Source organism: Cloeon dipterum, chromosome 3 (genome assembly GCF_949628265.1).
Source record: "Cloeon dipterum chromosome 3, ieCloDipt1.1, whole genome shotgun sequence".
Taxonomy (NCBI): domain Eukaryota; kingdom Metazoa; phylum Arthropoda; class Insecta; order Ephemeroptera; family Baetidae; genus Cloeon; species Cloeon dipterum.
In genome coordinates this window covers 24,014,717-24,303,074 of record NC_088788.1, presented here as the reverse complement: position 1 = coordinate 24,303,074, position 288,358 = coordinate 24,014,717, and the positions used below count along the sequence as shown (strand labels likewise).

The window sequence follows — 288,358 nt, the reverse complement described above, 5'->3', positions numbered from 1 at the left end:
CACCGGCGGCCATCACTGCCGTCGTCCTCTCGCCTGACCAAGGCCGACCGTGCTGCAAAAGGTGAGCAAAGTTTGCATTTTAGCAAATTCGTTGGAATAATTCAGTATGGCAACGTGAAAGTTGATAGTGTGAAGCTTTGTTCAACCCAAAAAAGATTTTAAAAATGCAGATTAACCCCTTGTACACAAATATACCAGAATGATTAGTATATATTGAGCGTTCTGAACGTTAGATGTATAGAAAATTATTTTAAAGATGTCTGTTTAGCAAAGCATTTTGCAATTTTAATGCTACTTAAATGCGTCAGGTTGGCAATGAAACGTGATTCATCCCAAAAAAAATATTATGTTAAGTTATTATCCATCAGATGAATAAAAAATATATTAAATATTTTCCTCACTTTTGAAATATGCTATTTTTTTGCGTTTCTATCAAACAATTGCTTTCCTCCATTAAAATGAAACAATCATTAAATTTTCTACTATTACTTGTCACAAATCATTAATTTAATTGTCACTGGTACATATTGAACTAATCGAAATACCGTGGATCGAATGTAAAACATTCTCGAAAAGGAGATTCAAACATCTTGCAAAGCCATCTCGGGCTTTGGCACGAGTAGATGCCACAGCTGTTTGGTCACAAATCATCAGTCGTTCATTGAGTTGTAGGAGGAAAATTTTGCACGACTGGCGACAGCAGGCGGAGAGTCATCGCTGCTGGATAAATGAGAACCCGGCCGCCGCCTCTGGCTTCTGATAAACACTCGCGAGAGACAAACTGGCCCGAGATTGAGTTGTGGCGCTGCGGCAGTGGCACGGTTGCCGGTAGCAGCAGGGGACGAAGCGGCAAATGATATCCAACAACCGCATTCTTGCCCATTTCGCCACTTTTTGCCCAGCAATGTTGATTTTGCAATGCGTGTACCATAAATTCTGGCTCGCGAGCTAATAAAAGTTAAGCGAACAATGAAAAGGGGTGGCTGCGCCAAATCATAAATCCACCCTCTCGTCATATTTATCGGTGACAAGCCAATTTACGAGCCGTCTTGCTGGCATTTTAATCAATTGGATTGTGCAGGGCCGGCCGGCCGTCGGAAACGCGTGGAAAATCGTCAATTAGTGCCAACACGCGTGCAGTCTAATTAATCGCGGGCGAGTAATTATCATGACGGGGTTGGCACGTGTATATATATTTTAACAATATGAATGCGCGCATACATATTTGTATGTTGAAGCCGCTGTTTTAATTATTAGCCTCACAGGTCTTGTTATTATTTTGCACAGCGTTATTTATCGCTGGCAAAAACATGCACGAGCTGAGCCAGCCATAAATACGTGTGTGGATGCCGACAAAGTAGTGAGAGACCGCCGCCGCCGCCAACGATGCTGCCGCATACAATGCAAGTGAATTAAAATATTCCTGATTCATAGCTTTAATACTCTTGGAGTAACTAAGCCGCATGAATTGCGCAGGTATGAAATTATGATCCTCAGTGTACAATGTATGTGCTGGAAAAAGTTCAGAAATATACTGCGGACACATATAATTAACTTATGCCACTGAAAAGTAGGTTTGAAATAGGATAAAAGAAGAATAGTTTCACCTTGTCATTAGTTTTATTTTGTTTTTGGCATCTGCAGTAAAAGTTCAAAAGAGTTGTTGTATTTTTTAGCTTTCTGTTTGTGATTCTTTGCCCACTTGCGAAGAATCTAATAGAATAAGGGAATTTGAAAGAAGAATAAAATATTAACTTTTGAAAAAAATTTATTGCAGTGAGAATAATTTCTTTAAATTTTAGTTTTTCCCGAAGTCATTATTTGTTTAATAAACCAGAAACATGACCAATAGAATATATACTGATTAAAAATTGGTAAATTAAAATAAAATTAAAAAAAGGATATTTGAACACATGACTCGCCTTTTTACTGAGCGCCACGTCATTTTTACTATTGTTGCGCCTTATACTTAAGAAAGTAAATATTTGATGCATGGAATTTCAGCACTGTGCATGTATATACTAACTAAAAAGCAACGAATATTGCTAAGGAAAATCTGCCTCTTCACTCCTGATAATATTTGCCAAATATTTCATTGTGATCAAATATGATTTAACATTTTCAAGAACGGAAAATGATCTCATCTGAAGTAAAGGCCTTGTTATTAAGTGATACATATATTTGTAAACCAAATACAGCCATATTCGTAAAATTTGAATCCGCCAGATGTAATGGAACCAGAAACATTTGCAATATCCGCCTCATTTTTCTTATTTCAGTGAGCATCTGTGACTTCATGCTTATTTATTTCTTTATTTTTGAAATTCCACCCAGCGTCCCGCTGAGACTATGTACAAACCAAATGAAAGAGAGAGAGAGAGAGAGAGAGAGAGAGAGAGAGAGAGAGAGAGAGAGAGAGAAAATAAGAATGTTCTGCCGCCGCCGTTGTGTGCCTCGTGCATGGATACGGGTATGTAAATAGGCATGTATCACGCAGCAGAAATTATACAAACATATATATAAAGGGAAGAGTGAGAGAGCAGCAGAGAAGAAGTATAAGCTGCAGAAAATTCACAAGCCGCTTCTTTTCACGGGGCGTTAGTTATTACTGCGGACGCACTGTCGGCTTCTGCTCTTTCGGCTGTGCGCTTCTGCTGCGTGCGCTGCTTAATAAATTAAAAACGGGCCGTGTGATCCATGAATTTTTAATTTCAAAACCGCACAAATCCCCTGCCTGTCTTTCTAAGCGTGCGGTTGCCACGCTTTCACAGTCAGTTTAGCTTCTGTCTAGTCTTTTTGTAACAAGATAATCAAGATGAGAGAACAAAGGCATATCCTTAATTTATTGATTACCTAGTTTTCCACCTATCTTTAAGTTTGTTGAGTTACAGTTTCAGCTATATTCATTCTAAAAAACATGTTTTTCAACAAACACTCAACTTAATGATTTATTTTTACTGCGAGTTGCATTAATTTATATTAAATGTGATCACACGAATATACCACAGCAACCATTAATTTATTCAAAAATCACCCAACAAAAATTTGCAAAGGTCACAAAAATGTAACGAGATATTGGTAGCAAAGTTTTTCTCTATTATAAAAGCAAAATTCAACCCAGCATTAAGCTCTCAAAGCCGTGTAGGTAGCAAGCGATTTTCACACCTACATGTGTGTCATGCCTCAACTACCAACTTCTGTGTGTATCACGCCGAGGTGGTTTCATCAATCAAAACGGCGCCTTCATCAGCAACAAAGTCACCTGCGATGAATCAAATCGCTCTCAAGCAACTCTCACACACAACTCGTTGATATTTCAATGAATGCAGAGCGCTTTCAGCCGCCTCGGAGACACATACATATTTCGACCGAGACAGGCGGATTAATTAAATGTGCTCTACAGATGAATAAATTTTGCGGGTGATTTATCGTTGTGCCAGACGAGCGCTTGGTTATAACGGGTCTATCGTGATCTATGAAAAAGCTCCATTGAAAGCGAATTCTCATTAGGCCCCAATGCGCGTGCATGCTGAAGCAAAAGTAATTTTGTATACAAGCAGATTCTTGAAATGACCCTATTAGTTTTGTTTCTTGAACACAGTCGTTGAAATAAATCCCAATTTATGAGGTCTGCAAATCGAATCTCCCACGTTGAAAAGGAAAACCAGCATGCAAAAACTCATTTCCAAATGAAACCGAATCTAAAATCACGATCTCCACTTCTAATAGCTTCATTAATTCTTTGCAAACGTCGTCGGGAAGGCCAAATTCATTAAATTTTAGTGCCCCCTGGCCGATCGGGTTTCTCATTCGTGGTCTGCGCGAAAATTTAAAGCTAGTATAAGTGCTCGCGAGGGGCTAACGCGTGTCCTGGCGTTTAGTGTCACCTTGGAATATCAAAATGGGCTTGTAAATTGCGATTTAAGAGTGGATTAAAGTCACACATTCATCCGGCTCGTTGGTTTGGACGCACCGGCATAACATCAGGAATAAATAATGCGTTCTTGCTATTGTGAAACACAAGCCTAATAAAATACTTTTTGGCTGGGCGTGCCATCGCCGCCTGTGAGCCACGATGGTTATTCGATATAATGAGGCTAGTGCGCACTGTTTGGACTGTTAGTTCATCTAGGTGTATTTCGCGAGTGTGTTGGCGTAAATTCATCGATTTGCATTATTTCAGCAGAGGATTGAAATAGCTTCTAATATGAGTTGTCTTTTTGCTAAATGAAAATCCACCTGGGCAAAGCATTATCGTTGCCATGGTTTCTGGTTGAATCAATCACTAAGTAGCATTATTTGATCTATTCCCATATCAAAAAGATTATTTTAACATTACAGTTAATAGTTGAATCTTCAGAATCAAAACAATATACAAATAACCATTATTGATTTTAAGCCTTCATAAGAAATCACCTTCGGAGCTAACAGTTTCCAAAAGCAGTTGTTTGTGCACCAAAGAATGCAAATATGGCTATTTCAAATAAACGAATTTTGGTATTTTGGAAAGAGACACCTGAAAAAGGAACGTTATTTATGTAAATGCAACTAATTTTCTTAAAAATACCTGCACGGGCTATTTCAACAATTAGCACTCAAGGAAGAAAACGCGCATAAGTAATGTGCGCAAACAAGAAAACTCCCTTGAACCGTAATTCCTCGACAGAGCAATCTGTGGCGGCGTTTCGTGCGCGTGCACGTAAAATAAACGCTATTTACGGCAAAAACGCGTCGCGGAAAGCGAGCGGAATTGCCAGAAAAAAAATCAAGGTTCCCAACAACGAGCGCAACCACGCCAACCAACATGCTGGAATTAATATTCAGCGCACGTGCCGCACCGGGCAAAATACCGAAAAATTCGGCGAGTGCGTCAATTGGTGCGCAAGCGAGCGGAGCCGCTCTTAAAATTCACTTTTCACGGAATCCTGTGTCCAAACAAATTCCTGCCGGTCCACTTTCTGCCTTCGTTTTGAGCCCACTTTTTTACCGAAATATCCTCCGACGTGTGTGTGCGGTGCATTACAAGCCGTACGTGTACGAAAAGTTTGCGTGCCGCCTGCTCCCCCTGCTTGCATGCCGCCGGAACCCTTCGTTTGTTCGAAAATAATAAATCTGAGGTCAGTCATAAAAAAGCTGGTTCAAAAAAACTAGGAAAGCTAATTAATGCACCAATGATTGTGCAAAATATTGATTGTGATCTTTTTTATTGCTGTTTGCGATGCTTCTAATCGCATGAAACGTATCAGGTTGAACTTTGACCCGGCGGGTTAGTAAACACAAAAATCAATCGAATTTTTAATTTCAAATAATAAAATAATTTAGGTATTTTCTGAGCACACCACTTCTGGGTAACAAAATAATTTAAAATTTCAATGCTAACTGTTTAGCTAAAAATATTCTTGTGAAAAACTTTCTGAAATTAATAATATTAAAGGGTAATAATTTTGCTGTTTTGAGTTTCACGGAGCAAAGTTTTATTATTGAAGTGCATATTTTTCGGGTCAGCGGAGGCGACTCTCGGTGCTTTTTACGGCAGCCAACACGCCTGTTACGATCGAGTTGGCCCAATGAGGTGACGTCACGCATACGCCTTCGCACCCGAGGTCAAAGTTGACACAACCGCGCCCTCCACACAACAATGCCGGGCAAAACCGATTTTTCTCCACCGGGCCGTGCGGCTCGTTTGTGAATAAAGAGCACCGGATTAGCGGCAGGCTGCAAGAAATAGAGAGAGTAAGAGGTGGCGATGACCTGGCTGCAGCGCACGGTCTGCGCGAGTGGCAGGCGTGCCGCGCCACGCACAACTTGCTTCGGAATCATCGACGGACTAATAGGATTAAAAGGCAAACAGGTCGTTGTCTGTACCTGTTCCCGCGATAGGTGCGTGCCTTTTTCTTTGACTGCCGATTTTTATGTCCGTTCTTCTCACCGTCTGTCGCCGTCAGATCAAAATCAGAGGTTGTGTGAGAGTAGGAGATAGAGATAACTTTGGCTGGAACTGTATTATATAAAAACCATCTCAAAATTTTATTGAAAGGCTATTAACCGTTGCGTTTAGTCCCAAACAATAGTGCTGGTTTTTAGAGTATTGGAACATTGCAGTTAGTTGTCCGTTGAAAATTGTATTATTTGTCCTATTGTTTCTGAAGATGTGACAAGTTTTGAAATTTTTTTATTGCAAACACAAAACTACATTTTATTTTAATTCTAAGCATTTATTTTCAATTTATTCCAAACCAAACATTAAACACACCTCTAATCGAAATGACATAAATGTTTGTGCTATATCAGACTAATATCTTTTCGAATTCAATCTAGAAATTTGAATCCAACAGCTGATTAACTAAATTAGTTTTATCTTGTTTGCCTGCTGTCAATAATTATCAATTACACTGTAGCCCTCTCACTTATCTGCCAGCAATCATTGCACGCGTTCATAGCGTGCAATTAGAGAGACATAAATCTCTCACCTGCCGCACTAATTGTGTGCCGCTTGCTGTTCTATCACCGCCAGTGCAGCTCGCCCCTTGCACTTCAGCTACATATGCATTCCGCTGCACTCGTGTATCGCACTGGTTGCATACCCTGGTTGAGCAAGCATTCATCTTGCAAAGCGACACTGGCTAATGAGTGATAATTTGCTCGGGTTGCACACACGTCTCTAATTGCGAATTGCGTAGCCCAGCAAGTTTCGAAGCGAGAATCAGGCTTCGCATTGCTCGGAGAGCAAACAATAATATCGCCCCAGCTGGCAATGCTGACTCGTTTTCCTCATTCTCATCTACTGCTAATTAATTATTCCAGCTCTCGGGGGAAGGCGAATAGTATAAAAGGAAGGCTGTGTGGCAAGTGCCATAATTGCATTTAAAGTGTTATGGCTGAGGAGAATGCAGTAATAATTGCGTGTGTCTCAACAGGTGAGGGGTCTGAAAAACAACAGGCATTATTATTTCACGTTTATATGGTAAGGTGCTATGCTATGCCCGGAATATGCACGAGTTTTACTATTTTAATAAGAAACTCCATAAGACACCTATAAAGATAATTTTTTAAAAAAAAGGTTAGTACAATTTTCTTAAAATAAAATCGATCGATAAAGTAAATATTTTTCTAGTTATTCTCTTGCATTTAGAGATGAATTGGTGAATTAACCCCTGAAACATTTAGATGGGACATAAAAGAGTATTTCCCTAATTGCCTGGAGGCTTACTCGTGGGACTGAATTTTACAAATTTGCCCGGCCCGCGTCTAATTCGATAATGGAAATGCCGTGTCGGAATTACACAAATGTGAACAAACGCGAGGCCATTTGTTTTTTAGCCAAAGTCACTGGTCGCGGAATTTAAAAGTGCGCGTCCCGCCGGCTTTGCGAACGCATTAGGCACGACGCGTGTTCGTCACTGAGTCCCTGACGAGCAATGCTTTCTGAAAACGGAAAAACAAAAAAAATCTATTATCCAGAATAAAAAGCCCAGCGTGCCCCCTTGCCGGAGTGGGGCCATTGTGCCGACCAACGAGTCTTTACACGTGTTCTTGCGACCAGCACCTTTTTACTGCTTTTAACAAGTCGGCCCTGCCCCGTTGAAACCTTTTTCGCCGGGAAATGCGTCTGGATGCTTTTCGAGTGCACCACTCACTCTCATCACCTTCTTCTCGACCGACCACTTTTTGTTAAAAGCCGTTCAGAAACAGAGAAAGAAAGAAAGAAACATCGCAGAGAGTGGCAGGCGTGTTATTTTTCAAAACACCACGTATATGCTTTGCCTGACTCGACCCATTTAGCAGCAGTGCGGCTTTAATTGTTTCCTCATTCGCGCCACGTAAAACTATCGGTCCATTCTTCTTTACCCAGCCCAGGGCTGAATAGCTCCCACATTGAAATTAATCCTGTTATCCAGCACTGAACTTTTTGATGGCACTCTATAAGTCTAGTGTAGGCTTCCTGCCACCGCCAGCAGACGGATTTGCATGTGAGAACGCCCGGCTAATTAATTAGAAAAGTTTTTATCTAGGTTACGCCGCCTTCCGTCTTGAATCGCGATATTATCAAAATTAAACGCTACACTGCCACAGTCGCTCTCCATTAAAATGATATACTAGTAAAAGAGAAAATCAATACACACATTAAAATAAATCATTGAACGACAAGCATAAAATGATGAGCTGAATTCCCTAATTTAAAATAAATCTTGCAGATCTTGTTTAATGTATACAAATGTAACATGCATAAACTATATATTATGAAAATTTCATGAAACAGCAGTTCTGCTTTTCTCATATTTTTAAATATAATTATTTTGCTTTACTTTTTTAAGTACGTAATTTTTAAATTCTAAATATTTTGTTGCGATCATAAGAGAATAATTTAATTATTTCGCATCTACAAGTCATGAAAAAAGTAAATAAAAATCCGAGGGCATCTCTTAAAGGAGTCAAATAAATAATCATATATTCAATAATTGCAAATAAGACTTCTTGGAGCTCATGTCTGGCTGTGACTTAAGGTCGTATACTTTTACAATCGATCCACCAGTAAAAGCAGAAATCAAAATTTCCGCAATCGACCATTCGCATAAAAGTTGTAGGGAATCCGTGGATATCGTTGAAATTTTAAAGAAGTGAATTTTCAGTGAGTTTAAAACACTTAAAGGCGGTCAGTAAATTTCACAATCATTGTTAAAGAATTCTCTGAAATTCATCAGAGCCATCAAACATTCTTGAGCAAGAAAGACATGGCACCCACAAACTTTTGCTCCGGCGCGCGTGAAAGTTACTCTTTGGCTCTCAAGAGGCCAGGTATCTTCTTTCCTTTTCCACCCTTTTGTGCGACGGCTTCACGAATTTCAATCTCGCAGCGTAATAAGCACTTGTCTTCCTGCGAAATTACACCGCGCATTACTCGTGCCCGCCACCCTCGCTTCTTTTTCATTTCGCCGCGAGGCCGAGTTGGAAATTGAAACAATGTGTCTCACTCCTCATCCACACGCAGAGCGAACGCAGGGAAAACACACGGCGGTACGCGTCCCTCAAACAATAAATTATTCCGTAAAGCTGAGCTGGGGAGAATAGGGAAATAAATAAAACATAAATATTTCCTCAGTTGGCGGCACACGGATGAAATATTGCTCTTGTATTATCCATGTATAAAGAAGTCTATTCAGCGTGACTGATTCCCTAGCTTATTAGGGACGAAGCTGAAAAGTAATTTTACGGGAGGATTTTTTTCTTGTTTTTGGGCTATCAAACGACCCTTGGTTGTTTTCCTCTCAACTTGAATAAACGAGCGAAAGGTTCATTAAACAAGAAAGTTAACAACAAACAAAAACGCATAAATAAATCATTTTAATTAATATTATAGGATTTGAAAAAAATGGTTTACTCTCGCTATAGGGAAACATCAACTTTGAATAAGTAAGAAAATGCAAGAAGCATGAAAAGGTAACAAAGGATTCGTAGAATATGTCAAACTCTTTTCTTTAACTTATCGATTAATTGTTTTTATTTCAAAGAGAATTCAGTTCAAAATTTAACATAGCCAGGTCAATATTCCAATTGATGACTGTTTACGTCTGCTTTCAAATCTTAATGAAACAGTATTGGCCGTCTTTTTAATTGTGATTTCAACAAGTCTTTTGCGTCCCAAAAATGGAATCTTTTAAATTTCATCTTCAGAATATATGAGTTTTCTAGCCAATTTCACATTCAGTTGCATATTTGCTCCTTTTAGCCGCAGGAAAGTGTGTAATAGTGAAATTTCATGGCTCGTTTGCTATGCTAATGTAGTTTCAAGTTTCATTTATTTGCCCGCAGCGTGCACACACACTCAACTTTGGCGACGTGTTTCACAGATTTTTTGCCTCGATAAAAAACCGCTTGACAGGCTGGATGAAGTGTGCTTTGCTGACTCAATTCATATGCTGATGATGTTTCGTCCAAGAAAACTCACTTCAGAGGTGTGTGCGCGCGAGCGAGCGCGTACTTGGCTGTCGTAAACGTGTGCACATATTTTCTGCCTCGAAATTGCTGCTTTTAACTAAGTCGTCGAAGCACTCTTGAAAGTTTGCTCTTCGTTCCCTTTTTATCGGGTAATGCATATGGAATTGAAGCCTGCTGGAGGGCTCTGGAATGGCTAATACTTTTAATATCTTGCGCGAGAATTGTGCCACTCTTTTGTTTAATGGAAATTTTATGAAGACGTTCGTTATTCTTTCCTAACATAAGAACCATCTTGTTGGAGACGTTCTGGGAAAGTCTACAAAAGAGACGTAACTCTATTATGATTTTGCTACCTTGTGACACATGAAAATAAATCAATTATACCTGGAAGGTGTTATGCAAAAATGCAAACTCGTGTTGAATGTTGTTTTATAGTTTCAGTGATCTTATGATTCGTTCGATTTACTGTTGGAAATGGATTGAAAACAAACAATGGATTGATTTTAATACCCTCTGTTGCTAGGAAGTAAAAATTTCATGTTCGCACGACCTTTCGGCCGGCCAATAAAACTAGAAGTAAAGAAACACACAAGTAGTGTATTGTCCAATCCATAAAAAAACGAAAGTTGTGCACATGAAAACGACGGCCACAATGAAATTTAATCGCTCACCAGTTGTAAAAAGTTGTCCGCACTCGGTCAGCGGTCGGAAATTGGTCAATAAAATTCACTGAAGGACAGCAGTTGAAATGACAAATTGGCCCGCGTGAAAAACACCCCCGGCACCGTTTTTATCGCTTAGCCGCCTCGGCTGGCCCAACGAGCAGCTTCGGAAAATTAGCCTGCAAATCAAGCGTGCTTTGTTATTGGGACGACGAGTGAAATAAAAAACGAGCTGGCAGGCAGACCTGCTCAGCGGAGACTGCAGCGGCTCATTGTTATTTGTGTGTTTGCCACGCGAGCGAGCGAGCACGTAAATATCCGTTTGCCAGTTTGATTGCTCCCACGGGAATTTGTGTTTTCCTGATCGTCCTACCGCGCAAAATAAAAGAGAGCTAGCTCCCTACCCCGACCCACCGACCAAGCGAGCTAGCGAGCAGAGCATCCCTGTGTATGTGTGTGCAGCAGGTTTAATATTATACCTTCGAAAAACACCCGTTTCGCATCACGAGGCTGCGCTATAGTACGTGTTTATTAAAAAAGGCCGCTCGAGTTATTAAATATTTTGCGGCCACGATAGAGGTGAATGTAGGCCACCAGCGGTGCAGCTGCACTCTGTCATTTTCGATTTATACACACACTCTTAGCCTCTCAAGGATGATTATTGGCCCTCGGGTGTGTGTTATGCGCGGAGAACGCGATTCAATTCTCCGGTCGAGTTGGGTGATAATTCATTGTTATTACTGCTGTTGCACGCTGCTTTGCATGTGCAGCCAGACTGACTAACGAGCCCGCTGATCACACATAGAGCTTTAATTAACCTACATACCCGCAGCCGCCTTGCAGACTCATTATTCCAGAGGCTGATATAAATTTCCATTTGGTGCACCTAGCCTGGCGCGCTATGCTGACACACGTTATTTTCAATATGGGCACACAAGTAAGATCAAAAGGCGAAAAAAACTTAATGCTCTCTAGACGTTGTTAGGAATGTGCGCTAACGAAAGAATCTATATGAATGGAGAGGGCTTTGCTTATGAAGCCATTTTTCCCTGTCCTCCTAGCGCAGTGGCGAACTCAGCAGAGGGAATTTGTTTTCTCGAGTTTAATTAAGTGCTGAAGTAATTAGTTTCGAAGGAGCTGTTGCGAAAGATAAATTCATGCAATGGATTATGAAGTGTGGAAGTGGTGGTGTGTTTCTTAAAATAAATTACTCTCTCCCTTCAGTACTGTATAGTGTTTGAAAAGAGAGCTGTTTTAATAAGTGTGCCGACGGTTTGTTTGATGAACGTTCGCGAGTATCGGCAAGCTTGTTTGCAGTTCAAGAGACGCAATTATTTGTGTTTCAAAACAGGTACTTGCGGAAAGACTATTTTGTATATTCGGCCGGGTTTGTTGGAACCTAACCAAAGCATCAAAGTAGAGAGTACTTTCAGCAGCGTCGTTGAATCTGACTCGAGAGTGTTTAATCGTGCACTAAATTGAAATAAGTGGCTCCAATAAACTGTGGAATTTCGTGCTTCTTGCCAACAATTTCAGAGAATTAATCGTTTTACAGCATTATTGTTCGTCGAGAATAAGAACCAACTTTCAAAATTATTGAAGACCAGAGTAGGGCATAAAGTCTTGCTTAAGCCGGAATTTATTTTAAAGATTCCGGTTATCCGAAAGCACAACACTGCTATCTACTCCCACCAAACCCCTGCGGCTCACTTTTTGAGTACGCATACGTTAGTTTGCCTTTGTCCAAAACGGCCTTGCACACAAGATTTGCTCTCGTGGCCGGCAAAAGTGAAATACAAATAAAACCGCAGTGGGATCCCTACGTAAAGCCCCTGGAAGAACGCTTCCGACCGAAATCGGCTCAGCCCGGCCGCTGTGTGTGTGGCCAGTGTGCACTTATCTCTCCGGCCACAGATGAATTTCCAATCTGAGAAGAGCATCTCCCCTTGCATTTAGGCTGCGCCGTTTAATTGCAGCCCGGGCATGGCTGCACGGCCAGACGCTTGGGCCAGAGAGTGTGCCATTATATTATTCTCAGATCAACAATCGCTGCCGCTCCCACTGCACCGTCTAGACAGTCATGAAGCGGCGGCATCTTGTCGTTTCGAAAGCACACGCCTCGAGTAATGCATTTACATCCAAACGTGCGCCAAAGCGAGTGTTACCTAACTCAAAGAGAGGTATTTTTAGAGGCGGCAAATGTGCACCGACTCGTGGTGTCAAAATAGAACAAACTTTTGACAAGTGTTTATGAACAACGATGTGCTAAGAAAACTTCTCTTCGCTAGCTTAAAATGACCACTAATAAACTCACTTTGTATTAGAGTTTGTCTTGGTATTTTACGAAAGTTGTTTGTTTGGGTGATGACAAATTATGGTAATAAAAGCAACCAGAAAATTGGGTTAGTTGAGCTAACTGTCATGGATTTTGCCAAATCTTTCTCAATACCTTTCCCAACATATATTTAGTTTTATTTTGCAATGGACATGGACGAAAAAAGCTTATAAATTAAAATCAGTGCAGAAAATTGTGGTTGAAATAGCAACAGTTCATTTGTAACTGCAGTTTTTTATTTTTGTTTCTAGAGCGGAAGGCATAACCCGTTTTCTACTCAAATTTGAAAGAAATAGTCTTAATGTCAAACTATAGTAAAATTTGTGTGGTATATATAGCTTTCGCATCGCACCCGCATTAGAATATCGCTGTTTAAATTCGGTTTTCTCGATTATAATCTGGCATTACAAAATGTTGAGATTTATCGTGTGTATACATGTTCTTTAACTGTAGCAAATGGTTGTTTTCGAAACAATTCAACCGCCTCGCTTTTAGCAAAAATATTCCTTGGTATTTACCCCAGCTGCGTAGAAACAAAGTGCCAGAAGCAAGGCAGCAATCGATGCCAAATATTTTAATGGAGTCGCCGCACGTGCTGCTAGGGAGATTTAATTGGCCATCGTGTCGCGTTCCAGAGCTATTCGCCTAATTGAAACTCGATTTACTCCTGTGCTGTTTTTTTCCATTCTGGCACCCGCAAGTGTGGTACATTTTTATTTCAAGAGTTCCTCTCTCTTAATTTAATCCTGGATGTTGACTGCGATGAGTCAGAGTTTATTTAGACGGCGGTGATGGCATCGGTGAGCCCGTCAGGTGTTCATCCTGCATGCGCATTAATTATATTATAATGCGATGATTGCCTTGTGGATAGTTGCGAGGTTATTTATTGCTCTCGCTGAATATGCCCGACACACGGGGAAGTATATATGCAGATGAGACGCCAAGCCGAGGTGTGTTATGTATGCAGCTCGGACTACGCTGTTTGTATTGATACAAGTGATATTTATATGAGTGTGTGTGTATTTGTGCCACCGCGAGATCCTTGCCGTGCCCTTTCACACACTCACAAAGCTCTTTTCATCGGTAATGAGGAGCTTTGAAATTTGCTCACCGTGCGCTTGAAGTGAAGATGAGACTAATTCAAGCTCCTTTTTTTTTGTGAAACAGCAGTGATGTAATATACTCCGTGAATATGCGCTTGTGGAAGGCTCGCACACAGGTTTTTTAATTGGCACTGTGTACGCAGTGGATATCGAGTTGAGTCGGGTTTGTGTGGCTTTTTAGGCCGCACATGAGCTCAATCGGTTGCAAATTTTAATTGAGAGCTAATGTTGTCCTCTTTTGCCTTTGATCTTTTTTACCGTGGAACGTGTGATTCGGGTATGTTAATGGTTGATTCTGTTTCTATCGATTCTATGCTTTACAGTGTTAAATAGATGACTTCAAAGTTTTTATTTCCAGTTCCGTAAAATAATGAATAGTAAATAGAAACAAATGCCATATATTTCATATTCTATATATATATATATATATATATATATATATATATATATATATATATATATATATATATATATATATATATATATATATATCAGATATATCAGATATATCAGATTTGGAAAAGTAGAAGGAATATCTGTAGGATCGTTTGTAACACAGGGCACACAAACAAATCAACAGATAGCATGAAACGAGTTTGTATAGTGAGTAAATTAAGAATTTAGGCAAACTCAATAAACATTATAGTTACATCCTTTGACAAAGGTCTTCCAATTTTGATATTAATATGTCGGACCCTGAAAATTTTGATCACACTTCCTGAAATTTCCTCTTTTGATGCTTTCTTATTTGGTGATCAAAGTGTTCACCAACTTGCTTTTATGGTGACGAATGTTGAAGGTCAAGGTCAGATGGAGAACTATATTTATTAAATCCACTATAATTTCAATTGGAAGCTTTGCAAACTAAATTCAGGCATGTCTTAACATGTAGATTATCTTGAGCTTCGTTTACAACACTCACTTACAGGAAGGAGAGATCAAATCCGCTTTGTCTTGGCTTGGGTTGGTTTTGGCTGGCTGGAGGGTCAGACGTGAGATTTCCCTGCCAAATTTTCCAAAAGAGAGACGAGATGAACGGACGAATGTGGCATAAACAACTCGCGCGCACCGCTTAGATGAAGATCAGAATACAGCTCGCGGCAGCAGTGAAACCCACGGTGGCTGGAGAGGGATTAAAGAGCTAAGGCACGAAGGGGTAATCTGGCAGACGCGGCTAAACAACTCAATCAAAATGACGATGACGCATTCTCCTCCTGCACTCGAATTAAAATCGAGATTACACGCTGCGAAGAGAAGAGCAGCAAGCTGCTCATCAAATCGCGCGGGTCTCGATTCACGAGACACTTCGGCGCCGCTCGCAGCTAGCCATATTCACTCTCGGCGACGATATGCGAGAGAGTGGTGCTCATTGTATCTCGGAGAGTGGCGATTGCAACACTCGCTGCCTGCTTTTAATTGTTATTTTACAACTGTAGTTAGCCGAACAGCTGGCAACCCAATTATGCTCGGCTGTGATGTCTGCTGGATTCAACTGCTGTTGAACACCATTTGTCGTCGGCCGGTGCGATAATTAATTCCGCTCGTCTGCGCAGCTACACCGGCTAAACTAGCTCTCTGCTCTATGGTACAACTCTCAACAACTGCCTAATCAGCACCTACATGGCCAGGCGAGAGAGCAGTTTGGGCCAAATCCGCGCGCTTGTATGCTATGCCCCATCCAGCCGCATTATCGTTTGCGTGGACGTCACCTGACTTTAATGAAAAGGTCGTTGTTGCATAAATTACCGAGCATTTTTCTTAATTTATTCACTAGTTTCGATTATCAAGACGTTGAATTGGCTTGAGAGCAAACCATTGTAAGTTAGTAGCTGCGATGAAATTCGGATTGTACAATAAATTCCCAAACTACAATATGGAGCTAGTGCGAAACTAATTTTTTCTGTGTTAGTTATTTTAAAGATACATATAGCGTGAATTGGCAGGTATTGGAACAAGAGATTTCGTACAGTTGTTTTGAGAAGTTTGAAGAATTTTTAACGGAAAGGTTTTTTTACATTTTGGAACCAAAATGAGCTATTTATTTCTGCTCAGATGGAGAAAATTCCTAATTTATATTGGTGAATTTGGGTGCCAGCAGAACTCCAAAACTGGAAAGAGATAAAGAGAAGATTAATTAATATCCAAATAGATTACAATTTCACCAACATGGATTAAGATTGCTCATTTTCGCCACCCAGAATATGCAAACCACTAGTAAAAAAAATCTTTTAAAATTTTTGCCTAATGTTCATCTAAATAAATTTTAATTAATTCTTCGCTATATCCTTAATTTTTCTAGATAAGCAACTAAACGCGTCTCGTTGATTTTTGAATAAATGCTTGTTTATTCTTGCTTGGTCAAATACATAATACATTATTACAAGGGCAAAATCTCGTCACACTAAGCCAAAAATTACTAACATTAAAACTACGGAGCACTAAAAACTCGCCACAGGGGCTGTTTAAACAGAGAGGAAAACTTGGCGTCAGAGCAGTCCTTTAGCTCGGGTGGCAAGTCATTCCATGGTTTTACCACCCTGAAAGAAATGGCTTGCTGGCCGAAAAATATTAATATTATCAAGCTTTCGCAACTGCTTGCTTGTTTCACAAAAAGAGTGTAATTATGATGCCATGCGCGCGATCAATTAATGGCTTTTGGCAGGCTACATTTCATTTGACATATATGTATATCAAATGTAGAGAGGGCTTTAAAAGAAATAAAAATCCCGCAGATTCAAACGATATGTTTACACATTCAAACTCGATTCTTTTCAAAATTGTTACCAACAGGGGAATTGAAATTCAGTGCACTCTGGTGATGAAAGAGGCGGGTAAGATGAGATCCGCGAGCGCATTGATGCGAGATTCGAGCGAAAAAAGGCCCAAGGGTTGTTATTTTCCCCCACTAAAAGCGCGAGTTAAAGTGCGAAAGTAAAATTTCATGCATGGTTAAGCTTTCGTCTGACGTGCACTTTAAGGCTGATCTCGGATTATGCCAGAGTAAGCAGAGTAATGAGCAGGGTGCGCGGCCCGGCCAGGCAGATCCAAGCAAAGAACGGCGAGTAAACGTACATACATCCGTGTGTATGTTCAGGCTCGCCAGCATGCGGTCTCGCTGCAGAGAGCTAATTCGCGCCGGCTGGCTTAATTTTTGAGCAATTTCGCCCTCGTAAATGTTTGATATGCGCCCTGGAATTGCTCGCAACTACCGCGCACAACTACCGCTTGGCGAAAATTTATGAACTAGTGTGTTGCCACGAATTACACGCCGCCTGAAAGTGATTAATTAGCGTCTTGGCAAAAGTATTCCCTAATGAACTACATTATTATATCGCTTAATTTGTTTCGGCTGAGTACAGAAAATCACGATTTATTGTTATGACTTTTGCGGTTTAATCTCATTCTATTTTGACCGAACATCTCTTGTGACGTGGGGCGTCTAAGAAGATGATGCTTATTTACTTAAATGACTATTTAAACCCCATGCACGCACTCCAGTCTGATCCGCTGGACGGGCATCGTATCTGAAAATCGGCCTGTTTATTTTGGACCGCGGTCAGTTCCGGATGGGAACGTCCCACGGATTAGTTGGTTGAGTGTCAATCGGCTGGTTTTTGGCACCCTGAAGCTAGAGGCTTTAACTAGAACGTCCCGACTGAATGAGCCGGGACGAATAGCCGTATCCTCAAACTACAACACCGCACCACTGCCAGACGGGCGAGTGCAACTGGAGAATCACGTAATAAAGATTATCTTTAAGTACAACTTGCTTATTTATTTCAGTCAGATCTCAAGGATAATCATACAACTCATTGTTTCACTAAATTGGGGGTTTATTCAAATCCTAGTAGAGCGAGCGGCGCCTTCGCCGGCTCGCTTACAACTGCCCTATCTCGCTATCGTGATTCGAGAGAGGCGCTATCAGAAGGAGAAACGAAGAGAAGTTAAATATCTAGCCGCTACACTCTTACCCACATATTTACATTAACAACTGCAGCAAAATTTTTCGTTGAGTTTAAATTTATCAAAAATTTCAATCTCTTATTGTTTATCATTCCTGAAAAACATGAAAATCGTTACTGGGAAGAATGCATGCGCATGTACTTTACTAAGTAAGCGTAAATCAACAAAATTGTAAATGAGTCATGTGCACTCAATGGCAAGTTTTCAGTTTTCTTGCTTTTCCAGAGTATAATTGCAGACATAAAGGGGTATTTTGTCATGAAAAAGAATCAATTGCGGTACTGCTCCCAGTTATGGTTTACATTATTTAGTATTTAGAGAGTTAACAAAACCGCTTGGTGCGCCAAAATACGTCGAAACAGATTTTCGAGCGTCGAATCGAGCGAACACGCAGCCGGCAGTGCTGAGTGGACGCACACACGTTGATAAAATCAATCATCGTAAGCAAATATTATAACAAAATATCAATAAAATCGATAGAGGCAAGCTTGCGGAAGGGAAAATGGCTCCTCGGGCGAGGGCCGCGCCGCCGGGTAATAATAATCAAATAACAGCCAGAACGAGGCGCGCGTTTTGTGGCCCTATTACCAGCAGCAGAAGCAGAGGGCTGAAATCGAATATCGGTCGGCCCCACGATAAACGAGCGTCTCGAGTGGAAAATCTCAGGCTTTTTCCGCACCAGACAAATTCCATCAAAATAATTGGAAGGCGAATTGAAAATGTATTGGCGCCCAACAATGCCCCTTTCGGCGTGAGTTAGAGTCTAACGAATCTGCGGCAGCGCAGGCAGAGAGAAGGAGTCAGGCTCGTCAAGTGTGACGGGGTCACGTAGATGGCCATGTGGCGGGTACGACTCAAAACTCGCCGCCAGCTAAAAGCGGCGGCGGATAAAAAGCGGCTCGCGCAGAGGGTGGTTTTGGACACGGAAAAAGGCGAGTACGCGACATGACTACACCGCAGCAGCCTTAAAGGCCACCTTAAAGGCCGCTCTCCGCAGCCGGCACGCACCGAGAGCCGAATGTGAGCGCGCAAAAAGTCGTCCCGCTGCTGTCTTTTTGCTCTCTGGCGCGACTGCAGCCGCCGTGATCTATGGCCGTGGCGCGAAACAGGTTTCACATATTCAGCACAAAGAGGCTGATTCCTCCGCCTTTTTTATTGTTCGCCGCTCCACCCGCTGTCGGACGGCACTTTTCGCCCTCGCATAGCTATTGCTTCTCGGAACGAGAGGGTGCCCCACCAGGAGCAAAATGCGCCTATACAAATATCTTAATATCATTGGTGACATGAGCAATGCGCTCTAAGGCATTAAGGCAACGCTTTTAGATGCTTTAGAGCAAAAAATATAAATTTTTAACCATTTATTCCACTCATAAATATAACTTAAAAAAGCCCTCCTAGCTATGTTAAACTCTAAAAAATACTGGTGTAATTTATACAATTTTTTAAATTTTGATTCTCCTATTTCATTTTACACTTGATTTAATGAATAATTTCAAAAAATTGCTTTGTCCTTGTATAGTTTGTAAATTAATTTTTTTTTACAAAAATAGGTTATAATTTCTCAGAAATGTTTGTAAAAGTTCACAATTCTGTTGAGGAAGATTCAGTTATTGATATGGGTATTACAATAAATACATAAATTTTTGTCTGCATTTTTACTGAATAACTGTAAGTTTTATCGAATTGTAGTTTAGCAGTTGTCACTAATTCAACGGCATTTTGAAAGAATTATTTTTTTCTCCTCGTCACCCGTCGTCACCATATTTTTTTCAGATACGCACTTAAGCATCATCTTATCCAGGCAAATATGCATGCATTAAAAAAGCGTGTGCCATTTTCAAAGAGGTTGTTCTCGTCGATCCATAAATTGCGCGGCTAAACAGCATTTCATGCAAATTCCACATGCTGGTGAAGGAATAACAATTTCACACTTGAGGGCGAAACTTGATACTCTGCACTTTATACCACAGCCATATATGTGCGCTGATATGTACTATGTATATCAAAAACGTTAAAAAACTTGTATCAACGTTCTGAATTTAACGAGAATAATCTTAAACGCATTTCAGTTGTACCATTGTTTTGAAATTATTGCTGGCTTTTGACGAAATGGACTCGTAAATTGTTCACATAAGAGTAATTTATTTTAGAACATGGAGAATATTAAACATTTCGTTATAAAATGTTGAGCGAGTTTTGCGATTGTAGGAATTGCACGATTGAAACTTTTGGTTCTGCGTCTGTTAGATCCAACTTTAACAATTTTAATATCATTGATTAGTACATGAAAAAAAACGTTGCTTAGGCTAGTTTGAACAAAACTAAATTTCAAAGTTAGCGATGATGGTCGACAAAAAGTACAAAGATGACATCAATAGAATAATAAGTTTTATTTCGATAAATAGCCATAGAATACTTAAATTATTCGATCACTCCGTTGTACATTGTATGGCTACCAAACCATGCTCTTGCATTTTCGTACTGCATAAAAATATCGTTGCAGGTAATCGAGCTTTGTCACCGTAAATGAGAAACGAAAGCATTTTTACGATGTATTTGCTTGGTGTGCGCAGCAAAGAGTTATTTCGCCGCTAATGGAAAACGGCAACTTTTCAAGATTATACACAGAGTTCATGTGTGTCTGTGTGTGTGTGACAAAGTACCGGGATGCTCAGGCACGGACGGTGCGGTGCAGCTTCTCACACCCATCGCAGTACGTGGAATGCAATTTCGCCGTCATGATGCAGTGTGCATTATAAATGTGATATACACACACTTAAATTTTACGACGCGAATGCATAAAAAGAGCCGATGCGGCGGCTGCGGCAGCGGTGGTGCACTTTCGTAATCCATTACACAGGCAATTTCACTTCACATAAAATTATTTATCAAGCCGGGGGGTGCCTTTGAATAATAAATAATTCGCACCGTGTATAAAAAGAAGCTCCTTGGAAGAAGTGTTGCCTTGCCCGGCACTATTTCGCTCGGTTCTCCAGCAATCTGCATATTTTATAAATCTAGGGCCGCCTGCCGCCGTGTTGTTGTATATCCTGTTGCTTAATAGCGAAAGCGGCGGCATTAGAGGGTAATAGCGGCACGGATTTGCGGATCTTCCGTGGCAGTATTTACTCAAAACAGAAAATCCGGCGCAGCAGGTGCGCGCCCGCGGAATCAGAATGAGCCGCGAAAAGCGGGCAACCGACGATAAATTTGCGTCTGCAGCCCCCGCACCGCCTTTTTTGCTTTTTTACTTTGAAACTGCGCGCGAGTTACAGCGGCGAGAGCATCAGGCGGCTGAGTGATACCATAAAGAGTGGATCCCCAGACAGCATGAAATAAAGCCCCTCGCTGTCACTGCCGAGCGCGCCCGCCGCTCTTTAGGACTTTGCTGCAAATCCCCACCAAAAAGAATCGCCGTCAACAAAACTGCAAGCCGCTTTTCGCTTTGCTCGAGAGGAAATTTGCACACGCGGCGACTTTTTTAACGCTCGCCGAGCAGAGCTAGAGACAAGGCAAAGATGCATTACGGTAATAAAATCTGCTTTTATGGCTACGGACTAAAATAACTCCATTTAATCCCAGATGGAATGAAGTGAGTCAGTAGAGAGTAAGAAAGTCGAACTATTTCACGTCAAGTACATTTTTCGCTGATGGTCGTGATTTTGACCGTTTTGTGTCATGTCTCCCCGAAATTGTAATTGAAAAGTTTTGTTCAGCAATATTGTTCTACGGCTCGCAAAGGACCAAAGTGGGATAAAAGTTATATGGCGTATAGAGAAAAGTGGTTGCTTGAAAGTGTAGTGTTAGTGTTGCTCTAGTTGCTCTCTTTACAATCACACAGGACGATAGAATTTATTTTAAAACAATTTGTTATAATCATGATTTCGGTTTAGTTGTTACTTAGTCATGTTAGCAACTCTCAGTATGCCTTTTTATGTCCTTCAAATTTCCATTTCCCATTTTTTTAGTTTCCATTTAATTTTTTCGATGATCCCACACTTTTATGAATTCCATCAATCAAAATCTGCAAATTAAATATTTAAATAAATATAAATCATCAAATTCAAATATAGCTTAATTTTTTTAGTTTTTAGATATCATTACCGCCGACCTTGTTTGGTCCCATCTTCTCCTCATTTTAAGGAACTGCAATTTGTAGTTTGTACACTTAGAGTGGATGATGAATGAAACCATTTTGCCAAAATGGAGTACTTATTTCGGAAGTTTACGTATTAATTTCTAAGCCAGTGATTCCAACTCGTAATTTAAATTTACTCGTACCATTATATTGAGTGCTCTCTGCGTATAGCATTATATACCGATTTAACGCTCAAACAAATTGCAATGGAGTCAAAATTTATAGCTCTCGCCAAAATCTGTTAGAGGCAAGCGGCGTGTAGCTGAACGCTTCCCACAAATCGCATAAAATTTCCTTCACGCGCATTAACAAGCGTCAACTCGAGAAGCCGGAACGGCATGAAATTGGCGAACTTTTGACTTGACGAGGGTGTTACGACAAAACATGTGCACTGTGACACGCACCGCAGCTCTTCCCAACGCGATTGTTTGCGCGCCTGCAAAAATATGTCTGGTACAAACAAAGGCCAAACTGGCAAACTCACGCATACGTGCGCATATAGGTAAAGGTGTCGCGGTAAATTATTAACCTCTTTGTTGTTCCTCGTCTTTTTCTCTCTCATCTCGTGTTTTATTTATATTTTATGGCCGCGCATATCCAGCAGAGCGTGTGTGTTTGCTCACCCGACGGACATGTCAGCCCGTCGGCTATTAAATTTCAATTATTTGTAAATACTGCACCCCTGGGAGTTGTTACGGAATGGCCTTTAAAGAATTGTAAAAGAAGGAGAGGGTTGGACACACTCGGCGTATTTTCTCCCGCCTGCACACAGCACAGGTAGCACGGAATAACAACACTCACACAACACGTTTTCCTAGCTCATGAAAAATTAACGGTGGAAGGGTGAAATATGTATGTATAATCGCAACAACAACAACAAGTGCTACACTTTTATCTGAGATATGTCATCAGGGAAATGTCGGGTAAGGAGTAATTCGTAATCAGATTACTAAATAAATGGTTGCCCTGTCAAGTGGTATAATAGTAAAGGCGTGATTTGATAAAGTGACACACATGCAGTGCAGGTGAACTTTGTGTAATGTTTGATTGATTACAAACGCGATTAGCCCAGTTCGTTAAAACTCAATTAGTCATGGATAGTATTTTTTTAAAGAACGGAACTTATGTTAAATTATGTGTTTCACGGTAACTTGCTATTAAATTTTCTTGATTAGGCACACCGGCAGCTTTCAATGAGGTGCACAAAATACGTTTTTCGATTAAAAGTGATATTATGAAGCAGAATTTCCTTTTTTGAAATTGCAATCTATAGAAATTGGCACTTTTTTTCATCGCAGTGAGGATGAGTGAGAATTTCACGAGATTTCATGACTTGCTTTCTTTGTGATTGGGCACAGCAATGAATGCGGTCAATCATTTTCGATTGGTGATGGTGATTCAAAATTTCCTTCAGCTAACACTGCGATGTGGATTTTGTTTTGCACTTTTGAAGGTTAACCTAAGGTGTCTGTCAAGTACGAGTAAGTGCGAAGTTACTTTTCTCTTTAGTCAAACTATCCTGAGAATCCCATTGATAGCATTTTACAATAGTTCAGATCAAGTCTTTTGTTGTATAATATTACTAAGTGGATTCTGGTTCGTAAAATTTATATTCCCGGTCGAGAACATTTCCAAAATATGCCGCATCATAAAATTTATGTGAGGGCAGCGCCGTGCGCACGTAGCATACAGATGGCACACTTCCAGTTGCATTTTGGCCAGAAAATGGACCAAAGTGACTCGGAACTGGCGTCTGGGGGCGAAAACGAGCTCCCATTTTTGCTTCTCAGTCATCTGGGACTGCGCTCGGGACAGCGTGCACTAAAACACGCCTAGACAGATTTGCGAGTGTTCCACCTTTTTTCTACTCTCCGGGAAAACAAACTCTCCATCTCGACTCGCGCGAGAGCCGGCGTGCGTCGTGCGGCCCAAACGGCCCTGTCGCGCAGGAAGAGCTGCAAATGCTCGTGGGATGGCGAGCAACCGCTCCTTTTTTCAAATGCACTCACGTCCCGCCTGCCCGCTCACCTTGTGTAATTTTCATGCGGGTTACTTTTCTGCAATGCATTTCCCAGCGGAGCTCATAATGCAGCAAGCGCGCGCGCCATTGTTACCTGGGCAAATGCGGTGCGCGCACTGCACACAAAAGCCGCGCTGCCGCCGGCGCCTCAGCCAAACACAGTCGTGCACGCGTGCCGCTCGCTTGCTGTCTCTGCGCCCTATTATCATCGCAATGCTAACTGGGTCGTTTGCCTCACCGTCCGTCCATCAGACCAACCCCATCCCTCCCCCGCGCCAACCCGCAAAGCAAAGTGATGCATTTGAGCTTGCTGTCGAGGCTTTGATTAAACCATCGCTTCAAATGCTACTATATATCTTGCGTATGATCGAGTGTTCGCATTCGCACGCGCAACCGATTGGAATCATATCTCAAGTCTATTGCGTAAATTGTTAACATTGATAGCGATCAATGGTGAAACAGGGCAGAAGTTTAACCCACATACCATTCAAATTAAATGGCGATTATGTCAATAAAAATCGAAGATTCATAAAAATGGGTTTACTATCTAAGGCAAAAAATGTTCAATGTGGGGCATGGCTCAAAGTTTCTAGTTGAGAATCAGATACATATTATTATCTCGTTGCAAGTATTTACTATCGAAACAGGAACAAATTTATTCGTAATGGAATTTAAACAGTGTTTTGAATTTTTATTTAAATGTTTTGATATTAAAAGGCTAATTTTGAATCCTTTTCTGTTTCAGGTAAACCTAAACTGGTGGCTTTGCAAGTGGTAAGAAAAATAAAGCGGATTTGAGAGAATTTTTAAGTTCTCAGTCTCTTGAATTTGGCTTAAATAAATGATTCAGTCTCCTGAATTTTGGAAAACTGCAACTCTCCTAATTTTTTGATGAGATTTTAAGTGACCTTAACATATTTACATAAGGATGAAAAACAAATCCGTGAATAATTTACTCTCCGGAAACGAAGCCATTTTTTATAAGCTAGTTCTTCTGTACAGATAGCAACTGATAGCTTATATTGTCGACTACTTTATTGTTGAAAAAGAGACTAGTATTCCCAGGTCTTGCAATTAATGACCAAGAAATATTTTTCATGTTCGATTACACTTGAAATGAACGAGTTCTACAACAGGATCTCTTTCATTGCCTCAAAATTTAAAAAGTCGCAATAAATTGTTGCATTTTTAACTGAGTTTTTGTAATAGGTTTTCGTTTCTGGTTGAAAATTGTTTTTAGAAAAATTTCCAGTTCGTTAGAAAATTTAGCCTATATTGTTTTGATATATTATTTTGTAATGGTTTCACCTGCAAAAAAATGAATAAAATTAAAATACCTTAGTGAATTACATATAGGTTGGTGTCATTTTTACTCTCAACCAATTTAAAAAGTTGCTATTAAACACTTTGATACCCTCGGCTCCAAATTAAATATGGCAAATCTCAAGCCAACATATTCAGCCGAACCAAATTGCGAGAAGGTTTGCTCAACTTGGTCGGAAGTCAAGTATGTACTTATATATGTGCAGACACGTGATTAAAACGCCCAGCAGGGCCGGCGTGCATGATAAGAATAAAAAGCGCGCACGATGGCACCCGGATAAGTTTCAGCGTGTGTGTTATGAATGCCTGGAGGACTGCACTTGACCCTCGAGCGAATCAATAGCATTATAACTACGTGCACATATTGCGGCTGCGGCGCGCCGGGTCGGTCGGGCAGGCTGCCTACGTTCAAGGGGCGCTTCTTTTGCTTTGATCTCTTCTGACGGCGGCGTGGATGCTGCGCAGCGAGCAGCTCCCAAATAGAAATGCTGTATTTGCCAGTCGTTAAGTGGCAATTCAGCGGTCTCTTTGGCGAATAATTAATATATTCCTGTGGCCGCATGTAATTCCACTTGAATGCGAGATTTTCAACTGCTGCGCGCTGTTCTTTTGCTCTTCAGCACGGCGAGCGCCGGCAAAAACAATTCCTAAAGCTGGCCTGAGCCGTAGGGAATGCAAAAAACAGGCGTTTAACCGGCTTTTCATCTCGATGACGCTTTTTTGCTTGTCTTTTCGTTTGTCGCAGTGGCGCGTTTGCTCTAAGCAAGGCCGTATAAAAAGGAAAAGATTTTTCTTTTTTCCACAACTAGGAGATATTTTTAAATTGAGGTCAGATGGTGAATCTAATTAATCAAACCCATTAATTTAATAGCATAGCTAACAATAAGGAAATGCCTGATCATAAATATTGAATTGAAACTAAAATTTATATTGCCATGTAATTTCAGAAAAAAGATCGGCGTCTAAGCTTTCAATGCTTTTTAAATAGCGAGCAATGTTTGCCCAGCACTGAAAATCGTGATTCATTTTGCTAAAAAGAAATTTCCCTGCTCACAAACTGCTCACCATTGGATAGATCACGACAGTACGAATCGAAATCAAGCGCAAAAGCATGGCCAGACCCCGCGTCTTTAAACGAATGTGATATAGATTTCAATATTTTTCGTTCAAATTTTTACTGTTGATTTTATTATGGCTTGATCAACACAAAATATTGATTCGATCGACAACTTGCGACTGCCATCAATGCACGCAGTAGCTAATTGTTATCTCGCAAGGGTTTTCTAAAATAATAAAACCATAGAATTTTTAATAGGAATGGACGCATTGTTTAGTACGAATTATTGTTTTAATATTTTATATACAATAGATGTTTTTTACTCATAGGTTGTATTGGAAAAAACTTATGCCATACAAAACAAAAGAATTTCTAGCTGATGCTAGCGTAAAGACGAGCGCAAAGTTTACAGAAAACTCTTCGCGAGCACGCGCATTAATCAAATCAAAACCAAACTTGCCGCTCTCAGTTAATTTATCATACAAACAACGCCAACGCACAGACTGGAAAATAACGTTTTCTCAAAAGGAGAGAGTGCAAGAAAGTCTCGAGAGAAGAAATAATACAAGGCGCAAATGCATGAAATATATAACGGGAAGGAGCAAGAGCGCAAGTTTGCCCAATTCATTACAGATCCTTCTCGGGCGGCTGTTAAATTTTGAGCGTGTGTCTGCCTGCCGCTCTGCGTCTTCGCAGCATGACGCTGAAAAATTAATTAGGCCTCGACGCAAACAAACGTTTGTTTTGCCGCTCGGCGGACAAAAACGGGGAGTAATCAGACGACATAAAAAAGAAAGCGAGAGCGTAAAAAGATGTCGTTTGGCTGGGGCTGAACGTGTATATTTAAAAACTCGCGAACAGAAGAAAGGCCACCACGGTGAAAAGAATTACACACACCGCCGCTGCCGACGAGCGCAGAGTATAATGCTCGCTCTCTCGCAACTCGTGAAAGTGGCATGCGAATAATGGAAACACAGAACGGGAGGGGTGAGCGTATATATCAAATGAAATCGTGTGCCGTGCGCTCGCTGCCTGCCTGACGAAAATATTGAGTCTTTGAGCATAGCTCGAAATGAAAACAAACAATCTTGAATTTGAGTAATGAAGTTGTATTTTGCTCTTGGGAGTTGGAGCAAAATCAAAATATTGTGCAAATTTCCTTGACATAGCAGAGTTCGATTGAGCACGTTGATGTGTTATGCAATTGGTGCCTATTTAAAAGATTTTCGCGTTGACGAATTTCAAATGAACATCCCTTTATTTGGGTGGAAATTTACACCAGAGTTGTTGCGGCTTCGGGTACTAATGAATATACCGCACACTGACCCAATTAAATTTTGATTCATTAATATCGCAGCTCATCAAAACCAGCGACGCCTCGAGCAACACGTTTCGTATGCACACCAACCCGCGGATGCGACCTGGCGTGCTGAATTCCTGGGTGCCCACTGGCCACGCCAGCCAGCAACAATATAATGACCGAAATATCGACCTCGCGGGTCTAACCCGAGGAGGGCGAGGGGGTATCACTTTATCCGAGAGCAGGCGAGTTCATTAATGTTTCAGCTTGGCATCAGGCACTCAGGCAGCGCAAGCAAAGCATTCGAACTTGGCTCTGTTGCACAGCAGCCTTTCACGACTGCCGAGTAACGAGAGACCAGCCCGACGTGCAACTTGCGCTTCTTTGCTGACGAGACGCCGAGCGAATGAACTTCAACTACTGCCACCGCCGAGAAATGAGCATTTTTGACTCCTTTGAGACCTTGCTCAGTTGGCTCATCGCGCGTGCACCAGCCTGGCCGAGCAGAGCTGCTGAAAACTGCAATTTAATGCGATGCACGTGGTGCATTCTAAGCGGCTGCTCTTCTGCACGCCACCCGGATATCAACCTTTGATCGTGTTTGCCATGGGGCAAGGACCGCCGAGTCATTTGAGTGTTACTTCGCTAAAGTGCTAACGCATTAAACTACTCTCGTCAGCGAGTTTGCTCAGCAGCAAGAGCAGGGAGTTACTCACTAGAGCAAATATGAAAGTAGTCTAGAGATATGAAATTCGTATGCATGATGCGTTGCTCTTGTAAAACATCCGGATTGCTCATATTCTTGCGTCACTTTTTCATTCAGTTTATTCTCCTTTTCACTTATACCTTACCAACAAATGAAGTGCTGTTCTAAAACGAGGGATGAACTGATAACAAGTTTACACAGCGAAATATATGGCTTCAAGTTCAAAAATATTGGCTGAAGTAGATGATAGTTTTCTGACCCGATTTTCTGCAAACCAAGAATTCCTCATTGAATATAGCACAACGGTGAGCGAGTTAAAACAAGACGAGGAGCGTGAGTCGGTTAATTTAGGGCTGTGCGTATCTCAAATCACGCGAAACGCTCAAGCTGAAAGCTCGGCGAAATCAGCCATCTGTCACTTTGTTGTGTTTGCCGTGTTTTTAACTCTCGCCGTCAGGCAGAGAGCGAGGAGCCAAAATTAGCAGCCCGCGCGGCTCGCGACTCGGACGACACGCTTTTCTTCGCGTCTCACCAAAGATAAGCGGCTCTAATTTATAGCGGGCAGCCTCTTTTGTGACAGCTAAATGAAAAATCGTGTGTATGTTCGGGCCTCTTTAACATTCCTGCGCAAACAGCATGGTTGTTCCAATTTTAATTGTTTTGTTTGAAATTTACATAAACATTTTGGAATACTTTGCTTATTTAAATATCGGCATGCAACACAAATAATGTGTACAACCACAAACCATAACAGTTGCAGTGTAATTTAATATCTGAAAATATCATCACTTCACCGTGAAAATTTCATGCAAGAAGCAGATTCCACCATGATTAATTATGCAAACTCACAATGTTTCTCAGAAAGATAAGAAAAGCGCAGGACTGACTTGGGCGAGAAGTAACACGGTGGGCTTTATCAGATGGCAGAATTTGTACAACGTTATTCCCCAGTGGAAAGCGGGTCCCAGAAGAAAGTGAATAATTAGTCGCAGCTCCGCTCGCAAAAGTTCTTTTCGGGTGCAAAGAAATCTGAAAATTTAGACAAGCAGCACTAAAAAGGGTCTCGTGCACGCGAGGTAAAATTAAAGCCAACCCTTTGATGGGTCTGGCTGCATTCGTCGTCGTACACGGCAAACCAAATAATCAGATGAAACAAAAAGAGACTGAGCAGCAGCAGTCAGAGCTGCTCCTTGTGCATGGCGTGGAGGCAGGCGGGGGCGGCTGGCCGGGCTTCCCTCCTACAGATTGCGACGTAATTAATTCCGTTTCCTGCAGCCAAGAGTTGCCCGCTTTTATATCACCAGCCTTCATCGTATAATAAATCTCTTGTGTAGTCGAGAGGTTGCCTTTTGAAATAGCTCGTCGCTGGTTGCTCTGCGCGCCGACACTGCCTCTGCTACCGTGCCACAGCTTCCAAATTTACAAAATAAGATCCTTGCAAGGAATATTGACTCTGACTACTTAAGAATTCATGCTTTGCTAACGGAAGAAAAAATTTGACTGCTCTCAGCAAAATGGGTCCGGACGATTTCCTTTTGCCCCACGGTTAGGGAAGTTTAGCGAAAATAAATTGAGCATCTCTCGATGCACAAATGCATGTTTTGCTTCACACAACTTTCTATCCCTCAGCGTGACAAAAAATTCTCGAAAGCATATCGATTTTAAACTTTGCAAATTTCTGGAAATGCTGATAATTAATTTAATCCAAATATTTGCACTATTTTACCTCAAGTGCTTTACTGGTAGAATATATTTATTTTGAGAAGTTGGCAACAACTTTTTCATTAAAGAAATGATAAAGCTTGTTTTTAATCGGATGATTGAGGCAGGCAAGGCAAAAGTGAAAACTTAATTGAGCAAGAGAGGCCTTCAGCCTACGCTAATTTTAATTTCAAACTTTCAACAGGCAAAAGCACAAGTGACCTGTAATAACTCTGCCAAGCAAAACACAAGCGCTACCCAATTCATAGCCAAATTGGCGACGCGGCGACGGAAAGCACTTTTCTCGCCCACGTTTCCCTTGTACGGGCCAAATTAATTAATGGCTCGGAAAATGTCGGAGGCGTCATCAAAATTGTTGCTTTCGCAAACACGCACGCCGAGGCGTGGGAACATCGGCTTTTAACAAATTGCCAGGCAGCCAGCAGATGCAGAACTAGCCGGCCATCCAACCGGCAGCAATCATAATCAATTTTGTCGCGCAGAGCGATGGGGTTGTTTGGGGCGTCCCGATTTGCCCCCTCGAGGGACGCTTGCTGGTTCGTTTGCCGTTTGATGCTTGCGAGTGTGTGTGTGTGCCACAGGTATGTATACATACACACGACGTGAATCAGGAAATTACCTCATCGCGTGCGTTTTAATAAGGAAATTCGTCGCGCAGCATTGGCAACCGCCATCGCACAGCGGAGTTAAAAAAAAAATCCATTCGCGAAAGGGAAATTGCGCGAGTGCACTCGCCTCGGATTTTATTAGCGAGTTTGCCTCCGGCTGGTGAGAGTGGTGTAGAATTTGAAGGTCAATTTGAATAATGATAGTGTCTCTGGCAGTTGTAAACACGTACCCGAATTAGACTTTGTGATGCGTGAGCCTCTCCGCTCACCGGCACTGCTCGTATGAACTCACACACTCCCGTGATTACTATTCCAGCTCCGCCAGTTAGATTATCCTTATCAGCAGACCAGTCATACATTTATGCATGCGAATGGCTGCATGTAAATATTGATCAATCTGGCGAATTCACCAGGCTCCGCGTTTTCCCAAGGCAGGTATTTTCTCTTCGGTTGCTATAGTGAAACGACCTGCTGCTGAGTTTCCAAATTGAGAACGCGTCGGCAAACACCCACTTCGGCGCCTATTTATCCGTACACACACGCGCACAGAAGCTTTATTGTGCACATTGGGATGAAAATATGCACACAAATATCACGATTGTGCGTTCGACGCGATACAAAAAGGTCACGAGCGTTTGCGCGATGTTGATTGAACGCTTGTCACATGCAGAACTAGTGCTCCCTTTGTTAATAATGATACCCTCGCGTGAGCTTCTGCATTGTGTCAGTGAATTTGCGGTTTTCCGATACGTAAATCTACTTAATTTTTCAGCTGTTCAAAGAGCCGTACATCATAATAATATCACGAATGCAAAAAGCCTCATATTTCAATGAAAATGAAACCGCGCGTTGTATACAAATAAATATTGCAATGGTTACTCCAATAGGCAAAAAAATAAGGAGCCATGGCCATTTTGTATTTGTTCCTTAACCTATTGTAGTAACCCGAGTAACCATTCCAAACCCTATTCGCAATTGAAATTGAGGGTTTTAAATTAATTTAAGCAAAAATACTTTTTCGTGTAAAAGACCAAATTTTTTGCAGCTAGTCCATTCAATTCTCAGAATAATAACTACGAAAAACAATCTGCCGCCATGCTAGACCGCAGATAATGTATATTAAACGTCATCCCTCGCTCTTCAAATTCGTCAAAAGCTTCAAAACTCTCCACACACCGAGGCACATTTGGCAGTTTGTTTACCGCTTTGGCGTCGGTTGAAGGCTGACGCTGATTAATAGCTCATTATTAGCACATGAGAATAAGCCGCTCGCTCTCAATATATTGTATAGAGACTTCATCGGCAGCTTGCGCGCAGGCAAAAGCGGGATGACGTTCGCGTGAAAAGCGCCTGTTTTCCCTCCCGCACCTTCCACGCAGCCAACCAGGCAGCTACCTAGCCAAAGATGCAATCAATCCCCTTGTTATGGGGTAATAATAAAGACCCTCCGCAAAAGCCAAGCATAATATGCGTGCCTCTCGTTTCCCTGGCTTTCCTTCCAGCTGCCTAAACTTTTTGTACGGAAACGTGTGTGTGTTTCGTAGGCACGGCACCAGCTTTTGCTTTTTTAGGCAGCCAGGCACTGTTCGATAATCGATAAAGCGCACTTTTCACGCGATACACAATTTCTGGCCGGTTTTGCTTGTACTTTTTCCGCCCAAAGACTCCCGACTGTCTTTCCATTTTCCTCTCTTGTCAAGCGGCAGCAGAACAACTCAACATCCTGGAAGTTCTGCCGAAGTGCAGCTCATCAACTTATCCTGTAACCAGAGAGGGTTGGGAATTTTAGGTATATAGCATGTGGAATTGTCGACTTATCTAATGTTAGCTTACAGTTTTTGATATCAAGATATGCTTCAACAAAAAGATAAGTTGTTGATTTTATACTGATTTTTTAAATGAACTGACTAAAATTATCAGATTCGTTGCCAAGCATGCTTTTAAGTGGCTCAATAAGAGGCAAAATTTATACTACACAGAGGGTAATGATTTCTGAACCTTAAACCATTATAATGAGCACACGAAAGTTAGTTCCAACATTAACGACTTAAAAACCGTTAAACACAATTAGTTTGGCTTAAAAAGTTTTAGGAGCTATATCGAGCAATAAGCCTTTGAGGTGGTGCGGCTGATATTAACATCTAATGAGAGCCATCAAGCGATCCTAACTTCAATTGGCACAAAACGTTTCGAATTGGCAACTCCTCTGACACAGCGCCACTTGGTCCGTGCTGAGCACGGCTGGGCGCTCTGTTGTTTGCTTGCGTCTTTTGTCTCGCTACTTCTCAAGTGTTGTTCTCTGTCCATTGTCTCCGCCCGCTGGCTGTAGCCCGCCCGCCAGTTCGACGCTAATTGAGTTTATATATATGGAGGAAGAGGAGGAAGAAATGTTGACTCTTAAATACGGCACGCGCGAATCGATAACAACTGGATTTCTTTCCTCAGGTGTGCTCCTGCCGGTTAAGAGCAAACGCCGTGCAGTCGCAGAGGAAAAGCAAACCTTGTCGTAGAATTGGAAGACAAAAAAGACGAGTGTATAGACAAACACACACGTCTCTCTCGAGTGGTATAATATACACGTTGCTTCTTGCCAGCGAGACAACTAGTTGAGTTTTAATTCACTGAGAGGATTTGCTTCCGCTTTTATTTGTAGAGAGTGAGTGTTTAATCTCCATGAAATGAGATTTATGTAAACTGGTAAAAAAAGGCTAACGGTTTTAACATCGAGTGGTTTCACGTGCTTTAAATTAAAATGCGTTGCCACTAATAGCATTCATTGTTTTTCACCTGGATTCAAAACGGTACATTTAAAATGATTGCTGTGCTCAAGGTTGGAACCCTTTCCACCGGAAACAATAACACTCATTGTCAGGGAAAACACTTTTCTCTTCTTAAGCAAGTAAAGTAGGTTCGTGTCAACAACATATTTCCCCAAAATGCGTCAGTCACGAGGTGCGTGTAACAAGAGATCAGTTCAATATATCGCTTTTTCTCTGAACAAACTCTGGAGCACAACATACGCTCGACAATTTATACAAACACATCAAGTATTGCGACGTTTTCGGCAGCGACGAATTTCACCCCTGACACAGAATACGATTTTCCCGTCGAATGCACTTTCACACCTTTCGCCGACAGCCGGCAGCGCGACGGGGTAAATAAAAGTGGCGCCATTATTGAGCACATCAATCACACACGTGTGTTTCAATTGGCGCGGATCGGCCGAGCGAATCAATTATATAAACACGTGCCCATTCGTTGCAGGGGGATACAAACACACCCTCACTCACTCTATAGGGTGTGTGTGCGTTTAAACGGCCATCGACGCGTCTCTAGCGCACCAGCTTTTCAATTCACAAAACAAATAAACAGACTCTCGCGGTCGCTCTCTCTGGCAAAATATTATCCGCTTTATCGGCTCGCGGTGCTGATGAAATCCCGACAACCAACAGACCACCCGCCGGCTTTGTGCGGGTCCAACTTCATTTTCGCAAATTGTGGGCGGGCGAGATATCGGATGACACACTCGCGCGCGGCTCGGCTTTGCTGCAGATGCCAGCCGCTGATGGGAACTCGAAGCCCTTTGCCGGCGTGGGCGCGTGTCTGTGTGTGAGTTTTTGGGCTGTTTTTACCACTGACGCCGCGGCTGAATATTAATTTCTGCACGGAAATTGTCAGACTGATGCGGGCGTACGCTCCTCACAGCATACACGCACACTGTGCGAGTGTGTGTTTGTGCATATTTCGGGATTGTGGCAGTAACCGCGATGGATCAACTGGACGTTTAATTAACTCCGATTCGGATCCCATTATTTACTAATCGATTGTTTGGAAATGCGGCTTGTTTGAACAGCACGGCACGAACGTGATGTTTTTTTAAACACGCGTTTCATTTTGCCGCTGAACACACGGAGAGCATATTGATGAGAAAATTAGCATGCAAAAAGGAGCATGCAATATCTGCGTGGTGAAGAAAAAATGGAAATGTGAAAAAGCTTTTGAATTATAAAATCCGTATGGCACTTAAAAGGGCCTTAATCTTCCGGAGAAATAAATTTTCATGCTCTTCAGAGGTTGTTTACTGAGACTCCACTCGACTGAAAAATCATTCTAAATTATAAATAAATAAAAGCAAAGAAATGTATGCTAGTGCTCATGATCCCTATGTGTACCACTACTTCTTCTTACTACAAATACCATTGAATCATTTTACTTCTGTCGGAATTCACATATTCATTCAATTGCGAATTTTTCCAGAGCTTAGAAAATTCTGGGATATTTAGCACAAAAGCTATTTGATTTTTGATGTGTATTGTGCGTGCGAGATTTTCGCTCAAGCTTCAGCACCGAGTTTTACATGCTTCGTTGGTCGATAAACGGCTGGGTTGTTATTGCTTATCGATGTAAAATTCATGATGACAGCCACTTAGCTCTAATGTAAGCAGCCAAAGGTCAATATAGCCATCTGCGGGTCAAACACTAACCTATTAGAGTCGAGCTGTGAAACATGTGTGAGTGAGCGAGACTGGAATTCAATAAACATTTTCTCCTTCCAATAAATGTTCAAAAAAGATGAATCACGCTCAGATGCTTTTTATGTAAACACTCTTTGCAAACATTGAAAATGTTAACATTTTACGCTGTCCATTAATGAAATTGGTTTACTGGTTTCAAATTTTCTTGGAATTAATCTGTTTATGCTATCCTGTATATTTACACGGTGTTATTAATTTGGAAATCCACAGTGCTATGAATATGATAGGTATAATGAATGATTAATCAGACGAAATGTACATGTTTTAAAATTTAATAAATGGTAGTGCGTTTGGTTGATGCCCTCACATTATTATCAACGATTTCTAAAAAAACGACATGTAAAATTTGTTGTATTTCAATTTATTTCTAACTTTGCAGACTAAACAGCCAGCAAGAGAATCAAACTTAAGAGAACAACTCGAACATCATAAATACTTTGAAGCTATTTTATTTATAGCTTAGAGCGTTTAATTGCATTGCATTACAACCACGGTACAGCAGTCACATACAAAACACTTTAAAACACGTTTTTTATTTCGAGTGTCTGCACTTAATTGCAGGTGCCGTACAAAACGAATAAAGCCCGATTTCGGCAGGGGGTGAACGTAAAAACGTGTGAGGGCAATTACTTTCCCGCTGGCGCGCACGAACCAACAATAAAATTCGCCATAAATCCGCGCACGCCTGATTATATCCGCGCTCCATTATAATCTATAAGTAGTGCTCGTACAAGTGGCAACTCTCACCATTTATCGCGGCCCTCCTTTGATTAAAATATAAGTAATGGTGTTAACGCATGAAACAAGCCAGCCGAGCCTTCAGTCGAGGAACAAACAGGCAGGCGGGCACGCGTTCTGCAAAACAATTGGCCCTCGACGGGCGTACACAGAACAACGCCGGCGGAGTACATTTTTCATTCACCTTCCCTAATGTGCATGCCCGGCCCAGTACCACTTTCGGCGCTAAGCGTTCCTGCTGGCGGAAACTCTTTGTGTCTTATCTGCACTCCGCGCTAGGAAGCACATTTGAAACACCGACGACTTCCCTCCCTCGAACTGCGCGCCGAGTGTTAATGAATTCCCAGCCTGATAATTTATCAAGCCACTCTGCACGGGCCCTGCACAAGTTCTGTTTCTCCAATTTATGCTCATGCCAGATTACAGACGCACCGTTGTGTGCGATTTATTTGCACTTGATTAGAGTGTGCTCCCATTGACATGAGATACCACCAACAAGTGCATTTTCTGGATTTTTACGCCCTGTAAAATTGGTTTATTTCTCCTTCTGAATTTATTGGACTGGCAATTGAGGCCAATTTTACGGTTTCATATTACATCCAGTTTATAATACGAAATGAACAGGATTTGTAGAAGTATTGCCTTATCCTTGAAACATATATTTATAGATAATGTTAAAAGTCTAGCCGACTTTGAAGGATTTTCAACTTGCGCCTGTAGAAATACGAAAAAACAGCTCGCTACACGCCGAGGAAGCTGCATTTAATTTCTTCTGAAAATAAATATTATGTTTAACAACAGGACTGATAGCAAAACATATTTTGAAATTTTTACTGTGAGAGTGAAACCCTACGAAATTCATTTGAGAACTGGATATTTTTGGAATTTAGATAAAAGGATGAAAGCAAGACGACTCACAGGAATTCCAATAAGCAAATTTTTTTAACTTTCTTTCAGTTGAATGAATTTTCTTTGGCAGATCTGTACAGAGAAATTAATATATAGCGCTTTACAAATCATTCCACATTGAGCTGTGTACATTTATATCCCGAAAGCTCATTTTCAAGCATTTATTGGTTTTCGATTCCCAATTTCCTAGAAACCGATTGGAGTGGTGTCGTTTATTATAAAAATACGAACAATGGATGCCCGTACAAAGGGCTGCATCAAAAACACGGCACAACGCCTGCAGAACGTGTGTGTCTGCGCGCGCTAAATTGTGTGATCGCACAATGAAAGCGTCGAGCCAAAAAGCCCATAAGTCAGTCCATTTGGCAGGACACAGCCCTTTGAGCAGCGGTGGGTAATAATTGAAACCCAAATTCTAAAGGCCATTTGGAAACGATGAACCGCAAACAAGACTCGGTCGAGACATTTCCAGCCAAAGAAGAGAAAATATAAAGAATTCAATGTTGCAGGCAATAATCCTCAGGCTGGTTTTTGTTTTCTCTTCTGAAGAAGGAAGGAAGTGGAAGAAAGAGAGCGAATTCTGTGCAGAGAGCGTCTCAAGTTGCAAAACAACCAAACGAAGGGAGCATTGCCTGAAAAGCTCGGCGCAGGCAATCGAAAGGGGCCTTTGAAAAAGCAATACTCGTTTTGCCGCTGCCAACAGCACGAACGGTCAATATCAGAGTGCAATTGCCGGGGCCGCGATTGCATGGCCAATTTATCTGCGATCACCCCGCCGGCTGGCCGAGGGCGTGCGGATTTTTTCGCTGCTCTCATATTTTCATGCCGAAATTTCGCGTTCCGCCACGCACGTCGGCATTATACGCACATAATTATTTTAGCACATGTTTATGGGCTGCCTGCCTTGTGGTAATTATTATTCATGAGTTATTCCGCGCGACTGCCACACAATTTGCTAATGGAATGCGCGCACACATACAATCTGGCATCGGATGTTTCAGGGTGTGAGAGGCGTAGTCTCGCTGTTTGTGCACTAACGCACTGACAATTAAACCAACACATTTGCTCGCCGCGAGCTCGTGCACGCGCCGCTGGAATGAGCAAACTCAAGCCATCCCGAATGCAATATCCACATAACAAGGAGAGAATCCTCTGTGTGGTTTTATAATGGAGAAATTTAAGAGGTGACACTAAAATAAAACACAACATAGTTGTGAGTGAAATTGTTTCATCACGCTTCGCTCGCTTCCCAGATGGTTGCAAATTCTTCAAATTCCTCTGTCAAAAGTTAAAGTTAAATTTAAGATGCATTAAACTTAACCCGTGTTGGGTTTCCTTAGAACACAATTCAATTTTTGCTCTGGAGAAAAGATTTTGCAGTAACAAAATTATTTTGTTGAGAAATCATGTTTATTTTAACTTTAAAACATTTGAATTACTAGAATAAAGCTCTAGCTTGTTATGAGTGTCAACCCTTTTGTCTGCCCCAATTTAACTGCTCCATCCCCTTCAATATGCAGAAGTAGGCAATGCGTTGTGCACAAATAGGAAGCCGGTTGCATAAATGCCACTTTTTCCTTGGACTACATAAATACACAGCTCTAGTGGAAGGGTCAACGTCAACAGCCCTTATCTATCTCGACAAACACAATTTCAATCAGTGAGGTGCAAATTGCAAAGGGGTATTTGAGCTTGGAAAAATGCCCTTCAGTTTCTCTGCAGCATACATGCCGTAATTTAGTTCCCCTCTCACAGCGACTCTCACTGAATTACGAATTTTATACACTACTCTAATGTGTGCATACTCGGTGTACATGTCCGCGTCTGATCGTTGGTTGCATGCGAGGGCACATATCTCGTGTGTGAGTCAGGGGCCCTGGTGTTGTGTCATGTTTGGGTAAATTAATGATGTGTCCGCGATATCATAATACGCAACCACGTGCATGCGAGCCGAAAAATAATCTAATTTCTTTATCCTTTTAGCATTAATTATTCCAGCTAATTTATGATGCTGAAATGTCAGAGGGCACTTTTTCGACAGGCCATTGCTTCATGGCGCATGCACTTGAATATAAATTTTCCGGTCGGTCCTTCTTCGCCCTTCGTAGATGCCTTTCAAGTCGTAAAACGAACACGCTGTGAGCCGTCTTTTCATTTTTCCTAGCTGCTTCGAGAGGGCAGCTAGCAAAGGAAATATAAACTTTTAATGATGAATAGGGCTCTGGAATAAGCACTGAAAAATCCCGGGAGTTTAATTACTAGCCAGCAGTGAACTTTTGCAAACCGACGCGGAAAAGTTTTCAAATAAAACGTACAGTGGGCAAATAAGAAAAAAGCAACGAGCTTGGCAATTGTGAAAGTGTGATTTGATACAAAGCAACTTCCACTGTGCCGTTCAAATAAAAAGAAAAGTTCTGGAAGGCGTGGTTTTACCCATTAAATAATTTAGCTATTTTCTCATCATAAAGCAACATACATAATTCAAATTCTGCTGGTGTGCTTACCAGCTAATCCATCTTGATAGCTATTTCGGTGGAAGCAACAGAATTTTCCTGGAACAGCAATACCTGCCTAGCCACTTTAATTCAGCGGCAGCTCTTTGAAACAAATTAAATTTATCAGCACGATTTGAATCACTCAGCCTGGCAACATTGTTAATTGCAAGTGTTCGGGGCGGTTAATCCATCTTCCATCCGGCCGCGGGAATTACGACAGGCAAGCAAGCAAGCCCACTCACTCACTTTACATCCAGCCGCGAGCAGTAATTTGATTACTCTAGGTGCCTTGCTTATGTGCCGAGCGTGAGAGGAGGGTGCCATCAAAAGTTGCGGGCAAGTCAAAAACTTATCAACTTTAACCTCATTATCGATTTTCTGGCTCGCCGAGGCGGCGGCGGTGGGCCTTGATGTTATGGAGTGCGGAGATGGCAACTCCGCGATTATCCATCCCGTGTGCCATTACGCCGCGTGCAAATTTAAATGCTTTTCCACCCAAGACCTCCTAGAGTACGGGCCATTTTTCGCAGAGAATATAGCCGGGGAAATACTAATCTACGCAAGAAAAAAGCGAATGAGAAAATTGTTGATAATACTGACTTTAAACGGCGAGATTAGATGGAATATTTTATTAGATCGCTCTCTTTCTCGTGATATTAATATCCATATTATTTGCATTGGTAGCCGATACCTCTGACCAGCATCATAAGCCCATTTATCAGAAGAACGGGAGAAATGGATTAAAGTTATAGTTTATAGAAAATTTGTTTGCTACCAGTTCTAGCATAAAACGATGTCACTGTTCTATATGAAAATTTCCGCACTGTTTATGTGTAGGTTTTGAGTTGGCTGTCGCACACCAGAGGAGGCGAATTAAAAATGTGTTGGGCGTCACGTCGGCCTGCATAACAGGGGGTCTCGCACCCATACGCGTTGGAGACTACATTATGGGGAGGAAGGGTGCGAATAAAATATTATTTATGACGCACGTCGGATGAAGGTGCGAAGGGAAAAAATCGCCTGATGAATATTCACGAGCCATTATGTTAATAAGATGAAGGCAAATTCAATTATTTGTCACTCAGCTGAAATTGCCTCCCTTTCTCTCTTTCACTCCAGCTCGTCACGCTGCAGGCGATTGTTTTCCCCTTGCTGCGGGCAAGTAATCCTCTGCTACACGGTAATGGGAATTTTAAGCTGCTGGGTGGCGCTCTCCGCTTTCGAATGAGTGCTATCATTGCTATTACCTGCTCACGCAGCGCGGGATTTGTACGTCCAGATGAATTTGCCCGCTCGTGGGGTTGGTTCTTTTGTGCTCGCGGTGAGAATAAAGCGCCAGCGGTGCTACTGGGACATGATGAAAGCCCGCACGTGTTTTAATAAAACGGCGCGTGCCTATCCCAAATTCGGGAAACCAGTCCTCTTAAGAGATTATTTCCTGCCAGTTTTTGTGTGTGCCAACAAAACTGATGCACAGGAACCGGCTCTGTGCAAATTTGAGTGAAGAGCGCGTGGAGAGTGATGTGTCAATTTTCTTCTCTCAACAGAGAAAGGTGCTTGTGTGCAAAGCTTTGGCTAATTTTCATCAGAGGTAAACGCTATTCGTCCATTTCAGCAGTCTCTCTTGTTGATACGTGGCCTAAAAAGTTGAAATATTGCAGTGGGTAACACTTCCACTGTAGTAAAAAAATCTACCACGGTGGCTCACCAGTACTTTCATACGAAACCTAATTTGTTAAAAAGATCCCTACAGAGCGTTTCTAAGTGATAAAGGAACAAGCAAAACCTATAAACCCTTAAGGATAAAATTCAATTAAAAAGAAAGGAACGTGCTAGGATTTTAAATTTTTGACACGTAACGATCTCACTGTTTTTTGTGTGTCCTGCTTCTGTGATTTTAGTCAGGTTCAGTGGAAATTCCCACGTTGAACCCAGAAAGGTTTTACTCTTGAAGAGCTCCATCGGCTCCATAGATTGCTGACACCGTCATTTGAAAATTCATTGGCATTTTAGATTAAGTTAAACTTTTAAAACGCAGCATCGATCGTGTTCCTTGTGAACATAATAAATTTTTCGGATGGCACCCAAATCCTTATGAATTGAATGGATTAAAATATTTTCTTATTATGTTTGTGCAAACAGGACCTCTAGATTTACAAATAATTGTTTTGGAACGTGGCTTTACGCGCAATCTCCATTCGATTGTCCTCGTATTTTTTTCCAATTTCGCGCAGAAGATGAAGGTGACCATCTCGAAACAGTTCGCACCACCACATCTATTTTTATCACGCGGCATTCTCGCGCCAATAAATAGCTGAAAAGTGAGCGTACAATGCACGTTTTTATGGCCGGGCTGTAAATTCCTACCGTTAATCTGGCTGCTCGGCGTGTTATTTTGACGATTCGCACGCACCTACGTTCCTTGCCTGCGCGCGCTGGCCCTCTTTTCCTCCCCGGACGCGCCCTCTCTTCTTCCCTTATATTTCTCTCGCAACGTGCTGAACCAATTTTCCTTTTTTTATTTGCCATTCCGTTCTGAAGCGGCCTGGGGCTATTGTTCTCGCCTCACACGCGCACTCACACCATTAAAGGCAATTTTTCTGAGCGTAGAAAAACACAAGAGATGAGTCGGCGCTAGAGCCGGCAGCGGCAACGCGTTCGTTTTATATGTATTCTGCAGAAACACAAACCGAGCAAGGAGAAAGCAGGGAAACACACTGCTTCTCTTGAGGGAGTAAACAAACTTGCCATGAAATCACCATTCGGGGAGCGCGGGCGAAAACTGCTCTGCCCTTATTATTTTTATAACATATTTTGCGTGAAATAGCTCGCACCCCTGCCCTAAATCCGCAGCGCGCTGCTGGAAAGTTTAATTAAAGAGCCGGCTATTAACTTCTCTTTCTAGTCGCAAATTCAAAAGGAATTTCACTCGTGCCTGTAAAAAAGTAATTTGAGGCAGCAGCTTAAAAGGGGCGTCTGAATTATTAATGGCCACCCCCTCACATACACACACGCCGGCTCAAAAACTCTGACGCTGTTCAAAAGCATTATTGTGTTTGCCTCAGAGTGGTCGAAAGACGCCCTCGTGTCCTTGTCGTCGTCGGTTTCGTCTTTCTTCGCTGCAATATCTACACTTCCATCGACTTGAGAACGTGTTTTATTAGCATGCACCGCACTCACAACAATGCGGACCTAAATTATTAATGGCCCTTGCTGATGGCTTGTCAAAATAACTAACTTACTCTCGTAGCAGAGAGGCAAAACATGCAACCTATTCATAATTACAGAGCAAATATAGCGAGCTCTGCGATTGGAAGTCAAATAACACTCGGCAAACAGGCAGAATTTGCACCTATTATAGGGGCGCACCTCATGATTCTGTTTTAACAGCATCTCTTAGCTTCAGATAAATTTATTGTTTCCTAGAGGTCTCAGCCAGACAGCAAATTTTGGGTCACGTGGGCAGCCACCATGAATCTGGTTAAGCAGCGCCAGCCACGCCAGCCGCCGGTAAAAAGGGTAAATATTGCAAGAGGAAATTTTATTTTGGCCACGTTTAAAATATTGTCATCCACCTGCCGCTGGTGAAAATGGCCAGCCTCGCGGCTGAGACCTCTATTGCTTCCTAATCTGCACAGCTTCACCAACTTTTCTCGCTGAAGAACGTGGATTTAATAAAGTTACAAAATACTGGGTCTAGTTCCAATAAGCTTTTTAAAAAATACTGTTGATCCATTTCTTCTATTAACAAGTGCAAAAAAGAAAAATGCATAATTTTCAATATCTTAGAGCATTCTTACTGTCCCAGCTCATGATAGATCAATAGTGAACTTGGAAATAAGCAGTGCAAAACATCCATCGACCCCTTTTTCCGAAAAAAGAGTTGTCAAAACGCTGAGGGCTGAAACATCAGTGGCGCCACTTGTGGCGGCTTCGAACACAACTTAACCGCACAAAAGTCAATATTCGTGTTTTATTGCGCGCGTAAAATTGGTAAATAGCTTTCAAAACTTGTAGCCTCGTCCAGAACGCTATATTCATTTTTTATCGTTTGACCTCGGAAAAATTCCTGAATGGGCTGTGTCAGTAGAGAGGTAAATTCCGCGGAATCGGAGCCAAGCACAACAAAGGCGGAGAATGCGCGCGTGCTGTTCTATCCGGTTGTCAGGCGGTTGCATGTGGCGGGCAGATAGTCCATAAATCGGCCAGTAAAGACGCCAACGGTGACATTCATGGGCAGTCAGTCACTCGCTCGTGTCGGCGGCTCGACGCGGGCACCGCACAAAAATATGCCACCGAATTCTTAACACATAGTTCGACCGCATTCGCAGAGCGTTTACTTTTTGCCTTATTAACTAAGAATGACAGGGGGCAAATATGCGGCGCACGGCGGGTGCAGCAAGAATGCCAGTGCCCGTCGGCCCCGCGCGCCCCGCCGAGTCAGACGACGCTGCCAACCACCCTCGCATGTTTTAAATCTTAACTCCCTTTGATGTACGAGCCGGCAACGGGCGAGGAATTCGCTAAATAATGCCTACTATGCGCGCTCACTCCACTTCAGCTTTTGCACTATAAGGCTAGCGAGACCTTTCCACTCGACGTTATGTAATTTTCGAGCGCAAGGCCTAATTCCACCTCTTCCTCTCTCGCCCCTTTTGCTGCACCACCCGGCATGCACGTCGCGATATTATATCTCGGTCTGAAACAGCTATTATTATTGTCAACTTTTTGTTTGACATAGAGGCTTTAAAATTTATTTAACGTGTGTTTTGAGCTAATCAGTCATGGCGGTAAAAATATTGGTGTCAACCTCAGGAAATGAATTAAAAAACTCGGCATATCTCTCGCTGTGACACTTCTAGAGATAGCGATGAAGCTAATTAATATAGATCCAGTAGCTAATCCGAATCCATTTAGCTCGAATACGATAACAACGAGAAAAGAGAAAAAGCTAGATGAGCTGTCGAGACAGCGGTAATAAAGGGTGGATGGAAAATGTTTTTCTCTTAACTCGGACGCCCTTGCGCGGTGGAAAAGAGAAAGATGGTGGCACCAGAAAAGAGGTGATTGATTTTTTGCGGTCTTTGGATTCATGCCTCACGGCGAACCACACGAACAGACAGACACACAGCATTTGTTCGAATCTCCTCCCCTTTTTTTCAAACAGTCGTGACACCATCGGATTTGTAAGCCAGAAAAGAAATACAGTTCTTTGGAGCGAAACGTGGAAACGCCAAGAGCCAGTTTGCATTTCCAGCGCAATAAAATCCTTCGAAACGAGCGGGAAAACTCCTATATCAGGCTCGTTAACGATTTAATCTACAAATAATTTAATTGCGTCAATTTTCACATATGCTTTTTGAGGCTCCTGTTCGCCCGCTGCCTGCAATAAAATCCAAGTTCAGCGAGAGTGCTGGTGGTTCTGTGTGGAATAAATTTAGATAAGATTCGTTGAGAGGCAGTTAAACTTTTAGTGCCCGTCGCATTAAGCTATCATTTTATCCTCAACACGTATGCAAATTAATTTTTTACGGCCAACAGCTTTTGATTTGAAAACTTGAGCGCGAGCACACCTTTTCCCTTCCTTTGTCCGCCTTCACTTTGCTCTGCCCGTGCAATTAACTTATCACGCGGAGATCGCCAACCGTGAAATGAAAAATGCAAATCGCTTCTCTTAATTAAAACTCGATTAATTTATAGCCATATCTTCTTCTGGGTGATTCCATTCCTCGTCATTCTCGTCGAAATACTCGAACGCATTCAGATGGTTTGCTGCGAATTCACAATCATTTAACAGTGAATTAAACTGTAAGCGGATGTGGAATTAAAATCACAAATCCTTGCCATTATGCAGTATTATTTAGAATGTGATATTATTCAGTGCGAGTATCATTAAAAATTCGTCAAATATCAGCAAAAAACCGTTTTCGTGCTTAAAAAAGTGGAAAAGTGTGTTTGTCATCCATCAAAACCTTTTTGCGAGATGAGACAATCATCAGCATGTCAACAAACAGTAAACTGTTCGCCAGCGAAGTTACTTTTCCATATACCTGTTTTTGACAGCCAGACCACAAAAAAGTGGATAAACGCGTATGCTTCCAGAGGATCATTCCAACCAAATCTACCACACATGGCAGCAAATAGCTGCACAGGTGAGAGTGGAATTTTAAAAATCGTCTTCATCTTGTAAATCAAACTAACGAGGAAGGGAACCATCAGGAAATAGTGGCAAACGATTAGGAAAAAGGTCGATGGATCCTTCTCGAGCTCAAAAGGCAGTGATATTGCGAGGGCTTTTATGGTGAAAACTTTGCCACAAAACGAAGAGTCTGTAAATTACGCAGAATCAGAGACACTTGTTTACGTTGATGATTATTGCTTACAAAATAATCCAGATGTAAAACCCGCAGCAATAATTTGCATGATGCTTGGTGTGCAAGGCGTGTAGAATATCCGGCCATTGGACATGGAGTACCAGAGATAGATTACGGCGGCACTGATTGCCAATCGAGTGTGCCAGGTTATTTTGTCAAATAGGCTGGAAATGAGTGACTGCTGCACGAATCTCTTGGCGTCTCCCATGCCCTCTCGGCAAGCGGGGAATATCGACTCGATTTCCACAAACGCACCATTTTGCAAATACCTTAGAAAATATTGAACATTAAAATTATATGTTTTTTTATTTATAAAATAAATAAGGCTACACAAACCAATAAATTGTCCACTGAATGAGAATCCTGACTGGGAATACGAGCACACCAACGTCCAAAAGTGGCAGCAGAGTGGGGCTGAACGGGTGCAGATGTCCTGCAAACTCTGCGGCAACGAGCACTGGCAGCCAAGTGGTGCAAATCCACCAGATTTTCTCTGCGAACAGTGCGACTGCAAGCGCCGGGCTGAGACAAATCAGCTTCGTTCTGTGGAACCGGCGGCTGTGATCGAGGATTGCATCGTCCAGGCGAGAGTTGTCGCCGTCGCCGAGCGTGAAACCTGCCTCGCTCAAACCTCGTCCCAAGGGATGCATTTCAGAATGACGTGAAGACTTGAACACCCCTTCTTCTACTGTCGCGTTTGATTTCTTCTCAGCTGGACAGGTTTCTTGTCGAGATTTTGGAGAGAAGGGATTGACCCGGATGGAGAAGATAAATTCTGGGAAAAATTCCTGGTAATGCAAATTTTGACAAATATACACAAAACGAAGTGGAGCAAAACGTTTAACTAAATATATTGCAACATGAATGTAAATTATTAAACAGAAAAACTAATAAAATGAGGGAATATGACTACTTTTCTGTGTTAAAATGGTTAAAATGGATCTATGCTGCACAATTCAGTACAATCACTTAGCTTGATCTACTTTAAATATTATCTAGTGTTATATTAAGTTGATAGAGAACAATTCCAATGCTGCCGTGTAAATTTACTGAAAAAATCGGCTGTAAAGATTTTCAAATGGTGAATTGCTATTATAGACCACTCTATCCTTACTGAAAATTGTGGTTTACACTACGCCAGAAAGGGAAATTTCCTCTCAAACCACACCCCAAAATATTACGGCGAGAGGATTCGAAAGCAAGTGACAAAATTCAACATAAGAATTTTTAGAAAATTGTTGCTCTTTTGTTTTATTTTCATTATTGTCCATTACTAGATTCCAAAAAATAATTTATCAACCCACCACGTTTTAGAGTCAACAATGAAAAATGTTTTTCAAGTTTTTCATATAACAGTTAATATGTAGTTAATCCATTAAAAATCCACTCACAATCATGGCGAAAAATTGTATAATCACCATCACCACGAAAATTCGTGCTATTGTACTAAAATCTCAACACCAGACTATATGCTTCGTAACCCCGTGTATATTTTCAATCCTTTCCAGTTTTTTGCAGACACAAAATGGGCTTAGGACGCATTCGCGGATTAAGTAGGCAGGCACAAAAACCGTCTGTGCTGCCGTGGGCGATGACGTTGTGTGTGTTTTGTGTTTTCCAGCTGCGATTTGCATTTCCCAGGGGAAGATCTGCAAAAGCGTCGGGCAAGGGCCACTTTTGAGCAAACTTGGCTGACCTTTTTTCATCGGCGTTCGCTTTTATTCTTCCTCTAAAGCATAGAAAATAAACTGACAAAGGGCTGGGGCCGCTACGCACCAAATTTCGCTCTCGGCCGTTCCTGTTGCCACTATTAATTATCTCAGCAACGGGAAGAAATATTAATATAAAAACAGCTGGTGCCTAAAAGACAAGAAGCGCCTTAATGAAGCTACTGACGTCGGGCGCTATGCATATTTTAATTTCGCTCTGGCTTCCGCAGAGCTCGGCAAGCGAGCCTATTGAGGCGCTTTGTGACCTCCGCAACGTAAAAATCAAGGGAGGAAGTGATCTCAAGACGATCCACCCGGTATCAAAACTTTTCTTTTGAAGAGAAAAAGTGTTTAAGTGGCACCCAGCAAAAACTTTCACTGTGTAGTTTTTGAATATTAATGAATTTGCCAAGAGCAAGGGGGATATTTGGAACACTGTAAGTATTTCTTCTTAAAGGGATATTTCCTACCATTACAGCTTAATGTGCACTGATACTTAAACAAATGAGATGTCTTGAATTCAGTTAACGCTATAGTTTCCAATTTATTATTTTAACATGCAACTATGGAACAATTAAAAGGTAAATAATAGACAGTCAAGACCCTTAAAACTTGTCGGAAGAAGGAAAAAAATCGTTTATTGAATTATATTAAAATCGAAGTTGCTATATTCCTGTTGTGAAGATGTGAACAATTAGCGCAACCCGTCAGCTGGTTTATTGAAGAGGAAGAAAGAGAGAGACCGAAAAGCGGTGGCAGCGCTAAAAAAATTAAGCTACGATCTGGAAAATTAGCCTGACGTAATCGGTACAGAGCTCATCAAATAATGCTCATAATTACAGTTGAACACTTTGGGGAAACTAGTTTTAGACTTTTGACCGAGCGTAAAAAACTTATTAGCTCATTGTTAAGTGTCGCAAATTAATCATTGTGCATGCTTAACAAACGCAAAAGGCCTGGGAAAATTTATGACGGAGGCACGTCGCGAGAGAACTGCGACGCGATATTATGCGATTTACCATGCAGCTGACTGGAAAGGCAGAATAAATACGCCAGCAAGTCTTCCCTCTTGATTTTCCTCGAGCCAGATTAAGCACATCAGTCACGTAAGCCTTTCGCAAATTCACGTGCAAATTGCATTAGCTGCACTCTGATACCCTCATGCAAGCAAGCAAGCAAGCCTTTCGTTCCAAGCCGCTGGGTAAAATGTTTCCTCGTAGTTGACGTGGACTCTGAGTATTTCTTGTAATTTATTTCAATTCTCTCAGAATATGAAGTTCCTGTCGGAATCACGTCGACCCTCGGCCGCAGACGTGATTGGGTCTGGTTCAAATCCGCAGTCGCTGGATACACAAGATCAATCCATCTTTGTTGTGCGCCAGATTCCCCAGAAGAATTCAGCCGCGATTTACTTTCCTCGCTCGTCCGCTTGCGCGTCGGGGAAAACAGTAAAAGTTCGTTTTATTTTTGCTACCTTTCCATATCTTTGCCTCGGCGTGTTTCGGCAAACTACGTAGCGTTCAGCTGGGCACAAAGTCTGGTGCACAAACACCAGTTTTCCTCTTTACCAGGCGCGCACCACCGCTGCCGTTATTCACTCGTGCAAGCATGAATTTCTCTCGGGTGTTTTTTAACCTTTCCCTCTGCTTTTTCGTTGCGTGCAAGCGACTGATCCGGCAATTTTTTTCCCTGGTCGAATATTTTCCTAGCATAGAACCGCCAGAAAATATTTGTTCTAACTCTTTGAAATGTAATGTTGTTACAGCTTACATCAATATAATAATTGATTTTGTAAACACATTGGGTTTGAGCACTGCATCCAATATACATAGGTCTTTTGTCAAATTTGAATCTTAAAAAATTAAATGTGCTCCAGAATATTTGTAAGGTATTACCGTACTCATGAAGGAAATCAAATTTATTTCTGTGGGAACAATATACTATATGTGTGATACAAACTGTTATTCATTTATTATTTATTGCAACCAGAATAGAGAATACACCATATTCTACTATTACATTCCTAATGTAATTTATAATATTTCCTAGTTTTTACTTACCGCTAATGAACACACGAGATTTTTTCTGTTTTTTCTATTTCCAACAGTCTTGTAATACCATGAAAGAATTGATGTTAAAATGTCAAATCTTCAAGGTAAATTTAAAGAGTGACATGTGTTGCCTCCAAATGATTTGTTTCCCTTTGTTTAATTGTCAATGCTGTAGTTGAATCGTCGAGGTAAAATTTTCCTCCCTTGTCGTTCTGGCTCACGTCGCACGTGTAAAACTGAATGCTATGACCGAACTCGGCGGTTCGCCTAGCCTACCCCCTCGTAATTGAACAGGCAATTACATTCAAGTGATGGCCCTGTAAATATCACGCGGGAGAGAATCAATAATGGGGCGAGCAAGAGAGAGAGAGAGAGAGAGAGAGAGAGAGAGAGAGAGAGAGAGAGAGAGAGAGAGAGAGAGAGAGAGAGAGAGAGAGAGCGATGGAAGCGTATTCGCGATTATCTGCGGCTCGCGTTGCGGCCAGGAATTATTTTATCATTATTGAATTAATGCGTCTGTTGTTGGTCGGTTGTGACAAATTTTATCGAATCCCTCGGCGAGACATTATTACGGGCCAGAAGTGAGGGCACTATATTTAAATGGGCGAGGACGGCCCGTTTGTGCGTGGTGGTGCATTGGTGCTGTGCGCTTTCGAATTGTACGTTCACATTTGTTCGCTCATTCACTCTGGCAGCCGCTTCATTTGGCGCCGAGAGCGGAGATGCCACTCAACCGCGATAATCCGACTGAAGAGACAATCAAGTGCAATTATCGACAATTATTGCCTCGAGCCCTCGACTCGTCGATTCAAGCTCGATATACTAGATATGTGTATACATATTTCCAGCATTATGGAGGCGTGTTTGCTTCGAGTACCTGGCCGGCGCATTCAATTCTTTCTCGCGTGTGCAGTACCTATGTTATAAATGTGTGAACGCTGCCTCGTAGGGTAATTTTATGTAATGTTCGTACAGGGTGCAAACAAGGCCCCGTCGTGATTTCTGAGTGGTACCCTCCATAAAGAATCAGCATCACATAATTAGGACAGTCGTCGAATATTCAAAATTCATGTTTTGAGATAAAACAGGAAGCAGTGACAATACTGTCAACTTCCTTGAAGCACCTCATAAAAAGCTTGTTTGTGCCTTTTTAATATAACTTTTGATGTTTGTCACTCGGTTATAAACTTCTAGGGATATAACGCTGTAGAAAAAGAACACTTAGGCAGGCAAAATAACGACCCATTCGCTCCATTTTCTAAATTGCTTCCTGTGCCGAAAGAAGTTTCGCTTGAATTATGATTCCGCAATTTAACGTAATATTTTTCTGTTTCGCTAGAAAGTTTGCCAGGTCGCCGATAAATTTGGTGAGATATTGCAAAAAGGTGCGAGCGTTGAATACGTAGTGCGCGGCTTATACATTGTGACCATACATCTACCTACTATACACGTACGTTATACATACGCACGCTCTCTACCGCAAGAACAATGGCAGCGCAGCAGCGAAGGGTGGTGCCGAAAGAGTGGCTCTAGTGTGCACGTAAAACACCCAGCTAGTTTCCCCGTCCCGTCTAATTTAGGCCAACGATTGTTATATCTTCACTCAAGCATCGCGTGCTTGCGAATCTACCGCCGTCGCCACCACAAGAACATGCAAATTTAAAAGCGCTTCCCGAAATAAAAGCAATTTGATCAACGACCACCACTCTCGGTCTCAAAGTATCGTAGCGTCGGCCGCCCACGCGTAGCACTTAATTAAAAATCGGGCTCGCGGCGGCGAATTTCCCTAAAACACACAACGAGTTATGAAAAAGCGGCTTTATTAAAAACGAGGGTAGAAAGAGGGGCGCCGACCCACGAGTTAAATCCGCGTAAAAATAACGGATTTTCACCTTTTCTGCCTTTTGTTTGCAGGTGAGAAGGAATTCCGGGCTCTAAATCTGAGATTTCCCTACACTCTGCCAGCCAAAACAGATGGAAAATTGGCCTTATACATGCATGCGTATACAAGGGTAAGTACATGGGCCATTGTAATGCGAACCAAGGAAAGGTCTGTCAGCTTTTGTTTACGTATTCAGCCTAGCAGCTCGAGTAGAAGCGCGGCAGCTCCTTTTGAACCAGCTAAGGAGAGCCGCAGCAATATTGGCTTTTAAGCTGCCTCTTCACGAATATGAATTTGCTCAAAGCTTTTTCTTTGTGGATGCTGTGAAATATTTACTTAAAGCGCGCCCGTCGTCTCAAAGCAAAGGCATAACAATGCTTAAAAGGAGTAAAACGAAAGGAAGTAATGCAGCTTTAATGTCTTAAAAGATCCCAGATTTTATGCATTTTTCCTTCACGGTGAAGCGAAGAGCGTCGGATGCCTTTTTGTCATTCTTTGTTAGTAAAAGAATAAAAATTTTATTTGCAACAGGTTTCAATTTCAGTTGAGACGTATAGCAAATTGCTCTTTACACTCCACTGAACGAGATATCATCGAGAAGGAAAAATGAATGGATTGATCGTTAAAAAAATCATGTCAATATCTAATTTTAAATATTAATTGAAGACCTTTAACTCTAGTTACACGGCAATTAAGTTCTCGCCTTTGATCACACTGCTCGGTGAAAAGAAAATACCTTGTTGTAATGCCTAAGAGGCACCTCTCTAGGCACAATCACAGAGCACTAGCAAGGAAATCGCATTTTCGAATTACAAAGCGCGGCGGCGATACAAACAAACAGGCGGACAGACGTACACGGGGGAAATTAGATCACTCCCTCGCGAGCTTAATACGGCTGACCGCAAACACGATTTCCAATTAGCACTTCAGTTCTTTCGGTGGCTTTGCTATCTGTATCTGTGCGCGCAGTTTGGATGACAGCAGCGCCAACAACTATTTCCAAAAGCCACAAAAGGGACGATTGTGGGCGCGCTCAGAGCGATAGGCAGGCAGACAGAGGGTGTGTATGTGTGTTTGTGCATGCCTGTCAAGCTCGCATTATGCAGATGAGTTGGCACACAGCGACAAACACTCGCGTTGACATAATTTGCACTGTGATTGACTTTCATTAAACAAAGCATAATTGCGTTAATAAATATCAAATTAATAAAATGTAATCCGCGGCCTGCCGCAAATATTGCCGCACGCGAGCAGAAAGAGAGAGCAGAGAGGCTGGGCAAAAAGCATTTTCAGCACGCCTGCCGGCGACAGACGAGCTGCTTACAGGGAGAAAGAGGAAAACACGCAGCCAAATTCAATCAACGGCCGGCTCTACGGTTTTTTATCAGACGCGGACGCCCAAATGGGCCTTTTTGTACCCATTCGCACCACCATTACCACTGTCTCTCTCATTCAGGCGGCGCGGCGACCTGCACGTGCGACGCCTGCCCGAGTGCTGCTCCAGGGGCTAAATTATGTGACCCCGGCCGGCGTGACCTCACGTCACTCGGCCGAATTACGTGTGTGCATCAGCACCGCTGACCATCCATCCGTCCGCAGAGAATTGCTGCAGCACTCGCCCGAAATTTACTGCTGCACGCCGGCGTCTTAATGTGCACAGACGGATGGGCGTGCTGAAGTGCCGGCGAAAACGCGACGCCTTGATGCATTTTGAATGCAGTGCCGGTGGCGAAAGGTGCAACTTTCGCTCCAGATGAGGCTAGTTATAATTTAACGCTCTAGACAACGCGTCTTGTGAATGGGATGGCACGTTTTGGCGAAATTTCTGTTCATTGCAGCTTGTGCAAAGTCTTATGAATAGCTAACTGGCAGCGGGGAAATTCAAGTTTTTGACGAGTTTTGCATGTAGGACTTTATTGAATTAGCTTTCCTAGAAAGCACCAAACTCAAAAGGTTGTATCCACGAATAAACGAGTTGTTAAATGGTTTTACTGGTAAGCGTGCAATAAGATTTCCCTTATAAATCAGCGGAAATTCTGATTTTTTACATTTTTTACTGTAGGTAGTGAGATGGTTAAATTTACTTTCATGATAGCAATTAGCCTCTCTAGTTGTACTCAATTTTTTTTTAAGTCTGTTGAAAATGCTTTGATGAAATATTTTTGGGTGAAAATAATCAACTTCATTATACAGTAATTCCCTTGTCAATGCCAGCATATCCAGCAAATCGTTGCTGAAAAATAGAATTCGAAATTCGCTCTTGCATGCAAATTAATTAAGGGCACAGAAGCCGGTGTTATTACTATCAGAAGCCGAATTTCACACCCATGCCAGCTCTCAAAGGATCAAGTTTGCGCGACTGCGAGAAGTAGACCAAAAGCTGTCGCATGAAAGTTGCTCTGCCCTCGTCAGACGTTTGTTTACGACAGCATATTTCACACCGCAACCATGTGGATGTGGAGACAGGAGGCAGTGAGACCTAGGCAACCGGCAGCGGCTCGTCCCGTGAAATGTATTATTCGTCTTAAATTACTCGCTTATTTATTGCCCACGATAAAGGCTGTCGGCGAGTTGTCATGACAAAAGGCGGCGCGCCACACCCTCGATTTGCATGTAAGGAAACAACACAACACGTAGACATACAAATAGAGAAGGAGCGCGCGCGCGCGAGGTGGATGTGTGCACACGGACCTATATTGCCATGCGTGTACATATGTACTACACACTTTGCGAGTTTGAGCGCACATCCCTTTTCGCCCTGGGGCCGCGTGCCTGCATGCGTCAGAGCCGATTTTGCAGCAAATTTCGCAACTCTCGCCTCTATGTACGGCATACACGCTCACATGTACCTAAAACAAGTCGCTTAGGGGATGGAATAATTACGAATTACACTTCCTCGTCATTCCAAGTTCGGGGAAAATAGTCAACATGCGTACGTCGAAAAGTTACGAGCTACACAGGCCTGGTCTGCATAGCGATTATTATGGGCCAGTGTTTATTTGTCTTGTTCGTGCTGGGCGGGTAGGCAAACAGTTTATTAGTCAAATTGCGAAAGGTCGTAATTCTCTTTTGGTATGCTCAAACTCAAATAGAGTTATGGTTTTCATGGGTCAGATAAAACATGAAAATGGACTACATTATAAAATTATTATTTTTTTTAATAATAATATCTCATAATAAAAAAACAAGATTTGTTGAACACAAATTAGAGCCATGTGGGAAACACCATAAACCATATTAATGTCACTCCCGAAAAAATCGGTAATAAATTTGTCAACACGCTTTGAATATGGTAATATCGTGTTTTGCAATTTAAGCGCGACGCAGCTAAAAAACTGTAAGTTTAACAAAATATCCTCATGGGATATATATTTGACGCAAAACGTGGGCAAAAACTGTCATTTCTGTACAAAAAGAGTCATATTTTAAACATTGCCGACAGAAGAAAAATAGTCATGAATTGGTTCAAATCAATATGATTTTGTCCAAATTAACTGAGATGTTTTGCTACAACCATTCATGATGTTGATTTGTTAAGTAGATCCAAAGCGCACTGGATGCGACTCCTGGCGCCGTTTGTAAATGTCTCGGTGCCTGAGCAGTGCTCCCACGTCCAATTCAACCAGCTTTAGAACAATCTGTCAACAAGTTTATGTATTAATGAATACTCAAGTGCGTTTAAACGGACCATTGCAGATCTGATGTTCTCTATTTCTGAATATTCATAATTTGGTGAAACAATTAAGAAAGGTTTACCTAAACAGGGAATCATAATTTTCCTTGTATCCTTTTTGCGGTTGCTTTTAGGAGTAGCCAAAATTTAGACAAAGAAATGTCCTATAATTATCACTAAATTGTAATTAAATATTTACTCTCTATTAAAATGTGCGAAAAAGTCACGCAGGAAATTCTTCCAAGCATGTTCACAAATTTCCTCCAACGCGCGCTCTTTTCTCTGTGCGGTAAGACACAATCCTTTTGTGTGCAAGTACATGCGAATATATTAAATTCCAGGCGGCACCAGCATATGCAGAATGACTGCAGGCAAAACAATTATGGAATTTTAAATCATCTTTGTGCGCGCGGCATGCGCACTGCCGACTCCAGATTTTATTATAAATTCAATTAAAACTTTTCTAATGCCGCTCGGTGATTGCGAGTTGCTTTCGGCCTATTGTTCCTGCCATTATTAAAACACACGGCCTGCTCCTCTGCTGCCGGCGTGCGCACGGGGCCACCAGTGTTGTAGCGAGCAGACGAGAGGGATTACAAAAGCCGCAAACACACAGAACGTCTCGAACGCACGCACAAGGCCCCAGCCGAGTGCGGTGAGAAAATTGCACCCTTAAAGAGTACACACACCCACCCTTCGTGTGTGTGTGTCTCCCTCTCACGGATGCTAAACTTTATTGCGGCCGTGTTGCCTCCGTGTTTACTCCGAGACGTTGCGGAATGACTCTCGCAATGCACAGCCAGGGAAATTGGTGCACCTCCGAACATTTTGCGTCGCTGCCGGAACGAATTTACTTTTTACCCGCACCGCTGTCGCTTGATGAGAAAGGAAGAACGCGTTAAGAGACTACAAAAAGCAATTTAATTAGGGAAAATTACTCCCTGAGTGAGCGGTTTCAGGAGAAAACTAAATTATATTTTAAATTGCATATAACGCCAACCTTCTATTTTTTAATCAGCTTGTGTATCCTCCAAATTGAGCTTTTTTAATATGATGTTTAAATTAATTGATAGATTTCGATAAAAAAAGGTTTGCTGGTTCAAACGTAATTTTAAAAAAACCTTTCATCCTTATTCAATGAGAATCATTTATTTGTAACAAGGATTTTTGCTGAAACTATTTTCCAGTTCTTGAGAGCAAATTTTCTCTCGAGGTTTGTTGCATTCTTTAGTGGAAATCGAAAAACAGACTTCTTACTTGATGTCAGAGTTATTTAATTAAACTCAACCAGTTTCGGCGAATCCAGTCCACCCTATTTCATGGGTATGCTACAGCCGCCTCCACAAGACGAAAATAGTATCCAATAATTTACATTTAAGATACGCAGAATACCAATTACTTAAAAGAATATCTCTGTTCTTTTTATGAGGAAAGTATTAAACGGCTTGAATAACAAAGCAAAAACGAGCAGTGAACTGTGAGTTCCTTAGATATTGTCTTTGTATGTTGCACACTTTTGGTGTTTAATAAAGATTTCATCATTAAACGGCTTGAATAACAATAATCAAACGCAGCTGTTTTGTGTGTGTGAATTTCTCCACTTGTACAGTTTGCGAAACCTACACGATCAAAAGTATGTCTTAGACGATTTGAGAAAAATTGCACAGTTCTGACTGTTTTGATTTTTTCATTGTTAATAGTGATCAATTAGAAAATTTTCAATTCGTCAGCCATTAATATTTTATGCAGGAATATGGAAATAAATGAATCAAATATACTGAAAATCCTTTTTTTTTATTTAATACAATTCAATTATAGAATTCATGCTGTAAGTTAGTAAAACTTACTAATGATGTCGGGGTTTTTTATGTCAAATTTCATTTTGGTGACTATCTAAAATCTAAACGTGTAAGATTGGCAGAAATTTCAGTCAGCATTAATATTTTTTTAAACATTATTCCGATCTAACAGCAAACACGAATATTAATCCACAGAACGGCATCGAAATGCTTACATTATAATCATTGCTGTTTGTTGAAGCAAAATCCAACGCTAGAACACACACACACAGTTGATTGTCAAATCAAAGCGTATGAAATGAGGGGAAAATATCTGGCGTGCTTTCGATCTAAACGAAAATCAGAAATAAATAATAAAAACGATGCCAGTGCTTGGGAAGCTCGTGCGTAATCATTGACGATTTTTCATTATGAATATTCATCCGCTTTCCTATTGGATTCCGCCGGCAGGGAACTAAACAGAAGAGCGAATTATTAATTCCGTCCCAACTGCTGGGTGGGTTGCCTCTTGCTTAGTCAGTTTGGTCAAGTAATAATAATAGCAAGCAAGTTGGCCAGGTCCGTTTGTGGGCTGCTTTTATTAAAATACGCAAAGCGCGCGGGGAAGGTACACACACCGCCAACACCAGCCTCGCTCGAATCTCTCTCTCTCCAGTTGCAACGACATTATTCAAATTACCTTTCCAGCGTAAACCGAACTTGAAGGCAGTGGCGGCGGCCGTCCTAAATCCTGGCAAACACCAAGCGGAGCAGAAATTGTGGCCCGGGATCACCGTTGGCGTCGCTCAAGACGAACAAAGCAACATCTCTCTCACTAATGCAGTAATATGCATTCATTTATGCTAATAGTAGGCACGCAGCAGCAGCCAGGTAAATGAAAATTTCTGCTGGCCAACTACACATTATGTATTTGGCGCGGGCTTGTAGAGCGGGCTGTACATGTCAGGCTTTCAGTGCTCTTTTGTCATAATTTGACCGACCGCATGCACGTCCGTGGTTTGACATGGAAAATTCGTGTGCGATTGCTGGGAGCCTTTTGCTTGGGTTGGACAAGAATCGCGGAAGTTCCCCTATTGTTATATGGTAAGCAATTAGGCACAAGAAACTCTAATACATTTTCAAACATTTATTTTGCTTCATTTTCATGTTGCCATCGCTGCCTTGAAATTTTAATTTCTTTAACTAATTTCAAGCTTTAAAATATAATGAAACTTATTAAAGGCCCCCTAATGGAGAACATTTTTTTATTGCTTGTTTATTCTCACCAAAAAAATGTACATACATGTTAAAAACAACTTGTCAAAAATTAAAAATATAAAGCACATATAGTGAGAAAATTTTCTCCATTTTTTTATTAAAACAAACCTTTGGGATAGATTGTTGAGTGAAAAATGTTTGTCGGATTTTTAAATTTAAAAATTATTTGTCATTAACCGACAATTGAATACCAATGCAACAAGGGGGTTTTGAAACATGAAAGAGCCAACAAAATGTCACCTTTAAATATTATCCATAATATTTAAAGCTATTGCTTTTAGTCAATAATGTGCAGCAAAAAAAGCTCATTTTGCGGTGGAACAATAATTTTGCGGTGGTTAACCGATTTTCCTGTATTTTCAACTTTTTGACCATTATTTTTTATTATTCTGTATTTATTCTGGATAAACTGGATACTAGTTTATCTAGGCTTCTTACATCTCATAATTTATATTATTCTCATCAATCGATTTGTTGGTTAATCTGCAAACAGTTTTTCAAAAGATGAAGGAAATTAACGCGAACTCAACAATGCATTTTTTCAACTTGTTCAGCGTGAAATGAGTTTCATATAAATAAATAACTATCATAAAAACGTCAAAATATTTACTCGTGAGTTATTAAGGAAATGTAACTGCCTGAAACCAACAAAGCCACTGTATCCTTTGCAGTTTTTTTCTGTTGGTTGTTGCAGCTTCAATTAGTCGGATATGCATTGTTACTGGTACTGGTGCAATAAAATAGGAAGAGCACTATTTGAATTATTACCATCTCGCCTGCAGCATGTTGAGTAATTACAGAACAAATAAATAATGATAAATTCAGTGCGATAAGCAAGGTGTGTACAAAGGAGAGTTGCAATTTGCGAGCAAACGAGAAACTCACTCGTTCTCTTTTTCGCCCCACTTGCGTGTAGGATGTTTCCATTTTTCGCTTAATCAAAGCTATACGCTCAATATCATCCCTTTGTGCGCTCCCTCTCTCATACTCCTTGGGCGAGGACCCGAGGCAGTGATTAAAATTTCCCATCTCACTTGGCGCGCGCCACTCTCCACTCTCACCAATCCAGCCAGATTGCAGGGAAAAATTCCGAGGCGAAACATTAGCACGTAGGCAAGCTTTAAAAATAATTAGCCGCTGAACGTGTGCGAGAGGAGCTTTACAAGACGGCAACGCCGAGTATGGATTCAATATAGAATCAATTACACTAATGGAATAGCTCGCAGTCCTGCAGTGCCTGCGAAAACTCGCCCGCCCACCCACGGTCTTTTGCATGCAGGATTTCAGGACGAACGGCCATGAAGTAAGAGTATACAAACACGCGGCTCACGGGCGTGCAATTATTACAATTTTCTCGGTGGAACGAAAGGAAAAAGTGGCTGAATGGAGGGCGCAGATGTTTCGTAAATGGAATGCAATTCGCAGCAAAAAGTGGCCGTGCAAATACCAAGTTCATTAGTTGTACTCGCAGCAGTTGCTGCCAAACTTTTTCTCTTTTCTGCGTTTACTTTTCCAAACGCTCGTTTGCTCCCATTGTGTGCTATAATTTTAACAAAGAGAGCCCTTTTAGCCAAGAGCCTCTTTTAGTATTGAAAATGAGTCAAGAATCTTAGATATTTTATCCAATTTTTGGTTGATAAAGTAAACAAATACACTCAAAATCAATAATTTGGTTTGAATGATTTTTTGCTACCTTTTTCAGTAATTTGGAATAATGGCTTTAAATAATTTAAACAACAAAGAACGTTATTAAATATGCAATCCACGTGTTTGATCTTCGGCACAAGGAAAAATCAAGGCACAAGGAAAAAGATTCCCCTATCTCGTGTTGTGTCTACGGCGCTGGACTTGTCATCTCATTTGTCAGCGTCTCTTTCTGTCCAGAAACAGAAGTGTTATTCCACTGGATTAGTTGTCAAATCGTGGAGCGACTCCGCAGTAACGAGCCAAAAGTGGGAATGATACTTTGAGTGAACGGCAGGCAGTCTGCACGATTTGTTTCATAAAGCCTGATTTATTTTCGCCACTCCGCGTGATGAGCAACAGACGTACCCTGACTGAAATTAATGCCACTTTTTTGGTGGAAAAATGACCAGTCATGAGTTCTGAATCTAACGAATAACAAAGTTATTTATGGAAATTTCCTATAGAGTTAAAAAAATCGTTTGTGCGCTTCAGACATTTTTACTGGCATTCGTGTAAAATTAATGTTTTTTGCGAACCACCGGTCGCTGGGTATTAATCCAAAAGATTGATGATTACAAAGAAATGAACACATTGAATAAATCCACATAGTTAGTTATTATGCATTTCTAAAGATAACTTTTCCAACTTGAGTGCTGGGAAGTATCTTTCAGTTGTGAATGATTTCCATCTTATTTCAATACTCGGAATAAAGAAATGCAAACGAGGCAAAACGGAATGGAGGGAAATGAAGCTGTGCTTCGAAAAAGTCGGGTCTTTGCAAGCTAAATCCAATCAGGCATGCAGGCCGTAAAAAAAGAATTAAACTTGTTCCAGCAAAAGGAAATGGGACGCAGTGAGTGGCTTTTTGTGTGTCTTTCGCGAACAGAAAAATACGGCTGAAAATTTGACAGGTCTCGCTGCAGCGTCCGGAAATTGATTTTTCACTGAAATATGATGAGCTTTGCAGAGATATTGGCGGAATATGTAATAGCAATAAATTCCGGTCGAGCGTCACGCAGCACCGTCATAAAGCAGCTTGTCCGATGGCCCTGCGGAACGTTTAAATGGCGCTTGTCGTTTTCGACTTTTTAATATTCGCCAGTTTGTCAGGCGGACAATGCGTTTTCGCTGCCGCCAACCACGGGTGCGGACGAGCCTAGCAAATTCAAAAGCGAGCGTAATTGTAGCGACAGAAAGCCGTGCGAATCCGCCCCGACTGCAGAGAAGTGGCTTGTTATTTCGCTGGAGAGGTATTACTTTAATTCTTATTCTCCGCAGACAGTGCGGCATCATTTCGGCAGCGGCGACGGCACTCTCGGCTCGGCGGAGGGCTTTATGCGACTTGTCTCGCCACTATTGCCGTTGTTATGCACACTGTATACATTCATTTGCAGGCACTGTGCTGGCCAGATTGAGAGAGGGTGAAGCCTTAATGATCATAAAGCATGCATTTGTGCCCCTGAAGTCTAGCCCAGGCTCTTCTCCATCTGAGCCCCGACCATGCAGTACAGTCAGTTTGTACCGTTTGTACAGTGAGCTTGCTCCTTGAAGCTTTTTATTTGCTCTCTCCGTAATTTTCCTTCCACGTGCTTTAAATATTACTTTTGGTGGTGCGATTCATGAAACCTAGAAATTTGTAGGTTTTGAAGTAGTCATTTTTATTTCAACGATGTCAATTTAAAGTCGATCTGTCCCTTCAGCAGCGTACATATAGGCACATCTCGCGTCTAAAGATTGCTTTTTTCTAATTTCCTGCAATTCAAACCATGAATAGAACATGATTATTAAAAATAATGGTAAGAAAATAATTCAATAGAAGGGTTAGCTAAACTATTTTGCTCCTCTCATCATAGATCTTGAATTTTCAATGATAACTTCCTTCAAAATAATTCAATTTTACAGATGGATGTTTTCTGCGAAATAATCTAACCCAGACCTTCACCCAACAAATAATACAAGTCGTACCATTCCGTTCGTGATCATTATGTGCGCTGATTGCATAATTAAGTTCGTGATTCATCCCGGCGGGCGATGGTGAGCTCATTGGCTCCATTCAGCGGCGCGCATTCCGTGCATCTCAAAGCAGATCCGCCAAAGAGTTGTCGGCGTAATTGTATTCAGGATGCGTCCGCCTCAGCCTTCGCCCGAGCGAATGAGCGAGCACGCCTGCTGGTGTTTTCATTCATGCCCCGGCCAAAAAAAGTCCGACACAAACAGAAAGAAGAGGTGTGCTCCAGACAGGATTACCTTGAAATATTATATGCTTTGCTAGTTGCGCCCGCTGCATTATCACCCGAAGCTTAGATAATTAAATTCCACGCGTAATTAAAGCTTTCTGCCGGTGCTGGAAGATCGGTGCGGCGACACGGTGCTAATGCGTGCGCGGACCCCTTCGTCCGCCCGCCCGGCTGCGCCTCCCTTGGAATGTAGCATTACCATTATGTTCGGTGCCAAATTGGAGTTGTAAAAAATTTTACTATCAAACTTTTATGATCTGCGCCTCGCCCGCCGTCGAACATAAAGCCAGCGAGCTGCTACTCCCGCGGCGACAGATGTATTAGTGACTGAACGGTGTGCGAATAATTCTTGTTTCCCCAAAGAGGTGCCGGGCGACAATTTGCCAAGTTCTGAGGAGCTCTTCTTGGAACGAATACACTTTTTCCCATTCAAATGATGTTCCCTATCGGCGAATAATTTGCAAAGTTTGGCCTGTATCGGCCGCCGCCAGTGAACGCTGCAATTTCGTTTCTTGGCTCACTAGCGTGAGTATTGATGACGCTCTCTTTACGCGCACCTCGGGCCAGTCCCAACTTTTTCTTAGCGCTCTCGCAGACACTTTCGACTCTTTCGGCATCATCAATCATGCGGCCCACTCAATTAATTATAATTCAGACGCGCTAGCCGGCTGCTGGCTGCGCTCAAGTAGTGGCGGCTCGAGCTGTTGCCATCTTGCCTGTGTCACGCACGTCACTCACTTTTTGCGCGCGCGTTTTATGGCTTATGCAAACCAGGGATGGCACCTTTATTGCTTGTGTTCCCCATCTAATCGGCAGCGACAGCGTACGCGCCACTGCACCGCGGGGAGCACACCAATTTATGGCTTTTCTCTCAACAATTAATCATGTTTTTTACGGGATTCTTTCACTCGCTCCTCTACGCGTGTTGATTCATATTTGTTTACGCTCATGCTCCATCCGCATCATTGGCATCATAATTATCAAAAGTCGTAAAACGTCCTGAGATTGGCAATTAAGCAAAGTAATTGAAAATCATTCCAGGAAATTGCGCTCCACGTTTTTAATCACGCAGCACTGTGGAACTAGACGAGAGTTTTTCCTACTGGGAATTGTTTTCAAAGTGAAATAATTCTTTGCCCGGTCATTAATGAAAGTGACTCCGCAAGGGAATGGATATCCCACTGCCGTGCGCGTTTCGTCATCACTTCGTGCCAAACGGCACATTCATGAAAAGCCAGGAGCCCATTCGGAGATCGTCAGCCCGCTAACCCCTGCTGAATACCAACGAATTGCCGGCTGCAGCGCCAGATTTTAATTGAAAATAGACATTCCGTTCTGTCTGATTAAACCCAATTTTTCCTTTGGCCACGCATGAACGGAGGGCCAGAGAAGGGCGTTACCTTGGCTAAATGTCGACTTGCTCCACTCTGCGTATGCAAAACACGTATTTTATTAAAGTTCGCCAGCGAGCAGAAGATCCCGGCACGCTGCGTCCCGCGCGCTGCGGAGTCAGCCGATTTTTGAACGCGATTACATGTGAGGGCTGCCTAAAACTCGAGGTAATGGCGTTGAAGAGTGCTGCGGTAATGAGTTTAGTAAGTTTCACGCAAAAATTCCCCAACTTTGTGTTTGGCGCACTCGCGGCTTGCTCGCTTGTTCGCCACATGCGCCAGGCACGGATTCACGCTTCTATTCCATGTCGTCGGCATAAGCCGAATGCGAGCATTTCGCCGCATAGCAAAATTTGTTATTCTAATATTTCCCAGCAAAGTTTGCCGTTTGTTTGTTGAAAGTCGAGCATAATTTCGGGGAATAATTAAGTGTGCCATCAGCGGGCAGTAAACTTCGACTGTTGACTCTGCGAAAACAATACGCCTGGAGGGTAAAACAAAAAGGTTTTAGCGCAATGACCACGAGAAATTGAATTTCCTTTCAAGCGAAATGAATTCAGCCAATCGTGGACTGTATTTTGCTTGCTCAAAACTTTTTGTTCTGTTGACTTTTTCGTAGAATGTTTTTCCATGCAGGATACAGCATAAAAATATGACGTAGATGCAAATGAAGGCAATTATACACTTGGAGGAAGCCTAAATGCTTCAGTTCAAATAAAATACAAGTACCTTGGTGTAAAGTGAGGATGTTTAATTTTATTTTTCGGTTCAAATACTGATGACCTCGTGAACTTCTTCCTTCATTTCATTGGCATCAATCAATAGTTTTTTGTGTACCATATACTATACACATCAGGTATGAAAAACAGTTTAATCATATTTCGATATGGAGCAGGAAGTGAATTAAATCACTTTTCAAGAATATATTGTTAGATTTAATTTTCTACCGAGCATGATTTTTCTTGATTTTTATTTATAAAATAATTTTATTTAAGTTAACAAGCCTTGCCAATTCAGAGGATTGATTAGCCTGCGATTTATATAGAATTTTTGACAGATGTGAGCAGCAATCGTGTTCAAACAAAGTAAATTATGTTTGATCATATTTGAGGATTGCAATTTGAACAGAAATTCATTTAAAAAATTTGACTGACTGAAAATTGCCCCCTGTGGATAAAAAAACATGCACGGTTAAATATATAAAATTCATGACCCTTTGTACAGTTAAAATGGAATTTCTAGTGCAGTGACGAGAGCATCTCCACGTCACTCAATCAGATTAATTATGAATGTGCAGTGAAAATAAAGCAGGAGAGCCACTCGCCGTATGAGCCCTTATGCACGCACGCGTTCTCTTCAACGGGAGGGCAGAGGGACAAATCTACATTCAGCACAACAGCGCTCATTTGGCCAGAAGGACTATTCGCGGGACCGGGGTAATTACCAGAGTAGCAACCCTCAGAGGCTAAATTGTTGCTGATTCTAATAAAGTAAACGCCACTTATGGACGAGGGGCTTGCTGGGGATATAATTGCAAACACAGCGAGCGGCGGGATATATGCGCAACCCTTTCGCGCCGCCCGACGCGCTTGTCTGTCCGTCCGCATGTCGGCAAAGCAGCAACCTCGCTCGCTCTCCGCTCGTGCAAGCATGGTGAATTCTGATCCGATTACGGTCCGAATTAGCCCCCCGATTCAATTCTGCTACATTTTGCACTAGATGTAGCAGAAAATACTGCTTTTTATTTGCTCACGCAGCCAAGCTGAGCCGAGCAGCCTTTCTTTCCTACTGCCTTTTGTTTGGATGCTCTTGTTCCACTGATAGCTAGGCCTCCGAAAGCCGGCAGCTGTGTACAACACCGTGCTAAAAGTTGGTGGAAAATTTCGCTGCGATTATTTTGCCGAGAGGCTGAATGTTGGCGAAAGTTGAAAGCAAGTCAGAGGCAGAATGAAAATTCCGAGGGCTCACATATATCATTCACAAGTATATATAGCATTCCAGACTTTGTACAACATGAAATGTTGTGTGCAGAAAGAGTAAATTCTGAGGACACATTTTTGCCTTGAGCGATTTCTTTGAGTATCCAATTTTTAATATGGAAAATAAAGCAGTCATAGAAAAATATCTTTGTCAGGTTTATTTATAATAAAATAATTTTTTCCTGTTCAGATGTTTTCGGCACATAATTTCGAGTTTTTTTGTCCTTTTGGAACTTAAAAATGCGTTTTGCAGCTTCTGGTGTTAGTTTGACAGTTTTAGGTAAAAATCATGTTTTACGCCAGCATTTTATAGCCTGCTAACTAAGGTGAGCAGGATTCTTTTCCGAATGGCCATGGTCACAGGAATTTGTTCTAATGAAAATGATGGATTGCTCACTAGAGAGATGCGTTGGTATGACCGAGTCATTCCACATTCCAGCGCCAGTGTAGCAGGTTGTGATTACCCCTGGTAATTTGGTCTACGTTAGGAAAGGCGGCAAAAAATATTTCAGGAGAGTGTTAAGAGTGTTTCCCGTGGTACAAAAGAATGCGTATCAAGTCTGGTTGGTACAACTTTTTATGTATTTATCTAGAAACCAGGAGTAGCTGGTTTCATTACTTGACAGTAAAACACAAGAGAGTAGATTCGTTCCACAAGAAATATTCAACCTCTTTTTTTTGTTATTTGGCACCCTCATTGTTTTAATTTCTATTGTGAACAATTTGATACCTATATCCACAATGCATTTAGTTTGACAGTTTGTCAAATGAATGGAAATTGAGATCATCGAACTCGAACACATTGTCAGGTGACTTTGATCCTTTGTTGGAAAACACTAGCGCATTGTTTCATTTACCATTCAAGGAAAATTCTATTCCGGCCAGATTGGCGAACCGGGAAGAAAAATGCGAACAGAAGCAACTCTATTGGTAATGCGACACGCGATCCGGACGTGATCGACAGCTGCAAACGCGAGAATCTGAATTGGCTGTGCGCTGGAGAAGTAAGTCAAAACGTCAGAATCGCGCACGCCGGCAATATTGCCTCCAACACAAGAGCTGTCACACTTGATTCGAATAATTCCCCTTCTGCTGCTGCTTCCTGATGCTGCTGCTCAGCGTAAAGGCGCACAAGATATTTATTTGCAATATGGGAGACGTCACAAGACACAAGACTTTTTATTTTCCAACAGCCAGCAGTCCGCTCTCGCGCATAATCTTCTTTATGCGCCGTGGAGACACACTCTCGCAAAGACACAAAGGATAGCGCCCAGAGGGGCTGCAGATAAAATTTGATTACCCTTTCTCCGCTCCGACGCCATTGACAAACAAATCACTTTTCTGGATTATGTACCTGATTTCAAGTGAAAGCCAACGCAAGCTTTCTCGTTGCTTATAATCTGGAGAAGCTCCCAAGCGGCTTTTAAAAATATGATGTGAATTGGGGAAGTGAACCAACGAGACATTTTCAGAAAAAAATTACAAGCTTTCTTTGACACGGATTTTCTAGTATTTTAAAACTGTTTTAGATTATTGCGCATTTATTTTATTAAATTAAGGGGGAATTTCAAAGTTTATTCTAAATAAATATGCTAGGCATCAAACTCTCCAACACACAGATCGATCAAGACACAAATTTAATCCAAAATATTTTGTGAATGAGTCGCAACGCAGAAATAAATCTTTGAACAGTAAGAAAAGAAAACTCATGATGCCTCGTAGTATTAAAAATATTCGACCATTTTTCCACTTTTCACTTCCCTTTTATTGTTTGAAATTTTCCTCCGAAACACAGCGATTCTCAGCTGAGAATATGTGCTGTGCGTGTATCTGGCTGCCATTTGGCAACGTAATTTTGCGCCCATGTCTGAAGAGAAGAGCGAAGGAGGCTAACTAGCGCCGAACGCAGATTCTCGCCGAGTTGAAAGCATTGTCGTGTCTCACCCATGGCTTTGTTTTAGCTCATAAAAAGTGCGCGGCTCCATATACTTTGAGCATTAATAATCCGCTCTTTCTTTCTTTCTTCCCTTGCTCAGCCCCGGCGCTTTGCTGCTGCTGCTCTTCGTCGTGTATTTGCATGGCAAACAAACATAATTTAGCCATGCATATATCGCCGCTCGTTAAACTGAATGGCGTCTAGAGCAGTCGAGCGCGAGTTGCTCGCATACATATACAGACTCGCACACGAAAGTAAATGCCCCTCCGCCGTGTGCGCACATTTTTTTTGCTAGTGTACAGAAAAGGTACTAGAGGCATCTATTTGATTCACAACCGGCTTACTTGCAACCATAAAAATGAAAGCCTTGGGTAGCATCCCGTAGTTACCCTTTTGGGTATCTGGCAAATTGTTTGTGTGTTACCGGTATTCCTTCAGGAGAGCGGAGCATCCGCTCGGTTTGCGGATAGAGCTCGGAAAATAAATTCAGCGTAAAAATACGGACAATAATTTTTTGCTTTACAATTTCTAACAATTATCTGTACAAATAATGTTAAAAATAACTAAGATTTTCAATTTTGAGCTTTGAACTTAAGAATATTCAGTTGTCTTGGGAAATTTATTAATTTAACCTAATTTGCCATATTAATGACAAACATTCTTTACTCTCCATGCCATGGCACTTAACAATCTGTTTAAATTTTTGAGTATTGTGGACAGTCAAAGTGGTATACAGCAAATTTATTTTATATATTACTTTATAGATTGTAGGCTAAATTCGCATGGAATTTTTCAATCGCCCGGAATTTATCACTGGCGCGCGCGTCACCACTTTTAATTAATACACCGTGTGCGCAGCTGATTCCGACAAATCGTGCAATTTTCTCCGTCATGCACACATGTGCACCGGCAGTGTCATTTCGCTTGTTGCGTGTGCTGGTGCAGTTGCATGCACCGATGGGTTGCACTTACCCCGTCATCGTGGTGCGGCACGGTGGCTGGCGTGCATGCAGTGAAAAATGTCGTCGTATTTATTTGCCAATTAGGTGGGCGTCAGGGGTCGGGTGTGACACGGCGTGCGAAACCTAATAACTCACGTGCTTCGCATGACTGAAGTGACATCGCAAATGAATAAATTGCCGTGCCGCATATAAGCGCGTCGCGGCCTGACAGGTGGAAAAATTAGTTCCGTGAATTACGATCGGCTGGCCGAGCTGGCCGACACATATTTTGCCAATCATATCGCAAGGGCGATAAATAATTGGTTGCTGCTATAGGGCCAAAATTGTTTTTTGAAATACACTTACTGGCTGGCCTGCGTGATTAGGCTGGTATTATGGGCTATCAGACTTTTGTGCCCGATTTCATTATCAGAGGACATCATTATTGCCGTCTGTGAGCATCAGAATTTTAATTTTGTCGCATTCACTCCAACCCGGAGTAGATTACTCTGGCTCAATTCACACACAACCCTAATCGTATTGTGTGTTAAAGCCACACGGCCAAAATTGGTGCATCCATTTAATAGACTGTTAATTTTTAATCGGAAGCATTAGAAGAAAACTGAAGCGATTAGAAAATAGCCTATATAAAGAGAAAATCTTGTGATGCGTACCTTCTCTTTCACGTCGTTCCTCTGGTTTTTCTTGAGTGCGTTTTTTAATATGTTAATTAAAGTAAAACAATGGGCGCGAGCGAGTCACAAAGAGTGAAGGCTCGTCGGTTACATAAAGTATACGTATGAATGTCTCTCATTGTTAGCGCACAATGCACTCTCTCTCTCTCTCTCTCTCTCTCTCTCTCTCTCTCTCTCTCTCGCAACATATTCATGAGTTGCTAGCAGTCGCTTCGTCGTCGTCTCTGCGCGCGAATCGGAGCAGGAATGCTCAGAATTTAAAACGATAATTTATTCATAAATGTGGGCTCGCTCTCGCATTGAATTTCCATCCCCGCAAACAATGGCAGAGACAATAATCCCTCTCTTTCGGTGCCACTGAGAGCAAAGAGAGAGAGGACGACTCTTGTATCTATCTGTGGTACCGCGCTCTGTATTAAAAAAACATTATTCAGCCGCGCGTACATTATGTTATTAAAAGCGATGTATGTGCGCGAATTTGCATATTTTGTGGCTCGCGGATGCCATTACCGGATTCCATTGTGGCGGTGGCACGGAGCCAGTGTGTAAATTGAAATGTTTGAAATTCGTTTCTATGCAAATTTTCCTCCTGGACACCTCTCTGGGTCTAGATTTTATTAATTCAAAAAATTCGTAAACATCTGATTGAAGGTGTTTTAAGCTATTTCTTGATTTCAAAAAATTTCAATTCAAATTTATAAAATTGACCCTGTTGATGTGTGTTACATTCAATTATAATTTCCATGTGTTTGTCATGTAAGATTTTTCCATGAATTTCTAACCAAAAGTTAGATCCACGCGTTTTGAACAAACATGCTCTGCTTATGGAGTGATATATATACTAACCGGTTTTGACCGTTCATTTTATGTAAATATGGCAAATATTAATTTCTAACAGCTGATGTTTGCGAAATCTTTGTTGAACCATCTACAACGGTCTTTTTACCAATGAAAGTATCGCTGACAGAGTGACAATTACTATTTACACGCCAACTTTTTCTTACTTAATTCCTCCCAATAAGCGAGCCGTGAAGAGCTCACCTAGAAATTGCTTTGATGGTGCGCTGTGTGCATACACATTTACGCTATGTGGAAGGCTCAACCCTTTACGTGCAGCCTGTTTTATTGCGGGCAAATCCAGTATTACGGGGTGCTCTCCTATCACACGCGGCGCGTGTTTAATGCAAGCAAAATAATCCCGAGCCGACGAGCTTTGCTGATTTAACTCGATGGGTGCGTGCTCCGATATAAATCGCGCGCTAACCGCCCTAATTTGATTGCGCAAATAAATTGACAATCGTTAACCGGCGTGCACTTTCCAGCTCAAACATTTGCCGGCGGCGCGGCTGCTTCGACAACAAGCACCTGAGGCGCTTGGCTGGACGAATCAATCGAGCTCGTGTTTTTCGCAACGTTGCCGAATAAAGCGGCCCTTTGACCGAAACTACGAGTTGTAATTGGTCGGAATTGAATCTGTACAGGCAAATCTAATTTGGCCAGAACGCAAAAGCTGCCGAGCGCGCGCGGGGTGATTATTGCCTGCTGCGAATTATTTTCAATCATCGCCTCTGTGGTTGAAGTCCCTTTTGAATCTGTGCTTGAATTCGTGGAAAAAGCTTGCTACAAAGCTTGGAAAGGTTTCAATGCCCATGTTGGCGGAAATTTGAATAAAACTTGGTGTATTTACAGGGAAAATCGAACCATTAAACCGTAGGCGGTTGATTTTTTAGAGATGAAACCATGGCACTTAAAAGAATAAATATAATTGCAAGAACAAAATTAAATATAATGAAGTACAACTCGATTAATTCCTACAAAGAAACAGTATAAAATGATATCTAAATTCAAATTTGTTTCGGAAAATTGAAGCCTTTTGACAAAACTCTTCGCATTTATACCACTCTGCGCCTCATGTGCAGCCGACAAGCACGACGATCAGGGGGGAATGCTCGACATAAAAAGAGATCGCGGCGGAGGCGGAATCTCGAGAGATGTTGCGATATACATGTTGTATACAGCAAAAATGAGTCATGCATGAGCAGACCTCGAGTATCATATCGCACACATCATCACATTTTGCCAGTCTGACACACACTCATCATCCGGAAAATCGCTGCTCTTGATCATTGCAGAATCAGCTGCCATACGCAGTCAGCACATACACAGCGAGAAGCCGCCTTTTCACTCTGGCGATCTGGGGAGAGAGAAAAATAAAACAGCGCCGATTTCCGCGATAATGATCTGCTTACGTATCAAAACCGTTTGCGTTGTTCCTCTTTTACTCGCAATTCAACTGAAATCAAAAATAATTTATTGCCTATATTGGTCATTTAAAACAAAGGCGAATTTAAAAGAGACACGTCGTTATGAATGGAATAATTTAAGTCGCTAGAACAGGACAAAGGTCGGTAGAATGTTCATTTTAAATTAGACATAATTGAGAAATATATATTTTTTGGATTATGTTGTTTTACTCACCTTGACTAATTATAGTTGAAAATTGATAATAACTGTCCCAAATTGCTCCAAAGGAATTAATCGTAAATCATTTATATTGGAAGTTTATCAGAGGCTGACACCTCAATTATATTTTATTCACAAACCACTTTTGCAACAATTTAATCTAAAAGCTGACATAGGCCTACGCGAGTCATGCTCTGGTGCACACCAGTGCACACCGAAAGGGAATACGTAATCGCGATTAACTCAATAATAATTAGCGACTGGCTGCCACTCAAAAAGCTTCAGTTTGCTCACGCCCACACAACTCTCAGTCAGCCGCCGGCAGCTAGATGCAACCGCGCCGTCGATTGCATTATTAAAGTGGCTTATCCCATCTCCCGCGGGGCAGCAAGCTCGCACTGCTCGGCTCGCCCTGCCCTGTGCCTGCCTCCACGGCCTCCACATACAAACGTAAATTAATATGCATTTTCTGCATTAGGGCCGCAGCTTCAAACGGCTGAAGATTCCGCCCAATTTGCCGCAGCGGGGCTCAGGCCACCATAGGCCACATATACACGCCGTGTTAACTAACGTAAGCCGCGCTGGAGGAAATTATTATTTTGCACCGCTGCCGGCACATAAAGGCGTAACGTGCCTGCAATCGCCAAATTGATGGAGAGAGACCCACACCGCGCGCGCATTTGTATGTCGGTTCGTACATGTGCTGTACCAGTACATTCGGTGACAAGCAATTAGCGCCGAGTGCCGTTCGATAGCAATCTAATTATCATTCATAGTAGCGGGAATCTGCATTGCAAATTCAAATAATGCTCACGGAGCGCTCTCAGTAAATTTCAAACTTGCATGGCATGCGCACTAATTGCCGCGTGCAGTTTTGTTCATTCAAACAGGACGTCGTTCAATTTGAACCGGTCGGTGATTGCATGAGAGCTGTTAGCAGGTGCGCGAAACGGTGGAAGAGTGAACATGAAGTTGGCTGCATATGCGCTTCGTTACCATTTCAAATTCGAATTATCGGCTTTACTAGGGGAATTAAGTGTTTGTAGCTTTGTAATCATCACAGCCAGTTTAATGACGAAAAGCTTAAAAAACTTCAAGCTAAACACTGGGAGAGTATATTATAAATACATTTCATAAGCCTTGGTTACAGTCGCGTTGTTCAATTACAACACATTCAGCTTTGCTTCCATTTCCTTAGTGATTCAACCCACTCGCAGAAGTTGCAACTCTCGAGACCATAAACTAAATCCAGATCCAACGAAATTGTCTCCTGTCGCCTCTTGTTAAACTCTCGGCAGGCAGAAATTTAATAACTCAATATCACTGCAAACTTTCGACAAGAATAATATATGATTGACATCGGAATATAGCTGGAGCGAGCGAGTTGCTGGTAGCAGGCAGAGAGCAGATAAGACGAGACGCGGGCGCAAGCTTGCATTATTAACAGCTGAGCAACACGCTGCTCAACTCTGCTTTCAATAAGAGATGAGCAAACTTCCTTTATGAAATTATAGAGAGCACGACGCCAGAGCGATCGTCCCCATGCCGAACGGTGGCGCTTGCTGTCGTATAGAAATTCTCATTGTCTAAAGCAATACTTTAATAGTTTAATTACCGCAGCCGTGCCTGCGCAACCAGCTGCCGTGTGGAGCTCATCCATCATCCCTCGCCGTGTTCGTTTAGTATAAACAGATAAGACGACCGACGGACGGGTGGACGTCTAACTTTGGACTAATTTCGAGCTGGCAAACGAGCTGTATACAGCGGATGGTTGCATTGAAACCAAGATCAATTGCTCGGATAATATGAACAGATCCGCTTCTGTGGGCCTAGGTCAACTCCAATTAGCCACGTGAGTCACTCATCGGATGGAAAAGGGAGTGCAAAAATATATTTCAAGTTACGAGAGATGAAATGATTTAGTTTAAAAAGAATCTCTAAAGTATTTTGAAAACACAAATGGAAATATCTCTTTAATAAAAAACTTCTATTTTTTTTTTAAGAAAATATATTTTTTTCCATTTGGCACTAGAAGTTTTATCAACATTGCAGCAATCAGCTAGAGATTCTGTCATCCCAGCCGTTTAAAACGAAAAGATCCGCTCACAGTTTAAAATTTTTATATATTTATGATGTTTATATAAAAACGAGTTCCATGCAGCCGCCACTTTGTATCTTCCTTTTGACGCAATACTCTCATTGTAGACGCCACTAATCCATAAAGAAAAATTTCAATTTTTATTTCAATGAAATGCCAATAATTGTATTTTTATCTCAAAAGGTTAAATGATATATTTCCTTGCTTCAGATGGATTTTTAGATATATAAAGTACTTCATCACAATTTGTTTTATATGAAAGACTGTGTGAGTATAATCAATTTCTGCATGGGACATCGCGGACCCTTCTGCTTCTGCCACGCTGCTTAATAACTCTAATTAAGCCTGCTATGTTCGTTGATTGCCGCCATCAGCTTCAGACCGGCTTTGCTCCTCTGCAAAAATCCGAGCAAAGTATAATTGATGGCACACCAGCAATTACACTTAGCTTCTAACTTGGCTGCAAGTGTACGTGATAAATCATTCACGGCAAGAGCACAATGGAGCCAGCGAGCCAAAGTGACCCCGCAAGACTGGATCTTTTAATGTGCGCGGCGCCCGGGCTGAATCGCGCTCCGCCAGTCACCGTTGAGAGATAAGCATCGTCGCGTCATAATAATAAAGAACCACACACACACACACGCCTCGTCTACCGGAGGCTGCGCCACCAAAGACGAGTTTATTTCAAGTCAGATATTACCGTATTTCAATTAGAGCGAGTTGGGATAAAACTCAAACTGCAAAGAATTTCCATTGTGTGATAATGAAAAGCGATTTTTACTAAGCTATCATCTCCAAACTAATATTAGATTTTGAAAAATCAACACTGCTGGCTGGCAACGTTTCACTATAGGTGTATTTCATTAAAGCATGGTTGGATAAATTCCACGCTCGATAGTTTTGCAGCATTAAATTTAACTTTCCTACAAGTGCTTAAATTTCAGCTTATAGTGAAACACCTGCAGCAAACGAGCAAACAAAGGAGTTTAAAACGATTATTGATCCTAATTATCGTCCAGTCTCATTTCACGCTGTAGACTGGACCCGGACCTGCCAGTGCCAGAGAGACAGGCGCCATGCTAATCCTTCTCTTGTGTGACGCGTCCAGCATCACACACACGCTCTGAAACTTTGCTAATTTCCCCCTGTGAAAGTTGCAATCAGGTCATGAACTCTTGATTCCCACCTGCTTAATGTACCGCGATAAATCAGGATTAAATTTAACCCTTGGCTGCGGTGGCACGTGCTTTATGCTTCCTGCATGGCCAAGGATGGAATCAGCGTTTCTTTAACGCTAATTAACTCTGCGTTCAGCAGTGATTGCTTATTCAAAATTCCCACCACCTCTCTGCACGCACACACGTGAGCGAATTCGCGGAAAGTTGCTTGCAAATTCCCTCGTGTGTCTCTGTCGCTGTCGTCTAACAATGGCAGCCAATTCGAAATAAATTTAATCCCCTGGTGACACACAAATCCGCGAATCTAGTCGAGACGCCGATCTTTTATTCAACAAGTCCACGGGGGTTTCAATTTCAGCGCTCATTGTGCGTGTTGACAACAAGACTATGGCGGCGGCGTGTTTGTAGGAAACAATCTGCGTCAACATTTCAGCAAAAGGAGAAAGAAGAAAGGGGGCGAGTAAAGAGGGCGGAATTCTGCGACTGCTGCCGTTGGAGCTGGCTGCGTGCAGATTCCACTCAAGGAGCAGAATATTAGCTGATGCGAGCAGCAGACGGTGTTTGTGTGTGTGTATGTGCAATGCTGCTCTCGCCACCCAGGGGCTCCTTGTGCAGCCTCTCTCGCGTCATGTCAGCAAATGAAACAAATTTCCTTTCTCACTCGCAGTCTCACGCTCCCCGCACGGAATCTCGGCTGTTTTAGTTTTGCTCTCGCTAGCAGCCGCCATAAATTATTTAGATGTATGCCTACGTGAGCTAATTCGCAGAGAGCACATGCCACGTTTTAGACACAACTTGCACTGCCGCTGCTGCTGCTGCACTTGCGAACTTGTGCAATTGAATTATTCATTATCATATTTACGATTGACGAATGACGAATGAGGGCCGCACCGAGTGTTTGCCAAGCGAGCAGAGATGACGAGCAGCATGCACCTCTGATCATCGAATTTGCACTTCATTACCTCCATTTCATCTCGGTGCATTGCAAACGCCACTGCAGCGCAAGCATGTTTCAATTCTGTGAACATTCTGTTTGAGCTCTTGCTTATTCTGTTGCTAAAACGCCTCGGATGGAAGCGCAGATGGAAAATTTATCTCTAGCAAATATTTCCGCTGGAATACGCATATATATTAATTATGCAACAATATATGATACGGAAATTACATTTAAAGATTACATTTAAAGACTCGGTTATACAGGTTGAATGCAAAATGTTCTAAACGAGTTTATGGTTTACCCTCAGGCTGTTAAACTACACTTTAACCTTGTAGATCAACAAGATCTAAAAAAAAATCATAAATATAATGTGCAAAACGTTAAACATAAAGATTCCCACCTTTTATTTCGATAAATTGGAATTAAAACTGAAACGAATCGACTGTAAATTTTATTTCTTTTTGTTTGTGCTCAGTCGGAGGTTTGAACAACCGTTGATTCAAAAATATCTACACCCAATGCATTGGTATTGTGGGTTACGTGGAGCCGTGACAGAAATTCATCTTTTGAAAGTGCAATTTTATTCGTCTTTTATTTGGGTCTCGTGGTAGAAGTATCAGTGATCAAGACTGTGGAATTACACAAATAATCAAAATCACGTTTGCAATAAATGATTATAACAATAAAAACATAACATTCAAATATAAACAATTATGACACTTACCCCGCCGTGCGGGTCTTATTAATTTTAGATCAAGTTTCTAGAACATCCTCGCACGAAAACTCATCCTAGCCGGAGAGAGAATATTGTGTTGCAACTGCTGTCGTGCGAGGCTTAAGATGCAGTGGGGGATAAGGTGCAGTAAGGGTGCAATGCTTATCACACACCTTTTACTGCCACCTGGCGATACAGGTTTAATGCAAAATAGTTATTAGGACAGTAGTGGCGAGGAGGCGCCACAGTATAAATTTTGATTTTGAGGTTAAGTGCTGCTGGTGAAGCCTGCGGGGCTAAAACAGCGGGTTGAGCAGTACCTTGACATTATTTTATTTGCAATAAATTCATGTTATTTGTTGCACATGGGTGTTGCCATTGCAAAATTCAATTTCAGTTTAATTTTTGACCCACTTGAAAAAAGTTTCATGAACTAATCATGCGTTATACATTTTGCAGGTAAGCAAATAAAATTCATTCCCCATTCATGAAACTGATCTTGAGACGTTTATATTTTATCTCAACCAGTCACACCTCCTGCAAAATAAGTCACGTTCTCGAATCTCCAACCTAAAGATGGCCGAGTGCACATTAAAAACGACTTACACAACTTTTCCAATAGTTGGAGCACAAAAGTATTTAAATTCAATTCATATCAAGCATCTCATGAGGATTCCGTCTTGTGCGCGCCACAGCGTCTTTCCACTCGAAAATTATAATACTTTTCCTCTTTCGATTCTTATTCGTCTCGGTGCTCCTCTCCACGCGCGAGTTTTTCCCGATCAGATATAAAAGTTTGGCGCAACTGTACGTTCAAAGTTGCATATAAATCGAAATTGCGAAGGAGGCCAGCCAGGCAGTGGTGTTATTGAAGTCCTAGCAGTCAGGAACAGCAGCCGTCAACTCTCTTTTCCCCCATCGCACGAGAAAAAAATCTGTGTCCAAAAGTGTAGCCAATGAAAATGTTTGCATAAAGAAGGGAAAAAGACACCGAGTTCAAACGACTTTCTCTTTTGTTTTTAATACAAAGCTTGCAGTCAACATCAGACGAGTCACCGCAGGAATAAGAAAATTGCAGGAAAAAACATTTTTAACAATATCCAAGACATCTCATTAAAAAACAAAAATGCTCAGCTGTCACATAACTTCGGTAATCAGGAATCGGAATGTTTGTCTTTCTAAAATAATACAGACAAGAAGGAGCGAAAGAAATGGCCGCTGTGCATCCTTCTCACCTTGGTGAGCAAGAAAGGACGGCGTGTTCGAAGCCAAATGCTTTATATAGAATTCCTGGAAGCTCCATAAAATTTAATGCCCACGTCTTCGCCGCAATCGCGAACTCAATAAAGCAATTAATATTCAAAGCAACGAGCTAGCCGCGTGTTTAATTTAAAAGCCGATGCAAGACCAAATAAATATATCTGGTTCTCATTATCAGGCGGCGCCGGTGCCGTCTCTTTCTCGAACGGTTTTTATGTGCGCGGACGCTGTGTATGCGGTCATTAATAAAAGCAGCGTCAGATAAAATAATGCAAAATTAAGTACCTGATAGGGCAAAGCAAAACGACCACTCGGATGTCAGCAGCAGCGTCGTAAAAAGGGCGTTGCTTTCTTATTATACCTGGCCGTGACGCTTTCAGGTACACACACATACGCTCAGGGACCGCATTCCTGCACCCTGGCCGAGCAAACTGGTCGCAAAAACAAGACCCCAGCGTGTATGTGCTCGTTGCCAGCTTTAATTCATCCCATCGACACCGACCACGCTCTATTATTTTCATTTATAATTGTTATTACACGGATACCGTGTCTGTTGCCCGGGCAGCCGATATCCGATCGATATTTTCAATTTTTGTTTGTCGCCGTCTGGCTGAATAATAGTTTTGGTGTTCGCTGCTGAAAATGAATTTCCGCGTTTTTACTCGGCTCTGCTTTTTTTCAGGGAAACCTGATTTTTTTCCGCATCGGATTACTTTTTAGATTTACCAAATATGCCGTCCACTGTGCAAAAAACTTTTACCTTTTCAGTGACAAGCAAATTAGGCTGTTTGCCTTTTTCAGGAGATGTTACTGCGTGTTTTTCATATACGCATATGTATAACACGGACCAAAAGTAAAAAAAAGCGGCGCCGCTGACGAAGACTGACAGAATAACAAGTCATACAAATGTGACTACGCAGAGAAGTAGCCGAGGTGCAAAAATTCGGGGTATCAACATAAATTTAAACGTCACTCAGTACTACTTTAAATGCCTGGCTAAAACGAAGGCGACTAACTTGTCATTGCATTTTGCGAAACAAAGCTACACAAAAATTGACGAAAAATGTAATTTTTTAGCGCAAATATGGATAATTATAGATATTATATATGGTAAAGGTTAAATATTTTTGTTGAGATTATTAACACAAAATTTTAGATCAAATCGAGATGGCATGGGTTAGGATTGAATTTTGGGTTTTAAAAACTCAAAAACGATGTATTTGTCCCCAATTTTTAAGTTAAATTATTATCATACAAGTAAGTAATCGGTTATTACTTATTAAATTACAGATTGAAGTGATGGCTTAAAAATGGATTAATTTTTACTAACTTGTACTTTTTTGGTTTCAGGTTGGTTGGCCCATCTTTACATAGAGAGACTTGCAACTAACTGTTTTAGCCGTTCCTGCACCAACTGGTTGAAAAAGGTCCCATAGGGTAAGGAAATTTCATTTGGTCAGTGGCACTCCATAAAACGAAATTAGCTTTGGGGTGCTGAAAAAATCACTCTCTTCAGCGCGTACACCAACACGATATTGGATTCGTTCTCTCGCGTTGCTGTTGCAGCATGTTGCTGTTTGGCAAGTGTAGCGCACATGTGAATAAATCATTCATGCAGCCGGGAATATTTTGTCGTTCAGTGACACAGGCTGGCGCTCTCCGGCATTCCGAATTCGTTTGATTAAATATTCATTCGCACACGACACTTTTATTATATATGTGGCGTGACTTTGGGCGCTACACGCTGCTGAACATCAATTTTTCTTTCTCTGCCACCCAGCACCGAAGTGTATATGTATGTACATATATATACTTCGGCAGTGAGAGAGAGAGAGAGAGAGCAAGCGAGCGAGTAGGAATAAAATTTTTTGCTTCGCATGCAATACAAATGAACGAGAAATACACTCTGGATGACGGTCGAGGACGACGTGTGCACCGGCGAAATTTTATCAACGGCCGGAAAAAGGCCGCCGCTTTTTTGCCCTTTGCCGTGGCCGTGTGACCAATAAGGCCAATTTCACTGAGGCCTCTTTGTATGTTTTCCACTTTATGACGAGGCATCGGTCGGGAAAATGCGCGCCAACGAGCGCCGAATAAGGCAAATTTACCGTACAATTTGCGTATTGATCCCTCCGAATGCGAGACCGCTCTCTGTGTGTCTGTGTCGGGAAAGAAACTCGCCTTTGATGTTGCGCCGTGCATGCGAAACATCATTTCCAGGACGCGCCGCATATTAAATTATGAGCGCTCCGCCGATCATATGATTTAATTTCGTGATATATAAAAATGCAGCGCTCCGATTCGCTTTCTTTTTATCTTATACACGTTTGCCATCAAGATAGCATGTTGCATATATGCATATTGCGTGATCGATGGGAAAGCTCAAGCGAGCGAATGAGCTTTATTGCACTTCCATGTAATTCACCAGTTGCGAAAGCTATAAAGTGTTCAAAACCACCGATAGACGGTGCCACTGTATACTTCCGATTTTAGGGCACTTCCGTTGTGATTTAGGACTATATCCTGCTGCTGTTCATTCTGTTTCTTAAAAATGATTACTCTTGATGTGCTGAAAACCAAATTCAGTCTAGCAAATCGATAAAGAAACGTTGGGAGAGATTTTTTTTTAAATTGTTTTTTACGTTTCTACTTAAATTTGGCTGAATTAATTTGGTTGTTGAACACATTGAAAGAAACAATTTTAAGGGTTGAATACACAGTAACAGGATATTGAGCTCTAAATCACGACGGAAATTACCCTAAAATCGGAAGTATAAAGTGGCACTGTCTATTGGCAGCTCCGAACACTAAGGGCTATCGCAATTGGTGAATTGATACTCGAAAATACACAGACGAGTCCGAGCTACACAAAAAATAGTTTTCTTACTTTATTAACTCTCCCAGCAAAATTGCACCCTTTTAAAAAAATTCATAGGCCCAAAAATACTAAATATTTTACTCAAAACACATAAATCAAATTTCCGCTAACTGCTTGAAAAAGATTTGGTTGTTTTCACAAAAGACAATAAAATTTTTTATATTTTTATGTTTTAGATTAAAATATGGGCTAAATACAGTCAACTTTTTGGATAACAATGAACTCAAAAAGTTAAACTTGTTATTAAAGAGACTTTTTCGCCCAGAAAAATAGCTAAGCTAAATTGGATTTAAAACCAATTTAGATTAATTTTGCAGTTTAAATAATAATTGTTAAAAAGACTTAAAATTGCGTGGTTCATGCTCTTTGATGTTCCCAATTGCAATTTATGGAAGCTCATAGAGAAAATATTCTAACACCTAATTTTCAAAACTATATTCAGAGAATTGAAACTTGGAACGTCCTTTCAGCTAATATAATAAATAATGCCTTTCCTCGTTTTTCCCAAGTGTGCTCTTATTACAAGTTCGTATCTGAATTTCCTGCGAGCAATTAGCGATCGTGGATTCCAGGGAACGACCCGGAAAACAAAACAGCCGACTTCCCTTGCGTACATTGAGCAAGGGTTAAAAACGCAGGCGGGCACGTTGTCGCTGGCCTCGGGCTGTTTGTTTCTACGGTGCCTCTCCTCGGTGATTATTAAAATGAATTGTTTTCCCCGGGTGCGAGTTTTGCGTCACCTTTTTAGCGAGTGGGCCTATAATGCCGTAACGAGTTTGAAAAATACATGCTCACACACTCACATACGCGCGCACCAACTGCGAGCGAGCGAGAAAGGGTGGGTGTCGGTATATGACATTGCATCGGCCCGTTACACTTAATGACTATTATTATTGCTGCCGATTTTCGGACACACAACGACGCTCATGAATAATTGAACGGGTGCTGGCGAACTTTTTCGCAGTGAATATTTGCCGGTGTGCCTCGATGCCGCTTTTATTGCCAATCGAAGTAAATAAAAGTGTGCTCTCGGCTTTTATTGCGAAAAAAACGTCTGCAGGTGGAGGGCGAAAATCTCTCTCGCAGGTATAAAATTTATTTATTTCATGTGCTGTTGATTTGCAGAACAATGAGCAGTGAAATTCGTTCCGAATGGCTTGTTTCGCTCTTTATACGAGGCACACGGTGCTCCACTGCTTTTATGACCAGAATTAAAAGGAAACTTTTATACTTTATTTATGCCACGTGTTTTCCTTATTCGCACACCGTGCACAAAAGGAATTAAAGCGTGAATGGTCCTTGAATCCACTGAAGATGGTTCAAGCACGTGTTCATGGAGTCATTGGTGTGAATGGAATAACTGAAAACGGGGAGAAAATTCGTTGAATAATACAAAGAAGAAATACATACAAGGTAGAGCCATTCAGTTTCTTAAATTTAAAAATTCGTTGAATGTTTGAAGGCGGTAAATGGTTCAATGTAATAACTTCTGGGATCAAGATTTATTTGTTTATTATCATGGACCCTTTTGCTTATTCCATAACCAAAATAAAAAAAATCAACTCGCATGAACCATAACTTTAAAAAATTTATTTTTTGCCATATTATCGGAAAAAACGGTTAGTATGTGGCGTCTAAATTAAACTCGATCTGTCGATAAAATGTCAAAAAATACTTGTTTTCAGCTATAGTAAAATCGCCGGTTTTGGTCAGCTTAAAAGATCAATTTTCTTTTTGCAGAAGTAACAAAATTTCTTCTCCTCTGATGATTCATTAATTATTTTTTTGCTATCAGGGAAGAAATACGACATGAAATGCACGTTATATTTTCAAAATTTAAAAATGTACAGTAGTGAGAAAAATTATAATTTTTTGAATTTTTAAATATAAGTGTACACAATCATATCAATTTTGCAATGATGCGAGTCGAGGTGAATTTTTCAGACAATATCTGACGGTAAAAATATCAATATGCAAAAATTCAACTTATGATAAATATACGGTCCATATGCGTTTGCATATTAAGCAATACATTGTTCGTATCCATACTGTACACCATTCTCTTTGCTTCACTTTGCCAAAACACAATTCAATTAAGACAGCTGTGTTCAAAGAAAACAAACCAACCGGGAGCAGTAAACATTTCTGATGCACTCACTATACGCACAAACAAACCCTAAAAAACTTCTCAAGTCTCTAGGCGTTCCAGTCATTACACAGCATCTGCTGCCATAATCCCGCCGATCATCTCTTCTCCGCCACTTTTCGATTCCCGGCAGAAATCTCTGTTTATATTTTTCGGTCACGAGAGAGACTTGGCGAGTGAGTGGCGGCGGGTGGGCTGGCCAGCCGGCGGGGTGGCGCCGACACCCGCCTGCTCGATAGCCGGCAAGCCTCTATAGTCCGAGAAAAAAATCAGCGAAAGGAACAGGAAAAAAATCTCGCTAACGTCCTCTCGAACTGCTTTTTCTGCGCGGGCAAAGTGTGTATTTTATTCCATTTGGCCGGCGAGAGAGCAGCAGGACGCTTTGTTGCAAGCCGGGCGAAACGATAAATCAATGATGACCCTTGCGAAGTCAGGTGTTTGGCGAACAGGTACGCACACTTTCCGTATATAAAGCGGGCAGGCGAAAGTATAAAGCCCTCCACTCTCTGGCCGTGCCTCATCCTATTAAAGCAGGTAAAGTTCCGAATCTCTGGGGAAATCACAATGATAGAGAGACGCCTCCGCTGGCGCCGAGTGCGCGCCGGCAATATACGCGCTACCATTCGCGTGTATGCTAAAAAAGCAGACAGTCCGTTTAATGGTTTGCATTTTAAATCTCGGCCAGGTATTTAGGATATCACGGCCTTTTTTCATTATTTATATTCGGCCTGCGAGCCTTTTTGGCCGCTTAATTGCAGATTCAACCCCATTCGACAGCGCTTAAAAAGGGACGCGATCCGTCCCGGCCTGTTGGTTTGAATAATAGACTCTCACTGAATTGCTCTCGTACGCACTCTAAAATAAAATATAAAAAATTGATGCGATGTGTTCTCCCCGCGGAAAACGGTCCGACCCCAACCGTGAATTATTTAGCTTTGTAAATTCTACCTGTGGTCTAAAACAAATCGTAAAAATATATGAGAAGCACACTAGCCCACAAAATTTGGAATTGAAGTGCAGGTGGAGGATTTGACCTAATTTTCCACTCCAGTGTTGCTTCTAAAGATAACATCAAAGATATTTGAATCGCCCTTTATAATTCAGGTTGAGGCGCGACTGATCGTTAAAAGTCACACCCGAATTTCTTTTGATTCCCATCTCAGTCGTTAGCGCACTCTCAAAAGTTTCGCATTTTAATAAAGCACAAAGTTAGCTGCTCCTCTCCACCTTTTTTATCACAAAAGGAGAAGTGCGAAAACGATGGTTTGCAAACAAGATGGATATCGATTTTGCTTTAATTAAGAGAGCACATAGCCGGGCGCACATTGAATCATCGCGGAAAGTAACAGAACGAGTCGCAAAAGTGGAGCGCTTTGTGTGGCTGGAAGAAAGTTTTGGCTTTATTAAACAAACTCATGAAATTCATAAGCACTAATTTGGCCAAATCCAGCGAGCAAAAGTTTCGTTTCGTGCCACCTTGTCTTTTGAGAGCCAAAACGCGGAGAAAAGAAATCCTCAACGCCACCTCTGCCATTATACAATCGATCTCTCGTTCCGTGCATTTTTAAATGCGGTGATTTTACTTTTAAATGACGCACGGCGAGTGGCATTTGAATTTCAGCATGCAACTCTGAATTTAATATCCTACTCGTCCTTCTCCACGGTGCGAGCGAAAGGCAAAGAGACGGAAAAATCGCAGGCGGAGAGTAAAAGAGCGGATTTGCATTTTAATCCTGCGTGTTGACAAGGTTGCTCTCTTTATGCGTCGTCCCAAAACGACCCCTCCGCACTGGGCTGCTTTCCATGCGTGTGAACTGCGGCGGGAAAATATTATTCCTGCGGAGAATCGCTCGCTCCTACTTCATTCAGAATTCCATCACTCTGCCTTCAGCCGCATTTAACTTGCCTGCTCTCTTCAAAAAGCTTGTGAGCAGCAGCATTTTGACGCGGAAATGCAATTTTTCCCTTGCAATGTGACCACAATTTTACTTTGAGCAGAGTGTATGGATTTGTAGTCAAGTGATATTAGACCATGGAATTTGTTGAATAAACACTTTCCATTTCCTGGAAACGTTTTTAATCGAGTATATAATAATTTGACCATGATTTAGATGAAATCACTTTGATAATTATGCAGCCGCACTCTGACAAATTAACGCTCGCAGGGTGCTGTTTAATTCTAGCAACACACTTTTAAGGCCTTTATGAGGCATGACAATCTAATAAACTCAAAAACATTCACCTTAATGTTATCAGGATAAGGGAATGTCGCAACAAAATTGTATAGCGAGCTATTGTAATTTTCATTTCCGACGCGTTTATTAAGGCCACGCAGCACGCCAAATGTGTGTGCCGCTGATTTTGATCGTACCGCATGGCTTGCGACGTTTCCAAGAACTCTAGAAATCGTGCACAACACACACGACGGAAATGGAAGCAATAACAAAAATGGCTTCTATCGGGCCATGCTGCTCACCAGCAAGTGCAACTCGTGTGCTCGAGGTCAATATTAAAGTCATTCTCATGTATATGGACGGCTCTCTCGCTTTCGTTTTCTCTCCGGCGTTTGCGAAGTGAAAAGCACTGTTTGCAGTTCCCTTGCCGTTGAAATTTAATCGCCTGCAATAAAAAAATGGTCGATAACCTATGTACATATTTGTTGGAAAATTTTTGCAGAAAGGTGCATTTTTATATGGAAATATTTTTCTGCAAACAACACAATGCCTTTCAAATCTTATTCAACTTTCATTTTATAAGAATCTACCACACATAAAATTGTGATTAAATAAAATCAACGGTGAAGATCACATATTATATTATTATATATATCACATTTTTTTTGCTCTTTTTATCCCTGTCCGAGGACCGGAGGACCGGGAAGGGCGCGCACTGCACTAGCACGAATGCTGAAAACCGGGTCCCAATAACACCTTGAACGGATAACATGGGCGCACCAGGCCGCACAGGGACCCAGCCCACTCAAGGGCCACTTGCCTCCGCACCGTGGACTGCATTGAAACGCTAGACATTCGTCCCGTGAAGCCAAATCACGCATGCTGGAAAGGTGCAAACCAGCAAGTAGCGAGTCGGCGCCGGTGCGCCTCCCAGCCCGTTGAGCAATTTGAGCAATTCGAGTCAGTAAACTAACCACTTTTTGCCATCTCTGACATTGGGTAGCCAGAATTAGATCTCCGAACTGCTCAAATACCACCCATTGCTTTGACACTCCTGAGAGTGCCTTAACAATGCGAGCCAACGGGCTGGTATTATTATAAAATCAATAAAAATACATATTTTGAATATAAAATTCTATTGGAGTTGAGCTCTTATTATAAAGAATCCGAGTCACATTGTTCCCAAGACAATTGCTTTTTAAATAGAAATCACTTGTAGGCAATTGTGCTCTAGAAGATCAATATAGTCCCATTTGACGAGCTCTTGACCTACATGAAGTGATCGACAAATTTCTTTTTACTGAACCCCACGAGTACAATGTCGTTAAATAACAATGAATGTCAATTTTTAATGCTGGGGGCTGTGAGTGCGTGCAAGTGTTTTTCTATGCTTCTTATTCACATTGTACATATTTGAGTTGCAGAATCAGCAACAGAGAAACAAGTATTGTTGACCTAATGGCCTTCATTTTTATGAACTAATCGATCATTGTGATACGGTGAAAACATAGTGAATATTTCAGCCTGGATCATGATTCGTTCCCAATAACTTTCTGCATCGTGATTCACCTTTTGCAAAGTTCGCCGTGAGCGGGAGCAAAAGCCGAGTCACTTTTTGCATCTCAAAAGGTGCGCTCACGAGTCCGTATTATTTGTTACCGGCGCATGTAATGGTTTGTGCCGCGGATGATAACATCACATAATTCGCCAGATCTCGGCTCAAGAGTGTATTATTATAATGTGAGCAGGCCGTTACAATGAAAGATACAGGCGAACTGGCTGCTGGCAGCTCACTCTCCCAATGTGTGTGTTACGAGCCAGCATTATAAATTACTGCAATTCCGCCGCTTTTTATGGCCGCCGCTGCAAAGAGGGAAAAAGACATCGCGGTGGTGGCATACACTACATTTATTACCCGTGTTACGTCTCACCGAGTTATCTTTCATTTTAAGAGGATAACGCGCAGGCACTCGCGCAAAAACGCGCGCCTTTCTTATTGTGCAACAGCTTTACGTCGCGTACATACTGCCTCTGATAAAGCCCTGGCCGCCCGCTCGCCCGCCCGCCCGCCATCCACGGCTAATTACACCTTGCGTTGTTATCCCTGGCTCTGCGACGAGCGAGACATAAAGCTGCTTCGGATCAATTTTGGCCGGCTGCTCGCTCTCGCCAGGCGACGCAAAATCGCCACTTTAGCACCGGCAAGAGGTGACCGAAAATGGGCCGAGATACTCGGATTTGCAGCGCCGCTGACGACGCCTGCCGCGCCGCCGGCTGTTTGCGTAGGCAATCTGCACGACGCCGACGATCAACCGGCTGCATACCTACCACTTCTCACTCTCACTCGACGGTCGTGCGAGCAAGGATAGCACGTTTCTCTTTTTTAATCGCCTGTTCGTCATCTGGTTAGAAGGAGCTGACCGCCGGTTCTCGTTTTAGCTAGAAGGACAAAGTTGCCCTTCTAAACTGAGATGGAAAACCTTCAAGACAAAGATAAGCTTAGCTAAATTAAAGAGCGATAGGACCGCTAACAATAAGATCAAGTTCGAAAATGAAATTATTTTGGTTAAAAGTTATAGCAAAAGACGGTATTTTAACAAGGAGCGGCAATTGGTTTCCTCTTAACTTGAAGAGGTCAGTGCTTCTTTGAATGATTTATATCTTACCAAAGAGAGCAGGAATTCCTTCTAAAATGTGCTACAGTACCCAAAATAATTAATTTTCTCTCTTTAAATTAAAAAATATACCCAACAGCTGTTGACTTAATGAAGCGTTTAATTTAATCGAAATTGTTACTCCTGAAAAAGGAATCCCATTGCCTCACTGGAGTAGCTATTAGAATTCCATTTCGCACAAGGTATCTTTTCCGATCTCTGTGCAAAAACAGAGAATAAGCACAAAAGGAAAGAAGATACGGAAAATGCAGACTCATTGCTCGTAATGGCAGGTCATTGGATTGCAGACAAAAGACATCTAGCTAGGGAAAAACAAATCTAATCTCCGTGTCGGCGGTGCATTGTAGTTGAAAAAAGTGGTAGAAAAATTTAATGAGACTGTCATGCGCACACAATATGTGTGATTAAAGAGAACAATGCGAGAGGCCACCAGGTTTTTTCCGCCGGAGTGAATTCGCGTGCTGCAAGACTCGTCGGAAATTACAAAAAGCGTGCGCGTCCGCCGCCTCAGTTTATTACTTTTAAATTGAACAGAAGTGAAAAATGGTGAGCAGGCATACACGAATTACAAATGAGCGGGGGGGGGGGGGAGGTGAAACTAACTCCTGAATGGCACACAATGCAACGTTCTCGTGAGAAGAGATGCACTGCGAGGGAGGAAAAGCCTCAGTCATTTTCTGTTCCACGCCTGTCTCGATATAACGAGCGGCAAAAACTTTATTATTTTGCGTCAGCAAGGAGCAATAACAATCCTCTTGCGCATACATACTCGCACAAAACACACGCACACACATATATATAAAAAAAGCATCAGACAAACAAGATTGAAGGAAAACAAAGGGAAGATGAAAGAGGGTCAAGTGGGAGTGCGGGTGCTGCTACTGCTGCCACGAACGCCACCGTTAAACCATTACTCGCCGGCGCCGAAATATAAATGCGGCCCCATTATTTTCCACGGTAGGATGGAGGGAAAGGTGCGCTGTTCGCGTCGGAAATAATGAGTCAGGGAATGAAAAAGTGCACTGATCAAAAGAAAAAAAAAACTTCTTCCCGCCAAGATTTACTCGGGCGAAACTTTTAATGTGCCGGAATCCGATTTGAAAATTGTGTTTTTGTGTGAGAGAAAACGTCTTCGCATCAAGCAGCGGCTGCAATTTACCCCGAGGAGAGTTTTCCATTATCTTATTCTCAGCAGTAAACAGTATGAATATGAAAGTGGCGAGATTGAAAAGTTTTGCCCAGTGCTCGCCTTAGCGTTATTGCGAGAGAAGTTGGAGTTATATATCCAGAGGTGTGCATAACAGCAAACTGCACGGGCCGTAAGCACTCCACGGAAAACAATGCAGTGCCCAACTGTTTGCTCTGTTTCAATTATAGCTAATTTCCACTGCTGATAGTCAAAGTTTGCTGAATTTAGAGTGTGTATTGCAAGGGTTAGCAGATTAGAAATTTATATGACAACAAGAAAATTACCCAAAAGAACAGTAACAATCACATAGCAAAATTTATTGTATCGTTGTCAGTGTTTTCACGATTTTCAACCTGACAAATAACAATAATGAACAGTTGAAATTTTTAAAATTTTTATTTTATAAGAATTACATTTCTAAAATCGTTAGACACAGATAAATCTGTTCTGTAATAAACTTTAATCTAAGTGGTTACAGCAACTGAAAAGCAATTAATTCATTTGGTATTACTTCCTAATACATCATCCTCTGTTGGTATCTACTTCAGCGAGAAAATTAAGTTCTCCCAACATCAGCAATACAGCATCAGCAGCAGCAGGTTGATTCTGCTTCTGGTCGCCGGGCTGGTGAGAGCTCCATATTTCACTTCATCTCCCGCATATCCGGAGCATCATATCCGAAATAACGGTGGCGAAGCAATTTATTAGGCCAAAGAAATAATTCACCCGGCGCGCTGGCGTTTAATTTACAACATCCCGGGTGCGGTTTCGGGGCCGATGCCTGTGAGAGCTGCACCAGCTGATGAAACAATATCACACAAACACGATGGCATTCCGAGTGCGCTAAGAAAACTTGCGAGCGATAGAATTGGAGGGAACCATACCTATAGCACACACATATATCGTGTGCATGTGCAGAGACGACGGAACGGAACCTCGGCGGTGAGAGGACGGGAAATAATGGAATGCCGCTGGCCTGTTTGATCCAGCTTACCGTTGATGGCTGTGGCGTAGTCCAACTTTGTCGCAAACTTTCGCCCCGAGTTGAACTTTTGCAAATTAGAGTGACGGTGACGAGGGTGCGGGATCGCGTTGGCGGGCGTAATTATACACAAAAGAGGCCATCTCGGGCAGAATTTTTCATCCGCCGCCGCAATTATTAGCAGCCGGGATAAAAAAAGACTCAGCTCGCACCATCTTGCAGGTCCCGACAACAGTTTGTGCCGAGCAATTATCCAGGTCATTAGGGTGAACTCATACTCCCGTTACATATATAGACCTCCAACGGCGACGATGAGCTCAATTGATAATCTAAGGAAGCCATTAAAATTGCTAGAAAATTTATCTTATCATCTCTTTCCAATATTCTCGCATTACAGTTATAGCAGATTTTATCATTATAGTATATTGTACGGTGCCAACTTGATAAAAAAAGAAACATTTGCCCAGAACATGTTGAGTTTCCTTTTCCAATTAGGTCATGAGACGCATATTTGAAATAGTTTTACTTGCCGTTTGCTGGATATTACAGTGATGAGATGAATAAACGCAATCCATGACTGTGACACAAAGGAAGTGAAAGTCTTGACAAAATAAAAATTAATTAACTTGAACAAAATCCCCAGACTAAAAATTTGGAAGGTTTCTTAAAAAATCGGATTATGCACTTCAACAACCCTAGAATATACAATACATTTATCAACTGTAAAGCTGACATTGATGGACTTTGAAATGGAAGGCCAATGTAACTTGTACTTATCGTATTAACAAAAAACATTTTCTCGCTTCAATCGGCACTAAAGCTGCGCAACGTGACTATAAACTACCAGGCCTCATGAAAGCACCTTGGGCCGACCGCAGTTTCATTACTCAAATACGCCAAAAATTATTCCTCCGTGTAGGCGGGGAGCCGGCTGCTTGGCACCTTTATTGCCGGTGGCGCGCGGTGAGCCCGGGCGATTTCTGGCCGTCAGGTGTAAAATTGAAAGCGGTAGGGAATTTCACGCGGTGTCGCGTATCGCCGGCCGCGTAATACATTCGCCGATAGTTGATGCATAAAAAAGAGGCACTAGTGCACGACGACGGTGCGGCGCGGCGCGCCCGCCCTCCAGCCCGCCGGCGACCATTATGGAATAAGCAATAAACACCACGCCGTGGAGCGCGCAGGAAATATATTTTTCTCGCGCACAGCAACACAAGCGGCGTGCTGGTGCTGGGTCTCAGATGTTGTATAATTGGAAACATGAGAAAGTGCCGGAAAAATAGAGCCGTTTTCTTGCTCGCCTCCCTGCTCCAGTCTACTTGCGAGCAACTTCCCGGCCTTATTGAACACAAGATGTCGCCCTTGAAATACATATATTTTAGGGCGCGCGACAAATTCCGCCCGCACTCACCTAACGGCTGCATACAAAAAGTTTTGAGTTATCGCTTGCAGCTGAGTGAGCGTGCCACTACTTACTCTCTCCCTGATTCTGAATGCAGTGCGCCAGACCTTTGTAGACCATGAAATATAGCATTTTGTCCGCCCTGAAAGTGTACCAAAAGTTAGTGGGGGATCGTTAACACTCTAGAATTGCCCCATTCATCTCGGTGACAGTCACTTTTGAAGTGAATAAAATTGAAAGTATAAGCGAGATTCAGCACGGATGATAGTTCAGATTGCCACATTATTGAACGCCTTCACAGCTAAATTATGTTTCAATGGATTGATCAGAATAATGTTCAAAATTCACCAGGAAAACATAAAAGACGAAATACCAGAAGATAATTTAGGATGGGTAAAACTGTGTTTAAAATAAATTATTCGACGCAGAAATTAACAGAGTGTGTTTTTCATCTGTAAGGAATTTCTGATAATCTGATGTGCCGGAAATGGTTCTCGGGCTATTGAGGTCTTGGTTTGGGTTCGGACTCTCGCACTCACTGGGTTCAGTCATCTAGGGGGAAGTTTGACCTAACTTTTAACTCGCGCTTTTGGCACATATTTTACAATTAGCTTAATTATCACACATAACCTGATCTTTAGAGCGTGATCTAGATTTTACACAAATCTATCTCATCTTGGTTTAAGGTTTTTTTAGCAATTATAAGTTTAATACTGGAAATACTGGCGAAACTGATATAAATATTTCTAAATGAAATCTTTTTAAAGCGAAAATTTGATTGATATGTTAAAATCTTTTATAGAAATTTGTTTTTGAACATTATTTTCAACGAATTTTATTACTCTTTCCCTCACCCATGGTAATCTTCGCAATTAAGCATAAACCTAGTATGTTTAAATGTCGTTGACGTACATATTGACGAGAGGGTTAGCAACTAAACGGGTGCGTCCAAAACATTCGCACCATAACGGTTGTAAATTCCCACAATAATTACCCTCCCAACCGTACTTGGGCCACACGAACAGCACGCGGTGCGAAATAGGCGGTCAGGAGATGTAACATCCATATTATCAGGCCGTGCAGCCTGCAGTTTGAGTGACGTACACAATTTGGAGCGGCAAACCAGAGGCTGGGGCGAATACAGGCTGAAAAATTCGCGAAAGCCTCCAATTCCCAAACACACTAGCATATAAATTCATAAATTCTCCGTCGCTCGCTGCTGACAGTGATTTATTTGAGCGCGGAACGCGGACTTTTTCCACGAGTGCCAGTTTTCGCCAATTTGCCGGGCCAGGCGCGCATTTCAGGGCCAAAAGGGCCGCGTAATCATTCGTGCTCATGCAATCACGCGCCGGTTGCGGCTGTGCTGCTGCTGCTGATTCCGAAATAAATTAGCCGGACGGAACAAATTGCTGTGTGGGGAGTAGCGTCGCCAGCTAGCTTTTTTATTTCTCGCCTGCATTGAAAAGAACCCGCCCAGCAGCGATGAATTATTCATTTCTGAACACGTAGAAACAAACAGACACACACAAAGGGGTGCAAAACAATAACGTGGCGTGCGTGTGCGCATAAAAGCAGTGCGACGCGATGGTGGCGCTATGTACAGAGTGCGTCGGCCAAGGTATTACAGTGGTTTTCAATTAGGTGCTCAATCACATCTGTAGCCAAGCAAACTACAAGCGTCGCGTCCACCACCGCCACAACAGCACAATACAAAGCGATCATGATGAATCCGTGCTGGTCGAGTTTTTACCCTGTTGAAAAACAGAGGAAATTACCCCTAAAACAGTTGAACCGCCGCATCCTCACGTTGTTTAATTGAGGACTGGGTGGATATTTTTTCAACTAGAGACTCGGCATTAACTAAACAAAAAGACCTGATGACTTTGTTGGAAATAATTATGCTAAAAATGATTTTTCTTTCTGTTCCACTTATTATTTCAACGCTTTTAATTTTCGATTATTTTTTTTTAATTTTGCGTTATGAAACAATTACTGTGCTTCCATTAATTTTCATTTTTTCAAGTTAAGCCTTAGTAAGGTTTCCGTTATATTTTTCCCTCTAATTGTACTCAACTGTGGGAATTCTACAATTTCAATCTCAAATTATCACGATGATCAGTTAGCAATGGTAAGAGTGCGAGGCGTTCTATTGTTAAGCAGTTGGAAAGTGGCAGCTCAAGAGTTTCCTGTCTCCTTACCTAGTAAAACATGCGTGTCTAATTGGCAAGCTGTTTTCGAATTCCGAGAACAAGTGCTTAGTCGAGGTATAATTGCAGGCATTGTGTAGAATTTAGGCCGACAAAGCTGCATTGTTTGTGCGGCGTGTGTTGGTTCATGTGACAGATTACTCCAGTTTGTGCCGTCGCGCACCACTAGCAATTAGTGGGCCCTTGCGATAAATTGTGCCGCAAATATCTTAACTTTCTATAATAATAATAATATAATAAATATGATACATTCATGGTTTTTGAAATCTACTTTTGATAAGTACATGCCCTTATTGTCAATCAAATGTCAGTCCTTGCAAATTAAATTGCGCACGTACAAAATGAAATACGTTTTGCTCGTGATCCTGCAGAGCGGTGTAGCGTTAATAGAAAAAGCTTCATTTGCCGGGGCACGATGCACCAGGAAGCTCTTATTTCCACCTCTTGGATGTGTTCGTGCATTACCGACCGCCAAGCTCTTCCTTCTATTCCACGTATTTATAATTAAGCGAATTAATTTAAATTGCATGCGCATAAAAATGGGTATTAAGTGACTTTTCATCTACATTTCCCCGGGGGTCGTGCGCCGAGCTAATACAATTTAGCTGGAGCAGAAGCCCCGTTCGCATAGCTTAATTATATAATGCACACGACTCCACATTTTCGACTTGATTCTCTGCACACAGGGTTGCGGAGCGCCACGTGATACCGGGGCGCGCTTGCTTAATAATGTTTCCGCAAATGGATCCCCACCGGATCAAACAGCGTGTGTTTTATTGCGGGCAAAAGAACAAATAATGCCGCCGAGCACCTTCATTACCTGGGAAAATAACGAGCGGCCTCCGGTGCTTATTTCCCTCGCTCTCTCGCCGGTGGTTATTACCACCCCGCTGCTGGTGTTACATTATTGGTAAAACTTTTGATTTACGCTCTCCGGTCGGCTGCCTCAGCCAGGCGGCTCGCAAAATGTGTTTTCGTGGGCCCGGCGTGAGGCGATTTCCTTTATAAGCATGTGTCTTCAGACCGTTCAGCTTTAAAATTGTCTTGTCTAGTGCGCAATTTGCTTTTAGTACAAAACCAGATGAGGATTAAATCCTTAAAAACCATGGATTTTACTCGCAGAAAAATAGTTCCTGCAAAAAGACGCAGATCTCTCTTTTTTTCAAGGCACGACGGGAGATGACTTTCATTTTTCCCGCGCGCTTTAATTTGTCAACGGCAGTGGGAAGGGCGAGTGTGCGTCCTCAATCCCGAGAAGCAGCTCTTCAAAACGAGTAAATGGGAAACGTCCGTCTACGTGAAAAAATCACCCCGGGTGGCGCATCACTAACCTGAATAGCTTCACTGATTGCGAAAATGCGAAAATAGCCGGTGGTGAGCAGACACAATTTTTTACGGGCGGCGACCTTGCGGCTTCATCTTATTCCGCCGGCTGTCAGGAGACGGTCTTTGACATGGCCATTGTGGTGGCGACTTTGCGGCCTTAACGCCGCCCACGAGTGACCGCCGTGCACAAAATATTGCGATAAGCCAAACGTCGTGTCCAGATAAAATATCGTCCGGAGATCCCAGGCCGTTTTGTCATGCAAATTGGTCTGTAAGCAGCGTTACTTGACCGCGCCACCAACAATGCAGGCAGCAGATGATGAGAGAATGCTGCACCTTATATCCGCTTGAGTGAAACCGCAGGCACGTCCGCTCCCTCTTGCTCCAGTAGCCAAGTCCTGATTGCGTTTCAGCGCCGCCCTGCCCACCGACGAAATCGCACTAAATTATGATTACCGTTGTGCGGCCGTGCGAATTTGTCGTGGATGCTTTCGCAATTGCTGCGGATTATGGCAAAGCGCATGACTGCGTATGAGTTATGAGGCTGTGAACGGTTCAAATAATCTGTCGGATCGCTTTGAATTATTTAAACTCGCCAACAAATAAACGGATTTGCAGCTTTATAATTTTATTTAAATAAGGTACACGATTACCTGCTATATAGTGTCAGTACAAAAATAGTATATTGCGAATTGAATGAAAAGTGCATGAGCAAATTATTATTTCATTTGCAAATCAGAACAATACTAAACGACATAAACATAATAATCAACCAATTAGTGATTTAATTTATTATGCTGTATGTTATTAAAAATGCAAAAAATGTGAGTAAAAATCCAACTCTCGTGCTCATTTTCATAAACAACAAAGAAAGAGATAAGGAGATTACGCACAAAAAACACCTCCAAATATTGAAAACAGATACATGCTCAGTTTTTGCAACCAACAAAAGGTACCAAACGAGCCGATTTCCTTGAAAAGCCACCCTTAGCGTCAGGCTTTGGTACTGCAACTCCGCTTGAAGGACAAAGTGATTTGTTTCTCTTAAAAAAAGCTGTTTTGCCCGAGATCAATAAATTAGCCCTGCTGCAGTTCAGTGAGGGGGAAATAAAAAATTAGAGAGGCGCAAAGGAAATTGATACAGGTTAGCGAGAGATGTTGGAACACAGGCCATCCATCTTGCAGCCTGGGAGGATAGGCAATCCATCTCGTGCTCATCGGACCACGCAGGTGGCCACCAGCTTCCCGCTCCTCGTGTGCTTTTTACACTCTGCTCTGCTCCACTGCTGGACGACCGGCCTGCGCCCTCGTTGCGCTTGCAAAATGTATTCGCTCTTTGGCATGCAACATTGCGCTGACGTCACTGACTCGCAAGCCGCGGCTAAATTACATTTTCCTTGCTAATTCCAGCCATATTTCACGCGCTCTGCGCTCACCTCGGCCTGCAAAAGGCGGCTGCTGATCTTTTGATTTCATTAGTCTGAGTGCCCTGCACAAGATTGATTGAGCTCGATTTCGCCCGGTGGAGCGTGAAATCTTTTGCATTGTGCTCAACCTGCTCAAAAGGAAATATCAGCTAATTTGAATAAAATGGCTCGGCTTACAAAACCTAATAAAAGTTTATTTGCACTCTCATTTAGTATTTTTTGCAACAGTTAAATATAAGTTAATTGCCAAAGCTTGCTGTGTTTATGATATTTTTACCACTTCTTGTTAATCACACTTTTTTATAGAAAAATAATTTCAAGCTCGAGCGCGAATATTACCAGCAAATGATGATTTTTTTAAAAGTTTCGTTTCTGTGTTTATGTAAACCACGCAAGAGTTTCGACTTTCCTTCTAACTTCAGCCTCTCTTTGAAGCGGATTCCGAATCAGAGTGTTTGCTGATGAGCCTCCGCTATTTGCAGTCAAGCACGGATACGGCAAGAACGCGAGCAAGCAAACAGCAAACGAAAACGTAATTGGTCGCGAGCACTTGCGCGCCTGCCTCGATACATCCGCCACTGGGAGCTACTTCAAAGCAGAAAAATTCCAATTAAAATTTTTAATTGCAAAAACTTGTGGCCTGGCGTAATCAAGGCGGCGAGAGCTGCGGCGCACTTCTTAATTGGAATGCTTCCAATAAAAAACAGCCTACGCACCCACATTTCTTGCGTGGTGCCGCCGCTGCTGAAACTCGCAATTATGTCTTTTTGCAGGCGCAAACATCACATCTGTAGCCGGCAAGAGTTTGTTTGGCTCGTTTGCTGAGCGGCTGGGCTCTATCGATCTCGGAATGTATGCATGGATGTGGAATGATATATTATTCAGATATTTTTATTCGCCGCGCGCCACGTACTAGATGCGAGCTGACAATATAAAGGCAATATATTTTTTGAAAGTGTCACACACTTCAACAAGCAGAGGCGACGTCAACTCGCCTTTCGAGGAGCGACGTGGGTCGTATTCGCAGCTTAAGGCGGGATTTATCGACGAAATTGGGATCATTTTTCATGTGTTTACAATTCATGTAATTAGAGTCAGATCCTCCGGAAGGGACTTTTTCAATATTACACTCGTTAAAAGAGTCAAGTTTTGGTATGGAGCAGTTGCAAAGGTAGCAAATGGCTCGTATCACTACGGGCTGACGTGGAAGATTAGCCATGAAAGACCCTCCTTTCCTCCTTTTTACGACTTGCACGGAATTTCTTGGCCCATATTAGATTATCTAAAAACTGCACATTACGAGGGCACTAACGCAAATTGAGCTGGAGCGCCCACTGGGGGCCATAAAGCATCGGAAGGAAGACGTGTTGGCCACGCGATTTTGTCCTGCCCGGCCCGGCTGGATGGATGCGGTGCCACCAGCTCTGCTTTTTGTTTGCCTCCCTCTTCTTCGCCCTCTTTGTTATGAATATACAGGAAGACATTTTCGCCAGGCCCAAACTTTCCCGGCTCGAACACGCGTTATTATTTTCGAGCCGGTGCGCGCGGTCTGAATTTGACGATCGATCCGTCCAACCGACAGCCAGTCTGCGTGTAACGCGTATAAATTAATGCTACGCACTCACCTGCCAGGCCGATCATCCGCCTCTCTGTTTGTGAAAAAAATCCTTGCTCTAAAATGTGTTGTTTGATGCATCACCGCGATGAAAAACCGGTGTCGATTCGCACGCACTCTCTCATTGCCGGAGCTGCCGTGCTTTATCAGCAGATTTTTCACGCAACAAAGGATATCGGATTAAAAACAATGTGACACTTTTAGGTGCGACTATCAAAGCTGGCAGCTTTTGTCATTCAAAGGCCGGTAAGATTAATGCCATTCATTTATGCCACAAATCCCTGAAGCTGTAACAAAACAAAACAAAATTCTCTTCCTGAAATTTAATCAACGAATGAAAATTTAGATTTTAATCATTAATTGATTTTATGAGAAAAATTATAAGCTTTCTTTTGCCAACACGTGTAAATCAACCAAGTAAGCTAAAAATGTCAATTTTTAAACCAAAATCTACGCCCTCGAATCGTGATTGATGAACTTGTCATACTCGTCATCAGCAAATGCGATTTTTCATGTATGATTAGCCCGTTGAGCTCAGAGCCTCAGAACCGAGGATTTCGCAGATGTCGTCCATCACTCACAGAATTATTGCCAACATGATGTTTGACGAGAGGCCCATGCAAGGTGTGAGCAAGAAATAAACATTCGCCATCATGCTCAGTTATATGCAATAACAGAGGCGACGTGAATCCTCGATTGAAAACCCGGCATGCGAACTGCCAAAGAAAGTTGAGTTGTACAATTTTGATGGTATGCAACCAGTTGAGCAGGCGCGCGGCGCGTGTTGCATACTTTATAATTTCACCCGCCCGCGGCACACATTGTGTCTCTCTCGCGGAAAAACCGTCCCGCGAAATCTCGGGCGTATTTATGCAAATTAATGGAGACGAAATTTCGAGCGACTGCTGTTTGATGACCTTTGGCAACGGCACTTTACTCCCTCGTTTTCCTCTAATCCCTTTTCTAATCTGAAAACTCCCCGGGAGGTAAAACCATTAAGAATCTGCGGCGGCGTGTTCCTGCAGGCTGTGCGTGAGAAACGGAACACCAGCAAATCATTATAATAATAATCGTAATCGCACCCGGGCCCGCGAGATGACGGCAGAAAAAATATGTTCCACCTACTTTCTCTTTCTCGGCCACACAGTCCCACGACAATTTTAAGGAGTGGCGCTGTGGCGAGGGACACACAGTCTGCCGCTTTGTCTGCGCCAACCAATTAGAAAAGCAAACAGAAACGCTCTCCCCAAGCAGATTAGCCCCGTTATACTTCAGTCACCGACCACAATTTTACTCCAGCAGAACGACTTGATCTTATCCAGAGGCTTACAACTCCATTAATTACATGGATGACGCCATTTTTGGCAGAAATTATGACTGATAAGTCTTAAAAACTGATTCATCGCCAGCAAATTAAGAATGACTGATGGCATGTATTGCGAAGCTAAGAACAAACATATCAAGAGTATATCCGAAATGTAGCCGATCGTTGCATGCTGCACGCTAAGTTTGGAATTTGGTTCACACGGAATTCAAAATGTTCATCTCGGAAATCGGGAGGCACGACTCCTTATTTTCTAGTTTTCGCCTTACCTGAGACGGAAAAAATAGCTATATCTGTTCAGATGGCTGCTTACCGTCCTTGAAAGTTGTCATTAGAACCAAAATTTTCAGGACAATTTGCTACATGTAGAGAAATAACAACTGCATTGAAAATAGAAAATAACATCGCTCAGTTTAATTATTAAGATGTAATCAAATATTTTATTTGTACTATTAAGTTTTTAAGCACTCTTGAATATTAACTTGAAGGGTCTCTAAACACAAAAGAGTATGTCAGTGCATCATTTTTCTCTAGTTTCGATCTTGATTTAAAACTCGTTGAATTTTCTGCGTTTATCAGACCGAAAATTATTCAACGCTTATTCAATTACCGTGATTAACCCCAACTTTAACTGGAACCTTGAGAGGAAAAGGAAATCAGGCATCATTCTCATGAAGCATGACGTGTGGCGGTTTCTTAGCTCTAAGAAGCTTAGAATAATGAAGTTAACCACGTCTCATCTGCCTCGTGCATGCACGCGCGTGTTTTACGTGCGTTCTATAAGTTGAAAGAAGTGCCTTAGGGCACCTCTGTCTAATTATTCTGCTCAAAAGATTGAAGGCTTGGATATACTTACAGCTTTTCAAAGCGCTCTAAACTTACATCCATGTTCTCGAAATGGTTTACTCAAAAGGGACATTTTAAACACTTTCCAATGAGTAATTAAATGTGAATATCATTTTTGTTTAATTGCAGCAGGTCGTAATAAAAAGTAAGTAAATCAATAAAAAAAATCATTTAAACACCGATAATGTTTTACCTGCACGTGATGGATGTGTCAGATCAAATTTGGCTAACAATAACTTGTATATAGACATGTTCATCCGCGACATAAGGGTGAAACTATACGTCTGTGCGACGTCAAGCATCTGACATATGCCAGCATGATGCTGCTGCCTGCCTGCGGTTTTTGCAATATCACGATACACTGCAGTGCAATACAACCAAAAGCAAGTTGAACATAGATCAAAATTGAATCAGTCTGGCGTAAACCACGTCAGTTTTGATTTTAATCTGGTGAAGTGGAAAATCTCAAAATATTATAAACAATATCACACACACAAAGTAGTGACTAAAAAGGTATGAATTCAACATTTCGTTAGTTAATTGCCATTAAAAATAGACTTTGCCCTTTTCTTTGTCATTGCAAAAAAATGATCGTGCGAGGACAAAAAATAACGTAACTTGTCTGCCTCCAAACGTGATTTTAACTGAATGTTTATAGCCGGGAGAAAAACGCAGCAAACGGAAATGGCTTGGCGGCGCTGCAAGTTTGATTTATTGTCGGCGAAATGGGCGTCCATATTAAAATTCATATGGCAGAACAATAATCATTTCGACTCTTCCTGCCTAATGCTAATTTCCTGCCCGCGCCGCCGCTGCCGCTCGTTACAAATTGCACAGCTCAGACGGCCGAGTCAATCTGGGGGTTGGACGCCTGACGGGCGAGCGGGGAACGGGGTTTCTTCTCTGTTGAACACTCCCCGCCACCCCTGCCGCCCTCTCGTTCGTTCGCTCGCACTTTTAACCTTTGTTTCGGACCCATTGTCTCCAGCGAGTCCTTGCCGGCGAAGGAGCGCGCCCACCCACCAGCCAGCGCACGCACCCCGGCGGACCCTAAAGGCTAATGATCATTCTTTGTCTCTAATAATTGCTATTCCTATTATTTTGAGATCCTTTTCTCGCTGTGAAACTTAATATTGTTGCCATGACGACACGCCTTGTGTGTATATATGTATATTATACTTGTAGGCCTTGCCTCTTATTCATTTAAAAGCAAGCGATACACACCACCTATTTCTTTGATGTCGCATGGCGCGCCCGTCGACGGCTTCAAAGGATTCGTTTCTCCGACTCGGTCTTAATTGCTCGTTAAGATATGAGTTTTTTTCCTTGCCTGCAGTGTTTATTGCAAATATTTCTTTTAATGTGTATCTACATGTCAGATACAAATTTTTAAGTGAAATCGAATAAACCTTGACAAACTATTGAATAGACACCAATAAGCAGCTCGCTATTCACCGAGTAAATTGCATTTAATTTAAAAATTTATGACATTCTCAAGTGCATCTGCCTACCAACAAAATTAAAAGAAAAATATCTTTGTTCATTTACTAAAAAAATTGCTAGCCTTCTGGTAAATATGTGGTGGAACCTGTAAAGCCTGCTACCGAGTCAAATCTCGCTTCTGACACTTCTGGATTTCGATTTTGAGGGCGAATGCACAGCGTATTTGAGATCAAAAAACAATTCTCAGCGAGCCACTTCCATGCAAGCTCTGGTATCACAAACAGCTGCATAATGCTTAAATTTTGTGGGAATTCTCCGGAGCGGTGATCAAATTTCCACGTCGTTTAACACATTTGCTGTGCTTGTGCATTTCCCCGCCCGAAATAGCCAAAGGAATGAACTGGAGCGAAACCCCCAGCATATTCCCCGGCTTGAGTTTCAAAGATTTCGCCGCATACCACGCGAGCGATAAGTATGCAGGAGCAGAAAAACGCTCGCGATTCGTCTCCGTCGTAAATTCGACCGCGTGATAAAAGAGCCACACGGGCAAAAACAATTTTCAGGCGACCGCCGCGAGAAGCCATGCAGCGCGGCTGCGTTTTTTGCTCCACCGCGGAGCAAATTGTCCAGCAACAGCGGCCCGGCAATCACGAAATCGAGAAGGGGGATCGTGGTTGCTACTGCAGCTGCTCGGCCAGATGAATAATTGAGCCTGCAGATATTATGGATGACGGTCTTTTTCTTTGCCACAAGTGCTCTCGCTTTATGCTGAACGAGGCCGGCCGGCGAGTGTGATCCGGCGGCAGGCAGCAAAGCAGGCGAATCAATATTATTTGCCCGTGTGTGCCCGTGCCGCGCCGCTCCTCCGGCACCACGTTTACTGCCTTTTCCTGCCGCAGTGCATTTTCCGCCGACAGAATTTGCGCAGGCGAAAGTAACGTGTCTCCGTGAAGCGCTCTGCCTTGACAGCAGTCGCCGGATAATTTGGCTTGGAGCTAATTTTAGCCGCGAGAGAGAGCGAACGAGCGTGGTTGAATTTGTTAGCTTTGCAGACTGAGCTGTCTCCAAGGTATAGTTTGCCATCAAACATTTGAAAATAAATGCAGACCAATGAGGATCCCTCCGTAAGGCAGAAGGCTATTCTGACTTTTGCATGTTGAGTACACTGAAAATTTGACGGTTTGATCTGCAAAGGAATTGCTAAAATTACTATTTAGGAAAAGGCTGAACATTTGTGAGTCGGACACGAGTTCCCTTCCACCGGGTTTTGTCGCAGTGAATTTTTCTGCCAAACCTATTTCATAGTTCAACAGACCTACCGTCATTTTTATTTAAAAATGGAAATCGTCAAAAACGGTTTCAATAGTTTTTTATTCTTGACAAATTTGTCAATATCATATGATGATTATTTGGAAATAAATGCATTTAAAAAGGTCAGAATTTGAAGCAAAGAACTCTGTAAAATATCACTCATGATTGTAAAGCTGAAACTGGCTCGGAAAATCTATACTGATGTTATTATTCATATTGAACCAATGTGAGCTTAAAACGCGCTCCATAAAAATCGTGTCGCCGAAGTATTATGGCCAGAGGGCATGACTGTCGATCACCGAAACAGATGAACGTACTGGAACTGTGAGGGTGATTAATTCCAAATTCTGCTGTCTCCGCAATCAGAACCCCCGAGCTGATTTCAATAATAAAACCGTTCGCTCAAAACAGAGCAAAAATGCACCCTTTTCTTCTCTCGCTAACTTTCCTCCTTCACTCATTTGGACCTGTTCTGCTTTTGTTCTCGCTCAGTCGCTTTAATGAGATGGCTGATTTGCAATCGATTGCAATCAATACATTCTCCCATTTCATCCAGGACATTTCATCTGACCGCTGTTTGTTTTGCCCACTCATTTCGGTCAACAATTAAAGTTTTTTAGCAGAGTGCTATATTCCAGTAATTAATTTAAAGGGGCGAAGTAACTCAATTCGGGAATCCGAAGAAACTCTTCTGGACCATTTATTAAGTGGTGCTATGCGAATTAACAGAATTTCCAGCAAACGAGTATTGCTGAACTGGATAATGGCGAAAGTATAACTGATAGGGGTTTAGTGTTTTTGCGGCTTAGCCAAAAGACCTTGCCTTTTTAAGACAGATAATTGGAATGATCTGGCCGTTGATGCGTCCCCCTTGCCGCTGGCGATCATTAATATTAATGCCGGCTAAATCCCTGTGGCGGAGCACGAGTCGCGAGCGAGGGGGATTTAAAACGCTCTTCTCAATAGTGAAAAAGTTAATTAGGCGTGAAATCGCGTAAATATGACGATAAACAACAGTCCGAGATAGGATTTAATGCTCTTTTGGATGCAGCAAAATTAAGACAAGCATTTTCCTTTTTCGCAGCTTTTTCTGCAGCTTTAAAATGAGAGCAACTACTGTCGCTTTTATTTTTAAATTGTGGTATTTGTTCCAAACGCAACTCATTTCTTTCTGGCGAATTAAAAAGTGCGATTTGGAATTCAAAACAAGATTTCTCTGTGAATCCATCAGTCGATTTAATACATAAATATGATATCTAAAACTTGTAAATTCTATCTGATATCCCCAAGAATTAGGATTTAAATATGCTTTGCTTGCACTTAGAATATGAGAATCCAAGCGATATTTATGTGGTTGAGTGCGGGCTGAAATGCGCCTACGTTTGACTCTCTTGCATTGCAATGATGAGGCCATTCGGATTTGCGAGGATTGCGAATTTCACGGGACGAATGTCTAGCGTTTCAATAATAGCAATTTTGCGTGCAACATGGTACTAAGCCGACAATCGTTTGTAACAATGTTTACAAATATTTGCTGCTACTCTTAAACTAAAATTAGTTCAACAAAAGTAATAATAACATTTCAAAATATCATAATCTTCACACTGTTCACAACAAAATCAACACATAATACATCTTATTGACACAGAGCAAAAAATGATATCCATTATGGCATGCAAATCGAGTAAATACCTCAAAATTTGGTCCCCTCTAGTTACCATTTAACATTGTTTCAGTCATATAGAATTCATCACAAAATCAAAAGTCACCTTTCTGTCGCAAAACTTCTTATAAGTATCAGTCTCAGGGAGATCAAATTTCACTTTTAAATTAGTCACACATAAATTCGAATTCATTTTTGTTCAGTATTTATTTTCTGTTAGCAATATTTTATAAGCACCACAATAAAACAAAAATGAATTTCAACTTTAGGCTAACACTGGAGAAAGGGAAAGTCACTTTCATAACTTATTTTCACAAACTCGCACACCCTGGAAAAGAGAGCAATTATTCCTAGTGGTTGTTTTTCAACAAGAAAATATAATGAGAAACTTGAAGCCAAAAACGAAACAAAACTCACCCTGCGGCAGGTTTTCCGTGTCAAAACTTTGGCAGAACCCTGCACAGCGAAATTTCCGAGCGCTTGCTGATTTACTCACACACTTACACACTCACTGCGGGATTGAACTAATTTGCTTACATTCCAGCTGTCAATTTTCGCACGCAGCCAGACAACCCAATTTGTTCTCCATAGTTCCGAAGTCATTTGCATAAATTACCCGCGTGCTCTCACACAGCGCCAACCACGCATCAAAAACAGGCCTAGGCAGGCGAGTTGAGCGGCAGCAGAATTATTATTTTGTCGCTCGGCGCTGCCGCCGATATAAACCATGCATGCCAGCGGACGTGTGTCTAGCCAATTATTTGTGACACCTCCATTCCTCCTGACGTCGCCGGTTTAACATTAAATGTAGCTATTCACGTTCAGCCGGTGAGGCATGCCCGGCCCAACTTGAATTTAGTTAGAATTTTGTCAGTGTAAACTACAAATTTGCTATGCTTTATTATAGGAGATTTAAATAGATTTTAATATTTCCTGTGTTTTTATCGTTGATTTTTTTACTACACAAAGGTAGTTAAAATTTTTAATTAGTAATGAACAAATAGAATGAAAGGTTTGAATGATTTAAAACCTCCAACATCATTATAGAGACCGACTCGTATCCTACAAAGTTTCCAAAAAAACCCATAAAAGTGTTTGACACGAGGTCAGGTGGAATGAATGAATTCAGTTTCCAAGGTGCAGTTATTTGGATGCCAGCTGAGAGGCGTTGGTCGGCAGCTAGGGTTGGACAAACAATGCCCACAGCTAGCAACCAGGTTTATTGCCCGTAAAATGGGCGAGTTAAAATTTGGACCACGTCTTGTGTTTATTGTTGGCCATTGCTTCAGGAGAGCGCAGCTTACGGTCCAAGTCGTGTGCATGGTCCGTCGCCTTTAAAAACCCAGAAGCATTCGCTAACTATAGGCGGCCAACACCGGCGCACAAGATCCGTCTTTGGAAAGTTTTAATTTACGACAAACTTTTCTCCGCCTAGCTTATTCCGGTGGAGTTGTATAGTTTTTATGCTCGGCAAAGTTATCTCTGACATATTTAGACGGTTGGGGAGATATAACACAATCGATTCCACGCCCATTTGAGCATTGAGAGCGAGAATAAATTCAAATGATTCTTAAATACACATGAGCTGTTCAAAAGTATTGATTTTGTTTTGTATTACGAAACTCGGAAAATTTACCCTCAGCTGTTAAGCATTTCCTCTACCGTGCGAAAAATCTCGCAATTCTGCTCCTTTTTTCCTGTTACTCGCACACACAGCAATCAGCCGAACCCAGAGGGCGTCGAAATGTGTTGATGTCGGCTTTATTTCGGCTTCCATCATCATCTCCAATTTTCCCAGACACACACCCAGCTACGGCCGTTCGTGTAAATGCGTTACAATTTTGCCGAGAAACGACATCATCGTCCTGCACGCTCCCGTGCGCACACGACGTGCCACGCCGCAAAAGCAGCAGGGGTGCGAAAAATTTGTCAGCGGCCAAACAAAGTAAATTAATTATCGCCAGCTCTGCCAGCGGCCCAGATACCAGGGATTTGCTCCGGAATAAACACACAAACAAGGCCGTTTATTTTTAAGGGGACCGCCGCCTCCGCCGCGGCCAAGAATTGAGAGCAATTTGCGCGCCGCTCCCCCAGTTCTTTGGACAAATAGTTTTGCGGCTGCCGCAAAGTGCACGGCTGGACCCTGCGGAGTTTGGGCCAATTTAATTAATTGCGCGCTACTACACAGCAGCCACTTGAAAATTCACTTGCACGTTTTTAAACCTCCGGGAAGAAAAAACGGGTCGAGTAGAGACTGTTTAGAAGTTAATGCAGTCTTGGAATAATATTGTAGTATGAGGTGTGAGAGAATGTTTTAATTTTTTAGTTGTCATGTTGAAAATACAAATTAAAAGTGCACAAATCAATTTTCCTCATGTCCCGTATTTGCATAATTTCAGCTTGGTCTTCGCGAAAAAAATTATATTCTCTCTGAGCTCGTTCTACTGTTCCACTACCCAGGGTTTGAACAAGTTTGTTCAAGTGTGGTGAGAAGGTTACCGCAGCTAAATGCAAAAAATGGAAATCACAATATTCATGGGCTGCCGAGACATTTACAATTCCAGCAGCTTACCAGACAGACAATATAAAGAGAAATTAAACACACCAGTGAGCGGGTGCTTTCAATACAAACACATTGGTGTGCATCGTAAAATGCAGCTCTGACAGGCCGATATGCATTATTCATCCATGGCGCCAGTGTGGCAGCAGTTAAAATAAGAGTCGCCTCTCTCGCTCGCTGCATGCATGCATACACGCGGCCATGAATGCATGGGAAGTATACACGGATGGTGATGATAGGGCATGCAGCGCGGAAGCACATTTAACTGCACCGACCATAGAGCGTGGTGGCGTTTTTACCCTTCTCATTTACATACTTGATTGCAATTTGTCAGTGACCGTGAATGATGCTGGTGAACTCATCATCATCCATCTACCTGGCAGCGTCACATGTGCAGCACAAAAGTAATAGATTAAACCCGCAAATGAGGGCAAATAGGCTGCGAGAGTCGGTCCCGACGGAGAAATCAAAGATGCGTCCTGCATCACAGGATGTATTCCATTTAGCCATTTCTTGCTCCACATCTAATCATGAAAGCTTTTATGCCACTAGAAAACATAGTTTTTTTGTACTAGAAATGCTAAAAACACATTGATATACTCTATTTATTTTTTTGGTTATCATCCAGAAATGGATATTGATTTTTTTTCTAAGATAAACTTTTGAGTCTAATTTGATTAAATTTGAATTGCTTCTTATGTTCGCAGATGGGTGGCGAGTGTCGCGCCAGGAGCAGGGTGATATGGTGGCTCCTGGTGCTGTCAACCCTTTGGAGCGGGGTCATGGCGCAGCTCGTGGCGCCGTGCCCCTTTAACTCGATGTGCTCGTGCAAATTCGGCGCCCCGTCCCTCTCCATCCACTTCACAACGCCAAAAACCCTGGACAACATCAAGGACATCAGCTGCGTCGGTGTTCTTTTCGCCACTTTGCCAGGTAGTCCAAAGTCAAGTATTTTACCAAATCAAACCAAGCCCAGCTATTTTCTCTTTTTGAAGATATACATGCAACATCACAATTCTTTCATCTGTGAACAGTGAAAACGTTTGCTCACTGATATTTACAGTGCCACTTTTACCTCCACATAGGTAATAATTACATTTGAAAGTAATGAATAAGCTCTCATTAATTTTTTGAAAGAAAAAACTCACTGTCAACGGACCTGAAATTTTGTCATATTAAGTGTAATGATTTATGTTTTGATAAACCATAAAAATGCTAAAGAAAATGATACTCCTTTACTTGAGTTTACGGTTTACATTTAGAAAATTCACGTGAAAATCTAAATCAATGTTTTTTCGACAGCTTGCCAGAATATCACGGTCGCGTGGCTTTGAGTTAAAAATTTGGCTGTTTTTTTTGCTGCGGTGTTTGTTAAAATAAAAAAAGTGCGTGAGTTAACGCACACACGCAGACGCGTGCTGCTAAAACAGAGAGGCTAGGGCACCACAACGCCTGTAAAATTATTTAAATTTCCCTTATTAGCATATCAGGCCAAATATCCTCGTTTCTTTATTCCCATTTTACAGGGGACCAAGCTGAATAAACTGTTACCATGAAATTTTGCGGCTACCGTAATTAAATTTGTGATGTATCCTAGTAATTAGATAACTTCATTACGCTTATAAAACGTCGCGTATCGTTGATTGCTATATCTTTTCCGCCCCGCTCCCCTCACCCGATTGTTCTCAAGCTCCAGTACTAATGCCTTTGTAATCTTTTCTTGTTGCAGAAGTGCCCAATGGTCAGATCGACCACATGGACGTGGTGAATTCTGGCCTCGAGGCAATCGACGGCGAGATTCTCGGAGGCGCGCAGATTGAATCATTGCGCATGATGAGCAATCAGATTGTCTACGTCAATGAACGCGCCTTCAGGTAATGATGAAGACACACACCATTGCCTCGGCAGAAAAAGAGAAAACACAATGTATTATGTCCTAAAAAGGAAGCATTCTTATTTTAACCGTTGGGTCATATTGGAGCTCGCATTAGATTCAAAATAATTCCTCAAATTCTCTTACGTTGACAGCTATAATAAAACTTGAGCCAAAGTGTAAATAAGCTATACAGCTGTCCTAATTAATTTTATTTTCGCTGTATCCAAATATTCAGTTTTCTCAGAAATCATGCTTTCAGTACACATGTACTCGGCATTAGTTTGCATCTTCAACATAAACGATTTTGTGCTAATTTACAAAGTTAGCTAGTATCAAACCAATGAGCTCAATAAAACACGCGTAGAATCAAACTTCCAACATTTTCAAATATCCATCAAACCATAGTGTGTGTATTATACTCGCGCAGAAGTCGCCTGCATACAAATGACCTGATTAGAAGAGATGAATTTCTATCAAAGTTAATGAAGCGCACACTCTGCTCGTTCCGCTCTCGGTTCATTGCGTTATTAAAACTCTGCCTCTTTTGATCAACTGCTCTCTTCCGTCGTAAAAAAATTGCGTCGCATGTGCAAAAATCGCCTTCTGCAAAATCAGCTCCGCACCCCCGGCTGCTGAAACTCGTGCGCGCAGACACAAAAGCCGTCGTTCGCCATTGTGCTATTTGATTCGGGCAAATATACGAACGGAATCAGCGGACCGGTCTAATTACGCCCGGGTTAAATAATTTGAATCTTTTAGCAGGCGACTGCTAGGGGTCGAAGCCTCATCTTGGCGCTCTCGTCAGTTTGCTTGGTGCACCGCAGGCCCTGATTCAATTGCCGCACCCTCTACCAGCATGATATGTTTCATTTGCAATTATTCACTTATTGACACAAGCAGCTCGCTACCGCCTTTGTGCGCGACCCAGCCTCTGTTCTGTTCTCATTTAAGGCGATCAAACTTGCACTATGGTTGCTTCTTTTGAAGTTTATTCTCCTTACAAATTGTGCTGTTGCAAATGTCAAGCTCAATAGTGCTCGGGTAACAATTATTATTAATGCATGACAATTGAATATCGGCTTTTATGCAAGACGCACGACATTAAAGTATTAGTTGAGAGTAACTATTTACTTAGGAAGTAGTTCATCTGCATTAATTATTGAAATAAAACAAGAAAAGAATATTAATGCAGTATGTAGTACAAATAAATTTGTACATAAAACTTTTTCAGTTGAAATTGGAAGCAGCTTCCTTGGTGTATAGTGAGCTTTGATATTTTTCAATTCTATTTCTATAGATATGTCATGCTATTCTAGTTTCAGCTGCAAGTTGCAGCCCTCATTCCGAGCTATAAGGAACATAGTTACATTGGAGTTTGTTGGAAATTCCTTCCATTGATTTTTACATTAACATGAATTAACAAATCAGCATAGAGAATGATCATCCCCGTAAAACTGCGGAATTTTTACAGTAAAAAAATAGATAACATTCAATATTCAACCTTTTCAGAGCGAAAAAATAACAGTGCTATGTATTTGCATTCCTTCTCCGTCTGAGGGCTGCGGCCGAAACTAGTAGAACTTTTGCTTTTCTGATAAATCATGGATAAATCAGATAAATGAACAGCTCATACACTAAAAAAGCTGCTTCTAATTTCAACTGAAAATTATGGAAAACTCAAGTGCATCTGCTTCGTTTCATAGAAATTATACCAACAAGTGACCCCGTCATTGAATAACACAATTTTAAACAAGCTTTATTGTTCCAAAAAAACTTCTTTTGAATTTACTTTGGATCAAAAATACACAGACGGGTAGAGGTTGCAAAATAATTAAAACTTTTTGCCAATACACACGTGCTGAGCCAGAGGCACTTTTGACCAACTGGAGCAACTGGTTCGTGAACGAGAGAGCCAATACGTGCAAAGAAAAACTGAAACGCTGGGGGGCGAGAAAGAGAAAACTTTCCTCCTGATTTGTGGCGCAAACTGTGCATACTCTTAGTGGGGGTGTGGGCGCGTGTATGCAGATTTGTATACAAAGCGGGCTATTTCCTCTCTTCTCTTGCCCATTCTCCCACATATATGTGCCCTGGAGAACAACAAAAAGCCCGAATTTGCAGGCGGAAACGAGCTCTTGTTATTCACGAGAGAGCAAAGCTGCTTTCGTCACTGCTATGCTGCTACTGCTGCTGCTGCTGCGAATCAAATAAAACGCAAAAAGAGCTCTCAAGGAAGATAAAATTGGATGGCTCGACGGATGATGGTGATGATGATGACGACGGCTTGGCTGGCGACAGAATCAGCCGTAAATCTGGCGTTGTTGCTTGAGCAGTTGCCGAGGAGGAATGTGTATGTGCTCGAATTATTCGGGCGCGTCTCCCGTCGTTTCGCGAGAGAACGGGTTATGCAAGCGTAACGGCTGGTTATTGGCGCCGCGCCGCTGCTAGTCGCATTTGCACCCCTTGACGAGACACATATTATATTTTATGACTTTATCATCTGTTTTGTCCGTGCGCGCCTGTGCTACGAATGGTGCGTGCATTTGGACGTGTTTTTGCTTTAAAGAGCTGGCGAGCGAGCCTCCTTTTGGTGCCTCAGGTGACGGCTCTTGAAAGATGATCTCTTTCTAGAAATTGAGATTGACGATCACCATCAACCCTGGATTTTTGTGCATATTTTCATGCTTATCATAGTGAGTCACGACTGGCAAAGTAAACACAAATTTTTATCAATTACAAATAATAATGTGTGTTTATCATTTAAATTTTTACGTATTCAGTGTTTTTTTGACTTATAAATTTGTGTTTGGGGAATTGACCGATTGACTTAACGTTTCAAACTTCTCTACCATGCCTTTGATATCTGATTTATCTGAAAATAAAATATATGTATTGATAAATTTAATTTCCCGCCTGTAAAAGTCAGTTGTAATGAGTTCAAATGACAAGCGCTTCTCTGGCAGCAGTTTTGACCAATGCGTTCGATAGCAATTAGAGTAGAAGAACACAAGGGTACAAGCGGGTGAAAAAGGGATTACGAATCGGGAGGCGAAGCATGAGTTGAGAGGGTCTGATATTGACGAGCACCAGATTCCACGCTACAAGCAGAGGAAAACTCTGCTCTGCTGAGAGAGTGTTTGACGCTTCACGTAATTCCATTTGCTTTCAGCCGTCGAACGGGCGGCTGCAAAATTTATCAAAGGCGGCCGAATAAACATGGAGCTCTCCGAAATCGGAACAGTGAAAATGTAGAATACGCCCGTCTCAGAATACCTGCTTTTGAGAAATTCGAATGTATTTTCCATCAGGGACTCTTCGAAATGGGATTTTGCATTTACTTATTGAAGCGGTGCCAAAAAGAAACAGGCATACGCAACGCTCGATTCACACGAATCTTCTTCTGGTTGGCTTTTTAATCAATAATTTATCAACTTGAGATGAAAGTTTGATACCAACTGCACGACGAAAGCCATGCTTATATATACATACACAGTCAAACACATAATCAATAGAAGTTGGATAAATTGGATTTCGTGAAATGGCAGATGACTCTGTCAGATTTGCTGAATTTTTAATTGGATTCAATTAGAGCAAAGTGATTTGGTGTCAGTCCTTTTATATTAATTGTGCTAAGACCTCTTTCAACTATGTTTATGTTGATATAATCGTAAAACTTTTTTTATTTTTCCCTGTTCCAGTTCTATGGAGGACGCAATCAGGTCGCTGGACCTCAGCTACAATGAGCTGGACCAAGTGCCGTTCGAGGCTCTGCGTCCCGTTCGCTCTCTTGATTGGATCAACTTCGTTGGGTGAGTATTTCCACGAAATTATATTTGCCGCGTCTGTCGTAAGATTGAAGTCTGATCCGTTTCTCAGCCGAACAAATAAAAGAGCAAAAATATATGGAACGCACACTCTGAAGATTAATGTTTAATGAGAAGCAGACGCCTTTGTCTGCCGATCGATCTGTAGGGCGTCGATCTTCATTACCAGGCGAAATGCAGCAAAAAATTGCCGCTCGGCAGCGAGATTTTTCTTCGTTATTTTTATGGGCATCGGGGGCAATAATTTTGGCGCACGCACACCATACAAACTGGGAGATTAAGCTCGCCTGATGAATTAGCAGCAGCCGCGGCCGCTATGAATGTAAAACGCCCCGCGTGCGTAATTAGCTGCGTTGATGCTGATTAAAATTTATACTTTTCATTAAGATCGCCCGTTCCCGCGGGCAGGCTGGCGAGCGCGTGTTGAAAAATCTGGACGTATTCAGCCCTATCAGATTGTGCACGGTGGCTGCAGTACAACTAAGTGGCGTGCTCGCCTTTTATCGCGCGCGCAACGCGTTGTTCGCGTGTGTTTGTACGCATGTTTGCACTCGATGCCACCGAGCATGAGTGTGTTCGCCCTGTTGTCGCTCGTGTTGACAAAGGCGGTGTACGTCAACGCTTATGACAAATGTACGTACGCCTCTGCGCCGCGCTCACGCGTTATCTAAATATGAGAGACGCGGCGTAAACGCCTGCTAAACAGCGATGCACAATGGGCGTCAGCAGATCATGAATTTAGATTGTTTTAAGTGAGCGGCGCGCACTCCATTTAGACGATTACTCCGGCGAGTGCAAAGTGGGGTTTGCTTGATAAGGCTTATCTGCCATCTATGGCAGTCTCACCGGAAAGGAATGTGCATTCAAAATACTTTTGTGGATATGCAACCTGCGTGCCTCTCATGCATACCACCGGGCTTGGCTGCATACTTTACAGGTGCTAAGCGAAGCAGGTTGGCATACATACCCGTCAGCAGTTAGAAGAGATTGAGGGTTGATGGAAATTTCCAACAAGATAGATTAAATAAACACTCTACGCGTCCAGCAACTGTCGTTCTTGAATTAATTGATATAGACATTTTTCGACGGTTTTTTTTGCTCTAAGTGACACGTTGCAAGCTGCTTAGATTTTTTGCTAATAAATTATTCTAATATTCATAACTAATTTTATATTCCTGGGTAAATCCATTTTTCCAAACAAAATAAGCTATTATTTACTTCCTGCGGCCTCCCCCTTCAACAAAGACGCACGCTCAGGAACGCGCAGCATTTATCGTTTATGATGTTGTCAAAGTGTTTTATTTCTGGTCACATTTTACAGCTCTTGTTCACGTAACGGGCCCCCTATGAAGGTAGAATATTTTCCTTTGCTCCACCACCACCAGGGGTTCGGAAAAGCGCTGCCGTGATGATTGCGGGGGCAGCTTATTTAAGGCGAGGGGAATTATTTAACGACACCAAGACACGAATGTGCGCGCTATTTCAATGGGGCTATAATACTCTCGTCGCGAAACGCTACATTCTAATCAATTATTATTGTCATTGTATAAAACCGATAAAAACTTTATCTAGCTAACAGACCGAATTGAATTGAAGAGCAGCTTAAAATTTATTGTTCTATGAAAATGGGCGGTGCCATAAAATACGATTTATCTAAATAAAAAGCTGATTGAGGTTTTTAATTAAACATAAGCTCGAAAAATGTAATGTGTCAGTTCCATTATATGATTATATTGAAATGTGTGTGGAATAATCGAATATCAAATTCCAATCTTGCGTATTAGCAACGATCATTATAATAGCCAATTATCAGTTGAGCAGGCAGGGCCGTGCTGTTCAGAAATTTCCTCGGCCAGCCGAGTTATGCCGCCCATTAATTCCCAGAGAGCTGATTATGTTTGGGGAAGCAATATCCACTAAATTGGCTGGCAAGTTAAAACACTCTTTCATTTGGGCATCGGCACTACCGTGCATAGTGATAAACACAAGAGCGAGAGGGCGAATATTGTGCCCTTGTTTTGAAGTGGATTATACGCCATGCGTGCTTGCACCGCAGTTCAAAACTAGCATGTATCTCGCAGCGCACATCATTATGCAGCATTATTGGGGACAGCCATGGCCGCGGGGGCTATTCAGTCGGGCCAGGAAAAGTTCAGCGCTTAAGGAAATACAGTTTGGCAAACGAGCAAGTTCGCTCCTAATAAGCTGGCTGAAATAGTGCTACTTCTCGAAGCGCCTGCCGCCTACTGGAGCCAAATCTGCATATTCATTCATCACGAGACGTGCGTGCTCATGCTCATCCCTTTCTCAATGAATTTTGCCTTCGCATGGAAGACTTAGCCAACGACACCGCCTCTGAGGGAATTAAAACGGAAAATCCGCACGCACGCACGCAGTAGAAACGCGACTCACATACGTCGGAATTAACTTACTTTCTCGCAGACAGTTCACCTATCTAGTGTTTTATTTTAAGCTCGATTCCCTCTTTCCTTTGTGATTATTCTACTGAACAAAAGTTGCTGACTTCGTTATTACTCGAGGCCTTATTGTAGGGCCTGAGCAAACTTTTCCTAACCCGAATTCACCGGCCGTTGTTAACCATGATTACAGAGACAACATTTAATTAACACAGAGCAGCGTTATTCATATTCTGTTATGGTTATTAACGTTTATGACGATAGATTATGGTGTCACGGCAGCCGGCCTCCCCTCACGATATTCCATTCGCAAAATCAATATTATCGCAACATGTTTGCTAAGCAGGTCCAACTTTATGTTTCAGTAACCACATATCGACGCTGACTGATCGAGACGAGATCGGCGGTGGAAGCGGCGGCTGGTCGCTCTACATCCAAGAGACGCTGACAAATCTGCTGCTCGGCAAGAACGACATTACGGAGCTGCCGAAAAACGCGCTCGCTAAGTTCCGCCATCTCACCTGGCTCGACCTCGAGTATAACAGGATATCAACTATCCATTCTGGCGCACTGCCGAAAAGCCTGCAGACGCTGAGCGCGTCGCACAATTTAATAACCCGTTTTCCCACTGCAGCCATTGATGAGCTCAACAATCTCGGTTGGCTTTATCTGCGAGGGAATTACTTGGAGGAGTTGCCCGAGTACACGTTTAGGCACAAGAAACGAGTGGATAAGCTAGACATGGGCGAGAATTTTCTCCGCTCTGTACCGCAGAATTTGTTTAACGGCTCGATGGTGGTTAGAGACCTGAATCTAGATTTCAACTATTTAAAAACGCTGCCGGCACAAGCATTTCGTGGTCTGAATTCAGGTAGAATTTTTCTCTCAAAAAATCGGCTAGAGGATATGGATGATCGAACATTTGTCGGGTTAAGCCATACTTTGGAATACTTAGACCTGGACCACAATCTGCTGGACAAAGTGCCGAAAGCACTTGCTCAGCTAAAGAAATTGAAGTATTTATATCTCGCCTCAAACAAACTGAAAGAGGTGCCAGAGGACGCGTTTGACGGATTCGCAGGCTCTTTGAAGGCAATATCCTTGTCGGGCAATCAGCTCACTTCCATCCCCAAGGAAGCGTTAAAGGGCTGCAAGAGGCTTGCTCACTTGAACCTAGGCTACAACCAGATCGCAGAAATCCTGGATGATGATCTAGAAGGCTGGGGAGGAAGTTTGGAAACCTTATTGTTGATCAACAACAGAATTACTAATTTACAGGCCCACGCATTCCAGCACTCTCCGCGTCTTAAGGAGCTCAGCCTTTCCTACAACCAGCTTACTGATATTGATGACGACGCGTTTATCGACCTTAGCAACACTCTGGCTAACCTGGAAATTAGTTTCGGCCTTAACCGAGAAGACTTCCCAGAAGAGTTGTTGAAACCATTGACGCAACTTAGTTGGCTCGCTTTAGACAACAATAATTTGCGGACTATTTCGAGCTCGTGTTTGTACACATTTGGTCACCTGCAGTACCTGAACCTGGAGGCGAACAAGTTCCGTTTTTTGCCTCCACAGCTTTTCCACTCCAACGTCCACAGACAGTTAATCGATGTTCGACTCTCCTACAATCATTTTGAAGAAATAGAGTCCGGAACGTTTGCATCCCTTCCCGCACTGCAAACGATTGTTTTGACTGGAAACCGAATCAGGACCATCCGTTCTGGTGCTTTTTCTGAACTAAACTCGCTGGTCACCGTTGAGATGTCTGACAATCGCCTCTCCGTCATTTCCCCCAAAGCCTTCTCATCACTGCCCACTTTAGGAAGGTTGAAGCTGCAGCTCAATGACCTCAAAGAGTTTTCGTTAGGGAGTCTGTACAATGTTACCTCTCCCTACAATTCTTTAGCGCTTAACTTATCACACAATCAAATAACTGGCCTATTTCCTGGTGATTCTGGAGGCCAGGTGTATCTGAGGGTGCTTGACTTGGCTCACAATAGAGTTCCAGAGGTTCCCATTAATTTTCTGCATGGAATCACCGCATCGCTTCGAAAGCTATACTTGGGCTATAACAAAATTCTTCGCCTGGATGATTCAGCCTTTGGAAAGCTTGATCAGCTGCAGGTTTTGTCCATGCCTCACAACGGTATCCAGGGGGTCCGCAGAAGCGCCTTCCATGGTTTACCCTCATTACAAATTCTAGAACTAAACAACAATCACATTGAACAACTTCAATCGGAGCAGTTCACTCGGCTGCCAGAATTGCGATCCCTCACTCTTGCTCAAAACCACATCAGATCTCTTCCGCGAGACGTGTTTGCAGGAACGAGGCTCGAACGTCTCGACCTTTCAAACAATCAATTCGTCGTGATGCCAAGTAGTGCTTTGTCAGAAGTTGGAACCTCCTTAAGATATTTAGACATTTCTCACAATCAACTTGAGCATCTTGATGCAACCATGTTTCCCAACACACCACATCTGCTAGGCCTGAACCTTGCAGGAAACCGTCTCACCATCCTTCCAGACAACGTCTTCACAGGCCTAGGAGGAGGACTCCTGAGGTTAGACCTGAGTAGTAACCCACTCCAAAGAGCCAACTTCAAAGAACTGTTCCACTACGTCCAAAGGTTACGCCATCTGAACCTGGCTAATGCAGGTCTTCGGCAAGCTCCTCACCTTCCTCTTCCAGAACTGATTTCACTCAACTTATCCTCAAACGGTATTGACGAAGTTCCCCAAGGTACAATGGATAGTCTCGGCCGTTTGCAGCACCTTGACTTAACTAGTAATAAGCTGAACAGTGTCCCTTCACACGCGTGGCACTCCTTGACAGTCCTTAAAACATTGGACATCACCAGAAACCCAATCAGAATCATCACAAAAGATAGCTTTCAAGGCCTGCACCGACTGCAGACACTCATAATCGACGACCTGCCAAAACTAGAACGCTTCGATGCCGATTCTCTAACCCGCTTAAGACTGCTCGCCTCCCTACGAATCCAAACCTGGCCTCAAATCGAAAGGTACCGATTTCGCCTGGGAGGCGTGCTCTCCGGAGTAGCAGCCCTACAAAAACTCGCCGTGCGCGTTCTTGAGCCCGTCTTAAACGACCAACTTTTGGGCGCTTATTCTCCGAAGTTGCAAGAAATCGAGATCACTGGCTCTAATTTAAAGCAGATAAGCCCAGATGCCTTTGAAGGAGTGGAGGAAAATTACGCATTGGCGCTGCAGATACGCGGCACTCAAGTAGAGGAGCTGCCGGCTGGCGTGTTCGCCGCGCTAGAACGTGTTCCCATCCTTTCGCTGGATCTGCGTGATAATAAATTCACCACACTCAGCCCCTTTACCATATACAACAATGGATCTAACTGGGAGGTGGTCGGAACCAAACTCATTTCAGGTAAGGTATTGTTTGTACGCAATTTCGAACATGTGCATAAGCCTCATTTTAAACGCACGTTCAAATTTAAGTGTAAGCCATCCCAGGCGATATTAGCTCGTTTTCCTTTGGAATAATTACTGTAGACCTCTGCTGTAATATAGGCTAGCTTATTCAGCTCAAATGTAAATTTAGCTGCCGCTCATTACATCCCTAGACGAAGATAAAATTCCGGTGCATGGCCATATAGCTCATAATATCTTCCGTTAAGTTAAAAAATTAATTTTTTTGTCTGTGATTAAAGTGAGCGAATACGGTTCCATTACTAAATATTCATGTGGAGAATATTGCATGGCTGAAGTAGTTAATTTAAAAGGTGGAAAAAACGAAACACACGCAGTGAGCACCCTTGCTGTTTTGCCGCGGCACCCCATGTGTCTTAATTATGTAGCAGTAGCAATGAAAAGCTGGCGGCATGTAGGAATATTTCCACTGGCTGGAACTTGCTTTACGTCCGTGCATAAAACTTAATTACTTACTTTGTAGCTTGTTTGAGGTCAATACATAAAATGTCCGCACAGCTGAATATTTTATAGCTCGCCGACGTCTTTCTTATTTGACGACAGACTGAGACCTATATTAATAGTAAAACGTGTAGCAGTAATAGCAACTAATGTACCTCCTTTTGCCTCTGTTGATTAAATGAGCTTCTAATGGCATCTAAGTGAAGCAAAAAATGTTTTCCTTTTCCGTAGCTTTAATGAACTAACCATTAGAACTGCATTAACCTTAGAAAAATTTACAGCTCAATAATTAACGTTTTTAAACTAATCAGAGTCAGGAATGCGAGTCATAACGAGCCGCCTTTGAAAAACTGTTGTTGGTGTTTATGATAGATTTATCTGTTTACCTTCATTTTTTAACTTTTAAGTACTTTGAAAAATTAATTTCTCTGGACAATGCCTATTGGAATCAAAATCGTAATTAAAGAAGTTTCATTCAAAATAATTAATTGCTCAAATCGTGACTGTTACAGAGGGTTTGATCCTGAAAGGCAACCCCTGGACGTGCGATTGCAGTCTAGTGTGGCTGGGCCACTGGCTGCGGCGCTGGTTGCGGGAGACGGTGCAGATCCACACGGTGGCGCTGGACGGCGCGCAGCAAATCCAGGCGATGGCCCGCGAGGCGGTGTGCACAGATCCCCGCACGGGCCAGCAGACGCCAATGATTGATCTCTACCCTGAAGACCTGAATTGCCACGCGAGTGCCCTCAGCAGAGCGGTGGGCGGCGCCGTCGGAGGCGGCGGAGGCGGCATCCGGCACAGTGCTACGGGACTCGTGGCCACACTTGTGGCGGTCGGCGTCGTGCTCCTGGCCGCCGGATGACCAACTTGAAACTCTAGCTTCATAATGACACTTTTCTCCATGCGTTAGTCAATTGCCACAGACTTATGTATCGCGGGAATGATGATGATGATGATGATGATTGTGTTCCTAACGTGCTGAATTCATTGATTCGTTCGCAGATTGGACGGTGCGGCCGCCGATGGTTAAAGTGCATAATCGTTTCGATTTATCGTTAAAAAAGGAGTGTGATATGTAATTTTAATGAAATGCAAAATTATTGTTACGGGGGATACACACAAACACGTTAATGTTAGATTATTGTATTAAAAAGATAGGTTTTCTAAAGTTTTTATACTCGACGATAGGGAAATACGCAGAGCAAGAGAGTTGTTGCCGCGCGCAAATATTGGATTCTTTTTTGCTGTGCGAAGAAAAAACGTTTTGTGTAAATAATTAGGTAACCATGGTAAATTCGGTGATTGCCGTTGTCACGCATCAATCAGTTGAGTGGCCTGGGAGCAGTGCGTTTAATGTGACTTATTTTTATTATTCATCCAGATGATAAGGTCACCTTTTTACCTCTACAATAAATCTGATTTTTAAATGGAGAAAATGATATTAAAAGTCAAACTTTACTACAAAAGAGTTGTGTTGTTTAAAAATAAATTCAATTCTCTAAAACCCGATCGAAAATCGCCCCAAATAGCAACTCAATCCTTCAATTAAATAATTTAAATATCAGTTGCTAAAATTTTAACGGTTGAAATTTCTAGAATCATATTCAAATCAAGTTCCAGAAATCAATACAACTCTTTCAAATTGGTGCTGGCCATGATACAAAATGGTGTGAACTTCATGTATGCTCTCTCCCAGGCTGTCCCAAGTGTATGTAGCGCCATTACTGTGTAGTGTTCAATTTGACTTTGAAGAGGGATCAAGTTTCAATTCCAGCCAGTTCTAGGTCAAACTTGTTTCTCTGCCCTTACTTCAAATGTTTTAATCATTCACCGCAGAACCCCAGCGGTCAATAAGCGAATTAACGTCAAACTTTCCACATGATCCTGTCTCTCCATTTCAACGGTTCGGAATCAATCAATGATTTACGAGCGGACCCCACCAAGCACGCTGGTATCGGAAATGTAGAGAAATGATCCTAAACTCAAGTGCCTTATCTTTAACGGTGATGAATCTTTATTACATAGACTTGTAGCGCTGATGACGGTGTAGAGTGAGAGTTGCGAAAAAGAGGGAAAATCGAGAAGTTGAAAGCGAGCGAGCGAGCGTAAGAGGGTTGATCAAAAGTGAGTGTCTGATACTGCTGACGAGGGGTGCGCAGCGTGAAAAGGCGTAGAGAGTGAATTGGAGCTTGTTTTTGCTCAAAGGATCTTCACTAACTTCTTATTCTCTTACTCATGGAAATTCTTGATATGCTCTGTCTCTGGAACATTTATTTACGACAGTCCTGTGTTGTCCGTTTAGATATAGCTGTATCATCGTTATGACAATTTACAAGCTGGATTTTTATTTTCTTCCCAGTCTATAATGTTACCGTTTCTCGGCGAAAATTATCTTCTGAATGTTAGATTCCACAGCGTTGCTTTCTCTTACTGTGCGCGACACTATTTTTATGAAAAGAGATGTGAATTTGATTTCAGAAATGTTTCAACCAATGTTTCCTCTCAAGTCATGTGTTTCAATAAAATGATAAAATCGCTGTCTTCTTTAAACTCACATAAACTGTGCCATAAGATCTGTCTGATATATAGTTGTAACCAAAAAGAGGAGTTGTTCCGCAGTTTCCGAATATACCTTCTTGTCTGGAGAGCGTAAATGCGAAATTGCAATTCCGTGGCTATCTTAAAATAATGGCGGCAATCTCCGCTTCCCGGTGGTCATTCGTGGGAAACTTAACTCTGTAAGTGACACGCAAGTACATATCACTTCGTAAAAAAATGGTGTACCCGAGCCAAATTTATTTGTTTGAGTTGTTGAGAGGAATAATTCAAATTGATTTCACGCGAGGGATTTGCATGAAACTCTTGCCAGACGTTATGAAAACCAGGGTTCAACAATTTATCGTAAAATATCATTATAAGTACTATTGATATATCAAATGTTTTGTACAACTCCTACGTGTAATTTAACTTTTAGTGTAAAAGAGATTTATTGAAAGAATAAAATTTTAATATATAAAAATGAAATAGTTCCACGATTTAAATCTAAATCAACCAACCGGCTTAATAATAAATAAAAACTTGTGTGCACATTGCATGCTAGGCATAAAGAGCAACTCATTTCCGTTGGCTGCCAGCATCAATAAATCAAAGCATAAATAACACAGCAGCTGCAACGAGAAGAAAGTAGGTGCACTGCCATGATTACGCTCGGCGGCTAGTCCCTCGTGGAATTGCCAACCCTTTGGGGGATGGATGCGGAGATGCAGCAGCAGCTGCAATATTTCACGCAGTCAGCCAAGTGGCCATTTTTCTTGCTTAGGGCCTCCTTTTTGCATGACTCCGACCTAAAATTATATTCCAATTTTTGAGTCAGCGGGCAGTGCAGGGTTGGCGTGCCATCAAGAAGATTTTACGTCTTTTTTCATAAGGACCAAGGAGTAAGCTAGTGCCCTCTTCGCTACCATTACTAGGGCAATAAGGGCGCAAAATATGAGCCATTCCGCAGCGCCTCAGCTAATATTTCACCTCGTACGCAGTCACGACAGCAGCGTTGCCCAGGGTAGCATGGCCCAAGTGTTGCAACGTAGATGCCGAATTTCAAATATGCAGCAGCCACCTGGGCTACCCGTAAGATATTGCTTGGCACTAGGATGAGTGCAGTTTTTTGCAATTGATTCAATAAATTTTGAAAGCTTTCATACAATTTTGCTAAGTTTCTTTTCAAACCTAAGAAAATAAAAAAGATAATGTTGATCATAAACATATTATATTAAAAAAGGTAACTTTTCTAGCAATTTTCATTTAACCTTTCAGATGCCTTAAAAAATTTAGCTTAAATAAACTGGGAGGTTCTGGAAAAAAGAGTAACCAGAATAACCATTACTTGAAAGGGTTCAAACAGTAGAATTAATACGCTAAATACCAATATTAATTAATAAACATTGATTCTTTTATGATTCATTAAATCTCAGTTGTAATCTAGTAAACTTCAAATTTTTTTTTCAATATTTCCTATTTCATTGAGAGCTGAAAAACATATTCAAGACAGGTTTATTAACATCATAAGTCATAAAACGAAGAAAATGGCAAACTGGAACATGATGGGCAGCAATAAATTAATATATTATTAGTTGAACTGAGAAATGAATTTAACATATTTTGCTAAAGAATAAGGTAAAAAGAAATTCTTCAGAATTGACTCTTAGACTTTGGCTTATGTGTGGTCTTTGGGAAAACAAGGGCATCATTAAACACATAAAAAACTTGAGCCGTAACTGCTTAGGTCACAGAATGCATTTGCTCCTGCGAAACCCCGCGGGTATTCGACTGCAGCTGAACAGCGGTGGTCAGGATCATCGGGAGCCGCCACCGCATTACCCGAGACCAGCTACCACCGCAATGCAAATTGCATTTGATTCTTCGGCGACCTCATCTCCAGCGGGATGGAATTTATGTCGTTTGCTTGCCGCTCTGCAGGCATTCCCCTTCGATCGCATCTCTCACTCGACTTTTTGTTGCGTCAGTTGCACTGTTGGTGACTATTTGCTGTGTGACGCTGCTCATGCGAAGCCGATGGCGATATTAATATTTTGCCGGACTGTGTACAAGAGGAGTGACCCAGTTGCAGAGTCTGAAACGATGATTGGCAAAATGCGGCTCGTGCTACGTTGATTGGGATCCTGCTCTGCTGCAATTATTAATGAGATTTATTTATCAGAAAGTCGTGTGTTATTTAGTTTTGCTTTTCAAAACTTTGAACCTTAACATTTAACTACCTGCAATTCTAAATTAAAACGCTATTGCAATTGAAATTCCACGATCTTCGATTATATCGTATGAAATGAAGCTGCAATGCAAAAATGCTACGTTACAGTTGCTGCAAAAAGAGGTGACAAAGTACAGAGTTAATTTCAGCTTGAATTATTTGACGCTGATGGCGTCTGCTGTCGGTGCTCCACTTTTTCGTCCTGATTACAACTTGTCACATGCGAATAGCCGGAGTGCGCAATAAAACTTTTAACCGCAAACCTCTTCTTTTCCCGCAATATAGCTTCGATGGTCGGTCTCATCAAAGGGCACGGTGGCCAATAATATGAGAATTCCACTTCGCTCTCCAGCAACCAACCATCCAACTTGCCAGCGGTTCTAGATTAGAAAAAAGCCTCTTTCGCCGCTTTTCCTGGTCAAACGCCTGCTCCCGTCGCGTTTTGATCTTGCTCATTATTGTGAATTCCAGCTACTTTTGATATACGTCACTTCCGTCACTCTATTGAACACGATACACATATTTCAATCAACGGGAAAATTAATTAAAAATATCAATTCGCGGGTGGCGGCCGCTAAATTGAGTTTATTTTTTGCCATGAAACGAGCAGCAAGTAAAGCGTGTCAATTAATTGTGTGCGGTTATTATTTTTTAATAACGAGAACCGCAATGAGGCATATTAAAAATTATTCTCTTTGCCTCATTGATTTCTGGGCAAGTGCCAGCGATTCCTCCCGCTTGCGCTAGAGCATTAATAATCCCAGCGGACGAAAAAATTGCTTTTCCGGCGCCGAGAGCTCATTAAGCGAATGGGAAAATAAAACGGAATGGATTATTATACGGCTGAATGAAAATGATTTTGACCCTTTCAGCTACCTCCCCAGTGATGCGGTTCATTGGGCAGCGTGGAAGCTAATAACCACCTCAAACAAAAGACATTTTTGCAAAAAATAAGCTCAACACATTTATTAGGCGCGCGGCAAAGGAGGCTTCCATCACGTGCGCAGATAATGCGTTTCGATGGCGCAGGCAACAATGGTATGGCGGATTTGATTAAACATCTCGCTCCGCAGCCTCTATTGCATCATTGCCTTTCACGTCAGTGTTTGTGTGATGAATGTCACCATCTCACGAACCACCCCAACTATTGCTGCGCTGCCTTTATGACGTGAAATGATTTACAACTTTTATGGCAGAGAGAGAGAGAGAGAGAGAGCCGTTTGTGCCGGGACGAAAACGGTGGAGTTTGGCTCCTAGTGCCTTAATAGTTTTTGCTCACAGCACATATGTAGACATATAGAACGAAAACCAAGATTGATCCTTTCCAAGTCGCAACAGCAGGTTACTGCTGCTGGCTGCATTTAATTTTCGTTATCCGATAGCAAAATACAAATAATCACTAATTGGAAGGCATAAAATGCATATCCAGATACGAATATTTCAAAAGCAAATGATATGATAAATATAGCTTTAAAACGGTATGTTTAAATTACAAATTTTTTTTTTTTTTTTTTTGCTCTTTTTATCCTTGTCCGTCCGAGGACCGGGAAGGGCGCGCACTGCACTAGCACGAATGCTGAAACCCGGGTCCCAATAACACCGCGAACGGATAACATGGGCGCACCAGGCCGCACAGGGACCCAGCCCACTGAAGGGCCACTTGCCTCTGCACCGAGGACTGCATTGAAACGCTAGACATTTGTCCCGTGAAGCCAAATCACGCATGCTGGAAAGGTGCAAACCAGCAAGTAGCGAGTCGGCGCCGGTGCGCCTCCCAGCCCGTCGAGCAATTTGAGCAATTCGAGTCACTAAACTAACCACTTTTTGCCATCTCTGACATTGGGTAGCCAGTATTTAGATCTCCGAACTGCTCAAATACCTCACATTGCTTTGACACTCCTGAGAGTGCCTTAACAATGCGAGCCAACGGGCTGGTTAAAATAAAAAATTTTGTAATTTGCACTATCAATCCTCTTTAATTACAGTAACACCTAAATTTTACAAAACTACATTTATTTGAAAATTCGGAATTTGAAATATGGAAATTGCAATTTCCAAGTGTGCAGCACAGCCGACTTAACACTTCATCTGTTAATTTATTTTTATTTTTGCTCTTCCTCTCGTAGCAAAAATATTCCTTTTCTTCCTATTTGCTTTCTTTACCCTTCCTTTTCCATTAGTAAATAGTCAAAATATATGCCACTTTGTTTTATTCCGATGTGAAAAAATAAGTATAATATATTGTTGGTACCATTTTTACAGGCTAACATCAGTTAAGTCTATTTCTGTTTCATGGTTATGCAACCTGCGCAGCAAACATATTCGGCCAGTTGCATAATTATACTGTACACTGTCGATTTCTCTGTTCAAAGCGTACTCTATGAATCAAGTTTTATGATTTTATACAAAACATTTGCATTTTAAAAATATTTTAGAACACCTTTTCACTGTGATAAACAATTTTTCTTTTGTTTTGAAAGAAAGCAAATCTTATCCTCGTCGAGTCTCAGTGGTGTGAGTTCCTCGCAAATACATCTATTTGAGGAAAATTCGTAGAGCATTTCACCGTTCACACGTGTACATAGAATGAAAGCGTAGATATCAGGCGAATACGAGCGCGTTGATCTCCATCTCCGACGTCACCAGTACCACTTATTGAAGAGCCCCAAAGGCGAGCCGACCGCAATACCCGGCCGCCGAAAAAGCTGAGCAGTCAATATTACGCAGGACGGGATAAGACCCAGCACCGGCGACATCATCATTGGAAGAGCAGTGAATCGGTAAATGACCCAGGTCGACTGACTGAATGCTCCCGTGTGAGATATATTCCCCCAACTTTTTGTGGTTTGCGAAATGATGATGCCTTCTTTAGTCTCTCATCGAAATAAATTATTTGTTCGGAGGAACTGCACCAGCGGGGAGATTTCACATTAAGACAAGCGGATAAGCCAGGAAAGTCTGGGTTGCTGGATCCTCGTTTTGGACAAATAGGACAGTATTGATTTTCTCTTATGCGCTGAAGTTGAGAGGAAAACTTTTCGCAGGGAGGAAGAAAATTACTACCCTTCATTTAATGAGTTGGAGATGTAAGTTCAAGCAAATCAATCAAAATGACAAGGAATTTAGTTTGCTCTTTAATTTCGAAAATTGTTAACCTGCAACACGCTCTTTGGCAGCGTTGGCAAAATTAAACTAGGAGTACCTATTGCAGGAAGAGAGCTCGCCATTCCAGTAAGAAAGTTAATTTAATTAAGGGCATTTGCGTGAGCTTGCAGGCCGGAAAAAAAGCGCACCCAGCATCGCCCTGTGGGAGACACACTCTTACTTTGCCGCTCGCAAAGTGGAGGAAAGGAGGCAGAAAAGCGTTCATATGTACCAATCATAAACACACGGAGAAACAGTGCGCGGTGCATTGCATGTGTATACATATACTTGGCGTCGCAGTAACTAGAAATGCAAACTTGTGTTGGCGATAAGCATCGCACTTGCTATTGTGTGTAATTTGTTGGTCGGTGGACGGCTAGCACATAAAACAGAAACGCAAACACATACATACTCGGAAGCTCGATGCAAATCTCCCTCTCGCGCGTCACAGCGCAAGCCTTATCCGCGAAATATTTTCATAAGCATGATAGAGGCGAGCATAATTCATGCGAGAGCATTTGCATGGCACAGCGAGAGAGGCCAGCGCACGAAATCATGCACTCTACTTTTGCCGAATAAATTACAAGAGCCCGTAAAGTGGCACGTTGGTTGGTCGGTGCGGCCAAATTTTCATAATGAAGGACGATGCGCGTTGGTCTAAATGAGGCCGGCCCCGAAATCGACGTCTGATTATTTCCAACTGCAGCGCTTCCACACGTTTTACGAGCAATCCGTGCTATTAAAATACACTTTCCGCCCCAGCAGTTCTCTGCGTATGTACAACAAATGCACAGAAAAGCCACGAGTGGCGCATATTTTGCAAATTCATTATTAAAGGCCCCCAAATTTATCATTGCGTGGCCGTTTGCGCGGCGCCGAGTGCTTCGTTGCTGTTTGATATTGCGCGGCTATAAATTGCAGAGGCAATTAAATATTTTTATGATCTATGTGAGAACAGCGGAAATATCAGTGGTGCTGCTGTAAGACCAGGGAGTCAGACTACCATTTCCAGCTATCTCAACTATATCTTAAGGATTTATCAAATTCAAAATCTTTCGGCTGATGTCTCTTGAAATTTTTATGAAAAGGCTTGCAAAGTTAATAAACCTTGATCTGTTCATTTGGTGTACTCTTTGAAGCTAAATTTTATATTCTACTGTAGGTCAAAAAATGTATTAAAAAATATATGAGGCGTTCAAAAGGACTCTAATTTGAAATATTTTCATCAGTTTGAACAAGTTAAGCAAAAAATGTATTTTTAATACAGGATGAGAACGAGAACTTAGGGGAATGATACAGTTTTTCGAGAATGAAAACAAAATATTGAGTTCATAGCATGAAATCGTCAAATTAAAGCCAAGCTTCACAAATATTTGTTATACACAAAAAACTCTGAAAACAGTAATTTTCAGATGGTAAAGCGATGCAGAAAAGCTAAATATTTTTAAAAGCAATATTTTTATTTTAATCGAGCGTTGAATGTTAATTGCATTCAAATAATTAATGGCATATATAAGCATGTCATCTGCATGCCCAATCCTCTCGCTGCATCTGGTGCATAGTTTGGATTAGTCAACTAGAACTTGCTGCGCTCATAAATATAAAGTCGATTTGCGCTTTTTAATGATACGGCGAGCTGTAGGTACTTATGAACGCGCGCGCACGAATAATGGTTTGTGATGGAAAATGCTTTTGTCGCTCGGGCATTGGAAATGATTGAATGAGATTGTGTCGCAAACGGGAAATATTGCATTATCTCCTTAACGTCTGGTGCTGTTGGAAAATATCGTTTGTTGCTGCTGATTAAATTTGTGAGTAATGGCTTTGAATAAGAATTAACCTAATTTCGACCAAATGAACGAATGCATGCCTCACTGGAATTTGGTGCGAGCAGATATTTCCACTCCACTTTGTCAGCACATCAATATTTTTTAAACAAGCTTTTCCTCTTTATCAGCTATGTACATAATCTGCATGTTTTAATAATGATTTGTACCAGTGTACATTTAAAAAGTCTCCAGAGCTGAACGATTGTTGCCATTTTTACTGTTAGAAAATTAGGGCTGGATTCCAACTGTCTGTTTATTTGAATTCAACTATGTAACAGCTGTTTAACAATCAGGTTTATTTACCAAGCCTTAAAGGTTATTTTCTGAATTTTGGTGGCATTCAAACTAAAAAAATTCATGTGAACTCTTGGCTACATTTCGAATAAATTTTTGTTCCAAATTTCCCCTCTTAATATTGGGCTAAAAGATGAAAAAACGATACGTTATGTCATATTGTATAAGTATAATTAGTTAACCCTACAACATAAAAGTTAATGCTGTAATTACACTCGGTTCAGACTGTTTGAAATTAAATTTTCTGCCCCTCGCTGATCTGCATTTAAATACATCGTTCCAGCGGCACGGGGGTCGTTCCCGCACCCTGCGCAGCCAGGGCAGGTTCACCACTATAACACCACAAATCAGCCGCGCAAATTTCTAAACTACCTCTCAGCGTGCAATTTATATCAATTGTTTTAAAACCTCTCGCTATGGCTGCTGCACGCTATGGGTGCCGGGATGAAAAAAGTCAAGTTCTAAAGTGGAATTTATGTGCCACGCGGCACAGGTAGAGAGCGCGAGGTTTGTGTGCTCACGCTGTTATATTGTCTAGTTATCGCCAGAGCGGTGCGGCAATTAATACTCGCGCTCGCGGTATTATGATGTTATTAATCCGGGCGAATTATAAAGGAAGCAGGGAACGTAAAAAGACCCAACACAACGGTTGTTCGCCACACAACCCCATCGACGCTGCTGCAGGAGCAGAGGGTTGCTGAGGTGAGGTGGCCGCACCAAATTGGTCTTTCGCTGATGGATGGAGCGCGGGATAAAACAACGGACGCCATTATATCGATTGTGCGGTCGTGCGATATAAACCATATTCAGCCAATAATGGTTCGGTATTGCTTTAGCGGTGTGTGAGACGAGTGTTCTTAAAAGCCTCGTGCTTTTATTGTCTTCCAAGCATTAACCATTATAGACGTCCCGCTCTATTATATGCCAAATTGAGTCCAAAATAAAACAGGATCAATGAACTCTATTTTTAAGACAGCAAAAACTAGTTATTTAAAGTTCAGTTAAATGTCAGAAATACAGTAAAAGCAGGCCTTTAAAAAAATTATTGCATCCTGGAAGTGACAGATTTTGTTGAAACTAATTAGCTTAACTGCCAACAGCGACCTGGAAGTCATAGGGGCGCACGTCGACAAACATGACAAAGTGAAACAAAAGATATTATTCAAGGTAAGTGATTCAATTGTGCATTTCGAACCCTTTGTCTCTCAAAACATAATGCAGGTGGAAAGTAAAAAATGGAATAAGGAATATAGAGTTGAAATAATTTTCAAAGTAGATTCTGCAGCGTTAAGAACCTAAAAGTTAAGTATTGACTCTTGTAGAGCAGTGACACATTTATTAGAACAGCACTACTTATTTTCACTTAGATTTAGGAAACGCATAAAGGTATAAACCTTTTTACCTCTAAAAGGCCTAAAAAATGAAGCAAAATAAATATTTTCTCTCATAAAAATCTTAACTTCAGATTCACTTGAGTATGTAATGCTAATATTGCTAGAAGCTAATGAAGGCAAAAGTATACAAAGTTTCATAATTTTTTTTAGTTAAAATTAAATTAAGCTTTCTTCTTGTTAAGAGGAAAATTCTATATGCATTCGGAAAGACAAATTGTTCGCTGAGGACTGAGGAAGCTATGCATTTCATTTCAACTGAATAATTGAATTTCTCTTCACACAAAAATTGGAAGATTAACTGTTTAAACTTAAACAGATAATTTCATTAGATTAATTTTGTGCAGCTGAATAAAGAGAACTATCCGACTGAGATGAAGGAAATATAGTAATAATTGATGTCCAGAATTAATCAAAAGAGAAGTCGATTTATTACAATATTAATTACACGTGTAAAATGCAGTGTCTTTCATTGAACGATATCGTGATTCAATCAATAATAAGTTTGTTCTGTTGAAGCTACGAAACGTCTGCTCCTAGTGTTTATTCAGCGCGTTGCAGCTGTGTAAACTTTGCTTGTCTACTCAGTCCGTTTTAAAATTCAATTGCCTTTTGCTATATACAGTATTCGTTTGTTTTGAATTGCATTCTGCGCTGGATAGTGATGTGCAAATTGAAAATTTCCATATTTCCACGAGAAACACTGACTGCAATCGCGCGCTTGAACGAGTGTACAAATATGGAGTGTGATTAGAATGGAAATGCATTGCGCGCACCTAGGCACATACACAAAGGCGCTAGTTCTCCCGCGAGAGCTAAATCGCAGCAAAAAGAAGAGCCAGCGCAGCCGTTTCATGCAAACTGTGGGTAATATATAAAACGCCGACAATATCCCAGTGCATTCCTCGCTCTGCCCGGTGAGATCTTTACTTTTTGCCAGCCGTGGCTTTTGCGGAAATAGTTGCGCTGGCAGCGACGCGCTGCGGCCCGAGAAGGTTGTTAGCATCATATTTTTGCATATCCGCGGAACGTGCTCGTGTTAACATGTGAGAGCACCACTCTCGGCTGGAAACGCGTCAGCAGCCCTCTGGGAAATTATTCTTCGCAATCGCACACATGCATGGGAAAGCATAGTTCTGCAAGCGAGCACTTTAAAAGCTGCATATTATTTCACGAATGATTAATCCCAAGAAAAGATTTAGGTCCGTGTTTTGAAAATTTTGTTGGTTGTTTGTCTAAGAAAAGATGAACACCGGTAAAAACATTTTTTTAAGACAGTGGAGATTCGAGTTTAATTTTCCGGCTGGTCTATATTATTTACTTCTAAAACCATCTATATCTCTCTAAGTTTGATGAAAAATCCGAGCGAAATGTCACTTTTTTATAAAAATATTTCCCTTCGTGCGCCTAAAGGCAATTTTTGTTGTTTGTTACTGTTGTTTCGGAAATATTCTTTGTTTGAAAAAAGGATCACTATTTTTTTATCAATTATCTGTAATTTTTTCTGAAAACGCTTAGGACTAACTATTTTGCTCAAAATATGCAATCCCTGACAAACGGTAAAATTACAATAATTTCCCAACAGTTTTTCCACCTCCTAACCCCTAAACTTCTAAATTTTATAAACCAGGCCTCCTTACATTTCTTGCATTTCTTGAATACCATACTTCCCAAAATAGGAAACCAATTCATAACTGCCAGACAAATATAAATGACTTGAATATTTCAATTTCACATATTTATTTATATTTTATTATAAATAATTTTTAAATAAACATTTTAACTGAACTTTAGGACGGAAACTTGAATTCCAAAGTTTATCGATGTTTCTTTGCTCGAGAAGAGGTTATTTTTTCACTCGAAACTCTCAGAGATGTCAAGTACATGAGTATAAATGGGAAGCAAGTTTTCGTTACTGATGTAAAAATTAACTCAAATTAGAAATCCTGCATGAAACGTATTAATTGCAAAGCCGCAAATTAAATGTAGCTTCACAGTGCAGGGCTGCAGCGGATTTGCGCACCGTTCTCCTTCTCTAATGGAAAAAGCTATATAGTCATTACACGTCACTTGCAGAAAGTGCCACCGCCGCTGCTGCTGCTTTGTTCGGCACGGACGCTGCTGTTTTTATTTAAAAAGAAGACGCCCCGAGCTTCTTCTGGTTTGGCGAGCGCAGGACGTAAGAGAGAAGGGTTGCTCTGCTACTAATTGAGTGAAACTTTTTTGCGCCGGTTCGCTGTATCAAGCTGCGGCCGACCTCAAACTGACATCTCATTTCCTCAGCCTGTCACTTTTCTTTTTAAGTTCAATCTCCTTCCGACGGGATCCTATCTTCACACATAGCGAGATATTTCTGTACGGCACAGTAGTAGGGGGTATTTTCTATAGAAAATCGATAGATAATGTTCGTATTCTAAAAACAATAATTTTGTATGCATCATCCCAATGAATTAAATTAAATCAAGGTTTACTTTAAAAGCTCAGCAAAAATTTAGGAGTTTTTCTTGTCAAAAGAAAATTTTATCGCATTATATTGAAAAATCAGTTTATTCAGAAATCCATTAGCCTGCTCCAGTTTTCAATTTCAAAGCTTGCTGCTCGTGATCTCAGCAGGCAGCACAATGTTCTGGACAGCAAACACGTTGTTGGGATCAAGTGTTTTCTTGATTGCCGAGTACAACCCGACAGCGGTCGGCGATATTTGCCTGGGCACCCACTTGCGTCTCTTTTGGCCAACCCCATGGTGGTGCGAAATGTTGCCTCCGCAGGCAATCGCTTCGTCTCTGGCCCGGGATTCGATTTGCTCGTAGACGCGAAGGGCATCGACAACACCAGCCGCGTTGAACGCAAAGTAGAAGTAAACGCACGCACCTGTATCGTACACTTGGGTGACTCGGCAGCAAACAGACAGGTGCTTCAGTCCCTTCTCTGAAATGTTTGATTTAAATCCGGGGAGTTAAAAAATAGATATAATTACAAATTTATTGACTTATGACAAGAATAAACAAGGATATATGCATATACATACAAATTTTAATATGCTGCAACTCTAAAAAATTATGCTAAAAAATAGGCCTGCATTAAGTCATTGCAAATATTTGAGTTCTAGAAAGTCCTGGATATTTTACACCGCATTGCTATTGCTCCATATATTGTGCGAATTTATATTTCAAACAGCTAAATTCTAGAGCAAAACACAAAATTAAAATGCAAATTCACCTTTACTTTCCTCTGCCACTACACTTTTCACGTTTTGGCAAAGTTGCAATACTCGATCCCATGGAACTGACGTTTCAAACGAGTCGCTCAGCATTCCTAAATTAAGGCAAATGTCCTAATTTAAACATTGGCTGAGTTATTGAAATTCTTCTCAACCATTAATTCGCAGTTACCCTCATATATCCGATGGTGGACGTCAGCAAATAGCCTCGTTCACCGTTTTTTGCGCCAGCAGAGACACCTCCGTACTTTACCACGAGTTTTTCAATTTTGACCTTGTTTATTGCCACTTCATCTTTGAAGCCTTAATAAAAGACAAAATTTCATAGATGAAGCAGTGAATAATAAAAGTGAAAAATACGATCACCTTCAAAGACCGCTACTGCAAAGCTCATTTCATCCTCATTTATGTTTGCGATTGCACTTAATGCAATCAATTTCAGCTTGTCAACAATTTCACCGATAAAAGTCTGCTCTTCTTTCATTATTAGTCCCATTCGAAATTGCATGTTGTCCATCAGTCTCAACGACGCCGGTTGAATATTCTAAATTCAAAGCATCACAATAAATTAATCGTTTAATGTGATAGCTTTCAAAATTATATGCTCTGAAATCCTCTTTACCTTCATAGCAACGTCATGAGTAAATTTTACTCCCGTTTCAAAATCTGGGAAAACGAACGAAGCATACACTTGAAGTTGAGGCAAGTGCCGGACTTTGAGGCAGACTTCTGTTATCACACCAAGAGTACCTCCGCATACGAATAATTACAAATTAGAAAGTCGCTCTGCTTTGTGAGGAAAATTATACCTTCGGAACCTAAAATTATCTGGTTAAAGTCTATTCCGCAAGAAATGCGAGGACCCCTGCTTTCCTTTTCAAGTACACCAACTGCTGTCACGAATCTGATGTGCACAACAAGGTCTTCAATATTTCCGTATCGGTTTTTCTTCATTCCGGATGCACGCGTTGACACCCATCCACCAACACTTAAAGTGAAATTAAACATAAATATTGACACATTTTTTTTAAGTTTCTTTCTCGCATAGTCAACATGTTTTTGCTATTTTAATTAAATTTGATTACCTCGAAAATTCTAATGAGTCTGGATCGTGTCCAGTTGTAAAACCCTCTCTAAAAAGCTGTTCTTCCAAATCCTGACCTGTAATTCCGCTTTGCACGCAAACTGTCAGGTTGCGTTTGTCCAGCCACAATATTTGATTCTGAAATATTATTTTGGCGTGTTCGTTATTTGTAATGTGGAGCTTGGAAATCACCATTTGCGAAGTATCGAGCGAAACAATCATTCTGGTCTCATTTGGATTGCAAGTCACAGCACTGGTCACATTAGTTCCGCCGCCGAAAGGAATAATTACAATATTGCATTTGTTGGACAAATCTACTATTTTCACAACGTCCTCGTGGCTGTCTGTTGCAAAATTTGTTGTTTTAATTATAGAATTACTGAGTGGAGTTCTTGCCTTACTTGGCCAAACCACTAAATCAGGTAGTCGGGTGATTTGGTACTGACGCGCATTCATTATATCGCTCATGGCCTGGCCGTGACTGCGGAAAAATCGATCTTCGCCGTCAGTTGAATATACGATTTGCAATGTAAGCAACCCGTCAAGGAACTCTGAAATATCAGTGCTGAAATATTAAAAGGCTTGTGTTTTAAATCAAAAGATTAATACCACTGTCAAGAAAAGGGCCTGGAAAGTTGGAAATTTCAGGATTTTCTGGTGGTTCTGGGATATTCTCTACCTCATACAAGTCGATGCCCCAAACTTGCTGAATCCACTCCCTCACCTTCTGCGACACCTGACTGATTTTCACCAGTGGATACCTAATATATGTAACACAGGTTACAGGAAAAATTTTAACGAAAAATTTTAACTAACGAACCTGTTGCTCGTGATAAAAAGTTTGCCTCTTTGAGTAACAATCACCTTAGTGTCTTTATAACCCCAGCCGTGCCATTTAAGCAATTCTTGCCTTTAAAAACAACAAAAGGTTAGATATTTCTCTTAAGCTTCAATTTAGATTAAAGCTTACCTTTTCAAAGGGATCGACCCGCTGGATTTGCGGTTGTTCTCTACATCATCAAAATAATCCAGCCTTTCGCATTCTCTATCAGAGCCGGCATTCAGCCCATGTAGTTCGCTATCCATCACTCGACTGAGATTTTGCTTTGACTTCTGCTTTGCTTTTATTCTAAAGTATTTTTTTTTCATTTGCCATATGCTGCGAGAGCCGAGTGCAAATATTTGCTTTACACGATTAGCTTTCTTACTTGTATAAGTCACTGCCGCATCATGTTGTACATATTTTAACTCTGTATTGATTAAGCTGATTCATCTCTTATTCTTGATGGAAATAAATTGCATAAAATATTAAATATAATCTGATATAACTGGTTTTTTCCATAATCAAATTCCAGAAAAATAAACATAAAAGTATAGCTTTAATCAATGAAGGTGTTTACATGAAATTTAATAACACATATATATTAACTCTATTATTTGCACCATATGTTGCATTCTTGGACGTTTTCTTTCTCTTTTAATATTTTTTTATACCCAAAAGGATAGCCAAAATCGCACCATTTGCGGTTGTCAAGCAATGCGCAATCATTCTTAGTTTGTTCGGGGTCATAGATAGAGCAAAAGTCACATTGGTACCGCTTCAAAACGGAATAATCAAAACGATGTTCAGTGGTCGAATTCACAACCACGTCGCCGTGACAGCCTATAATATTACAGAAAGCCTTTGTTATCCGAAGAGACGTATTGCAAATAGGATGGTTCCAGCACCTGGCCAGATGACAATATCAGCCACTCGCTCGATTTTTCCGATTTTCCTTTAACGAAGATGAATGATGTCTCAAGAATGTGGCTGTGCCCGCGAAATAAGCGGTCGTCGTCTTCGATTGAATAGAAAATATTAGCAGATTTAGAATCCCTTTCATAACGTTATTCGTTCTCAATCTCAATCAATAAAACAAATTTCTATTAATATTTTTTCTCTTCAGTGAAATTTATGCTCCAATTTTATGTTTACTAATTTTGTGACCTTTAGGCTAAATACCAGACTCCTTTGTCTAATCTGCACATTTTTTCTAATTTAAATAGACTAAATGGAAGTTGAACTCAATTGAGACCCACCAATCATAAAAATTATCTCAAATCCATTTATCAAAAGAAAAGTAATGGAAAATTAATTGAAAATATATCATGGATTAACTAACAAATTTGTTTGGATCAAATTACCATCGCGGACAGTTGACTCTGCTGTTCCCATTTGCGGCGTATCGGGGGCTCGAATTGTGGTTTCATTTTGGTTAAAGTTTAACTTGTTACTCAAAACCACCTCTCAAGCTCGCTCAAGCGGCAGACGTGCATGATAGGGAATACCTACGCAACCAGTCAGTGAATCATATGAATTAAAGACCACTATTTTTGCAAGAAGTGCCTGTCGGCCACTAGCAATTCGCACATGTCCAGTCGCGCCGGCCTTGGGCTACTTATTTCAGCTGTATCTAAATGTTGACACACAAACTTTTTTATAACGCTTTAGGTGCAATCTGGTATACATATTGCAAATTAATGTCAAAGCAGTAATAAATTAAGTTGTATTAATTACAAATTTCAGCAGTGGCTCGAAAGGTTTCGTCAGAAATTGTGTGATACCATGGAAATTGATTACTTTTCGCTCTCCATTAATGTTGAGGCGCGTATCGCAGCATACGGTTTGGTTCCCAAAACCTGTTTGCGCTCAAGATATTTTGGAAGCGAGAACACCTGAACGCGTGTTTCAATACTTCATGGTTTTATTAGTCACATACGGTGGGCTCAAGTATACCTATTGCGTCACTCTTTGGGAAAATTTCTCTTGAAGTTAACATAACCAGGTTTGTTTATTAGCTCTGTATAAACCAAATGGTGCGAATACATTAAGGAATCTAATTTTTTTTCGGATTACAATTGGGCTTCTCTGAGAAGGTTTAATACTTTGATTTAAAAATTACAGATTAGTATTGTCAGGGGCAGTATTGTGCATGCCAATTTGTGTTTGGAATAAATTAAATATATTTTGGTTTTAAATTGTATGTAAAAGTATTTTTTAAAGAAAATAAAATACACTCCTGTAGTGTTTGTCATAAAAAATTGTAATACATACAAATTCATAATTTTAGAAATCAGACATTATATAATTTTGATTCAAGTTTGTTTTTCAGTGCAAAATATTTTTTCCTGCACCGAGTTCAGTTGTAGACTCCAACAGAACTGCTGTCAGATATATAATATCCTGAAAAATGTTTTTTTGTGAAATCAGTCTACATGGTAAGCACTACCTTAAACTGCAAATTATGAATGATCGTTAGTTATCAAAACTATATTTTAACATTTTAATTTAACTATTTATTTAGCCAAACAAATGCTTTTAAGAAAATGAGTTTAAGGTCATACAATTGTATAGAAAATCAGAAAAATTGCAAAAAAGTCAACATTAAATAACAATAACTGTGTCATAATGTTATTTTGAAGAGCTAGACCAATTTTTACTAATATTTATAGTTTTACAGTTAAGCATTATTTAAAACAACAAATCAATACGTAACTATTGCCTATTGATTAATTAGCTATCGCATGATTTGATTGCAGAGTCAAAAAATTAAAACCAGATTTTTTAATAAAAACTTGAGCAAAATATAATATTTTATTTTTACACCGCTGGAAGCCTCTGCATAAAATATATTTGGAAAAAATTTATGAGCATTATTTTAAACAGCGGTGTTTTACATACCTGTAATGTAACATGAACAAGGCAAATTCAATTCTAATAAGTAATAATCCCTAATTTGAAGAAAAGTGATCATGGTTAAATTAAAGCACTCTAAACAGGTAGAAAATGAAACGAAAAGCTATCACATTTCAACAAACAAACAAAACGAAATTAGAGACTTGATTTCATGTCGACAAGATTACCACTCGCGAAAATGTTTTTCGGGTCGATGTGCTGCTTGACGGCGCGGTAGAGATTGACTCCAAGCGGCGACACCTGCTTCGGCAGCCACTTTTGGCGCTTCTTGCCGATGCCGTGGTGATGCGAAATGTTGCCGCCGCATGCGATCACCTCGTCTCTGGCCACCTCCTCAATCTCGTCATATACTTTGAGGGCCTTGTGGAAATCCATGATTCCGCGGTGGAAGGCAAAATAAAAGTAGACGCAGGCTCCGGCATCGTAGACTTGCGTAACGCGGCACGACGTCTCGTGGTGCGTGATCCCCCGGGCTGTGCGAGCGGAGTAATATGTATATAAGAACTCTAGATCCCGATATTTTGCATAACATAAAGTGTAACGGATTATACAAATTTATGGCCCCTAGAAAAATCTTTATTATGTATTGTATGACATGTAGAAAGGAGTGGTCACATAGACTTTCTCGTTTCTCATAAAATCCGCTCGTTAGTTGAGCAAAAATAGCATGATATAAAAATATTTTCATGATAAAATCTTATTTCATCTTTTGGGATTAAATTTCTTTTCAAACCGTGTTTTTTGTCAGTGATAAATTTATTATTGCTTCGATAAAAGAGAATTTTGCGGTGGTGATGTGTGTGGTTGCTAACTTTGTACCCATATAAACCAGGCGTTCAAGTAGAATTGAAAACAAACTTTTTAGGTCAGATATATTTCCTCGTGTTTTTGCTTTCGTTCTGTGCAGTATCGAGGCACATTTAGAATCATTGCCGTGGACTAATGACTCCTTCACAAAACGCAAGTCATATTTTTTGCATCACCGATCTCATTAGTTGGTAAATGTGGTGTGCCAGTTATTCCTTACACGTCAATTCTTATCTCCTGTTTCAACAACCGCAGCCCGTAATAAATTATGGCCCTATTGTTTGCTTCTCAAAACAAGAGATCGACACTTCAATTGAAAAGGTGCCAATTTTTTGTAACAATTTATCACTGATTAAAATTTGGAACACATTCCATTTGGTAAAAACTTACAAGTAAAATGTAATTAAGTATGATGGGGCCCGTTAGAATAGTCTTAGGATTGCTATGTAAATTTAACTGATGTCTCACCTTTGCATTCCCTGGAGATGGTATTTTTCACACTGCGGCACAAATTAGCACACCTGTCCCACGGTACTGACGTTTCAAAGGACTCCGCGAGCACACCATAATCTATGCACGCGTCCTAACATCATTTGACATGCTTATAATTAGTATATGAATAGTTGGTTAAAAATGCTAATCTTAAGTTGAGAATAATCTCTAACAGTTAAAGAGCAGAAAAAAATGATATAATTAATCCTCTTACTCTGATGTAGGCAATGGAGAACGTAAGTGTGTAGCCTCTTTTTCCATTCTCATTGCCTGCGTCAAGGCCCCTGTATTTCTCAGTCATCTTCTTAATTCTCGTCTTTTGTAAGTGGACGTCCATTTTGTCTCCTTTTTTTCCCGAAAAAGTTGGGTGGGAATTAATAAATTCAAATTCTAGGTGGTTATCTAACCTTCGAAAACAGCTATCACCACGCAGAGCTTGTCCTCTGCATATCCAGCTATTGAGTGCAGATAGAACATTTTGATGGAGTCTAGAATGGAACCAAAGATGCCTAAGCTGTCTTTGTAAATTTGCCCCATTCGGTACTGCTCATTGTCGATTAGCCTAAGAGAAGCTGGTTGAGCGCGCTGAAATTGACATTTTAATTTATATACAATTTAGTGACAAAAAGTAAGCACGTGTGGGTTGTGTGAGTTTTTTTATGAGAAAAAACGAATTTTATATAATAGCACTGGCAAAAATAGAATCAATAGATTTAAAATAAAAATGTGCTGTGGGTTAAATTTTTAATATAACATAAAATATTCATCCACACGTGCGTACCACGTGAAGCGGAATTAAAGCTGCATGCGTTTCACGCACACAAAAGAATTGGTCGGCCGTAAAAATCTCTGCCTGAGTGAAGTTGCAATGCATGGATGACTGTTAATTTCAGAGTGAAAATATGAGTTTGTCCATCTCATTATCCATGCAGAAAATCATCCGCTTTGTCCGCACGCGCTTCGTGTTCTTAGTTTTTTCACTCACCTTGAGAGCAACCTCTCGCATGAAATCAACTCCGTATTGGAACTCCGGAAACACATATGAAGCAAAATCCCGTACTTCAGGCACCGGCCTCACTTTTATTATTACTTCAGTAATAACTCCCAGAGTGCCTGAAATTAAATATGATTGATTGTCCAGAAAAAGCGACAAGTTTGTCTAGTTAAATTAGATTTGTGTGTCTGTATCCCTCTATAGTGGTTAATTATTTTCGATGCAGGACAGCTTTTATGAATGGATTGGCACACAGTAGGAAAATCATGCCCATCATCTTAAATCTATTGTACAAGATTTTATTACATCTATAGCCATACTTGGCGTACAAGGAGCTGCGTGAGTTGCAAAACCTACGATTGCCTTTCAACTTTCAACGCCTGCCTGTCGGTGACTATTAGCGTACCTTCAGAGCCGAGTATGATGTGATTGAAGTCAGGCCCACTGGATATTCTGGGGCCTAAACTCTGCTTTTCCATCACTCCAGACGGGGTCACGAATCGGATGTGCACCACCAGATCTTCGATGTTTCCGTACTGGTTTTTCTTCATGCCTGATGCTCGCGTTGACACCCACCCGCCCAGGCTGAAATGAATCGATTTGGCAAAACGGCAATTCAATTAGTTTCTGTTTTGGCCTAAATATGAATAATTTAGAAACCAACACGAATTTTGCAACTGTATATTCTATTTTAATAGAGGCAGTAAAACCTTTTTCCGCGTTCGCGTTTATTAAAGCTGCGAAATTAATTTAAGTCGGTCAAGTTTATTAGAGACAGAAACGAAGCATTTGATTGCAAAAAGTATCATTGAGGAAGTACACCAATGAACTTTCATCAAAATTATCTCCTCCATAATTCATTTTAATATGAAAGTTGTCTAAGGCCGAGAATTCACACGTGCGTTTCTTAGCATAAATTTAATAGCAGAGAGAAGGTTATTGGCTTCCCACAGGCGCAACGCCGGCCAGGTCGAAAATAGAACGCCTAATCGTAAAACAGCACCGTTTGCACAAAAATTGGTGCCATTGGAAAGGCTAAATTATACTTTTATTATCTAGTGCGAAAATGCTTCTGACGTGAGTTGTATCATTCACCTTGAAAACTCTTGTGAGTCTGGTTCGTGTCCGCTCATCACTCCATGCTTGCTCAATTCCCTCTCCAAGTCCTGCCCGATGATTCCTGACTCACAGCAAGCTGTCATGTTCGCTTTGTCCACCCACAAAACACGACTCTATGGATGAATTATTATTTTATCGTCAAATATATATGATAGTACTGAAAAAACTAAATTTAATACAAATGTAGTATATTTTCTAAGTTTCATTTTCAAATTTCTTAGAAGTTTCTGCGGCTTTTTCCAGTCGGTGTTTTCATCCAAATGAGAAAAAATCACAAATAAGGAATATTCTTCCTTGACAGACAGTAAAATATTTCCACTATTCAAAAATTATAATTACTATTGTATATTTATAGGTCAAGAAAAGGAATACAATTAAAAAATATGCTGGATCATTGAATTTTGTTAAAGACACACGTGTGTGCTAAAGAAAAATCTTTCTCTGGTCACACACAGCAAGTCAGGTGGTTATTCAAAATAAACAGCTCAGCAGAAAATCTCGTGCGTAGCTGAATGAACTCGGTGTATTTGCTAATGACGAGCCCTGTTCTCAATAAGCAAACGCACACGGGCGTTTGTTTTGTTGGTTTAAAATGTTAGCAGCGGTACAACTTTCTCCCGCTTTAAAGAATACGCCAACTCTCAAATAAAGATGGTAATAATGGAAGCGGACAATCACGACCCAAGCTCGCGGATCATCAGCATTCCTGCGAACTGCATATCTCTCCACCGCAATTGCCGCGCACCGTAAACAAAACCGATAAATCATGTTGGCTGGTTGTTGGGAAACTTTAACGACCGCAAATGAAGAATAGAGAAACGAAAAAAGCCGCGGTATGCGTATTGGCTAAGTGTTTGCATGATTGATTATAACCAACTTTTACTGGCTGTCAGAGCAGAGTAGATATGGACACGCAGCATAATATTCATTGTCGTCGCCATTACAATCAGTTATCGGGGAGAACAAATGGAAACACATAGTCAGGAGGCAAAACACAACGCAGAGCTCATTATGTGCATTGACACGCTCGCCAAGGCTGGAAATTGCGGTTATTATGCCTCGACAAAAAATCTATTGTTTTGATACTTTCATCTTGGCTTCGGCTACCTTTGCGGCTGGTTTCTTCAATATCACTTGCCTCCCTAATTTGAATAATTTATATCTAAATTATCTATAATTCGTTTTTGTCACGCCCGCTGCGTCAAAATCCTTTTTTACTGTCAAATGTGGTTGCCCTGGTGCGAGTTTGATTCAGTAAAAAGATATATAAAATCTCACCAGCCTTGGCAGGATACGTTTTGGAACTGATTATGTAACACTGTTTGCAGGAAATAAAGTACGCTATAAAGGAAATTTTAAGTAGTTGTTGCATTGCACGTTTTAATTTAAAGCAGAGAACGCGTGCATTTCTCAACTTAATTAAGTTAATTTGACAAGAGCTCAACTATTCTGTCAAGAAGATTGCAATATAAGCAAAATTGCGTGCGAATGTGAACTGCGCAAAGTTAAGCAGCGCAAAACGCTTTTAGCTTCAAATTATAATTAAAGGCCGTTTAGCTCTTATCTTTGTGCACTAATGAGTTACGCGGCGCCTTCCGAGATCAGCCTAGCGTAAATCTTATCACGGCGGAGGCATTACTGCACTCAACAAAAGAAAGCGTATTTTTCACCATCTGCGAAGTATCCAGCGACACGATCATCCTCTTTTCCTCCGGGTCGCAGGTGAGGGCAAGGGTCACATTGGTCCCTCCTCCGAACGGAATAATCACAACATTGTGCTCAGTGGCCAAATTCACGATTTTCACTACGTCATCGTGACAGCCTGGGGACACACAGAAAGGCGAAAAGTGCTTCACGTGTTTCTGGCAGATTCGGTTCGTTTTCACAAGATTAATGCTCACCTGGCCATACAACGACGTCGGGGACTCTCTCGATTTTGCCCGTGCGTAGATGAATGATGTCGTCGAGCGTGTGTCCATGTCCGCGGAACAAGCGATCGTCGCTCTCCATTGAGTATGAAATGTTGTGGCTTTGCAACCCTTTCATGAAATCTAGCCGTGCATAACAAAATTAATAAATAACTCACTATTAGACAGTTTATTAGCCAATATCTCAAAACGTTTCAAATTATCAACTAGGAAATAGAATAAATTATAATAATAACACACTTTTTGGACAAGCAACTGTTCATATTAAAAAATTTTATTTTTTAAAACTTAAAGGAAGAAATGAAAACATATTTAAGTCGAACTTAAAAAATGGTTCTGCCCTATAGGGATTTTAATCAGGATCGGCGGCAAAAATTTGGCAACTGAAGAGGAAAAAATTTGCCCAACACAGTAACGTGCGAAATAATTTTTATCTCCAAATTGTTTGATTTTAGCCCTTTATTCTACTCAAAAACCACACAGAAAAGAGCCATTTTGTAATTTCTCTTAAATAATTTGACAGAATGTGAACATATAAAAATGGATCATTATATTTATTGACTAACCCTCATTAACTATGGGTTTGCTGATTTCCATCTGTGGTGTCACTGGTGAGCGAACCATCTTCGATTCATCATACAAGTCCATGTTGAGCTTGTCCCTCAACCACAAACGCACTGATTGGTTCACATGTTTATTTTTCATGTGCGGATACCTTAATTCGATAAAAAATTTCCGAATTATATCTAAGCAAATAAAGCATTATAGAAGCACAAACCTGTCACTTGTCATGTAAAGGTTTCCGTTTGATTCACAAACCACGATGGTGTCGTTGTAGCCCCAGCCGCTCCATTTGAGAGCAGTTTGTCTGGACGTCAAAAGGTTATTTAGGGGTTTTAAAGAATGAAACCATTATGATTAATTATTATTTCTCATGACGACATTCTTTTAATTTTATGTTGGTGGTGAAATATTGGTTCTAATGGCAGGGAATTGTTACGTCGAGATTGCTATAATTTAATAAATCGGTCAGCATAGAATTTTATTTAATCTTATTATTTTCGAACTGACCGTTATTATTAATTAGCACAGCTGTATTTTGCTCAAGGTTTAATGGCGATCCGATCGTTTTTTGCTATGCGTAAAACCCGTTTTTGCGGTTTGCTCCAGTGCTTGCGCCTAAAAAAAGTGAAGGTGGAAATGTTGTAAGCGCAGCAGGCGTTCAGATTGGAGTAAAACGAGTAAAACGTGAGTATTATATAAGCTTCATAATTTTTTAGGGTGATTTTTAATTTTAATAATGCAATTAATTATTTTTTCGACTGATGAGAGCTTAAATTTGATTAATTTAACAGATCTTGAAAGATTTGCAAGCAAATAAATAAACGTCAATACCTATTGCACAGCTATTTTTAATAATTTTCTATTGAAAATATGAAAAAATAATAATTGAATAACTCGATGAATGAGTTTCGTACATCTTTCTAAATAATTTAAATAATTATTTCGTGTTCAAAATTGATAAAATTAATCTCTGCTAGACTAAAGGCGTAAATTTAAACACATGCTGTGACTACGTCATGTTTTTCGTATTTTATGTAAACATGTGGTGTAATTTAAAGTGAATAATATTTTATTATCAAGTCAGATTTTGAAAAATTTACCTCTCGAAATCTTTAATAATTTAATTGACTTAAAAATAAAAACTGAGCAGGCTACGTACTTTTTTTTAGGAATAGTGTTCACTGTCCTTTCTGGTGTGATGATAGAATTTCCAGAATTTTTCTCTTGAGAAGCGCAGGCTTTGATCCTCATGACCGACGGTGGAGATTCATAACCATGCCCAGTGGTGTCCATGGTGCGACTGCACTCTAAAAAGACTCGAAGTTCGTCAGGTACTTACTGGGCCCTTGCTGCTGGTTTGAAAAAAGGTGGGAGGTACGAATAATAGATATAATACACTCCAAGACTCAACTGAAACGATTCTTTTGGGAAACGGAGGGGATACTCGCCAAGCACCACACACAGCGCCGCCAAAAGCACCTATACCTGATTTCGCATTCCTCTCCTCGTCGCTGACCGTTATAAGTGTGCCATTGGGTAACATTTATTGCAAAAATAAAGAGTTTATTATTTAGATTTAAATTTTAAAGGTAATCAATATTTTTTTTAAATAAATTTTGAAACAAATTGTGGAAAAATTTCCTAGTTGGATGAGGAAATTTTTCATTTGCATCTACAGCATGGAATATTAACTTCAATTAAACATCTGATAAATTACAATTAATTATTTCTAATGAGATCATACACGGTCATTAATGACAACATACCCTTTTCAAAAGACTTTTTGTTCAACGAGTATTATGTGTCAAGCGTTGTTGTTTACGTTTCTGATCAGTAAATTTTGTTAGATATTATATGTGCAAACAGATGATATAATTTTCATATATAGAGACGGTCATTATTTTCATTATAAATACAGCCCTGTATATTTCAGTATCAAATTTGTATCTAGGCATTGGGGACCAAAGTCGGTGTGAGTAGACAGAAAATTAGGGAATTGCACCCTGCCGTTTCCAATGATTTTTAACTTCGAGAAAAACCTGTGCCAATAACAGTTTATCTTTCGCCAATTACTTTAAATTAATTGGTACTTGATATTATTTTATACTTATATACTTCTGAATAAAAACTGACGTGAAAAATGCGTAATTTCTATTTTACAAAATAAATTTGTATGCTTAAAATAATAAATCAATAAAAGTTAAATTGATTTCAGGCAAGGGCTTGTTGATGCTGATGTCCTAATGAAAAAACATCGTTCTCTAATTTAGTATCAGATTATTTATTTCCTAAATTATGACTCTTACGCGATTTTTCGCATTTTGCAAGTCAAAGGCTAAAAAGAGAGAGGATGGATGTTGCTAAAATCTTCACTAGATGGAGCTGTAATCCTTTCCATGCAAAAGGTGTGATGGTCTTAGGCTATTCCACTGCTCCCTCTGGAGGAAGCTATACCATCTGAAAATTCTTGAGACCAGAAGAAAAAAATTACTTCACCATCTGCTATCGCCACAAAGCGGATCAATTTTATGTTTCTGGTAGAACTTATACACTGTTTTTTATTTCTTGTCAGAGACCAAGACAAAATCTTGTGTTGGTTTGTGTCCTTTTGCATTTGCGGAAAGCTCCTACAAACATTTTTCATTTTTAATTTATTTGGACTTATCACGAAACAAGTCGAAAAATTATCTAAACAAAACACATATGCCTATGTGAAAAAAACTATAATGTCAACTTCTTTGCGAGCACTTATATTTAAACATTTTAAAATTTTGCGGATGTAGATTTATATGATGCATCACTTTTCATGCGGTTCAAGATGCTCTGATGATTTATTTCATATTAACACCTCTGCTGCTGTGAACATCATCTAAGGCTGTATTACTTCTAATTCAAGGTTATTATGTATGTACATGTATTAATTTGAATGAGCTCGCACATTCACTCAAAAATATCAAACCTCTCTGCTTTTTTTCTTTATATCCCTGTCCGAGGACCGGGAAGGGCGCGGGTCCCAATATCACCGCGAACGGATAACATGGGCGCACCAGGCCGCACAGGGACCCAGCCCGCTGAAGGGCAACCTGCCTCCACACAGAGGACTTTTTGAAACGCTAGACGTTCGTCCCGTGATGCCAAATCACGCATGCTGGAAAGGTGCAAACCAGCAAGACAAGTAGCGAGTTTGCCTAGAGCTATATAGTCGGCAGGGAGGCTTTCCAGGCGTTCATTTACAAAATAAAGAGATCTCTTGTTGGGATTATATGAACACAAAAGCAGAGAAGGCGAATCATTGCTAATTTTTTCTTCCAATAAAAATTGTGATTTTAACTGACACAAAATCTATTCGAACATTTTACGCTTTCTGCTTCAAATAAGCATCCACCGCATCCTCATAAAAAATCGCTACTATATAGCTTTCACGATTTCAAGTATAAATTCACATTTTAAAGGTAAATTGAATTTAAATATTTTTTAAGCTTGATCGCATTTTTTTATGGTGAACATGTGGATGATAAGGGATATTTAATGATAAAAAATCAATTAAGCATCTTGTACTAGCTTTTTTTAATTAGAGATTACGAGTATAATCTAATTAAAATTAGAAGTCAAAAATCCCATAAATATATACAGTAAGTCTTTTTCACGTGGAGAAGAGATTACATACAGTATGGAAATTTATCACAGTGATGATTTCAGCAAAATTTCATCATTGTACACATGAATATCAGGACAGATGCCACTTTTTTGTAAGAAGCCATAGAGAGCAGGTCTTGGTGGAAAGTCCGCACTCTGAATCACAGCTCCTGGCACAGCAGAAATTCGCTCCATCATTGAGTGAATCAGTTGGTTGATCACGAGTGTTGGTACGTTTGTAGGAAATTTAAAGCTGAAAATCAGATTTGCTCCGAAGGGCGTAGACCGGGGAGAAACTTGACACGAAGCTCCAAAATTAGGAGTACCAGCAGCTACGAAAATATATTTAAAAAATTAATACCAACATATTTTCAAATTTCTCTAGAATTTTTAAAAATGTAATTAACGCAATTTAACTTAAATTTACACTTTTTATGTGTTTTTTTCTTTTTATCCCTGTCCGGGGACTGGGAAGGGTGCGTACTGCACTATCACGAATGCTGAAACCCGGGTCCCAATAACACCGCGAACGGATAACATGGGCGCACCAGGCCGCACAGTGACCCAGCCCACTCAAAGGCCACTTGCCTCCGCACCGAGGAATGCATTGAAACGCTAGACATTTGTCCCGTGAAGCCAAATCACGCATGCTGGAAAGGTGCAAACCAGCAAGTAGCGAGTCGCCTCCCAGCCCGTTGAGCAATTTGAGCATTTCGAGTCACTAAACTAACCACTTTTTGCCATCTCTGACATTGGGTAGCCAGTAACAGAACTCCGAACTGCTCAAATACCTCCCATTGCTTTGACACTCCTGAGAATGCCTTAATAATGCGAGCCAACGGGCTGGTTTTATTTACATTTATTATTAATATTGCTACTTAATCTAAATCGAGCGGAGCTGAAATTTAAAAATTAATTATTATTGCATATTCCTTACCAGAGCATTCGCTTTGAAACAAATCATCGACAATCTTGCACAAACTGGCACACATTTCCCAAGGTACGCATACAGACAAATACCGGTATTCTCTCTCAGTCATCAAGCCACCTGGAAAGTTATATTTTTTAGTTACTCTTTTATTCATCTTCCAAAAATTCTCTGGACTCTGGTCCTTTTTGTTTAGCAAACATGCTATAGAGGAGAAGCGAGTGTTTGATCCTATCCGCCAGTGGAACATTACTTAGCTAAATTGATTGACAAACAATACAAAACTATTCCTTATTATATAATAAGATTGTTTATCTTATAAAAATATACTTGAAATGTTCTAAGATTTATTTATTATTTTTTGCTTGCAAATGTAACGATATATTCTAATTGCTGTGGTTACTTTAAATATACCTCCTTTAGGTGGCTGAATGCGATCGATGTACCTCGGTCCTCTGAAACAAGAAAAACAAAGAAATTTGTTAAATATCATAGCTGCATGCAAAGGGAAAGTTGCGGTGTTTTATTATAGCGGAGGAGGTTACGCAAAAAGTTAGGAATAACTCTTCTATTGTTTGCTTGGTATTTGAAAGTGAAATTTACGAATGACTCTGTGGTTTCTTTTTTGTTAAACCACAGAGTGCGCCTGCTAAAATCACAGACGTGTGCCTGCTGAGTGTTCCTGCATTTGAATGCAAAAAGTATTGACAAAATGTGAAAGAGAGATGCGAGAAAGTAGCAAGTCACCATTGGTCCTATATTTGCAAATGATAGAACAAGATTTCGCTAACTTTAATTCGCAATGTCTTTTGTTTAAATAATCATAGGTCTTAAGAAATTAAAGACACGCATAGTGAGAATTGCAATATTATATTAGCCATTCTATTGGCAAAAATAAAATAATAAATGTAATTAGGGGTTTCCAGCTTAAATAAAGAATAATCAGTTATCAGAATTGTTGTGCTTGATACTCAGTTTGTAATAAAATAGCGGTAAAAGTGCTATCCGTTGATATTTAAGCATAAAAGACGAGAAACATTATCTGATTAAATTAATCGAATTAGCATCGGGAATCCCTAAGTCTATGATAGCTATACCTTCTTGAGAAAGAGTCGCTGTTTATTTTTTGCTTTTAAGAGAATAAATGCCCACTCGTTGAATTCAATGCTGTCTGTACCAAGAATAGCAAGATCTTAAAACTTGCAGGAAAGTGTCATATATCCTCTACTGCATTGTTGTCTTTTAAGGTTGGACTGACGTTCAATTGAAGGATAATTACTCCCACTTCAAGTGCAAAGAAAACCATAAAGATTTACAAGCACTGGCAAGTACCCACAAGTCACGCACGAGAGGATTTGAACGCACGATGCTCAAGGGGTTCATGCCACTCTGTTGTGTATGTGTTATATTCAAACACGCGAGTGTCAGATATATTTTGCATATAAACCTTCTGAATTTCGTTTATATTCCTTCCAGGTAGATTTTTTTGTCGAACTATACGCGTACAGAGATTATAATGACGTGCTAAACTTCAACTGCTTTGAAGAGTTAATCAGAAGTAAAAGGAGGATGTAGACGCACACAGCTAAAAATAGCACGGCACTATAATAATTTATTCAATGCGATTCATCAGCAGTGCAACGAATGCGTTTGTAAGTTGCTCTGCTGATCCGCAATAAAATTACATTTGAATCTGAATTGCAGTCTTGTTTCAACATAAATCAATATTATATTGCGTTCTTTTTGCAGAATACCTTGGGAGGGTTAATTATAGTAGGTATATTTCAAGGGTCTGTCACTGTCATCCAGAGAAATGTCCATACCTACAAATTAATTAGTGAGATAACACCTAGCATTCAACATTATAAGGCCACTCTTGAAACTGTGTCATGTGTCATGCATAAATATCATCGTCAAAATCAGTGAGAGAATTCTCGCTTTCATCTAATGTTGTTTTTATTCACGTGCCAAAGTGTTTGATGGGCATTCATTTAGTCGATTGAATGACTTAATAAGTTTTTGTACGAGCGTATTGTTTAATCGCATTAATTGTTTACTCCGCTTACACATTTGGCAAGGTCTTTAATTGTATTATGCTTGAAGTTGGCAACTCTCCTTGTGTCCCAAAGAATTATTCTTGACCCTTATATCCGGTAAGCAAAATTTTTAACAAAAAAGCAAACAGTTATTGCGATTTTTTACTTTTGTCTTTTTTTTTTACTTTTATCTTTTTTACTTTTAACTCCAAATTAAATTTTTTTCATCCATCATTACAAAACAATGAATTTCCATTCTGATAGGCATTCCTGACAACGATGTTTCAGGTATTAAAAGAATTTATTCTACGCGGGTATAGAAAACGCGTCGATTATTGTTGGGTGTTCGGAACTTGCTAAGCGGCTTTTAGGTTGACCTTTGTCAAGGTTAATATTTGGGAGCCTGCTGAAAAGAAACGTGTCTAGTTTTTCGCTTCGAGGTGTGACAGGAATTTTTTAACTGCTATTATATGCTTTATAAACCACACTATTATTCCATAAAATATTCTGTATTCTATCAAACAGATGCTTTTTGTTTATTAATTTATTTTGAGCAGCCTCTAATACATGCTGCGCTGGATTTTAAGTTAATAGAGCAACAAATCAATTACAAATAAAACCATTAGCTGGTATTTTTTTATTGATTTTTTTTTCGAAAACTGTCTCTAACAATTCTTAAAATTATGTTTGAAATCTGCAGAAATCATAGTGGAATATTATTCCTTTAAATACAACGAGGATATAAAGTCTGTTTCTTTAATTTTATTTGTAAAATTGCCTCAGTTGGTTTGGCGCGTTTTATTTTCAAAGCTTCCTTTTGTTGCAAGTGGAACTTATTAAAATCTGCTAGCAAATTACTCAGAATTATTATAAAAAAAATTATATCAGTGAGATTGAAAACGACAGAAAAAATGCAAACCTGTGAAAGTAGCATTGTGGGTCACTTGGAATAGCTCTTGTCGGCGTCGTTTGCAAGCCGCCAGCAGCTGCAGTCGTCCTTATAACGGGCCTGTTCTTGAGGTCACTCACCTGTTGCCCATTGTTTTTAACCAAATAATTTAACAGTTCTTGCGATATGGACGGCTCCATCCGAACTGAGTGTTCAGTAGAGTCCAGGTCGAACATGGGAGGAAAACCATCGCTGAGAGTCGCAGACAGCATCTTCCTGGAATCTCGTCTTGGCTGAAAAAGGTGTAGTGCGTGGTCTGGCGGCTTTGCCGGAGTGAAATTCTGTTTTCATCCGCGACTCCCCCACCACGAGTAGAATCACTGAACTGGATGGATATTTACAGTAATCTCGCGGGGTATGATTCGACGGCGCACAGTTCCCTTCAAGAGAATGAGTGGTCCTAACAGAAAAAACTATTCTCTCTCTCTCTCATCTTATCTGCATATGAAGCAGCGATACGAGCATTTTGACGTTTTATCAGTTTCTCAAAGGTCGCGATTTTAAATTAAACAAACAGCTCTTGATTTGTACACACATAAGAAAAACTGGTTTATTTTGTAAACATTTCTGTTGGGTAATGACAAGAGTTACAAAGCAAACGCTATATCGCAGCAACAAGACTACAGAATTAGGTTTCTGGGTAACATAATAGGAGATCCTGGTGGTTCAGCAGGAATACTTATAGCAACATTTTAATACTTTCTACGCGATAATGTAACCTAAAAATTAAGGTAGCTTTGCGAAGATGGGATCATATTTTTTCGATATATATATATATACCGAGGTTATTGAAAAACAAAATAAAATAGAATACTGAGAGTGCGTTTTTTTAATAGATTCTTCAAAATGCAGGGGGTATACGTATTTGATTGCACCATCACATACGCTCAAATCCAAATACTGAAATAATACTATGCTTTTCTATTAGACGAACACGCTCCAGTGTGGCCAATGTACAACAATATAAATTAATTAACATCAGGCTACGTTTAGGTTAATTTGACTGAATGCATTTAAAATTAAAACATCAAAGTGACTCAAAATGACGGTGCCTTGACTAACACAATGTTAGCACCATCAGTTACTATATCAAATATATTTGTAGATGACTAATAAGCAGCTAATCAAGAATGCTTACACAAGAGCAAATATGAATGGCAAAAAATTACCAATCAAAATTGGAATGATTATTTTTTAGTATGTAAATTAACTTGCAAATTATAAGGAACAGGATATTTGGTGTTGTGAAAAACATTATCATGATCACAATGAAATTTGGCAAGAAAAAATGAAAACAGTGGACTCACAACTTGGCCTGCAACTCGCCAGAGTCCAGGTTGCCACTAGCAAAAATGTTGGTGGGGTCCAACTTGTGCTTGATTGCGCGGAACAAGTGCACCCCCTGACTGGAGACCTGCTGCCTATACCACTTTTTCCGCACCTTGCCGATCCCATGGTGGTGAGATAGACTTCCACCACTGGCCAAGATTTCGTTTCTTGCTGCCTCTTCGATTTCTTCATAGACATGGCAAGGGTCCGGCATGTCACCATAATTGAAGGCGAAGTAAAAGTAAACCACAGAGCCAGCATCATAGGTCTGGGTTACTCGACAGGTCATCAAATAGTGGAGAATACCCCGGGCTGAAACAAACAAGGGTCTATGTTATTGGTAAAGGTCTCAACCACCTGCGCTGCGCCGCGCCAGCCGGCAAATTTTGGATAACGTGGGCAGCTGCCGAGAATTAGGCTAATTGTACGCTGCGCCAGCCGCCGTTGAAAAAGGGTCAAAAATTAAAAAGTAGAGGAGAACAAATGTTTTCCAGCCCTCAGGGTCATTAAGCACTATCAAATTTTTAAAATATTGACAGCTGCGCTATCCACAGTTAAAAGATAAATAAATAAAAATTGACGACCAGGACCAGCCATGTATAGAAAAATGAATGCTTTTAAATAACTATCCTACTTGAATTCAACAAGTTTCACCCTAATGAAGAAAAAAATATGTTTAGGCAGCGCATCTTTGTAAATTTGCAAACAGAACGTCAAACCAAAATGAAATAAATGTGAAGAAGAAAAAACGTTCATTGCAAATAATGTGGACCAATCAATTTAAAAATTATTCTTACACTATATCAATATTGGTAAATTTGAAAATCAATCTAAGTAAAGATTAATGCTAATAGCAGTGCAGAATGCTACCATCTTTGATACAATTGCAAGAATTTTATGTTATTAAAAGAGTAGCAAAGTTGGTTATTTAATTATTGATTAGCGTTGATTAATTTCATACAGTGCGTTGCACCAAAAGTAAAACACAATTTTGCTACTGATTCCTTCTCAAATGCAAGGAATCACAAAATGAATTCAAGAGTAGGAAATTAAAGAAATATTTTGGCCCTTTAAAAATGTCCCTATTTCCATTCCTAGGAGACAATCAACATTAATTTTTACCTTGCTGGCAGGTGGTCTACAAAACAGAAACGTGCTGGTTTTTACCATATTAAAGCTGTGTAAGATAAACTCAAAATGGACTTACCTTTGCATTCTGCAGCTACTCGTCCTTTAACGTTTCTACACAAGGATAGTGTTCTATCCCACGGGACAGAAGTTTCGAAAGACTCAGCGACAATGTTGAAGTCAAACCCAAGATCCTGAGAATACATGACCACTTAGCGCGTACAATTAAACACAAATTCGTGTACTCACTCTAATGTAAGCTATAACAAAAGTGAGCGTGTATCCTCTTTGGCCGTTGACTTCGCCTGCTGGCATGCCGCCAAACTGATGCGCAATTTCGTAAACCATTTTCTCCTGGTTTTCAACAGTGCTTTGCTCACCTGTAACACATTAAGCAAATGTTTACTATCTTTTTCAACACTTTGGAGCAAAAATATACCTTCAAACAAGAGGGTGGCAACAACCATCTTGTGAACATTGTATCCTTTCATCTTTGTGACATAAAACCTTTTGAATCCATCAGTTATGTGGCCAAAGAAACTGGGCTCTGCTTTTAAAGCTTGCCCAAACTTAAACTGCTCATTATCAACCAATCGAATTGATGCTGGCTGGCACCGCTGCAAAACAGAATCAGTAAATAACTATTTAGCCTATAGTTTTCTCGCAAATCGTACCTTCTTAGCAATTTCTCTCATACAATTCACCCCAGATTCAAAATCAGGGAAGATGATTGAGCCGTACTTCTTGCACGCCGGCAGAGGACGAATCTTGAGGACGACTTCTGTGATGACGCCAAGGGTGCCCTCTGAGCCAAGCACCACGTGGTTAAAATCAGGTCCAATTGAAACTCGTGGGCCCTGCGTATGCTTCTCCAATACGCCAGTCGGAGTGACCATCCGCACATGCACAAGCAGGTCTTCGATATTGCCGTACACATTCTTCTTCATTCCAGACGCTCTCGTGGCCACCCATCCGCCAAGACTAGTCAATAAAATATTTTATCGTCAATTTTCATTTTTAGTATGTTTAGTAGCAACAACAACTGAAATTCAAAGCAAATTCTAAATGCCAAGGATCTTTAATTCACACAGAATAAATTAAGTGATATACAGAGAGCGAAAAACAAACAATATCTGGACGATACTTCTCGATTTTTGAATCTACTTTTATAAAATTTATATTTATATCTTCATTGTTTCCAAATTTCATTGTAAAATGATGTTAATATTCCAATTTACCTGGAGAACTCATGGGAGTCTGGCTCATGGCCAGTCGTGAAACCATGGAATTTAAGCTCCTTCTCCAAATCTTGGCCAATGATCCCAGCTTCAATGCAAGCCACAAGATTGTCCTGGTCCAGCCACAGAATTCGATTCTGCATTATTTCATCAGGTTAGAAGGGTGTAAATAAAGGTTATTCAGTATTAGATACCATTTGAGACATGTCCAGAGACACGATCATTCTTTTTTCCTCCTCAGGACAAGAATTAGCACAAGTGACGCTGGTTCCTCCTCCATACGGCATGATCACAACATTGTACTTAGTGGCAAGTTCAACGATTTTTACCACTTCATCATGAGAGTCTGCGCAAGATTACCATGGATTAGACTTAGCATACATAGCTGTTTCTATTTTCAGTCTACCTGGCCAGATAACCAAGTCTGGGATTCTGGCAAACATCCCAACTCGCAAGACATAGATGTCATGGAGTGTATGTCCGTGTGCTCTAAACAGCCGGTCCATGCCATCATCAGATATCGCCAAGTTGCATTTTCTAATTTCTGCCATGAAATCTGTTTCAAAGAGTATTTGTATGCATTACTTGCGTAGAGTTTCAAAATTAAATAAAGTTACCGGTGTTAATGATGGGATCAGGGAATTTTGAAGTAGGTTGTTGCGGTGTGATTGGCTTGCTCAAGTCCACGTTGAACACATCTTTTGTCCACTGGGTGAAATAAGGCAACTCTAACTCTCCAATTGGATATCTATTCAATTTACATTCAATTATTGATTGCGGATCAAGTGTAGAAGAGATATACCTGTTGCCAGTGAACCAAATTACTCCTTTCCTCACGGCGAATTTTGAGTCCGCGTACCCCCATCCGTTCCATTTAAGCAGCTCTTGTCTGTCAAATGTCCAAACCAAATATTCTGAGTGTCAATGATATATTTAATGCAACCTACACTAGAACAAAAAGGCATTCTCAGGAGTGTCAAAGCAATGGGGGGTATTTGAGCAGTTCGGAGATCTATTATTGGCTACGCAATGTCAGAGATGGCAAAAAGTGGTTAGTTTAGTGACTCGAAACGCTCAAATTGCTCAACGGGCTGGGAAGCGCACCGGCGCTGACTCGCTACTTGCTGGTTTGCACCTTTCCAGCATGCGTGATTTGGCTTCACGGGACGATTGTCTAACGTTTCAATGCAGTCCTCGGTGTGGAGGCAAGTGGCCCTTGAGTGGGCTGGGTCCCTGTGCAGCCTGGTGCGCCCATGTTATCCGTTCGCGGTTTTATTGGGACCCGGGTTTCAGCATTCGTGCTAGTGCAGTGCGCCCCCTTCCCGGTCCTCGGACAGGGCTAAAGTATATATATGTCAAGTGCTTCAATATTTAAAATGGCAATACCAATGGATTAAAAGCATTTAATAATATTAGGAATTATTAACTAACAATAAGTCAGCTTTGAAAGGATTTTTTTACAGAAAATTGAATTTCTTGATAAAAAAGATAAAGGAAACACGCGAAATTGTGATGAGAGGTGCGGAAGATAAGATAAAATTTTGTGTGTTCTGACTCATTTTTAAAAACCTCTATCTGCTCAGCTCTTCCCGTCGGCTATGAATCAACGGGTCCCAATAAAAACGCCGAGCGGATAACATGGGGTCCAAGTGGCCACAGAGGAGCTTGGGCCCCATGTGGTCATCTTTTGCCTACCCGCACAGGGTCTTTAATTGAAACGCTAGACATTTGTCCCTAAAGTCGCTGGAAAGGTGCGAAAACTAGCAGGTGGCGAGTTGGCGCCATCCAGCCCAGCCCATTGAGCACTTTAAGCCACTTAATTAACCATCATTAGCAATTTCTGACATTGGGCAGGCAGAATTAGACCCCTCGAACTGCTCAAATATCTCCCATTGCTTTGACACTCCCGAAAATGCCTTAACAATACGAGCCAAGAATCAACGGTAGATATTGAGGAAGCTGCAGATGTGAAGAGTTTCAATGATCTAGTGACTCGCTATACATATTTTTTGCGAATATTTAGCAAAAACTGTTGGCAGAATAAAACTTATTATTCATAATTTTTTTTTATAAATTGAATTAATAAGATTGTTTATCGCAGTCAATGCTCTGGTACAGAACAGTGGAGTGACGAAGAGAAAAAACCCGAGAGTTTGATAGTCCTCAATTTCTCGACTCTCAACCACAGGAAATTAGCTTGTTGGTTAGAGCCTTTATTGAAATTTATGACCTTAAGACAGCAGGGCGTGTCTCTGTGCAAAAATACCATCAAAAACTTGAAAGATATTGTTTCTCGCTTAACAGAAAAAATTCAGACTCATCTTATTGATTGTTTAAATGAAGTAAAAATAAATATAAAGGGTTAGAATAAAATATTACCTTCTTTTAGGAATTGCACTCGGCGTCAAATTTACTTTGACAGCCTTCCGAAATTGCTGTCCATTATTTTCAGCACTGTAGACCTCGACGAACGAGTTGCTGTCGCCGTTCGTCGGGGCCTCTTTTGATTCGGCTGACATCGAGCAGGGACTCAGTCGAACGTCCTGTTTGACCTGCCAGAGCGCAGAGGGACAGAAAGATAAATTTAATTGAACAAATGTGTAAAAATTAACACCGGCTTACTATGAACGAGCTCCTGTCAGTAGCCATGACATCTCTTCACAGTTCTCAGTTCACACCCACACACCGCAGTTAACAGTGCTGCCAACCAAGCTAAACTGAGTTAGAAAAAGTAGAGTTGTTAGTCGTCAGAAGACTCGAAACCTTGAAAGACACAGTCACAGTAATTTATTCAGATCGAGCCTAAAAGAGATTTTTCTGACAAAAAAATAAACAGTGGGAATAATTACCTACTTTTATTACAAATGATTAACTAATAAATATAATGGGTGGTGAAGCATTTTATAATATGTATATTATTAGTCTATAAATAGAGTCTATTTACTCTGTGATAAATAGGGCAAAATTATTATGCCATATAAGTACAACATTATTTTTTGTCATCCTCATTGTCAGACATGTCCAAACTTATTTTACAAATATTATATTTATTACTATTATAAATAAGAGCAGATTGAGGAATTATTTTGTAACAAGCCATGTCATTATGATGACATATAATATATCTTGGGTGTCACGTCTCAGTCCTTAAAGTTTGTATTTCAAAATATCATACACTAAAAATGAGATCATTCTCGTCGTTTAGGAAAATATGAAGTTTTTGTCTAAAGTCACAAGCGTTAAAAATAAAAATAAAAAAATTCCCTCATATTGTTCCTGAGAGCAGCAGAAAGCTCCAGGTGCCGCTCGCTTAGCAAAAACAATGCGCGTGTGTACGTTTGAAAGTTTCACAATTATTCTGCACACACCGCATAGCTAACAAGTATGTATAAGGCTCAAGATTAAATTGACGGCGGCTCCTACTGAATTTAAAGGGCGTGAAGCGTAAATGAGCGAGCGCCTGACGAGCAGAGAGAACTTCTTACCCGGCAGAGGACACGCTCTGCGTGTATGACATGAGAAACTTTGCTTTTTTATTAATCAAGCGAGCGGGAGAAAGTTCATATAAGGATCCACACATACTTCGCCCTTTTGCACAGCATCAGGAGCAGCTCACGCGCCAGGACCAATTTACTCAGTGAAATTTAAGATGCGGAGATTCTTCCACTTGCAGGTCTGTAATTTATATAGATCAATCTAAATTTTAACGATATTCTCTAAGAGTTAAAATATTTGCGCATAATAAATTTGAAATATGCGGCGATTTCCTTTCAAAAATATGAATTCTAATAAGATAGTTACATGTATAGGTATAGAACGCGAATTAACATCTCTGGTGTACAGATTTTCAATTCATTCATAAGGCCAAATATTGCTTAAAATTAGATTGAGCCGTGGGCCCGTTGGTCAACACAAAAACATATATATATATATATATATATATATATATATATATATATATATATATATATATATATATATATATATATATATATATATATATATATATATATAGTAAGAGTTTGAAGTTACCATTTTTAAATTGAAATAATGTGATAACATAATCGAAGTAAATTCACAAAAATGGAAACCTTGTATGATTTATAGTGTTTTATTAAGCAATCATTTTTCCCATTTTTTTGTATTTCAAGATATAAGATTAAACGGATTAAATATAAAATTGAATATTTGTTATTTGGAAGTTACTCTTGAGGAAGGAATAATTATCTGATGATTAATAAATAGTCGCACTTGTCCTCGTTGTTCGAAAGTTGAGACTTTTTATTTAATAATGGTAAAACTAACTATTTTCATAACAAATTTATTATATCCATTGCAGTTGATCGCCAGTATGTTTTGCCTGAGCGCCTTCGCTCTGAGACACCACAGAGCATCTCGCGCTTTGGGCTACGTTCCTCCGTACCTTCCTGGTCTCAACAGGGTAACCTCAGACCCTTCAGTGAGGTATGAAGAATTGGCGTTGGATGAAACCAGGTTACAGCACAACCAGCCCGATTCCAGCCCTCCGATCTTTGAATGGAATGCGCATAATCTGGGCTACTTCAGCAGAGCGGTGAGAAAATCTATTTTATTTTGAATTCTCTTATTATATTTCTTGTCTTTTTAGAGTGCCTCTTCCAGAGGTGAGAAGGGAATGTCCAATCCATGGCTGCACTTCCAGCATAGACCGCAGTTCCATACCAGGGCTGGACATATGTTCAGACACTCGTTTTAGGCTGATGATTTTCTTTTGGTGCGCGCGTTGCTGCCAGGAACTTTGTGATACATTTTTTTCATTTTGTACGTAGTATAGAGACTGCTATAATAAATTATGGGCACACACAGTAAAAGTCTATTGAAATTCTACCTTTGAACTGAGCGAAGCAGCAAATAGTAACACAACCTTAAGGCTCTTTTGCACATACCTTTATTAAGTTTAATTATGCGAATTAGTAATGAAAACCATAAATCTGAAAACATACATCATTTGCATTTTACAACTTCTTAGCCAGTTAATCTTTCGTTTTAACATTAAAAGCTGCGCAAATAAGGCTGTTATTTTGTCACTGAAGCAACACGATTTTTCATCCATCCGCTTTCTTTAATTTATGTTCCGCGTGGGCTACACTTTGATATAGATATTCAACAGAACTCGTGCTAAATATTAGATTACACATCAGTTTTGTTTCAATATTACGCATTTCGATGAAATATTCTTATCAAATTTCAACTTCCAATCGAATTCAAGACACTTTACTTCCTTTTTTTAAATACAGCAACTAAAGATACCATGGTATTTCTTGCCTTTTGTTTCATGTAGTTTCTCCAAAATGTAAAATCACAGGGTGTGGCTGTTTACACACAGTATTTAACTTTCGTGGGCGTATGTGTGTGCGAGTTAAAAATATTGAGCACTCCGTAAAAACGCGTGAAAAATCATTTCTCGTTTGATAATTAACTAAAAAGGCACTTACGATAACCAATGCGTTTAGTTGTTAATGAAAAATGCGTTCGGGAACTCTATTTTTCGTTACAAATGTTGTAGTATGTATTATTATTATATTCGTGAAATCGTTTTTCTGTAGGGAAACGGTGAAAGACTTTAGGTCGCGGCAACAAGGCATTTCCAACAAAGTAAACGGAAATTATGGAGTTACCGTGTGCAGCTAAGTAAATGCCATGATGATTTTAAAAATGTAACTTTCACTAACACGATCAAGCCCTGAATTTTGTTTTAGGCGTCGTTACAATATTGCGAAATTTACAAAGAGTTACAGTTTCTCTTCTTGACCGTTGGTTGTTAATTGTTAGGAACACTGCTAAATTTAATTTTATATCCTCGTCTTTTACACTTGCTGAGTACGAGATATTGAACATTTACATATAATTTAATGATTGTATTTTCTGCTTTTTAGTTCAAACCGAAAAGATTTGTCTGTGTGTCGTTGAGTTAAGTAGTAATAATTGTTATAATTATACTGCTTCAGCTTGAGTTTTTGTATAGTTAAAATTTATGGTTGAAAATCACGTTACTGCTACAGGGCATTGCTGGAAATTCCCAAATAAATTTGTATTGCAACGCTCGAATTGAGATTTTACGCGCGTTTCAGGTGAATACTATTTGCATTCGCTTACACAACAACCCTGTTTTCTGTAGGCAATTTCTACACTGTTAGGTTTTATACATTTTAAGCAATCAAATCAACCCTGCGGCTCGAAATGCACTCACGCTGTGCCTCTGTGATCAATTGATCATTTATCACGGCGTGTTGACGTTGCGAATTGAAACGAGGATAAAGTTGCCAGGAGCAGTATAGTTGTGACAACGGAACCGGTTTAAAAGCTATGTAGTACATTATGCGAAGAGGCAGAAAAAAAATCAGACTTGCGCCAAATAAGAAGAGTGCGAAAAATCCATGGTTTTCAAAAAAATGATTCAATGTTCTGTTTGTTACAGGGAAATAGCGGCTTTGTGAGTCGATTATATATGTTTCTATTCGGCCAAAAGGCAAACACAAGCAAGCAGACGAGCCACACGTTCTGTATAGTACATGCTCTGTACTTTCGGTGAAGTGCAAGTTGTGAATTGATTTAAACGCCGACTGCTCGCCGGTCGGGGCGAATCGATAAAAAGCACGACCAAGCACAAAACGCGCTCTATAACATGGCATGAGAGTTTCTATATATGAAATATCATCCATCACGCGGCTGCATTTTAAAACCTAGGCCGCGTGTTCACCTCTTTTTCATTGTTTACACAGCAGAACTGCAAGAAAAACAGCGCCGCAAGTTTGTTTGTGCGTTTCTTTGCCAGCGCTCCCGTCTTTCTGCTCTACTACTAGCTCTTCAATTTTGGTATCTGCAAAGTATGCATTCGAAATGAAACGGAACGACGTCGTTAGCGTTGTTACTTAATCCGCGGGAAATGCTGATGCGAAAAGCGATCAATCAATCAACGTACTAGCAGCTTTTTCTGATGATAATCGCTCTATAAAGTGTTTGCTGTTTGCTTACAACCAAGTGTCTGCGGTTGAGGAAATGATAGAGGAATAAGTGAATATATGTGTCCGTCTTGCAAACGTCGAGATCGGTTTCAGAAGTCGCGTATCTCGTCTACGGACGTGCTTACATGATTACACACTACTTAAGAGATTAATGAAATGTGCGTGCTCACTTAAGGATTAGTTAATCGAATAATCAACTATTTGAATATATTTCAGAGCTGCGAATGGTCGGCTCTTTAGGAAACATCTGAAAGCTCGTTGGTAGAGAATTTCGACGCACTTGACATCGTAATTGGTAATTATGGGAGTGAAACAGAAAATCGCTTGAATCGCGAAACACATCGTGTCGATAAGAGGGATTAATTTACCAAACTAAGAGATTATTAGTCTCATCACTTATATTATGATAGAAGGTGGTCGTTTGGAAAGCTATTAATAAGATATTTGACACTCGATTGATTACCTGAAAATATTTGGAAGCGTTGAAAAAACAGAGGAACAGAAGTGCGATGACGACTTTTTAAATCCAGCGTGAAATACTGCAACCCCCGCAACTGCCAGGCAAAGCCGGTTGCATACTTACCATTAATTAATTAAGTATATATTGTGGGTAAAATAGAGATTTATTCAATATATAGAGCCGGTTAAATTTGCGTGCACTTTTAAAATCACGAGTTTAATGAAAACGTACTCTACCTCATGTCGTGTGATTTTGTTAACTTTGCTGTTTAATGTACGTAGTGGTAATCAACTGTACGGACTTAAATTTAATTCAATGGAAGCAAAGACTGGCAGACATTTGGTTATAAGGTCGATTAATTTCTCTGTCGTACCTCATTTTTGATTATACGTCTATAAAAAATGTACACCTCACGTTCCTACGTTAACGTCTTAAACATCCTGTACACGTTTTCGTTTTTTAAATACAGCGATATAAGTTATATTAAAAACTGCTCTCACGCACGTGTACATATGCAAGTACTAAAATAATATCAAAAGCGTCAAGCTACACAACCACATCGTCTTATCATGTAGTTTTACTTTGCTCTTTTATGTAATATATAACATATGCAAGTGCAAAAATGTTGCTGCGATAAATCAGCATGGTGTTGAATTACATAGTTGTTTTTTTCTTTCGTAAATTCATTAGCATGATTTTGATCCACTGGTGTAAAAAATGTTAGTTGTATGTGTGTCGTTCGTTCCTCCTCTGAAGTTTAATGCTAGAATGCCGCTGTAAAATCACGTTTCAAAACCATGCTAGTGACGCGGTGTAATTAAATATCTCTCATGCTGTCGCACTTCACGAGTGTCAAAGTTTCCGGAGCTGCGAATCCCACTCTCTTGGTTTGCGAGTGTCCCGAAAGCAATCAGAGCACCAAACGACCTGGTATATTTTTGCGGCTAAATAATTAGCTTAATTGGGTGTCGCGAAGAGCACTTGGGTTGCGGCCAGCCAACTGGCCAATCACCATCAGACTTCCGACTCCTCCACGAAGCTCACCTCCTTGCGTCCGGGGGAGGCCGGGGGCGGCGCGTGGGGCGGCAGTCTGAGCAGGCCGCCGACGCTGGCGGCCATGGCGGCCACGATGGGCGACGGCGTCACTCCGATCGGCGGCTCCACCAACAGGCCACTCGCGGCCAGCGGCTGCTGAATCGCTGGGTAGGTGAAAAAAGATGGTCCACGACTAGAACTTGCTGCAAATAGAATGTGAACATTAATTCACCTTTCACCTCGGCTCTAAACTTCTTCTATGATTTTTTAAAACGGTGACGACTTGTTCTCCGCATTTTGTTACCACTATGAGCGTTGTGTGAAATTGGCAAACTCGGAGGTTTAAACTTTAAAATGTTGAGGCGTAAAAAGTCACCAAATCGCACCCACATTTTCAAATAAATTTGCGAAAACGGTTTACATTTTAAAATCTGGTTGCCAAAAACAACCCTACATAATATTTGATTTTAAGTCCGTTTTTAAAACTGGTCTGTAAAATTAAGGGCCCCGAGACCGTTTACCCTTTGATGCCGATAGCGTGAAACAGGTATTTTTGGGGTAAACCGTCACTAGATGGAGAATCAGTAACTTGGGATGTATCATTTAGTTGGTGGTTTCACCCAGAAGGTGTTGCAGCGAAATACAGCCGGCACAACTCTTGGCCTTCTACTATTTCGATAAAAGAAATAGTGGTCTCCATTTTGATCATGGTGATCTGTTGTTTTTCAATTTATGATAGCTCTTTGGAAGGAAAAAATCAGGAATATTTTAAATTTCCAATTAAAGCCCACTTAAAGCCATTATAATGATTATATAAGTTAGCTGGTCAAACTAATAATATTAATAAAATAAATTAGTTCGCAATACAAAGTCATGCTCTGATTAAAAAATAAATATAAATATTTATGGATTTACACTAGCAGAAAAAAATGAATGTTTTGGTAATAGAATTTTACACGTCACCTTGAGCTGAAGAAGGGGAATAAGAAAAGGAGTCGGTGTGCACAGGAGGTGGCTTGACCCAGGCGGGAGTAGGTTTTCTCTTGAATTGATTGACGAAGGGTGAATTCTCTGGAAAGTGGTTGGCTTTGCGTATGGGACTCGCCCGATTCTGCATGGGGAAAATTACTACCCCAGGCGCTACAGCCACACTTGGTTGAGAATCTGAAACAAGCAAGGAACAAGTTCAAATCGCATCACCTACTAAATAATGTGTATCCTTAACGAATGCAAGTTATTTTTAATTTTCCATCTATTTTATGATATTTGTTTAATAATAATAAATGTTTCAACTAAGGCGCACTCACTATCAGAGTACAACGAATTTATCCGCTGCTGCCTCGTTCTCCAGGCTAGAGATCGGACGTGTCCCCTGGATCCTGTATGAACGGCGTCCACGCTGAGGCTGCGGGCGAGGAACATGTTTTCCGAGCTGGTCGACGGTGGCCGCTTTTCATGCCACGGCAGACTAGCCTGTAACTCCTGCTGCTTCAGCCTGGCGGCAGCCGCCATTGCAGCTTGCTGTTCGGCCACCGCGTTGGCCGCACTTAGCAGGTGCTCGTTCATTGCGTACAGTTTCTGCGTTATATCTTTGCCTGAGCAAACGTGTGAGTAAAATTTAGAGGTAAAGTAGGTCAACTAAATATGAATGGCGTACCTATAAGGTTAACCATCAAAACCTCTAACAGGGGCCGCAGTCTGAATACGTTCTCTAGTTTAGGCTTCGACCAGCACAAACAAACGCTCTCCTCTTCAGCAGTAATTGTGACCTGAGAGCCAGACACGCGTTTAAAATTTCTCAAAGGTTTACAAAATGATTACCTGGAACACATGATTAGGGCCAACTCTGGCAGCCTCCCATTCGGGTGAATCTACAAATTGTTGTGGATTGATGAAGTGTAGGTACGTTTGATCACATGTCACTCTTAATCTGCAATAAAATCGGGGGGAAATACCACATTTTTTAATATCGAAGATTTTTTCCGAATAAAATTGCCCTCATCAAGATTATGCATAACATTTCAACAGTTTATTTTAACATAAAGCCATCTTCTTAGCAATTTCTAAACAAGCCGATGAAACTGTTCAAAAAATGGCCAGATATCAAGTTTGCAGATTGAAGGATCACTTACTTGCCCCTTAAGAGCACTGAAAGACGGTCGTTGGCAGGCGTTATGTCTTCAATTGCATAGGTGTCACCTGGCTCGAGGGTTAGCAGTCTGCCTTCTCTCGTCATTTCCTAAAATGAAAATAAATTTCCTTAAAATAATAGAAAGCAAAGCATGCGCCACTCAGCAGCAAAAGCTATTACCTTAAAATGGTGCTTCTCCACTTTGTGAGGTCCAAACTGTCGCTCGTAGAGCTCGAGAAGGTCTGGCGACAGTCGCGGCGGCAGAACCTGGACGGCGAGTCTCATCGCGTGAGCAGCGTTGACGATGCTGAGAAAGGCGCTCCACGCGACCATGTCCGCCGCGCAGAGCGTCAACGCCGCCCAAAAGGCGCTCACGCAGAATCCCACGGCCAGTGATGTTCGCAGCACCAAAATGCTTTGCCTGCACAAACAAACCCAATATTGGAACGGATATTATTTATCGTTTTAATATATGTATGCTCTTCAAATTTTCACAAATGAGCGTTACCTCCGACACTGATCAAAAATATTATATCCAATTATTTGTGTGATATCATATATGGATGATATATCATTTATTATTAATTTGTGAGGAAACAATGCAAAAAATGGCTTCTTGATCATGTTGATAACTATAGCAAAATTATGAAGGGGGTTACTTTTCCCTAAAGAGTGTATTTTTAGTAATGGAGCTGGAGGACAAATTACGTCGTTGTGAATACAATATAATGATGATTCATTGCGTTTTATTAGTATGCACTGGGTGGAATTGTCGGGCACGTACAGTATCATTTATCAATTAGCTGTTTCGTCCACTCGTTAAGTTTCCACTGGCGTACCCAATTTTTTAGTAAGCCAAACACAATCAAGCGAATGAATATTTCGTAATAGAATAAACTACCGAGTCAGTTTCGATTTAATTTTCATCGTACGCAGTAAAATAAGACATTGGAGATGAATCTGACATTTATCTCTCCATGGTCTGGAGGAGTGCGAGCACTGGTCAGAAAAGCGGGCCAGCCAGCGAAATACTACACACACATGATATCCATATAGTTGTAATGCAGCGGCGCAAAAAGAGAGGGCATAAATAAAAATTACCCTGTATATATGACGGCGTATTAGTTTTTCTGCTTTCTTTCCACCATTTGGCTATAAGCCATATTCTTTTCTCTCTCAAAATAAACGACAGCAAATTTTTTCCCTTGCATCCGCCTGCTTTGCTCGTCGTGAATAATAATAAATCTTAAGTTCATTTCTCGCGACGACTAGATACCAACGAGCAAAAAACAGAGGAAAAATAACTAAATGTATAGTATATGCTCGCCTTGTTGTATTTCGCTCCTCTCATTAAACGAGAAAGCAGGCAGCAGCACTAAGAAAGCTGGAGGGTTTTCCTCAGGGTTGTGAAAAATTGTTTGTTCATAAAGGAAATATATACTTTCCTGCTCTATTTATCAAAACTGTCAAGCAAAGTTATTTTATGAAAAATATTACATTTTAGGTCAGGGGTTTCATCACAATAAAATGTTAGTTTTAAAAAGATCATTGTTGGACATAAGAATTAATTTTTTTTGCACTTATAAATCTCGAAAAAAAAGCGTTCAAGGAGTTAAGTGAACCAAAAGTCAAAGAAGAAAATATAGCTACAAATCTACAAGTGCATAGACCAATTTTTTGTGTCGAGAAAGAATGTAATATGCTTAAATTTGTTTCAAATCATTTTTCTGCTATTTCTACTCAGAAACACATGGTTGATTGATATAGTTATAATCAAAAGAAAACATAATGTAAAAAAATTTCTACCAGGAAAGTGACCAAATTGTCATCAACTTGTTCAAAGTCAAATCATACTTCTTAATTACATTTTTCTTGACTGCAAACGAAATGAATTTTCTGTACCACACCGGACAAGACGTCGAACTATTTTTCACATCCCTTATTGAAGCAGGTTTTGCGCAATTGCACGCGGAATTTAATAAAAGAGAGCAAATCTGTTGCCAAGCGGTATTAAAGTAGCGTTTGCAGCCTTGTTTCTCTTTGCATTCGACGAATAAACGTTTTCCACCACTTGAAATGATCAATTTTCCGACGGCAGACTCGCGCGCACATGCACACACACACACACTTGAGTTCCAATCACCCGAGGCGAAATTAGACTTTGCTCGCCCGCCACTCGTGCAAAGCTCTCGACATTTTTTAGCCCGAACTTGTTGCTCGAATTCAAAGTGGGGGATTTCTCATTCTCTTCTGCTGCATGTGTAGGAAGAAAAGCCTCCAGATTTTTTGCCACACAAATAATGGAATAGAGAGCGGCTTACCCTCTCGACCTCTCGTCTCCTCAAGGCGCTCAACAAAAGAGAGCAGGGTGAACGACGGCTCCGTTTGACTTAAGTAAAACATGATTTGTTTGCCGGAGAGCTCATTTTTTTTATTAACTACTAATTTAAGAGCTCCGTAACCTCCTCTATTAGACTACAGTTAAATATTATTATTTATTGCTTAAAATATTGACGCTTAGGATACACAAAAGGGATTTTCGTGTGTATTTTTAGCCTCTCAGCAGTTTGACGGTTATTTAATTTTAATAATAGTTTACAGATCACCAATTAATTAAATGGCGATGGTGTACAGTAGACAGACGCGTCGTGTTCGACGCATCAATTTCACGCCCTAGGGAGACGTCGAATTGGAATTACGACACTAAAGGGAGCCTGTCGACCGGTCGCATATCACTGGCCAGCCTCTGCGTCCGTTCCGCGCCGGAGAAATGAGGCACCACTCATTTCTGCAGGCCATAAAGAGATCGCAGTGTGTCATAAATTTCTATTACTCCTTGCCGTTTTCGAGTGGCGTTAAGCCGTGGCACGCGCGCATAAATAAATTCCCAGCGGCAGCGGGCGGATTCTTTTCGTCCAGGCAGACTTCTGAGAACACGTGTGACCCACTGAGAGAGAAAGAGGGAGCAGCGAGTAAAAGATAGGGCGAAATTGCTTTCCGCGGTGTTGCGCAACATGCTGGGCTCGCCCTGCTTTTTAAAAGGCTTTTTTGCGTCGTCGAGCGTCTTGGATGGCCCGCTGGAAAGCGACCAACAGCGCAATGAAAAGCCATCTTATCTCTTTGGTGGAGAAATTGCCGCTGACTGGCAGATGATTCCGAATAACGACATCATCATTACTAGGCCTCTCAATTTCCTTTCTGCCTAGCTGTTTTCAAAGACTCGGTCCCACTGCCACCGCAGAAGAGAAGACGTGTAGCTGTCCGCCCCAGGCCTCCCCTGCCGCGCTCGATCAATCACACGCAAAAATGCCAACGCTGCTCATGCTCATGTAACTTGCATGAATCGGCTAGCTAACTCGCTCTCTGACTTTATCTTTGGTGAATCCGATCAAAGAACGGAAAAGATCTCATGGAGATATGGGTTTCCCTTTCTTGAACTTCAAAGTGCAATCAACGCTTCACCCTTTTCGATTGCTTTCTCTCTGCATTTTAGAAAATGATGCAAGTGAATTTAAATTTCCTTTTCTTGCGTTTCTATTAAGTTTGGGAGTTTTACGGAAATGACTTGGAATTCGTCTAAATGATGTTTTTTCTATACCAAAAGATAAATGAAAGTAGTACAAAATTGGATTATTATGTGTATCCTGAACTCAATCAGAGCCTAAATCAAAAGTGTCAGTTCGAGTTGAACTGACCAAACATAGCAGTTTACACTCTTCATTCATGTTCCTAGGATTTGGTTATACTTTTCTGTCAGTTTGTGGCCCATGCCGGAAAAGCAGGTAAAAATTCCATTGACCATTGTGAGGCAGCAAAATTTGCAAATATCGAGGACTCAACAATTTATTATTGATTATTCGTATTAAAATTTCTATAAATTTATAATTCATATATAATTTTAACTTCTATGTAGCTGCCAAAGAAGTAAAACAAACGATATCAATTGATATCATATAAAGATTTGTTTTAAGATGAATTATTCCGTTTTGGAAAATATATTTCGGACAAACTCCACTCATTTTTACCAAGCTACACAGTTTTTAATGTGTAATTTTATCGTGCATAACGATTTTAAATACAGCTAAAGTTACGTTTACTGATGACTGAACACGAGACCAAAAATATCAAATTCGCAGGATTGTACAATAGTGTGGCTCTAGGGTCGTGGAAACATTTTGGACACAGCACATTGATTTATTAAAAACAAAATATATACACAATTTAAAAGCCTCCACCGTTTTAAAGCATAAATTCAGCAATCAGCTGTGTGTAAAATTTCGTGAGGTTAATGATACACGTTTACAATCCAAGCAATCCGAATTCACGTGCGCCCTTTTAACTAATGAATGCACACACACTCTGGCTGTGGCGAGATATAACTAACTTTTAAAGCTCAATCCATAAAGGGCGATTCCATTTACAATAAAAACGTGATTGCGTGCCATTAAAAACGAACAAATAACAAACAACAACAGCCAGCGGCGGCGGCAGTAAATATTTCTAGCGGTGTAAATTTCACGCACCACGTAACGTGTACGTGTACACACCACACAGCAACGACGACGGAGAGCAGGTATGCAGAGCCGCTGAGCATCTTTGTCATGCCGGTTGCCTGCCGCGCAAACAGTGACCGTTAAAGCTCTCACTATTGTCTCACTCTCGCCGCTCATTAACGTAAATCCGCGAAAGTTCAAACGCGCATTGATTTTCTGCGGGCTTGATAAGCGTGGAGTGGTCAGGCGCCGAGCAGTGTGTCTGCAGAAGAATAATAGTTGCGCAGCATCCTTCTATTAACGCAGATGGAAAATATAAGTTGGTGTGCACTATTGATTTCTCTACTGTCGGACGAGAAAACTTTACAGCTTGGCAGGGAGAAAAAGAAAAGAGCGAGTGGAGGCGGTCAAAAGAGAGGCGAAGTTGTAATCTGTTTAAGGAGAATAAAGCTAAATCAGAAAAAGGTCCGTCAAAAGTACTTAAGTCGCTGTCGGAATTCCTTTAAAACATTTCATCAGCCAATCAAAAATTAATTGTGTTTTTCATAAGATCTTTCAATTTACATCATTGATATGACTGGATTTTCATGCGGCTGTCAAGTTTGTCCAAAGTTTGATTTTCTGTGTACGAGAATTGGCACAAACCACGTCTTTGCAGAACAATTACAGTAGACATACAGCCCTAAGCGTCGAGATGCACATCTCGGAAAGTTTCATCAAGTCGGAGAGACGTTATTATCTCTGGATACTCGTGAGTTAAGGCGCAGGGAAGGGCGAGAGAGGGCAAAAATAGGCCACGTCGCAGAATCGGGCATAAGAGAGTTGTGTGCGTGTGTTACGTTATTTGTGTTTGTGCGTTTGAGGCTGGTGGTGGCTTACTTGAAGGATCTGGGGACGAGAAAGGCCACGGCAAAGAACAAATTAGCTGCTTGGAAGAGATTGTGCTGCGCTGGTTCCCAATCAGAGCACAGTTTGAGGGCTGTGGAATTGCCGGCAGCAGTCAAGGCAGGGCCTACGCTGCCGACCAGGCCGCCGCTCGTGTTCAAGAGCAGCAGGAAGAGGGCCTCGTCTCCGGCGGTCCATGGAAAGTCTGAAATCAATCAAAGACCCGACCTATTTCATCCGCACTCATCAAAATGTTAGTGAAAGCAATAGACTCAAAATAATAACACACTTGTCAGCAGAGAAGTGCTTTGGATTCTCGGAATGAGAGTGTTTTAACATTGGCCCTTGGACAAATATTTGCTGACAAAGGCTCCCATCGAAAAGGAGGGTGAATAAATTGTTTCTGAAAGGGTGAAAAGGAAAAGGCAAAGTTGTTTCTGAAAATACAGCTCAGTCTCCGCAGCATGAGATTCAAGAAAAACCCTTGAAAGTTCTAGATACAAAGGGATGTTAATTGAAGTTGGATTTAATTTTTATAGATAATACCAATTCAAAGAGATAATAATGCTTCTTCTATGTTGAAGTTTTAAATATAAATATCCAATTTTTCCTGCTATTAGCAGTAGATAAATAAAATCGAAAGGTTGTTAGGGTAGCATTTTTTTAAATTACCTGGTTATTTACTCTAGTCATTTTTGACGTTTTTCATTGAGAAAAAATGACAATTTTTATTAATAAAAGTTACATGGATTTTTTATAATTAATATTGGTATTTTTCCTTTCAAAACCATCGCAGTTTTTGTGACGAATGACTGTCATGTTTTTAAAACATCCAGTACAAAACACAACGCTCTTCGTCTTAAACGTAATCAAAGCAGCAAGCAGTTCTGTTAAAGAGTGAAATTGAATTCATTTATCTAAGAAATTAAACGTCCATTCAGAAATCACAAGCTATTATTTGTTGAATATTATATATTTTTTTCAAATATTATATAATATTATATATTTTTTTCAAAAAATATATCCAGGTCAAAGCAATAATATTGTTATTGTGTTTCAGAGGTCACCTGTTACTGGCGGTTGTGAGGTGGTCGAGGCGACAGAAGCGGCGGACACGTTGCGCGTCTGAGCGAGGATGAGCGGCGAGGTGCCCGCCGCCGGACTGGACACCGTGGGGCCGAACGAGGCGGACGAGCCTGAGGAATCGGTGCCTGCGAGAGTCGACTCCAGGGCGGTGGCATTCGGGGCTGACGACGAGGGGTGGGTCGAAGCCGCGTCTTGCATGTCAACCCCGCTGAGGTGCTCGTCGAGGGCCTGCGAGCCCATGTGCCGCTGCAACCGAAATGCAGACACAATAATGAATTAAAAAACGGAGTATACACGTTGCTCCACGGGGGTTGAGATAGGAAAGGGGTGGATAGTTCGCGATTTATGGCGATCCGTGCGCTCCGACACGGATTTATTGCGTGCTGCGTGGCTGGCAATTTGTTTTAATTTAAGGAGTAACACCATCAGTCTAATGAAGGCGCAAGAAATCAAACGAGAGAAAAAAGAGATCTGGAGGGAACGTTTGCTGCACAAAGAAATCGCTTTAAGATTGTCAGAGAGAGTTATTTTCTTCTTATTGTTTGATATATAGATTTATTGAAATTCAAATAATATAAGTTATTTTTTAGTGATACGTAGTTCGTAATTCTTTGGAGTAGAAAAGTCATCAAACCTCTAGACTTATAAGTCCTCTGACTTATTTTGAAATTTCTGTTCACGATGCAATAGTGGCAAGGTTACAGTGATCAGTGATTTTAATTGTTTGTGATGCGACGGCAGATTACCATATAATTAATCGTTTTTTTCATTCTCTATATTCCCATTCTTTATTTTATTTTGATAGTTTGTGTTATATTTAATTACCTGCTGAAATTTAACTTGGAAAATTGCATCAGCATTTCTACAAAAAGCCGCAGCAAAATTCAAAAGAGTAGTGCGTTCGATAAAGAACAATTTTGCCGTACACGTTGGCAGCCAGGCTGACGATCCGCGCCCTGATTTTGCAGCGTGCACTTCTCGCGCGCGCGAACGAGATGGAGGCGAGGAACCCACTTCATTATCGCTCACTCGCGGGAGCCGATTGTTTGCCTGAGCGGTCTTTGAAGCGAGCGGTGCACTACATATAGCCACGGCTCCAGGATGAAAAATGATATGTGTATATAGGGTTTGGAATATCAGACAGCTGAATGATATGTGCCTCTCATTTGCTTTAATACATACCAAATGACCTAAAAAATTGCACAATAATAATTTTATTGCTGTATTTGATATGTTAGTGTTTCGATGGCAGAAGATTGAAGCATTGAAATAACTGTTGTTGCTAAGTAACTATGGAAATGACACAAATACTCCAGAATTGGGAAGCAAAATATGAGTGGATGAATCTAATCATTGTAGCTTAACGTTATTTCATTCCACTTGAGAAAATCATCACCCGCTCGTTAGTTAACTGCGGCTTTCTGAGGGTTGCTAAACAGTATAAAAACGTCAGTGCAAGCTGTAAAAATATTTTATAAAATCAAAAACTCGCGACAGGGGATTACATCTCCCACAAAAGATTAAATTTGGTACCATTTCTATTAGGGTGATTTCTCCGCATTTAGTTGTGAGATATGAACAATTCCAAAAGAAAACGGTGGAGCAAATTGACTTAGTAACCGTGTAAAGCCTATAGAAATGGGACCCAAAACCGTCTTAAATAGGTCTTAAATAGTCGCCTTTGAGGCAAAAAGCGGCTTAAATTCCCAGCCCTTTGATGTTACTATTTTGCAGTGGCGAACCCGACACGAGACGACACACCCTGTATGTGTACGTGTGACGTCACGTGGACCCCACCCTGCTAATAGAAAGATAGCGCTCGGCGGCGATGGCAAAGGGGCGTGAGGGGGTGGCGAAAAAGCCCAACTCGGCACGCCACTACTCACTCACTTAGTGCGCACACGTGGTTAAAGAAGTACGATAATTCCTTTAATCAGCTCGAAGCGTGTGGCGTTTCCCCGGCCGAATCCGCGGCTCGTGCTTTTTTCACGGCACTTATTTCGTCCGCGTGCGCGTCACGAGCCACCAAAACCACCCCCAACACCCCTCGCCGACTGCGGCCTGAGTAATGTACGCACACGCATGGGCAGTGACAAATCGCCGCGGCCTTGCTTGTTGGTGTCAAGAATTCCGCCCTTGTGCGCTTTTTGCCGTCCAGATGGTCTATCGTGCGCGGCACTTGGCGAAAGTGGCTAGCTGGGGTGCGAGAAAACTGTGCCGCTGCCGGCCAGCAAAATATTTTTATGGTGGAAGTGACGCGTGCCACTCAATTAGGACAGATTGCGCGATATGCCTAATTTTTCTCACAATGAGCATTAAGTTATTTCAAAACAAGCATTTACTTAAGATTATGCATGAAGTTTTCTCAATTACTATCTTTTAATGTGATTATAATGATAATTTTTCGAGCTATACACGTCACAATTTGAATTAAGTAAAAATGATTTAAATTTGGAATTAAGTAAAGTCGATCGTTTTCAATGACCGGTGATTCAAGATCATCTGCAGTTTATTCTGTGGGATGAAAAAGCGCAGCAAAAGTACAGCTCATGAGGCCTGAGGGGCCGAATTAGCTGTTTTACATACGAGAAAGCATTTTTGTATTCAGTTGTTCACTTTTAGCCTTCCATCCTGGTACTCCACTCAGAGTACAGAGTAATTCAGTTGTGTATTCTTAGTTTAATTCATAAAACATTAATTTTGAAGTAAATTCTTTCAATGTAGTTGAAAAATAGACTTTTGCCGTTCTTTGAAAAGGTTCAAGTTCAACTTTTCACAAATCACGTGTCTTTAATATTAAATTTAATTTTAAAAAAACATACTTTGAAAAGCAACGCTGCGTTGCCTGAACTGATGTTTAAGTTCGACTTAAACAGAACATGAACGATCTGTATTTTGTATTTTAATAAATATTACACTAACCAAATCAATTATCTTAAAATGAACTATCAATATACGTTCCTGTATGTATTTTTTATTTTTAATGATTGACTCAAAGAGTGAAAGTGAAAATATTTGCAATAGTGAATACTACTAAAAAGAGTTCTTGAGCACGGACAACGGAAAAGGGCGTCGTGAGTAATTAAGTTCTCCCAGGGCGTGTCACACTTCCCGCAGCCACAATTACATTGACTCTGGGCTCCTTAAATTTCGTTCAGTCTCTCTAGTTTCCTTCGCCTTTTTGGCTCGACACAGTGACCCTGCGGCCTATTGATTCAGTTTTTGTGCAGCCAACGAAGGTTTCGCCGCCACCGACACGAATTCTCCGCTCGCTTATTTCACTTGGTAATGGGCGACGCGAGCGGGCGGATGCGAAGACTTTTGTTTTTTGGCTTGGCTCACCTTCGCGTTATTAAAAACGAATAATAATTATCGCACCTACTTTCGTGCACTTTTCAGCAGCAGTGCGGCGAGAGACTGATTTATTGATTCGTCCTACAAAACATCAGAATATATTAAACTAAGTCTTTTCTGTTTCGGCGCCCCCGTATTTTTGTTTGCATGAATAAGGTCGCGTTTAAAATACTCTCTTGTTAAATTTCTCACCTCCATTCACAAATTTGAACTGTCATTTTTTAACGAGCGCTTGAAGGTAGCATGTAGATGAGGTCACTACCAAACTGCATCTATAACTCATTTTTTTATCTTTGTTGAAGGGAGGAAATGGCCGAACTTTGATTTCAAAACTACCACCCTCAAGAGGTTTGCCAGATTTCTAAAATTTCACGACAAGGTTGGTTTGAAAAATAGATGCTCTGAGACTTGCTGGTCTGTATCCTTTCTGACAGTGCAGAAGGCACTGCCCCAAATAATATTAGGTTTATTTTTATATATCTCTATCAAAAAAAAATCATATCAATAATAATTTTATTCATAAGGGTATATATTTCTTCTTCGGTGTCATTTCAGGTCGTCGTCAAAAATGGGTTCGGGGGAAACTTTTGAGTATTTGAAAATAAAAAAGGCATATATGACAGTTGAAAATGATTTCGCCCGAAAAATCAGGGGCACAATTTGTCCTTTTCGTGAGAGACACATATTATCACATCCGTGTCAAAGCGCAGGTAGAGCGCGGCAGCGAGCTAGGCGCGGCGCGTGAAAAATGTACAATTTCCAAACCGTCGCGGGCTAGCATTAGTTATAAGCGTCCGTGGAGTTGGGCGGGTTTTCGCCACACACATTTCGACACGTAAATAATTGATAAGGTGAGCATCAGAACACACCTCGTCTCGCGTGAATGGCGCTACTTTATTTTATCGAGCAAATTTATTAAAAGCGATTGCAGAGTGCGCCTCCCTTTATTAAGGCTCATCGGCCAACAGAGAATGGAATGAGGGATTTCATGCTGATTAAATGTGTGCGCCCCGAGCGTGAGAAAACATAATTAGCGGCTGCTTCGGATTATGCGGTATGGAAGTGGCATGGGATTAAAATATGGCTGCGGAGGCTTTATTTGTATCTGAGGATTCCATTACCATTCTAGCAATGTGCACACGGTGGGCAAAATTATTCAGAGTTTACTAGGTCAAGAACGGCGCTGATCTGAGCAGTATGCGCCGCAAAAGCTGCGGAGTTCAAAACACACGACACCGTCCCTTGGGTGGTTCGTGTAGATTGGAAGTTTCTCACTGTCAATGGACTCAAATGTAATGAGAATTTCACTTTCCGCAGATGCCTCGATAAGCAAAATACGTGAAAAGGGATTTGGCCCACTTTCCGCACCGTATCAAAATTATTCACATTGCTCAGTGAAATCAATCTAAAAACCAATTCCAACTCTACTGTGTCCTTGTTTATGCATTTAAGTCGCATGGTTACGACAGTGTGAGGAGCGAGTATTCAATTTTATGCAGAGGTCAATAGGTCCGAGCGCACACATTTAAGCACTTGGCACGCTACGACCGGACTGAAACTCGCGTGAAAAGTATATAAATGCAAATATTTGGCACGAAAATGAGAAGAAACTCGATCGCTGAACAGGAAGCCTTTATTTCAAGACACCGAACACGTCTCTACGCCATTTCACGGCAGGGTGGCATTTGTACGAATTTCGTGGCCCCCAAAGCGGTGCGCATCGGTTTGTGTTTAAAAAATTAATTCCTCCGCAGATCCTGACCTAGAATAACTAAGCGACGGCTTGGGAGCACTCGCTTATGGGGCAATAACGCACTCGGAAAGCACGTAGTCGGCAACTCGGCTCAGCTAGCGGAGGCAAAGCACGGCACCGCACACTTTTGCACGGCTCCATAATAACTTTTTTATAATCCCCAGCGCCTGCCCGCCACCGCCTCTGAGCACGCTTTTATCAGCCCGATTTTCCGCCCATTTTTGTCATTATTTTTGCAACAAACGTCGTATTTCGTGCGACTCGCTCCGCTCTCTGGAAGTGGCCCAGCCCCGGAAAGGCTTGCAGACGCAAAAGCCCTCTCCAAGAAGCAATAATCACGTAGCGAGGATTTCGCCCACTCTTTTTGGCTACACGCATCGGCTGAGGGATGGCATTGCTTTTCCTGGAATCGTCTTTGTGAAACCACCGACCATTTTGGCGCAAATAGAAGGCATTTCGTTAGGGATCAATTTCAATTGTGTACGCACCTGAGGACTCAAATTGGGAAATTTGCTATTACAAAGAATTGTTTTAGGAAAAAATGGTTTTTTTTTAAATTCATTGCTTTTATCCCACAATCACCGAGAGCCAATGAAGCAATGAATTTACATTGGTGTTTTTGTATCAACTATTGTAGCACTTGAAAAACATTCTTAGCAGAATGTTGAGAATACACTCAGACCTTAACTGGATATTATTATGTGAACAAAAACTTTGCCCACGCATATACACTCAAAATTGGCTCGGTCGTAAATATCTCTGCCGGTAACGCGCGACGTCATTGCATGATAGATTTCATGGGCAAACGCGAGATTTACAACTGTATTTAGCGTGTCATCTCTTTTCCGTTGCGGTACTTTGGGGGGTCGCGAGAGCATTCTAAAGTCTTGTTACGTGCGATTCACTGTTATTTTATGGCTCAACTCGCTATTCCCACCGAACACGCAAATTTTGAGGCCACTCCATCTTCGTGTCAGCACATGTGAGACCAGTTGACGAGCGCTTAAGCCACATACTGGTTGAAGATAGAAATGTTTTCTTCAATAGAACATAAATTTTGTAAAGAAAGATAAGTAAACCTTATTTTCATAAATTTAACTAGTGCTAATTACATCATTTTGATTTTTTAGCCTTAATCTATAGCTTGAAAAATTCAATCCTCGTAACAGAATTCCTAGATTTTTATTCCTAAAAACTAATTTCAAAATTAAATCGTGCTCAATTTGAAGTAAACTGTTAAACATAATTACACATTTTGAAGCTGAAAAAAGGAGAACATGAAAACTTTGAACCTAGAGTAGGGTTGAAAATTTCTAATTCTGTGCTTTCATTGTAAATAAGAATCTTGCTCATCCTTAAAAAAGGCACGTCGTCCCCCTCCGCTTGACACAAGCGAAAGTTTAAATTCAATTTATCCCCACAATGAGTGCTGGGCTCATAAAAGTGCAGATGTAAGTTCCGAGCAAAATTTCGGACTGATGAAACACGCGGGGAATACGAGGAGGCAGCAAATGATAATCTCGTTAAGAGTCCTTCAGCCTGGGACCGACAACTTATTACCATTTAATTGGCAGCTGCCAAATCAGCACTGAAGGATGGGCTGCCTGAGTAAACCGACGGGCGGGCGTAAATCAACATTTTCTTGCGCTCGCCCCCTCTGGCCTGGTTTTCGGCTCATTTGCGCGCTGTCTGCCGGAAATGGCCGCTTTAAAACGCAATAATAACGAATGATATGAAAGTTTGCGCATTATTCTGAGCGAGTGAGGGGAGCTGATGGCAGACATCACCATACTGATTCCAAAACTTGCGGAATAAAACTTGGCCGTGCTGCGCCAAAGTATTGTTACACAGCCCGTTTCCAACGAGCGTATCGATTACCGAAAATGTTGCCACTGACCCACTTAACCTAACCAATTAAGCTCCCATTGAAATTTTCGTGCTTTAGCTACATTACAGTTCAAGTCAAGTGCTCACAAAAGAATGACATGCTGCCGAGGCTTTCGTACACACAGCAGCATTATCGCAATTATGCAAACTATGCCTGAGGTTAAAAGAGAGCCGACTAAGAGGAATAATAATCCTTCACGCTAATGGTATTTTCTCTGTCACAAAGCGGTACTTAGCACGCTGTAATTTTTTTTATCAATTAGCTTACCTCGACCCTTTGTTGAATGTGCGAAAAAAAATCAACTATACGTTAAATACCTCGAATTTTATTTGCAGTAACAAGGATTGGGAGTTTTTCCAGTGCCTAATAAAATTTTGTATTACTTAAGTTACAACAATTAATGTTGAAAGGACGTGTAATTCAAACTTTCAAAATCTCCTAGCAAAAATTTATTTTAATGACAGTTTAAAATCATTACAGTTTATCAACTTTGTATAAAGGGCTTTTTAACATTTATTTCTTTTTTAATATTATTAAAATATTTTCACTTTCAATGTCAAAGCTCTCACCCTAATTTGTCAACAAAACATAGCTGATACTTAGGAAAATCTTTGTTGCCATTGCATTAACCAATTCTTGAGGATTCAGTTAAATAAAAAATTTACTCGGTATATTGCTGTACATTTTCAAAATAAATATTGGAGGATGGTGGTTGAACGGACCAATCCTGCAGTGTGAAAATCGGTGACCTGAACTCGCCTATTCTGATTTGTCCAGGTGCCACTGCCCTACTTGGCCTCCTCTATATAGGCCTGTTGGATTATGTGCACAATTCATACTCAAAAATAAAGAACCAGACAAAAAATTACCACAAAGTTGGCATGTTTTTCAAAAAGCAAGAACTACCTCTCTCTAAAAATTATTTTCTCTTTTCTGGTCTTCTCATTACGTTGCTCGGCAAAGGGTTTTCAATAACATTAATTAATAATGAATTGTTAAAACTACACCGCTTGCCAAAACCAATAATTCATATTCTTATTTTATATTGTTGTCTAGCAGATCACTTTAATTACAAATATGTTTAATATGCTTTTGTCTAGGTCATTATGTCTTCCTTGAAAATCTAGTGTTTATAGTGGCATTGAAGGTTTCATAATTCCACTTGGATTGTCAAGTACATTCAAAATGCATGCAGCTTTAGCGCTATAATATACAAGCAAAGTCAATATGAGTGGGTTCACCAAAAAGCACATTAGAGGGACGAAATTCCCAAAAGTGAAACGAGGGCGAGGCAAAAAGACTGCAGTAGGCCATAACAATGATTGGACACTACGAAAAGTTTTATTATTCAGCATGGTTACTCGTAAGCGACATTCCCCCGTCGGAGCCGTCGCATCTAGAGCTCCGTGAAAATTTTCAGTCCGCACAGGCAGGAGCAATGCTAGAAAGAAGAGCATTACATGGCACGGCTGCTGTTTGTTTAATACAAATTTCATTTACTCTGTTGCCTAGCCGAGCGGCCACATATATCCATCTGGCTTTGTCTGTTTGCATTTGCAGAATGCCAAAGCTAGTCCATTTGCATGTGCAACAAACATGGTGCCGAGCGAGCCAGAACTGCCTCCAGGGACGTCAAATGATCAGAAACCGAATTTTCAGCTGGATTGCAGTGACTCTGACAAAAAGGCGTTTGCATTCAGATTTATTTATTCATTCAAAGTCAGCTCGTTTGCACGTTTCATAAATATGCAAATTGCCAGTTTGGATTCGGCCTGCAGCGATTATGCAACCGGCGCGGCGGCCAAGCGGAACAGGTAGTATAAGCCACCTCCTCTCGGCGACCGAAAACTTTTTTCGAGTATCCACGCTTTGTTGCTTTGCTCTCTTTTATTCAGTGACATCTCAAAGCGGGTGTTACAAATAAACATCATAGGAAGAGTTTAAAATTGCATTGGTGAACACTTGGAAAAGTTTTTTAACCACTCAACTTTCCTCTCTATACTAATCTGGTTCATGCAAATAATAAATTTTTCCAATTCAAGGTGAATGAGTTTTTTGCGGACATAAATCGAAGTTTTGTTGATTGGAATCGCCGGATGGCTCTAAAGTGGCCTTAATGCGGTCCTATTAGTTAGCATTAAAGGTCTTCGCAACCATTAATCTCAATTTAACTGCGGCTTATAAATATCACGGACCCTGTACTAATTAGTTGATTCTGACCTTTACAGCTGACCAGCATGTCAGTCGAACGGAAATTTTCAAGTATTTACCACTTGATTTATTGTCTGTCCCGCTTTCTGCCGCCCCACACCCAGTTCCGAGTAGAACATCGGATATTGCAAGCGCACTGCCTAAACCGTATATATAGTAGCATGCGTTGTATCAAGTAGTGACACACAAAGATAATATTTTTCCTCCTGCAGCAATATACGCTACTCTAGCCGTACTTTCTACGCCACATAAATTTTCTTCTATCTGTTCAAAGTGTCTTTTTTGCGTAGCAAAGACATTAATCTCGAAACAAACCCTTTATTTAAAGGCAAGTGTTGCTGGAAGTGCACATTCAAGACGCGGTAGAAATTGTTCTCGATGAAATTTGTGCTTGTATATAGCAAAGGCATCAAAGTCTGCTATCTGGATGTATATGTACAGTTTCTACAACTTGTTAAATCTTAACTAAGAAGATGCTTTGCAATGAAGTTTTTCTTATTTTTTTATGCAAAGTTTCCAAAACAAAATAAAAATATGATTTTAAAATCCCCATTGATTTCTCAGTATTATTGAGTAAGGGAGGTATACACAGGAACTAAAATTCCCTTAGCTCGATTCTTGAACCCGATTGTCGTTCATTTGATTGTTTGATATGATTAACACAGGCAGCAAAAGTAAATTCTATAATGAACCATCATTCGAGTAACTAGGATACAGATCCATTGACTTATCCTGTGATTACCATCTTTATTGTTTTGAAAACTTGCTTTTTTTAATTTTTCTGTTATTCTAAAAGATTGCACATACACTCTTTCTTATATCAACTTTGAAACCCAAAATCAAAAATAGTAAAATGACTGTTTTATTGTTCAAATATTTTAATAACCTATGTTGACTACAATTTCTTTTTCGACCGACTTAAGTCATTGTTGAGCTATTCTCATTTCGAAATATTCTCTAAGTTAAAGGCATAGAAAAATGTACCCCAGTGACGCTGAAAAGCAGAAAAATTTACAAGAGTTTTTGAAGAAGAAGGAGAATCGGTTGCGGTATGGAACCACCAGCTACAAGGCATTCAATCAGGGTGCAAATACTCAGCGTCTCTCGCCTCCCTGCGTGGCTACGAACAGTTCCTCCTCAAGGTTAGTTGTCAACGAGAGGCCAAAGACCACACTGTCGACTAAGACGATGGTGACCGCAAAGAGAGAATCGGACCTGGTCGACCCAGATACTGTTCAACCTAAAGAACTAGAAATTGGACAGGAAAAGGTGAGTTCATTTTACAAAAAATATATACACACACATAGATATCTTCACCATAAACGTTTTTGGTATTTATTAGTGGATTTGTAAATTTTCTAATTTTACCCAATTGCGTTCCAGACTGAAGAATTTGACAATACAGTGGCCAGATGCAACCTACCGGAAAAAGATAATTACCGGGTCGCCCTGGAAACTCTGCGTTCAGAGCTGGGCAAAATGGTCACAATGCGTGAGAACGAGCGCCTCTACAGCATAACAGAGCAGTCAGAAATGACGCAGTCGCTGGCTTTGGGGAAAAATGCTCAGACACTGACGGAAACTCAAGCTAAAGACCTTACGCTTTGGGCTAAAGTCTCTCAGTACACCAAAACTGTCATCATTTCGGCGGTGCTCGTTGTCGCTAGCGTTGCGCTGGCCACCTTTGACGCTGACACTTGGGAGTGGCTGCTCGACGCCATATCCACGGTCGAGTACATCGACTTCTTCTCAGAGAATGACTGATCACGGCGGGATAGCACATTTTAGAGAATATATACATTGAAGTACAAAACTGCCATTTTTCTACCTTTTGTCCCCACTGATATCAGAATGAGGCTCTTCTAAATTTTCAGGATTCTTATCATTTTGGAATTTAAAAAACAAGGAAATTTGGTTTTCTTCAGACATTTTTTTAAAATTTGAAACTTCTAATTCGATCTAGCACACATAAACTCAAGTTGCTTTGAAAACGAGCTTACAAAGCGTTTTCTAGAGAGGAAAATTTCCGCGAAGAGCGATTATGTTGTCTGGATCGGACAATCCGCCACTGCCATAGAACGCAAATAGCAAGCTAGCACATTTTTGGCTCCGAGACCGCAACAGATTACGTCAGCAGTGCTGGCCAGCCACTTCGTCTTTGTCAGGCGTTTTCGTTCTGGAGAGGGAGACAAGATTTTACCGTCTGGAGGATAAATTGCCGGCGCGACAGCCGCATGTGCACTATTTACGAGTGCATTTGGCTGCGACTGACGTGCGGCTCACACGCATGCAGCGCCCTTTCCAACGAAAATAGCTCATGTCCCGGTGGGAGTGCGAGCAGGGAAAGGTCGAGGTACCAAAACAGTGCGAACGCACTCACTGCAGACTTTTAAAGAGGATGGCTCCACGAGCCCGCTGACGCATTCAGTTCTGTTCAACAGATAGGTTTTCTATAAAGTTTAGCTAGTGAGAGTAAATTAATTTTATGTAATTCCTTCTCTGACTGGGAAATAAGTTATCCTATCAACGACAAGTGAAAACATACTGTCACAAATCACAGAGAAAGAAAAACGTGTCCGATCAAACCGGAAATTTTAGATCAAACTAAACCCAAACCAAAAAAGTACCATGAAAAATTGGCTATTGGTTAATCATTGAGCTTTACAGCATTTTCAATCAAGCAAAGTGTTTTGCTCATTTCCGTCTATAAAAAATGACTTGTGCTTTTACTTTGTTGTTGATGATAAGTTCGTCAAAGAGAAGCCCACTGCAAAACAAAAATGATGGAACTGTCTGGAGAAAATTTCATTTCAAACAAAAATTTCTGCAAGCCGTTGAACCATTTTTCTCATCACAGATTAAACCAACGTCCCGAGCTCTCGCCGAGTGTATCGATCATAAATTCATGCAGCAAGTCGTAAATTTGTACTACAGCGCGCTGCTATGTACTGGGGAAAAAGTCGCTCTTGATGCAGCCAGCCAGCTTTTTATGCGAAAAGTTTAACCCTTTAGAACAAGTCTATTTTATCTGCTGGTTGCCGGGCAAACTCTTTGTATAGGCCTTTGCCCACGGACGGGCCGACCGACCCACCGACAAGCAGCAGCAGCAGCCAACGGACCGACTGAACGGTTTTGCCTTTATTCATGCCCGCGCTCGCAGATAAGGGGATGAAAGAAATTGACTTGGTTTGCAACGCCGCGCTGCCTTTTCAATAACCGCTTGGAACAATGCCCGCCGCAGTTCGGTCAGAGGACACTCTATGTGCAAAATCCTCAGAGTGTTTGTTTGTCTTATTTATCGCCGATGGCGGTCGGCAGACGAGGAGATGGTCTTTTATTTTCGAGAAGCGATTTATCGCAACAGTTCATTCGCAGAAAATGCTGCACATAAATGTCCACATTAGGACCCAGGCATCCCAATTCTTGGAACGGAAGACGAACAGGATTCGTTCAAATGGCTCGAGCTTTCCCGATGCAAATTAGCTTTTTCGCCGGATTGCTGCTGCTGGCTCATTATGTCTTCGCTTAACATGCAATTGGCAACGGCGTTTTCCTGTCTTCTTGGAACTGAAATCAATAAGGCTTTCTGTGCATCAACTGGACAATCAGACTTTAAAAATGGCAAATGAATTTAAGAAGAAAAATGATCAATAAAGTGCATCATTCAAAATTATAATATGATTTCATAACATCCATTATTCTACATTTTCATGGGAGTGCTGGGGAGTGCATCGTCATTTTAGAAAAATCTAATTTTATACAGTGGAATTTTATAAAATACTTGTTTAATTGAAAAAATGCTGCTATACCGCTGCCAAAGGGATACAGGTGTCAAATTATAAGCAAACAAATCGATGATTTTGAGCAAAGTAAGATGCAGCAGTCTAATGGTTTTATTGATATATACCTCCGTTTGATATTTTTATGCTTGATGTTTACATATTTTTAATTCAATTAGTTCAAAATCTAATCTAAATATAGCTTTGTTCACATTCTTTCAACGAAGGAAATTGCGAGGATGGGATATCTGCAAAGCATCTAAGAGGGTTTTAACTTAAACAGCGAATTCCTGATAGCTTGCAGGTAATCGAACAAAAATGTAGCATGTGATTAACAGCTTTTATTCCACAATCACACCGCATGCACCAGGGGAATAATCGACGTCAACAAAATGTGGATCTAACTCACGAGCCATCGATTTATAGCAGCAACGCAAACACACCCGACTCACTAGCCGGAGCAAATTACCGGTTACACGTGTGTGCATGTCGTCATTATTTTGCTATGACGTGCAACCTCGGCAGGAAATTATATACCTGTGGAATTGGGCAAGAAACGCTGGCGCGAGACAATAAAAATCGCCTAGCTCAGTGCGCACAGTGATGTGAGCTTAGACACACACTTGTCCTTATCGAGAAAGGACATCGCAGTCATTAAAGCTGCAGTCTTTTCTTTCATTCTGCCATCCTACCGCCTGTTACGGTCTTCAGTGTGTCGGTCAGGGTTATCAAATTAGCGCTGCTGATTCAGATGATCAAATGTATTTTTTCAGTTTAATAGGAGAGGGAATTAAATTAGAAAAATTTGGCTCCAACTGTTTTAATAATTAAAGGCATGAAAATGACATGATAATAATCTATTATAGATAAAATATATTAATTTGTTTGTATCTAAGTTGATTCTAAACCTTAATCCGAATTCTTTGTTAAATCAGATCTGCTCCAAAGGATATAAATTTCTGCAATTTTTTGTTAAGACCAACAGAAAAACTTCGCGTTGCTCTTTTTATAATTATTGAAATAAGAATGGCAATTCATGGTGCAAGGTGTTGCTCACCCTCAAAAACAGTAACATTAATATCGCAAGTCACTGATTGCTTTCTAATTAGCGGCAAACACACCTCTTGGTCACCAAATTACCCCTTTGAAGAGCCCCGCGGGGGTTTCCACGCATGTCCAATTACTTCGCTCCCGCTGGGCGACGAATGTAATGTACCACACACATGAAGTGCACAAGTATGTATGCGGAATGGTCACGCCGTAGGAATTACGCCCAATGACGGGGCCGGGCTGTAAAAATATCGTATAATGCCGCACAGCACTCTGCCAAAAGGCGTCAAAGTAGTAGTCGTTCGCCCTTTTCGCACCCATTATACATACATGAGCGTTCGCGTGTGTCGCAGGGTTTTATTAATTCGGCCCTGCGCGAGGGACGCAGAATGCAAAGGGCTTCATTCTCTGTCCTTTCATTCCACCGCTGGACTTTTTCATGCAGAACCGAGCCTGCCTGATTTATGGGGTGGAATTCCGCGAGCACTAAAAGCGCCTAATTTTCCGAGAAATTTATTTGGTGTGCGATAATTTCCCGGCCCTTATACCGCCACCCCAATTTTGATTATGGCCCTAGCTTTTGGAAAGGCCACGAATTCAAAGGGTGCAGAAGTGGCTTTGGGCTTGGAAATAGGGGAACGGCGGAGATCAAGCGATATTATGCTGCTGCGGGAAGTGGAAACTATTTCCATCAGAAAATTGCTCTGTTCTTTTTTATGTGGGGATTTGACAGTATTTTGTCTTAAGCCTTCGAGATTGGACATCAACATATGTTAAGAGAGAGTGTGTAGGGCAAAGTACAAGGCAAAAAATATGGTGATGACAAAATATAAGGCAAAAGAAAAGAAATCAGAAAAAATAGATAAACAAAGGTGAAAACAAAGGACTATAACGGTTTGTTTGAATATCTAAAGATGCTTCATTTTAAAAAAATTCATGATCCGGGCGCAAAATAGGTGCTATTTACCGTGGAAATTTTACGTAATTTAAAGCGGTAAATTTCAAACAGAAAAAGGTGGGCTAAAAATCAATTAACTTTTTAATGTATCAATCCACAAAGGCCATCCTGGAACCCAAAACTAGTCTCCATTCTTCGTTCATCTGATCATGCAATAATGTAAAACCAAAAACGTGAAATATTACATTTTATTCAAATAAAATTTTGTGTGTTCTCTGTCGGTCAAAAAACAGTTTAGAATAAATTTCCAAGAATAAATTCATACACTGTGCTCCATCAATTACGCACACTGCATGCAACAACTGAGATTTCCAAACAACCAGCATTTGCATGTATGAGCGGAAGCGCTCTAACGGAATGTCTGATTGCATCTTATGTATTGAATAATCTCCATGGTAATGAAGGAGACGGAACGATACTTAATATAATAACCTAATTTGGACGGCGGCCATCGCTCGGGAGAGGGGAATCATAAAGCGATTAAATCGGCACTGGCGTCAACAATTTCGCAAGCAGAGCGCCGAGCATTCGTCGCTGCTATCGTATTCGTAAAATGCGGCGGCGGCGCTCTCTTTCTCTGCGCTCGGATAATTTCGAACGACGTTTTTAATGACCGGCCATAAAGACTATACTCATTTTGCTCGCCACGAGCAGCAGCATAAAAAGAAAGTGAAAAATGCTCGAGTGTATAGTGGGTAGCACAGGCGCCGGGGACGCAAAGCAAAAAGAGCGCAAAAATATTAACACAGAGCGAACGGCATGCAGTCGAGTACCGAGAGGAATTAATAAAAAATGAATCGCCGCTTGCTAAGGGAGAAAACAAACACACACATTGCGCCGCGTTACTTGCATATTAAACGCGAGCGAAGGCGACGCCGACCTGGCTGAGTGAATGAGTGAAAGAGCAAGTGGAAGACTCAAGACGCATTTTATGTTTGCCCGCTCAAAAATTTAGTAATGAAAATGCCGCCTCTTGTGTCTCGCTTTCTCCACGCGCCGTCTTTTGTGTTTGCTCTCCAAGGAAAACCGCGAGAGCAGAGAGCGCACTGCTCCTGCGGTCTTTCCGCTTGGGTGCCATGCAACAAATTTTATTTTCCGTTTTCGCTGATAAATCTTCCGCCGGGTTTACGTCAGTTTGGATTAACAATCTGAAAATCTCTTGTTGTCTCTTACATCAAAGCAGGATTTGTTTGAATGCAGTGCATAAGTTTGAAGGGAGAATTTTCATCGCTAGATGGATTGCATCCATGCTGAAATATAATTTATCGAATAAAACTGTAAGCCATTTCTTGCTGTAAAATGTAAAAAATATAATATTTTAACGAAATTATATTAAACATAATAGTCCTTTAGATTTAATACATCTTATTAGACCAGGATGGAATGGTATTTTGATCTAGTACACGAGCTCAACACTTCTTTTAAAATTCCGCTCAGTACGCTTAAGCCAGCAATTTGCTCTTTTTGGGCTAACTTGGCCCGATTGGGATGTCAAAGAGAGCCTGTGGGTTGGGCACCTTAGTTAGGTGAATGCTACACAGCGCCTCTCTATCGATTCACCTCGCTCTGGGGTGGCGGGCGGGATGCAAAGGGGTGGGCAATCTCTCTCTCTCTCTCTCTCTCTCTCTCTCTCTCTCTCTCTCTCTCTCTCTCTCTCGCGTCGGCTAGGTGTGTACCTGGAAACTCTCCAGACCGAGAACGCGAGCGTGCAAGAAGCCATCCGGCGTTATGACTCTATCAAGGCGGATAGGGGTAGGCAACGGGACGGGGTGGCATTGTGGCAAATACTGCGCCTACTACGCCTATGCGTGCCTCTTTCCGCACCTCGCAGCCGCTCATTAGCGCATTTCCAAAATATCTGGCGTGCCTCCAGCAGGAGCCCCTCGCTCTCATTGCCTCATCAAGCACACTCGCTTCGCCCGCTTGTCATTACACGGCCCTAATTGTAATTGCCCGCCGCAAATTAACTTCATCCACTGCGGTTTTTGTCTCGCCGACCGTGAGAAATAAACACACACGTCCACACAGTATTATCCTCTCATATATCAGACAGATGCTGTGAGCTAATTAAACGTGGTAACCATACTAGACTATGAGAGTAATAGGAGCGATTAGAATGTCAAACAGTTAAAATCGTGCATTTCTCATTTTGATTCAATTCCGCTTTTGTCCAGTCTCCATCGTCAAAGAAGCTTTTTGTAATCCTTAAAAATTGTTAGGAATAGCCGATTAACCAATTGGTTCACTATACAGTTCAGAGAAAGAGTTAAGAAAATCCCTGGGATTTTATGACCATATAATAAACAGAGTGAAAAATATTGTTTGATCTCAAATTTGTGTTTGAAAAATGTACCGCCACGATTTTGCTATGAACAATAAAAATAGAAAACTAGATAAAATGTTGAGTTTGTGTAAGAGTAGGAGTTGCTCTGCTGATCCGCAATAAAATCACTCTGAATCTAAGAGTACAAAGCTGCAATAATTTCTTTTGCATCAAGCACATCAAACCAAACTTATTTATTTATTCTCCATTCAACATACAATGATAGTTACAAGAAACAAAAGTTCACAAATTAAAGTTAACACAAATATAAATAGTGCAAGGTCACAAATTCAAATCATTCACAATTAAAGTCCAGTATAAACATTTCTACAAATCGACGTAGCAAAAGTTACATAGGGCAATGGAGACTTTGGCTCTTCGTTAGCGGACAACCCGCGAAAGAACAGAAACACCCTCGAAAGGGTGCGCTGCCCTGTGGAGGGGAAAACATCACAAATCACAAAAAATGACTCTGCCACAAGTACGCTTAACACACTAACGGGAAATGTGCGGGCAGTAACTTTAAAAAGAAAACAAACTGTTTACATAATAACAACTTTTGCTCAATCACTGTTAAAAAGTTAAATTTAAGTTATGACAAGCTCACTAGAATGCATTAAAACAAAGTTTGAAATAGTCCAGCAGCACAGAAGAAAACTCGAAAAGCACGATTTCCACAGCCTTGGACTGCGGTGCCATATGCCCTTCTCGTGTTTCGCTATTTCGCTAGCTTATAATTACACTCGAAAATAGTGTTTGCATAAATTAATGGGCAAGACGAATGTTGCTCGCGTATTTTATGCGAGCGTGCACACGAGCCAGCAGAGTGCAAAGTTAGTTAGCGAGAGGCTGAATGGAAGCAACTAACATGTCTGTGTATAAGTCGCTTTTGATTACGAAGAGAGTGTCTGTCAGTGTAAGACTGCAGCATGTGTGTGCTCCGCTGATATGAATACCATGCACAAATGAGCTGGAGGCTGTTTGCTCTGATATTTTCAACCACAAACACGCGAGTAAACACAAATCTGCACTAATGACTTCGGCCACGACGTTTAGCAATCAATGGCACTGGAATGGGTATTTCCTCGCCTGGAATTCTGCCAAGAGTCGAACTTTGAAACTAATTCAATTTTACACTGAATAACGCTATTGGTCTCTAAACAAATTAAAAGTAAAGACTTAATCAATTTCTATGTTCAGACCGCAGAGAAGGAGCTACAATTTATACGAAAGTGTCAGTTACTTCTGCATTTTGGAGCTCAAAATAACTCGATGGATTTTTAGGGTTAGCAATATCAATATGTATTACAGGCGAGCGTAAGCAGAAACATTTCCTCATATTGGATCTAATCAAAAAGCTTCTCTGTATCAACATAGTAGCATCGTGCATAGAAGCATCGTGGCAAACTTCAAAATGGAGAAATTTAGAGCTGTTTTGAAGGTCTGAGTTCTGCGGCTGCCGCTGACTCTGTTGCCGAAAGAGCTCATCTCGATCTTGAAGGAATATGCCATCAAACAGAAGTTACCATATAAAGCCAGCGTAACACTGGTTCATAAAACCAGACATAAAAGCTCCGACTTTAACTGTCCAAATCGGTCGTGAAAAATATTTCTGGAAATCGATAATCTATCCCAATTTTTATAGCACACCAGCAATGTTAAATAAGAATCGGTTGCTACCTCATTGTAAAGATCGGTATGTTTTTACTTGACACTCCTACCACGGTTATTATTTCCTTTATGTGAAACATCTATTTAAAGACAAACGTATCCATCTAGATATTTTTGTCAATTGTAAATGCCAAATTTGTGATGAAGAATGTATTGCTATGCATCATTGTAAAAATAGTAATATTACAAGCTGCTAAATATAAAAAATGTTTCCCAACTCTATCAATTTTGTAATATGGCATAATTCTTGTGTTATACGCTGTAGAGGTGTCTAATAAGTAAGTATTCTAATCTAATAATCTATTCTTTTGTAGTTTCAAAGCATAAAAGTGGAAATATATGCGTGTCTGCCAAGCTTAATTTGGACTGCGGTGAGAGGTTAAATTGTGATAAAGTGTGACTGAAAGAGGTAATTAAATTAACCAACAGGGTTTACAAGGAAAGAATAAATTTGAGCGGCTTGCAACAAGCTCCACGTCAGGATTTCCCTCGTGCTCAATTCCTGCGAGTCCATTATTCAATTTAATTTCACTCGGCACCACAGAGTGCGGGACAGAGCCCAGCTTGGCCGGAGGCGGCGAATATTTTGCGCCCGGAGAGTCGCGCGTCAGAGGCGCAAAAAGCCAGCCAGCAGCCAGCTCCCATATCCTCGCAGTCTCAATAACGCGAAAACACTCGCCAACCTAATCCCCAGAAGTCGCAAAACAAGAGCACACCAAACAGCAGCAGCGTCAAAATTTCTGGGCCCGGCTTTACCCTAACGAATGTTCGCTGAATAATTTATGGGGGTGCTGGCGAGAGGATTAAAGACGCGTGCAAAGTAGTTTATGCATGAATGTGTATCGTCAAGTGGGTGGAATGAAAAATCAGGACCTGATTGCAGCGCACTTCCGTTCGTTTCCGGACAATAAAACTCATTGTTGGCCGAGTGGAAGCGACGTGCGCATTTTTTCCGGCCATTAAGTGCATTGTTGTGAATTTGCTCGCGCGCAGTTATAGAGGAAAAGGAACACGCCCCGCTCCGCACACTTGCCCGCTGGCAAGATGTTTATTTAATTCAATAAGTGGACGATTACACTTTCAGGAGGAAACGCTGACAAGGGAATGCTCTTTCTCTTTTCCGCCCCTCGCTTTTCCCTGCTCCTCCGCTGCCGCCGAGGTGGAAGATATTACGCAAAAATTGATGCATTTCTCGTCCTCATTATCCTCTGTTGGTCCCATAGCTATGCAGCTAATCCGAAAAGAGCTCTGCTGGTTTGTTCTTTCATGCTTATTTGCACCGCGAAATTTCTGCTGCAAACGACCACAGGGTTCCTTCCAAAGGCAGCTGGCAATTGCACGTTTTCGCTGCTCCAACCTAATTAAGCGCACGAAGCGCAAAATCTCTCGTTTTCTTTCGCTTCCATTGGCGCGCGGGAAAGGATATTGTTTCAAAAGTTGTTGGTCTCGTTAAATTGTGATCAAAAGTGTGAGTTCATGCAAATTAACAATAATTAGTTTCATCCGTGTTAGGAATCGGAATCAAACCATCGATTTTGTAATACTAAAACTCTCATATTGTGTATTTATTTCTCTGCTCTTTAACTGTATTAAAAACTAATTTTGTTTCTAAAAATTCAAAAAATGATTCATAGACTCGACCGCCAAATTATGTTCAAAATTTAAAATAAATTATCTCAAGCTACTAATGAACCAAATGTTGTTTCTTAAATAATTGTTTCATTAATTTATGGATGTGTGCTGATTTGGGGTAGAATTATTGCCCTGTCATAAACTTAATTTTGAAAGTAAAATCTCTGCAACAACTTACCTTCTTCAAAGGCTTTATATATTTCCGCTTAAGTAACAAGTTTTATTCCTCAAATTCACCAATTGCGAAAGCCCTTAGTGTTCGAAGCCGCCAATAGATCGCACCAGCGGTTACTTTTGATTTTAAGGCACTTCGGCTGCGATTTCACATTCTATCCTCCAACTGTGCATTTCAGGTTAAGAATGCACAGCCGCAGGGTTGAGTGTGAAATCGCAGCGGAAGTACCTTAAATTCGAAAGTAACCGCTGGCGCCATCTATTAGCAGTTTTACACACTAAGAGCTCTCGCAATTGGTAAATTGAAATAATTTCTTGCCCTTCATGATGATTTATTTGGTTTATTTAAGTAAAGAATTGTTTCAAAAGTCACGTTCTCTTGGTAAGCTGCAATTTAACTTCCAGGTGTGGGTACGTGGAAGCGGTGACAGATATGCGTCTTTCTCATTGTAGTAATTCGTCTTTTATTCATGTCTCGTGGTTTAGTAATTAAGATCAAGATCAGGATCAGGACCGAGACTGTGAAATTACATCGATAATCAAAAATCACAAATACATTAAATGATCATAACGATAAAAACATCACATTCAAATACAAACAATTATGACACTTACCCCGTAGTTCGGGTCTAATAGGAAATCGTTTTTATGGAATTTCCTCGCACCAAATCTCATCCCAGCCGGAGAGAGAAATTATTGCGTTGCGACTGCTTTGGTGCGAGTCCGATTGTGCAGTGGGGGATAAGGTGCAGTAAGGGTGCACTGCTTGTCGCACACCTTTGTATTTCCACCTGGCGATACAGGTTAAATGCAAAGTAGTTATTAGGACAGTAGTGGCGAGAAGGCGCCACACAGGAATTTAAGCAGGGCTTATAAATAAGATTAATACCGACTTTCCTACTTCCGCAAAAAATTGAAGTGATAAAAATGAGACAGTTTTGGAGTTGCGTTGTCATGCTTTTCCTCAGTAAACACAATTTTTGATCCAAAAACCAACAGTTTTCTCCCAGAACATAAAAAACAGCCAAAATTCTTAAATTATTATTTTAAAGATTTAAATCAATAACATGCCTTATTATTCTGGAAATTTTATGGCTGGACACGTACTAAAAGTCAGTCCTGGCTAAATGATAATAGCTCAATCTCATTTTGATGCCTATTTGAATATATCATATTCAGATAGATCTGATTTATATTCCATACAATGTCACTTAGGCTGAATCTTAATTCCCTGAGTAGGTAAGTTATGGATGCCCTATTTTGCACAGACCACATAAAGGAGGAGAGGCCCAATGCATGCTTCAGATGAATGCACTGAAATGAGCCGCCTTGGGGGGTGAGAGCTGAAGAATTGCTGTCATGCAGATGATTGTTCCGTCCCAGAAAAAAAGTAGGTAGACCAATTCGTTAAACAAAATCTCAAGAAAAAGCTGCCGTGAGAGTGTGGACAACACTAAAAAGTGTGTTTAAGGTAAGATACGATTGCAAAGACCGGGAAAAGGCAGGCAGCAGGCGAGGCGTCTCGAAAATTAGGAGCTCGCGCGCGGCGAACGAACAAACGAGCAAAAACGCGGCGGCGGCGGCTGCTGCTGCTGCTGATGCTACTCGAGTGGGCAGACGAAAAACGGGGCAGCCGGAATGAAGGGTGTGCACTCACCACGTTGTTTGCGGATGTTTGTCAGCAGCGGCTGGCTCTCGACGGTCGGCTGCAGGGGGCAAAAAGCACTGGCGCACAGAAACTCACTGGACTGGCAGAAGCAAGCGAACTTGTTGCCGCTGCAGGTACGCAGGCCGCACTGGCGGTAGGCCCCGGCCAGCCGCGGCACGGGCGCGGGGGCAGCGCGGGCGGGCAGCAGGGCCTCTGCGGGGGCCGTCGGCCGTCTGGCCGCTGCGTGATCGGCGGCCGAGCTGCACGGGCTGGTGGGTCGGCCGACCGGCGGGACCGCCGTTTACTGCATGCCGCTCGCACTCTCGCACACACCGCTTCGGAATCAATATGCCGGCAATGTTCTGTGCTGCTTGCCTGCCTCGCCAGCTCTCGCTTTGCGCTCCTCTCGCGCTCTGCTCTGCTCTGTCTGCTGCCCTTGCCCTGCTCCACTCCACTCGGCCGCCGAGCCCAACGCCACCACTCAGCGCTGCTCGCTCGCCCGCCACCCCTTTCTCGCACCCATTCCGCTTTTAATCGCACCTCAATCGGCAAAACGATTTCTTGCTAATCACTACCCCCTACCCTACTCTCCCACTGTCATTGTTGCTAGTATTAATTGTTTAGGATCAACCCCCACTATTCATTAAATCATCACTACTTGTATCTAGGCGATAATATCGTTCAGATTTTCCTGTTTATCTTTTTTTAATTATTGAAACATGAGTCACTGCCAGAAAAATGAAAAACAATTATTTTTGTTCCATTGAGCATTTTTATTGAATTTAATAAGTATCTATATTTTTCTTGGTTTTAGAACTTAGCATAAGTACACATACATACATTTACAGTTCTTTTCAAGAATGAATTCCTAGATGGGATTTATCAAAGGTTTGTTTTTTATTTACAGTTATACCTACCAAACGATCATCATCTCTAATCAACAATCGATCACATGTTTTCATGTTTGCCATATAAAAAATGGCGAAACAAACGTTATGGGAAAGTGGGGTTTGTTGCCATTAATTTCAATTTTATAAGAGATATCCATTTGTAGAGCTAAAACTATTTTTTATTTCCCTTTGACATTATTTTTGTCGATACTTATATAAGGATATAATATTTGCAATTCATTTGTTCATATTAGTTTATCTGTTAAACTATAGTTGTTAGTAATATCACGTTTTTATTTAACTAGACACAATCAAGAGGAGAAAAAAATGTTCATTTTTTTATTGGTTTATCAATCTGTCCATTGTGAGATGACCAAAAATTTATTACCATACGCATTTCAATTTATTTTGATCAAATATTTAATCAGATTAGACCTGATGTAGATTTTGCCTGTTAAACTGGTTGATTATTATTCTAGAAAATAAAGCTTCTATCCAAAAAGGAACTGTTCTTGCTTGGAAAAGTGGGCCATATTGTGCGTCACCAGCGATAACAGAGCAGCAGTTGGGGAAACGTGTGTGTATGTTTGTTGGGCAATTAAATCGGAGCAAGAAAAGTGTGCGCCGCCCCGTAATCACGTGAAGGTGAAGGTCGATAGCAGCTGGAAAAACGGCTGGGCGAATACAAGAGAGATTGTTGCCATAGCGGAATTGAGCGGGCGCTGCAAGGCCAGAAAACACGCGCCGTGCCGACGTTCGGCCGCTGTGCAGTGTACGCTCGCACGGGGTAGCTTGCACACTCACACACGCATTTTATATCATATGCTAATGCGAGCAATGCGCGAGATCGTTCGCGGCAGGAAGGGTCGAAAATAAAAACGCACGCCGAGATTGCATCGCCGTGAAAAGAATTAAATGCTGATGCCAACGGTCTGCGTGTTATTTATGGTTGCCTATGAATGTAAATGAAGCCAAATGCAAATTAGATTTTAAATAATAGACTTTTATTTAGCCCAACAGCTTCACTTTCAATTGTATGGTAATTATTATATGCACCGCAACTCTATGGGATACAGGTTAAATATGATTATAGCTTAACACTAAGATATTAAAATTATTAATTACCCCCCCCCCCCTCAAGTGCATTACTGTAACAATTTTGAACCGGGATTGATGTAAGGATGCAGGTAGACAGGGCTCCCTGAAAGTTGAAATCCAGCAATAAATTTGTATTCAAAATATTTTACCTTTGACGAGATATAAATTAGATAAAAAAATGATATCATCGCACCCCCAGGGATTTGATTTAGATTACGGGAATAGTTGAAAAATAAAACTTCGCAATTATGTCTAACTTTGTTTTAATCCGAGCAGTGAGCAATTACCAACAGTTTCCCACATGAAGCCATCCATCCTTATCTGCGCCAATTAATTCTGCCCGTCGAGACTTGATTAGCGAGCGTATGCAATGTGGCGGGCACGAGCGTCACGCCGGTTGCATATAAGCGAAAGCTAGAAGTTGTGGTCAGGCGTGTGGTGGCCGTGGTACTTGGAGTTGGTGTCCAGCCAGCTCTGCACGCCCGACGCCAAATCATCTGTTGAGGGTAGCTCGCGCAACGGCTCCATCTGCAACCTGCCGTTCGGCAGCAGCAGACCGGTTGTGTCCTTCTGGATCGGGATGTTGCCAGCAAACGCTACAGTCAATGGAGGACACCATTTTTCTTACAATGCCCTGCCTTTTTTTAAAAAAAAATAAAATATCTGTGCACTTTTTCGAGGCAGGGTGATGTTGGGGTGCGTTTCCAAAATTTTTATTTGATTTTACTTGATGATATCTTCTGTTTTCTAATTTAAAGAACGCCATATAATTAGATCTTCACTTTTCGTCTTCTCAAAAGATAAAAAAAGTTTCTTGGTGGCGTTAATCGTTTTTTATTTTTGTTATCTAAGAAGAAATATCAGTAACCACCACCTAATTTTAAAATTTTGAATTTTACAGAACGACATTTCTTACGAGTTTCCGCAAAGATGTTGTGCTTGATGCTTCGTGGTGGGTCTTTGTAATCGCCAGCTGCCATGGATCCAAAAGCTGCGGAGCTGATGCTTGGAAGCCTGATGTCCAAGTGCGAACCCCTAGCAGTCATGAGCTGCATGCACAATCGCAAGCATTCAATCAGTCAATACTTTTCTGGCGAAATTCGTAATTTGAGGCTATCTCAGGCCGCGTCTTATCCAAAGAACATAAACTTATTCCCCCTATTTTGTCACCCAGCAAACGTGTTCAAGTAAAAAATATGCCAATCCTGACACTCAATTATTTGGAATGGTCGGCCAGCACGATATTCATTTCCTTTCACCCTCGATTTGTGTGAAAACGAGTTGAAAAATTACCTTCGTGTTCATGGTGTACAGCTTGGTTGTGATGTCACGCGCAATCAGCGTCTGCAGCACGGTGGCCAAGTACGGCTCCTTAACGAACAAATATTCGAGAGCGGTGCGCATCCAATAAATGTAGCGGCACGATGTGGCTGCCACTATTGAAACCTAACAATTAAGAAAAATGTGTGAACATTAAACAGTCTGTAAACAATGAGCATTGCGATGAGCTTATTTTTAATAAAATCACATTTTCAATGGTAAATAAAGACAAGCGAAAATCACAGGTTAGAGCACGTTTTTGGCACGTGTCAAGTAAAACACCAAAATTAAAACCAGTTATTACACTACCCTATGAGAATCTATGAAAAATATTTAGTCGAAATCGTCCTTTTCGTGGGTTTTACGTTTCACGGGACTGTTAATTGAAAATATTTAGAAAAATAAAAAAAACTCATCTCTTCTAGTGAACGTATTTTCATAAAAACAATTAAGGCATATATGCCTTGAATTCCTCTTGCCGGATGCGATCAAATATAGCACCCAATTTTAAGTCATCAACGGATTCATCACTAGTGTCATTTTTCTGAAAATTTCAAGTGTTTTTCGTGACTTCTATAAGCCCATTTCAATAGTTCTAAGATATAAAAATTCACTAAAAAGTAATCCCATACATTTTTTTTTCGAGAAAAAAACTAAAACAGCGAGATTAATTTGAGTTTTTCTGTACACAGCAAAAATGTTATACTTTAAATTCATAGGGCGTACATTTTTTGCAGTTCAATTAAACAGAGTGACCATGCACACGCGTATGAAATTTCAGCTGCAGTGTAATGTATGTTCATGTCGGTACGTGCAGTAATAAATTAGGAAGCGACCTCGGGTGGGCTCGGGCTGCAAGAAAAATGTGCCCAAGCTTGATTAATGCGCCTGTATCACATGACAGTTTCTCTCTCATCGAATTAGCCGAGTCGGCCGGCACGCATGCATGCAAGTGAGTGTGTGTGTGTGTGTGCTAGTCTGCATTAAAAGGCCGCGAATTGCGACGCGAGACGGGCATCAAGCAGAGGGGTCTACTCGGTGCTAATTAAAACGCTCTCGCGTGAGTGGCATTCGAAGTGACTGCTTGCGAGGCCGAAACGAGCCGAGAGGGCGTTTTTTCTGCTGCCCGGCAAATCATTCTTCGGTTGGGCGTTGCACCCCTCCGCTGGCCTACGGGCGAGAAAACTGTTGGAAAGGAACTTTACGACCGCTGTGGCACACTTCTGGCAGCCTGAATATTTTTCATTGCTCTTTGTAATGACTTGTTTAACAGTAAAATTGGAATGCAAACTAAGATTTTCTTCAATTTCTCTCCTTATTCAAAGCTTATTTTAATGCAATACTTTTACGTTTTTCTTTTCAGTCTCCCCAGCAGCCTCGATCATGCATTAAGGATTTTTACGCTTGAATGAGTTCAAAGTCGTACATTTGTGCCCATATGAAAAAGCTGGCGCTGAAGGGGGGAGCCTGATATCTGTCTCTGACTCATGAATATTTAATAAGGTGCAAATTTCCAGCCCATGTGCGCCCTAATTTTTCATCCTCAATTTACCTTGAATTTGTCCTCCGTGTTCGCCTTGCTTGATTCAAACTCGGGTGAGTCAAGGAATTCACACGGCAATATATGATGCAGGAATTGCTGGTCTGACAGAACGTTTATCTTGAAGGAAAAAATTACATTATCGTAAAATCATATCTGCTAATGTTAAATATATCCCGAAAATTGTCTCGTGAAATTTATTCTAATCAATAAATTTTTTAAGTTAAGAGGATAAAATATAAATTTTCCAAGGATTTCTCACGTTCTAATTTTGATTGCCATTCTTTCCGTAAATTTTTGTATTTTATCTGTTTCGAAATGGCTGGATTAAAGAAGAAATAATCGTTGCACTAACTTTGCCTGATATTAGCAGACCCAGACGGTCAGTCTTGGTCAGATTTTGCATAGCGTACGCCTCGCCGGCGTGCAGAGACATGATCTGAGCGAATTCACTGTGGACCATCCGTTTGAACGTCGACCGCGACACCTGCAATCAATTTAAATGCCCTCTGGCTTGCGTGTGTCGGCCGACGGGAAATCGACGTGCATACCTTGAAGGGGTAGAAGAGGGTGAGATAAACGTCCTCGAGCTCCGCGTCGAACTTGACCGGCCGCATTTGATAAATGATCGACAGCAGTTGGCCGGCGTTGAAAAAGATGAAAGCCAGATTCCAGGTGAAAATGTCCGCTGCGCAGATTATGTTCCACGACCACGTACAGAAGAGCAAGAAACCTAGAAGGGAATGAAAAAACAAGATACATAGCACCATGAACTTTTGAAACGGAAATAAATTATTTCGATTGAACTTAAATCATGTTAGAAAGTCAATTTTGCATTGCAATTTTATGGAGGTTTAGAAAAAACCAGGGGAGCCATTTTTTAATTTATCATTTCAACAATAAGAAAAGGTAAACAAGTAGCTATATTAGCGGACCTATACCACTAGTTATATCCTAGTTTACCAAGCCTTCAGCAGATGGGACCACATATCATTCACGAATATATGGTAATTCGGATTCCTTATTAGATTAATTCCTACTTCTGAGCGTTTTGAGATACTATCTATGAAAGTATGAGATCTTATAAGAGGGGAATATTATTTAATTTGATTTTAGTAAAATTATTGATTTGATAGGCCCAGAACATCTTAAATGAACAAAAAGATTTTTACTCCCGATCTTCAAACAGAGCTATGCTATTATTAAAAATAATTTTTTTCTAGATTTTAACGACCAAGCAGAAAAAAGGGAACGATTGCTGGGATTTTCATGGCAGATAACTAGTTGTGAAAATAATCTTTATCATTTCCCTTTTATCAATATTGCAACCAAGAGGCTTCAGTAAATAACAACAGACGCGGTGATAAAAACTATAATCAATTTACGTCCATGTCGATCTTAATTTCTAGGGTGGCAGATTGAATCTATCTTGACGTGTCATTTGGCCGAAACTTTTTTTTATTGTTCCACCGCATTCAATGTTTCATCAAGCTGATTAAAAACCGGCCCTTGTACACCCGGGGGTGAGATTAACCCAATATTTTCTTTTAATAGGCTGCACGCCCGTGCTGTGCAAACATGCAACTCTAATTTCCTGCGACAGAAAGGAATTTTATTTCGAGCGGCGGTGGCGTTTTCGCTGCCTTCATTACGCGCTACCCGAGTTAATGGCTAATTCGAGTCAAGGTCCTCCACGGATTATTAGGTTAGATATTTTATTTTCACAAAGACTGGAGCGTAATAATGCAAGTTGGACGGAAGGAAAACCTGCCTAAAATGAGAGTTGCATGCATGAAGAGAATGCCGTGCCGCGAGCTGGGCGCCAAATAGGAAATCATGAAACACACGTTGGCCAGCTGGAAAAGGACGTGCTGGGGGTCTTTCCACTCATTGCACCAGCTCAGTCCTCCGGTGCTCACATGTGGAACTACTGAAACAAAGTCCCGAGAGAAAGAAATTAACATAAATAACATTTTTTCTTTAATTCTTGTATTTCTTCCCTCTAAAAATTATGCAAAATAAAAAATACGGGATGCTTGAAACCGCAATCATTTAAATAACCGATTTTGTTTTCATGAAACACACTAATTTTAAGAAGAACATTAAGCAGAAATGCTCAGAAATTCATACTATCGGCTTCAACTAAATTTGTATGTATTTTTTTGCTCTTTTTATCCCTGTCCGAGGACCGGGATAAAATTGCAGATAAAATTAAATGGAAAAGGCATTTTGTAATCGTTTGATCCACTTGAATGTTTAATGATACAGTTTTTAATATTAAAAAGTGAATGTCATGCCAGGCGAATCTAATTGTTAGTGATCATACGACTTTTATCATATTGAAGAAGAAAATGTATGCAGTTAAGGTTTTGATAACGATTGCGTTTAAAAAAATAGAGATGCTTACTGGAATATAAATCCAACAATAACTTTTATGGTGACAAGCGTCTAGGGCCTGAATCCCTTTGACTCAGCAATTCTTAGCTGCTTTATCGCATTCCCCTATAATTTGATACTGTTAACTCTTTTCCAATTTATATATTTGCACTAAAAAAATGCTGTCGTGGTCTCCATGCTAGATCAAAAGAAATATTTTTTGCTCAAGGTTTACAAGAAACGCTTTTAACCGGGCAAGATTTCCAACTAACGAGCTAGCTCACCATGCAATTGCATAACTGAGTTAGCAGCCTTTCAAAACAACCCTGGGCATATTATACTCCGCATTCGGAGCTCGCATCCTTGATTGCGTTAACAAGGACGCATAAGCATTTGTTTGCAAGTAAATTCAATGCGCGCTGCAAACAATAAGTAGCTTACAAAGTAAGATTTTATGAAAAAGTCTCGTTGTTTGGAAATCCATTCAACCGTGAACAGACCTATTTCACACCAAATGCGCGCCCTTAATCTCCACCCAACTAATCCTTTATTTGAATAATAACAACGTTGGCCAATTCCGTGGAACAAACGCTTTACTTTTGTAGCGTTTTACACCATTTGCATCAAGTCTGCCGCGTGTTTTATCTATGCTGCCGAGGACAAAACAAATTTAATGCTGGGAGAGCGCTGTTAATATTTGTAACGCAAGTTAGCAGGATTATAAACGACGTGCTACATAAATAACAAAAGTCGCAAATAGACACAGCAGAGCGGCGCGTTTCACGGCAGCGGCAACCAGTCCATCAAACGCTGGTGAATTGCATCACAAAATAAATGAACTCTTACGATAGCCAGCTCAGCCGCATGCTGGAGGAGTAGAAATAATAAACGGTGTCCAATCGTGGCGCAATGGCCGAAATGGCAAAAAGCGCCGGCGATCCGAATGGGTGTAATGAACGCGAAAGAAAAGTGCCGACGCAGCGCAAGTATAAGATAAGCCATTGCCAGCTTACTTTACGAGAGTTGATTATTTACAGCCACGCACAGTTGCTTAATGACCGCGTTCCTCAAATGAAACAGTATAAACATTCTTATTTTCAACTGATTAATTTAAAAAAAAACTTTGTTGAAAATTTCCAGAATTTTAACAGAGGATTATTTAAGTAAGAGAAACAAGTTAGTGATATTTATGAACTCACCAAACTCACAAACAAAAGGTATCTATTTTTTAAATGTTAAAAAATAAATTGATAGTTATTCTTTTTACGGAATATAATTAAATGACATAAAAACTACAGAAAAAATGATTTTGTTGATAATTTTTAACCATTAATAATTATGAAAACTATTTACGAATAGCTACTTGCTGGTTTGCATTTTCAAGCATGTACAAATAAATAATCAACAATAGCCATAATTCAGCTTTTATTCTTTGGTTCCCTCCAGAAAAGCCTCAATCATATCGTATAATGGGTTGGCAAAAATGGTGTGGTTTCTACCCTTTTTGACTGATTCATTGTATAATATAGACTATAGACTTGCATTTAATATATAATTAGCTTAGCCATGATCTATTTCAGTTGACTTTAAATGCAGGAAACTCCCGCAATACTCGCGCGGAAATAGCCAAAATCTGGGCGCCGTAAATCAAGTGTTTTGCGGTGTGGCGTCCGCCACGCGGATGGTGATGGCGATAATAGTGTGTCGGAGGCAAGGGCAAGAACAGGCAGCGAGCCGGAGGGCAACGCTTTGCCCAAGATTATGGTCATCAGAGCGGCTAACCCGTCCCCCTCGCTTGCATTATACACAAACATCATACATACACAGAGAGTGAGAGAGAGTAAACGTGCGTGCGCCTTGTTAGTATGTGAGTGTGTATACGGGCAGCTTGTTTTATTATCACTTGGCACGGCTCTCGCCACTGTAGCACTCTACTTTATTTTATCTGCGCGTCGCTCCATCATTGCGGCCGGCTATTTCGGTCCCTCTAATGTCTCGTCGGCATTATGCGCAAAATCGCTCGGCAAAATCTGCCATTGATGCACAACGCCCGCCCGCGAATCATTTGCGTCTAGACAACAGGAAGGAAGGGGTTGGAAGCGCGCCGAGAAGGCACGCACCGTACTCTCTGCATTGAGCCGTGTTTGCGAAATTTTGGCAAGTTCCTTCGAGATAAATGGGCGTTTGCTTTCAGGAAAGTGCTCGTGGAGCGGCACTGACGAAATACACACGCGGTTTTTGTGAACGGACGGAAAAATCTTGCGTGAGCCAGAAAGAAGGATGAGTTATGGGCAAAATGGTAAACGCGATGACATCAATAACGGCCGACTTTTTGTTACGGGCATTATGCAAATGGAAAATAAGTAAACATTGCAGTGCCTATTAGTTATTCGCTATAGTATGTTACATCAATCAAGTGACCCGTCAAAAAATTATATTAACATATCATGAAATTGAATGCGTTTGTCCATTTCCATAATAATCTTATAAATTTTGCTACGATTGGTTTAAAACTAAAAAAGACTATGTAACAAAATATTGAGATTGACACACAATACATGGAACATTGAATTCAAGTAAAATATAATTAAAATAACATCAAAGATTTTTCAATTGAGTTTAAAAATCTCTGCATTTTCGCTTAGACAAAACACAGCAATGACCTTGTCAAGAGAGAAACAGTGTTTTCGATCAGGTTAGCTAGCTAAGAAATGACACATTATCGCGCACGTTCACATACTGGACGCAGCAGCTGTTTTGCTCCCCAAGGTCTCAAAGCAGTACTTAACCTGCAAAACAAAATCCATGCCCCACAGGATTCTAATTCACTGGCCTATCAACTGCATTCTTAAAAGAGAAGTAGCATATACATAGTCGTTTTTCGCGTTTGTCTAAATGTAAATATACGTAAATTCCGTATTTTGTGCAATTTTTCCTCAATTGTTCTATAATTTTAAATCAAAGAGCGATTATATTGCGTTTTACATTTGAACATGAAAACTTCAATCTTTCACTGAAAGTATTTTTTAAAGAGAAAAGAATACTCTTGATAGATGCCAATGAAGTCGAAAGCACACGAGGTTGTCATAATTGTCAGAACAATTAAATTGATCTTTTCCTGACATCCTGACCGATCTGTAGAAATATGAAAAATAATCAGCTCTCTACACACCGAGGCAGCTGCATTTGATTATTCTGACAAAAAAGAGTTTAATTTTAATTAATACCATGAATTCATATGGTGAAAATGGTAAATTTAATGTGATTTCATTTTCTTTTATTCCGTCTGGCCAGAATATCTAAATGTAAAAAAATGTTTTCTCAGATCATGGTAAAATGTATTATGAAGATGTATAAATTCTTAAATTAAAATGAGTACAAAGAACTAAATTTTTGAATTGTCATAATAGCATTGTCAAAAAGGTCTTCTGCAATTTACAATTATTTCCGCATTTCACTGTAAGAAAAAAGTCCTCTTAAAAAATCAAAGTATTTGTTAGAAGTCGATTGATATTGCCAGAACTAAAGATTTCCAACAATTAGTGTTAAATCTTGTGATTTGGTTATTGTCGGCTTCAACAAATACAAAATAAAGAAAATTAAATTAAAAAACATTTTGAGCAAAATGAATTCCCCTGAGACTAACTGCAATTTACGATTCTTCATCTTCTCTTCTGATAAAAAACCATTGTTTTCTTGATTTACGACATTTGAAGTTTTCATGGTGAACAAATCGAGCCACTTACTCCAAGAGACAATTTAGACCAAATTACGTTTTGATCGCACAACCCTATTCAAAGGGCAATATTTCAGCATGCGCTCGTTCACTAAAATAGTCAAGCCACGAGTTGGCAAACAAGCCTGGGTGAATTACGGCGATGTAACGTCGCTTAAACGCTTACCTGGCGGCAGTGCCGTGAAATTGGAGGGGTCCTCCGCGGTCCCCAGAGTCACGTTCGCCTCCAGCGGGGTGGTCATAGCCGAATTAGCCCATTAGGTCGACCTGCAGAAGGAAGCAACCCGTGTGGGCGACACATCAGATAGTAGCGGCCAACAAATGCGGCGGCGAGGGTGGCCAGGGGGCTGCACGCATTCAAAAGCATCTCTCTTTCTCTCGCAATCAGCTCGCTCATGCCAGCAACGCCGCAGCCAAACGAATGTATTGCGGAGGTCGTAAAATGGGCCCCGATTTTATGACTTTGCCATCACACAAATGATAAAATCGTTCCAGACGAAAATTTGTGTGTGTCTGTATGCGAACGCGCGGGCCAGCAGAACACTTCTCGCTCGAATTGAATTTTAAATAGGCCGCCATTCTGCGCGTGAAATTGGGGTTAAATCTAATACGTGATCTGAATGCAACCGCTGATTAAGTTAGCATTCACATTTCCTTATATAACTTAAGGGTATGTTTTATCGACCTTGAATTTTCGAGCTGATTTGACCTCAGATATAGACATAAGAAAGTGAGTGTTATACACATAATTTAATTAGTCGTGCACGCGTAATAACCAAAAGAATAGATTCTTCAGCTTTGAGAATATATGTGAGACACATGCATTTCTAGTATTATGTACAAAGCATGTTGTATTAACTTTTTACAAACACCAAAATCTACTTGGGGGCCTCAAAATTGTTTGAAATAATAATTATTAACAGTCTACAAAATCTGCGAAGAAAATGTTCAACGATTCACCATTCCTACGATGAAACAACTAACTTAGATTGTATTGTTAAAAGTGTGTCAATAGTTCGAAAATGAGTAAGAAAAATGAAATGATAGAGAGGAAATAGTAATTAGCCATTAATTTTTGTTAACATAGAAATTATAACAAAAATACAAAGTAGAAAAATAATCCTTAAGTTCAATTTTTGTTCTCAAAACAAACAAGTTAAGTACGCACACGCAAAAAAATAATATTTTTATATGGGCTATTTACTGTAGAGAAAGCGCAATGCGATTGGCCCAATAAATTCAAACGGCAGGGCAAAAACAGGCGCTATCCGCGCGCTGACGACTTTTATTGTCCGGGTCTCCGGCAAAAGATCAAAGGTCAGCGAGTATTTGCGCAGGATCCAGTTCCGATCAGCCGTGCAGCACCGTAAAATTTCAATTCCGAACACATGACAGCCAATTATTCGCGATAAAACTCATTCCGCGTCGCTGTCACGGAATCGCCGCAAAAAGCGTAAAAATAATCTTGTGTGCCATAAAAAGCCGAATTATAGCAAATCCCCCGATGAATGCTACAAAAACGGTTGCGTGGAATGTGCGGGGTGAAAGGAGTGGTTTCAACGGGGGCGAGCCATGCGTCACGAGGCGCTCAGGGGTTGTGGAGGGTGACGGACCGCGCGGCGGACGCCTATTGCGAGTCTGCGGGACAAAAAGAACGGACCGGCATTAGGCGTCGACTGCTGGTTGCCTACCTGTCCGCCTCCGCCGGGCAACATCCGCAGTGCTGTTGCCACCCCTGCCCATGTGCGGGCTGCTTCGCCCTCCACTCGCCCGCCACCCCCGTCGGCGCCGGGCGGGCACCCCGCTGCTTCCGACCCGACCGGCAGGAGACTCCACTCGCCCGCGGCCGCCGTCGAACCAGTTTGCGACCTGCTCTGCAGATGGCCTTCGCTTGGTTACGTTCCGCAATGCTTGATTATTTCCAATGCAAAATAGCGAAAGCGAATCACCGCTTTGCCTGGCAGAAATACTGTCATGTCTTGGATAATATTTATCCTATAGATCATAAATTATTTAATGGTTTGAATGAAGGCTAAAACATTTTAATTTTTTAAATTGCTGTGTGTATGTTAAAATTGATTAGTTTAAATTTTGCCATATGCAGAAAAATTACAAATTAATAAGAACTGGTGGGCGTCAAACTGTAAAGATGGCAATGTTTTCACGAACACACTCATTCGTGGTTTCCACTTTCTGACATGTAAAGTAAATCAATCCCTTTTGGATACTTCTATGCACTGGAAATGTAAATTTTGTGATGAAGTTTGTATGGATTGTACCATTTATACTTATTTATTAAACATGTAGTAGCGTATATATCTTCTATATTTCAAGCTAACTACCAAGTACAAAAAATATGATTTGTAATTATCTCTATATAACAGAACGAGGCTTTCATCGCCTTACTTGGAATAATTTTTTCTTTGATTTTAGTGATTAATAAATTTTCTTACCTAAAATCTTAATTTAAATGGTTTATTTTTTAACAAAAATATTGTATATTACAAAACAGTTATGGTAGAGTCAGCAATTTTTAGCTGGTAGCCCAAATTAAATTCATAATTAAAAGGTGAGAAAAAGTAAAAGGCATTATTATCACAATTACTAACTTTAACAAACAATTGAAATGGCGTGCCTGGTTTTGACGGAAACTGGACTACCCGAAACAGTATTTTTGTAATGTCTAAATATAAAAAACGGAAAATGCCTGAAAACAGACGTTGAATGCCCAGTATTGTTGTACCCGAAAATTGGAAAAAATAAATTAAAGATAAATTGATTCAAAATTTGTTTGTTTATTGTTTAGCTGTTTATTCTCACAATTTGTCAAAGTACATTCATGTTATCACAGGTCAGTTTACAAATAGGAAAAAAAGCATGTGAGAAAGGGCGACACTTCTGGAAAACAAGTTTCTAAGACTTTGTCCAGGAGGACATAGCCGAAGTGAGCCCAGACTAAAATCAAATCTGAAATCAGATTTTTTAAACTTACATTACTTTTAAGAATCAAAATTTGATTTTATTTTGTTTTCAGTTTCCATAGGTGTGGACATAGATAATAAGCAGAATAACCAGAATCATATTCAACAAGAACAGATTGTGGCCGTACATGCTTTTGCTTTTGTTGCTGCCGCAGTTGCGTGTGCCGAGCAAGATCGTGGCAATAATTGCTTGATATCTTAAGGAATCAGGCAACGTCTACGTCCCCGTTCAACAGTTTTTCTGACACTCTTATTATTATGCGTTTGTTCAGTATCACGTATTTGATTATTTTACCTCTGGAAATCTGATTTCCTAGACTCGAAGCACGAGCATTATGTTCAGCAGTCTCAGCTATGTCTCTGAGCTTGCTTCAAGTGTGTTTAATTTAGTGGAATGTTTTAATTTGAAAACAGAGTATTTACTTTGAAAAATCCATATCTCTGTTGAAATTTAAGTTTGCAATTAGAGAATTAAATTAAATCTCCTTCAAACTGAACATAAAATTTCGGACATATCCATGCTCGTCGTTTGATATTTTGCTGGCAAAACATTTTCGGAACAGTATTCCATGAACTGAGTTATTGGGCATTCCAAATTCAGGTAAAAAACACGGGACACCATTGAAAGCTGCAACAATGGCAAAATTGGAAAAGCACGTTATATGGTAAAATATTTCACTTTTTTACCAGTCACTTCAAACGTGAAATTTCAATGACATGCACAATATTTTACCAAATTACGTGTTTTTTGCCGACTTCACCATTACTGCAATTTGCAATTAAGTGTTACAATGTTGCTTAAGTGATCTTAATTTTGTTTTAATATGTGTATTTATTTATAATATTTAATTATTTTAAAAATAACATCATAAACACATTTATAGAGCTGTTAATTCATAAACAATACCCACCCTTACAATTTCTTTTAAATAGGCGTGCCAATAAAAATTTACCAAAATAATCAGAACGCTTTTAAACGAAATATTGGCGCTCTAAGGGAAGTTTTAAATTGAATTGCCAGAGGTATTGCCTCCGTTGAGATTACCCCTTTCCAACTAGATGTAACTTGCTAAGCTGCGTGAAGATGGCTCCAATTGCTCAATTATTTGAAATATTGTGTTACAAATACAAATAATATATCGACCCTAAAATGATGGTTGATTTTGTTTCAACGAGAAGAAATTAGAATAACGATGAAAAAATCTTTTGAGAGGAAAACATTGAGGAAGCAGTTGACTCGCAATCAAGCGCCGTAATTAATGGAGTTTCTTGTGAATGACACTCGAGTTAACACTGTGAAATATTTTCTTTAATATCTATACAGAGCAGGGAGGAATCCGTCTTCTAATTACGAGAAGGAAAACACAGTTTGGAGACGCGAGGATAATTATTCAGCAGAGACACATTCCTCTTTCGGACCATAGGCGAGGGCAAATAAAAAATCCACTCGGACAAGAGTAGAAAGAAAAGCCGCTCGGGCTCTCCAAGAAATACGCACCAAGAGTCAGGTCCCAAGGGTCCAGGAAAAAACTATTAAACGACATCAATTTGAGTGCACTCTTAAGGGCTTGATTGATATTGATTAGAGGCTAGGAATTCTAGACCACCCAGGCAACGGATAAAAAACGCGCGACTCCACGAGACCTGTTTTGTCATTTGCACCCATTAAAATTTCAGCCTCGTGTCCGCTTTCTCGCACTCACCGCGGTCGCGTCAATACTCGTGATTTGCTTATATTTGAATTTGTCCGGGCACAAAAATTAATTTGTCCAATTAAGTCGTGGCGAGCTGAGGCCGAGTGAGCGAGCGAGAGAGAGGAAAGCTGAGGATTTGAGCTCACGTATTAAGGGCGTCGAGCGAGCGAACGAGCGGAGCGAGAGCGAAAAGGCAAGAAGCAGCGGCGGCGGCGGCAACTTTTGTCTTTCACAAAGGAGCAGCAAAATTCCGATATAATACTACCGTGGGAGCTACACAACTGCCAGATACACTGCCAGATAGGGCAAGGAAATTTGTTTCCTTTTATACCTTGATGTCTTCTCTCTGTGATGTGCGGAATAAAAGAACAAAGAGGCGTAATTTCAAAAGAATTGCTCGAGAGATGAAAGCTTTGCTGCTGCTACTGTGCACTTTGCCAGCTTATTTTGTGAAATACGTACCCGCCACACATAAAAGTGTTTTGCGTGTAAACGCAAAAACACACGCGCGCGCTCAAGTGGAGCAGGCGCTTCTTCGAATTTCGCAGCCTCCACCTCGTCTTAGGATTTACCTGCTTAAATTTATTTGTAAAAAAAAATCATTGGAAATGGCGGGAATGAAAGATAAAATTAGAAAATACATTCGAGCCAGTTTAGATCAAAGACGAGAGAAAATGCAAATCTATTTTGGTGTTTACTATCTCAATATTTAGATTTTTTGTATACCGAGTACCAAAGAGAGCGAAACCAGCCACTCTCGCAAACTAAGAAACAAATAATATGAGGAAAAAACCAGTTACAAAAGCGTTACACAATGTGGCCCCTGTTATTAAATATGTTCTTTTCAATGCCTTTATTCTAAATACACAAGACTTCAATTACATTTCTTTTTTAATACGAAAGATGCGACTTTGGAAGTATCTATATTAGCTCCAGCCGATACTGGTCAGAATTGGCTGGATATGTAATAGGATCTAAAATTGATTTTCAGTTGGGAAAATAAGTTAAATAAAAACCAATCATTTCTCATTTTGCTAAGTAAATTTTAATAAATAATTATATTTACTGTTCATTATACATATTTTGATTTCATAAATACTCTTCATACAGAAATCAGCGCAACAAACGCAGTTGAGCTTTAACAAAGTTCCTGCACATTTTAATGCATAGTTTCTTCACAACATACTGTCTAGCAGTACGATTGAGCAAAGATTTCAAAGATCAAGTAGAGTATCTTTCAATTTTAAATGACAAAGATCCCTGAAGTTTCATCATTGATTATCAGCTGATTTAGCTGCACAGGTAACTCAAAATCAAACAACCTCCTCATTTTGCCTAATGGAGTGCCCCCTTTTCAGTCGAGGGCGAATAATTAGGGAGGATGGAACTTTTTCTAATCGACTTAGAGATATGGTATTCACATGCCTTGCAGAAAAGGAAACTTTTAGTGATGGGCATCTTATTCTCTCGCTAAGAAAAATTCCAAAAATAATACTAATGGTAGCACTATGTCCGACACACAACATGTTCTTGACGCCATATTTTGTATCTGGAATTGACTTCATGGCCAGAGAACAGCCGCAGGTTATGTTATACCTGAACGTGCATTTGTACTAAATTTTGGGCCATGATACATAGTGCAAATTTTCGTAAAATTGCAATAAATTAAAACAGAAACTGAAGAATTAACACAGCTTTTGACAAATTTATGGAAAACAGGATAAATTAGTTCTGGAGGAGGAAATATAGGGCAAATCTCTAGTTACGTGGAGGTCTCCTTTTTGCTCACTAGTACCAGAACTCACGCTGCTGGGGCACGACTGTAGAAGAGTCACTTCCTGAAATTCGATTTAAAATTTGGTTGAACGAATTTGTTCGAAATTTAGCTCGGTCACACATTACCAAAACTAATGCAAGTTTAAAAACATCACAAAAAGGGGGAAATTGAAATTATGCTACGTTTTTCAATGGCTGCTTACAATTGTAAATTGGCTAATCAAAAAATATCAATATTTGCATGTCTTGATGTTAAATTTTTAAAAAACAAAACAAAAATTTAACTGTTCAAATGACTGTGAGGAGGAATCCGTTGACATTAGAATTCAATGTTATCAAATCTTTAAATAATTGACGATTTCACGAATATTTAGCTGCGTTGAACTTCTGTTGTATAATTTACCGAATATAGCTAATCTATCTATTTGTAACAAATTACAATTTTTTACTGTTTAAAAAATAAAATATTCTCCTTAGTTTGTATTTGCCTGTGATGCAAATGCACTAGAGAGGTTTTCCAATTTTTAAAGTTGAAATTACTGAGGAATCAGGTTCAAATTTCCACTTGAAACAATTTCGAAAAAAATGCACTTTTTAAGTTCCAAATGATCTAAAATTTAAATTACGACGGTTGAAAAATACGTTTCTCATTTCACCAGGGGGATGTGCAAGGAAAAGAACGTCTCCAAAAATCGTGAAAAGCGATTCTCGTAATGAAAAAGGATAATATTCTCTGGCACATTTTACGAGTGATATAATAAAACGGCAAATTGCAAAACTCCTTTTACTGCGCCTCTGCAAGGCAAGATAAAAAGGGAACAGCTTCAGCGCCTAATTCAAGAACAAAGAAAGGGGACTCGGGTAATATCTCTGGCGCACACACACATTAAAGGAGCAGAGGGAAAACGCCTCTCTGGCGAGAGTTGCAGGCGCAAAGCGGCAGTGGCGGCAGCTTTTTTATTGTTGTCAGGAGCAGAGTGACCCTGCAGGAGAGCAGGACATTAGTGCGTTATTTGGCGTGTCCTGTAAGCGAGCAGCAAGAAGACCCTACGCCGGCCAGCCCTGGAGAGAGCGAGTGACATGCTACATAATGGCTCCTTTCAAGCGTTTGATGCGAAATATATTAGGTTTTCAGGCTGGCTGGCTTCGTTCGCTGCTTGCAAACCGGCAGGGGGTCGCTCTCTCTCTCTCTCTCTCTCTCTCTCTCTCTCTCTCTCTCTCTCTCTCTCGCACACACACATCGGCACATACGCACACTGGCACTTCTTGCTGCTGGTGGCGCAGGGCGCCTCAAAACTACCCCTGCCTTGCACACGCACACCAATACATGTGATGAAGAGCGGCTCAACACATATACGCCCGCCGCTCTCGCACATATTGCGCTCTCGCATCGCACTCTCTCGCTCGCCAAAGTGCTCCGCAGAGATAAACGACGAAATTGAGAGACTCTTCCACCCGCCAGATACACCATCGTCTTATTTTCACTTTCTGGGAAATGGCGGGCCTCAAGAAATTAATGACAATCCATATCGCAACCTGCTATAAGAGAACATCAGCCAGCTTCCAAGAAGCATATCATATTGCTTATCTTGGTTGTTTATCTTGTCGAGAGGTATAATAATTTGACATAATTACACTCAGAAAATTCATAACAATTTACAATCTTTTAGCTTGATTCTCACTACCATATTGTAAGCACGTGATTAATTTCAAGCATGGACATATAGCGCTAATTATATTAATTTTTATGATTAAAAGGGCTCGAATTTTAATAACAGACAAGCGACTTAAGCGAATGTCTGTATTCACTATATGTATTGGGGGGGGGGGGGGTAAGGGTTATAACCTAGCGTAAATTATCATTAAATATACAATGATTTCTTGAAATATTAGGGGATGGGGAAATTTTATTTCTGAATAGGAAAATAGATTTTGTAAGGGTTTGATTCTATATTTCCAGTCAATCAAAAAGGAAGCCTTGTCTTTATTGAATGGATCATGTTAGAAACGTTAAAAAGCAACAATAAATTAAAAGCGCATCAAGCGAGCCCTGTCAGCTTTTGTAAGGGCATGGATTTGATGAAATTGCAAAATCATGTCTAAAATTTTTTCAAGAGACAAAATCCCTCTTGGTGCTGAAGAAACCAACCTTTCATGATGTTGCGGGCAATATTCAAGTGTCCGATTGCGAGACCGTAAATCAAATTGAAAAATATAACAATCAGTCAGCGGAGCGCATTCCTCTTTTTATTCCTGTCACGCGTGCAATAAAAAAGCCAGAGCGACCCTTGCCTTCAGTGCTGCTTGGAAAGCCCATCTCATTGATGTGTGTGCGCGCAATAATATGAGACACTCGATATTACTATCTTGTCCCCAATACACACCCTTCGCAACGCATCCCCAATGCATCAAGGGCTCGATATTGCATCGACAACAACACCCTTCGCGAGAGCAATCCTTCTTCTGGAGAGAACGGCGAATGGCGACTATTTCGCTGATTCAACTGCCGAAACAAAAATGAGCAAACAACTTATTTGACGATGAAAAACAGCTGCTCGGAACTAATTTTGTTTGAGTTTTAATTTTGAAGTTGACCTCCCGGCTCGATGACGAGCATTCCGACCCTTGATATCAATTACACGCACCCCTGCAGCCCACCCCGAGTGGAACCACCCCTTTGCTTTTCATTTCATTTGAATGGGGGCCGACGGATGTAACACGCCGCGTAATAATAATTAAAATCTCAACAAGTCGCCCGCGCACTCATCTCTCTTGCTGCCCTCGCCGCACCCCACCCCGACCACCCCCTCAGCGTTTGCGCCACAAGAGGGGCTGTTTTCACCACCGCTCGCTTTAATTGTCTGTCTATGTGTGTGTCGGTGGATGGATATTCAATGGCGCGGGGGTAATTCGCGATTTATTATTTTCCTTTGATATTAATTCTGTAAATAATACTCCAACGCAACAATGGTAATGCGCTTTTAATTAAATGTGCTCGGTGACCCCGTTTTTCTCTTTTCTATAAATCTTTTTATGTAGTTCTGTGGAGCTGAGTACCGTGTTCAGAAGTAGTGGTTTTTATTTAATGAAAATTTGAACTCAAAATTTGTGCCTTAAACAATATAAAATAGGAAAAAATTTTAACTGCCGAGCCACACAAGAATTTCTCTCATTAGTGGCCATAAAATAAGTTTCAGAGAGACGTTAAAATGATTTTAAAGAGATGTCTCTGGAGGAGAACGAGTTGACAAAAAAAATCTTTCATGTAACCTGCAGTGATGGATGAGTTGAACTGAAAGACCTGTTGTCCAGAGGCAGTGGGGTGCTGCAGCGGCGTGTTGGGACACGAGGCGCTGTGGTACTCGCCGCTCCAATACGCGTTGAACGCATGCACTGAGGGCAAGGGGCAGCGACTAGGAGACGGGTTGAAGGCCTGTGGCAGCGATGGAGACCACTGCAGCGGCCGCGGGCCGTGACTCATCGAAGGGTACGACCCTGTAAAAATAGCGAAGGTTTCAAAATATGAATATTGATATGGAGACAATACAGTTCATGCAGTGGAAATATCCTAGAAAAATAGAGGCGTCATTTTTATTAACCAATGTGATCAAATATAATTAATAGTGATCGTTGAAGTGCCGGCATTAGAAATCTGAGCACGCATTGATTGTTGGCGGGATAATAATAATTATTGCTTCGACGGCGGGGAGAGCGGTAATTGGTGGTATTTAAAGCACTGGCAAATCGCTCGGGGTTGCATACGCGGCAGGGGCAGGCCAGGTGGCGGCCGTCTTTGCCGTTTGGGCCGTTTGCCGCCAGTATAATCGAGAGCAGGTAATTCGTCTGCAGCGCACGTAGCTCTATTTGGCGGCGCAGCCGACCAGTTTGCCGCGATGGCATGTCAAACACCCTTGCCGTGACGGCTTACGCGCGCGCTCGCTTGCTTGCCTGCCTGCCCAGCTATCTCATAAGAGCCGACGAGAAAGGAGGAACCTGCGTCGCATAGTAATTTGCCCTTTCGGCTCTCGGCCCTCATTTGCATAGATCTGCCGCCGCCACTGTGCACTTAGGTCTTAATTTAGCCGCAAAAAGGGAGCGAGCGGATGCCGCAATCGCTCCGTGTTGCGCACTTGGGGTCCAATTGGGGATGAACTGCAAGTCAACGAACGTGACTATGCCCTGCTGAACTCAACTTTGTGAAAATTATTACGCGTCCGATTACATCAGGTTTTGTTTTTTAAATGATGAGGGTTTCAGCATAATGAGTTTAAAGGTAAAAAAGTATAAATATAATACAAAAATCATCCGATTTCTAGCTGAAGGAACTTTTGAAACCCCCAAAAACAAGAAAAAAAAGAGATGACTTCCAACGCGCAGTCACAGAAATACTTGTGCCATTATTTTGTAATTTTATTACTCAAATTAACTCTAACTTGTTACAATTTTGGCTCAGAAACGTGTGTATGCATGCATCTATCGCTCATAAAAAAATTTACAAAGTATTTGGCATTTTCAATTTGAAAAGAAGTTGCAACGATTTTATTCGTTGCTTCAGGAAGCCGCACTTTTAAGAAAAGAGATTGGCTCGAAGCAAACTGCTCCTAGGTTCGGTGGCAGCAGTATTTTTCAACATATAAAGCACGAAGTAGTTTTTGGTGCGCGGCAGGCAGCTTCAGTGGCAGAAAGCGGCGGCGGCGGCGGCAAAAAAGCGGCCGGCAGCTTTTTCAAAGGAGCCGCCAAATTAAAGCTCCATACACGACAAAAACAAATAAGGCACTGCGCGAGCGAGCGAGCGATCTTTTGGATCAGCTCCTCGCCAGGTCTTTTTCGCCGACCGCTGCATTAATTGGCCCGCAGGCCGGTGAACGCGGCGCACAAACACCAAGTAGTGCTATGATGTGAGGGGTTTGGAATTTTAGACGATCAAATATCTTTCTCAGGCCTAATTTTGAGCTGGATTTTATAATTTTCGTAGACATAGATGAAGAAGACTCAAGGCAGTCAAAACTGTTGCAAACTGGACCAACAACAGAACTACTAAAAGTGGGCAAAGTTGAAAAATCTTTATTTGATAAGATATTATGATTCGAGTTTTAAAATTTTCAAACTCTTGTCCAATGAAAACAAGAACAAAGAATATGGTCCACGAAGCTCATTAAATTAACAACATTCGCTGTTTGGTAATTTTCCTTTAAAATATAAAATTCAAAATTGATCCTATGTATTAAATTCGAGTTGAACCTTCATAAAGAAACCGTTTAAACCAAAAACGAGGCGCTTAAGGTTCTCAACCCCAGCAATGTGTGTTTATGTAGACGCTCGGCGCAGAAATTGCAGCAAAAAATTCATTAGCCGACGAGCGCACGAAAACCTAAGTGAGCGGCTCTGAAAAGTCGAAAATAAACGGCCCTTTGTTAAGCTTTATGGGTCTTAAAACTCGTTGCTAATAATAAGTTATGCCGCTGATATTTGTACGGCACCTTTGGGAGAAATATCTCGCGGAGCTCATCAAAACCAGCGCTTTTTGCGCATATCATCAAAGGAGAGACGCGGCAGCGCGTCTAACAGCAGCAGCAGCAGCAGCCGCGTTTTATTCAAATACGAATCCCCGCACGCAGCAGTCGTATCTTATGCGCATAATGTCCGGCATAAATATTTTGACCATAACTTCCAACGCGCAGTCACAAAACATGCCACTTTATTAACCAGTAGCCTAATAAAAGAATTTTTATTAGTCACATACGAATCTGCCGGCGTGCCTGGAATACTTGAGCGCTTCCTCCGCCGACGACCGACGCATACTTGAATGTGGGAAAATTGCAATTACGCCCTTCTCTATCATGTTTTGGGTGTGATTACACTTCCTCGCTTGATCCGCTTTTCGCACTCGCGTTTCCCAATAGCGCCACGGCCGAACGGCGCGAAAGGCAAACGTTGCAAAATCGGCAAAAATGTGCTCTGGTATGCGGGAGTTTTACGGCCGACAGTTATCTTAATCTTCTAGTTAAGAAGATCGCCTAAGAGATGCTATAGTTAATTACGGCCTAAAAAGCAAGGTCGAGGAACGCACGGCGCAAAAGTAGATAAAATGAATGCCACCATAGCCAATGTTGAATTACTATTGCACACTCCGCCGAGTCCGAGTCCGTGGGAGAATTGTTGGTGACTAATTTACGTGATTAAGGCCAATTTTGGTCAATTATGCTGGGAAAACGTTATTTGTGTAACGTGCAATAGAAAACGTAGAAAACAATTAACTAAAATAATGTGCACGGGCCAATTTGCGAAATTTAGAAAGGTCATCTGTGTGCAAATTGATTGGAATACTTTCAAAAATTCCACCTTTGTTCAAATATTTCTAAGGTATGCCAGCTTATTTATTACTTCTAATTGCGCAAAGAACTGAAACCATGCCAAATTTCTAGCCTGTGTTCCTGGAATTGCAGAATAACAAATTTCTTTAAGCGTGCGTTTATTACAATTTATTAGCAGAATGCCTCACCAGATAATGTGCATTAGTTGAAATATGTTAGAGAAAATATTTCCCTTGATGCTTGCCCATTAACTGAAATGTTTCCTCAGGAAACCTGAAATTTATCCCCGAAGGCTGCAGGGTACCTTGTTATAAAAGCAAAACGTTAACACATATAGTATATATTAGAGAACATTTGAAAATATTTCAACACCTGATAGAACATTTTGAAAAAAATTAATGAATTCTGATGTTTAGGAATTTGTCAAGTTTTGGAGTTACTTCATACAAGTAAAAACTGAATTAAATTCTAAAATGTAACTATTTGCATGCTTTCATCTTTTACGAACGTTTATAAAAGTGGCATATTATTTTATGATTGCAGTTCATGAGAAAAAGCTGGTAATAGCAGATAATTTATTAGTGCCGACTGAATAAACACAGATACTATTATTGTTTTCAAAGAAAGAACACATCAGGATTCTCTCCAGTATGCAGCACAGAGGTTGATGAATGAAATTAGTAACAAACGGCGAGGCATATTTCATCTTTGAGGCAAAAATTCCTCATCTCGAGTTGATAATAATGTGATATGTGAGTTGTGTGTTGCACAGACTGGAGTCAGATATTGACCCTCAGTCTCCTCTTATTTTATATAACACACACTGAGCGTACGAGCGCGCCAGAGATAGGAATTCCAAGCCCTCGGTCCGTGCGCGCCAGCCAGGCCCTCTTCTATCTGGTCCATAACGTTTGAGCTTCATCACCTGCCATATAGCTGCCTACTTTGTGCACGCGCGCGCGGCGATGTCGGTAAATATGTTATTTATCACCGACGGGCCTGATGGCATACAAATTTTCGAAAAGTCGCGCCAAAAGCGGCGAGCTGGAACAGGATAAATTAATTAAATTCCTATCCGCGCTGCGATGACAGACGGGACGAATGCCATCCGATGAATTGCACGCGCATGTGTGTGGTGTTCATTAAATATTATGACACGACCACATTGCAGACTGACCCCCAATTATTTGGTCCGCCGGCACAGTAATTATTGTCTGTCTGGCCTGGCCACAGTATAAATTATTTGCTCCGTGTGCGTGTGCGTTATATTGTTGTCAATGCGAGCGGCTGGAATTTGCGGCTGGCCGAGGGGCTCTGCGCGGCTTGGTTCGAAATGCGACCCACCGTAGGCAAAAGTTTATACCATTTTCTCAAATCAGTTGGGTGAAATGGCCACCGGCTTAATTATTGCAGGAATTTGTAATGAAGGGATCGCACAACTCCTGGGCAAATTTCAGCTCGCTCGCGCACTCCAAAGTTACTGAATAATTTTAAAAGCAAGCAAACAGCGTCCAGAAATAGTTACCTCAGTCAGTGCTTGTGCTAATTTGTCAAGGATATGTTGGCATACATAGCAAGAATGAACTTCTGGAATGATAAACCATTTTTTCTATTGCATTAAATCATCACGCAAGCAATATAGACTTCAAAAATAAATACTTGTCCTAGAAAGTGGAAACTCCAAATTTTAGTAAAAACAAAAATGAAACATTTATGAATTTTGTGACGAAATGAGGAATTGGATGGATGAGTCTCGCCCCTTCCGTAAATGCCGCGTATGCAACCAGAGCAGCAATGCGGACGTGCGGGTGGCTGAAAAATTTATGTTTGACGTTTTGACGAGAGCTGGCTGCCAGCTATGCCAAGCTCGATGCGCAAATAACCGATCGAGTGCATTTTGTAATTTCACGCCAGCAGTTTTTCAGCGTATTTTACCACTACCGCCCATAAATGTCATCGAACAGAGTGAAATAAAAAATCACCACGGTACTAAATTTGACCCTTTTTGACACATTTCTGCCCGCGGAGTGATGCACTCAAATTTCACAGGCTGTTTTTTAGCCTGGCGAGAGGGAGAATAAACGATGCTTGTGTGAAAAATGCAAACACCCAAAAAATGCGGCAATCAAATTCAATTGCTGGTGAATTTGATGGTTTACTGTTACAAAAAGGCCACTTTTGAGCTCCACTCTTCAGAGTGGAAAACTTTTTGAGTTGTGAAAAACCAGGCAACGCTGGTCAACTGGGACCCTGAACAGCAATTTCATAATTATTCAAGCCCTTGCACTGAGATCGATTCGCGTTTGTGCGTCAAGTAATTGTCCCTCTCATTGTTATAGCGACAACAATGGCCGGCAAACTCGCATGCAAACTGCTACTACATTCACGCCAAGAGAGGGCACATACACACACACATACACAGGGCAGAGTTATATAATGTATATGTATATGGTGAGTTTGTGTGCGTTTTATCATCATGAGCATCAACATCGTCGGCCAGCGAGCAGGAGAGCGGCGGCAAAAGTAGAGAGGATGCTCTTGAATGCAAGTAAACTCCGCCTATTGCTTCTGTCCACTCTCTTTGCATCAAACTCCGCCCCTGGAGGCTCTTTTCATGGGTCCCGCAAAACACGACCGATGCAGCTTTATAGCAGCGGACGGTCGGACGGTCACTTTAATTTCACTCTACCTCTCTCACGTCGGCCCTTGACTACATCCACGGTTAAATCCTCTCTAGCGCGCAGTAGAGGAAGAAATTAAGCCACGGAAATTCATTTCATTAGCGGAGGCCAGGTCGTAAATCCAGGATTTTATGCTCACTGCACCAGGAAGTTGTAGTGAAATGAACAAATGAGTCGGCTCAGCTAGCAAAATCACACATACCGCCATTTTAAATGTGGAGGCTGAATTATCATTTCCTAAACCGTGCATCTTAGAGCATTACTTTAAAGCAAATACAAAATAATATTATTTATTTGACTTTTAAAAATTAACGAGAATTAAAACTAAGTTTAGATATGCTTGATGTAATTTTCATATAATAATTATTTATTACGGCATTAAAGTAAAGCCTAGAATAAAGTCCACAAAAACTTCGATTTCTAACTGCATTTAAAGGGGATTTTGTCAAATTGTCATTCTTTTTCATTAAAATTACTTCTCATCTGGCTTATAACCTTGTTCAATAACGTGAAAACATAGATCTTCCAAGGTAACCATTTCCTAAAATCTCGATTTGTGAACTAGAATTTCTCGTCAATTTTTATGAAAATATATTCAGGCAGAGAGTCGGGAATTCCGCTCAATTTTCTACAAACGCGCCACTCCGCAATTAAGGAAAATCTTCCTAACTCCTTCTAAGAATTTGTCTAGCTTACTATTTAATGTTTTAATCGTACTACGTCCGTTGGTTATCCAATTTGGGACATGTCGCAGTTTACGTTGAGCGTCAATTAAAAAATACTTAACGCCCGGATTTTGTCTGCTACGCTCAGTAAGTCAAACGCCGCTCGGAAATCATGGAATTCTCAGTGACGACATCTCGCCTTCCCGCTGACTGCTGCCAACCTTTAATAAATGGAACTCATTAAACGGCGACCAAATTAGTTCCAACACACTAGCTGGACAGTAATTCTAGCCGGGGCTGAGCTGCTCTCGCTCTGCCAGCGTAAATTATAGCGTTCATCGTGGAAAAGCGCGCGCACTAAAAGAGCAACGGGCGGGCGGGCGGACGGCACATATTACACTGCTCTCCTAGCATTACTTCTCGCACTGACTGAGAGACCGCGCTGCACGGACTAGCAGGCAGGATATTTGGAATATTTTTAAAACCAGTGCGGTAAACCTATCTGGACGATTTATCACTGGATCGAGTTTTCACGCTCGGACGGGCGCATATCCAGCGCTGAGAGGAAGGAATAATTAAGCAAATAGCCTCCCTCCGAAGTTACTTAAACTCGCGCTTCCGCGCTAATACAAGATTCGAGTGAGCGAGTTTCGAGCTGGCGTAATTCATGATTAACTCGGGGCCCGCCTCCACTTTATTTACACTAGAGTAAACACTGAGCACTTTTTAAAGTACAAAGAAGCGTTGGCGGTGGAGTGGAGAAAGAGCTGACAGAGAGAGACTCATCAGCAGCAGTTTTGTATTAAAGTTTGAGGCAGCGTGTTGTGGCATCGGTGGCCGTGTTTTGTTTGTTGTTGCCCGCAACCAGCCAACCAGTGGAGCGAGCGGTCGACGTGTTGTTTGATAATTTATGTGACAATCTCTCGCGCCGGGAAAAAGCCTGGCTGAAAAATCTGCCGTCGCGCTGCCTCGGGAGGTTCTCGCGGGCGAGGTACATAAATCCGTCCAAATGCTTAATGCAAATTCGGCCTGGCGTCGCGTTAATTTTGCTTTTTATCGCACGCTGGCGATTAATTATGCCCCCGGTGTCTCCGAGCCAGCGACTCCGCACGCAAGGGGCGTTTAGAGCTGTGGAGTCGTGTGTGCTTGTAGCTGCTGCGCCTGGTGTTGAAATAACGCGACTAAAAATGTTGCTGACCGGCATGATGAATCGAACAGATTTGTGATTTGACGACTACTTGGCCGCGCAGTTGAGAAAATGTAATACATCGTGACAGGTTTCATCAAGTTCCAAGGGCAATTTGTTAAATAGCGAGTAGAAAGTTGAATTAAGCGAGTGAGCGTGGTTGAGGCTGCGAGAAATTTAAAGTTTGAAAAGATAAACTTGAAAAATGACAAATTGATATGTAAATAAGAGATTACATTATTTGTTAAAAATCTGGCAATGAGTCAGCATTTGAAAATATTTAAAGTAAATATTATTAAATGGGTTTTTTAGGCAATTAATTTTAAAATTTGCTAACTGACAGTTAACATCATAATTTATAATGAGCAGAATGCCGGAAATCACGGTACGAATTAAAAGCAAAAGAACAGATTTACATTAGGATGTGATTTTTAGCTCCCGGCTGAACCTCTCCTTTTGCGTTAGTTCAACAAACTTTTACTTCCCTTTCTAAAACCATTAATTGCTCTCTAAATTTGTCCCCCGAATTAAGTCTGGTGTAGAGTTTCCTCCAGTAATGCCAGTGCAACGTGTGGGGTGCGTTTTTCACCCCGAAAGCCGGGCAGGCGTCGCCGTGTTAATGGCAATGCACCTCTGCTCACCACTTCAATAAATAGGCACCGGCGGGGAAGATAAACTCGTAAACCGCGCGAGCACCAGATCTGGATGAGAAGGAAGGATTAACGGCTGCCATTAGGCGCGCCAGCGGGCGTTTAATCCAGTCGGGGGGGCAGGGGGGGGGGCGGAAGAAGCGAGTGAATTACTCGCCCCACTGGAATATTTCATGCTCCTCTTATCCTTAAATTACGCGCGCGGCTCACTTTTTATTTACATGCCTTTTGGTGTGATGTAGCGTCGCGTTTGTCAACCCCCGTCGTAATTAAAAATGTATAAAAGCGACGGCCGAGCTGGTGGTGGAGCTCCAGCCAACCAACCCTTTCTGATGCCTGCCGCATTCGGAGGAAAAAAAGAGCAGAAAGAGAGAACGGGAGAGATGATCCTTTTTTATAAGGCTGCGCACCCCCATGCTTTTTAATTAAAATGTTGCTGCGGAAAAAATTCTCCAACTCAGGCAAGGAATTAAATTTAGTGCAGCTTTCAGCGCTTTGAATTGTACATATTTGCTTCAGGACCCATGACCCGAGCGTTATAACTGAAACTTTCATAAAATCAATATAATTAAATTTAAGTTGTTGTTCATCGTTGAAATATATGGGGTTGGCTGGAGGGAGACTGGATATCTCATTGTCACTTTTATCAAAAGAAATTTGAAAAAACAAGGAGACAAATAGACCATACGTTCAATTAAAAAAAATATTTTACACAGCAAAAATATTTAATTTATTTCCTACATAAAATTGCCAATTGTAAAACATTTTGTTTGATTTTTATGAAGAGACGCATGGCCAGATTTGTTAAATTCTTGTTAAATATTCCCGATGAATTTTTGTGGAATTTACCATGATATATTTGCTACAGGAAGTTGCGGTGGGCAACATTTGAATCAAAGAGAACATCTACGAGTTTTTGTGGACATTTCCGATCGATAAACCGCCATTACCGCTCTCACAACATCAAACATTCCAATTGCCGCGCAAAAAGATATGCAATCGTCACTCTCACAGCCAAAAGCGAGCAGCAATCACGAATGAATCGTGGAACCATTTGTTAAACGCTTAATCGAGGTTCTAATCTAGCCGAGATGACATTCTAAAAAAACAAAACGAACGAGAGAGAATGAGAGATGATACATGGCCGCAAAAGCAGCAGCAGCGGCCACACTCTTCGCTCCTCTCGTTATCAGACTAGGCAAGCGTGGGAACGCGGATCGTAGTAGTAGTAGTATGCGTACATTTTGTGAGAAGCTGCACAGGAGAGATTCTGACTTTCAGTCTTTTAATATCTACAAAACTACCGACCTTTGCGCCCGCCGCGGCGGTGATGTTGATGGGCTCCGCTTTGATGACACAAAACACGGTAGGGCTCTTTCGTGGCCCATCCGAATTCTCCGCGTGCACGCTCGATATTATGTACCTGCCTGGCTGGCTGACTTGACCTCTGAGCACTCCTACTACACGCCGATGATGTGACATGATACACTACTTGTGTTGTTAAATTTATGATGTAGAATTTTTATATGCAGACTTGCTTGCGCGCCGAATGGCCATCAATTATTTTTACTGCTCCACCACCGGCTACTACAGCCGAATTCCGCGCGCCTCTCCCAGCGCTGCTAAGCGAGTAAGATATTACCCACCGATTATTTTCTCACGGGATCCGAAATTTTCCGTTCGCAAATCAGGACTTCGCACTGCCTGACGAGGACATTGTTCACCGACTTTCAATTAATTGTACAATTTTATTGTACCATTCCATCTCTTTTTTGATAACGATCATAATATAAAATTTTGCTCATGGATTCTGGTTCTCATATTTTTCCTTCAACCCTTCTTCAATTTAAAACATTGTTTAACAACCTGAAGAAAACCTTTATATAAATTATTTTTAGGAGAGAAAAAAATAATTCGACTGACATTCCTCTAAAATATTTAGCTTGATGATTCTTAAATCAGCTGAAAAATCATCAAGGAGTGCTTGACACTCATTCCGTGCATTATACATAAATAGAAGTGGTATAGGAAGTGGAATAATAAACCCTTTGCTTGAAAAAGAGCTCATTTCCCTATACAAAAGGCTAACGTGCTTGTATTTTCACGCTATTTGATTGGAATTTCATTCAAACCTCCCTCCGACTCGCACAGAATCCCATAGAAAAGCGAGGCAGGCGGGCAGGTAGCGACTCGGAGGGCACTAAAAGAACGTGGTGAATTAATTTACAAACAAAATATTCACCAACTCATCAGATAAACACTGCTGAGAGATGACGATAAAAATTTATATTTACATAAATTCATTCTCGATGCATTCCTGTCTGGATATCTGGGATTCTTTCACCAGCATAGCTATATGAATGGACGCGCGCGGCGCGGGGGCAGAGGAGCAAGAAAATTTGTTTGTACTCACCAGCAGATAGCGGCAAAGAGTTGGTGCTCCTTTTCGATGAATAGGTGGGACAGTGGGTCATGTGGCTGCCGTAGGTGTTGTCCGTTGTCAGCTTGTTTCTCAATTCGAACACGGATGGTTTCCCCAAAATCGTTTGCCCCTAAAAGTTTAAGATGGTTATGCAACCTGCATGTCACTATTTAAAGCACCATAACATTTTTTCAATAAAATATGAATTTCTTGAAGTTACCGAATGAAAATTTAAGCTAAAATCTGTAACAAATCAAAAGAACGCGAGGGAAAAGTTTAAAATGAATCAGATCAAGTAAACATAATTTCTGCAAATTAAAAAAGCTTGTAAAAGTCAAATAACAAATCTTGCATAGCAAAATAATGTGGTTAAATGATTATATTTATCTATATTTATAAAAACTGAATGGCTTTACTCTGTGTGGAAAATTAAATATGGATGGATTAGTGAAAATTAAATGAGTAAATATCAATGGATACGTTCTCACACTGTGCAGCAGCTGTTTCGGCCCTGCAGACCTCATCAGCAGTGCTTTACCTCCAATACAAAATTCATAACCGCAGTATTGGCTGCTGAGAATTCTAAATCAGCAATCAATGAAAACGTGCCATTTGATTTTTCCTCATATAATTTTCGCTAATAGCTGGCCATCCAGATTTAATTTTCCACATAGAGTAAAGCCATCTGGATTTTCTTCGATATAAAGATTAAACCTGTGTGTGTGTATTTCTTCTTTGTTTTAAGATTATATTTCTGTTCAAAATGTTTCAGATTAAATATGAAGTAAAAAATTTAACTTACGTGCTCTTTATTTAAGGAGCGATTGAAATGGTATTCAACCTCGGTGGCAGCGTCGCGGGTGCTGTAGTTAGTAAAGACAACGCAGTTTCGCGACACGTATTGGCCTTGGGGGTCATCGGGGATCCCCTGCGCGAGTGTAAAAAATTGTCGTCATAAAATTGCCAGCAGGAAATAATATGTCAAAGTGAAAAGTGCGAAATGCTCACCAGGCAGTCGGAGATGTTGAAGTTGTAGACATTGTCTGGGAGACTGAAGTAGCTTGGAGTATCAGAATGATCCTGAAAAAATTAATGCATATCATCAGAATCTTTCTTAATTATTTTTCCTTAAGAAATCCCGGGACGAAATTGAAACGTGAGAAGAATGTCCCTTTGTGAGGACGCGCCCTTGTCAAATAATTATTGGTAATCGATGGAAAGTTTGATATGCGCGTGTACAAGGAACATGAAAGGCTGGGGAATGCGAGCCATGAGAGAGCGCGAGAATCGAATAAAGAGAGGACCCCCTGCAGCCAGCACCTGACGTTGATGAGGTGTAATGCGCACAGCAGGTGCCCCCCTTTATGACCTGCAACACACAATATCTTAATTCGCGGCCAAACATCCCTTTGATCATTGTTTCTCGTGCAGGCCGCGGCGCCTCTCCAGTCGTAGGACACAATGTGAAATCCATAACGCGCACGCGACAAATAACTTCTCATGGCAAAAGGGCCTAGTCATTCATTCCAGGCGTGGGGACGTGGCCCTAAACAACTGTTGTTGTTGTTGTGATCAGATGCGAAAGGAACCTCAGGTGAATTATTGGCGTGCCGAGGTGCGCGTACAAAGCAATCGCATTTGTCGCTAATTATTGGTCCTCACAAACGCATTCCACGCGCGTCGCACAGCAACTTGACTTTTTATAGGCTTCCGATAATTCGCAAATTGGGAAGTGCACCAAAATAACGGATCCTAAAAAATGTGAGCATATTCATTTTGACAAGTGAAATCTAGTATTTTCTCTATCGTCCAGCAGACACATTTATTTTGGGTGAGATTTGTAGGAAAAAATAATTAGCTTCTAATTTTAAGTAGATTCCAATCCAGGCAGATGCACTTGAGGAGGTCAGAAATATTTTCATTTGGACTTTAAATATGTGGGTTCCTCGGTGAACAGCATATTATATCACTATAGAAATTTTCTGCTCGACCATTTGGTTTCGTCTGTTGCTTGTAGACCAAACTTCTCAATTTTCAGCGAAGAATAAAAAATATGATTTTTGTACGCTCTAATATTGCTAAAGACCATTAAATTTAAGCAGGGAGGTTTAAGCAATATGAGCCTGTTATAGTAGGGTGAATTCTGCAAAGCTCTGATGATTCAATAAAAAAATTGCAAATCTCTTTTTAATTTGGATTTTACAAAAATTGCAAAGAAAAATTGAGTCATAATCCACAAACTAGCAATTTAATGCAAGTCAATGTATATTAAGTGTATGAAAATTTATAAACAAATTCTAATTGTAGCACACATCATCGCATGTTCCAATTTACATTCAAGCTCATGAATTAGGGCTGCCACCAGCAACCGATTCTACGCAGTTAAACAGGAAATTTCTGTAGTGATGTAGAAAATTTAGCAGCTCGGCTATACAAATTAGTAGATTCATTTGTTACAACTGAAAAATATGAGCTTCTCTAATTGTTATAAAATGTTTGCCATTTTTAATATTTTTATGGCAAGTATTCTAAGAAAATTTAGATATTTTATTATGTCCAAAAGCCATATAAATATAGTTAAAAGCGTGTATTATTTTCTTTTTACACAATTAATTCTTGAAATTCAGAGTTTCCGGTAATTATTTTTAATTTGCCAAAAACTGCAGTCAGTTTACCACAGTAAAAATTTCAACTCTAATGAGAAGTCCGTATTCAAAAGCATAGCTTTGTACAAAATCAACAATAAAATGACACTACAGTTGGGATGATTAGCCTCCCAACATGCATCACATTCCAAATGAAAATGTACAAATTACGAACGACCTTTTGCAGCACTAAAATAGTACCACAAGTCATAGTTATTTATGATATGTTATTCTCCTTAACAGTCGTACAAATGAGTAATTCAAGGCGAGCGCCGTAAATTAAAGGCAGTTTGTCTCTCAGCATCATCTGAGTGGAGGGCGGCTTTTGAAATACGTATATTTCGTGCTGCTCGCGGCTCCCCGCGTGCATGCGACAAACACATGTTCAGCTTTTGATTCTTAACAGCGCGCACAGCAGTCTGTCATAAGCAGCAATAATTCAACCGCCACTTGGCTAATTCCGCCTTCAATTATGATTCATCGCGTTTGGTTTATGTCAGGTTAGCCGCTAATCCCTCGTTAATGGTGCGTATAACTTATTTTTGTGGTGCCAGCGTGTCTCGCGCGATGCAATGGCCGACCGTTTCTAGAAGCCGCAGCTTTCTCTCAATTAAACAGGACGGAAGGTGCCTCGGGAAGCCCATTTTTTCATTCAATCACCACCGGTTATTTGAAGTAATTAATTTTTTTAACTTCAAAACAGACATCCATATTTTGTTGAAGCTTAACAAGAGATTTCTCCTTTCAAGTAGGTCTTCTGTTGTTTCTAATAAAAAAGTAAAATAAAATAACTCGTGACCGAAAAGAAGGCGGGGGAAGGTAAAAAATATAATTGCATTTTTAACGTGTCTTTTGCCATATAGGCAAAATAAAAAATTATCATATAATACATTAAAGCTATACAGAGTCAAATCTATATTCCTTATCTTGTTTCAGTTTGTTATATTTTACTGCCTAAATCAATCATGATGGGGCAGATTTACAAAACTGCGCTTGAGAAATATGTGACCTCTTTTTTACTTCTACATATAACAACAATCACAAACGGCAGAGAAATCAACCTAAGACTCACCCTCACGGAAAAATCGTCGATCGGGGCAGCGGCCGAGCCGGAGCCGTTGCTGACGGCGAGGGCGGCTTCGGTGGCGGCGTGCAGCACGTCCAACGCGTCGGTGTCGCCGGTCAAGAAGGGGTTCAGCAACCCCGACGGACACATGGTGCAGCTCATGGAATCAAGCGCCACGCTGGTCAAGCAAGCCTCCTCTGCAGCGTCCACCTTTTCGCAAAAGTCCGAGACGTCAGCGGGGGCAGCCGCGGGGGCAGACGGGTCGCCGGGGGCTTCCTGTTGGGGGTCGGCCTGTGGACAAGGACGCGCTGGGTAAAAATTTTGCCAGCCAGAGGAAGGGCGGACTAACGGGCACGTGCACGCACTTGTCGCGAGTGAAATTAAAAGCGGGCAGCGCGCGGTTCCGCTCCCCCCGCCCTCCCCCCAGTGCAGTGCACTTGCATGCTATTGCACTTTTTTGCCGCTCTGCAGTGGAATGATTATTATTGCTTTCTGCTGACTGCGCGCCCGCCTTTTGTGCAACGGCGTGCATAATTTCGCGCCGCTAATTGATTTTCGGGTGACAAATTGTCCGCTCTACTCTCTGAGCGTGAATCGCGCATTATTACATGCGAGTGTGAGGCATGACTTTTTGTGAAATTACTACTTTGATTAAATAGATTCTACTGCTCGGCGGAACCTGTTGTTTGAGAAAGGCAGACGACTGCATGATTTGACGCGCACAACATGCGTAATGAAAACTAAATTCATTGCGTGACAAGCGTAGAGTTTAATTAACATCCCAATGTCGCATTAGATTTAAATAAAAAAATCAATAATTCACGGAACAACTTTGGCTTTAATTGAATAGATTCCGTAAAACATATAGGCTGTGTAAGTTTATAGTTTGCTGGTAATTTATGTGCAATCAACTTTATCTTATTATATATGTCGAGTTAAAAGAGAATTGAGAGCAGCTTCAATGTTTTACTTTAAAGGTCTCTCTGTTGGTGAAAAGAAAATTAAATTGTATTCACGTTAAATGGATATTTGCATCGGATAACAATAATTGTGTGTGTGAATGTCACTTTTAAGACATTATTTTTACGATAGAACAATGGCAAAAACAGAGAAGTGCATGGACACCAAACAAAAATTAATAGAACACTTAAGTTAAAAAAGGAATCACTTTACACAAACACGTAAAAATTGCACCACAAGTACTGATACCAGAGTGTTGGAAATTTGTGCATCGCTGTATTTCGGAATCGAGAACAACAAATTTCAACATATATTCAACTTTGCTTTTCAAAAAAAAAAATTTTTTTTAAGAATTTCAATGCTATATGAGTATGGTTATCATTTACTCGTGCGAAGAGCAGGCCCTAAATTCAGACGGCGAGGCAGCACGGCAATAATCGAGCCGCCTCGCTCGTGTACCCTGATCGAGCAGCCCCGACTCGCCGTTCGCCCCATTATTGTTGTCTGCTTATAGACAGGCAGGCCGGCAGCTCGACGCAGAGGCTGCTGCTGTTGGGGATGCTGCCACCGCCGCTTCTCTCTCTCTCTCTCTCTCTCTCTCTCTCTCTCTCTCTCTCCGCTCCGCTGCCGAGTAATATTCGCGCGGCTGCTGCGCTCACAGGTCGCCATGGAAACGCAACCCCCGCACCCTTCGGCGAGGGTTGCAAATATCATGCAGCTGGCGATTGGTCCGTCTCCTCAAGGGGGAAAGATGCTCTCGCTGCCGCTCTCGGCGTGCAAATAAATGCCCTCTGCTTCGTCGTCTGGGTAGGCACACAACTAGTAGTGCGTTTCATTCAAAAGGAGACCAAAAGCATTGCATTACGATTATATTTTAATTACAAAGGTTCCGCGGTTGAAACATTGATTAAAAGTAGGAATTACGATAACTTAAATACAAAATTCATATTTTTTAATTTGTAGTTTTTTCTGCAAGCATTTTTTGTAATTTTCATGTTGCAGTTTTTGCATCTTTCCAAGTTTTCATTTTTACTCTACTTAATCTTTGGGGGCTTACAAACAGACTTAAATTTGATTTTGTTTTAGTTCATTAAGATTGCTATAATCAAAATACAGAGTATGTTTTAGCATGATACATTTTCTAATTTTAAAATTTTCAGGAAATTAAAATCGTAGATTTGCATATGGTAAATCTATTATTGGCTGCAAAAATTGAGCCAAATATTCGCACGTTCAATGCCAAAATTAATAATCCACCGGTGACGTCGGGTGAAAAATCGTCCAATAAATTCGGAGCGTACGACGGAATTTGAACCATTTACTAATTGTCCGCGGCACAAAAGCGTTAATAAACAGCTGCGATATGCACCTCTGCGCCAGGTTGATTGCTTATTTATGAGTCGTTGGCCCCTGGGCCGCCGCTCGCCCGCGCCCGCCCGCCGCAGAGTGAATTATTGATTGGCGATGCGGTTTGCAAAATACACGCCGCACACGTACACTCTCGCAGTACACAACACATTTCATCGACCTCTGGCTCGCTCCCGCTTAAGCGTTGGCCAGTGTAAAACTGCTGCACGAGTTCGTTGCGTTCATCTTCATTAATATGCTGATTTGGCTCGATTTGTGAAAAGCAACCGAGCACACGAACTTGCAAGAATCCGCCGAATACCCACTTTTGTGGCGAATACCAATGCAGAATAATATGTACCTGCAAGGCAAAATGTTGACGAATTATCGTTAAAGTCTCGAGGGAAATTTGCTGCCGCTACCGGTTGAGACTTGAGATTTAAATTTTTATTTTATGAAACGTTGGTATTTACGATTTGCTTTAGAAATTCTCAACAAAGTGATTCGAGATGAGTTTTTCAACAGAATTTTCTAAGTGAAATCGGCATGGTAGTGCACCATCCTTTTACAAAGCGGTGTGCAGATTTAATCTGAATTGGATGGCCAACTAAACATATCAAGCTAGTTGTAAAAATACCACAAATATGCTTGGAAAGTACGTTACATTTACTTCAAACCAAAATGAAGTATGATGATGATGATGCGAAATTCAAAATCAGAGGCATCAAAGAGAAATTAAAATCCGAACTATTTTTTTATTCAAAATCAATTTTGGTGATACAATCATTTTAGCAATATTTATTGGCATAGGAACACAACTTGAAACATTTATTAGTCGGCTTTTTTGTCAAAATTTAAGTGGGTTATACGCTTTTTCTTGATAACGTTTCCTTTATTTCGCGTTGTGTGACCTGAAAAGTGATGGGTTGAAGAGTAAGAGAAGCTGAAAGCGAGTACTGCTGCTGTGTGCAGAGTGTATGGCGCTTTAGCCAGCCACCACCAAATATTTCAAACATTTGCTCTGCTCTCCCGCAGGCCTACATTCTGCAGCCGTCGAGACCAACCTTCGGAAAGAATTGCAAATGGGGTCTGAATTGACTTGTCACTTCTTCCACTCTTGCGTCCCGGCTTTGGCTCATTCTGCTCTCCGCAGCGTGCATGTGCTGCGCTGCGCGCTGCATATTTTCGCCTAATCATCTTTTTGCCCCCTTTCAGGCGAAAGCAAAAGAGAACAACGTCCTGCACTTCATTAATTATACCGCGCGATGTCATTAAGTGCGAAGACAGTGATGAGTTGCAAAAAGTAGTGAATATTAACTCTGTCATAGTAAAAACAATACGTTTTCGCGTTTTGTTTGATTCTTCAAAATTAGTGTCAAGCAAAGCAAAACTTGTCTCAAACCTTGGCCAGTTGTTCGGTCGATTGAGCAAACTTTGTCAACAAAAGCGGGTAAAATTACTTGGGATGAAATTGAGATGAAAAAATAGTTCCTCTTTAATCCTGCGTGCATAAACAAAGCACTCAATCTCGCAGCAAGCCAAATATTTGGATCATCCACAAAGCAAATTCCTACTCAATTGATTTATCTGCGCATTTCGCCGAGCCACAAATCTTGAACCCTTCCATGCCGGCCGCTGCTGCTTTCGAAGAGATAAATAAATCTTTTGCTGCTCGCGCGCGCGATTTTTTTGTCACCTCTCTTCTCTTGCTCTCGACTTTGACTTGTCTCTGTGCTCGCGTATCGAGAGATAGTGGCGTAAATTTCAATTGAAAGAGCGAGAAAAAGGAAAACGACGTGTGTATTTACGGCGCTATTTGGGTGTAAAACGCGCCCCCGGGTCTAGTTTCAAATGAGTGACAAACCCCTTAACGACTCTTGGGTCTTGGAAATGGAAATCGCCCTTCGTCGTTTTAGCAGAAAACCGAGAAGTGCTCCTCTCCTGAAAATAAAAACAAATCGAACGAAAGAAAGGCACGCGCCCTCGCACATTAAGCGGTAATGCCTTTTCCATTAGAGGCGAAAATTGATGAGCCTTTTTGATGGGACGGGCTGCGCACCAAGCAGTGAAAATAGAATCGATTCAAACGCATTCCTCACAAGATTTTAACATTTTTGAAGGAAAAAACATCGGATTTTTCACAGGAATATACAAACAAACTACAAATGCTGCACTGTGTAGTTTGGTGGTAATTTGTGATTGTTTTCACATTCATTAACTGAATTCCAAAAATACGCCTCACCCAAACAGAGGTAAAAACTGGAAATACTCAGGTGTATGACCGAATTAGTTATTCATTGAATCAGTATTTGTTCGTCGTCTTGTGAATTGAATATTAAAATTGAATATTTAACAGTAAAATGAACATTAATTTAAAGGGCTGAAAGACGTCACGTTTGTTTATTATTAAAATGACAAAAAATATTAAAGGCTAAGCTGCCTTAGAAAAATCTTTAAATGTGTCTACTCTGCAACAAGTGAGGATAATTACTGGCCTTTCCGAGTTCCAAAAACCTGTTGAAAATCTCCCATCAAGCCATCGTGGTTGGTAGACATAAAACACACAACTACGCGGTGATAGATATCGGAGCAGAACGATTCACGCCGATTTCACTTTAAAATGCTTGCAGAAAAAATCGGCTTGGTCGCCGCGTCAATGATCACCAATCAGTAGGGAATCCACGTGCAGACGTTAAAAATAATTATTGGAGCAACAAGGCAATAAAGCCATTTGAAAAACGCCAGGCCAGGCGAAAATGCTGCGAACACAGGACCCGGCTCGTCCAACTCGGTGCTAATGGGCTAAATAAATTTGGCAGACGCAAAAAGTGCTCACCCTCATTAAGAAAAGGTATGCCGTGGCGCGCGAGAAAAGAGAGAATCGCGAGCGAGCGAGCAAGCGAGCACCATTCGACGCACGCACAATATTATTTGACCTTTGATACGCGATCAAACTTGCTTGGCACGCCATTATTGAGAGGGCCCATTGTTGTGTCTGTCCGAGGACCCCCTGCACCTCTCAAATTAATTCGGCCCGTGCGCGCGCTCAGTCCGCCGGCTAATTGAATAATTGACAGCATCATCAATCTAGCTCAGCTCGATCGGCACGCATGCCGAAATTTTCGCCTAATTGTTTTTGCTTCGACGGATTTTTTGTCTCTATCGTTTTGGGAGCCGCCTGCTTGATTAGGTGTTTTAATGAGCCGAAAGGAGTATCTGATCTGAATTTATTGCCCGACCAAAGACGTGCGAGGGGGACGCTTTTCATGTCCAAATATTTGGAGCAATCTAACACCCGGCTCGATGACGCACACTTTGTTGTATTGGAATAGTTTGAATATTTATTCAAATTTCGAGCACGCGTGCATGCACGTGCACGGTTCATTAGCGTCCCTTTGGGAAGTAAAATAATTGTCAATTAACATGGGACGATTTTATTAGTTTGTCTGGAAATAATGGAACTATGCTCGAGGACAGATGCGAATAAGCGCAGCAGCCTCGTGGCAAATGAAGCTCGCGGCTTTCTGATGATACTACAGTGCTCACAGTGGCGATCAATTTTTCCAGGAAATTTCTCTTTCAAGTCGAGCCGCTCCTAGGGAGCCGCTGCAGAACCACGCGGATAAACTCTCGCAAAAGTATATCGCTCGTCCATATTGCGACACATTCCTGGTAGGTGTCACAATGTGCGGTGGCTTTCAAACAGAGGCAAAAGTGTGCACAGCAATAATTTAAATTAAAAGTTGGATGAGTTACGTGGGAATTTGACGTTTTAAAAACAGTTGTTGGTTAATATTTCACTACGCTTCAGCAGTGATGAAAACAAAGAGAATTAAAAGTAGGAAATAATGCACTAGTTAAAATTGATTTTGAATTCTTAAAAGAACTGCGTTTGTAATTATTTTTAAAAAGGCATGCCCGATAGTCATTATACATAACAGGATAATTTCACCCTAGCCCACCCTTGCACCATAATAGTCTCGTTTAGTGCAAGTGAATACTAAATACTCCTGGTTTGTAAGACACAACCGATGAGAGTTTGAGCGAGAAAAGATACCCACCAAAAGTCAGTTAGATTTGGAACGCTTGTACATTCCGATATCCAAAAATTCATGGTATGCATGCACACTGCACTTGAGGTCAACGACCAGTATTATAATATACTCATAACCTCCACAACCTCGGATTTTTCTCATTTTTATTTGCGATCATATGTTGACGGGATAGGTCAGTTTTGTTTAAATTCTTTCCTCTTGTATGCAGCATGAATTTATGAGTAGTCTTGAAGTCGACAAATATTTTTGCAGCTATTTTTTACTGTTTGCCAACGTACCCAGGACAAGTTTACCTGTATTTACTAAATAATTTATTAATATATTCAAACTGTGTGATTCTAACATAAAGAATAATAATAAGAATATAATATTAAATTTGTTTGTTTAATTTAATGCTAATGTAGCCCATATAACCAATGAGCTTTTTAAAATTAAAAAATGGACATCTGGAATGATTCTCTTCAACAAATTAAATATCCAAAAATAAAAAAATGGAAATTTTTAAATAATGCGAAGCAATGTTAGTACAATTATTAATTTATTTTTAACTTGACAAATGAATCTGAATGAGCTTAGAAGGGGATTCGACCCTTAGTAAAATACACCTTATCAAGTGAAATTATGCCTGTAGTGGCTACAAAGTACGGAACAAAAAGAGCGACAATTAATCAAAGTAAATCACATTCCAGAATGAAAAATATCTTACACGTGCGTCGGAGCGTTTACATATCAATTTCGCGCTATTCGTCTCGTCATTGCTGTTCAATTAATCAACCGGTCATACAACATTAACAATACAACTCATCTTTTCGAGCTGACGCGGCCAAAAATGAGAATATAAAAGCGAGCCGCGCTTTGACTCTAGTAATAATGTTCACAATATAAATGAAAAGCACCGCCGCGTCGGTCCGCGTGCAGATCGAAAAGTTGACAAATCCATCGCGTGTACCTCCGAAAGTTTCATTGTGCGAGTGCATTGTTAATTGATTATTGTTGTTACGACGGCGGCCTATCTCCTCAGATCGCTATCACGGCGAAGAGGAATTCGGCGACTCGTGTGCGTTCGTCCGCACAATTAATATGAATTTCGCCGGCCTCGATTTGTCATTGGCCGACGGTGTAATTAAATTTGCGAAATTTATCGCGAGACCGACCGGCAAAAATGCGTGTTTGGTCGCGGTCTAAGATTATGAAATGGCCGCCATTAATTATTCGTGCACGCGGATAAAATTCAGCGTCTGCTGATTTTTATTTTGGCCAATAAATCTGCCGTTGGAGCGGTGGCGGTGCCTTCTCTTCTTCTGCCACGACCGCCTCATTAAATACGCTTACGAGACACGTGTAATTGGCCCTCTTTACCGCATGTCACGCGGGATCCGTCGCGCAAGCGGAATTATGTGCGCATTGTGATGAAACGTTTCGCAAAATCTTTGGCGTTTGCAAAAGCTGCTGGATGAAAGGAGTCCTGCCGACAGGAATTTTGACAACTTGCCATCGTCAGATTAATTTCGAGAGCTAGCTGCGGCTTCTCTCCCGCGCTTTATATATGTTTATTAATTAAAGGAATTGGAAAGATTCTGATAGTGATCGCAAGGGTAATTGCCAAGGTAGCGTTCAACGCCGGCGGAGGTATGCAAGATCACCTTGCTTGCATGAAACGCGTGTGAATTGGCTCAAACCGTTTCAAATTTCAGAAAGGTGGTCTTTAGTTGCATGTGCAAGGGATTTGTGTTGAACATCTTCAGCGTGTACCATTTGAACTTAAACTCTATTTTTAGTTTTCTGGAATGTAAAGAAATGTTTATGATTGGTGACAATTTCGCCATTTCAGTGTGATCTATTTGTATTTTTGTTGTAATTCTTGAATAACATACATAACAAGAAAATCACACATGCAGGAATTAATTAATGGTTATGTAGCGTTACATTTTGCCATTTATATTTTGTTTTGATGTTTTTTTAATTATAGCCTACAAATGAGATTGCAACATGGGAATAATCCAGAACTTGCAAAGTTTTTCAAATTTGTGTTATTTGTCATTATTATTTAGATAGTTACCATATTGCAACATACTGACAGTTTGAGATTTTTATCTATCTTTCTGAATTCCCTGTCTTTCAATCTCACAGTGCGAATCGGCATAAATTTTCCACAAAACAAACAACATGTCAAAATCGTCCGTTTCCTCAGCGCAATATTTCCGACAGTTCCAATTTCGGGTTGCTTAAACCACGCACTTGAACCATTACTTCATGAAATATGAGCGCAGCACGTCAGATAGGACTTAATTTATTGCTATCAAACGAAGTCAAACTCTCCCAAATCGGAATTTGACACGCAAACATGAGTGTGTACGTGCACGAACACATGTCCAAAATGCCCAAAAGTGGCGTCAGCAGCATGCGCGGGCAAGGTGCATACGCCACTTTGTGTTGTGCGTTTCCAACGACGATGAATTATCACAAGCTAGCAGCAGCCGCCGCGATGTTATCTGCAACTTGTAAATGCCGGTGTAATTCGCCGCTTCTGTTTCTACGGCCAGGAGAAAAAATCAACTGGCTCATTTCCTCATGAAATACGTCAAAAGCCAGGCGAGGACGAAGGTAGCAGTCGGTTCGTTTTTGCACCGCCTGGGAGAATAAACATAAAAAGAGTCTGGCGTCGAGTATTTGTCATTACTATTCATTACGAGAAACACAATGACCAGCAGCAAACAGAGTGCGGGCGACTCCAAAGGAAACCGAATTAACATAACGCAACGGAACTACTGCTGCTGCTGCTGCTGCTCTGTGTATGCGGCGACAGAAAAACGACGCGGCGACACACACACACACTCAGATATAGTGTAGCATAAAATAAAGAGTTTTACTCAAGCGTGTGCGCCGTGTCTTTTCCCCACACAATAGTGCGAATGCGAACGACACTTTTTATGGAGACTAAGAAGACGAAGACGCCGCGAGTCTGTGCTACTTGCACGTCATCTCAAATACAAATTTCTTACGTCGGGGAGGATGTGCATGTCCAACTTTCCATGGAACTGCATACCCGTTTTCTGTACAATTTAAAGCAACGCCTTTCTCGAGACATCAGCATGTTGGATTTTCCAAAGAACTAATTGGTAAGTTAATACAAAATATCCTCTGAAGACTTAAACAGTCGATGTTATAAACTATAGAGAATATGGTCTGCGTTGCATTGAGTAGCATCCCTTAGTATAGTACGAGTATCTTTTTTAATTGAGATATAGAGAGTAGGTTTGTTATTTTAAACTCGAAATTATGTTTATAAAACAAACCGCAAGTTGAATTCTAACTATCGTCACTCACTATAGTTAAAGATAAAACAAGTACATAAATTAAAAATTTCTCTTTTGTTTCATCCCGTTCTAATTAAATGGTTTGAACAATTATATTTCATCACCTATTTTGATAGCATGCAGTTACTTAAAAATAATTATTGCCTCAATTCAGAACAGGTCGTATCAAACTAGAATTAATAAAAAATGTTATGTTACGCTCTAATACCACAAACTATCAACTTTTGGAACATTCCAAATTATATAATTCCCAGGAAATTGTTCAAACACAAAAATTAAAAACTCGCTCTTCTGGGATTGCATTCTAAACATCGAAACCTTAAAATACCCTTATATTTTCAAACTACTGTTTCTATTAAGATTCTGTGTAAATATTCTGCTATTTCATATCTGCGAACATTCTCAAAATGGTTTTTGGATGCATTTAAGGTGATCCTTGGAAGTGCGGTTTTTAACTTGTAGAAATACGTTTTTCTTTCTAACTTCCGAAAAAGCAGTTCAAATCTATACTAACGACAGACGCTTCAGAAGCTCTTTGCTTCTATAGGGAGTAAAAACCAGTGCTGTTGCACAAGAGTGGATATTTTTTGCGCTCAATTCCCAGTGACAGCAGCAATTACAATTATCTGAAAAACATCCAAGCGAGCTTTATAGAAGAACAATAGGCGGCGCAAAAACAATTATAACAAGAAGCGGGCCGCGCGCTGTTGGCTGGCTGACCAGAGGAAAGAGCAGGAGGAAAGTAAGCGTGTGCGTGCAGTGAGTGTGTAGCCTTTTTATGTGTGTATGTACACGCGGCAAGTACATTTCATGATTGTGAGTGCGTTATTTCCCGGAGAATACGCAGGCAGAATAAATTTCATTAGGCCGGCGCTGATGATGATTATTATTATTATCATCGTTTTGCCATACTCGGGGCGCTTTTCGCCAGTCGGCGGGCGACATGATGCATCGCGAGCGAAAGAGCGAGCGGAGAGAAAACACAAACACCACTTTTTCAAAGTGTTCGGCGCGGCGGCGGCGGAGTTTTGCTGATTTATTGTCACAATTACAGCCAGGGCCCTAGCTTTATACACATACACAAGAAGCTGCTGCTGCTGCAGGAATCTTTCTGCGCCATGCTTCATCATGTCCAATGCAAGCGGGCGGCGTTTCGCCTTTGATGTCACTCGCCTGGGCTATAAGGATCAGGCAACAGCAAGGCCGCTCCGAAAGGAGCTGATTCTCACGGCGACTTTATCATTTTGTGCCTGCCTGCCTGCCCAGTAAGCCTAATAATCAAGCTTAAAAACAATAGGACGGATGGACGGCACGGCAGCTGAAACACAAAACTTATCTCCGCGGTCGGACAATCAGCGGCCGGCCAGCAAAACTTGCACAACGTACGATCGCGTTTTTAATACAGTTATTCAAATATGCCAACAACCGAGCGCTTGTTGTAAGACGGCAATCAACAAGTGGAAAATTTTCAAATAAACGTTAAAATACCTCAACGAAAGATGTTGATAATAATAACTCGTCCTTAACCAATTTTTCTGAGTAAAAATTAAATTAATGAGAATATTGTGGATGAAACAAAATTCTTAAGTTGATAATCAACCGAAAATCAGTTTTTTAACGACCAACTGTTTTAATGTCATTATGCTAGATAAAAAACACAGTTAATTTAAAATGCATATTCAGATTTGACTATAAAATTGATTTACAAAATAAACTCTGAACACAATTTTCAATTTTGCTTTAATACTTCTTGTCCGTCATGAAAGATTTTTTTTAACATTTTGTGAGGAATTTTAATAATTTATTGTCTGCTTTTTAAGCGTACTTAAAACGCTAAACACTGCCTATCCCCCTAGAAGAAAATTCTCTTTAATTCAAGTTAACTACAACAAAATAGCATAGTATACCCGTCCGAATATAGATACCACGGTTTTGCTAGAACTGCTTTAAAATGTGCAGCGCAACTCCAGAAATGGGCATTTCCAGGACGTCGTTGGACTATTGATGTGATTTATGGACTGTTTGCGCACAAGAATGGCTGAAATAATTGCCCAAAGATAGACCAGCTGATTTATGCGGAAAACAATTAAAAAAAGAATTCGCACAAATTATTTGCAGCATCAAATAAGCCGATCGTAAAGGTACGAAGGCGAGTAACAGGTAAACTAATTTTGAGCCAAATTTCCATTTCATTAAGCGCATAATAGATTACATCAGCGCTGTAGGCACGCCAATTTTCGCGGATGCCGCGGCCCTCAATTTGACGGCGAATCACTCCAGCGCTGTGTGTCGTTATTTAATTGCCGATTCTTGTAAAATGGCGAGGCTAATTTTTGCACGTGGTCCAGCACGCCGGTTGGCTGGCGGGCCGATATAAAACGTGGAGGCAGCGTGCAGCCGGAATGTGCTTCTCTTCTAAATCACCGCGGTTTAAAATTCTTCGGCGTGCTCCACATTCCGCGACTGCCAAAACCTTTCATCGCGTTATGGCCAAAAAGGCCGCACTTGAATGTTCCACAGTCCCTCTTGATTTGTTCTCGGCAGTTATTTTTTGCCAGCCAAGCGTCAAAGCAATCGACTTCATTTATCTTCGCATCATTAAAAACGTATTATTGATGCCGCAACGTGAAGGACGTCATTTTGGCGGGAATCAACCATGTTTTGCTAAAAGTTTTACCTCAATTTCAAGCACACTAAAAATAGGCGACGGTTTGACATGGAGGAAACTCAATACAACCTGGACACACTAAATTTGCAGGTGTCTCAGGCATTTCTGAAATTTTCCTGTGTTCTTAATGGCACAACATAATTTCTAAAACTGGAAATTTGTAATATAATAAATAAAAGCAAGAAAACTTAAAAACCACGCTGTGCAGTTGGATTTCAGAGTGGGGGCTGTTAGGGTGTGGAGGAAGAAGCGACTTTTGCACTCTTGTCTCAGATGGTCTGGCCCTCATAGATTATGCAATTGTCTCTCTCACTCGTTCAGTCAGCCAACGTCTCGCGCGCACTTGGGTTAAAATGGACTGACTCCCACCGTAAATCATGCGCTTGCAACAGCCGCGTGTTTACCGGAAGTGTCACACATACTGCTGCGGGAGTCTGAGTGCTGTGCTTTTTTCCAGAAGGGCATCTTCCCACTTGGCCCCCTGACGCAAGTTTAGTAGCGCTAGCGCTCCCATCTCTTAACTGCATCACCGCTTCAGCGGTCAGATTGTGAACTGTACTATTATTGTCGGTTAATGTTTTATTTAAAAAAAAAACTAAAAATATGACAGGGTAAATAAATATAATTTTACGCAGTAAAATTAAAATTGCCTTGTAAGATTTTTCTAAGCCCTTCATGATCTCCAGCCATTTTGATGGTTATTAAACGAGCGCACCTGATCGATCGCAGCTTCCGTGTAGTGCGTCAAGGTGCCAACCCGCTGGGGGTAGGAAAGCATTAAGAACCTTTTTAGAAGGGCCAAAAGAGTATAGTATGAGGGTCTGATAAATCGGTGACACGTGACATTTGACCTGAACACGTGTTTCGCCCGCCTTGTTAAGTCCAAAAAATCATGTGGGAATCTAATTTGGAGGAAGAGCAGAGCGGAGCAGATGCTCTGCTCTTTCTTAGACACCCTTAATTGCAGGCAGCGGTCCGAAAATCGACCCTCGGTGCCACCGCCGCCGGTAAAACATAAAAATTTACAAGCCTATCAGCATCTCTGTCATCGGTGACGACCTTTTTATGCGAGCCGGGAATTCGATTCACTCATTAATTGGCGTCGAAAGTGAACTGCGCGGCGATTAATCATCAATCTAGAGGTCCCCATATAAAACGGGCGCCGGTGGAATGCAAAAAATGCGGGCCATCAACTCTTGTTGCTCTATTAAAGAGGCGCGGATCTGTTTGCGCATCAAATATCTCATGAATGCAAACTTCCTGCCCAGCCCGCGCACAAGTCTAGTGGATGAGTAAATCCGAAGAATGCGACCACGCGCCCCGACAAGGGTCAAATTCGCGTCCTTGGCCCATATTTCTGTGTGCACCGTTTTGGCCAAATAATGGAGCAATTAGTTTATTTATTTCCTCCGAATGAGATTTCAGCCGGTTTGTTGTTTTTGTGTCATTAAGGAAACTGCCGCACACACACTCACAATAATAAAATTAATGAAAACAAGCGAAACTGCCCCGGCGAGAGAAAAGATTCTGTCCCTTCAGCTCTTTCTCTCTCTCTCTCTCTCTCTCTCTCTCTCTCTCTCTCTCTCTCTCTCTCCGCGCTGTTGCTGCTTTGGCCGGCATAATTTATGAAAAAAGGCAGCTGCTTGCCGGCTCGATTAGCCCCGCACAAGAGCACAACGACGACAAAATAGATTGCTATTTTATTTTTCGATTGTCCTTCCCATTATTATTTTCGGCTTGTGTGCACAGCCAACCCTATACACACGCGCGTCAAGCGACCACTAGAGTTATAATGTCTTTCACAAACAACGATGGTTTTATTGAAATTTCCAATGAGCTCAAAAATAAAATAGCTATTTTTTAAACAGGAAAATTGGAAGTAAGATAGGTTCACAGTAAAAGTGTTTACTCATTTGATACACTGCAGCGCAGCTAAATTTTCTCACCGCTGACTTGCAGTGTACGTGTACATCTAAATTTAAACAGATGTTTTATTTTTTAACTAAACTGACAACTTGAGGTCCTAAACACCTGTATGTGAACAATAGAAAATTAAGAAAATCTCTATCTATGACACAGCAGCCACAATATTTATTAAGATAAGTTACGTAACAAAAACAACGTTTTATTAGTTTTATCGCCGTTGAAGATTGCTGGCGCAGTAAAGGAATGCAGCGGACTAAAAGCCAATCAATTAGGCCGATTCATAATATTTCACAAAAAATCCCTTTCTGCTTTATGCCACTAAAAGTGTATTTTTAACAGCATGTGCTGGCGGCAACGATTTTATCGGCTCCCAAGTAACAAGCGTGTTGACACTCGCGTGATATCTTTGGGGGCAGCCCGAGCCGAAGTGGCCGCTCCAACGGCGAGGCAGGCAGAGAAAGAGGTGACATTCCTGGCTGGCTAATTGAATGCTATGAGACAAATTTCGCCACGTAACAAGGGGCAATCGATTTATTTATTGGTTCGGCCGAATCACGAGTGGAGCACGGTGCGCTTATCTGCCGCCATTATCGCAATTTCAAAACCAGTTTGCAAAGGATCCGCCTGAGCGAGTCACACGCTTTGTGCCTCGATACACGGTAATGAAAATTGTACGTACTTACATGCGTTTTATTTACCCCCGACCTTTAAATATACACTCTGATACGCATTTCTGTGTAGTACAAAAGCGCGCATACTCTTGATTTACAATGAAAGCAATCGCATCTCGATTTATATATAAATTTGCAATTAAACAAGCAGTTTATTTAATCTCGGTTCGTAAAAAAAATCAGTTCAAATTTTCTTCAATTGCACACAGAGTGGATAGTTGAGACGTTAGATTTAGTATATTTATCCCTGACAAAAGGCTGTTTTACGAGATTTCTGCGCGATTAAATTAAATTCTATGTGGCCCCTTTCCAAATTGAAGCTTTATACCTTAGTCAATATAAACCAACTGAATATTTCTAAAATTTGTTTTCTGGGTGGATGACTGCTGCAAACTAAACCGAAATGATGCAATGAGCGAATCTCAATTCGTGTGAAAAATTTCAAATATTTAAGTCATCGCTCCTCGCATTTGTAAGTCAATTAAAAGACTTAATTTGCGTTATTTTGGTTTAAAGTCATTAAAAAATAAATTTTACAATTCTTTTTTAAATGTGATTTTCAGGGAAAGATAAGACAAATTCTACTTTTAATGAGATAGTGACGTATATCCCATTTAATTATGGGACATGAAAAAATCATGATGGAATTCCCAAGTGTAATTTTCACCTATCTCGGCCAAATTAACAGCATGATTTATGATAAATATTCCGTAAAAAATCCCCACCCATCTTTGTGAGCAAACTGTAATTTTCGGTTCAAGCAGATTTTTAACTACAATTTCCGACTAATTCGTATGTTGTTTTGCATTACTTAAATGCTCTGGTAGTATCCGCGACTTTGACAAAAAGCTACCGTTTAAAAACGCGCGGTTTCGGTTTCGCTTTTACACGTTCACTGAGTAAACTGCGGCGGCTGGCTCTATGCTGTCGGCTTTCGAATAAATTACGCCCGCGACACCAGTATTTCAAAATAATCTGTTTTCGTGCGGTGAGAGTGCGTGAATAAAGTGTGGGTAATGAGTTTGAGCGAGGGACGCACGAATTAAATGTTGCGGCGCCAGCGGAGTCGCGGCCGATATAATTACCGACCAGGGGAGCATTAGAACGAGATTTAGGGTTTGCGCGGCGCTGACTGGCGGGCGCGCGACAAAATTTATCGGCGTATTTTTACCTCAACTTTGGGACAAAACGACAGAAAAACAAATGCACGGCCGAGCAGCGAATTCGACGTCCCGAGCGTTTGTGATGTGTGTTTTAGATTTTGCGGCGGCAAAGTGGATGCTGAATTATTACCATCTAAAAACAAAAAAGTCGGCTGTGGCGGAGCCCCTCCTTGCCGCTCGCTATTTATAAATTGTATATTCGGTTTGCTTCTGTCTTTTTGTGTCCTGCTCATCAGATGAAAAATAAAAGAGCAGCCTCCTGCGCTATCTATTTTTTCCTCTGCTCTCACAATCTATGTGTGTCTCACCACCAATTACAAAAATTCCGTCCACGCTTCAATCGTAAATCAGTCGCCCTATTCCGCCTCGCGGCGTGCATGCCTTTATATTCTTGGCGATAGAAAGATTGCTTGTCTTGATTCTCTCAACCCCCAATTGCCAGCCGGCGGCGGGTGTTCCTATAACAATCGAACTAACGGAAAAATTGTAAAAGCGAAAAACTAATGAAGTAACGAAATGACAAGTGGCTGTTAAATTGTGTGGTTTAATTTTTAATCAATTTGAGGCAGAGTTGACGAGGATGGAACTTGGAGCCTATTTTATTTTTTCCCATCATTAGTGGTAAAATTTTGCAAAAATAAAAAAGTTAACAAAAGATATATTTCTGGGCCCTGTAATGTGACCCTTCACAAACTGTTCTCCCAGTCTCGTACTGGTGTCGGGATATAACTTTTATCTCAAAAAGTTATATTAAATTCAAACTCTACTGTGAGAATAGGCTATATATGATGAATTTTAATAAAAAAGATATTGAAGCAAGGCCAAAAATCGAATAAATTGAGAGGATACAGAGCAAAACAAACCAAAGCATTCTTTTAAGAACTAAAATTTAAGGTTAATAAAATTAAGTGAGGAGAGCCGTAAGATAAGATTTTACGCAGGGAGTCGCATTTGTGCTGGGTGCCATCCTGGCCGTAAATAAGTCAATAACGAGCGTGCAGGGCAGGGTGGCAGCGCCGAAAATCATCTCGCCGTACCGAAAAGCACACGTGAAGCTCGAATTAGCAAAAAGCTGCCTATGTGGAGCAGAGCGAGGCAACAGGAAGATGTGCATGCGCCCAGCTGGCACACACCAATTGCGACTTCCCCTCGCTTGATTCCGCTCGCTGCTCTCATTACTTTTTTCCCTGTGCTCTGTCACATGCTCGCCATCTAATTTATAGCTCCTTTGTCCTCGTTGCATTTTCAGGATGGGTTCTGTCAAAATGGTGAACGCATGATGAGGATAATCGAATATTAAAACACTTTCAACGTGGAAAAGTGCATCAAGTCGTTTTAATTAGGGAAGTATATGCTGCTCAAACAATCGCTAAATCCGAGGCAGTTATTGAAAGGCGAGCAACAATATGATAAATTATATTTTATGTTGGATCGTTACAAGTCCTGAAGAGATTACTCGATAAAGAGTATAATAAATAAAAAGTCATTCCGGTCAGTCCGGGGAAACTTTTGAGCAGGGAATTTGTTTTCAAATCCATAAAGATGTCAGGGTAAATATTCTACGATGTGGAGCGCAAGATAAAATATTACTGCATCAAATCTCGCAAATCATTTGCAAACTGTTAGTTTACACAAATATACTTGAGCAGAACGTTTCTCGTAAATCGTGAGTCAAAGCTTTCAAACGCGGTATTGTCTTTTTTGTACTTGGTACTTGTGATGGCGATTGATCCAAGTGAGGCGCCAGAGAGTCCTTTCCATGCACAGCGGCATTAATGCATCCTTATTAGGCGTATGTAAGTGGAACGTGTCGGCATCGCAGTAAAATACAAACGCACTCGCTCCTGCAGCAAAATCGCTCTCATTATAAAATTCCATTGTATACCGCCGTCTGTCGGCCAAGCAACAATAATTGACTATAATGAGATTAGCAGCAGATTAATTTTATATTTTGACTTTTTTCAAGCTTTCAACGAGGAGTCTTCTGGCTGAGATTTTCACATATTTGTACTGTTAATAAATCAAGTGATATAATCAGTGAAAACAAAATATCGATTTGTTGCATATTCTGTTAACAATGTGTTGATTATTTATGCGATTGGCCTTTTTGTTTCAATAAGTCAACGTGGAAGGTATCTGAGCTCACTATCATTCTCAGTTCATCAGAAGAAATTACTAGGCGTACGTGCTCGAGGCTAAAAGTATCGCTTCGTGTGCCAATGTCGAATTTAGAGTGCACGGGAGTCTGTGTGTTTGTTTTCGGTGAGTGCCAATTATTTGATTGCAACACACACTCGTTCACGGCAGAATTCCCAGACCGTAAGTCAATCGCGATTGCGGCAGGATTAATATAGCCGAACGACAAACCAATACACCGACCGACCGCAAGTAGTGTGCTGATGCTCGCTGGCGCGGCGTTTTTTCGGGCGCATGGAACGCAAAGTGTCCGAGGCATTCGCCTGTCGGTGCTTGGCAGCTTTTAGAATTCGCTTCGAATACCGCTTGTCCCAACACAAACACTGAGAGGCCGGCATTGCACCATGCAAACCATGTGGCACCTTCCTTCTTCACTCTTGACTCGTTGACTGTGGTCAGGATTTTTTGCCTCCCAACGCAAAAGCTATCTAGGCTTGAGAAATAGCTATGGTGATGTCACTGTGCAGCCGAAACACATTATCGGAATGGATGGATTGTAATCATAACTGCATTAGTAAGAATTTACTCGGCCAATAAATTGAAGAAAAGTGTTCTTAAAACATGGTGGTTGTTTCCAGCACAAGCTCAAACCAAAATTACCGGGTCTATGGAAATACAAATTATGACTCAGAAACGACTTTTAATTTACGATGCTTTTTATTGAGCAGCACAACAGTCGTTTGAAAACTGAAGATACTCAGCTTACACTGTAGGAGCCAAAAGTTTTGATTAATAAGGATGAAGTCACGCGGCTTATGAGTGTGTCAACAGCGTGTTTTCACTTTCAAAGGCGGACGCGCGACATCATTAATTTTGTTATTACGCGCGCGCGATGAGTCGGGGCGGCAAGAAGTGCATGAAAAGTTGCTGCTCGCCGGGAAAAAGAAATGTTTCACGAATGTACGCCACACGCACGCACTTCAAAAGAGAATCGTCGAGATTTATTTCGCAGAGGCCACCGATTTAAAAGTTGCGCGAGACGTGAATACACTCGCGATTATCATTGTCTCCATTTGCTCTAATAAATATTTCACTCGGCGCTTTTTGCTTGGAATAATGAGAGGAAAAGCCAAGAAATGGTGCAATCATAAATATACACTTCCCTTCATCTGCTGAGCTCTCGTATAAAAAAGCAGACAAATTTATGGTTCTTTGCTGATTATTTTTCTCCACGGAGACTCATTCTTTGTCGCGCGCACGCTAGTTATTTTGGGCTCCGAGACGCTCTTGACGTTTAATTTTCTGGATTAGAGATAATTAAGTTGATACAGAGCATAAAGTGAGCGTTCTCGGGCCCATTTGCTTCAAAAATAGAAAACTGGAATGTGCATTTATTTATTTGACTTTTGTGAGCAAGTTTAGTCACATGGTCGAGATGTTTCCAAGAATGCAGCCCAAGTTTTGACGTTATCACTTGAATTATTAAAATTATACCCACGATATCTGCTTGAAGAGTGTCATGACAAAAATGGTTTCAAAAGTAATGTCATTTTTATTGCGTTGCAACCTATCACAGCTGGAGACCGAAATTTGGTTGAAACAGGCGTGGCATTTTAATTGCAACTCGTCTGGCCGCCGCATTTTGTTTTTGCTCGGTGCAGCGTGAATTTCGAAAGGAAATACGCGTATCGCCGCAGCAAAAATGTATTTTTTGATATCTCCATTGACGGGCCGCGTCTAGACGAAATATCTTCTCACACTTGGCGAGCGGAGTGCAAGGAATGAGTGACAAACACATGCTTCAAATGACAACTACTTGCAGCAACCGGGTCGACTTATACGCGAGCAGATCTCGCGGTACATAGCAAGATCGAGCATGTGTGCCGTGTGTGCCAAACGAGAGCGGTTCTCGTCTCTAGCAGGCGGCGAGGTGAGCAGATGAAAAGTGAATCTCGCGACACACGACCCGCCCGTCGCGTCAACGCACAGCTGCGAGTGAACGTCAAAATATCATACATCAGAGAACACACTTACTAAAAAAAAAAAAAATAAGAATGAGACAACTGGGAAACAAAGCTGCTATAAAATCAATTGAGGTATTTAAATTGGTCCAAAATATCTGCGGTAAATTTTTCTTACCTAGAATTTCACAGCCTGCTAAGTGAGTAAATTTCTAGAATAGTTAATTATCTTGAAAAATTATTGCTGCAGGAAAGAAGTTAAAAATAATAGCAATACATATGACATTATATCCTAACTAAAACGGATGGAGGATGGAACAACTCTTACGCAAAATACGGATAATTGGCCGAAGAAAAGCGCTCAATTCCGTCACTTATTGTTAGGCTGTCGTCGAGAGCAGCTTTTAATCAAAGTGCAAAGCGCTTTTCCAAGTGCTCGGTGCACAATTTCCACTCGAGTATTCGCTTCACAAAAGCTGACGAGAGCTGGAGTGAGCTCGAGTTTTATTATCAGCGTCTTTTGTTTGCACCCTTGCGCGCCTGAAAACTTGTGCTCCCGCGCGCGTTGAGTTAATTCGCCGGGGCGCCGATTTAATGAAGTCTGACTGCAGCCTCGCCCGCCCGCCTGGCTGGCTGGCTCATGGTGTTGTAGCTCTCGAGCAGAGCAGAAGCCAGCCGGATTCGCGCACTCATTACCACTTCAAAGGTCACACGATCGCGAGGCGGCGGCGGAGGAGCAGCATTATTACTCGAGCAAATCAGTTTCTCATTAGGGTTCGCGTTACAAACAATCAGCTCAATGAACTAAAGCGGCAGCTTTGTGCATCCAAAACTCCTCCGTCGGATTAAATCGCGTGAGCAGCTGAGTAAAACGCAATAATAGTTCATTCATATAACAGGGGTGAAATCACAGACAACAGCCAAGTCGTGAAGCTGACTTATGACGGATGCTGATATTATCTATAGTAATTAGTAATTAAATAAGAAATACCAACACTCTTTAGTAGTAACCATCAAGGCAAAAATTATTATGCACGAAGATTTTTACGAAATTAGTTAAGTTTTCGTGATCAATTGTACACTATATACTTGCTGGATATTTACCGCTATAGGTAAAATGGATATTTTGGGCTCAGAAATGTATCAAAAAATTTGTTGCTCTATAGTTATGTGGTGATTTTTTTCAATCACAGGGAAGAGGTGCTAAAATTTCCTAATATTCGGAAGTAAAATTTCAGTTAGCATGCTATTACATGAGCCAAATGCAACATATTGATTTTTTATCATTTGTTCAAAATTTCTTAGCTCTTCAAATTTAATAGGACCCAATTTATCAATCGAAGTGAGTATTGATTCAAACAATAAGAAAGACATAACTTGTTGTAGGTGTAAGCAAAAAGTTGTCGGCAAAGCTATTTGCTTTTTAAAATTTTCAAAAAATGAAATCGTTACTTTGTCGGCAATCTTACTATTTTTTTAATTTTAACCCAGATATATTCCAGATTTAAACTGCCACACTTCGCTTTGTGGGGCACCTTAAGAAAGCATGAAACGCAGCTCCTAAGCTTAATTTGACAGGCAGCTTTCTTTAAAAATTTAATTTTAACCGTAAAAAAGTTGACAGCATTAACAAACTAATGCATCTCATTCCCTTGGACACATTTCAGCTTTGTCAGGATATTATCATCGCACTGTTTCCCTTTTTACAAAAAGATTTGAGTTTCACATTTTTACGCAAACTACACACGACCATGGCGAGAGCTAAGAGTTTCTCCTTCGATAGATAAAATTGGATATGATTATTTGGATTTATTGCAAGTGAAAAAAAATCATCATCTGCTTTGTAACATCCTAGACTGATGGGAAAATAATCTAGTCCATCTTAATAACAACAAAATATATGCAATGCACCCGCCATTCAAAAATCTTTCGGCCTACGATGGTAAAATTGAGCAACTGAGTAACTTCGATATAGACAGATTAAAGGCAGCGATAACGATCAAAAAGGCAAACTCGTCTGTCAAGCCGGCAGCCAAGAGCGCAATGAAACGCGTTCGTTCATACTCAAAACACACGTGAGCACTTGAAGCAGGTATCAATGCAACACTACTTGCGACTTGTGACGGCTGCCGCCGCTTCGAATGGAGCGATTGCGGCATTTCCAACGCTGTCGGTCTGTCATGCATCTCAACGCATCACCACGACAGTGGGTAAATGAGAAGATATTATATGATTAAAAAAATTGGCAAAAAACGTGTTTTACCTAGAGAGGCAACTTTGAAGCTTCCAAAGGTAAAATGAGAAAAATCATTCCGAAGTCCAGACTCCAGTCGCAGAGTTTAGAAATGATTTGGTGCTTGATGTGAGGCGAAAGGAGGAAAGAAACTTCTCTTAAGAATGAAGGAGAGGAGGATCGAATATTTTTCATAAATACAAATTCAACATTTAAATACGTGAAACCTGTTGCTGTCTTGATTTGCAATAAATGTGCTTGTTAAATTTCATGGAGAAATAACTTGGGACACTAAATTCGAATTCATTATTTTTACGCTTTCAAAGTTAAATATCTTTAAAGCCTGATATTTTAACAGTATTATATAGTAATTGATAAATTAACATGTAATGCTAAGCAAACGGTGACATGCAAAAAATTCAAACAATGACTCGTTTTTCGTAAATTATTTACGTTTATATACTAAAAATTGTTTCTTTCCAGTAATTTTATTGTTTCAACTGCAATTCATACTCAAGGAAGTGGTCTTACGAATTGTTCCAATTATATCGAATAATTTTTGGGCAATTTGTAATGAATTAAATGATAAAACTTCTATTCTTTTATTTTCTGTTGAACTTGATAAACAACGAAATAATAATAATAAAAACTGTTTTTTTAACATGTATTTAATTTTTTTACGGTGAGAATAAACAAACATATATAAAAAATCAAATTAGGGCTCATCCTTGATTATGAACAGAAGCCTGGATCAAAAACAGAAAGTGGCTAAAATAATTCATAAATACGTTTTCCTAGACGCTTATGTAAATGTCGATCTGCACTCTTCGCACACCACTTTTAATTCTCGGTACAATTTTTTTCTTATTGAAATAACAAAGAGTTTAAGTGAGCGAGAAGTGTACGAAAAGGGTATTTCTAGAAGGACGTGTGAATGTCTTGTTTTAACGCTGCTGAAAGAAAATTTCAAAAATTTAATTCCGCCAGGCACGCAAATGATCCAGTGATATTATTTTGAGTGCTAAACAGAGGACCTTCATCCCTCTCAAGACAAAGCCGCCAGGCAGGGCAGGGAGGGAGAGGAGTGAGTCGTCAAAAAATTTGCCATCAGGAGAGCGAGAATGTAGGTGTCTGCCGGCGTTGGAATGTAACGAGAAAATTAATAATTAAGTGCGCGACGGCAATTTCGCCGCTCTCGCAGCTGTGTGGAATTTAATTATAAACAACAAACAACGCGGCCAAAAACTTTCGGACCAACATGAGCAAACATATAAATGGAAATAAAATCAGAAACCGCATTTCGGGCCTACCTGCGGGTGCTCCGGCACCTCTGCGCAAGGGTTGAGTCTGCCTGAGAGCTGGGCGTCCTGCGAGAGCATGTCCACCTCGTCCTTCTCCAATTCCTGCGCCCTCCTGCTCTTCTGCTCTGCTGCGTCCTTGAAGCGAACCTACACGGCTAACTCTCAGCTCAGACTGGGGCCACACGGTTTTATTACCTGTGATTTGTCGGGCAGGTGAAGCAGGAATGCATTTTGTTTCTTGTTCTGTTGCTGAGGGGCTGACCGATTGGTGGCGCTGGAACCGAATGTTTGTAATGTAAACATTCGGACCCTGGAGGTCGTGCTGGGTCGTGCTCATTGTCAGCTCTACCTCATACACATGTTTCGATGCGTCTGGTCTGGTACCGGCCCATGCTGATAGGGAGAGTGTGCGAGGGGGGCAGACGAAGAAGTTGACAAAGACTGTCAGATAATATAATAGCTGTAACTGACCTGGCACAAGCTCATGCTGCGAAATCATTATTTTGTTTGAGCTGAGCATAAAATTTAATTTTCCCTCATATCTCTCAGCGTGTGATCTAGATCTAGTCTTACGTCTGCTTCAGGTGATAACGTCATTCCCGTCATTCCGAAGAAATTTCTCTGGATTGGCTTTGACTATACGCTAGACGCAGTGAGAAAATGCGTAGTAGTAACATTTTTTCGTGTCGTGCGAAATTGATGGTGTCAGTGTCAACGACCGGCGAAGCATGCTAAAAATTTAGGCTTGAGAAAGGTCGTAATAAATTTAATATGATATATATGCACTTAATTACTGCACCGCTTAACGGAAGATGAACAAGTCAGTGAAAGAACGGGAAAAAATTAGAAAATATTAAACCATGTTGACAAATTATTAATTATAGAGTTCAAGATCAAGGATAAATAGTATATTCATAAACAAGTTTGTACAAAGATTTTGACATTTTGCCTTCACGTAATAAAAATTATTATTGATAAGAAAATACAAAACTGTGTCCTCCTTGATTTTCGAGTTTTTTAATGAGCTCGATTAGTTTCGACCTATTTCAGGAGTAAGCCACGGCCAGATCCAAATGACCATAAAATTATTATTGATTTACTTGGAGAAAGAAGAAGAGCTCGGTAAGACAGTTGTTGTAGTCTCTTCATTAATTGCTCGGATCTTCTTGCTTATTTGAAGAGGGAATAAAAAATAAAAAACAATTTAATATTTTGGATATTTTGGTTTACTCAGGAATCCTTACCCCCGAGAAATTATTTTTTACGGTTGATTTGAATTTGATAATTTGGACTCCGTTCAACGTATTAGCTAAGTACATATTTAAATTAGGGTTAATTAATAGGCACGGCGGAAAACGTGTGATAGCATCACCATTTTGAATTTCACATATATGTTGTAGGTTGTAGGGCTAGGTGAGAGGTGTATTTTGCCAAAACTTCAGACTAAAATGTTTTGCACTTCTGGAGATATTCAATGTTGAGAAGTTTCCACTTTTTGGCACTTTTCGAACGATTTTATTTTAGGAAATCCACAATAGTTTGAGATATGATAGTTACATAGAGGCGGGTTTAACCAAAAAAACTTTAAACTTAAAACCTTTTGAACATTTTTAACTTAAACCTTAAGTCATAAGTTCAATTTTAATTTTTCAAATATACATACTGAAAGTTGAATACTAATAATTTTCATTAGAAGCTCACTTAGAAAAAATAAATTTCCCCTTAAAATTAAGCATTAACTCATTGAAAAGGATCTGTGAAAAATTCTAGATGCCATTGTTTTTTTTTTTTTTCGAGAAAATCAGCACGACGTTCAGCGCGGCAGCCCCAAAAGTGAAACGCTCACCACCAAATTTTCGTATTAGGCGGTTTTTACGTCTGTTAATTTCCTCTCAAAAACACTTCTTTGCGTAAATGCATGTACTAGAAGTTGCAATTATTGAAGGGTATAGAGACGTTAAAGATTCAATCCTATAACCAGTACAAAATAAATGGCAATATGTAAAGTATTTTTTTCTGTTTCTCGCATTTACGAACAAATAATAAATAAAAACGCGCAAATAACCGATTGAATAAATAAACAAACAACCTCTCACGTTAACAGTTTCCAGCTTTAAATCCATTCTAAAGCATAAAAATTCGTTTTAATGAACCAAGACTAACAAAATGATCAAGTACAAACTTTCCCGGAGTTGATGCGCAGAAACCCATTTTAGAAAAAGAGCTGGCTTTTAAACAAAATTAGATTAAGAATCGATATTTGGCTTGTAAATACTGAATGTGTTGTCGGGATAAATTTTCAATAAAAAAAACCTGTCTAAATACACAGCGGAAATTTTGAAAAATTAATTAACATCAAATTGGCATTCTTATTTATCCTATATTTTGAGCTGTTCTACCTACATCCATCTTGAAAATTAAACTGATTTTTATCATTCCACCGACATTGATTTTAAAAAAATCTTTATGAGCGCGTTAAAACTGGAATAACCAACCATGTACAATTTTCTATCCAATTTTTCATCGTCCAACACACCGGAGAATTAATTCCTTAAACAGCAAACAGAAAAGGGATAGAGAAGCGCTTGTTTGTTTTGTTGTGAGATCGCAGGAACCGTTTTAGCTCTGCTTTTATTGTTTCTAATGTCTGCGCTGCTTGTGTTGTTTAGCTATTCACAAAGCTCTGAAGGTTAGAAAATTATTGCTGCGCGCAGGAGCCTTGTGTGCCGAAATAAAATTTTATAGGCCCAGGTTTTGTGTGAGAAAGTAAGAGGATAAAAATTCGTCTTGACGGGCCACGCTGAGGCCGGCGTTTTTCGCCGAAATGAAATTTATTCGTGCGTCTCGCAGGAGGCTGGCCAATGTTTCGGATTTAATTTGGCAATAAATTGAATTGTAGATTTCCCTTATCTCTTCTTTTATTTGTTATTGAGATTAAATGAAACAAGCGTGTTTTGAGGATGTTATTCGCTATTTATTTCGCCATAATAATCGTATTATGATCTGCGCTAAGAACTTGAAAAACAGTGTGTTTATTTTATTGCACATCATTGCAGTCCAAACGCAATAGCAGTAGAAGAAAAGTGTAAAATATAAAGAAATGATCATTCACAAGCAATCAATCAAAGTGGACACAGTTAAGGAACTAAATCAGCTCTGTCCGTTACAAAGTTTTTCACAAAAACATTATTGTACTTGATAACAACAATAACAATTTGATGCATTACACTTTTCTGCTGGGCAAAGGAATTTGAATGGTGCTACATGATTTCTCCTATTAGTGTAACTGTGAGAAGCGCCATTGTTTTTTTTATACAAATTGCCGCAAGATTATACACGATGAGAGATGAGTGACTTTAATACACGTTACAGCGTCAATATGCATTTATCCTTATGTACAACTGCATTGTTCTAAACATTTTGCTGCCAATGAAACACACTCGCAATTTTTACAGAGATATAGTTGGCGATTATTTTAATAACTCAGCACAATGATTCAATATATTAAGTATGCATTGAAGTAGCAACAACACTTATTCAAAAATTGTCACGTATTAGGACCATTTTACAGCAACCTTTGATCACTTATTTGAACCAACTCGTCTTTACTTGCATATTGCGTAGTCATTATCTTTCTTAAATTTAAATATCGTTTTTAAAAAATCAAAATTGTGTCTCTGACGGTTCAAAATTTACCCTTCCTCTGACTTTTCTCATTCCAGAATCCAGCTTTTTGATTCAGTTTGTTCCTCTTTTTGCTTTCCGCCGATAACGAACGCGCGTCTCTTCGCACAAAAGCACACACTCTCGAGAGTACTTTGTCTTGTGTTCTTGCACTAATAAATCAAGTTAGTCGACACACACTGTGAGTGAGGAGAAAATGCTGCGCGGATTATTTTATTATTCCAGCAGCAAGTCGACTTTAGAACCAGTACAGATCTTTAGACGGCTCTTGCACCTGTGCTTCTAGACCTGCGAACAAATGAAAATAAAATTTTATAGCTCCGCAATTTAACAACAGGAAATTTTACGGCCAAAAATATAAATTAAATAAAAGCGTTTTCTGCCAAAAAACACCAGTTAAAATTACAGTTAATCGCCCACGCATGAAGCTTTAAGAATTGAACATTAAAGATGTTAGGAAATTTGTATTCATGGGTATTATTTGACATCAAATAATAGCTACAGCCTAATTCATTTTAATACAATGAATTTCTTGAGTTTATAAATGTACAAAAAACTAATGAAATTGCATTTTTTTTTTTGAAAATTGAGATCTATTACTTGGACTTCTTTACAAAGAGACAGTAAGCTATAATTATGGCTTTCACTATAAAATAATTTCATAAATTCAATTCGGATCACTTAAATGTATTATTTTAACTATTATACACCTATTGTATTTCACCATTCCTTGAGCTGTGGTAAAACACTGTTAATTTCTTTATCTTCATATAATATTTAAGGCCGCGCGCACACACCAAAAATTTTGAACGCCAGCAACAACATTATTTATTTAAATTTATAATGCATTTCTATATCTAATCGATCGTAATTTTAAATAATCATGTACAGAGCTATTATGAATTTGCCGAAGAAATTGAATATATTTTATGAATTCGTTTGAATGCACTAAATTATTTTCATGAACAAATTAAATTTGTCTGGTGACGAAAAAATATTGCCATACCAGCAATTCAAACTATTTTTTTAAACATTATTTAAAAGAACACCGCCCCATGAGCTTCATTCGTGAATAAAACCTTGATCTTTAGAGCTTTATTCAATTTTGAGTAGAGCAGTTCTCATTGCCAGTGCTAGCAACTGGAGGCGTGATTTGTAGCGTTTGGGACTAATTCCACGCCAGGAGCAGACAAATTCGTGACATCTTGGGTGCAATAATTACCACCACGCGCTAGAAAAGTGATTCATGTCGCAATCCATCTCGTCTGCTCCCCCAGCAGTGCGATTTCAAAATCAAGTTTCAAGTTTGAGCAATTTATCGTCGTGCGTCTCAGGATTCATTACCGAAATTAATAAGGGCGGATTTTTATCGAGTTGAGTGTGGAAACGACACAAAGTAGTAGACAAAAGTCACGAAGTGCATCAATAAAGCAAGCTGACAGCCCCTCTCGTGCACCGAACCTTGCTGCCAGGCGGTTATTTTGAGACACTTTTAGGATAATAGCGACGGAGTGACACTAAATAAATAAGACAATGGGGTGCGTGCAGGCGTTGGAAGGGAACGGGGCTGCCCCATTTATTGTGAATCGCTACTTCTCCGGCTTTTAGATTATCCAGCAGATGTGGCGCCCAAATTTATTGCATACGGCGCAGCATCATTAACGAAAGGGCCCCGAATTACTGGCTCACTGGATTATGTGAAATGCTGGCTGCGATTCCCGCTCGTGGAACACAAGAATTTCCCTTTACTGCTGCGCATAACAATAATTTACCAAAGTGCAGGCTGCAACTAATTTTCCCTTTTCAAAAAAAATCAATTTTGCGACTGATATTATATTTACAGATAGCTTTTAAAGGAAAAATGTATTATTTATACCAATTGCTTTTTTATAAGATGCAACTTTCAACTGTGATGTACCCATAATATAAATAACGAAGAAAAGGAAAATATACCAATTTCGAAGAAATCACTCAGGCCAAATGGCTTTTCCTTGTAACCCCGCTTCACCTGAATTTTGGTTGGCAGCCTCCCGTGATGGCCGAGTGAAACAAACAACTTTTGATTTTCTATATCAACTGCCGATTTATTGCTCGACAGTTTTTTGCTGAGAGTTATTTTTCGCTGAAAAATTACGGCCAAAAAGCTGGCCGCCCGCTCTTTTCTATGTATTAGCTTTGGCGAGCCGCTCTCTCTTGCGCGCACGCCAGCAGCCCAGTCGCTTTTATTCTCTCTTTCCACGAATTTATCGATCCATTTATATAAAAGACGCCATTATATTTCCTCTTCTCTCTCTCTCTCTCTCTCTCTCTCTCTCTCTCTCTCTCTCGCTCATATTCCTGGTGCTGCCGTGCGCGCACAGGCAGAGCTGCCGACTGCTCTCGCGCTCTCTAACATACGCCGCCTATTTTTTATTTGATATGTCACTTTTCTCATCCTTATGATGCGGTTTTAAAATGATATCCGCCGCCTTTGTGCGACGATAAGAGAGCCAGCCGCCTTTGCATGATATTGCGTGGGATAAAGTGACGTGCGCCTCGCATATATGCCTTTTATTTTAACCAATATGTCGAGAGCTTACACATACCTGATATGGAAATTCGCTTTTTTCTGCTTCCTTCCCTGCACTTATTCAGAAGTGCTCTTTCCAGTCGAGCGAAGAAAAAATATTCTTTCTCGTGAGAGAATGTTGCTGAATGTGTGATTGCGTTTTTATAACGCGTCTTATTCAAAATAAATAAATAAAAAACTATATAAATGGATATATGACATGAGATTTTCGCCTTGTTTGCTAGAATCAATAAAGTCAAACTTTGGGAAAGGGAATCATCGAATAAGAAAAATTAAAAAAACATTTTTTTAAATTTAAATTAAATGAATGGCTCTATACTCTGCAGGAAACTCTATACGGAGCATAATTTAAGGATGATTAGCTATTAGTGAACATTCTATGAGTAAAAAATTAAATAACACGTTCTTGTACTACTGTTCTCAGGCCCCACAGCAGTACTTTGCCCACAAAGCAAAATTCATAGCCACAGTATTAGCAGCAGAGAATTCTGAATAAGCGATTGCTGAGTGAAATCGAAAAGAGAATACGAGTGACGAAATCTTGTCAACCCCGCCACTTGCCCTCCCTGTAATAATTTTTACCTTTCCCTCACAAAACTCACAAGCTCAAAAATGGAAAGCTACTTTCAAAGAGAGAGAAAATCTGATATTACTACTCATAAAAGCATTGATGATTGCACCTTTCTGACGGCTGCAAACTGCTGCCCTATTTGTCATTAGAAAAATTACGAAAAAAGCAATTTTAATCTCATCCTTACTTTAAACAAAGACCCTCGAAATTTAACTCGAAACATTTTTAACTTCATAATCTTTCTACAGCACGATCCATCTTATTTCCCAAAATTTTTGTGTGCTGATTCCGTAGAAACATAGCAGTTTTAAACCAGAATAGGTCGTATTCTGTGTAATTCCGTGAAGTAATACAATTTTCCAAATTATTTTTTAAACGTTTCTCCTTCAGTGCTGGATATTCAAATTTACGAGCAAATCCGTCTCGTAAATCATAACCCTTGGTATAGCTAATTGACAATTAAGGTTTTAAACAAGCACCGCGTTGGTTCCTTCCCAAGCATCTCCGGACCAAGGCTAGAACCGCTTTTTTGTTAATTCAAATCGCTGAATGAAGGAAACTGCGACTCGGCAATTAATCCTCGCCAAAATTTGGCTGCTAATTTGCGAGCTATGTTAATCTCTCTATATTGTGGCAGCACCAATGTCCAACGCAGGCATCAAAATGTGAGTTTCGCAAGGTTTGAAATGGCCGCTTCTAGGAACGCTGTGTATCGCACTGATTTCGTGGAAAACCATGCACGCTGCGATATCACTCCTGTGCTTAATTATACCGAGCTTCCTGTATACACAGAGAAAAAGGGCATTACTTTTATATTAATGTGCTATGTGATAAAGTTGCTTGGAGCAACCAAATTTATTGCTTCCATTCACGAACCCACGTATGCACATCACAATTAGCACTCACGTCAGTTCTCGGTTTCTTTAATAGGTCGTGAGCTCATTAAGGTGCAATTATTATTGTTGTAAAGTTCGCATAACGCAAACAAGCGTGCAATCAAAAGTATAAAAATAAAACTGAGTCAATTCATCTGCTTCACCAAGCCGTAATTTACTTCAAATGTGTCACATTGTTTGGGTTTTTTATTTGCATTGCGTTTGATAGAGTCCCTCTTTTAACTGAAATACTTCCTTGTGGGTGCTAGTGGAAGGCGTTGCTCGTAATAAGAATTTCAAACTATTTTCCACGATCCTCCAAGAAAGTAAGTGGCTCTCATTTTAGCTCTCTGAATTTAAGGTGTTCTCTTTGTGGAGTTCAGTCGAGTCACAAACGAAAGGGATTCGAGCGTTTATTCACTAATTATAACCCCATTGTCGTTATTGTGTCTGGGCCCTTGCACATAAAATAGACCATCATCGTGATGAGCATCGAGGGCAAAGGGAATAATAATGAGTGTGTGAGAGAGAGAGAGAGAGAGAGAGAGAGAGAGAGAGAGAGAGAGAGAGCGCCGGAGCGGCCATATTGAGACAGGAGCCGAGCGAGCGACAGAGATGATCAAGGCATTCCGCGCATTCCGATGGAACTTCACCCTATTCTGAACGCTGCTGCTGCTGCTTTCCGTGAGCGTGCGTGCTGTGTGTATCTCACCCATCCACCTTTTATAATTTAATAATATCAACTTCATTGTGTAGTCCCTCCCGCGCTCTCGCATTATCTCCGACAGTCAGTATTTATTGCAATATTTTCAGAGCATAATAACTGCTGGCTGCTGAGAGAAAATAATATTCATTCTGCTGCTCGCCATCGCTCCAATAAAGGCAAATATGCAGCCAGGGTGAAAAGTGGATTTTCTGTTAGCGTCAAATTTAATGCCACAGGCAGGATTCAGATAGAGGGGACTAAGTTTTCGATTTGGAGATTTCAATGCGCATTCCAGCACCTTAATTTGGAGACCACTCGGTCGAGCTATTTTGATATCCCTTATTCAAATTTCAAATTAATACTAATCTTTCTTGGGTGATATAGCTTAAGAATGAAAAATGGGAAGGTAAAGAAGAGATCGGTAAAAAATTAAAATAGGCTTTGATTTATTCTTTATTCAATGTGAAGTTCAGACATTCCCACATTGACGATTTAAAAATATCGTTTCTAACAAATTGGAAAGAACATATTTACTTGTGTCAATCGAAATAATTGCCTATATCCAGCATACACCACTTGAGAACAAGTTCACGCTACAGCACTTTTAAGGCAGGGAAATTCATTTTCTGAAAAGGTCGAGCTTCCAGATGGTGCCTGCCCATTTTGCAAAGATATTAAAGAGGAATTCTCATTCTCACACAATTTGTTTGTTTCCCACAGAAGCACTTTGAAAATGCTATTCACAAGTGAATAGAGAGAGAGCTTGCAAACTAAGAATACCTCTACTTGTATTCTTCACTTTCTATGAGTGCACGAATATTTAAGCTCATTTGCTGGAAAGAAAAATCGACCCCTGCCGGCCGGCCATTGAGGCCAATTACAGCCGCACGGCGAGGCAGGCAAAGTGGCCTCATAATGAGGCGCGCGTGAACATTTGCGCCGAACAAAGAGGGCGCCGCTCGCGTTAAACACACACGCGAAATTTGCCCAGAGATCCACTTTCTAGCAATTTGAGAACGGATTGAGTGATCTCGGGGGTTTTGCACAGCCATGCACTGGATGCCCTGCGCACAACTTGATCTTTCACCTATTCACCATCCGACAACAGCAGCTACAAAGGCAACCGCACTGCACAACAGCGCAGCAGCTCCTCCACTTTCTTTCGCCCTGCTGTGTGTGCCGTTGCTGCTGTTTTATTAGCCAAGTGAATGCACTACTTTTAGTTTAATCAAAGCCCCCGCGTTTGAGAGAGCACTGCCGCTGCTGTGTTCCTGCCTACTCCATAAATATTCTGCAGAGAAAGAGCACACGAGAGAGAGAGAGAGAGAGAGAGAGAGAGAGAGAGAGAGAGCTTCTCTCAACCCTTTAGCTTCGTTGCTGCTTGAGAATAAGAGGAGAGGCTCTAGTCGGCTCTCTTTTTCGCGTGCACTTTTAATGAAGAGGGAAGCACCTCTAAAAAGCATTCCTTCCTTAAACTTTGCGCGCTCCCCAACTGTTCTCGGCGCACATAATATGCACATGAATTCTTTGAGGAGGCAGATGAGTTTGGCAGCGGCGCAAATTATTCTCTCTTGGGAAGCAAGAAAACGCGTTTTATTCTGGTGGTACTAGGGAGAATAGAATTTGAATCCACGAGAATTTCTGAACAATCGCTAAAATTGGAGGCTAAACTCATTTTGTTTCCTTTTTTATTGCATAATTAATCTCGCATAAAATATTGCAGAGAAACTGGATCGATTAGTGGCTTTATCGCCTTAAATTTCAAAAATTTTTTCACTTCATATAATGTACATGCATTTTTGTGGCACTTTATCATGATGTGACAAATCAGAAATGCAATTGCAATCCTTTGCTGATTGTGAGAATGAAATTCATATTTTATAAGCGCGGTCTTAGTTTATAACAAAATAAATTACAGCTACGTCTATTCACAACATCAAAACGTAAACAATTAAAACGTTGTTTTGTGTCGCTGTCACGAGTAATTAATTGTATCTGGAGCAAGGATGCGGCCGAGCTGGTTGCATATCCTGCTCTGTCCACAACACAGGAGAGAGAGAGGGCTCGTTTATGCTCCTAAAGCGTCAGAGAGAGTGAGAGAGAAGCAGTGACGTCATGTTTGATATCGTGTAATCGATGAAGTCCTTGCCGCCTCTTTGACCAATGAAACACCAGCCATTTGACCACACCCTTGCCTCTTTTGCTCAAATCCACTCAAAATTGAGATCCAAGTTTGGCATGCTTGAGGCATCTTGCACCCAGCCGTTCGGGATAATTTGGTTTATAGTGCCGCCCGTTACGAGCACTTCATGCTAAAGTTGCCCGGTTGCTTTGAATAATGCACGAGTTTGACTTCACAACAGTGCGGATCAGAGCTTATTCTAATCGGTTTTCTGCCCTCAGCACGAGTTTCAGGAGCATTTCTAACCATCTGACTGCTTTTAGGAGGATTGGCACCCTTGACTCCTGGTTGAACGGGCTTAACATTAATTACATTAAATCAAACTAATCCCTTTTGAGAGAGCTGCAGATGTTACATTACAAAGCAATGAGATAAAAATTGCTATTTATATTTAACTGCAGATGTAAAAGGTGAAGGATAGAAATTATTTTTTACGGACCAATTATAAAACTCTTCTATTACTTCGATCTTCCTACCGAAAAACGGGAGTTCACTCTAAAATTTGGAACATCCATTGAGTTTACTAGAGACGTAATAAATTAATTGAGAATGAAAAGAAACACAAGCAGCGGGCACTTTTCCATAAAAATCCCAAGTGGCAGACTTGAAACAAATGAACTCAGCAGCAGAGTGAGAGTGAAAAATGTAATTTTGAGCTGAAAAAAGCGTTTGTCTGTATCCTTTTGAGACAATCAACCAACCGACAGAACAGCAGCGGAGAACGTTACAAGCTCCACTCTCATGAAGTGCTCTTTTTTAGAGTGAGTTAGACGATTAGGCGGTTTGAAAGATGCTAAGTGCTTACACAGATCACGGGGAACACAGCGCGACGTGTGCTTTTAACTTTGTGTCTTCAAATGTGGCCTTTGTTTTGAGGAGATTTGTTAAATCGCTGCCGACATCGAAAGTGACAATGCCGCGCTCTCGGCTGTCGCATCGCGTCGAGTCGCAGAGCTAATTTTGAATACAGCCGATTTCTGTAAAAAATGCCAGCGCCTCCGAAAGCAGGTGGAACGAAACGCTTTGTTTCAGACGGCGCCTCTCTCGTCCCTCTGTCGCTATAAATCTTTCCTCCTCGCTCTCTTTTTTCGAGGCCGGAATAAAAATTTCGCGTGAACCATGGCGATAATCGAATTAATTTTAATACTCAGCAACCATAATTCATTTTCCCGTCTAATTTTAATCTTTATTCGTCGCCAGCACGACACGTTATGCTAACAAATTAAACATTTTATGATATATATCTGTCTGACAGCGCTTGCGTTAACAGTGCTGAACATCACATACTAATGTGTGTGATTTACGATTTAACGGATGTGGGCATACACGCTTAAAAATTTCACAAGTTTTCAGCTCTGGCAAAACAGCACAAAATTTTGTGCTTCGTTGACAAAATCAGTTTTGGAACTATATGTTCAGGAAAAAATTGTCTGCGAATCGGGTAAATTGGATTTTAATAAAAAAGTTACATGACACAAAATTACTTATCTATTTTGTTTGGATATTGGTTTTTCCAAGAGTTATAAAGCAACTTAGATTTGCTTGATATTCCAAAATAATTATGCAAAGATAAAGGATAGAGTCAAAACGTTGAAGCATTTTTAGGATTCCAACAAATTTGAGTTTACATCCTAATAACTGGGTTAATATTATTGAATTTCCGTGTATGGTATCTTTATTTTAAAATATTTATTTTTAGTTGACGAGCTTTGAGTTATATTGATTGGCGTTTCCAGATTAACAGTTTTCCACGTTATAAAATGTAAATTATGCCATGGTCTTCTGAATTTCAGTTAACAATTTCCACGTTAACCGAATTTTCACATTTTTTGCGAGCATGCTAATATTTTTCAAAACCGAATTTAATTAGTATGTGCAATAGGGGCGTAATTTACCTGCCATACTAGAGTACGGATGCGTGACGTAGCTGGAAGCCGCGTGCGAGGAGGCGTCGACGAGGGGGTGAGCACCGCCGGGGGTGGCACTCTCGAGCTCGTGGAGGCGCGACGACCACTCGCCGGCCGACTTTCCGGCCGCCGAGCTCAGGTACTGATGTCTTGCCGAGTGGTTCCTTGCCGCACTGGACGACGACGGCACCGCTGCCGGGGGCGGATGTGACGAGGCCGAGGGGGCGAGCAGTAGGGGGCCGTACTGGCCCGAGCTGAACCTGCTGGCCATATTGTTGTAGGCGGTGAAGTCGTGTACAGCGGCCCGGTACGCCGGCTGGTGGTAGTGCCAGGGGTCAGGGGCCGCCCCCGCCTGGGGGTGGTGTACGTGGTGGTGGTGGTGCGGGTGGTACGGGTCAGACGAGGAGGCGGCCGCCGCTGAGGCCAGCGCCGCCGCCGCTGCCGTCGAGTAGAGCTCGGCGGCCGCCGCGTGGTGGTGGTGGTGGTGGTGCGAGTGGTGCGACGAGGCTGCCGCCGCCATCTGGTGCTGTTGCTGCTGCTGTTGGTAGTCGCTGTTCCAGAAGGACGGCGGGAAATTGCGCGCTGACATCGGAGAACTCGTGTCTGCAACAAATTCGACGACGGTTTAATACAATGCCAAACGACAGAGAATATTCGACTAATTTATATTTTCAAAGATAATTTTAAAAATGCACTTATTTGTCTTTATCTGGGAGGTGAATTAGTTTTCATAAAATTACCTGACGCTACTTTGTTTTAAATGATCTTCGCTTTAAATTTTCTCTGCCGTGAAGTGAAAAATATGGAGAAGCAACTTTATAAAATTTCCCCTAAAGATTTAGAATTGTTGACTCTCCTAAGATGGTTGATTAAAATTGTAAACTCCATTCCTAAAGGGTTCGGAAAAATCACATTTTTTCCGGAAAACCTACTGCATCGCAAAACAATTATGGATTCCGTCCAAAATAATTTTTCACACTTCCTGTATTGCTTGGCGCAAAATATGGCTTTTTGATGATCAAGTGTTGAAAAACTATGGAAAATAATACGTAAAAACCCAATATTGTTGGTTTTTGCGTTTTTTTTTTGCTGAAAAAACAGTGGTGAATTTTTGCGTATTGCAAAATTGGCAAACCCTGATTTGAAAAACAAAAATTAATTTCTTCCATTGTTTCATAGATTTACGCATCCAAATGTTTAAGGAACGGAACAGAAAACAAAGCTGACATGGGGATATAGCATCTTTTGATATGGCAAGTGACAATTAAAATAATGGCTCGTCATCAAATTTCTTTTCAGCAGCTGCCTCTTTCAAAACAATTTTGTAGTGAGTCAAAATATTTCTGACGAGGGTGATTTAGAGGCAAATCAACGCGCAGGAGTGAATATTACGACCTCGGTAAAACGATTCTCTGAAGAGCCACTTAACGTACAAACAATCTAGCGAGTGTGGCTGGTGTTGTTGATGGCAGTAAATAAAAAATTATCAACGATGAGGCATTAAAGTGAATGGCAGTGGAAATATATAAAATGGAAAGAGCGAGAGTGTGTGTGACCATGCTTTAATTAGGACCACACACACGAGCTGCCTGAATTTTAATTTTATTACCGCTGTCGTGGTCGATGAGAAAATGTAAAGAAAGGAGACGACAGGGTCAGTGCGCCCCTTTTGATTTTCTTTCTCGACGTGGCTGTTCCCACGACATCCTTTCCGTCAGCACCGAATTTTTCTCTTGTCTTATCTCAGTCGTCATCTTTGTTCGAGTGCTGCAACCCGCGCGCTTTTAAGGTCGTGCCGCCAGGTAGGAGAACGATGATCAGAGATTCGGTCCCCCGCTGGGGTGAGTCGTTTAATAAATTTCCATCTAGCCACCACGACTTCGGAGAGGATTCAATCGTCTCCGTTTCAAAATACCAAAACTATTCAATTGTGTCTGCAGCGAGTTTATTATTGAGACGTTTTCACAGATTCAAATTTGATGTGTTCTTTAGAAGGAAAAATTGACAGTCAACGTACTTTAATACTGAAAATTTCAATATATACAGTATACCCACGTCTCGATAGAATTGAACAAAAAATTGAACTTATTTGTGAGGGCCCTTCCATTTTATTTATTTTGGTATTTGCTAACAAGAAATACAGTTTTTAAGCGAGTATAAAAAGTTACAAAATTTAGCTGGTCAAACTGGTCCAGTTTGCTGGTTGTGAGACTCAAATCAATTACCACCTTGCTGTTGATGTACGATATTTTGACATGCCAATCAGTTGAGAACGCAATGAATAATAATCATTGATCGGATTCGACGTGCGGAGAAGGCTGGCTGCTGTTAATTTTAATACCGCGTGATGCGTCAACAGCTGTTCCGTGAGTGAACGTGGACGCGAGCTAGAGAACCGATAGTGATCAGACCAAAGATAAATTATCTGCCGCTACAAGGCGAGTGAATTTCTGTGGTGACTTTCCTACATCCCTGGCACCCGCTGGCATTCCTGAGGCATTTTTTCGTCCGCAGACGGGCCGGCAGCGCGAACGGCAGCGAAACCGCGCCGCCACGCAACTTTTTAACCCTGTCATTACCCACCCAGCCGGCGAAACTCGCAAGATGAAGCAGAATTTGCGAGGAACCAAGGACAGCGGAAATAACGTCTAAGACAGCTTTTTGTGTTCGGCGGTCGCTCTTTATTCGCGCGCACACACACACACACACACGCGCACCGCAGCAGTCCCTTTTCTTGCCAATATTGCCTTCACTTGGAATGCCACTCTGATTTTGAGCGTGACTCTGCATTTTGCAGGTTCACTTGATTGCGTTTAAAAGGTACACGAGAGAGTCCACACAGAGAGTTAAAAATTAGCGAATCTAGCAAAAACAAACTTCTCGTTTAGTGGATGCTTCAATTTTTAATTTAAAAAAAAAAAAATGTTGAAAGGGTGTACTTTTGGAAACATTTTGATACTTATCAAAAAAGAATCTAAGGCAAAGTTTGCAAATAAAATAGAATGGAGTTCAACATATTTCTTTGTGATTTACTAATGTTGGGAACAAATATTAAAAATGAAGTAAACAAAATAAAATCACACTTGGTACGGATTTTAATTGATTTTTAGTTTAGTTTGGGACATAGTTTCTCAATTTGGTGAAGTCAATCAATGGTGGTGTGCAACACATCTTCATTGATTAAGCAGCACTAACAGCTTTCATTCAGGTACACGAAAAATTTTCCATTCAGAATTTACTTTATGTATAAAAAATTACTGTAAGAAGCAAGAATTGTGCTTTTTGAAATAACTTCAATGGAGTTTTTGGATTTTGGAGGTGAATTTTGTGAGAGGAGTTTTCAGTATTGATTGAGCTCGAACTTCAGAGTGATTTCTATCGTTCTATCGAAAAATTTCCTTGAATATTGTTCTTCGGGTTAAGTGCTGCTGATAAGGACAGAAGGGGCTAAAACAGCTGCCGAACTACGCGAGAGGAATTGAAAATCCATTTTCTCTTCAAATTTTTTACTTTGTCGCCACCCACAGAAAAAGAGCCATTCCTAAATTGAGTTAATTTAAAATCAAATTTATTTAAAATTAAGTCAAAACTAATCGACGAAATTCATCAGTTGGATGTATAAATTTTTTATTTGCTTCTACTGTCAGAAAATCAAAATTTAAAAATTGTGTAGGGGATCAATAACAGAAACAAATGTAGCAATGGTTTCGACTAATGCCAAACCTTCTTGCACAGTTTTAAATCACTTTCGACCGCGCAATCAAGTAGAAAATTTCCACTTCAAATTAAGCAAATTAAGGAATTTTCTCAATTTGTTTGAACACCATTTTTTGAAAACCACTCTAAATCGGAATAATTTAGCTTGAACTCAAGATTAAAAAATTTATTTTTACATTTAAAATCTCGTGATGCTCCTGATTTGGCTTCATAACTACTTTTAAATGTAATATTGCAAACAATTGTGATGTTAACACAGTAGTCAATCGCCATAATCTTCTTCTGCATCCTGATACGTAGGCTCAAACATAGATAGTCAATTAGCTTACACGTGCTGAGTATTATCATTCATTAGCGTAATGATTAAAATAGCGGTGGGCTCGCGTTGGACATGTAATATTGCAATAATCGGCAGGAACATGCGACTGATTCCCAGAAATCTTTCTAATTAATTTGCGCACACAAATTCCGAAAATTCTCGCCGTGAGCCAACCAGCCAGCCGTCATCGGCTAGCTATTCTTGCGGGGATCCGCATTGCGTGCCGTGGGACCATAATAATTGCTACACGGCGAACAGAAGAGAACAGAAATATCGGGGGCATTGTTTGCGTCCAAAAGTCTGTGCCGCTGTGCACGTAATGAAGCGTTTAAAAAAGTCATTTGAATAAATAATAGCGGCTCGCGCGGCTATTTGAGCGCACGAGAGCGCGAGAGAGAGCAGACGAGTTAGTGTGTATTATCCGTTTATTTTCTATTATTCTTCGGGTGGCACGGTGCATTTGTTTGTTCTCCCATACACACACACACACACACAGCTGAATATAAATTATTTCGGCCAACTGCGCGCAGCACACGGCTCACGCGAATTTATTTATGTTGTATTATTGTTCTTATCGCGCGCTGGCATCATATTTACTTGTTACCTGTGACAGGGTTAGTTGGCGAGTTCGCCGTTTCGGTGTGCAATTTATGGTTTGCTAAACTCCCACAATTTGTGCTCGTACGCCTAGCCGCCAAACAATGAGGTTTCTGCCGCAACCAGTCTGTTTGTGTAATTTTAAATTGGCCCTTTCGCGGAGAAACTTTAATTGACTCTCTTGATAAATGCCAGTCGGCATGCCAATGAGATTATTTTGGATAATAAGGTGAATAAAAATATTAAAGTAAATAAAGCCTCCTTTCTCTAAGTAATTATTAAGATTATTTTGCATTACATATTTGTTAAGCAAGAATTTAAATGAATGAATGCGCTTTTGAGTGCACTGCCCACCATTTCATAAAAAATAAACTAAACAATCATGAATTTATGACAATAAAGAACATTACTTTTATCAACGTGCAAATCTGTAGTTATTTCGGTACACAAAAATATTAGAGAAATTGACAATTTATTTTTATTTTTGTACGATACAAAATATAAATCATCTCAACAAAATAAAGGCTTTTTGACCACTTCTGTATTACCAATCGTTACTTTCATTAGCTCTGTTCAAATCAAAGTCACGGTCGTGAATAGCAACGCACACGTGGTTCTGAGCCGAGAGTTGTGTTTAATTCGTCCTAATTTAAAAATCTGCGGTCGACGAGATTAGGAGTGAGGAGCGTTAATGTCCCCGAAAACAGCGCCCACCAGGTAAACAAGCCAATAATTTTCACAAAGCGTGACTTTTCGGGCCTCGCCAAGTAAAAGCGAAAAGCATCAGGAATAATTAATTAATATGCGCGCCGTGCCGAGATTAGGTTGTTTGCATTTCACAAATTCACTTTGTTGGTGTAAAGCACGTGTTATTGGGGTGAGAGAAGAAAGAGAGACGGCGACGCTCTTTTAGAAGAACATCTAGTGGCGGACGGAAGAGACAAGCAGAATTTATTTTTATTGCACTCACTCGGTAATACCCCCCGCAAATTCGGCAATTAACGCGTAAGCTGAGAGAAAAAGGAGGGAGGTGAAAGCGTGTCTAACTTCCAATGCAGCTTTTTGTGGTTCAGAGTAGTGTCCGTGTGGTTCAATAACGATGATACTACCAACAAATATTTGTATACCAAATTTCAGAACAGAGCAAAATGAGCAGAAAATTCATCATAATTTTTGAACCAATTTTGACAACCTCATTATAAACTAAAAAACGTCAACTCAGTATTGATGTAATTGAGTTAGTTTGTTGGGGTATGGGGGCAGGCACTTTTATATATTTTCCAATTTCCAAATATTAAACTGCAATAAAATCAATGATATTTTTATTTAATAAAGAGAAGCAGACCTGATTCAGTATATGCATTATTCCCTAATTTTGAAAGCTTAAATTTTTCTAAGTTGATACTTTTAAATTGCTTTGCATAACTGGAAGTCATTAAATGTTACTTCTCTAAAACGGTTGTTTTTAACCACTTCGTTGCGATCCCTTGTAATTTACAGTGATTAACAAGTCATTTACTTATGCGTTTATCTGACAACTGCCATCGACATCAAATGTCAGATACCCTTGAGCGAACAATTAAAGATTCTTCAAAGCTGCTACTACGCAGATTTTTCTTCTTTTTAAAAATAAAATCTCATGTTTGTGTTGGCCCCTCGATGATGATGACGACGCTTGGTGACTTTGTTCGAGAGGGATTAACCCTGGGTCTATGGTCTTTGATGAGCCCACCTAAAGACACTTTCATCTCACGTAAAATTAGCTCAGAATAATGACTTGGCCGTGTGAGTGACTTCGGCATGATGCCTTCTTTTTTCACCGCGCTTTTATTAGCCAGCCAAAATAGATTATACGGCAATTCAAGTGCCCGCCTGCGTGAATTCGAGCCGGCAAATCAGTGCGACGCTGATTAAACTTGTCAACCGATAGCTTTGAGCTGAGAACGAGCAAAAAATACAGTGCTTCCTCTGAGCAATTAGAAAACGGTGAGAATGAACTGTTTATGTGAACGATGAGGACGTGTCATTTACATCATTTGCGTTTTGCAATTATCACGTAATTACTTAATGTGCATTAACTAATTATTGCGGGAACATTTTACCAAGCTAATTTATTAATGCACGCGGAGAGTAAATTCATAATTAGAGCTGTTAAATTTAGACGATAATTTTTTCTGAAGGTTCTTATTTTCTAAGGCACATCTAATGAGCAGAGATCACGCCATTTCAAGGTATTTAATTTTTAATTACTCTGTTAGCCATACTTGAGATCGTATACAAACGTCAAAAGCGACCGAAACCAGTCTGAACAATAAAAGAAAAAAGTCGAAAATAGATCATACAAAGCAATAATTAAAAGTGGTTAACTTAATGGTTCCCATGAGGTAGAAAAATTATGCCTTAAGTATCTGGTATCTGTTTTAGGGGTGCAAATAGCCAGTTCTGAAAATTTTATTCCTTGTTTCTAATCGTAAGAAAATAATCAAGACACTAATTTCAAAAAATTTCTCCCGTCATTGGCTTAAATAAGTTTGAAAGAGCTCTTTTAACTTTTTTTAAATTATGAATATTTTTATCAGGGGTTGGTTTTATAAGCGAGATAAACCAATTTGCTTCTATGAAACCCACTTCTGGAGAGATAAACTTCTTGCCTTATTTGGACCAACAGTCAGAATCCGAAACAATAAATTATAGGGTGAACATCATTGTGTATTTAATATTTGCAATTTTTAAAGAAAGCAAATTCCTTTTCTATCTATAGGAATTTTTGAAGCACGATGGATTTCAATGCAGCTTTTCAATTGACAGTCTAGAGTGCGTCTTCATTTGCATCTAGCAATAAAAACGTAGCAAACGGTACTTCCTTCAAAATCATTATATTTGCATTATTGTAAACCACATGTAACTGTGTCTAAAACAGCGAAAAGGTCAAACAAAATCAACTTTAAAAATTCAAAATCAACTTGTTCGGAAAAAATTAGACGACTGCCCACGTGCCCTCCAAATGTCCAAATTGCATAGCCCTAGTTGTAATTGATCAATATTATTTTACAAGTTCAAAGTCGCAAAAATATAAAAAGAAGTATTGTATTTTTTTCATTGAATCACATCAAAAACTAAATCTGAAGCACAACACAACATGATTCTATCTATCTTTAGATAAATATTTTAACAAGGAAAAATAGTCCTGTTACAATTCTATGAAGGGCAGTTTATGAGAAGAGTTTTCTTCAACCAGCGCAAAATAGATACAATATTATATTCTCTTGCATTGTTGCCCGTGAGAAAAAGTTCATGGAAGTCAGTTTTTGCAAAAAAGTGGTTGATACATCGACTCTAGGAATGCCGGATTCAATCAATATCGGTTTTCTCATTAGAAAAACTCATTAGCACACTCAAAAAAACTGTCTCCTCTCGCAGTATGAATAAACAAACACTCCCATAACGAATTCCATCTAGCAGCACTTGTATTACTTTTTCACTAAAGGAATGCAGAGCAGTCGCGCAGATAAATAAATAAATATAATTGCCGCGAACACGTGTCATTTGTCATTGCGCACCTGTCTTTGATTCATCAACGCGGCTGCGGCTGACTCTCGCTGGCCGCCACCACACCTTCCCATTAAAGAGTAAAGCAAACGGATCGGCATGTGACTACTATTTATAATAATTACCCGCTGTTACTACGTGGCGTGCACCGACTTGCAAAATGCGCCTACCAATCGGCAAGAATGAATAAATCAATAATCGGTCATGTTATTATTTATACTGGCAATTACAGATTCTTTCACTGTGTGTGCGCCGTACAATCGCTTGCCTTGATGAGAAACGCAGTATAAAAAGATCGAATTAATTTATGAAAAACACTTGTGGCGCCGGGTAATGAGTAATTTCAACTGAATGAGTGACTTTAATTGTTGTTGTCAAGAAGGTCGAGACGTGAAAAAATACTAAACACCGTTGCTCAGCACACTAGACACGTAGTATTTGAAACACAGCGTCTCAGTCGAAAATGATAGATCGATCGAGTGCGCTCAGCGAATAATTAATGCATTTGAAATAGAGCATACACTGCAATGCATTCGTGGCGTGCGCGCACTGTTTGTTGCACTTTCTTGGCCGCTACGTGGTCAGAATACAGCCGTTAATGTTAATATGTATTCTTGTTTCCAGGTGTTTTGCTTGAAATATTGTGTTCGTTCAACTTAAATCACATGTTTGAATGCAAGGCTTTACGATTATCGTTAGGGAAACTTCTCGTTTCATTTCCAGCGTCTGAACCTTGTAAAATTTATCCCAGGCATTGCTTTGAATTCGTTCTGTTTCCAGACTTAAAATTATACGATTAGCATTGTCTTATTTTATATTCCACTGACGTACAAATTAAACTGAATCGCTGCGCTCTTTGTTCAAACTCTTTAGAGTTCAAGGAGAGGTAGGGAAAAATATCACCTCATTTCGAATATTAAAAAAATTATGTAGCTTGAGAGCCAACTCTTCTAATATTGCAGCTGTAGATTGCACGGTCATTTAGAAAATTGCTATGAAAAAATTGTGGTCTTTACCTTTACTGGCCCCTGAAGCTTTCCCTGAGCTGCCAGGCTCATTGCCTCCAAAGCCACCGGCCGCAGAACTGGACGCCGATCCTGCCGACGACGCGGAGGTCGGCGCCACGGCCGACGAAGTCTGGCTAAGGGCTCTGCTGAAGTGCTCGTCGACGACGGCGGCTGCGTCGCCGGAGTAGTGCGTGAAGACGACACAGTTTGCCGACACGTACTGAGCGGCGCCGGCACGCTCGTCGTCGTCGTTTCCAGGTTCAGTCTCATCGTCGGCGCCACCGTCATCGGCTACCACAGTCTTGCTTGTAGACTCCTTGCTGCACAGAAAATGTTTTCTATAAAATTTCTTCTGATATTTTGTAATTTCTTTAATTTAAAACGACAAATTAATATGGCGAGTTGAACTTATGTCAAGAATATAATTTAAATTGCAATTTCTTTTCGACCATTCTTAGCCATATTTAAAATATCACTCTTTGCATATTATCAAGATTAAAAAATTGATATTATTTAAAATGTTAGGAAGAAATTAAATTTCACTTCACCGATCGTTAATCACATTGAAGCAGTGAATTCAAAACTGAGGTGTTCCCATTACGAGTTTAGTATAAATTTTGCTCACTTCACCATAAATAACTTTTAATTTGTAAAAATTTAGAAATTTAAAAGACTTGACTGCATCCATTGCACCTCACTTTGATCATCAGTTTGATTTTATTTCTTACCTTGTGCTTGGAGGTGCATGTAATGAAATTGGGCTTGAGGGGCTTCCCACCGAGCTGACTGAACCGCCCCCGCCTCCACCCGCACTGCCGCCAGGGCTGATGTACACGTCCGAGTGTCCCAGTGGACTCTGCGATTGCTCGAGGGACGTCCTCGGCTGCATTCCAAACTGTGGGCACCAAGGACAAACGCTTGTTCAAATGGTCAGTACAAAAAACAGTGCGCCGCTATTTATGCAATTAATTTTCGCCGAGGGAGTCGAAAGGTACGGTGAGATTAATCTAATGTATACGCTAAATTGCGCGTTAAGTCTACCGGCATTAATCATTCTGGTCCGGATAAATGCTCGTAGAACGTGGGCTTTACTTTTTCGCGTTTAAATTCGGTTGAACTAAAAAATATTTTTTAACCCAATGAACATTTAGATTTCAGCACTAATTTAAGACCACAAATATAAATACCTATAAAATTACACAAATATTAAGGATCGACTTTGAGATTGAACTCTACAATTACCACTTGAATTTAATTTCAGCCACTTTAACTGACCTTACCGATGCCAATTGAGACCAATTTAGAACAGAAAAACCCATACAGCTTCGCCACATTCGGGGCTCCAGCACATGATGGGCCATTAATTAGCTTCTAAGTGTTTGTTTGCCCAGAGACCATAAACCCGAGATTTGTATCAAAACTCAGGGTCTATTGAGTCAGATTAAAAATTAAATTAGCAGCCGCTATACACGATTTTTGTAAGGTTTACTGCCTCACAAACGAGTCATTTCGCCATATATAACTAATGCGAGAGTTGAAAACAAACTGAACAAAAATCGCATCAAAACAGCCATAATTTATGTATTTTATCGGGGCACTAATTAAACAAAACTGCCTCGCGATAAAATCAGTCAGAATAAAACTCCATGTGGAACATAAAAAGAGCGCGGCAACCAGTTTTCTGCAAAAGCACAAGCAGCAGTCTTTATTTATTTCCAAGAGGCAAGCGCACTTTATTCCTTGTTATTAGCAATAAACGCGCTGCAAATAAATAAATAAGGCGAAATAATTTGCGATAAGCCGGCTCTTCTTATTCTATTACCGATTTATTTACGAGAGGATTGCGGGCCGAATGAGAAATAACGCCGCCGCCGAGTCGTGCCTCTAATGTATAACGCGTTCGCTCGCTATGCGGATGTGGCTGCTTTAGGCTGCGAACCTCACTTCCAAGACACATCTCTCGAATTCCTGACTAATTGTCTCCAACCGAATCATTATGTAAAGCGAATCCCCTATCTTTATTGCACATCATCAACGCGGCTAGATACGCATTGAGAGATAATAGGGGGCGAGTGCTCCTCTTTCCAGCACCAGAGCGACCGACCATTGCTTAAATAAATTGATTACCTCTGAAAGCAGCGAAATGCTCGCCGGCTCGAGAATGCCGCCGATCGTATTTCCCACTCGAGTGAGAAGAGGATGGATATCTCAGGTACTCGCTCGGCATCGCATATTTTCCCGTTTTCGCGAATATCGCTGTCTGAACACCTGTCTGATGACCTCCCGATAGTTCGAGTTCATTTTTTATCCGCAATGTAAGTGACCGTAATGAAACTGGAGCTATAAGCAAAAAGGCCTAGAAAATCGTTTTTTTGACGAACACTTTTATCTTTATCTGGCATTTGCACCTGTTAGTTTTAAAGAGTTCATATTCAATTTATTTGAAAGTTGAAAAGACTCAACTCAGCTGCAAATCTATTGAATTATGTAATATACCAACATGCTTTTATCGACATTATATAAACGATGGCAAAACTTGACGAACATTGCCATGTGTATTTAATTTAAATTAGAAATAAAATAAGTTAATAAGATTCAGGCTTCAAATAAAACAATTTTTTAAATTTAACGTCATTATGCAGGCATCGAGGGATGAACTGCAAATTCCACATGGACAATAACCGAATTTAATTTTATTGATTGCGAAAAATTAATCAACAAGATAACTTCCCCGCACAGATCTCATCTTTGCTCTCATTAAAATTCGCTTATTCTCAATTAGTCGACTCAAACGGAGCACATCTGGTGCGATTCGTACACATTGAACGCACGCCAAATTTGAAATAAGTGTGGCCCATCAGTGTGGCTAACGAGATAATTGCTCTGGACCGCGACCAAAAGACGGTAAATAAATGCTGTCATCCCGTATTACGGCGTAAGCGCAAACAAATAAATAAGCCAGCTGCTTCGAGAGATGATTTCGCACGCGCGCCACGAGGTTCTTCAACCTCCATATACCGACGCCTTTTCGCTAAAATACCAGTTATCCAGAGAGGCAAAAGAAGAGCCATCCGAATGTTGAACAAAGAAGGCAAAAAGGTCCCGGGTTTAATATGTATGAGTGACTCGAAAACCGGTCATCAGAAGAAGAGCAGCCCAAACTTGGTTTACAATAGGCTATGAATTAGCTGTGGAAAAGGGATTAAATGAAATATCCTTTTGTGCTACTGACAGAAATTGGACAAATTCAATGAGCAAATTTCAGAAAAATTTTACAACCTGAGAAAATATAGGTGTAGAGGTTGCTTATTGTCAATCTCAACCAAATGCAATTCGATTATTTAATTTTTCTCACTGAAACTTTTTGAGGTCTTGATTGCTAATAGCGAACTGTTATTTTATATTTAGTTTTAAAGGTTTTAAATTTAAAAGTAATAGCTTAGTTTTAAAATGACCATAAACTCTCACTGTCGATACATTCTTTATTTGTGCCTATTCAAACCGTTCGCGGAAATTCGCGAGCAAATCATTGAAGAAACGAATTAAACTAATTAAAATCCTCGGTTTTTCTCTTTCATTTTCACGGAGTAAGAGGCACAGTTTGGAATCTAATACCGGTGGACCCGCATGTTTGAGCGCGGGCAGCAGTAGGTCTGCCGATCTCTGATCTCTTATTGTTGTTCAGCGTGATGTGCCGTATCTGCTGGCGCGGCCAGCATCATACGCATTCCGATCAAATTCCTCACTTCTTTCACTCACGTTCCATCTTTGGCGGATAAATCAGGTGCGTGGTCGTCGGCTTTGCAACTTTAACGCAGCTAACTCGCCTAACTCATTTAATCCACTTCAGTCTGCTTTTTCCAGTTCCCTTTTTAATTGATCAGATGCAGGAATTCCATCATGCGGGAATGACGCACTTGAGGAAAGGGTGAGTGGAAGAAGATCAAAACCATAAATAATGTACTTAACAAACAGTTTTCTAAGAAATATGACTAGGCCAGGTAAATGAGAATAAGTAGTCGATTCAGACAGTTAATTTATGGGAGTATAATGCTCATCTTTCCTGTATTTTGGCTACATATAAAAATCCACCTTCAGTGCGAAATCGCTTGTGAAATCGTTAAAATCAATAATTTATTGAATGTGTTACTGACAGATCTTTTATAGCGCATAAAATTTAATATTAAATTCTGTATTTCCCCTCCGCATAAATTACCGGTCGGAAGAAAATCCATAAACTGCCTTAACATCTTATTAACTCCTGCATGTTGAATAAGCTTGACTGAAAGCGCTTACTCACGCCGGCAAAATAAACAAAGCAGACTTGTCGTCAGATGCAGCCGACGATAAAAACAAATTTATGTTTATCATAATTAATAATTCAACACAATTTTACTGCCCTTCTGCGTTTTTCTTCCGCTAACACTGAAAACAAAGATCGGCTTCACACATGAAACTGAACCGTCCGAAATTTGAAATGCAAATCGCCGCAGAGTCGTAAACCTTAGAAACCCATTATGATATTATATATGCGCTGGTCTCAGCACCATTGTCGGAAAGTGTAAAAATGAAGGCCGAGCGTTTTCATAGGTGTATATTAATGATACCCACGCGGCAGCCGCGAGCGAGGTGAGAGTCGTAAATAAATATGAGAAATATTTTGTAATATCACGCGCGGCGCCGATTGGCCGAGCCGCGTTTGGAGGGGTTCCCCAAACTGATAATTAGCGCCATGCTCAGGTGCAATGGAAACGCGGCGGCGTGCTTTCGGCTTTCGGTTTCGCCGCGCGCCTCCACCGACCGACCGGCAGGTGATCATTGATCGCGGCGATCCTGCCGGCTTCTCCCGCCATATTTACTCGCTAATGAGCCGCGGTAGCTGACTTACTCTGCGGGAAGTCTGCGCGAAATGTGCGCCTTTAATGACGGCTCTGCCTTTTTAACAGTTGATTAGGGGAAATTATATTCAATTTGCGACCATCATCAAATTAGGTTCTCTAGGAGGAAATGGAAATAGTTATTTGAGAGTCCACACATCATTATTTTTGCATTTATTTACTACTAATTGCAAAGGCTCTTTTGTTTGGCACTACTCATTTAAGAACTATTTTAATCAAACCCCCAAGCTTTAGTATAAATCAAGATTATTAACGGATTGTTTTACAGAAATTATATTTTTAGAAAGAACAGGTAAACATTTAATTGCAAATTTATAAAATTAAAATTAATTAATTTTGTAATTGCAGTTTTCAGGAAGCACATGCATAGAACTGTTCCTCTGTGTGTATATCTTCTATATTATTATTCTGATCGAAATTAAAGAAAATATCATACTTCGGATGGGATAATAGTTGATTTTTTTAATTGAATGCACAAAAAAATTAGCAGAGCAATTTGCATTGGGTTAGGAGAGCCAGATTCCCGACTACCTCTGCACGTGGAGAAGATTCCGACTCGAATTCGACTAAACTATCACAGATTCAATTTTAAAGCTAACTAAAATGTAAATCGTTATTTTAACAAGTTAAAATAAAATGCACCTTTTTAACTTTACAAGAGATCCAATATTTGTATAATCTTTCATTTGGTTCAGAATAGGATGAAGAATTTAAATTAATTAGAATACGGAAAGCAATGAGGAGTGCTTATAAATGAACATTAATTTAATGCAAATGTATACTAAGCACTAGTTCACGGAAGCTCACAACTCTTCATGTATTTACTTTAGCACTAAGCGTAGTGCCTGCCGACAAGCGATTACGATCAGTAGGAACACGCAGCACAGTAAAAATTAGATTAATTACCACAATGTGATTTGCATTTTTATCTGCAGCCACGTGAAATGACGAGCAGGGAGAGTCGTGCCGCTTGTGTGTTTCGTGCGTTCAGGGAAAGGATATACACGGTCGGGGCGTATCTCCTATCCATTTTTCTCTACAAGCTCGGTGACAAGTCCTCTGACATAATCTCCTACAAGCTATCTTAGGCATAGCAAGGTAGCCGCCACTTATACTGAGTGTGCGTTTTGTGTTTATCGCCACTAAAAGGGAGAAATATTAATGTATAAACTGTGCGAGGAGATAATAGATAACGAACCTCCCCTAGAGGTACCTATACCCTTATGAAATTAATTGCCACTCAAGCGCTTTACCTTTCAAACGGATGAAGGCCCTATTCGCAGTTGAAACGCAAGGAACCTAGAGTATTCCTCACACATACCGTTCTAATTATTTATTTTTAAAAACGTATGCTTAAATTAGTTTCAAAAAGCAATTTCTATGGCTTCTAGCTAGGATATTTTACTCTCAAAATAATAATAAAACTTAATAAAATTTATGGTGAATTTATTTATCTTACATGAAGAGAAGCGTAGCACAGATTCTGTTCCAATTTTGCTACATTTTAAAAATTGCCATTGACGATATGAGGACTTTAATTTTGATTTTATAATTTTATCCCGCTGATATTCGTGCTTACTGGAAGTGTGTAGGTTTTTTTATGGTTATTCAAGAAGTTACAATTCCTGAGAATGGTTTGAGCTGCTTTAAAGTTTCTTTGTCTTCAGCTAAACGTGAGCATTTCAAATTTATATTTGACAAGAAAAACTCTTTTAATTTTTCGACTTAATACACTAGAGGTGATATCTCATAATTAAAAAAACGAAATAATGCTGCTTTTTATATTAAAATTGAGGCGAGTTAATGAAAATGTTGAATATTTTTATATATTAAATATTTACAGAGGAAATATTTCTGGGTTTAGCATAAATTATAAATGACAAAAGCATATAGACAGCTTTGAGTCTACTTTGGTTAACAAATTATAGTTTTCAGGGAGACCTGTTCGCGTCATTACATTAAAGGTCATCCGCATCCCTTTTTGGAGGTGCTGTTCAGCGAAATCTCTTTCTCTCTCGACGCTGCTAGCTTGGTCATTTGTTAAAGGAAACTACCTCTGCCGGCCGTGTTATTGTGATAGGATCGTGTGCGTATGTGTACTCTTTCAAAGTATTACTACGCGGCTTCAAAGGGCCCGACCGACTCCTCTCGTCATTATTACGAGCGGCGAGAGAGCTTTGAGTAATCGGCGGTGACTCCTGCCGCCGCTTGCCCTCGTGTTTACTTTGTAAATCTTTCCTTCTTTCTTTCTGCGCGCTCTTTTAATTGCAATTTTTGACGGCCACTCGCGCGTTTTATTGTTTCACTGGCTCAGCAGGCACGTTTCTTGTCCGAATTGCCAGACGAAAACACGGACGTGCTAACCATGCCTGTCGGGTGACGAATTGCCTAAGGTGACAGTTGTTAGCAGAATATTTTCTTCACTTTTCAAAAATGTTCTGATTTTCCTGGAATTGAAATATTTTTCTGTAAAAAATGCAATGATTCATTGATCCTTAGTAGCTCATATCCTACCGTTGAGGATATTGTTTAGGTTAAATAAATATAATTATATAATCGATACAAAATTTGCTATATTAAATAACTTATTTCTTCGCTCCCACTTTAAAGAATTGGTATTATTTATATTATTGGCTTCAATTAAATTTTCAGCAAAGACAATGTTTTTATTTGATTGAAGTGTCATAATGCTTGTGTTGTGTTCATTATTCGAAATCTTTTTGAAATATTTTTAAAACATTTAGTGTATGAAATAATATCAAAATACAATGGGTGAACAAGTGAGTCGCCGTGGTTTGATTTGCACGGCGTGCACGGCGGGTCGTTAAAAGTTTAACGCTGCTGGTATGCGAGTTTGCTCCCCGAGTTAGACTCAATCTTTTAATAATGATTTATTGACATTCTCCATCAGATAGCTCGTGTGCCTGCGCGGAGAGCGAGTTGCTTAAAAAGAGTTAGTGACAGCACGCAGGTAGAGGAGACGCGATCGTAAAGTATCTGCTGGTGCCAAAAGAGCTCATCAATTTTCATTGTGAAACTCGCGCCGAACAGCCAGTTTGCCTTTGGAAGACAAAATCTTTTTCTGATGAGCGCCGGCTGCCGTCGTTAAAACTCACTTTCCTCGTCACGCTGTGAAACAAACAGTTCGCCAAATCGTTTGAGGTTTCAGAATTTTGAGTAAATGATGCATTATTTCCCTCATGAATGGTACAACTACACGGCAAGCTCGTCGGTGTTAAGCAAGCGTCTCACAATCAACGTGCAGCTGCAAGTTAATTAAAATTAACTCTTTTAATCCTGATCTTAATTGGCCGCACAGCTACAACTGCGTCGCACACAATTTCATATATGAAGCTGTAACTTTCACAACACAAACACTGAATTGCCTGAATTAATGACCACTACACACACACACACACACACTGACACACACACACGAGGATGTTGAATCGGAATTGACGTTTAATTAAGCTTAAGTCTCAGGGGAACGGAAAAAGCCGTGCTGAAATTTGTCAACTTCACCATAAAACCCTCAAACGGAGTCGTTTGTGTTTCAGGCGACGACGTAAAAGTGAGCTGAGATGTTTAGGGGGACACTTTTCTGTTTTGTTTTACGTGGCCTTTGCTCCTGCACGGCGCTGACAGAATTATGCAAACGCGACTCCCACATCAGCACCCAATAATTGGCCTTACACACAAACATTTCAGCGTGTCTACGACATTGTAGACACATTTTTTTAAATTGGAGACGAAATTCCTGACCCGCTTCCAACGTAGGTTGTCATCGTAAACACTCGAAAATAAAAATTTTCACAGCTCCGATTAACTTAGCATGCTGAAATAAACCAGTTTTGCACGGAAATTTCGACAGCAGATGAGTTTCGGTGATAAAACCATGCACGGTGGTTAGTAGAAAAATTCATATCAAACAATAAATTTGGTTAATTTGCTACCCCGAGGACAAGTCCAGCTGTCTTTTAAACTCTGCTTTAGATCACTATCGCGTTAAATAAAAATTACAAGCAGCCTGGGAATATTTAATATATGTCCTTTTCTCTTTCTCCCTTGAGCTATGAATCATAGATGACTCGAGTTTTGTATGCGTCCCACGTTTCACTATAGGTACCGACAGCCATCATAAATCTCTGACGTTTTTCTCCAAAGCCGAAAAGCTAGCTGGACTTGAAAGAAGCGTGCCGACCTTTTAGCAATCAAAGCACTCAAAATCCGCGTCCAAATTAAAATAATACGGCGAAAGCCGCGTGTGCGCGCTCCGCATGCGAATGACTCAATCCCGGAATCCGCAATTTTTGTGTTCAAACGGAAAAGCAGCGTAGAGGCGTAGAGGAAAAACAAACGGAACAAAAACGCAGCCCTCTTCCATCTGTGTGTGTGTGTGTGTATACGTGTTTTGTTATTCCTGAAGTCGCGCATTCCCAGAAATTAATATCACAACGCGGCGGCGGCGGCAGCAGGCATTCCAACCGCGTTTCCAGCATTCCTGCGTTTTCATAAACGTCTTCTTTTCATACACCCGCAATATCATCATCATATTTCGCGCAGCAGTTATTCACAACATAAAGCTGAGAGCTACATCAAGGTGGCGCCCGCCAGACTTTTGTGCGTTTATATATTAATTCGCCTTTGTTTTACAATTCGGAAGCTAGCTCTCTCGTCAGCGCGAAACAAACAAACTCTCGCGTTTCAGCTGGCGCAGGAATTTCCGCTCGTTCCTTTTGAGCCGCTCCATCTCCATTCTACGAGGGGTGAGGAGCGTGGGCCAGTCTGCAACCCGCTGGACTCCACCACCCGGCAAAATGCCTATCTTTTAAACTCGCCATAAAAAATAGTGGGCTTCCCAATCACTTACGAAATTTAATGATTGACACAGAAGCAAACCCTTTTATTTCAGAAATATAAAATTACGAACCAATAGCAGATTTAGATTATTTATTATTGACTAAAGATTTTCCAGATTAAAGATGTGCAGAATAAATTTGGTTAAATTATTTAAATAATTTTACTATAATTATGAAGCAAGGACAAAATTTAACTCCTATAAACTTGATGATTGCTTCAAAAATTTAATTTCCACCCGTGACTTAAAAGTGTCACTATAACAATCTCCCAATATTTCATCCCTACAATTAGATCTGGCCTTACCTTTGCTCTTAAAATTTGTCATCTTGCAATGAGTGTTATTTTGCAATCGCATGACATTTAATATTGATGGAAATTGCAGGCCTTTTACTTAGCACCGCGCGCCAATTATGCAATCGCCCATTTAAACAGGTTATCGACTCAATATGCCTCCCTAAACATCTCCTCGCTCAGCACCCAAACACACGAATGCGTACTGTAAACTTAGCTTGTACACATACTCTGGTTGACCTCACAAGCGTGTATTGAAAGCAAGATAAGGCACGCCGCGTTCATGCAGGTTGATTTCCACCAGTGACATGATTGATAATTTTTACTGATTACTCAAATTTCTGTCTATTTCAGTTTCTGCTTATTATTGTTGATACAATTTAACACTTTTTACTGCGTATAAACATCAACGCCTAACAATTGAAAGCGAGATAAAACCACCTCTTCAAATCTCCTTTTACGGACTTCAAGTTTGATTTCCAATAAATGAGTGAATATCTACTGTCTTTAATAAAGTCTAAGGTCTGTACAAGACCAATGAAACCTACACGCAAATTACAAAACCTCTAAAATTTAAAACCCTATTAAAGCTATTAAAAAAACTTGCTCGTATCTTTTTCGCTTGACTCCCGTATTAAATTTCCACTATATATGTCAGACACAAAAATAAAAAGTCGTGGCAACTTTACTCACCCTGTCATATTGCGGGAAGGGCGTGAAGGCCGGTGGTCTGGAGACAGGCGAGGTGGACGGCCTTTGGTAGAGGTAAGGGTAGTAAGCTTGATACATCACCTCACTGCAGCTCATCATAGAGACGCATAGCAGCACATAACAGTTCACGATTCGCAACCAAAGTGTCTGTGGAACTTTTCGCGACCCGAACAGAAGTCACTCGCTGCCGACGTCCAACTGCCGAACAACACGGACGGTGAAGCGTGCGGACGCACCCCAGTAACGCGAGGGTGAGAGCGGTGCTCGCGTTGACGCGGGGCCCGACAGACTGGTGCTGTCCATGCCTGGCCACCCTGCCTCCACTGGCATCCCCCCTCGCTGAGCCGGCGAGGCGGAGACTCGCGAGCCTCCGACGCCAATCGCGGCCGCCGCCACCGCCGTCCGCTGTCCAATCGCGCGCAGACTCCACCTCCTTTAATGGTATAAATACACGTACATTATCAACTGCTGGGTGCGTAATTATTTTATAAACTACCCCCGCGCGCGTGATGTCGACGTTATATCACTATCTAATGGCGCGCCCTCCTCTCTCTACCGCTCAACGGATTAATCGTGCGGCTTTTTATTCTCTCGTCGCTCTCTCGCTGATTTGTTTGCCTGATGCGCGCTCGCGGGGGTGGACGGAGGCAGGGTAGGCTGCTCCAGGTACGCGGCGAGTTAATTAGATCGACTGCTGCAGCCCAGTGTTGTGTTGTAAATAGCAAAGTTGGCATTTATGATGAGATGCGTTGTGTGATGGACTTGCATGTCAGCAGCCATTATTTTTTACTCTTTTTGGTTGGAGGAAACTGACTGTGAGTTTAAGTGAAGCATTTGAAAGGCTTTTTCATATCTATCTTGCAAATCAATACAATAACAAAATTGCATCAACAGTCAATTGATATGATTTTGCGAGTTATGGAACAAATATTCCTAATGATCTCTGAAGTCTACTGTAGGAGGCGAAGCATTCAATCGATTTTTCTAGCTTTGAAATGGATGGTAAATTTATTGAAAGATTAATTATGACGGATAGACGCAAACTTCTTTGAAATCCAATCATCTGTTTTCAAACCGAGAACCCTAAAAATTAAGTTATTTTAATCCGCTACCAATTCGAATATTGCAATAAATTTGAGCCAAAAGGCATTCAGTGGAAAGGAAAAATATATGTTTCGACTGAATTGCTACAAATACAGTATATTAAAATGCAATAATTTAGTTTAGATAGATAATACACGCGCACGCTTAAATTAACTCAGTGAGTATTATTTCAGCTATTTCCAGTAAAAATTTATACTTTAAAACAATTTAAATTCTCGCACTATGCAGGTTTTAAAATAAGCATTATTTTTAAGTCAACACATAACAATATAAGTCAAAGGTTCAAATTAAATCGTTGCCAAAGGGAACAAGCGCGTGAGCTCAGCTTAAATTAATGATAATTATTCACGACCGCTTTTAATTTTTTTCTTGTTAAAACAATCAAGCGCAAGGAGTGTGATTTATTCACAAACAGGCCGGGAGCACAAGCACGATAATTGATAGAACACCTGCAAATGCACCGCGCGCGCAAGTAAGCGTCTGTCGCAAAAAGCAATCGCCATAACTCAAGAGACGAGTCATTTTATATCAAGATTAAGAAGGGGTTGAGGCCTTTCGAAAGCTCTTAGCCAAACAGCAATGTCAAGAATTTGCATCGCACTAAATTACCCCGGCGACGGAGTGAGCTCTATAAAACACACAAAGCCGAATACCGACGAGGGTCACACGTGGCGAAGACAAAAATGCGCACCGCCGCACTTGGACGGCCAACAACTTGAGGCCGAATTAAATCAACTCTGGCGGCTGGCGACAAAATCGACACATATAACTTGGATTACTCGCCTTTGGAACCAGTGTATTCCATAACGCTATTTAGTCCCGAAAAACGTGTTCGTATATGTATATCGGCGCTCGCGCGTTTTATTCTTATAGATCTGAAAA

General features: G+C 40.7%; 11 protein-coding genes across 16 annotated transcripts in view; 3 read left to right on the top strand and 8 right to left on the bottom strand.

The window, feature by feature from the left end:
- Positions 1–122,029, top strand: part of LOC135938663 (chaoptin) — a 146,218-nt gene extending 24,189 nt beyond the window's left edge. Inside the window, exons 2-8 of one of the 3 annotated variants that reach the window (XM_065482486.1) lie at positions 57,726–57,908; positions 79,162–79,248; positions 107,690–107,915; positions 108,712–108,856; positions 112,557–112,667; positions 115,465–118,502; positions 119,518–122,029. In XM_065482486.1, the coding sequence (XP_065338558.1) occupies positions 107,690–107,915; positions 108,712–108,856; positions 112,557–112,667; positions 115,465–118,502; positions 119,518–119,867 (3,870 nt within the window). In that variant the 5' untranslated portion in view covers positions 57,726–57,908; positions 79,162–79,248 and the 3' untranslated portion in view covers positions 119,868–122,029. The remainder of the gene's footprint in view (positions 1–57,725; positions 57,909–79,161; positions 79,249–107,689; positions 107,916–108,711; positions 108,857–112,556; positions 112,668–115,464; positions 118,503–119,517) is intronic. The other 2 variants (XM_065482487.1, XM_065482485.1) reach the window with 2 other exon arrangements.
- Positions 122,030–132,973: 10,944 nt separating this feature from the next.
- On the bottom strand, positions 132,974–135,847 carry LOC135940745 (alkyldihydroxyacetonephosphate synthase, peroxisomal-like). Its single transcript, XM_065485772.1, has 12 exons — positions 135,703–135,847; positions 135,553–135,642; positions 135,342–135,493; positions 135,134–135,283; positions 134,925–135,076; positions 134,734–134,870; positions 134,458–134,636; positions 134,271–134,398; positions 134,015–134,192; positions 133,821–133,951; positions 133,648–133,762; positions 132,974–133,356 (listed from the first exon to the last, which is right to left on the bottom strand). The coding sequence occupies exons 1-12, from the start codon at positions 135,816–135,818 to the stop codon at positions 133,013–133,015; spliced, it is 1,872 nt and encodes a 623-aa protein (XP_065341844.1). The 5' UTR covers positions 135,819–135,847; the 3' UTR covers positions 132,974–133,012.
- Positions 135,848–137,717: 1,870 nt separating this feature from the next.
- On the bottom strand, positions 137,718–145,776 carry LOC135939967 (alkyldihydroxyacetonephosphate synthase-like). The gene is made up of 12 exons (XM_065484593.1): positions 145,532–145,776; positions 144,587–144,676; positions 144,375–144,523; positions 143,782–143,931; positions 143,551–143,702; positions 141,857–141,993; positions 141,168–141,346; positions 140,753–140,880; positions 140,175–140,352; positions 139,982–140,112; positions 139,744–139,858; positions 137,718–138,941 (listed from the first exon to the last, which is right to left on the bottom strand). The coding sequence occupies exons 1-12, from the start codon at positions 145,663–145,665 to the stop codon at positions 138,604–138,606; spliced, it is 1,881 nt and encodes a 626-aa protein (XP_065340665.1). The 5' UTR covers positions 145,666–145,776; the 3' UTR covers positions 137,718–138,603.
- Positions 145,777–147,915: 2,139 nt separating this feature from the next.
- Positions 147,916–152,246, bottom strand: LOC135940355 (uncharacterized). Its single transcript, XM_065485200.1, has 4 exons — positions 151,892–152,246; positions 149,351–149,391; positions 148,946–149,056; positions 147,916–148,340 (listed from the first exon to the last, which is right to left on the bottom strand). The coding sequence occupies exons 1-4, from the start codon at positions 152,131–152,133 to the stop codon at positions 148,054–148,056; spliced, it is 681 nt and encodes a 226-aa protein (XP_065341272.1). The 5' UTR covers positions 152,134–152,246; the 3' UTR covers positions 147,916–148,053.
- A 195-nt stretch (positions 152,247–152,441) lies between these two features.
- On the bottom strand, positions 152,442–158,287 carry ADPS (alkyldihydroxyacetonephosphate synthase). The gene is made up of 12 exons (XM_065484469.1): positions 158,239–158,287; positions 157,996–158,168; positions 156,419–156,505; positions 156,234–156,364; positions 156,023–156,172; positions 155,811–155,962; positions 155,617–155,753; positions 155,053–155,359; positions 154,818–154,995; positions 154,628–154,758; positions 154,458–154,572; positions 152,442–153,562 (listed from the first exon to the last, which is right to left on the bottom strand). The coding sequence occupies exons 1-12, from the start codon at positions 158,263–158,265 to the stop codon at positions 153,225–153,227; spliced, it is 1,926 nt and encodes a 641-aa protein (XP_065340541.1). The 5' UTR covers positions 158,266–158,287; the 3' UTR covers positions 152,442–153,224.
- An 804-nt stretch (positions 158,288–159,091) lies between these two features.
- Positions 159,092–160,477, top strand: LOC135939526 (uncharacterized). Its single transcript, XM_065483982.1, has 3 exons — positions 159,092–159,289; positions 159,956–160,189; positions 160,244–160,477. The coding sequence occupies exons 1-3, from the start codon at positions 159,266–159,268 to the stop codon at positions 160,349–160,351; spliced, it is 366 nt and encodes a 121-aa protein (XP_065340054.1). The 5' UTR covers positions 159,092–159,265; the 3' UTR covers positions 160,352–160,477.
- Positions 160,478–160,526: 49 nt separating this feature from the next.
- On the bottom strand, positions 160,527–195,584 carry LOC135939525 (blood vessel epicardial substance-like). The gene is made up of 10 exons (XM_065483981.1): positions 195,161–195,584; positions 172,692–172,956; positions 171,619–171,829; positions 166,427–166,667; positions 166,248–166,354; positions 165,937–166,045; positions 165,773–165,884; positions 165,423–165,710; positions 165,079–165,279; positions 160,527–164,318 (listed from the first exon to the last, which is right to left on the bottom strand). Exons 2-10 carry the CDS (start codon positions 172,948–172,950, stop codon positions 164,095–164,097), a joined length of 1,752 nt encoding a protein of 583 aa, XP_065340053.1. The 5' UTR covers positions 172,951–172,956; positions 195,161–195,584; the 3' UTR covers positions 160,527–164,094.
- On the top strand, positions 182,741–183,715 carry LOC135940876 (uncharacterized). Its single transcript, XM_065485972.1, has 2 exons — positions 182,741–183,185; positions 183,300–183,715. The coding sequence occupies exons 1-2, from the start codon at positions 182,895–182,897 to the stop codon at positions 183,678–183,680; spliced, it is 672 nt and encodes a 223-aa protein (XP_065342044.1). The 5' UTR covers positions 182,741–182,894; the 3' UTR covers positions 183,681–183,715.
- A 1,801-nt stretch (positions 195,585–197,385) lies between the features above and the next one.
- Positions 197,386–207,924, bottom strand: LOC135940166 (popeye domain-containing protein 3-like). 4 transcript variants are annotated; one of them, XM_065484946.1, is made up of 9 exons: positions 207,803–207,924; positions 206,278–206,378; positions 201,771–201,929; positions 200,551–200,732; positions 200,355–200,486; positions 200,012–200,119; positions 198,433–198,585; positions 198,056–198,188; positions 197,386–197,735 (listed from the first exon to the last, which is right to left on the bottom strand). In XM_065484946.1, the coding sequence occupies exons 2-9, from the start codon at positions 206,351–206,353 to the stop codon at positions 197,554–197,556; spliced, it is 1,125 nt and encodes a 374-aa protein (XP_065341018.1). In that variant the 5' UTR covers positions 206,354–206,378; positions 207,803–207,924; the 3' UTR covers positions 197,386–197,553. The 4 variants fall into 4 exon arrangements, with proteins under 4 accessions (XP_065341018.1, XP_065341020.1, XP_065341019.1 ...); XM_065484948.1 differs by having other exon boundaries at positions 201,771–201,926; XM_065484947.1 differs by lacking the exon at positions 207,803–207,924 and adding an exon at positions 207,772–207,795.
- A 4,447-nt stretch (positions 207,925–212,371) lies between these two features.
- On the bottom strand, positions 212,372–254,247 carry LOC135940302 (uncharacterized). The gene is made up of 7 exons (XM_065485139.1): positions 253,939–254,247; positions 230,198–230,482; positions 227,489–227,560; positions 227,283–227,408; positions 226,472–226,610; positions 215,833–216,057; positions 212,372–212,624 (listed from the first exon to the last, which is right to left on the bottom strand). The coding sequence occupies exons 1-7, from the start codon at positions 254,005–254,007 to the stop codon at positions 212,575–212,577; spliced, it is 966 nt and encodes a 321-aa protein (XP_065341211.1). The 5' UTR covers positions 254,008–254,247; the 3' UTR covers positions 212,372–212,574.
- Positions 254,248–256,881: 2,634 nt separating this feature from the next.
- LOC135939253 (transcription cofactor vestigial-like protein 2) lies at positions 256,882–286,782 on the bottom strand. Its single transcript, XM_065483531.1, has 5 exons — positions 286,355–286,782; positions 276,341–276,507; positions 275,622–275,932; positions 266,412–267,026; positions 256,882–257,901 (listed from the first exon to the last, which is right to left on the bottom strand). Exons 1-5 carry the CDS (start codon positions 286,469–286,471, stop codon positions 257,852–257,854), a joined length of 1,260 nt encoding a protein of 419 aa, XP_065339603.1. The 5' UTR covers positions 286,472–286,782; the 3' UTR covers positions 256,882–257,851.
- Positions 286,783–288,358: the final 1,576 nt, after the last annotated feature.

Excerpts from the sequence above, each read along its gene's own strand:
- LOC135940302 (XM_065485139.1), bottom strand. The coding sequence starts at position 254,007 with ATGCTCTCGCAGGACGCCCAGCTCTCAGGCAGACTCAACCCTTGCGCA. Across the intron at positions 226,611-227,282 it reads GCTCCTTAAATAAAGAGCAC|GGGCAAACGATTTTGGGGAA; the intron begins GTAAGTTAAATT and ends TTAAACTTTTAG. Across the intron at positions 216,058-226,471 it reads CTCTTTGCCGCTATCTGCTG|GGTCGTACCCTTCGATGAGT; the intron begins GTGAGTACAAAC and ends CTATTTTTACAG.
- ADPS (XM_065484469.1), bottom strand. The coding sequence starts at position 158,265 with ATGGCTACTGACAGGAGCTCGTTCATA. Across the intron at positions 155,754-155,810 it reads CTCTGGACATGTCTCAAATG|AATCGAATTCTGTGGCTGGA; the intron begins GTATCTAATACT and ends GAAATAATGCAG. Across the intron at positions 154,759-154,817 it reads TGCCACCCTCTTGTTTGAAG|GTGAGCAAAGCACTGTTGAA; the intron begins GTATATTTTTGC and ends AATGTGTTACAG.
- LOC135940876 (XM_065485972.1), top strand. The coding sequence starts at position 182,895 with ATGTACCCCAGTGACGCTGAAAAGCAGAAAAATTTACAAGAGTTTTTG. Across the intron at positions 183,186-183,299 it reads TAGAAATTGGACAGGAAAAG|ACTGAAGAATTTGACAATAC; the intron begins GTGAGTTCATTT and ends ATTGCGTTCCAG.
- LOC135939253 (XM_065483531.1), bottom strand. The coding sequence starts at position 286,471 with ATGATGAGCTGCAGTGAGGTGATGTATCAAGCTTACTACCCTTACCTC. Across the intron at positions 276,508-286,354 it reads CCTTCCCGCAATATGACAGG|TTTGGAATGCAGCCGAGGAC; the intron begins GTGAGTAAAGTT and ends TGGTGCCCACAG. Across the intron at positions 275,933-276,340 it reads CATGCACCTCCAAGCACAAG|CAAGGAGTCTACAAGCAAGA; the intron begins GTAAGAAATAAA and ends TTTTCTGTGCAG.
- LOC135940355 (XM_065485200.1), bottom strand. The coding sequence starts at position 152,133 with ATGCTGTCTGCGACTCTCAGCGATGGTTTTCCTCCCATGTTCGACCTG. Across the intron at positions 149,392-151,891 it reads CCACAATGCTACTTTCACAG|AGGACCGAGGTACATCGATC; the intron begins GTTTGCATTTTT and ends TTCTTGTTTCAG. Across the intron at positions 148,341-148,945 it reads GTTTCAAAGCGAATGCTCTG|CTGCTGGTACTCCTAATTTT; the intron begins GTAAGGAATATG and ends ATATTTTCGTAG.
- LOC135939526 (XM_065483982.1), top strand. The coding sequence starts at position 159,266 with ATGCGGAGATTCTTCCACTTGCAG. Across the intron at positions 159,290-159,955 it reads GGAGATTCTTCCACTTGCAG|TTGATCGCCAGTATGTTTTG; the intron begins GTCTGTAATTTA and ends TATCCATTGCAG. Across the intron at positions 160,190-160,243 it reads TGGGCTACTTCAGCAGAGCG|AGTGCCTCTTCCAGAGGTGA; the intron begins GTGAGAAAATCT and ends TTGTCTTTTTAG.
- LOC135939967 (XM_065484593.1), bottom strand. The coding sequence starts at position 145,665 with ATGGACACCACTGGGCATGGTTATGAATCTCCACCGTCGGTCATGAGG. Across the intron at positions 143,932-144,374 it reads CAAACCCATAGTTAATGAGG|ATTTCATGAAAGGGTTGCAA; the intron begins GTTAGTCAATAA and ends ATGCACGGCTAG. Across the intron at positions 140,113-140,174 it reads GGTGATAGCTGTTTTCGAAG|GAGACAAAATGGACGTCCAC; the intron begins GTTAGATAACCA and ends CGGGAAAAAAAG.
- LOC135939525 (XM_065483981.1), bottom strand. The coding sequence starts at position 172,950 with ATGGGCTCGCAGGCCCTCGACGAGCACCTCAGCGGGGTTGACATGCAA. Across the intron at positions 166,355-166,426 it reads TGGAGAAGCACCATTTTAAG|GAAATGACGAGAGAAGGCAG; the intron begins GTAATAGCTTTT and ends TTTTCATTTTAG. Across the intron at positions 166,046-166,247 it reads TCAGTGCTCTTAAGGGGCAA|ATTAAGAGTGACATGTGATC; the intron begins GTAAGTGATCCT and ends ATTTTATTGCAG.
- LOC135940166 (XM_065484946.1), bottom strand. The coding sequence starts at position 206,353 with ATGACCACCCCGCTGGAGGCGAACGTGACTCTGGGGACCGCGGAGGAC. Across the intron at positions 198,586-200,011 it reads ACACGGAGGACAAATTCAAG|GTTTCAATAGTGGCAGCCAC; the intron begins GTAAATTGAGGA and ends CTTAATTGTTAG. Across the intron at positions 197,736-198,055 it reads CAACATCTTTGCGGAAACTC|CGTTTGCTGGCAACATCCCG; the intron begins GTAAGAAATGTC and ends CATTGACTGTAG.
- LOC135940745 (XM_065485772.1), bottom strand. The coding sequence starts at position 135,818 with ATGGATAGCGAACTACATGGGCTGAATGCCGGCTCTGATAGAGAATGC. Across the intron at positions 135,643-135,702 it reads GGGTCGATCCCTTTGAAAAG|GCAAGAATTGCTTAAATGGC; the intron begins GTAAGCTTTAAT and ends TTGTTTTTAAAG. Across the intron at positions 134,399-134,457 it reads GATAATTTTAGGTTCCGAAG|GTACTCTTGGTGTGATAACA; the intron begins GTATAATTTTCC and ends TCGTATGCGGAG.